The sequence below is a fragment of the Electrona antarctica genome, assembly GCF_951216825.1.
Source record: "Electrona antarctica genome assembly, chromosome: 5".
Classification (NCBI taxonomy): Eukaryota; Metazoa; Chordata; class Actinopteri; order Myctophiformes; family Myctophidae; genus Electrona; species Electrona antarctica.
Window position 1 is genome coordinate 11,329,324 of NC_136810.1, and position 233,407 is coordinate 11,562,730.

Genomic DNA, 233,407 nt, shown 5'->3' on the forward strand with positions numbered 1-233,407 from the left:
CTGTTCTTTCTGACTTTTCCATCTTCCTGTCTGCCTACTCCTTTTCTGTCCAGTGTTAATTTTGTCGACTAAAACTATATCAAAAAATGGTCCTCGACTATACTTTTTTCGAAAACTAAATGAAACCTAAAACTATGACTAAATATACTAACAATGTCGTCAACAAATAAAAACTAGACTAAAATGTTAGGATAGGGACTAGTGGAGAAGAGATCCAGTAGAACTAAGATACCGATAAGTCATGTTATGTTTGGTTGTGCTCGGGTGTTGCGCTCTGAAAATAGCAGATCTACTTTTCAGCATGCAACCAAGCCATTACGACACCATCAAGGCCCGCCAAAACACATTTTAGTAGACTAATATCTTATGTTATTTAGTCAACTAAAACTAAAACATTTCAGATGACTAAAATATGACAAACTAAATTAAAAATGATTGCGGTCATAATCAAATGGTAAATGGTGCATTTATATAGCGCCTTTATCCAAGGCACTTTACATAGATTGTGCATTACATTCACACACACATTCATACACCGATTGCGGCGGAAGCCATGCAAGGTACCAACCAGCACATCGGGAGCAATTTGGGGTTCAGTGTCTTGCCCAAGGACACTTCGACATGTAGACAGGAGGAGCCGGGATCAACACTGCATCTGTCTTTTTCTTCGACTCTTCTTATGCCTTCCGCTCCCTTCCTTCTCTCTCTCCCTCGCTCAGTGAATGGGGTGCTCATGTAAATGTGAATGTGTGGTATTAGTCACAGAGCGCTGCTGGGCCTGACTCTGGTGTTTGTGCTGTGGTATTGTTACAGTGTGTTAGTTCTCCTCTCTTATCTCTCTGCGCCATTCACTGTATAATCTCATTTGCCTTCAGGAACTGTATCACAGACAGACGAGTACGTCTCCCTCGGGTGTCTGGAGTGAAACGACAAAACGTCTGGAAGGAAGGAGATAGATGGAAGGCTTGTCTGGGTTTTCGAATCGCACAATTAAAAAGGTACAATTTAGTTTGTTTTGAGATGTCTGATGTACTTGTTAATAGCTGTGAGTCATTAACCCATTCAGGACGGAAACCCCTTTTGGTGTTTTAAGGATTGTTGTACTTTAGCTATTGAGAAATAGCAGATCTACAAGTTCATAGCGCGGCTACGAGCTTGTATTCTGCTATTATCTGCTATTTATTTTTAAATCATGAAAATGTGGTGCAAATCTTTGAATACATGTATATTCTTTCACAGTGAACGTTTTTAACTCATATCTTTGCTTCTCTGGAACAACATATATTCAGATGGAGGTCCGTGGCCAATTACATATCATTTTTGGGGTCCTTGACATGAAATAGTTTGAGAACCACTGACATAGAAACATAGGTTATAAGGAAATGTTTTTCAAAAATGTATTTGTGAACATGTCCCTGGTTCGCAGTGGTTAGGCATGAGAGAATATTTAAAAAAAAAGTTAAAACTGTTGAAATCTTTTGAAAAAAGGGATTACAATGATTAACAAAGACAAAGAAGAGTCCAAAGAAATTCCAAGACAAACAGTTCCCATTTCTTTTCTTTTCTTTTTTTTTTATTGTTGTCTGCATGTCTTTGAGCATGGTTGTCTAATCAACACCTTCTCACAATCTCACTTCTAACTATAGAACACAAACAACACCAGGGTTTGCTAGATATGAACACTGAGCATCCAGAAAGCACACATAGAGGCTACTGAACACAACGCCACAAGAACATAGGACAGTACGGCAGGGGTTCTCAAAGTGGGTGCCGTGACGCAAGTCCAGGGGTGCAGCAGAATACTAATATTTGGAATTGATCAATGTCACTTCAGTTTAACCACTTAAACCCTGCTATACTTAGCAAGACCGACCACCAAACCTCCTCTGCAAAAATAGCCGATCTACAAGCTCACAACGCGTCACAACTAACTTAAATGTCAACTAAGTATGAAGTTATTTTAAATCTGTTGTAATGGAAACTTCCTCATGACACATACTGTGTCTTAGGGGGAAAGATTTACATAATTACGTACCGTAATTCAGGGCTGCCTTGGATGAAAATGTTATTTACAGGGGTGACACAAAAAAGAGGTTTGAGAACCGCTGCAGTATTATGGGTATGTCGCTGGGAGAGCGGAATAGGCAGGGCTTTTGCTGGAACGTTACACAGAATTCTAACAGTATATTATGTGTTGTTGGCGTGACGGAGGGTCGTTGGATCCCAAAAAGTAACCATCTGGAGTTTTCGGTTTGTCCTGTGTTTGTGTTTTCTTGACCTGATGACGATGACAGCATGCAGATGGTTCATTCCCGGATGTAGATCCGCGTACACACCACATCATCAGCACCAAAAGTCTGGAGGAGACAAAGGAACATTTGAATATGTTTATTTGGTACCATTGTACGATTGTGTGTTTTAAAGCCTCCATGTTTTTCGCATGAATAAAATGTATAATCTTGTCCAATCTGTATAGTTTCTCAGCGTGAACAAGAAACAAATATTCTCTCCAGTGTTTCTCATGACATACTGTATCTTAGGGGGAAGGATTTACATATTTACGCACCGAGTATGTTAATACAATATAACTTATACAATTGGGGTAGTTATTTTGTCACCCTGCTCTTCTATAGAGCGTCGCAGTCCCGCCCCCTTGAGAGACCCGGAAAATAAATCCCCGTTAATTTTCCTCATAGACTTTTCAGAAAGTATTTATTTAAAGACGTTTACGCCACGGACAAAGCCAACTCTTGTCGTGACAAATCATGACAATAAACACAATGTTTTGGGCCAAACAAAGAATTAGAAAGTAGAAAAAAAACGCAGGTTACAACAATTTTCTTGTTGTTTTTCTTCTTTGTAATTATTTGTTTGGTCCAAAATATTGTGTTTCATGTCATGATTTGTCACGACTCGAGTTGGCTTCGTACGATGCTTAAAAGGTCTTTAAATAAATACTTTATGAAATGTCTATGGGAAAAATGCATTGGGATTCATTTCCTGGGCCTGGCGTCGTCATGACTGCGACGCTCTATTGAGACGTTTAGATAGTGTCAAAGATCATGTCTCACTTATAGACACAGGAGGATCTGACTTGAATTCTGACCCGCAGGAAACCGGTTTGAAATATGAAATATTAAGAGCAAAGTCAAAGAAATACATTGTGTACACCAAATATCCAGTAAAGAATTCACCTTCACCGCCTGTTTGAATCTATATGGTAAACCTAACCCAAGAAACGAATTTCAACATCATCTAATGGAGAAGAAAAAAAATCCGGTATTGATTAGACTGTCTAGGTAAACAGTTAGAGGTGCTGCTTAAGTGATATTTTTGGTTAAAACAAAAATGACTATGGAGTTTGTTCAGCTTTAGTAAAAAGAAAATACATTTTCAAGTGGGTTATATATTTTATTCTGACAGGAGACCGGCTTGAATTACAGTTCCGGATTAATCTGATCATTTATTTGTTTCATCACAACATGTACTTTAAAGATACAAGATGTATTAATCTTCTCACCAGATTCTTCAAATTCTACATTCCATTGTATAATACGTGCTATAACTTGAGTTTAACTTAATTTATATGGCTTGTGACCAGTACTAGAATGAACAGGTGTTTTCCTTGCTATAGCAACTCTGTAGTTATTGATTATTATTATTATTATTATTATTATTATAAAACAAATCACACCCGTGTGAAGTGAGGGGCACTCTTATCATCATACATCATCTCATTCCGGCCAATCACAATTTGCATCCTCACCTTCGTCATCAATGCAATGTTTGTGTTATGCAATGTTTGTGTTAATACACAACTAAAAATTGGCATTTTAATGTTTGTGTAGGACAAAGTTTGTGCACACACACCAAAAGATGCTGGACATAGGAGGGGCTAGCGCCCCTCAAAACAACAACATGGGGTGGGGGGGGGGGGGGGGGTCTCACATACTAGAAACTTGACCTCACAGAAAGAAAAGTAACTAACTAGGGTTAGGCTATAAATAACAAACTATAGACTACGTATTTCCGCTACATTACACTCTTCATTATGCTAATCACTCGTTGTTATGATGAAACCCCAAGCAAGCTGCCTTAATAACTGGTTTGTTCGTCCAATCCAAATCTGAATGTGCAAGCGATGAGTTGTCTGAATCCAATTCTCTGATGTGCCAGAAGTTTTTTTTTTTTTTTAAATGGTGTCTGATGTGGCCATGGAGAATTGCTAGACTTTGCCTCAAAGTGTTTTCGATATAAACCAATTAAATGGAGCGTGCTAATCCTTATGGAAATGTGCCCCACTTACAGTGCAAACTGCCAAAAACAATCAAAGCATTGGATTTATGATTGTATGTCCGTCTCTCTGACGCTGAGCTAAATCTCTGTGTATTGTTATGTTGGATGATGCTTTCCTCCATAAATGGATAGATGCTTCTAAATGCTTCAAGCATGTCATTCTTCTGCTTTTGTCCTGTTGGATTGAGGCTGTCTGGGCACAGCGATGACTCATGTCTGTTTTCTCTCGGCTGAGAAACGTCCCCTCTAACAACCTTATGAGTGTTGAATCCTAAACTGCATTAAGTTGATTCTGCCCTATTGTAGTCAAACTGAAGTGTATGAACTGTTATGTGGGTTTATTTGTGCTCCGATCAGGATTGTTGAGGCTGATACCGATCACCAATTATTTGCCTCAGGATCTGCCAAATGCCGAAACCACTTAAATGCTTAAACTATTTGCTACTACACAGGCCTGTCACAATTATTAGCCTACATAATAGTCTAATCGCAATTATTTGAGATAATCGCAATCAAAATTCAAAAATCAGAACATTTTCATCATAGAAATAGCAGATCTACAAGCTAACGTAAGCTTGAGATCTGCTATTTCAGCTATTTAAAAAAAGAATAACGTTTAAAATTATCAGTAATTTCTTTGTATACTTACCGGTATTTAAGTTATACAGTATACGTTTTCATTACAAAGCCTAAATGGCAAACAGAAATTACATTTTCATTCAGTGTCATAAACACAATTCAATAGTTGACCATTGTTCAACACACATTAATCTCTTGATTAGGACCTTCAAATATTATTCAATATCAGCTATATGCGTCATTATATTATATAAGACATAATGTTAAGTGACACATTTTGAATTTGACAGTAAAAATTATGAAAGATTGGATTTTGCCATCGCGAAATTTGGCTGATCACCGCTTAAGTCATTTGGAGTGAATATCCGCTGCTTTATATCGTGGACGATCAGAACACCCCTACTAATACCTACTAATATTAGCTGTATTGGGTTTATGCAGTGATATCACTTATTTGTAATCATGGACTAATGTAAATATGTTGTGTTATCTTGGGAAGGAAAGCTAAGATGATTCTTTTTTCTCGATCCAACATTTAAAATAATTTATAATATTGTTGTTACATGTGAGTCACATGAGGAGAGGAGAGAGAACAATAAGTCACCGTTTGAATTGACATACAGTGAAACAGGAATAGCATTTCCTTTTTTTTATAATTTTTTATCCCACAATTTTGTAACCCATTTTTCACCCATGTGTCAATTATCTAATGTGATCCTGGGCTCTACACACCCTCCGCCAACCTGGGGAGAGCAACGGACTTGAACTCATGCTTCCTTCATGCATGAGTGTCCAAGTTGCTCCTTTACACCTGACAGGGGGAGTTTCCCTGGTTGGACGTAGTGCGTGGAAGGAACACGTTATTCCAACCAGTTCCTTTCCCCTCCATCAGGTGCCCCGGCTGGCCAGGGGGAGGCAGTTTAGAGACCAGGATTACTGGATGTTTTTTGTGAGGGTACCTACCCTCACAAATAGCATTTCTGTTCTGCACCAGTGAAGACATTGGTGGTTATATACTGTCTCAACAACCTCTGGTCCCCATGGTGGTTATATACTGTCTCAACAACCTCTGGTCCCCATGGTGGTTATATACTGTCTCAACAACCTCTGGTCCCCATGGTGGTTATATACTGTCTCAACAAACTCTGGTCCCCATGGTGGTTATATACTGTCTCAACAACCTCTGGTCCCCATGGTGGTTATATACTGTCTCAACAACCTCTGGTCCCCATGGTGGTTATATACTGTCTCAACAACCTCTGGTCCCCATGGTGGTTATATACTGTCTCAACAACCTCTGGTCCCCATGGTGGTTATATACTGTCTCAACAACCTCTGGTCCCCATGGTGGTTATACTGTATACTGTCTCAACAACCTCTGGTCCCCATGGTGGTTATATACTGTCTCAACAACCTCTGGTCCCCATGGTGGTTATATACTGTCTCAACAACCTCTGGTCCCCATGGTGGTTATATACTGTCTCAACAACCTCTGGTCCCCATGGTGGTTATATACGGTCTCAACAACCTCTGGTCCCCATGGTGGTTATATACTGTCTCAACAACCTCTGGTCCCCATGGTGGTTATATACTGTCTCAACAACCTCTGGTCCCCATGGTGGTTATATACTGTCTCAACAACCTCTGGTCCCCATGGTGGTTATATACTGTCTCAACAACCTCTGGTCCCCATGGTGGTTATATACTGTCTCAACAACCTCTGGTCCCCATGGTGGTTATATACTGTCTCAACAACCTCTGGTCCCCATGGTGGTTATATACTGTCTCAACAACAACCTCTGGTCCCCATGGTGGTTATATACTGTCTCAACAACCTCTGGTCCCCATGGTGGTTATATACTGTCTCAACAACCTCTGGTCCCCATGGTGGTTATATACTGTCTCAACAACCTCTGGTCCCCATGGTGGTTATATACTGTCTCAACAACCTCTGGTCCCCATGGTGGTTATATACTGTCTCAACAACCTCTGGTCCCCATGGTGGTTATATACTGTCTCAACAATTTCTGGTCCCCATGGTGGTTATATACTGTCTCAACAACCTCTGGTCCCCATGCATGCACAACTTCCATTAGATGTCCTCCTCCCTGCAGACCACATCACACCCAGCCTGCTGCTTTTATCACCCTCTGCCAGTACTGTAGGTCCGCTCAGATAGAAAGAGCCTCTCCATTCTTAGGAAGCAGGTGGTCTAATCGCTGTGTTCTGGGTTTACTTTAGGGCCGGGCTACACCAGGCTTTTCTCGCACAAAACACGCGCGTTTACCCTAAACGCGTGCGTTGAATTTAGGTCCAGTCCTATTTTAAAAAACGCACGCGCGGGGTTCGCGTTTAGGGTAAACGCGCGAGAAAAGCCTGGTGTAGCTTGGCCGTCATGTTGATACGTTTAGTTCATGTGGATGGCGGAAGGGAGATTAACACTGGCAAGATTTGATACCTACAGTATGTCTGCTAAGGTTACTGAGGGACTGTCTGTAGCACATGGACGCACAGAGCAGCATTAACAGCAGTTTTATCATTTCAGTTTGCAAGCTACTGAAATCATGTACCCAACCTATAGACACAAATGGTAAGCTTGGTTGCTTTGACAAACTGCGTGCTAGGTAGGTAGGGGGTTACAACTAACTAAGGTCATAATATCCTTGAGGATATTCTTTGCTGTGATTACATGTGCTTTTGATTTCAAATAAAAAAATAACGTTTTAACCGATTTTGGGCGGGAACCCCTTTTGGTGTTTTAAGCGTTATACTTTAGCTATTGAAAAATAGCAGATCTACAAGCTCATAGCACGCCACTCGGTGGCGCGCTACAAGCTTGTAGGTCTGCTATTTTTGAAAAGTAGTGAACATGTGCCTCAAATCTTTGAATATATATTATTACCGAGTGAACATTTTAACTCGAATCTTTGCTTCTGGGGAGGTCCCTGGAACAACATATTTTCATGGGGGGGCGGAGGCATATTACATATATTTTTTGGGGTCCTTGACATGAAATATTGAGCACCACTGATACAGAAACACAGGTATTTCAGAAAACTGTCAGGATTTAGAAGACATTTTTTTTTAATTTTGACGTCAGGCCTAAATGGGTTAAACAACTAAACTTTATGAAGTTTTATTTCTTTAATGCTGTGCATATGTTGCACATCTGATGACTCTCCTTGCTGATTCCTGCCTGAAGAAACCAGGATGTTCCACAAACATCCTGCGACTATATCACATAATTCGCCCTCCCAGGACCATGTATTTATTCTCTAAATCCACAGACGAAGGGTTTCCTTTGTCTTTCTGTTGGTTTTGTTGGACATTAGCTCTTTGATAGCACCGCAGAGCGTGGGAGAGAAGGGATGAGTTCAGAGAGGAGGAGGATTGAGGTCAGGGAGTTTCTAAGAAGGCATTCTCTGTGTAGAGTGTGTGTGTACTGCAGTGGTGCTCAAAGTGGCGTCCCGGGGACCCTCAGGGGTCCTTGAGAGGGTTCTAGCGGGTCCCCATCAAAGAATGAGTTAATATAGCATCAAAATGAGCCTATGCATCTGCAATTTGAAAATAGCATCGTGCAGAATGTCCCAATGCACTACGTTTTCAAACAGTATATAAATATCTTGTGAAAATAGCAGATCTACAAGCTCACTTTTGTTTTCAAATGGCAAAAGTATAAAATAGTGAGTGCTTAATTGGATAATGTATGCTTTGTAATAATATTCCAAATCTACAAAGTAAAGTTTTCAAATAATTGGAGTAAAATAAATGAATTTGCCGCTGAGATGTAGAGGAGCTTAGAGGTATAAAGTACTTGCTTGTACAAGTGCAGTACTTGAGTAAATGCAATTACTTGACACCACTGATAAAGCAACATCATTCTACACAACTTTATTTGTATGGAAATATGCACAATTTGTGCATTTTCTCTTTACGTTCCATACACAGATCGCAGCTTGCTGTGAAACATGCCCGCGCATGGAAGCTGCTGTGCAAATAAAGTTGAACTTGACTTGATCAAACAGAGCTCTGTGCTCCGCATGGTGGCTAATCCGTCTCATGCATGTTTATAAGGCTTTACAAGATGGAGGAGATGATTGAAAAGGACATTAGGAGCATTAACCAATTTAGGCCTGACGTCGAAATTAAAATTAAAAAAATGCCAGTTTTATTAAAAAACCCATGTTTCTATGTCAGTTGTTGTAAAACATATTCATGTCAAGGAACCCCAAATATATATGACATTGGCCGCCGACCCCCATCTGAAAATATGTTGTTCCAGGGACCCTCTCAGTAGCAAAGATTTTAGTTAAAAACTCGCTCTGAAAGAACATATATTCAAAGATTTCAGGCACATTTTCATGATTTTTCAAAAATAGCAGACCTACAAGCTCGTAGCGCGCCACTCGGTGGCGCGCTATGAGCTTGTAGATCTGCTATTTTTCAATAGCTAAATTATAACATAATGTTTAAAACACCAAAAGGGGTTCCCGCCCAAAATGGGTTAAGGACAGGAGGTAGCAGCTCCTGCTGCTCGCCTTTCTCTCTGCTCTGTGGGGAGCGATGAAAGACGGCTCTCCCCGGGAGAAGGGCCTTCTCATTTCCTTTATGGATGAACTTCTCCTCTGTGGCTCTGTCCTCCTCTCCCTGTCTCAGTCTATTAACCATGTCCCCGCTCTGACAACACTGGCTCCCTGTTCAAGTCCAAGTGTTTGCAGAAGGCATTTTGAAGAGAGTTTAGTCACAGCGTGCAAGCGTGACAGTTAAAAAAAACAAAACAAATGGAACTAAATGGATGGGTCCATTTGGTTCCAATTGTGCACTCACAAAGTTACTGATGGATACATTGAATCTGTAGTTTGATAGAAGTTGGTTCACTATATTAATAGCCTAATTTAAAATTTGAAATCCGAAATTAGCAGTGGTCTGATGTTTCTTAATAACAGACCACTGCTCTGCCTCTGTTTATGTTGCCATGGAAGCTTGCTGTAAAAAATAATTTGGTCAACAAATAAAAACTAGATTAAAATATTAGGGAAGGACTTGTTTGGTTGCGCTTGGGTGTTGAGGTACAAGCTCACAAGGTTACGAGCTTGTAGATTGACTATTGTCAGCATGCAACCATGTGTAAATTCAGCCATTTTGACACCATCAAGGCCAAAATAAATAAAAAATGTCGAGTATGTGAACTAAATGACATTTTATTCAAAAGGCTATGACTAAACTAAATCAAAATTAGCTGTCAAAAGTATTAACACTGGAGTGGTGAAGTGCTGAGGAAGGTAATCATGACAATGATGGACTGATGATGATGATGATGAAGATATAAGGACGTTCTCACCAGTTTGAGCTCGTCTCCGTTCAGCTCTCTGGTCCAGAATGTTTTAGGCCCGTCTCCGTCCAGAAGCGTCTGCTGACAGCGCATCTTGTTCTCCTCCTCCCAGGTGGCCAGGCTCTGTATAGGAGCACAACAAATCCTGATCAGGTCTCACCTCTGTTTCCTGGACCGGTTGGTAGACGTCAGAGCTCTGGTAGGGCAACTACACGAGCATCAACAAATGGTGACTGTATTGTTCCCATGTGCTCTCAGAACAGTCTACCCTTCTCAGTAAAGGGGGCAAACCTTTTGAACTAGGGACGGATGATAATGTGTTTAACAGAGGATTCAAATTATGTTTGGAATCAAATCAACTATGGTGCTCACATGTATAGTTACTTGACTGCTTATCTGAATGATTATGTCTACTTTTGTCAAGTTAATGCATTGGGTTTGATTATGTTAATTATTACTAGTAGTCGTAGATATTCTCTTTGGTACTTGAAGACTCTGAAATCTAGCACTCGTGTTATACTATACACTTTAAGCAATGCATACGGTTCTTCCAATGTGATTGTGATGTCCATGTCAAATAAATAAACAAACGAAACAAAAGAAACAGATCACTGCGTTCAGTGTATTGGTCTAGATCTGGTCTGATCAAATGGAGTAGAGTAAGGGTCCATTTGGTTACATTTGTAGTTTTGTACATTCTCTGAGTTTAAAATGGATGAACAGGGTGCTCTTATCATCATACATCATCATATTCCTGCCAATCACAATTGGCATCCTCACTTTTCTGTCATTCCGGCCAATAACAATTGGCGTATGTACTTTGCTCAGCCAATCAAATCAGCGCTAAAATTCACACAGACAGACAAAGCTGGGCATAGGAGGGGGCATAGGAGGGGGCCCCTCAAAAAACAAGAGAGATAGATATGTTTGGGTGAGCGTGACGTCATGTTGTACTTTCCGGTGGTGACCACATCACCTAAAACTACAGTTTGAATAGGCCTTAACTCTCCCAGGGGTGTATGGGTTCAAATCCCTGAATTGCTAAATGGCTGGATCTAAAGGATGAAGATGGAATGCTACAAGGGGAGGGCGGTAAGGCTCCTTGTCCGTCTGTCTACCACCTCGTTCCCAAACGTGCTAACCACTGGCTGGATTGCCATGGAAGTTCCTGTCCTCAACCCTTTAGGGCTGCCTGAACCTAATGTCCAGGCAGCCCTCAACCCTTCAGGGCTGCCTGAACCTAACGTCCAGGCAGCCCTCAACCCTTCAGGGCTGCCTGAACCTAACGTCCAGGCAGCCCTCAAGCCTTTAGGGCTGCCTGAACCTAACGTCCAGGCAGCCCTCAACCCTTCAGGGCTGCCTGAACCTAACGTCCAGGCAGCCCTCAACCCTTCAGGGCTGCCTGAACCTAACGTCCAGGCAGCCCTCAACCCTTCAGGGCTGCCTGAACCTAACGTCCAGGCAGCCCTCAGCCCTTCAGGGCTGCCTGAACGTAACGTCCAGCCAGCCCTCAACCCTTTAGTCGTGTGAAAAAAAACACCAAATCCTCTTAACATTCAGGTCAAAGTCTAATCACTTCCACAACAGTTCAAATGAATCCAACAGGATTAGTCCCAGTTCAACCTCAGGATTAATTTTCCCTGAGTGAAATAATGTCAGAGACATATACTGTTCTGGAATCATGGAACCTTTGGTGATGATTATATGGAGATTTGAGAGGCTTTGACTTACTACTAAATTTAAACTTGAGTGACTTTTCTCCAGTGAATTACACCATACTAACCCTTTGGGAATTAGGCTAATCAGGTTATGCATGTCGCGCCTGTATTGCAATATCCATTTTACCTGTATACAGAGTACTTGTTGTACATTGTCAGAGTAATTTGTGCAGTATCCACTCTCAGAGGAATATGTCGTCATATTAATGACATCAGGGATCTTTGTATATGGGCACACAGAAAACTGTTAAGATTTAGAAGACATTTTTAGAATCATGTCGTCTTAATGGGTTAATGATCCCTGCAGTATTTTCATTTTCCATGCAGCGTTGTGGAAATCACTCTCAACCACTTATGGCCTCTATTCTGAGAGAAACGGACCCGAGTTGCAACTGCCATGCTTGGTTCGCCTTTTTCCCCCTGTCTACAACAAACTCTTCTACAGGCTCACAATGTGAAGCTTGTGAACCTGTAGAGGAGTTTGTTGTAGACAGGGGGATTTTTGGCAAATGTTTCCCTCGGAATATGAATGCTGTCCATTTTGCTGGGGCTCAAGTGGTCTCTTCATACTTTTCATTTAATTATGTTTCATTCTGTTGCAGTAACATTCCAGAATTCTATCTCAGGGACCGATATCCTTTTCATTTACAGTTATACTTCAAAATGTTATTTTGTCACTTTCAAAATGGATGAAAATTTTTGGTGAGTTAATTTACTTCCCATGAAATGAAACAATATTTGCATATTGTCATAATGTTATTACAATAAATTACTACAAAATGTGGTATGTTGCCCATTCTGTCTCGCTCATATCTCCCCTGCACTGTCTCACCATGATTTATCTTCCCTGTACTGTCTCACCCTCATCTTCCCTGTGTCCTAGTGTCACTCTGCACTCTCACCCTCCTCATCTCTCTTTCCTAGCTGTCCTGCCTCTTCATCTCTTCTCTGTACTGTCTCACCCTCCTCATCTCTCTCCCCTGCACTGTCTCACCATGATCTATCTTCCCTGTACTGTCTCACCCTCATCTTCCCTGTGTCCTAGTGTCACTCTGCACTGTCTCACCCTCCTCATCTCTCTTCCCTAGCTGTCCTGCCTCTTCATCTCTTCTCTGTACTGTCTCACCCTCATCTCTCTCCCTGTGTCTCACTCTCACTCGTCCCTCTTCGCTGCATCATGCTTTTTCTTCACTGTACCATCTCACCCTTATCTCTCTTCCCTGTGACCCATGTCTCACTTATGACTTATCTCTCTTCTTGATACTGTCTCATCTTCCCTGTCCTCTCTCTTTTCTCTATCCAGTCACACTCGTCTCTCTTCATTTATTTGTAATAATGCAACCGCACGCGCGCACACGCACACACGCACACACACACACACACACACACACACACACACACACACACACACACACACACACACACTTTGAAATGTTGTATGTTCCTCCCAGCCCACCCTCCCTACAGACCTATCCTAAATCTCTCATCATGTTCCCACCCTGTTGATAAATGAGAATTAAACCATAATTTGACAATAAGATTAGGCCAACAAGTCATCAACAGCTGCTGCAAATTCTCACTAAATAAAGTTTGAGTGTTCATGAAAATAAATAACATTGATTGATGTCATAGTAGTGTTGGAAATTAGTGTGGGGAAGTATTTTCGAGGGGCACTAGCCCCTCCTATGCCCAGCTTTGTGTGTCTGTGTGTACCCCATAGCGATGATTTGATTGGCTGAGGGCTTAAAAAGTGAAGATAAAAAGTGAGGTCATGCAGAAAAGTGAGGACGCCAAAAGTGATTGGCCGGAATGTGATGATGATGTATGATGATAAAAGCGTCATGTATGATGATAAAAGCGCCCCTCACTTCACACGACTATGGTTTTTGATGGGCGCTAGCCCCTCCTCGAAGACCTGGTTACCACACTGCTCCGGGCAGCGCACCTCCCGCACCTCCGCCCCCATGTTCGTCTGCCCCTTTTTCCATACGGTCGTCACGTTTTCCTTTTGCTTTATACGTGATGTAAACAAGCAGTTTTTGTATTGACCTGTAGGCTATATAATTGTACAATCCTATGCGGTAGGCTATATTAATGTCTGTAGTTATGAATGCATGTAGTTATATATATGTACATAGCCTACTTTATCCGCGGATTCAGCGTTTTAGCCAAAGCGCTAATTTAAGCATAAAAACAATATAATTTGAAAATGTATAGATCTCTCTTCAACAAATGGGAGCCAGCGGCAGGCTTTTCCCAATTGCGGTCCTTTTCAAATGTCAGTGTTTTAGGCAAAGCGATGCAGGCCTAATTATTATATTATGTGTGTGTGCGATTCTGATCTGTCATCTCTGCGTGTGTTGACACTGCACACACGCAGAACTTGGAGGCGGAGGCGCGAGGGGTGCGTTTCCCGGAGCAGTGTGGTAACCAGGTCTTCACAGCCCCTCATATTGTCCCCACAGGTCTCAATATTTGCCATTGACAATGAAAGGAGAAATTAGGTCAAATGTCCGTCAAATATGACGTAAATTTAACCAACCAATCACATACATTCAGTTGTTCATGAGATGATGTATGATAATGTATAATGATAAGAGCGCCCCTCACTTCACACAGGTGTGATTTTTATTTATATAATTATGTAGCCTATTGCAGTCAATGCATATAGGTTACAGTTCTCTTTGTTGTCCAGATAAAGTACACAGATTCTCAGAATTTTGCCTCAATACTCGTTTGAAATCTGCATTTACATCCAATCAGTATTCAAGCTTCCTTGCCCCTCCCGTTTGTAATGCGGGAGCTGGCGAAAACTCAAGATTAGTATTCACGAGCTACCCAACTCTACACAGCTGTTTCCAATGTTTGCTTGATTACATTATCTTCTCTCATTTACATTCAAATCATTCACCACTCAACAGCTGTGTACCAACATTCTGAATATGTGTGTACTTAAATTATGTAAGTTCTCTTGATAATTGCTGTCTGATTTAGTTTTTTATAGTTTTGAGAATTTGGCCTAATTTGGTAAATAATATGTGAATATGTTTCATGAATAAAATATACAAGTAATACATTGCACAATTAGTGCACAATAAGTCCAAGAACTATGGAGGATTAATGGACCAGCAATAGCCACACAATCAACCTCATTCATTAAACATGTGCGATTCAATTTGATCATACTTAGAATGTTTCCATTTACCATTTTTCTAAATCTAGGTAGGCTACTGTTTGATCAAAATGTACTGTTTGGAAACGTGTGGGAATGCATCATGCTTCAGCTTGGAATTGTCAATTCCCCTGGAAAAATAATGAATAAATAAAAAGGAAAACCTCATATTAACCAGAACATTTTTCAGTATGTTCATAAACCATCAAGATTCTGATTATAAACAGGCTAACAGCATTATATGCAGAGTGCTTGGACACTGCGATCAGAAAGCTTCTGTGCAACACACCTGGCAATTCAAATAAAATAATAATGTAGATGTTCCCATTTTGTCCTAGATGTGAAATCAGTGGCCTAAGAAATGCTACCCACTTATATACAACAGCATTCATATGCCTTTCTTTGATGAGAGTATGAAAGTAACATGGCTTGCATGAAGTCACATGTTCTATCGCCATGGAACCTTCAGGAAGACAATCTCTCAGATTCTCTCTGTCACTGAATGGTTTGATGAAGAAATAAGTCCAAGCCATGGCCTTCCCTTCTGTGTCACCAGACCTCAACCCAAGTTACTGTAATACTTGTGGTGGCAGACACTGTCTGGAACAACACCGCAACAATACACCAAAAGATGTACTGTACCTTCCCCGTATCTTTCATGTGTCATCATTAGACGGCCAGCTCAGTACAGCCACGCCCTCGTCTCAGGTCCCACATCGAAGAGGCCGGAGTAGTTTATACAGGGGACGGGTGGGCAGGGGTCTGCACAGAGACTGTTGTCATATACCATCAACAGAGTTCTGATTTATGTAAATAAAGACCCCAAATTCCCCTCTTCGGTGACTGTCCTGGAGGACAAGACAACCAAAAACTAAGATAGTGTGTCTAGCCAAGGATGTCTGAAGATAGCATGCACTTGTGTGTCATTTGATTGATTGATTGAAGAATTTATTAACAGTTTGCAGAATTACAGTACATTTCAAGCACAAACTCAATACAAAGGCTGTTAACTGTGAGTGGACGACCCAATTAAGCATTACACTTGTTTCCAACAGGGTCCACCATGTTCAAATCATCAAAACATTTAGAGACGTACAAATAGACACTTCTATAGACAGAACAGGAATTCATCAAAAAGGAGGTAAAAAGGGAAAAGAAATATATACAGTGAGGGGAAAGAAGGGGGGGGCGGGGGGGGGATTCAGATTTTACGGGGGCCAGTTTCGAATTGCAGCCATCCGTAGGTGCCCTTTGAGAGCGGTTTTGAAGGAGTCAAGGGATTCGCATGTCTTAATGACAGTTGGTAGGGCGTTCCACATTTTGGTGGCATAGGAGCGAAAAGAATTTAGTCCCTTGTTTGTGCCGAATCTGGGTTGTACATGGTTCGTTGCACTCCCTCTGGTGTTGTGGGTGTGGACTTCGTTAACATTAAGGAAGTATCTAGACAGGTACATGGGTATCTTGGTGGTGTATCGAATCTTGTGGACCAGACCCATTGCAAGATGCTGTACTCTGTCGTCGACCCTAAGCCATTCCAGCCTGTCGAAGTGGGCAGGGGTGAGGTGGGTTCGGGGGGCTAGATCAAGTAGGAGCCTGACCAGTTTGTTTTGGGAAGTCTGGAGCCTGGTTTTAAGGGCCTTTGAGGTGCTGTGGTACCAGGAGGTGCATGCATAGTCAAAGAAACCCTGTACAAGGGCTCCTGTTAAGGTCTTCAAGGTGTTTTTGTCAGGATCTGCTTACTACAATATAGTATAGCCGAGACAATAATGTTACAGACTTCAACAATGCTTTTTGAATGTCAACAAGATACAGACTTAACAGGGAACTTGGTTGCATAAAACCCTTTTCAGCACTCCTCGACAATGGATGCTGGGTACTGATTTATTGTTTCAGCCAGACCCGGATTTAGAGACGAGGCGATGTGGGTCGGCTGGAGCTGGGCGAGGGGGTGTAAGGGATGGGGCTTGGCAATGGGGAGAGTGAATCCACACTGGATTCGCTCTCTGACAGCTGTCTGCCCAGCGCTTCGGTGCGTTCCATCTCTCGCTGGAGTTTCCCCTGCAGACTAACGTTCTCCTCCCGCATGTTCCGCTCTTCCTCTACATACTGGGCGCGCTTCTCCGTGTGCTGCAGCTCGGTGGTGTGAAGGCTCTTCTTCAGCCTCTCCACCTCGTTCTTCAGGAAGCGGATGTGCCGCACCATGTTCTCTGGCGAGTCGACGTCCGTGGATGCGTCCCTGGTGGAGGGAGGAGCCAACGCGGGCTGGTCCGACTTCCCCTGGAGCATTCTTTTCTCTGCCTCCAGTTTGTCCATGCGCTTCCACAGTCTGTTGACCAGAGCTTCCTGCTCCTGCTCCAATGTGTTCTCGAGGTCGATCTTTTCATGCCTCAGCTGTTCCAGGGTGAGCTGCTTGGAGATGGTGTCATTCTCCATCTTCTTGATCTTCCTCATCAGCTTGTTGACCTGGAACTCCTGCTCCTGCTCCAAGTGCTGCTCCAACGCCGCCTTCTCGCGTTGGAGTTGCATGAGCTTCCTCGACAGATCGTTGGTGAGAAACTCCTCTTCCTTCTCGTAGTTGACGGCCAGAGTCTCCTTTTCTTTCTGCAGGGTCTGTATCTTCTTAAACAGAGTGTTGCTGATGAACTCTTCCTCCTGCTCGGCTCGTGCTTGAATGGTAATGCTGCCCTTGCGGAGGTCCCGGTTCTCCTCCTGTAGGGATTTGCACTTGATTTTGGACGTCTCCAGCTCAATCTTCAGAACTTTGTTCTCCTGCTGCAGTGAGGCCAGGCGGTTCGTCAACTCCTCCATGCGGAATTGGGAAATGACTGTACTCGATTTTACAGAATTCAAGGCTGAGGAGGACGGGGTGGCCGAGCTGCTCCAAGCTCCGTCTGTGTCGCTCTCACTTGCACTGTCCACCATGGCTGTGTGGGCAACAGTGTGGAGTGGTGATGGGTTGCAGGAACAACAGCGACTGGGGGCAGACTAGAACCATGTGACCTTGCTGGCGATTGTTGAAATAGTGTCACTCCACATTTACCTCGCCCAAATATGGAATCATTCATATATACGTCATAGATCAGTGATGTCACAGACCCGCTTGGCCGGGTTGAACCCTTTCCTGTGCCGGGGTTTGACAAACCTGCTTTAGACTCTACTGCCGACTCTGCTAGACACTGAACAGCAGAAGGGAAACATGGACCCATAGCTTTCCCTACACTCTCGGACTCTCCCTCCCTCTGCTCTGTTTGGTTTCTAATAAAGGCAGAACCCAGAAAGTCGATTAGCCACGGTCCCATTCTCCTGCAAGCATTTGTGTCTATAGCCATGACTGGGATAGATTTGCTCTCTCATTCCCTCCCACCACACAAAAACACACAGACCCACATGCTCCTTTTGCTCTCAAAGCCAAACAACACAGGCACACGTAAACAGTGTACAAATAATATAGATTCTCTGTCTCAGCCAAACACATGCATGCACATGTATACACATAAAACACAAACAAGACGACATCTATCCTAACAATGAACACTGCACACAATGCATACAGTGCAAAACCAGATTCCACCTACTTACTGTCTGGACTGGAGGCATTTGTGTCTCCACCTCGTTTCTCTGGATCGACCCTTATCTCATCTGCTGTTGGCTGCATGGCCTTGACCCTCGCAGCACTTGACATTTTAAACCCCTTTCTCGGCCTTGACCCTCGCAGCACTTGACATTTTAAACACCTTTCTCAGCAAACCTAAGTGAAAGAAACTCTCACGTCCTGTTTCGTTGGAGGGGTTTTCAGACTTTCTAAAATATAGAGCCTAAGATAAACAGTCTAATTCTTCTGATCTGTCTGTTGGGTCATAACCTTAGATGTTGTAATATGTTTGCATGGCCATATCGCCTGCACCAACTTCAAACAAGAGTATTCCTTCAATGATTTATTTCTCCTATCAATCACTCACCGTGAGCAGCTTGAATTCATTGAGATCATTCCTTTGCAGTGAATGAAGAATCCAAAAATACTTGACAAATTGAAGACATATAGGGGTGCAAGATTCACAACAGCAAAACATAATAAAGAATCTGTTCATAAATCGGGAGAGACTCGGGGTAGATCCGCTGCTCCTTCGCCTGGAAAGGAGTCAGCTTAGGTGGTTCGGGCATCTGGTTAGGATGCCTCTCGGGCGTCTCCCTAGGGAGGTACTCGAGGCACGTTCCACTGGGAGGAGACCCCGGAGCAGACCAAGGCGCAGATGGAGGGATTACATCGACTCACTGGCCTTGGAACGTCTCGGGATCCCCCAGGAGGAAGTCACTAATGTTGCTCTGGAGAGGGAAGTCTGGAGCTCTCTGGTGGAGCTGTTGCCCCCGCGACCCGACTACGGATAAGCGGTTGAAGATGGATGGATGTTCATAAATCCAAAACAACTCTTGCAGTATAATCCATGAGCCTTGTATCCAGTATGTTATCGCTGACTGCTATTTGGATTTGTGATAGAAAATTGACAATGTATATTGTAGTTTTCTGATAAACAGTTTTAGCCTATAATTACAAATTATTGGTGTGGAAAATGTTTATGAACAACTACAACCACATTCATGATTTTTACTAAGTGGGAGGAATGACGTTTTTTATTTTTTATTTTAGCCATTAGAATTGAGGAACTACAGTGGAGACATTGACAACAGCGGGTGAACACAGCTACTGGCTGTGTGCTAGTCTGAGTCATTGCTATAGTCCAATAGAAATAAATTATGTATCAAATTGGAAGCCAGTGACGTGATCTATAGGAGTATAGTAGGAGTAATGTGTTGTGAGCTTGTAGATGACTATTTCGTCTACTTTTTTACAAGCAATATTAATCACTACATTGATATACAAGAAAATGAGAAATGTCGCCAAATTCACGCACCTCTCCTGTTCTCAAGTCAGCTTCTAGATCGAGGGACTGCTCATAATTCCAACATCCCATTATTCAGAAAAATGGAAATGGCGTTTGGATACAAAGACATGATGTTTTACAGTATAAAAGTGGTGGTATTAGGGCTTGCTTGTGTGTGCCTCAACAGAGTGGGGCGTGGGGAGTATCTGCTTGTGTGTGCCTCAACAGAGTGGGGCGTGGGGAGTATCTGCTTGTGTGTGCCTCAACAGAGTGGGGCGTGGGGAGTATCTGCTTGTGTGTGCCTCAACAGAGTGGGGCGTGGGGAGTATCTGCTTGTGTGTGCCTCAACAGAGTGGGGCGTGGGGAGTATCTGCTTGTGTGTGCCTCAACAGAGTGGGGGCGTGGGGAGTATCTGCTTGCCGGTTATGGTGGGCCGGTCTGGGCCGAATTTTGACCCAGTCCAGCCCTGCATGGGACTCGTACCTGCATGCGCCTACTGTATGTGGTATGCAACTGCCAACCGGTGCCCCACCAGAGAGGGAATTTTGACTTCAAACTTTCCCAAACCTTCTTCAGAGTCTATCCAGAAGAAGGGTTCCAACTAAAATGCCACTGACCTTTCAGAAGGATCCGAGATTTCAGTGGGGAACAAAACATACTCTCTCCCCATGCCTTCGGCCTGGTGGAGACAATTAGTCTTAAGAGTAGCCCAGACCTTCAGGAAAGATGTGTCATTGCCTTTAAAAATCTGTATTATCTCTCGTGAGGGAGGTATAAAATGTCTTTGTACCAAAGTGTGGGCAGTATATAGCTTGTGTAAAAATAGAAGATCCATCTCTGTTATACGAAAGTAGGGTATTCATTTACAAAAGACTAACAAAAACAAAGTTGAAATGTGGAAATATAATGTTTCCACAGCAACCATGAAGCCGGTGCTTATGTGCTGATGATAGGGCACCATGGGAGAAGTTGTTTGTGTAATGGAGAGTCATGTTGTGCGTGGTGTAATTCACACTCCTATTATTCATGTGGTGGCTTCACCACATGCTGCTCCCAGAGAGCAGATAACATCAGCACCACCTGCTCTCTCTACATGAAACACACTGAGTAGGTGAGTCCAGCTCACCTTTGAAAGCCCTTTGAATAAAGCCCTTTGAATTGAATTGAATGGATACTAGATTTTTTTTTTTTTTTTAAGATTTTTTTTTGCGGCTTACGCCTTTTATTGGTTTTTTGAAGGGACAGACAGTAGGCTGACAGGAAACGGGAGAGAGATGGGGGAAGACATGCAGTAAAGGCCGTGTCGGGCTCGGGAGTCGAACCCGCGACACACTGCGACTGGATTACCAGTCGGGTGCCCAGACGGTTACGCCACCGCCTGGGCCGAATGGATACTAGATGAAGGGTATAGCAGACAGTTTGAACAAGAAGGTTTACATCTTTGATACATTAAAACAATTTCATCCCACAGTATATGTGCTCTCCCCTTCATGGCAACACCCAGAAGTCTGTCTGCTATGGCAACCACTGGGTAAAAAACATCAGTCAATGCCATTTAGCCGTTGGTGGTGTGGTGAAGAAAGACGTGCCACCGTGAACAAGATGAGTGCCCGTTTTCACATGAGAGCATGGATTTCCAAATTTCCGCTATACTTCCTGCATTTGACTTATATGTACTGTGGGTTAATTCTTTCCAGTGCGGTGGATGCTGCCAATGCTTTTCAATGCGAACGGTACGTATTTCTTTTGCGGAAATCCACGAATGGCAACAAACCGCTCCATTCCCATTGAAAAGCATTGGCAGAATCCCCCGCATAGGCAGAAGTTTGGCGTGATAATTGAAACAAGCCCCTCAGGGGATTTTGAGCGTTGTGCTTGTGTGTTTGTAACTTTGTAGCGTGGAATGTGATGATTTGATTGGCTGAAGTATGATGACAAAAAAAAGGTTTTAAATACTTCACTTTATGCACAATGAATTGAGAATATATGAAAGTTTCACGTTTTGAATTATATTACGGAAGAAAATGAACTTTTACACAATATTCTAATTCCTTGAGATGAAGCTGTATATCTTACAAAAAGAGTGTCGCTAGGCAACCGCCTGTCAGGTAAGCACCTCAACAAGGAGCGTCAATGGAGTGGAGGCAGGGCACAGCCAAGAGGACCCCGCCTCAGTCTGGGCCGCGTCATCGAAGGACGTTACATGCCAATCTACCTGCTCAATCGACCTGATTTGGGCGCAGCTGCGCAGGCCCTCTGAGAGACGCACCCAAACCAGAAAAGCACTGGTCCTAGCTGCCTCAGTACTCACTGACTCTCCACGTTGATCAGACGGCCTTGCTTAGGCAGTAAGCGAGAACCTTCACTAATTCTTCCTCTTGATATGCTTGGTATTTAAAGTACATTAGACATTTAATGTTCAGGCATTATAGGACAAGACCATGTCCTAGTCTGGAAAATGTGCATGGATTGAAATGCACTAGGAAGTGCTGTGCACTATGTTTACATTACCTGATGAACTTTGGTTTGGTTCAGTCTTCAGAATTTCAAGATACTTATCAGCCTACAAGGCCCTCAACAACCAGCCTCCGGCCCCACCACTAGCCTGGCTAATAAGCCAGACTAATATCACACAACACTGTCGCGGTATATTAGTCTGGGCTGGCTCCACTTGGATTTCATTTCCCGGGGGGCGGGTTCAAACATTTTCTCTTTGACGCAATTGGTCAGAGCTACTGTCAGTCAAAAGTCTCAAGCATTGAACGTCACTGTACCAAAGCCCGCCCATATTGCATACCGTGTCCCGATTGGTCCGACCTGTTCTCGGTTGTAGGAAAGAGGCGTGCTACTGAGCCTCGCCCGACCGTAATCCGCTGGTAGGCAATTTATTTTTGCCAACGGCTGATTCGGTCTGGTTTATTAACCAGGCTACCCCACCACCTCTCTGACCTCCTCCAACACCACTCCCCAAGACAAAGAAACGAACCTGGGATGACGGGGCACTCAGTTGCCTACGCCCTCCTCTTTATGGAACTCACTCCCAGCTCACATCAAAGCATGCCCACCTTCGCCACACTCAAAACCCTCCTTTTCAGACTCACATTCTCTATCTAATTCAAATTCCCCTTTTTTTGCCTTTAACATTTTTTTTTTTTTGATTAGTTTTTACCCACTTTAACTAGACGTTTTCGTAATAAGGGTTTTATTTAATTAGTATTCAGAAAAGAGCAATATAAATTGCATGCATTATTAGAGATTCTGCAGATTTATAGATAGATACTGTGTATCTATCTACATTAAACCGATGACTCAAGTCTTCCATCCAAGAACAGTGACTGTTCCTTCACTTTTAGTGCAGCAGAACTTTGCAGAACATACATTTTGACAGTATTGCATCATTAACTGTGCTCTCCCAGACACAGAGGCTATGCCCTGTCTGTGCTGTCACTACGAGTGCCGTCTATCGTGCCCACAACCTAGATTCCTAGAACAAGGGTCCCAAAACCTTTCAGGCCACGTCTCCCGAAAAATAATCATGTGATTGTGAACTGGGGACTGAATTGAAGGAGTTGAGGCATACATTTTGTTTATCTCGGTTCCACAGATAAATGTTGGGAAAATAGCTGAAGTACTAAGCTCACAAGGCCTCACAGTGCGTTGTGAGCTTGTACTTAAAATGTTTGCCTCTTTGTTGCGCAATATTTGACAATTTGGCCAATATTAAAAAGGTCTTAAAAGTCCTTAAGCTGCCACTTTAGAATGTGCAGATACTCTGTTTTTTTGATTGATTGATTGAAATATTTATTAACAGTTTGCAGAATTACAGTACATTTCAAGCACAAACTCAATACAAAGGCTGTTAACTGTGAGTGGATGACCCAATTAAGCATTACACTTGTTTACAACAGGGTCCACCATGTTCAATTCATCAATACACTTATGATGTATGTTGGTTTGTTTACTGTTGAGTGAGAAAACAATGTTGCATTTTAATCATCTGGGGAGTCAACAAAATGATTTGGGGGTCCCGACCCCCAGTGTGGAAACCACTGACCTAGAATATGCCCCAACACAGGAATATGCTGATTTTAGCTATATTTTAACCACTTTAACCAATATTTTATATATATATTCAGACAAAAATAGCAGATATACAAGCTCATAGCGCACCACTTTGTGCCGTTCTATGAGCTTGTAGATCTGCTATTTTTTTTAAATCTTGAACTTTTGTGCAAATCTTTGAATACTGTTGTATAAATATTTTTGGTTTTAAATGGCTGTGTATAAATTCATTGCTGTGCATGCATTGAAATATAAACTGAAATCTGCTAGGCTTGTGCGGTGTGAGTTGTGAGTGAAAACATCACATAATAGTCAAGCTTTTGGTTGAATGTTATTGACGAAAATGTTGTGAATGCACGTATTTGCGCATTTTTCCATGCAATTTGTCTCCCCACAAGTATGAACACTACAGCATGACATTTCCCAAGAATTCTGGAAATTGTGAGTTTGGTTTTTATAAAGTGGTGGAGAGAGTTTGATCAATTACTTCTGCTCCATGGGAAAATAACTTTGAGGAGAAGCCTGGTGCTTTATTCATCCTCAGTTGAATTATTAGATTAATTCAGTCAACTGTGACATATTAAAATTGAAGTCAATTTTCTCAGCTTCTTCGCACCAATTGAGGCATTTTCTCTATCATATGAATAGTTTGCACATGTTTAAAGGCCTTTACATGTAAGTCTTCTGACACTTCACCCCATTATGATAAATTATGTTAATTTAAAGGAAAGTAAGAATCTGTAAGTCTTTTCTAGAAAGTATCAGACGTGAGCAGTGGTGGAAAAGGTGTTACATGTTATAATTAAGTAAAAGTACTGCAATGTAGAAGTCCAGAAATCTAAATTTACTTCATGAGTAAAAGTATTGAAAATGGGAAATTCTCCAATTCAACTCAAGTAAACTGAAAATACCTCAAAAATTTACTCAAGTACAGTACTTGAGTAAATATACTTTCAGGAGTGGATGTGACCCATGTTTTGACATGGTTTAGGTCCATCCCGTGGCTTTACAACGTATTTTCTACTCAAAAACGTAACAACTAACACATTTTGTTCTGAAGGAAGTGGTGTCTTCTGGATTGTAAACAACCTATTCCACAAATGCCATTTGTGGTTTGAAAAGCATGAAAATGTTGTAAGCTATACAACATGTCTGTCTAGTCACCACCAAGATCTCAGCCCAGTAGAGGGGGAAAGCCAAACTGTCAAGAGTTCAGTTCTATAATCGAATGAATATGAACAATCCATTTCAAGACATTATTTAAAATACTTGCAGCATAAGGGAAAATAATTGACCCAAATTATTGCTTCTTCTCAACTTCTCTGCTTCTTACACTTTAATTTGTGCTCATACGTCTGATTTCAGCATTTTATTTTCACATGCACTGCTGTCGCATTGTCGCAATGATCCCGGCAGTGACATTCTTGTAATTAAAGCTTTGTCAGTGTTGTGTTGTGTAAAATAATAGCAATACAAACAATGGGAACATGAAGAAGATACAGTACATACATAATAGCAGAGGAATTGTCTTGTGACTAGTTACTTACGTTACTTTCCAACACTGGTTGTGAAAGACGTAGTAGTTTTCCATAATATATATTTGATATTTAACATCTCTTTGGAATCAAAGGGCTGTATTTTGCGTGTCTTAAGTACCAGGTCTTATTACTTAACTTAAGACCTGGAGGCGTGGTCAATGCCCTTTGGCCACTCAGAATAGCCAAAATGGCATTGATCACGCCTCCAGGTCTTAAGTTAAGTAATAAGACCTGGTACTTAAGACACGCAAAATACAGCCCAAAGCCTCCAAATGAAGATACAGGACTGATGTTGTACAATAAAGCCACTTTACCACAGACAATGACACCATGTTGTTAAGTTAGACACTGGCTGGCAGTTTAAAATGGGATGTACTGTAATGCCTTGTACAGTGATTGTAATTCTCTTGTTCCTCGTGGATTAGCTGTCCTTCCTTATCCGCTTCTACAAGAGTATACAAGTATTACATAGTGGAACTCTGTCTGCCAGAGGAACTGTAGCTACATCAGTATATAAGATAGGCAATTATCATTTGAAGCACTAGACCGTGGCCCAACTCGGGAACGATGTAGCCTGGATCCAGCCCAAAGACCACGCCCACTCTCTGAGTGGACTGAGTCTCTTGTTCAAGTCTCTAAGCTTCAAGAAAGCTACAGTCTGATAATCAGGCTAGGAACGATGCAAGTCGGCAAGTTCAACAAATCCCCAGTTATGCACACTATGAAATCATTGAACAAATACTGTAGTTGATATCATTATTCTGTTGTCTACTGTTCTAGATCAGTGCTTCTCAACCTTTTGAGCCCGCAACCCCCCAGAGGTATCATATTTGAACTGGGGACCCCCCCACCCTGACAAGCACTTGGAATGTCAATGTAGGAGTTTAGTTTGACTCTGTAACACAGATACATTTATTAGGAAAATAGCAAAACTACAAGATCACGTTGTGAGCTTGTAGATCAGCAATTAAAAAATGCCTCTTAGGGCCTGGGCCGTGGCTCAGCGGTCCAGGCACCTTGGCTGGTAATCCAGTCTGGCAGTGTGCCGCGGGTTCGACTCCCGATCCCAACGGCCTTTACTGCATGTCACCCCCCATCTCTCTCCCCATTTCCTGTCAGCCTACTGTCTGTCCCTCCATAAAAAATATAAAATAAAGGCGAAAGCCATAAAAAAAAAACATTAAAAAAGAAAGAAAATGCCTCTTATATTATTTGACAATTTGGCCAATGTTTGACCAGTTTTTATAGTTGATTACTTTTGATGCTGTATTGGTCTTTTTCTCCTTTTTTTTTTTAGGTATTAGGTATTAAAAGTCCTTAAATTGGGTCCAGAGCGACTGGTTGGGTACTGTTCTATAGCGTGTGAAAACGTGTACGTCACCAAGAGGAGGGCGGCGTCTGAAAAGCTAGGGACGGCCCTCTCGTGGGCATTAAATTCTAGCCCACATCACTCAGAATAGAGTCACGGTGGTATGTTTTTTTGTAAATATTGAGCTCGTTCTTGGCGACAACATAGTGAACCAACACCAGGATGGATAGAAAGAACGTCGGGCCCAAATACATTACAAGGACAAGGAAAATGTTGTGAACAAACACGGCTGTGCTTAGATACTTTGTTGAACGTTATGTCTCTGCGCCTGTGCGCCGTACAGCCGAGATCCAAGCCATTCTACGTCTTTTTGTAAACTCGTCAATCTGAGTTCCTTGATGCTGTCTCCATGCTGGAAAGCTGAAAATCTAATTCCGTTTTCTGGCTCATTCCCTCGACGCGACCTGCTGTGGCACTTATTTACTGAGCAAGTCTGCACCATTGTGAGGTCAGTTTAAAAAAAGAACGTATACAAGCACACTGGATAGTCGCTCAATGTAAACAAACCAGACAAGCAACCAAGTATGGCGGCCGCTACCATGTGACACATATGTTGACGCCCCCTCCAGGAGATTTTGGTACACACTATAGAGCGTCGCAGTCCCGCCTCCTACCCTGGACCAGGAAATGATTCTCCGTTCATTTTCCTCATAGACATTTCAGAAAGTATTTATTTAAAGACGTTTACGCCGCGGACAAAGCCAACTCGAGTCGTGACAAATCATGACAACAAACACAATTTTTGGGCAGGTTACAACACTTTTTTGTTGTTTTTCTTCTTTGTAATTATTTGTTTGGTCCAAAATATTGTTTGTGTTGTCATGAGTTGTCACGACTCGAGTTGGCTTTGTCCGCGGCGTAACCGTCTTTAAATAAATACTTTAAGAAATGTCTATGGGAAATATGCATTGGGAATCATTTCCTGGTCCAGGGTAGGAGGCGGGACTGCGACGCTCTATTGATGAAGGTTCTTATTGCAGCTATACAAGGACAGGGCCTTGTATAGCGATATCAGTATTCTGGGTTGGTGTGTGAGAACTCTCCCTCAGGCTCCAGTACAGATCCAGAGAGAGGCTGTCATCCATCTGATCTCGGCCCAAGTAAAGCTCTCTATAATCCGGCTGTCAGACGTCAGGCTGCTCCCAACCCACTGGAGCAAGTGTGGAGGTGGAGTTCATCTCTCATGGGCCAAATCAACAGTCATATACTGTAGTATCGAGAGAACCCTGATAAGGCTTTGACTGATCACAGAGCTGTAGTGATCTCACATGCACGCACACGCAAGCACGCACGCACACACATGAATGGTGTGTGTGTGTGTGTGTGTGTGTGTGTGTGTGTGTGTGTGTGTGTGTGTGTGTGTGTGTGTGTGAGAGAGTTTTCCCAGGTTTTTCTTTTTGAGCCGAATGCAAACAAAAATAAAAGCCTGGGTATCGAGGCTAAGGAGCGACTATAGTGGAGAACTAGTAAAAGACAAGTAATTTTATGTTTGGTTGCGCTCGGGTGTTGCACTCTGCAAATAGCAGTTCTACAAGCTCACAATGCGTTGTACATCGGCTATTTTCCACATGCAACAAAGTGTAAAATCAGTTGTTACGACGACGCCGCCATCAAGGCCCGCCAAAATACATTTTTGTTGACAAAATATACTGTAGATTTAGTCGACTAAAATCTCACGATATTTATTCAACTAGACTAAAAATAAAACTTTTCAGATGACTAAAATATGACTAAAACCACATCAAAATGTCCTGTCAAAATCAAGAACATTGACCTTGCATTTGCGTCCGTCCACCGTCTCCTCGTTGAACTCCTCTCCGATGTGGAAGTTGATCTCGGTGGTCCTGACCGTAGTGGAGGTCTTGATGTAGAACGACTCTCCGTCCTGCCGGATCTCCACGTGCGGTTTAGACGCAGCCGCTCCGGCCACCTTCCTGAGCATGGCGTTCACACCTGAGACCAACAACACAAGTTTACACAACATGTTAGTCATCATGGTTAGGAGAACATAGGTTTATAAATGTGAAACATGCATGGACCGGAAGGAAGCCTGCTGCCTCTGAGCACATAACCGCACATTCCAGCTCCTATTTTTGTCTCCACCAGGCCGAAGGCATGGGGAGAGAGTATGATTTGCACTCCGTCCGTGTGTGTGTGTGTGTGTGTGTGTGTGTGTGTGTGTGTGTGTGTGTGTGTGTGTGTGTGTGTGTGTGTGTGTGTGTGTGTGTGTGTGTGTGTGTGTGTGTGTGTGTGTGTCCGTCCGTCCGTCCGTCCGTCCGTTACCAGCTAATGTCCGGCACCATTAACCCGGTCGATGCCAAACTTTGCACACACACTCCCTGGATGCCAACGATGAACCTCTGCCCCAAATTCTCCAGAACGGCCTGTTATAGCGCCACCAGGAGGCCGACTTTTGTAAAAGCTATTTTTTGATATTACTCCTCCAGATTTTGTCCAAAAATCCTGCAAATCGTTACACAGTATCTCTATAGTCATGTGCTCAAGATGGATCTGTCCGATATTTCATATTCCATCCTAATTGGCTAACATTAGCTTTCAAAGTTTGCAGCATTGGCCCGTTTTGAACAAAAAGACTCAAATCATAAACGCAGTGTGCAATTTACATGAAATCTCTCACACACTTTTCCTACTAGGCTGAGGAATATATCCCACCCTTTTCACATTGGCCTGTTATAGCGCCACCAACAGGTGGATTTTTGCAAAAGACATTTTTGGAACAAAATGCCTCATATCATCCAATTGCCATCAAAGGTGTAAGAAGAAATGGCACCTTTTTCACATTGGCTTATTATAGCGCCACCAGGAGGCCACAACCTGACCTGCCCTGGTGGAGACCTGTGCCCCGAGGGGCACTTTTTCTAGTTTTTAAAGATTTAGATTTGTTTAATACAAATAAAATAAAAAAACGTAAAAATACAAAATAAAATACAAAACATGCAAAACTTCCTGTGGATCCGTCTTTGAACAACCTGCTACGGTGCATCGACTAGCCCTGCAGTGTTAAATTTGTCTACTAAAACTATGACGATAAATGTTCGACTACCTTTTTTGGTACTGACGGAAACCAAATATAAACTAAGCTGTGTTGACTAAAAAATAAAAATATGAATAAATCTGACATTTTCATTAAGAAATTAAAAATGCGACTAGAGGAGAAGACATCCAGTAGAATTAAAAGACATGTCATTTCATGCTTGGTTGTGTGCAGGTGTCATGCTCCGAAAATTGATCGGCTATTTTCGGCACCCAATTAAGTATTTACAATTTTAGTAGACTAAAGTAAAACATTTCAGATGACTAAAATATGACAAAAACTAAAAGGAATTTAGTTGTAAAGCCTTTTAAGATCAAACTAGATCAAAATTTACTGTCAAAAAATCAACACTGTAGCCCTGCACTGTGTACTGGTTGAGACCATGGGGTCAGAGCAGGATAGAGAGAGACAGAGACAAAGGAAGAGACTTTCCTTGAGGCTACCAGAGCCCTGAATGAGGACATAATATACAGATCTAATCATGTGGCTCTGGGAATCCACACGGGTATGGCATGGCTGCCATGGCATGGCTGCCGTGTGGATCTCAGTCACTTCACTTCATGTGGGCAGCCTGTGTGTCTAGAACGTTGTCTGTGTCTGTAGCAAGTCGTCAGAACACACCTATGACGTACATATGTCTGACTCCAAATGTGGGCACGGCAGAGACATATTGACTTCCATTATGAATTAAAGTTCATATTAAAAGTATAAAAAATACAATGTGAAAAGACTGTGAAGTTCTTTAGCTCTGGACGAACGCTTGTACGCACACACACACACACACACAGGCCGACCTCTTATAGACGGCTAGTTTTATGCAGAGCAACGCTGAAAAAAAGAATCTCACCCGTGCGAACTGAGTGGTGCAGTGTGTGTGTGTGTGTGTGTGTGTGTGTTTGTTTGTTTTAGGCTGCTCAAGTGCCACTTTAGGTCAGCGGTATTGCAGCTGTTCATACATACTGTACATACAGTACAAGGGCATAGGGACACATGCGGCCAGTCATTGGAGCGGTGTGCACCGCTCAACAAAACTCCCTTCAATCTGTAAACAAAACATCAACTTTTGCTCACAACAGAACAGAGCATAATACAGATACAGTGTCTTTATTCTTGTGCTGAACTTTGCACGTGAGTTTGTACTTACACTACTTGAAGTGATATTTCACTTTCAAATAAAATAAACATTAAAACAATATATAAAAAAATAAATGAAAAAGTAATGAAAAAGCCACGCCCCCCTCGCGCATTAGAATGTCCTCCTACCTGTGGAGTGAGGAGACGTTATTTTTCCACTACTCGTTTCATTTATTTTTGAGGGGCGCTAGCCCCTCCTATATACAGCCTTTGTCCCCACATGTCTCATATTTGCCATTGACAAAGAAAGGAGAAATTAGGTCATATGTCCCTCAAATATGATGTAAAATGTATTATTTATTATTTGCCATTGACAAATGAAGGGAAAATTTACGTCATATGTAGACGAGCAAATCGGCTAAGCAATCACATAAATTCAGTTGTTCATGAGATGATGTATATGTATAATGATAAGAGCGCCCCTCACTTCACACAGGTGTGATTTTTTTTATATTTTTTTTGAGGGGCGCTAGCCCCTCCTATACTCAGCTATAGTGTAGATTTTTGTCCTAACACAAACATTAAATACCATTGACAATGAATGGAGAATTTATGTCATGTGTCTGAGCAAATTGACGTTACGTCATGATGTACGATAAGAGCGCCCTTAAAGGACCTATAACATAAAATTCAACTTTTTCAATTTCTTTTGTGTTTTTGGGGCTCCCATATGTGTTTTCTATCCCCACAAATAACCAATTTTGAACAATCAAGCTTTCATATCATATAGGTGCTTTAATGGAAATTGCTCTCAGGAACAGCTCAACTGATTTTGTCCTCATCGTGATGTCATCAATGTCACCCTACTTTGTATAATTCCTCCTCTTCTTCAGTCTTCAGTTCCAAATTTGCATTTCCACTTTGTTTACTATGTCCACTATTGTTGATTTGCCATGCTGGCATGGAATGGAAACAAGCCTGGTTTTATCTAGCATCAGTATTATAATGACTCAAATATTAAATAATCAGCATATCAGCACCCCCACCACCTCAGGACATTGTGGTAATGCAGCTAAAACTGCTTTCAAAGTCCAAAAAGAAATGACAAGGACTGGTTATATCAGAGTGGTGATTGAGGCTCAAACCATTAGAAATAACTTTGAGGGACATAGACAATATGATATTAAATATTAAAAGCAGTTTTAAAATGCATGTTATTTGCGCTTTAACTTTAATGTTGAAATATCCCTTTAATTCCATATATTATTCCCCTATATTTTTCTTTTTTTTAACCTTAATTTTCTATGGTTCTGTCTGCGTACAGTATATGAGAGAAAGGGGGATAGATTAGACAATAGAAAGAGAGAGGTGAAAGTGTGAGGGGTTGGTGAACTGAGATGTAATCCGTTCTGGAGGCAGACACCCCCTGCTTTGTTTTGTCTGGACTCTAATTGACCCAAACAGTCTCTGATCTGACCCCCTTGTCCTTCTGTCCCGGTTTCCACTTCACTTCGCTCCACCTAACCACAGAACAGAACCCATTGACCCCCTCATGTCATATATCATCACATAGTGTACGCCACGGGGTCCGGGGACCACCTAGCAGTCCTTGAGGGAGGGGGTTCCAGATTGATAGTAACAAAATGGACACACTCTGACATTAGTTGCCAGACTTTTGCCTCCCACCATTTTCAAATGCTTCCGGTCATACAGTCTGGAGCATGGAAGCTCTGATCATGAGTAAAGCGATACAGACACAGAACTTAGGCATCCTGAAACGTTGTCGCTGCAGCAGTCCATGCTTGCTGTATACAGTATGTCTGCCTTCTTTGTTGCTATAGCAGTCAATGTTTGCTACCTAAAACCTTATTGTGCGTGTATAAATGGCAAATGGTGCATATAGCGCTTTTATCCAAAGCGCTTTACATAGATTGTGCATTACAACTACATTCACCCATTCCTACACCGATAGCGGAGGAAACCATGCAAGGCACCAACCTGCACATCGGGAGCAATTAGGGGTTCAGAGTCTTGCTCAAGCACACTTTCAACACTGACTCTGGGGGAGCCCGGGATCGAACTGGGAACCTCACGGTTCCTATCCGGCTGCTCTACCGGCCACTCTATCCCTGAGCCACTTGACCTCAGATTAGATTCAATGAGGTCAGATGAAATATAATCACAGAGGTTTAAGTTAAGAATGGTGTAACTAAAGACAGAAATAGAGACATTAAACAAAGTTCAGTCACTGAAAAGCCGACAGAAATCAGTGACATTTTGCCAGAGTGAGACTATTTGGCCCCAATTAATTTGTCATACAAATAACCAGTGGTGGACAGAAACAGACTAAGGGTGCACTCACACGGTTCATGCAATTCTCTGTGCTCGTTGGGTGTTGTGTCATGGCCGCCCAGCGGCCCAATGCATTTCCAATGGAGGTCACATGGTTTGACCCAACATTGTGTTGTGTGAGGGGGAGGGGCGCAGTCGTCCGCCCCTCCCCCTCACACAACACAATGTTGGGTCAAACCATGTGACCTCCATTGGCAATGCATTGGGCGGCCATGACACTACCCAACGAGCACCCAACGAGCACCAGAATTGCATTAAAGGTGTGAGCTCAGCCTAAATGTAGCCTACTTAAGTACCAATTCTGAGGATCCATACTTTACTTTACTATTTTTTAATACTTATTACTTGAGTATGTTACATTTAGCGTAACGTAGTAGCCGACATTTCTAGGAAGGAAAGTACTGAGTACTTTTAGGTTGGCCGTTTTATTTTTTTATTCCCCAACAGTAATTCATTTATTAGACATTTACTTTTTTTTAAAGCATGTACTTTTACTTTAAGTATTTTAAAAGCATGTACTTTTGAATACTAACTATATTTAAAAGCTATTACTTTTTTACTCTTGATTAACATTTTGACTGAGCTACTTTTACTTGTAGTGGAGTAGATGTGACCAGGAGTATCTGTACTCGTACTGGGGTCGAGTATTTCGTCCACCTCTGCAAATAACCCCATTAAAGTATGACTATCCAGTAGTTTCCTTTTTGCCAGTACGGTTTCCTTTTTGTCCCTTGGTGGTAGCCTGGTGGTAAGACTGGCATTTGTGAGCGTGGCGCCACCCTGGTGTGTGGCATTAAGCCACTTTGCCATGCCCTGTGCTGTGTGACTGCCAGGACCATCTGGCCTTTGCCTTGTGTTTCACACACTCCTCTCACCTCACTGCCACCCAGGGAATGGAGGGAACATCCCAGACCAGGCACTCATGAGGGTATAAAAGTTAAAGCCTTTATTAAAAAGGGCTAGTAGGAACAAATTAAACACACCAACGCCTATTGGCTCCAACGCCTTCATCAGGGTGTCCTGACAGACAATAATAAAGGAATACTTGGCTCAGCACTACAGTAGCCTTGTACCAATCATATTGATTATTGTCTCCACCAGGCCGAAGGCATGGGGAGAGAGTATGTTTTGCACTCCGTCCGTGTGTGTGTGTGTGTGTCCTTCCTTCCTTCCTTCCGTCCTTCCGTCCGTCCGTTATCAGCTAATCTCCGGTACCGTTGGCCCGATCCATGCCAAACTTTGCACACACACTCCATGGATGCCAACGATGAGCCCCAAATATTCCTCAACGGCCCGTTATAGCGCCACCATGAGGCCGATTTAGGCAAAACACATTTCTGTAGATTACTCGTACACATTTTATCCATACATCACACAATTCGGTATACACTATCTCCATAGTCATGTGATCAACACAGATCTGCACAATTTCCCATGTTCCATCCTGATTGGCTAATATTGGCTTCCAAAGCTCACATGATTGGTCCGTTTTCGAACAAAATGCCACAAATCACAAACGCAGTGTGCAATTTCCGTGAAATTATACACGCACATTTCCACTAGGCCGAGGACGACATGCCACTCATTCTTTTCCGAATCAGCCTCATGGTGGTGCTATAACAGGCCAATTCCTGTTTTTAGCTATAACTTCATCAATCTGTATACAACTTATGTATGCGCACTCCCTAGAGGCCATGGAAAAACATTGTCTCTGCATCCCTACACATCTACCGGTTATAGCGCCACCATGAGGCCGATTTCTGCTAAACACATTGCTTATGTTAGTCGCAGATTTCATCCAAATCTCACGCAAATCGGTACACATGATCTCTGTAGTCATGTGATCAAGACGAGTCTGTTGGATTTATCAGATTCTACACTGATTGGCTAACATTGCCTTCTAAAGTTTTCAGGAGTGGCCCGTTTCGTTCAAAATGCTGCACATGTCCTGCTCATCCACAATTCTATCCTCAGAGATTCTATGAGTGATCTGGCTCTGCATTTCCTCAACAAAATGAAGAAAATTGTTGCAAAAAACAAACAAAAAAACATGTTTATATTACTCCTAAACATTTTGCCAAACATCACACACACTCCTATCCTCCTGGTGGAGACCTGTGCCCAGAAGGGCACTTTTTCTAGTTTATATTATGTTATTGTACAAGTAAGACGCCTGAGGGCGAGAAGGGACCTCGCGTGCACTGGCCATATATGGAGCGTATCTTGAGTGTACAGGGTGTGATGAGGTCAGATCAAAATATGGAATGTAAGAACAGGTCAGCTCCATATATGGAGATCTAAGGGTGGCAGCGGGCGCAGTGTATTGAATGTACAGGGTTTGATGAGGGCCCAGGTAGGGCCAGACCTTAATTTTCAGGCCTGTTGAGAACTCTAGTTTGAACTGAGTGTGGAGGTCGTACTGCTGGGGCAGATGGGCGTGTGCACGCATCCGCCTGGGTGACGTCAGACTGCTGGGCGAATGCGGTCGCATGGGATGAACTTTGACCAATAACTCACAATGACCTGGGCACCATATATAGGGGCTGATGTCACGATGAACTGGACACCTGGGGGCTTGCCTGGGGTGACCGAGGGCTGATGTCACAATGACCTGGGGGGGCTTGCCTCGGGTGAGCGACGGGGATTTGAGTTAGGTGACGTAACAGAGTGATGGGGATGATGGGTTAGGTGTCAAAAGCGCAAGGTTACATAGTTAACTGCGACCTCTGGTCGCAATTATGATGTGTTTGCTTTATGTTATTGATATCCAATATATCGCTCTCAGCGTTACTAAGGTCTGTCTAGCTCCTACACTGTCTCCCTTTTAGCCTTCCTATGGTGTGTTTTAATAAAGAATACATAGGCTACAAACTGTATTGTAGAATGCCCACTCTTTATTAAAAATATAATCACACCCGTGTGAACTGAGTGGTGCAGGGTCTTATATAGCCTGATCAGCTGTGGTCTGACGTAATGTCAGTGACCATAGTAACCATGCTCGTTCTTTTGGTACGAACACGGGTACACGGGTACAAAGCCAGTTGTTGGAGTGGTTTACACCACTCAATAATTATATTATATATTATTATATATATATATATATATATATATATATATATATATATATATATATATATATATATATATAATATGTCTGACGAAGCGCCTCTTTGATAATTTCTGTATGGAACGTTCTATAAATGTTCTCTAAACAGATGAGGACGTATATGGGAAGTGACGGCACAACGCTGCTGTAATCCACGCCAACTAATTCCCTCTTGGACCGGGAGCTTATGTAACAGAGGAAACCAATGATCTGCTCATGCTAGACACAGTGGATGTGTGCGTGAGAGGATGGAGGGTTGAGTTCTAGTGATGATGTCACCATCAGACGTTTGCCAATGCCACGGTGCCACCCTGATTCAGTGAAAATACTAAATATATATAATGCATTAAAGGGGAAAACCACCCATTTTCAACATTTTACTATGTCATTAATATACCTTAGAGCTGTGTGGAAATAATAAAAAAGTCCCCCCATTCTATGTTTCTTAGAACTGGAGGTCTGAAAAAAATCATGGTGAAACACATCTTGATGATGTCATCAAGATGTGTTTCACCATGTTAATGATTCTTTTCATACTAGGAAACACATAATGGGGGGACTTTTTTATTATTTCCACACAAAAGCTCTAAGGTATGTTAATGACATGTTAAAATGATGAAAATGAGTGGAATGCCCCTTTAAGTGTAGAATGATTTCTAACGCATTCGACGACGGCATGACATTCTAATACAGTGCATTAGCAGTATCAATAAAGGATTCTCTCATTTGAAATGAATTGGCTACACATGGAGGGTGCCTTAGTAAGGACCTATATCAATCAGTGCTGCATTGCCGTTGACATGGAATCCAAACAGGCATCGGGGGGTTGCAAAGCTATGACCTGGAGAAGCTACATGTCAAACAGAATGCCAACAGCTGTGTACACTCTCAATAAACAGATCGTTGTCAGATGGCATTTAAAATACTGTACATCTATCATCCATGTTATGTAATTAGTTTGATGCACTTTTACACACACACACACACACACCTTTCCAAACCACACTGTGCGAACCTTTGTTAAGTTTTCACTTCATTCCAGTTAATGGCCAGCTGTTAACACAAGTCATCACCACAACCCCGTCTTACAACATGCATTCCAACACCCGCGCAACAGGGAATATTCACTCGTAGATTGCAAAATTATTCAAAATATTTTCTTCCTTTTTTTTTTGTTGGCTTGAATACCCAAGTCTGTTTCAGTGACTATTACACACAATCGACTGACCCAGTTAACTCCTCCCATCCTAAACCATCACTATCAGGAGTTAAGACACACAGAGAGAGAGAGAGAGAGAGAGAGAGAGAGAGAGAGAGAGAGAGAGAGGGAGAGAGGGAGAGAGAGAGAGAGAGAGAGAGGAGGGCTAAAAGAACAAAAGAGAAGCAGGGGAATAGCGTAGCAGGACTCCAGAGAGAGACAGAGGCAGACCTCCGCTGGCATTGCTAATGCATGCCCTAGTTAAACGCTTAACATGAATAATGTTGTTCCTCGCCGCATGCCCTGGGACGCCACACTAACAATACCATGCCTGTTTGTGCCATGGAATCCTGACTGGCAATGTCTCACATCTCTGCTGCCCTGTGGAACCCACAGGGGCTTCCCTCCTCAGCTCAGATCTCTCTCTGTCTCTCATTCTCACTCTCTTCCTCACCCCTTTCCATCTTCTTAAGAGAAGGGCAGACTGCAGACACACACACACAGAGAGAGAGAGAGAGAGAGAGAGAGAGAGAGAGAGAGAGAGAGAGAGAGAGAGAGAGAGAGAGAGAGAGAGAGAGAGAGAGAAAAGAGAGAGTAATACAAGCAACACTGTTGTTTGGAAGTAAGGTGCTCTGTCGCGAAAGAGCGGCTGTGATGGAGAGTCCTCTTCCTCTCGCATGAGATTCAGGGAAGCAGCAGTGGGTTACGAATAAGGAGAGAGACAGACAGACAGACAGACAGACAGACAGACAGACAGACAGACAGACAGACAGACAGACAGACAGACAGACAGACAGACAGACAGACAGACAGACAGACAGACAGAGGTACTGTAGCTAGAAGGATGGTTGGATATAGCCAGGATGAAGAAAAAGAGGAAAAAAGAGAAGAGAGGATGGGGTGATGGAGGGATACAGACAGACTATAATAGAGGTGTCTTACCCAGTGCTTTGAGAAGTTCATCAAAATTCTCACTGCTTTTCATCTTCCAGGTGCCGGCAAAGTTAGGCATGACTGCAGAGGTCTGAATAATACCAGGCAAAGACCCTGGACCGCTCTCTCTGCTCTCTGTACTTCCTTCTCAATCTCTCTCTCTGTCTATATGTTTGTCTCTCTCCCCTCCTTCCCTCCCTCCCTCCTCTGTCTCTTTCTCACTCTTACACTTTCTCTCACAACCCTCCTCTTTCTTTTCCTGTCTATCTGTATATCTCTCGTTCCCTCCGTCTGTCCGTCTCCTCTCTGCACTGGTGTTCAAACTTCTTATTTCACACTATTATACCACTTGTCTCTTCCTGGGGCTTCTCACTCTCTCTCTCTCGACTCACTGTGCAAGCTGCTGATGTGTTTGTCCGTGTATGCGTGTGCGTGCGTGCGTGCGTGCGTGTGAAATGCACTAGAGTCTTTAGGATGAGGGTGAGATCCCTCCCACTCAATGCCCTGTCCCATTAATCCAGGAGAAAAAAACATGTATTCTCATTATTTGTGTGCAGCGATTTGTTTTGTCATGCAAAATCTTTGAGAGCTTATGTGGCAACACGATAACACGTATTTTTGAACAATGACTTGAGTAATAGTTTAAAGAGTTAATATTGCCATAGTTTGTAACTTTGTAGAGATGAATCACACCATTGTATAAAACTTGCATGCACAATTACCATGCCGATTCAGTTTAGTTCAGTCTCATTACTTTTTATTAAAAAAAAGGAAATAACTAAAAGAATCAGATAGCTACAGATAGTTTTCATGTAATAATGTCTGCATAACCATTCATTATACAGGTCCCTATATATGCTTGACACACTCACACTTCTGTATAGCACCCGACGAAGCTCATGGCGAAACGTGTTGTGCTAATAAATAAGTTGATGCAGTAAGTTGTCCGTCTCTGTTCCCTGGAGTGTGCAGTCCCTTCCTTGGAAGGCTTTTTCCCTTTTTGAAGTCTATGCCTGCTAACTAGACTTGCACCTCCCACGTTTTTTTTTATGTGCAGTCCTTTGTTTTCTCTCATATTATATATATATATATATATATATATATATATATATATATATATATATATGAGAGAGAGAAAACAAGGGACTCCTGCACATCCAAAAAAAACGTATTATTTCGAAAAGAGAAATAAACCTGGGGACTGCACACTCATATATTATTCAGTGCAATTTTTTCTTTCAGAAGTTGTTTTAACTTTCATTCAAACTAACTGTTCCTTTCTGATTCTAGAAGGTGCATCTGCTTCTATGGGAAGCTATACTAGTTCAGAATCAGATCCTCCTGCGTTTGGTATACGATTCCTCTCAGATTCTGTGTGTCTGCTTCAGGCACCCATCCATCCAGCTCTAGGACATGGATTTGACTTTGTGGTGAAATGGTGACCCTGTGGGATGCCCTCCATCAACTCATCCCTCTTTGTTACAATGCATCCGTGTGGGTTTTCCCCATTCTGCTTCAGAATCATAACCGCAAACAACAGGTTCATGAGGTTCATGAGGTTTGTGAGGTTCATGAGGTTCAAGGCATTTTGTATTTTGGCACATGGTGGGAGTGTGTGACAACTGACAACCCAGCATTAAACAACAGAGGACTATCAACAACGTAAATTAACATACAGGACTCGCATATAGAACGCTTGACTGATTGGGAAGTAAAACTGGGACGCAGTGTGTCCTAGTGCAGTGGTTCCCAAACTTTTTAGCTCAATACCAAAAGAGACATTTTGTAGGTCTGCTATATTTATTTTAATCTAGAAAATGTGGCTCAAATCTTTGAATGTATATTCTTTCAGAGCGAACATTTTTAACTCAAATCTTTGCTTCTGAGAGGTTCCTGGAACAACATATTTTCAGATGGGGGTCGGTGGCCAATTACATATCATTTCCGGATTTAAAAGACATTTTATAAATTTCGACGTCAGGCCTAACAGCCACAGAATCTCTCTCCCTGTTCCAGTAGCTGCAGATAAGAGCATCGGCTGGATGCCTAAAATATCAATGTAAAGCAGCTTTAGAAGGGGAAATTACCCTGAAAGTCCAGGTGGCTCATTGAGATGTTCCCTTGTTTACCCCTGAAGCAGGACAACTCCTGAGAACTTGTATGTAAATTGTGTATCTGCGATATTGTGTTGTGGATTTATGGAGTTCATTTACTTGGTCACTGCATTCCTTTGTGTCTTGTTTTGCAGTCAACCATGACCAAAAACACATAAAAGGATTTCATGTGTGCCCGGGGGCAAGACACTACTGTTGTAGCAAAGAAACTCTCTCGAAGTTACTCTACTTCTCACTACAAGATTTATACAGAAATAGCCTACTCATTTTAAGCTTTCTTGTATTTAAGATTTTGAGAAGAGCTACAGTACACCAAAATGCTTATGTCTCACATGAAATCACTACCTTCGAAGCTGTACATTTGTGTCAGTTAGGTTTCAGCTTGTAGATATTTTCACAGAATGTTCACATATGACATGCCCAGCGTAGGAATGCTAGGGTTCATGTGGTTAACTCTTAGACCGCTAGCATTTATTGCTAAATTATGATATAATTCACGCCAGCATTTTTCCCTGTTCAGCTGTTATTTTGAAGAGCCAAAAATCTAGACCGGATGTTGTGATCTTATGTTGGGGTGTGTGACGATGCAACATCCTTCCATGTTTACCGCAGGTCACATCGTCGCCTCTGGGCCGTGGAATAAACCAATAGACCAAAAATGCCATCTGGGACAAGGAATAGGAGATACAGGCGATTTAAAGGACTGCGGGACTGCGTCGCAGTCCCGCCCCCTACCATGGACCAGGAAATGATTCTCTGTTCATTTTCCTCATAGACATTTCAGAAAGTATTTATTTAAAGACGTTTACGCCGCGGACAAAGCCAACTCGAGTCGTGACAAATCATGACAACAAACACAATTTTTTGGGCCGAACAAATAATTAGAAAGAAGAAAAAAACGGCAGGTTACAACACTTTTTTTGTTGTTTTTCTTCTTTGTAATTATTTGTTTGGTCCAAAATATTGTTTGTGTTGTCATGAGTTGTCACGACTCGAGTTTGGCCTTGTCCACGGCGTAACCGTCTTTAAATAAATACTTTTTGAAATGTCTATGGGACAAATGCATTGGGATTCATTTCCTGGTCCATTGATTGATTGATTGATTGAAGAATTTATTAACAGTTTGCAGAATTACAGTACATTTCAAGCACAAACTCAATACAAAGGCTGTTAACTGTGAGTGGACGACCCAATTAAGCATTACACTTGTTTCCAACAGGGTCCACCATGTTCAAATCATCAAAACATTTAGAGACGTACAAATAGACACTTCTATAGACAGAACAGGAATTCATCAAAAAAGAAATCATCAAAAAGGAGGTAAAAAGGGAAAAGAAATATATACAGTGAGGGGAAAAAAGGGGGGGGGGGGCGGGGGGGGGGGGATTCAGATTTTACGGGGGCCAGTTTCGAATTGCAGCCATCCGTAGGTGCCCTTTGAGAGCGGTTTTGAAGGAGTCAAGGGATTCGCATGTCTTAATGACAGTTGGTAGGGCGTTCCACATTTTGGTGGCATAGGAGCGAAAAGAATTTAGTCCCTTGTTTGTGCCGAATCTGGGTTGTACATGGTTCGTTGCACTCCCTCTGGTGTTGTGGGTGTGGACTTCGTTAACATTAAGGAAGTATCTAGACAGGTACATGGGTATCTTGGTGGTGTATCGAATCTTGTGGACCAGACCCATTGCAAGATGCTGTACTCTGTCGTCGACCCTAAGCCATTCCAGCCTGTCGAAGTGGGCAGGGGTGAGGTGGGTTCGGGGGGCTAGATCAAGTAGGAGCCTGACCAGTTTGTTTTGGGAAGTCTGGAGCCTGGTTTTAAGGGCCTTTGAGGTGCTGTGGTACCAGGAGGTGCATGCATAGTCAAAGAAACCCTGTACAAGGGCTCCTGTTAAGGTCTTCAAGGTGTTTTTGTTGACCAGTGAGGAGATCCTGTAGAGGAATCTTGTTCTATGGTTGACTTTTTTGATTACGTTGGTGGCCATTTTATCACCGGAAAGATTAGCCTCCAGGATGGAACCTAGGTAGGTAATTTCATCTTTACGTGTGATAACATTGTCACCCACTCTAACCAAGAAGCCATTTGCCTTGCTGAGATTACTAATAGAGCCAAAGAGAATGGATTCAGTTTTTCCCAGGTGTAAAGATAGTTTGTTATCAGCGAGCCAGGTGCAGATTCTACCGAGTTCAGAGCTGAGGGCATTTTCAACCTGCAGTTTGTCCCTGTCCGAGACCAGCAGTGCTGAGTCATCTGCGAACAGGAACAAGTTGCAGTCACAGGCTGAAGTCATGTCGTTTACATATATTAGGAACAGTAGAGGCCCTAGTATGCTTCCTTGTGGAACGCCACAGCTCACTGGGAGGGGGGGGGACAGTGTTCCGTTCACTTCCACCATCTGTTCTCTCCCCTCCAGGTAGGATTGCATCCAGCTCACTGATGTGCTATCGAAACCAATTGCTTTTAGCTTGTTAACCAGTATGGAGTGGTTCACGGTGTCAAAAGCCTTTTGGAGGTCCAGCATGACCATGCCGCAGTATTTGCCAGCGTCCACCTCTTGTTTGATGTGGTCGCTCAAATAGAGGAGGCATGTGTCAGTGGAGTGGGATGTTCTGAAGCCAGATTGGAACTCGTACAATAATTTATTAGTGGCAAGATACTTTTCAACCTGTTCATAGACTATTTTTTCCATCACTTTCGAGATGGAACTAAGAATAGAAATAGGGCGGTAGTTGCCGGGGTCTAATTTACTCCCTTTCTTGTGCAAGGGGGTTACTTTGGCCAGTTTGAAATCTTGGGGGACCTGTCCCTGTTTGATGGAGAGGTTTACTATGTGGGTGATGATTGGAGCTATAGAGATGGCTGAGTCTCTGAGAAATTTGGAGGGAATGTTGTCATGGCCTGTGGCCTTGTGGGGTTGGAGGGCACTCAGTTTCTTAATTACCTCATCAGTTGTTACCATAACTAGTTTAAAATCGTCTTTACAAACACCTAGGTTTTTGTAGAAGGTTGTAATGTGCTCTACACCAAAGAGCCCAGAGTGGGAGGGCAGTTTGTTAACCAGAGTTGTTGATATGTTTGTAAAGAAGATATTCAAGTAGTTGGCCACATCAAGGTTGTCAGTGATGAGAGTGTTGTCAGATTTGATGTTTATGTTTGAAAATCTGGTTTTTAGTTTCTGACCATAGCTTAGTTGATTGTTTAGTAGCTTCCAGAGCTCATGAGGATTGTTTTTGTTTTCCTCAGCTTTATCATTAATGAAGTTACTTTTAGCTGATTTGGTCATGGCAGTTACACTGTTTCGTAGTTTGATTCGTTGTGTATTTAGGTTGTTCAAACGAGCTTGGCGAACACTGTCGAAGCGCTTGGCTAGCTTTGACTTGCATTTTAGAACTTCAGAGCATTTTTTGTCTCTGGCTTTCATTGCAGCCAGTATGTCCGGATTCATCCATGGTTCCGAGCGGGTTTTGCCCCTGGTGGTTCTCAAAGGAGCCATGTTGTTCAGTACTGATGTAAATTTGGTTTTGAAGCCAAGCCAAGCTTCTTCGACATGTGTGCATTTAAGCTCATCGGACCAATCCAGACTCTCCAATACTTGGTTAAAGACCTCACTAGAGTAGGTTTTGAGGTCCCTTGATATGACTGTTTTGTGGCAGCCGGTCTTAAGTTTTTGTATTTTGCGGGTACAGAATATCATAAAATGATCACTAAGCCCACATACAATAACCCCTTTCTTGGAGATTCTGGATTTGTCCGAGGACAGAATGAGATCAATGACAGTTTGAGTAGAATCACACACTCTAGTGGGTTGGGTAATTAGCTGACTGACACTATGTAGATCACAGAACTTACTGAATGACTTAAACACAGGTGCTTCCTTTCGTTGCATGTCTGTATTGTAGTCGCCAATCAGGATTTTCTCTACACATTCCTCCTCAGCTAAGCACCCCTCAAGTATATCATAGAACCCATGTTGGTCAGGCGGTCTGTAGACGGTGCCCACTAATACTGATTTAGCTTTTTTGAAAATTAATTCAACCCACACAGTTTCAATTTCATCATGCTGTAAGTCAGTACGAGTAACATATTCAGTGTCTTTGTGAATATACATACACACGCCACCACCATGCCTGTTTCTGTCGTTTCTGATCAAAGAATAGTTCTCTATTTCAACTTCTGGGTCTTTGGTTGACTCATCAAGTTTGGTTTCAGAGAAGCTAATGATGTTCGCCTTACCGCATTGAAACATATGCCTGATTTCAGCCATTTTGGGACCAAGGCTGTTGACATTCAGGTGAAAGATATGAAGTCCGTTGGCTCTGACTATGGTGCTTATCTCCTCCATGGCGAAATAGGGGAGCGGAGGGCCATTGTTGTCTGTAGAAGCCGCGGGTTGCCGTGGGGGGAGGGTGGGGGGTGCGTGGGGGTCGTCGTGGGGTGGCGGGAGTGGGGGATGGGGTCCCGAGGGCTCTGGTGGGGCCGATTGAGCCATGGTGTCGACCGGAGAAACAGCAGAAATAGCAGGTAAAGTATCACGGTGTCCGTCTCCAGCCTCGTTGTCCCCCTTGGTTGGATGTGGAGACTCTTCACGCCTGTAGATGGTGGTGTTGTCCGTGTCTTTTGCCTCGACTGCCGCCGATGTAAGATCTGCGTTGGGTCCCCAAGACGGCTCCGTGCCCGTACCTTGAGTTGGCTGTGTGGCCGTGACCGTCTCATGCGTTGTCCTTGCGATGGATCCCCAAGGCGGCTCCGTGCCCGTATCTTGAGTTGGCTGTGTGGCCGTGACCGTCTCATGCGTTGTCCTTGCGATGGATCCCCAAGGCGGCTCCGTGCCCGTATCTTGAGTTGGCTGTGTGGCCGCGACCGTCTCCTTTGTTGTCCTTGCGTCCGTGATCATCAGGCAAGTTTGTTTCTTCGCCTGAAGTCTAGTGATTACAGGACCAGGATTGGGTTGGATGTCTCCTGCCATTAACAAGAATATACAACAGAACAGGCGTCTGTCGATCTTGCCATGGTAGGGGGCGGGACTACGACGCTCTATTGACAGCACCAGCTAGCAACCCGACGCTAAAGTGAGTAGCATTATGACTTGATCAATCGAAAGCACTATAAAAGCTCAATTTCCGTAGAGCTACGCCAATGGCGTTGAGCCTAGCATTGATTAATTGGCTTTAATTGACGTAGATTAATGGCAATGGGGTGAAGTGAAGTAAAGGAAGGACTAATGGGAGATCGGACCAATGCTATGTTACAGCTTACTTTGTGGTTGTAAATGCAACTTTTGTTCCTAATACCATTCAGAATCGATAGACAACGGGGGAAAGAAAGAGAGAGAGAGAGAAACACTAGTTTGTGGTTCTTCTTCATCAAGACTGAAAGACTCTTAATCAATTTTCTTTCTTCTTAAGAACCATCTAACATTAATAATTAATACCATATACCACACCAGCCCTCAGAAGTTGTTTGTTGAGTTTTTTTTTTCTTCCTGGGACGAGAGGCCTTAATTTTGACTGGGAGTGAGAGATCAGAGCAAAGGTTCTGATCCTCGCCAAACAAAGCTATAAGCCCAGTGGGACGTACAGCAAACTGAAACTGTCTGAGGGTTCAAATGGTTTGACACAGATTCTCAAGGTTCAAAGGCACTATGGCCTTAGCCTGGCTAATAAGCCAGACTAATATCACACAACACTGTCGCGGGCAATTTTTTTTGCCAACGGCTGATTCGGTCTGGCTTATTAGCCAGGCTACTATGGCCTGTCATACTGAAACCCAGACTCACTGAGGAGGAGGAGGAGGAATGATGAGATGAGATGAGATACTTCCAAATGTTCGAATACACAACAACCGAGAGCGATGGGGTTAGATATGAACAGACCTACAGTACTTCTGTGCTAAATCACCACTAATCTTTGCACTCCGTTTTCCAAAGATGGTAATACAAACTTGCAAATGTCTTTATTACTTACAGTATATAGAGAGGGGTGTAGAGTGATGTTGATGAACTCACCAAATACCAGACAGACAGAAAAACAGAGAGAGTTGGAAATAACTTTGAATTTTGCCAACATCGCCTTAAAGTTGCATTGCAGCCAGTTAAAACAGAAGCTGTGCCTGTACTTTCAACATACTTCAGCTAATGCACTGTGCCAGCTGCTTTACACAGTGCCTGCATTTCCCCCAATGGACCATTATGAGTCATTAGTCTGAAGAGGACATCATTATGATGACCAGTGAAGGGAGTGAATGTGAATGGAACCAGGGACCGGTTCCTCTGAGAGAGAGAGAGACAGAGAGAGAGAGACAGAGAGAGACAGAGAGGCGCGCGCGCACACACACACACACACACACACACACACACACACACACACACACACACACACACACACACACACACACACACACACACACACACACACACACACACACACACACACACACACACACACACACACACACACACACACACACACGAGAGAACAGGAGTGAATCGTAATGTATCTGAAGTAAATATACTGAATTAACATAATTTAATTTGGACTGTACCCTAGTATATAGTTTACACTATTTGATGTAATACTTTTCAGTCTTGGATTTTCTTTACAGTAGGCCTATGTAGATATATTAGATTATAGTTTAGTTATGCATTTAAGAACCTTGTCCGTTGTACACATTTAATAACATCTGCTGTTTTTATCCCAAATTCTGTGTTTTGAAACTTTAGTCTTTATATTTAGATATCTGTCCTGTTGAGATGTATACAACATAATATTATAGTATTAGTACTAATCCTTCTATTGTGATTCCATCGTAATATCTGCATTGTTTCAGGTGCTGTCTACACAAGGACGTATTCTGCGTTACCCGCACAAGTACTTAGCCGATCTGCCCTTTCTGCCACACGGAGACGGCGTTTTGGGGGACTTAACCAGTTATTTTTGAAACCGGCTCCCAGAGTGGCAAACTTCGGAGAAGCTACTTTGTCGTCTCCGACGAGCCTTTCATAACCGCCAGCTCACTGGTATTAATTTCTTAATGGTTATTTATTTGTGTACATTATATGTGAATGAATGAATGAATGAATGAATGAATGAATGAATGAATGAATGAATGAATGAATGAATGAATGGTGTTGTTTGATCTGTAAAGGGAAGCCTTTAATATTGATTGTGCATTTGTTCATGAAGTGCTAATGGTTTATTTCACCATATCCACTTACATAAGTATCACAGCTATTTTATATTTGTACATAATGTCTATAAATCTCTTCTCCGAAAATAGCCGATCTGCAGCCTGTGAGCTTGTAGATGAGCTCTTTTCGGAGAACAGATATAAATGATGGTGATTACCAATCTGGAAAGACAAGAAATAAACGGATGATCTACATTATTGTTACTATAATGGTGTAGTGTAGAAAAGTTTAGTATATAATAGGCAGCACGCAACCACCGCTGTCTGTCTGTCCCTCTCACAGGCAGATCTTTCCTGCGCAGTGCACAGCACGCATTAGCCGGGGAGCCACAGGCCCAAAAGCTCAACGGTTAAGGATTAACCTGTGATGTCATGTAATTTGTGTTTTTTCTATTAATTTGGTCATTAAGGTCCACAGAATGAGAGGCCTGCTCTGCCGGAAACATCGCGAAAAAAGGTTATGGCCAGTTTTTGTATACCACACCATAGACAACCAATATAAGGCAACATTTTCCAAATTCCATCATGCTTTAAGTAGCATGTCAAACTAGGGGGTTTTCATGATCCTGAATCCATTCCAAGCATTAGTTTTGCACGAAAAACACTCCTTGGCCTAAATTCGCCCATAGCCACTTGCCAAAATGTGCTGACCTCATCACATTTATGCTGACCTCATCACATGTGATGACGGCTATGGCCGTTTTTAGGCCAAGGAGTGTTTTTCGTGCCAAACTAATGCTTGGAATAGATTCAGAATCATGAAAACCCCCTAGTTTGACATGTCACAATTGTCACATGCTTACTTCAAGCATGATGGAATTTCGCGATGTTTCCGGCAGAGCAGGCCTCTCATTCTGTGGACCTTAATGACCAAATTAATAGAAAAAACACAAATAAAAAGTACGGCATGACATCACAGGTCCTGTCCAATTTTGGGCCTGTGGCTCCCCGGCTACGTGGACCTCGTCAAAGTGCTTCGTCTTCTTGGGTGGAAATTAAACATTCTGAAGGTGCTATCCATGCTTCAACTTGCTCTCTAAATAAATTATATTCTTTGCACGCAAGCAGCCAAAATGTCACGGAAAAGCCTTTGTGTAACTTCAAAACGGCTTTGCACGGAGAGACCCCAGGTAGGATAAACACATCGTTTACTGTCCATATTCCTCTATAAACAGCCTGTTATCACTGTTTCTAATTCCTCTTTTTTATACTTTGTATACGGTAGTAGCCTATGTGCAATTTCTCTTGTTAACTAGCTGCAGATTAGGCAAAATGTGTAGCGCTCATGTCTTTTCATGCACAAGGCAGCAGGTAGAATCAATCTATTAACGAGCAATTATCTGACGTTCAGCGGTGTTGCACACCGAATATATTCAATCTCCAAAGTCAAACTAATAAGTTCACAATGCATCATGATTCATGCCGCCCCTCGTTGTGAGCTTTAAGATCTGCAAACTATGAATCTCATGCTTATGTATACTTTGTAGCCTACTTCTGGCAGAAGAGGGTAGTTATGAGAATATTAGTAGTAAAATGTAAAATCATTAAAATTGTAATGATTTGTAATGAAAAGAAAGAAAAACATCAGCTACAGTTGATTATGCCCAGTAGCCTACTGAATGATTATGCCACATATGCTTTTTACAGGCGCAAATACTTCTGCGTACAGGCGCAAATACTTCTGCGTATGCTCCAAAGGTATATGTCATATTATAGGCTACTATAAAGCGCGTAAGTGTCATATTCAATTAATCGGAAGCCTTAAGTCCATGACCCAGCTAATTCCAACACATGCTAGGGGATGACTCAGGGTGGAATATCAATGGGATTGGTATTTAAAGACAGAGTGCCGTGATACAAGAGAGAGAGAGGGAGAGAGAGAGAGAGAGAGAGAGAGAGGAGAGAGAGAGAGAGAGAGAGAGAGAGAGAGAGAGAGGGAGAGAGGGAGAGAGAGAGAGAGGGAGAGAGAGAGAGAGAGAGAGAGCGAGAGAGAGAGAGAGAGAGGGAGAGAGGAGAGAGAGAGAGAGAGAGAGAGAGAGAGAGGGAGAGAGAGAGAGAGAGAGAGAGAGAGGGAGAGAGAGAGAGAGAGAGAGAAATAAATAATAGCCTAGGCCTACATAGACACGGCCTACAGAGACTTTCTTTGCCACCATGCCAGCCAGTCATGAAGTCAAGAATTTGGCATCAACCGGGTTAACGGTGCCGGAGATTAGCTGTACACAGATGGACGGATGGAGTGCAAAACATACTCTCTCCCCATGCCTTCGGCGTGGTGGAGACAAAAATCTAAGTTCCTACCTGACTTCATCAGTTGTGTTACTAGTGATGCCAGGGTCAAATTGTGGAACCCATGGATAGTGGTGTCATCTTCATCTTCCATACATCTGGCTATAGCTGGCCAGTACTTTCCTCCAATGGCACCGACCAGCCTCATTCTCCTGGCTGCCTGCCATCTTCTCACTCAGCCTTGGATGTTTTGTACTGCACAAGCATTCTGGTGTAGTGCAGTGGTCAGGGATTTAGGGCAGGCCCTAGGGTCCAGCATTCACAGCATGTCACAGGAGAATGGACTCAGTGCTGAGAAGAGGCTGAGCTTGTGGGTCATCATCACCCTGGCTTATTGTTGTGTACCTGTGGACAACACAAGCCAGGTGGAGCTGAGAGAGACCATTTAAGCTTTGACTATAAGTAAGTACGGTAGAAAGAAAGAAAGTGAGCTGACCAAGAGCCACAATACCACATACTGTATGGGTCCTGTACAACTCACTCAAACATGCACAGCCTGTTATGCACTCCATCCTTCTGGTTACAACATGTACAGCCTAGTAATAGGCATTGAAGTGTATGTAGTCATAGCACTTTATATTACATATGTATTGTATAGTATAGTATAGTATGTATAGTTTATATATACTATACTACCGGTATATGTTTCATGATAACTACTTTTTATGTATGTGATGTATTTCCATGCTTTTTGTTATTGCTTAATGTAAATCGCTCTGGATTAAGAGTGTCTGTCTGCCAAATGCCTAAATTGTAAATTGAAAAAATTGAGAGAGAATTTAGATGTGCAATTCAGGTTGTAACACTTTCAATTAAACCATCATTGGTAAACAGTTAAGAATGAAGTTTCATTCAAGGATTTGGTGCTGTACATCCCAAACAAAACATTGTGTGTATTATATGGCTGCACACAGCACACGCACTCACTCACAGTCTCACACTCACAAACACACTTAATGCTTACTCACCTGCAGAACAAACTAAACGACCAAGCAGTTTGTTATGAAGATTAATTAACTTCTCTTTCAAACTGTCACACTGTCACACACTTGCGACTAAGCAGTTTTCGGCGCTTCCTACTATAGTAACCAGACAGAGTAGACTACTACTTCCATGAGGTAAACTTACATTACGTCGGGACTGATAGCACATAATGGTGCTAAGAGGAGCTCGTGTCTGTCTGTTTGTTTGCAGCAGGCCATGTGTGTGTGGGGCTGTGGGCCGTGGGGAGGGGGGGGCGTGGGTTAAACGCCTGAAGCCTGCTCGCAGGGACAGAGAGTGTATTTGTAGTGTCTTCTCTATGATCTAATGTTTGGCGAGACATTCTCTAAAAAAAATGTTATGCATTACAGCTTTGATTTCATTGTATATGTATTTGAATTGGGACCGTACTCAGTAATTCACAGAACATCCGTTAGTTGGCAGTAATGCACGTAATGCAATGATCCATCTAACTATGACGAAGAAGAAAGCGGAAGTGACGCGTTGTAGTTGTCATCATGGCGGCTCAGATGTAAACGAGCACATTACACTGTATTTATTCTATACTATATTTTACGTGGATTATTTGATGTAATGTAAGTAACATTATATTTTGTCTCTACCTGTTATCTGCAACCTGTCATTATGACTAGCCTCGGATTATTCAGACGTGATCGGTTTATTGTATTTTATTTACTGTGGACTGTGAAGCTTGAAAAGTAAACTGGGATGCTAATGCTCCTGCTGTTTTGATACCATTGTTGACAAGTTCTTAGTTATATTTGTGGGGCTTTATTGTGAACCAAAACATCCCAACCAAAGATGTTTTTTTTATTTTATTTTTTTATTATTAGTTTCAGAAACAATATTGTAATGTTTACTCTTGTTCTATACATTCGTCCCGGCGTTTCATTCATTTGTGGGAAGCTAAATTAAATTGTCGCACTTGATTGTCTCGCACAGTAAACGTACGTGCGTGGTGCTGTCAGTGGAACCTATTCTGTATAACACGTGATTTGTATGTTTTATTTTTTTAGGTTATAGAAGTAACAGCTTTCAGGATCAACAATGAGCACTCAGGTAAACAACTGTTAGCAGAAAAGTCCCGTCTGATCGTATTAATGTGATTCCCAGGACTCCGTCAAAACCGTTCTCAAAGGGCGTCATTTCTGGTGTTAAGTTAATCAGACCAGTTACCATGTGCAGACATCTGCTCTTTTATGGCGGTTTTAAAGTAGGGTAAGAAGTCACAACCCTTTGATGTTTTTGGAAGGGTATTCCACATTCTGGTGGCATAGCGGTAGAGCACATTTGAACCCAGTTTTGTGCCGAATCTGGTTTCGGCGAGATCAGTGGAGCTCCCTGTGCGTTAGCCCGTCTCCGGACCCCCGGGTTGAGCTCCTTTGGACCCCTAACCCGTAGGGTCCGGTATCATCGACTTCAAGCGACATGGGATGCAATCTGATTTACCCTGATTTACCCCTGTGCTGCGCTGTGGGTGTGACGCTGACATATTCCAAAATATGCATATACCTGCTATAGGAGCCAACGGAAACATAAATGAAACTTTCCTTTGTCGCAGAAGCCGTTAAGTATTTTTAAACTGTGCTTGACCATTTTGGCAGCTCTGAAATTCTCTCTTCGGTCCCTCCTTGTTGACATCTCTGTTGGCTAGCTGCGCGTAGGGAGGCGCAGCTAGCCAACCGAGATGCTGGAGGCGGTACAATGGGATGTCAACAAGAGAGAATTTCAGAGCTGCCAAAACGGTCTGACAAAGATTAAAAATACTTAACGGCTTCTGAGCCGTTCGCGGGGGGGGTCAGAGGGTTCGTTGTCTCCTATAGCTATCATATGCTTCTTTTGGAATATGTCAGCGTCACACCCACAGCGCAGCACAGGGGTAAGTCAGGGTAAATCAGATTGCGTCCCACGTCGCTTGAAGTCGACGAGAAGGAACCCTACGTAAAGTCATCAAAATGTCAGAAACTTTAACGTAGGGTTCCGAAAGGAGCTACCTGTGCGTGTGCGTTATATAGTCTGACATCTGACAGGTACATTGCACTTTTGTCATTTCAGTACAGCATTCTGTTCAAGCAAGAGCATGGTGAGTATATACATATTTATCAACATGTATTTATAGTGTTTATGTATCAAATAAATACACCATTTCTATAATGCAAGTTGTTTTAGTGGTGACACTCTGCTGAGATATCCCAATATCATTATGTGGTTAGGTATAAGAAAAGAAACCCTCTGAACATTTTCAGAGAGCTCAGACATTTCAAAGCAAGACAATTAAAAAACGAGTTGAAATTGTGAAAGTGTTGGGGCGAGTCAGACACAGACAGACACTTTGTTTTGTCCAACACCTCCAGAGACTATGGGCAGTATTATGCGTGTCTTAAGTACCAGGTCTTATTACTTAACTTAAGACCTGGAGGCGTGATCAATGCCATTTGGCTATTCTGAGTGGCCAAACAGCATTGACCACGCCTCCAGGTCTTAAGTTAAGTCATAAGACCTGGTACTTAAGACACGCATAATACTGACCCAAGAGTCAAGCTTGGTCCCTGTCACCTTACCTGCTCGCTTAATCAGTCTGTCTAGTCTGGCTGTGTCCCTCTGTATGTCTGGTGTTCCCTCCCCAACACACCACAGCATAGAAAAGACCTGATCAGTCTGTCTAGTCTGGCTGTGTCCCTCTGTCTGGCGTTCCCTCCCCAACACACCACAGCATAGAAAAGACCTGATCAGTCTGTCTAGTCTGGCTGTGTCCCTCTGTCTGGCGTTCCCTCCCCAACACACCACAGCATAGAAAAGACCTGATCAGTCTGTCTAGTCTGGCTGTGTCCCTCTGTCTGGCGTTCCCTCCCCAACACACCACAGCATAGAAAAGACCTGATCAGTCTGTCTAGTCTGGCTGTGTCCCTCTGTCTGGCGTTCCCTCCCCAACACACCACAGCATAGAAAAGACCTGATCAGTCTGTCTAGTCTGGCTGTGTCCCTCTGTCTGGCGTTCCCTCCCCAACACACCACAGCATAGAAAAGACCTGATCAGTCTGTCTAGTCTGGCTGTGTCCCTCTGTCTGGCGTTCCCTCCCCAACACACCACAGCATAGAAAAGACCTGATCAGTCTGTCTAGTCTGGCTGTGTCCCTCTGTCTAGCGTTCCCTCCCCAACACACCACAGGATAGAAAAGAACGCTGGAGACCACCGACTGATAAAACATCTGCAGGAGCTTCCTGCAGATGTTGAAAGAGGCCAGTGTCCTCCTCAGGCAATACATCCTACTCTGACCCTTCTTATAAGGCAATACATCCTACTCTGACCCTTCTTATACAGACAGTTTGTGTTAACTGACCACTGATTGTGTAGTCTCAATGGCATTGTCTTAATTCCTTGCCAGGCTGCTCCAATATCACCTAACTCAATTCTTTAGGTTTATATAAGTCACAAGTTCACAACACCAACTTTGTTTTCAAAATAGGTTTTCTTCATTTCCTGAAAAGAATATATTTTTATGAACATTTTGGAGTTCCAGTAGGTGTTTTTTCCGACAGCAGAGATAATAATGGTTTAACATGTGTATTTGTTTGTCCTCTCAGCTCACGATGACGCCATCTGGACAGCAGCGTGGGGAAAGAGCGAAGCTGATGCCTCGGAAACCATCGTCACTGGTTCACTAGACGACATGGTCAAAGTCTGGAAATGGTACTGTTTAGCGGAGTGGATTATTGGCTCTATGACATAGAGCCAATCAGTGTAGACCTGCATGACAGAGGTGTATGACATGATTGGCTCTATGTCATACACCTCTGTCATGCAGGTCTACACTGATTGGCTCTATGTCATACACCTCTGTCATGCAGGTCTACACTGATTGGCTCTATGTCATACACCTCTGTCATGCAGTTCTACACTGATTGGCTCTATGTCATACACCTCTGTCATGCAGTTCTACACTGACTGGCATGAATGGTAAGAAAAGTAAAATTAAATAGACGCCCGTCCAAGCCTTGACGTGAAAGACATTTATTTCACATTTAATTTATTTCAGCTTTTTGGGTCTTTATCAGCACACGCAATTAACAAGGATCTCTCTGGAATTTGTTAACAAAAATGTAAAATTTGCGAAGAGATGTTCAATTATTCAGTACATTCAGTACAAATTAATTGTTTTTCTTCCCTTTGCACCTTAAAATGTTCTGCTGTAGGTTTTTTGGCATCTAATTTCTCATCCTTGTAACCAAGTCCCTTAAATAAAAATTTGGACTCCATATTTTCTACTACAATTGGAGCGGTTCTTAAGGCCGTTCTTAAGTAGTGTATATAGTATTACAGGTGTTCATCCTCAACAGGGTGTTGCAAAGTCACATGTAATCCAAGAGTTTAAAAAAAAGTTTTTTTTATTTACACTTTTGCTCACTGTACAATATGTGAACCTCAGATTCTCTGAACACAAATTCAAAAGGTTTCCAAAAAGGCATTATAATATTGTTGAAAGTTACCACGGCAAATGCAGAATGTGCTCTCATCTATTGTATTATTTATTATAATTACATTTTCAAAACCGCGAAACAGCCTTTTCACAAAGGACCACAGGAAGCTACATTCAAATGACTGAGCACATGTGCCCCTGCAGGTGTGATGAGAAACTGGAGCTCCAGTGGACTCTGGAGGGACACCAGCTGGGTGTGGTGTCTGTGGACATTAGCCACAATGGAGCCCTGGCTGCCTCCAGCTCTCTGGACTCTCACATCCGCCTCTGGGATCTGGAGTCAGGAAAACAGATCAAATCCATGGATGCAGGCCCGGGTAAGAGCAAGACAGACGGAGACGCTGTGTGTGCATAGCATATGAAGTCTTATCTGTATTTCTCTAGGTGTTAAAGGGATAGTTCACCATTTTTTGTTTTTGAACAATTCTTTAATTTTTGAATGTATTAAATACTTGCCATTAAAGCTGCTATAAGCAATAATATGTCAACATTTTAATGACCTTTTTTTATTTTTTTGGTATTCAGACAGCCAGCAATGGGTAAACACATCTAGGGGGCACAATCTGCATTCAAAGATGTTCCTAGAAGCTTTGTCATTGGTCGGGGAAAAAAAAAACGGTAGTGGTTGCAACTGTATTCCAACCCAACAGCATTCTCAAAACTGCACACACACAACTGAAAACCTCACACACAAAATGCTAAACCCTGACACTCCTTTTCCGTGATGACTCTTTGCCATCAAATCTCTTAACTGTTCCCAAAATGGAACTCGTGTTTTCATTGGTACACACAGCCACACACACATACCATTCATTGATTACACACAACTAAGCATTTGCTACACACTACCAAGCATTCACAGCACAATGAAGTGCAAAATTAAAAACAATCATAGAAATGGAACACACATGAATGACTGACTATGTAGAATGAGCCATTTCTCCTTTAGTAAAATGACTCGGTGTATGATTACTTTTTCATAGTCAAACATAAAACAGCACACAAATGTGTATTTATTACATTACTGTAAACCGGCTTGCTCGAAAGGGCCCCCTTCCCCAAAAATACTGTAATTTATAGGCATCATACCCCCGGTTCCTGACTGGCCAGAGGGCTTCAGCCACATCACAGGCTGTCCAAGCGCTTGAGTTGCGCATAAAGCCCTGACAGGGGACTCACGTCGCCACAAGCCTCCTCCATGGCCTGGATCAGTGTGACCCGGCTCTGTGGGTTCTGTTCATATACAGTACCTTCTACCTCCAAGCTGAAAATAACTACTCAATAGGATTCAGGAAAGGAGAATAAGGTGGAAGGTATAGAACGGAGAAATGTGGGTTAGTCCTGAACCACTCACGCACTTGAGCAGCCCGGTGGAAGCTCACATTGTCCCAGATGACAAGTTGATTCACTGTCTGTGGGTCATCTATGTGGTCAGGTGTTGATTCACTGTGGGTCATCTATTTGTTTTTTTGTTTTTTTTATTTTATTTATTCTTTATTTACCCAGGGAAGTAACTGAGCACAGGTGCTCATTTTCAGCAACGCCCTGCACATAGACACACACACACATACACATTAAAACCTGGGAGCTGACCAGTACAACCACAGTCTTATACTGTTGGCCACTAAGCAGCTCCAGGGGGAGCAGTTGGGGCTTCAGTGCCTTGCTCAAGGGCACTTCAGCGGTGTTGGGTGAGTGATGACAATCACTTCCCCACCCAGATCTTTCCTGCCCGTCCGGGGAATCGAACCGGCAACAAGGGCGCTCCTCTAACCCTTAGGCCACCGCTGCCCTATGTGGTCAGGTGTTACCAACACATTGATTCACTGTGGGTCATCTATGTGGTCAGGTGTTACCAACACATTGATTCACTGTGGGTCATCTATGTGGTCAGGTGTTGATTCACTGTGGGTCATCTATGTGGTCAGGTGTTGATTCACTGCGGGTCATCTATGTGGTCAGGTGTTGATTCACTGTGGGTCATCTATGTGGTCAGGTGTTGATTCACTGTGGGTCATCTATGTGGTCAGGTGTTACCAACAAATTGCTCACCAGAACTGAATGTTTAGAGATTTGAATAGTGTGTATTGTAGGTTGATGCTTTGAGATTTTATGTGATAAGTGTGTGCAATAACTGAACATTGTGTGTAGTGTTTTGACAACATGGTGATGTGTAATTGACATCAGAGTGTAAAGAAGGAAAGAGTCTAATGCAGATAAGGGAGTGTGATGTAGTGCAAATTGTGTTGAGCGATTAGGTACATGAAGTGAAGGTTATGCAAATTGTGTGTTTTTGTGTGTTAACAATCGTGAAAAACTGTAATTGATTGCCCGAGTCCCGTGGTGGGAGTTCTGCTCTGTATATGGTACATCTGTAGATAAAAGGACCCAGTGTTTCACCTATATGCATTATTGTGTGGGGGGCCCCCACAAAATAATGCAAAAGACTCCGAAAAATGCAACAAAGACGCAAAAAAATAATAGTAATAATAATTTAAAAGACAAATGTTTTCCGCACGCACGTGCATGCATAATAGCTCCCCCCACACCCATCAGCTTCTGGCTATGGGAAACACTGAGGACCACTTTTTGGATTCACTTTCCAGGAGGAAACATCCTCTGCCTCCCCAGAGAGGTGACATGATGTGCTGTGTGAACTCTGCCCTGCAGCCAGCTAAATGCCATGTCACCTTACATTAGTCACAGGCTGTTACACCTGGTCCATCCTGGTAGCAGTGATGGTTTTTTCGGATGTTTTAATATGTTGGTTGTTTTTTCACCTTTAAACCTGACATCCCTATACTGGGCAATGTCAAAGAAAACATGTTCTTTCTTTTGAAATGGCAGATCCACTAGCCGATCATGATGCATTGTGAGCTTTAGGATTCCAAATCAGATTAGAGAGATGCTTGGTGTATATGCTTTAGAGTCAGCTTAATGCTTCGTGTCTTTGCACACGAGTGTTGCTCGCCATCCTCCTGCACTGTGGATGTCTGCGTCATTGGATCCAACACACTGCGATAGAAACATGGAAGGGCTGTTGACACATTCTATAGGTCATGAACTGGAACTAAACCTCACAACGTGTGTGTGTGTGTGTGTGTGTGTGTGTGTGTGTGTGTGTGTGTGTGGGTGTGTGTGTGTGTGGGTGTGGGGCATTGTCCATGGAGAGCTGTACACTATCCATCTATTTGTCTCCAAGCACTTTCCCTGTAAAATAAATGCTGTCTGTTGATAGTGGCTGAGACCTCTGTCTCTCTGGACATGCAGACCTCTGTCTCTCTGGACATGCACTTAACCTCCAGCTGACCTTAATCATTCCACTAGTACCTACTGTACCTCCCTTACACTATATCTTATTCAGACTTCTTTGAATGGGTCAAAATGAAATACTGTATGCATCTTTCTTTTAATTATTTTTGCTTATTTTTCTTTCTTTAGTTTTTTTCATTTTTTACAGTTTCTACAAATGTATTTTATTTTTTATTTTTGAATATTGAGCCGTGATGGAACACGTGAGCTTGTAGAGGCTTATTTTCACATAAAAAGGGCTTAAGTAGTTAATTGATAAGGTATTTTTGTAAGTTTGAGTCTGCTCTAACACAAACTGGACTGGATGTGTCCAGAGAACAATTCTAAATGGTGAATTTATATCGCACCTTTTATCCAAAGCACTTTACAATGTGCTTTACATTCACACACTCGATTGCAGAGGAAACCATGCAAGGCAACCTGCCTCACCTGGAGCAATTAGGGGTTAGGTCTTGCTCAAGGACACTACAACACAGTGTTGATTTTAACTGCAAATTCTGATTTAGTTTTAGTCATATTTTAGTCGACTAAATATACAATTTTAGTTTATTAAATCTACAGTTGATTTTGACAACAAAAAATATTTTGGCAGATGGCTAAGATTATACACTTGATTGCATGCTGAAAATGGAAGATCTACAATACAAGCTCACAATTTTCAGAGCACAACCCAACATAAAATGACTTATATTAGTTATACTGGAACCCTTCTACACTAGTCCCTCCCTAACATTTAGTTAGTTTCATTTGTTGACAAAATTGTCAATATATTTAGTCTTAGAGTTAGTCATATAGCTTTGTTTTAATTCAGTTTTTAATATGTAGTTTTCGTCGTTGGAAAAAAGGCAGTCGAACATCTTTTGTCATAGTTTTAGTAGACAAAAATGAACACTGCTTCAACACTGACCCGGGGATCAAACGGGGAACATTACGTTTACGTTACCTTTCAAGGGGTAGAGTGTGCCTGCTCTACCCCTGGAGCCACTGCCACCTCTAGAGTTCATTTATAGAAATACTTCTGAAATACACTTCTGCTGTGTTTTCCAGTTGATGCGTGGTCAGTCGCCTTCTCTCCAGACTCCAAGTACATCGCTACTGGCAGCCACCATGGGAAGGTCAACATCTTTGGAGTGGAGAGTGGCAAGAAGGAGTACTCGTTGGACACCAGAGGAAAATTTATCCTCAGTATTGCTTATGTAAGGAACAGTGGCGTAAAAAAGTACTAAAATGTTTTACTTAAGTAAAAGTATCAATAGTGCAATGTAGAAATACTCTGAAGTAAAAGTCCGGAATTTAAAATGTACTTTAAACTTAAGTAAAAGTACAACATTTTGGTATCAAAATGTACGTAAACTACCAAAAGTAGAAGGTATTCATTATGCATAATGTCCCATTTCACAAGCTTTCAAATTTATAAATGTATAAAAATCTTTTGAAAATAGCAGATCTACAAGCTCTTCGAATTGTATAGTAGTAGTAGTTACTAGTAGTAAAAGTAACTAAAGTTTTCAAATAATTGTAGTGGAGTAAAAGTACAATATTTGCCTCTGTAGTGGAGTAGAAGTACTGAAAATTGGAAATACTCCTGTAAAAAAGTCCATTTCCCATTCAGGACGTGAACCCCTTTTTCGGGTTCTTGTTGCTATCTACAGTATATAGGAAAAATCGGCCTCAGTCCTAAAGGGGTTAAGTACATTACTTGAGTAAATGTATTTAGTTACTGCACACCACTGAAATATCACTTAATTCACTGGGTAGCATCTTAAGAAATGACAGTAAATACCGGTAATTATAATAACAATACATTTAAATGATTTGTTTGTTTCTAGAGATTGACCATTACATTGTGTTCCCCTGTCACACACACACATTCATACACAAGCTAATTATTACTGTGTGTTCATTTGTTACAGTAGTTTTCTGAGAAAATATAATTAGTTTTTAGGTTGGTTGGTCAATTAAACGTAATACATTAACTTCTGCCTCGGTGATAATGGAGTGAACTGGTTAATGGCCATTTCTAGGAAGATGGGTTGGAATGATTGATCGTGGAAAATGACAAGATATATCGTTCAGTGGTGTTTTTCAAAATTAACTCAACATAAAGCAGGTCAACCTGAAATCACATTAACCCATTCTGGGCGGGAACCCCTTTTGGTGTTTCAAGCATTCTGTTATACTTTAGCTATTGAAAAATAGCAGATCTACAAGCTCATAGCACGCCACCGAGTGGCGCGCTATGAACTTGTAGGTCTGCTATTTTTGAGAAATCGTAAAAATGTGGCACAAATCTTTGAATAGGTATATATTCTTTCAGAGCGAACGTTTTTTTAAATTTCGACGTCAGGCCTAAATGGGTTAATAATCTGAATAGATGTAGTTTCCCCACATGATGATACTTAGTACATCATTCATCAACAGAGCTGTGAGTGTTGTGCTGCTGTTGTATTTCAGAGTCCAGATGGGAAGTATCTGGCCAGCGGAGCCATCGATGGAATCATCAATATCTTTGACATTGCCACAGGGAAACTTCTGCACACGCTGGAAGGTATGTAGAAGCAGCCATGTTGATGAGGAATGTAGAAGACATTAAGGCAACTTTAGTCATTTTGCAGATGCTCTTATGCAGAGTGACTTACAAAGTGCCAGCCGGAGTAAAGGACATGGTCAGCTGAGGAAGTGCTCGAAGGGAATTGGAGTGCTTAGAAAACGGGTACAGTTTGGGCTTCAAAAATAAATACATGCAGCATAATGTGGACGTCAAACCTGGTATCTAAGTAATATCATGTTACATCAACATAACCTAGTATTAAGACCTCACTGCTCAAAAGGTGTTATTATTTTTATTATATTTATTTTATCATGTTTTATTCATGGCACATGTTTCAAAACAAGTGCTGTACACGCATAATATATTTGTATCACTTTTTCCAGTCCAGATATTAAAAAAATAATTACATTTCTGGTCACAAGCCGGCAACAGTAGGTCACCTGTGGCAACCTGCGGCTGTTTGGGGAAAAAGATCACTTACCATTGTGGTGCCCTTGAGTAAGGCTGTAGTTGTACTGGGCAAGTGGGCAGCTCCCAGTGAACAGTAGGATATTTGTACAGTATTGAGCAGGTCGCAGTGAACAGTAGGATACTAGTGAAGATCCCAGTGAACAGTGGGAAACTATGGTTGGACTGGACAGCTCCCAGTGGCCAACAGTAGAATACTGTGGTTGTACTGGCCCATGGATGTCTTCGGATTAAAACAAAGGTTGAGAAATGTCCATTAAGGTTGATAATAGACCATGTTTCTTCCATGTGTGTGTGTGTGTGTGTGTGTGTGTGTTTCTGCAGGTCACGCTATGCCCATCAGGTCTCTGACCTTCTCTCCTGACTCCCAGCTCCTTGTCACGGCCTCAGACGATGGATACATCAAGATCTATGATGTGTGAGTTAAATTCACTGGTCCTATACACATCCAGGATACATCAACATCTATGATGTGTTAGAAAAAAAGACCCAGTTGTTATTATATTTATTTACTGTTAGCCATCACAATATTACTGGGTTAGCGCCCCAGCCTGCATCCTCCGTGAGGAGGAAGCCCAAAAACCTTCGGTGAGGCCTTTAGGAGGCCATTCGAGTTACCCATACTGTTGCCCAGCGGTGGAGCCTGCAGAACCATTGCGGCTCAAGAATCCACCACTCCTGAATGAAGTGTCTGGTGCTGGGAGTCTGGTGCAACGCACAGGTCCTAGCTGTACTCCTGGTGAGAGCCGGAGTGGACCTGGTGAGACGTAGGAGGGGCCCGGACAGGAGTCAACCCACAGAGCCTAGTCCCTCCACATGCCAGAATAGTACCTCAGTCCCGGCATAGTAGTTCCGGAGTGGTTCCAACGGATTGTGTGGCTCTGGTCTTTCCCTAGTGGGAAACCACGATGACCTTGGGATACATCACTGAGGATACGTCCCAGTTGCATCCATGCAATGTATTTTCGTTCTATTACTAATGACGAATCCTGACGATGATATCAAGTATTTTGTCGACGACCCAGAGTTTAACAAAAGTAAATTGACAAATTGGGTAATGGCTGATGAGACCCAGCATTTGATTCCATATCGGGAGCTCGGGCTTTGATCTCGAACGATTCCAATGAAACAATTTAGGAAAAAGGTAGTCACTCAGATCTTAGGAACTGACATCAAAATAGAGATAACTAACTGTTCGCAATATAGAGGACACACATAACCCCCCCCCCACACACACACACTAGTCAGACAGTGTCAGATATTTGTGTACCGTAATTATGTTCTTTTTGTTAATTGCATCTTCATTTAGTTTGTAACACTGGGTGTATATAACAAAATCAAAACAATTGCAAGAAGATGTAATATGTTTACTGTCTGCAACATGAAATCTAATATGAAGTTGCAAAAGTATATAAAAACTAAAAGTAATGTTATTGTACATAAACTTTGTTTTGCAGGCAACATGCCAACCTGGCAGGTACGCTAAGTGGCCACGCCTCCTGGGTTCTTAACGTTGCCTTCTCCCCGGACAACACTCACTTTGTGTCCAGGTACAAACCAACTGGTCACAAAACAACTATCACAAATAACGATAATAATGTCGACCACTGTCATGTTCAAAACCCTCATCTCCTATTGCTTCCTCTCTCCAGTTCATCAGATAAGAGTGTTAAGGTGTGGGATGCCAGCACCAGAACATGTGTCAACACTTTCTTCGACCATCAGGACCAGGTGAGATGCTCAAACCCATTAAGACCAGGAAAGCATCTGTGTCATTTTAGATTTGAGCTGAAAAGCATTATTTTATACTTTGAATATTAAAAAATAGCAGACATACAAGTTGATAACGCGTCACTCACTTTGTGCCACACTACAAGCTTGTAGATCTGCTATTTTTGAAAAATCGTGAAAATGTGTGCACATCATTGAATATGTTTTAAGCGACCATTTGTTTAACATATAAAACTAAATCAAAATGTGCTGTCAAAGTCAACACTGGTTCACTTCCTCTGCCCCTGCCTTGTCCAGGTGTGGAGTGTTAAATACAACAACACAGGGTCCAAGATCATCTCAGCTGGAGATGACCGAGCCATACACATCTATGACTGCCCCATGTGATACTACTGGGTCAACAGGAACAACTCTTCTGGGATCACTGAGTGTAGATCAATTCAGGTTTTGGTTCGAGGATAGAATGGACACATTGTAAATGACTTGTATTATTTTGCATGGCCTCCTGTGGTCAAATAAAAGTTTTTTTTGTAATTATTTTGCTCTTGCATTTGTTGGAGTCTTTAAAATGCACCTCTCCCTTGAGCTAGTTGTCAAGTGTTCAATATTAACAATTGTTGCTGTTGGGAGGAAACCACCTAACTCCATTTTTTTTAGGTTTATTGAACACCCTTTAAGTCTGTGTTGGTTAAAAAAAATATTGAACCAATGGAGAGTATTAAAAAAGAGCTTCGGACAAAACCTTAACTCCATTGGACCGTCAAACTGTCCAATAAAACGGCTAACTCCACCACCTCATGCAATATATAAAGTCAAAACACCAACTTTGAGGCAGTATTGCTTTGTTTTCTGAAAAATTAACATTTTGGAGTTAGGTGGTTTCTTCCCGACAGCAGAGATATTTTTATATTAAACTATACATAACTTTCAACTTGTTCTGAATAACACAGGCAAAGTTTCAAATTCCATGATGTGGCCTGATTCTCAGATTTCTAATTTCATTGTCCTTTTAATACATTATGGAAAACTGGAATCTCTTTTTTCTGAAGTCAGCTCGGAGGATTATAAATGTCCAGTCCTTTCCTTACTCATTTTGGATTTTCCATTCTGTCTGAGTTAAATACCAGAACATTAGAACATCTACTGGTAACGTTCTTTCACTCCCTCTGCTGGTCTAACACAAGTACTACAGTACAATCGTAGCAATTAATTTGGATTCTTTTTTGTGTGCTTTTTACTCCTTTTTCCCCAATTTAGTTATGCCTATTAATGCCTCCACACATTTGTGTGTTGTCACTGCTGTTTCCTGTATCCTCACCTGCCCGTAAGGAGCCTTCTACTCCTCCCGCCCAACACTCCCTGGTGACAGGTGCTGCCCAGTGCTGATTGACAGTACATTTAGTTTTATTTGTCATCTGAAATGTTTGTCTAAAGATTAGTTAGTGAACTAAATCTGCAGTCGATTGTCGACAAATTCATTTTCTCGTAACTTGGTGTCGTAATGCCCGATTTATACACTTGATTGCATGCTGAAAATAGCTGATCTACAAGCTTGACGCGTCGCAGAGCGACATGTGAGCTTGTAGATCTATTTTCAGAGCGCAACAAAGTTCTACTTGATCTTTCCTTCACTAGTCCCTCCTTAACATTTTAGTCTAGTTTTTAATTGACGAAATTGTCAATAGTCTTAGTTTTTGTCAGAGTTTTTTAGTTTGTCAGTGAAAAAGGTAGTCAAAACTTCGTCAGTTTGTCAATGAAATGAACCGGTGCCCCAGCCCGTAGGAATACTGCAATATCACTGTATTATGCACAGATCGATGTCACAAGTTATAGCAGTGTTCAAGACATAGCTTTATTTGATCAGGTGATCTTTCACATAGACACATGGATCTAAGAAAGAAATCAGTACATCTCATTTGCTCAGTGTTCACATTACTTCATAAAATGTACTTTAATGACAAAACAATATTTACCTGTTTACAAACATTGGCACGAAAAACAATTCACCAGTGGGATGTATTACGTCTCAAGAGATTTAAACAGTTGCAAACCCTCGACTTCATCAGCTGTTTTGAAAAACAAAACAGGCAGTGTGAGCTACACATTTATACTGTACTGTAACTTTACAGACACATTAAACCCAGTTCCTTCAGCATATAACGCATGTTCTCTTTAACATAACAGATGTTAAGTGGACAAGCTCAGATCTTGAACTCCAATCCAAAAGCTCCCAAGTCTGACAAAAGAAAAACAAAACATCTTCACATGGATATATATACACACTGGGAGTAAAAAGAGGCAGTGTACTAACATAGCTACTACTAACTGTTGATCTTAATGTGAAACTGACTTTCACATTAAAGGTATATTCAGTGATTTGACTTAATTCAAATATCACTTATTTTATTTATTTTTTCTGGATAATCCTCCCTACTATAGACTATAGAGTGTGCTGACCATATAAGGAGTTCCTCCCTGTCCCCAGTGAGCCCCTGGGGTCAAAAAACCCTAGTTTCAGTTTTGGTGGCGGGTGGCAAAGCCTTCAACCAATCAGGATGAGAGGGGCCTTCCTCCAATCATGATCGAGTGGGGTGGGCCTTGGTGCACATGCTGTTGGCCTGTTGCACTTCCCCCCACTGTAGAGCATGCATGTGCACATTTTGTTACCGGGGCGGACTGGGTGGTTTTCCATATCACCCAAATCACTGAATGCTCCTTTAAGCCTCGCATCAAACTCTTAAGTTTAAATGGGTGGCACAAATGTCTGTTTCTGGCAGGTTTTTGGTCTATGAATATTATGTGAATGAAAAAGCCGGTGTGTGATTCTGAGGTATCACAGAGGTGGTTCTGAGGTATCACAGAGGTGATTCTGAGGTATCACAGAGGTGATTCTGAGGTATCACAGAGGTGGTTCTGAGGTATCACAGAGGTGGTTCTTGCGATTTCATTTTGTGCTTGGGACCAAACAAAAGTTGTGAATGATGGTGATGCATATGAAAGGATACAATCTAAGATATATTATCCAGTATGGATCCAATAGATATACAGTAGCTTTGGGAACTATGTACTTAGAGAGACCACTCAAATCAGTTTCTCTGCTTTACTATTTATAGGTACGTTTGAGCAAATAGGCCTTTTTTTCAATAATACACAGTACATTTAATACACATTTCTCCCAAATTCAAAATAAAATGTTAGCGTTGTCAAAAATAAGCCAATTCTACTAGGCAATGTTTGGAATAACCCTGATGTAACGATATCCATCCAGCTGGTCCTGTTGCATTAAGATAGTGATGACCAGTTGACCACAGGAGTGGCTTTTATACAATAACAAATCCTATATCAATACGATTTGGTTCAGGTGATCACCTAATCAATACCATATTTAGTAGAATGAGGTGTTTTGTATTAAGTTAAACAGTCTGCTGGAAAGGAATGGCTTCAATTCATGTAGATACTTTGATTTAAAAACAAAACAATCACACCCATGTGAAGTAAGTGGTGCAACTCCGTGTGGGGCGTCCCCGGAACTTCCAGATGCACAGGAATGCACCCAGCCAGGGTGCCGACCTGGTTCCGGCGAGCCGCCCCGCGTCCGGCACGGTTAGAAATGACAGTTACCGTGTGGTGGTCCCTCTACTGTACTGTCACACCCGAAATCATCATAGTTGCGCAACAGTGACACTTGTGAAAACCAAACAAACGCTATTTTCGTGTTCAGACCCAGCCAGCCAGTCAGGGACAGACCCAGGCAGCCAGAGACACACAAAAGGTCCTTAATGAAGTGGTTGCACCACTTAAAAAAAAATGGTGTAACCATTCTGCAGGAAAAATCACTTGTGTGAAGTGAGCGGCGCTCTTATCATTCACATTCCGTGCTCAGCCAATCAGCTGAGCACATTCCGTGCTCAAACAGACAGACACACATAGCTGTGCATAGGAGCTGCTACAACAGCTAAAAAAAGCCTACATAATTATGTATTATCTATTGGAATGCACAGTCAAGCCTTTAACAATATCTATCTACCTATCACAATTTTAAAACTGGTTCTCAACTCTAGCCCTGAGGACCTTTTTTCTGGACTGCCTAAGAAAACAATTGACAGATTACAACTTGTTCAAAATGCAGCAGCCAGAGTTTTAACTAGAACTAAGATGAGAGAACATATTACTCCAGTTTTGGCTTCCGGTTGTTTTTAGGATTGATTTTAAAATTATTGTATTAGTTTATAAAGCTCTCAATGGTCTCGCACCTTCCTACCTACATGACTGCCTGCCTAAATATGTCCCAAACCGCCCCCTAAGGTCTTCCACTGCTGGCCTGCTTGCTTTGCCTAAAAGAATGGCAACTAAAAAATACGGGGAAGCAGCTTTTTGCTTCTACGGGCCGACGGCGTGGAACAAACTCCCACTGTAGACAGCCTCTGTAGACAGCCTCTGTAGACATTTTTAAAGCACAGCTCAAGACCCACTTCTACACCCTTGCTTTTAATTGATCTTTTAATTTTTTGTTATTCATGTCCTCACTCTATTGCATTACTGCTCTTGTTTTTTTAATGTTTCTCCATTGTTCTGTAAAGCACTTTGAGCTGCATTTCATGTCATGAAAGGTGCTATACAAATAAAGTTTTATTATTATTATTATATCAATCTACCAGGTCGTTAACTCCAGGGCTAATTAAGTGGATACTAGAATGAAGACCAGTACACCTGGTCCATGAGTTGGGAATCCATGCCTTGAGTTTGATCAGTAGCACAGTCATGCCTATATGGTATGCCATTATTGGCCATTGATTTTGTCACCTTGAGCTAAATAAGATGTGCTACTACACTAGTCAAACACTCATGTACATAATTTACAGTTCAGTCTCATTTGCATGTGCCGTTCAATAACAGCACTTCTACTGAACAAAATCACCAGTAAAAGCACATTTTAAAGGGCAACATTTATTTTTTAACCAGACTCCTATTGTAGAAGCCATTTAACTGTTTTTTGTATGTAATTATGATTTCTGTTTATTATTTAGTCTATTCAGTTTTGAGATAATCATTTAGAATATTGAATTTAATTGATACGTTACGTACATTGGCTGATTGACACCAAGGGCACGCCTCCCCAGGCCTAATTGACAGAGCAGAGAGAGCATATCAAGGCTGGGGTAATTGGGAATGGTTTTGCACCTGGGTGGAAATACGGCTTTTACCAGGCCAGCCAGGAGAATGCCACAGCGAGAAGCTGTTTGTTCTGTAATACACTTTAATGGCGAAGTAAATATGCAAACAAAAAATAATTCAACTTGTGGACAATGGTTTCTAATTGCCTGCGTACAGTCCAAGTCTGGGTGCATCAGTGAGTTTTGTCTGTTTGTTTGAAAGCTGACAGAGCCACTACACCTATCATTCTATCGGATGTAATCCAGATAAACCGGCCAATGGCCATAGCCTCTGAAGCAAGAGGACGCAAAGAGCAGGCGACAGTGGACCGAGAGAAAAAGAAGAAAACGATCTTCATCCCCTACACAGAGCTGACATGGCTTCTGAAAGACAGTCTAGGTGGAAAATTATGATAGCAACTGTCACGGGGCAACCCGTGCCCTATATACAAAGACACATGCAACTGCTTTCTATAACATGCAAGGACTGTTTCCTATGCTTTGAGTTTAATTGTCATTGGGTTTCCAACCCAAGTTATACTTGTTAACTGTAATGCATCTTTATGAATGTTTAGATTACTTTTATGCAAGGGGTTATTAGGGCAGTATTTATTGAGAAGAAATGTTGCTAATTGTTCTGTGTCCTGTGGTAGGATCCACCCCTATTTAAGGGAGGATGCAGGGACAGGTGAGTCAGTTGGTTGTGGGCTTTAACACGGGTAACAGTCCTGAGGGAGAGCTACAGGGCCTGGTGTGACCAAGGTTTAACCTGAAGAGAGTTCTCATCCTATTTGGTCTTGTTCAATTGTGTTTGCCTAAGTATTTATTTTGTTGGTCTATTGTTGGCCAGTATTTAGTTTTTGATATGTGAATTGCACTGAAGAAAGCGGTCTGGAGGTTGGTGGAGGAGTTTTGGGAGAATAAAAACCCTTAACCTACATTTTCTGACTGTTCTTGGAGCCTTGGCCGTTCGGGCAACTTTACATCAACCATTTCTGCTGCTGATGTAAACTACAGTGAGACCCTGAGCGCTATGCCAGCAGAGCTAAGAACATCGTGAACACACCTGAACACCTGAACAAAGACAAAACCATCACAGTGATCAGAGATCTGCAGGCGCAGATCGTTGAGCTCTGAAGCGTTTGTTAGACTACTAGGCATTGCAGTTTGTCTGATACACCGTATGTGCAGTAGTATTGTGCACTTTATTAGCTTTGTTACTTATGTTACCAGCAAATGTTTGTTGTACTCATCTTACAGTCCTTGGTTTCAGAGACAGTATGCACTGTGCACAGTGCTAGTTGTTTGCATATTCATGTAAATCGTATGTGATTGTTACCATATATCTACAGTCCTTATTTGCTTTGGTGTATAATATTTACATTTGTATGAATGTACAGAATCTTGTTTAGTCAATATATATTTAGTTTATATTTTATTAGTTTATATGTATTATTTATTTATTTAATTTATTTATTATTTATTTATATTGCGGAAACCTTGTGGAGCACAGCAAGATACACCAGTAATGAACAGGTTGATGAACAGATGAACAGAACTGGTTGATGAACTCGAGCAGTTTTTCCAATGCCTTGGAATGATAGAACTCAGGTTTAAAATATTTGATGTTACCCTTTTAAATATGAAATAAGTCCTAACCACACCCAATAGTTCATCATCGGTGTTAAAATGATATGGCCGCAGCACACGCTACACAAAGACAAGCAGAAATACCAACAATTGGTTTGTGGTCAAGATTAAAGTTCCTGAGTAGATTTTTCAAATATGAACATTTGAATCACTTGGTTAGATTAGAATCACTGCTTTACAGGATGAACGTCAGTTTTGTCTTTCTTCAGGCTGACTACTCATGTGTTACACAGGTATTGCAGTTTGGTTTTGGATGGGGGTCAGTTGAGGAAGAGCCATCTTTCTCCTGTGGTTACATTAGGTGGGATGGAACCAGGTGAGATTGCTCTTGTCCAGGGACAGAGATAACCACCAGCCTTTACACAAATATGGCCAGTGGTGTAAGGTGATGGAGTACATTTACTTAAATACTGTACTTTGGTACAATTGAGGTATTTGTACTTTTACTCCACTACATCTCAAATCCAATATTGTACTTTCACTTAACTACAATTACATTTTGGCCATTTGAAAATAGCCGATCTACAAGCTCACAATGAGTCGCATCGTGACAGAATTGTGAGCTTGTAGATCGGCTAGTTTCTAATTATTTGTATACATTTGAAAACTTGAAATGGGACATTCTGCATAATGACCACTTTTACTTTTGGTACTTTAAGCTCATTCCGAAGCCAATACTTTTGTACTTGCACACCAAGCACAGACTCCTCCTGGCTCCCAGGTGGTGGAATGAGCTCCCCTCCTCAGACACTACTACAGTCTCATGAATCATTCTCCACCGCAGTCTGAAAATTCACCTCTTCACACTCCACCTCACAATCCTCTTCCTTGTATCACTTGGTACCTATTTTGTTTATATTACGTATATTATGCATGTTGTTTAGACAGACATATACAATGTTCTGGTATCCTAGTTACAATTCAGACATTTTATTAGACACTTGTCTGGAGTGACAAAATGCAAGATCAAAGTAAATGACAAAGTAACTAGGATAACCAGGTAAAGGTCAGTCCAACAACATCCGTCTAAACACGATACTATCTAAATACAAGTATCTGAAAAGCTGCCGATGCTGCCTAAAATGCGGGTATCGGTATCAGCGAGTATGCCAGTCTATGCCATTCTGATACCATGTTATTCATCACATTTAATTTCAGATTTATTTTACAGTAATATTTGCACTACTGTTTTATATTCTTACTGTACAACTTACATTATTTTACTAACCCCTAGATCAGTGGTTCTCAAACCTTTATTTCAAGCACGCCCATAACTGATGGTGTAATGCCACAGACAAAAAACAGTCTAAGTCCACACTATTGATCCATAATGTATAAATGATAGATAAGGGTTCAGGACAACGAGGCCTTTTCGTGGAGGGGTCAGAATGAAATTTGGACTTAGACTGTGGTACTCATTAATGATACACTGTACAGCCTCAAGTGTTATAGACTTGTAAGGGTCCATTTGGAACCCCCTCAAGGAACCCTGAAGGTCCCTGGACCCCACTTTGAGAACCACTGCCCTAGATCTTTTTTATTATACCATGGTATTGGATCCTCTGTATCGACAGATATGCAAATTACAGGAATCGGAATCGGGAAGGTGAAATTGTATCGGTACATCTCTACAAAAAACAAGAAGTTATGGGTAACTAACTTTGTAGCATTTAAGTTTCCTTGTACTCCCTTTACCCTGTCGTTTGGCTACAGCTCACGCCACTCCGATCTTGCACTTTCTAAGTCACGAAAAATATGAATTTAGATTTAGTCTAACCACTGCAGAGGTCCTGTTCCACTCTAAAAAGAAACATGGTTTAGAAGACAGCTAGCTGCCTTCATTTGGAGGCTCCGTTCTAAAACCCTTGCTAGGAGATGTAGTGGTGAAAGTGATGCTGAAAGCCAATAGGTAACCATTTAGTTTATTTTTTTTTAAAAGCAAAGAAAACTAGCTGCAGTTTGGCGAAGTAGACAATATATGAACTTAGTCCCTGCTCACCAGTGACTGTTTTCAAGCAGTTTCTTCCCTGTTAACCAACTGCCATTTAGAGGTCCTGGTCGGTTTAGGGAGAGTAGGGACCACTGGGACAGCATGTAGGCAAACAGAAAACGTCATTTTCCACCTGTGCTTTGTGGCAGCGGTCACCAGTGTCTGTTTTGGACCAGATCGTCCCGCAGACTGAGTCTCTTCAGGGTCTCGTATCCGACGACGATGAGCACAGAGGTGGGCAGGGAGGAGATGACGCGTGCCGAGAGACCTTTGGTCAGCCCCCACATCCCCTCCTCTGCCAGCAGCTGTTTGAACGTCTCTATCACAGACGACCGGCCCTCCACCTTAAGCAGAATCACACAGCAACCACAACCAAACGAGCATCAATCCCCTGTTTAATCTGTGGGTGGCATCAAGGCACAGACAACTAGCTAAAGTGCCCCTCAGGGCACAGGTCTCCACCAGGCCAGGTCAGGTTGTGGCCTCCTGGTGGCACTATGATACTAGGCCAATGTGAAAAGGGTGTCATTTCTTCTTACACCTTGGATGGCAATTGGATGATTTGAGGAATTTTGTTCCAAAAATGTGTTTTCAAGTCAACTAAGCTGGTTAAAAAATAATATCCCAAACCAACCCTTCGGTGTGGTTTAGGCTTTTTTTTTTTTTTTAAGGGTAAAAAAAGTCAGAATTTAAAAAAAATATTTTTTGCACGCATGTGAGCTCCGGCACCTAATAATTTACAAATTAAACACTATAGCAATGATTTGACATATCTTTTGCAAATTACATATATCCTGTTCACAATCATGCTCTAAATGTTTTATTGTGCCTTACATAGGTAGAGACCTCATACAAGTCCCTTGGGCTTCTTGCCTCCACCTGGTACTTTACCTTTGTACGTTTTATTGTATGGTTTTTATACAGTGCCAAATCAAATCAAACAATTGCAGGGAACAAGCAACCTCGCAGCACTTGAGTGCAGTGCATCCCAGATAAACCATTATTATGTATGATGGTCTTTGCCAGATTGGGCAGAAAGTGGCAGTTTACAGTTTACCTGCACTCTGGCTCGAACCACATCCATGGGGTTAGTGAGTTTACAGTTTACCTGCACTCTGGCTCGAACCACATCCATGGGGTTAGTGAGGGTGGAGGCTGTAGCGGCTGCCATTGGTCCAGCGATGGCCTGCAGGAGGAGGTGGGGACACTCAGTGGGGGCCAGCCTCGAGAGCCGCTCTGGGGATGGAGAGAAGACAGTATGAATGAACTGCACACATCGTCATGGCTTCCACTCTCGCTCATGACCAGTGTGTGTGTGTGTGTGTGTGTGTGTGTGTGTGTGTGTACAACCTCCGCTCTAACCTCACACGCCTGTTTTTCTTCACTGTGGCCCCTTTTCCACCGGGGTTGAACCGGTTAGGTTCTTTCTTCCCGCCGAATATTGAGTGTTTCCACTGAAAATGAGTTGGTTCCGAACCATAAACGTTCGTTCCCAATGTGAACCACAAAACAGTGGTTCAGCTTTGTAATTGCACGCAGCGCTTTGTGAACCGAGACGATATAAGTGGGTGTGTCACAGTGTCAGTAGGTTGGAACTTGGGAGGACGCAGACACACACAACATAACATAACATAACAGATAAACGATGCCGCAAAACAAAATTGATCTATCTTCAAAGAATGTGCAATGGTCTGATGAAGAAACGGAGTGTTTGTTGTCCGTATGGGCATCTCCTGACTGTTTCAGGAGAAGTTGGAGAGTACCCAGAGAAAGGCCAAATTATATTCGGCATTGGTATAAGAGTTGGCGAAAGCTGGGTTCACTCGAACGGCAGAGCAAATAATCAATAAAACTAAAGAAACTAAAATCGGATTACCACAATGCCCAAAAGGAGTTGTCCAAAAGTGTAGCAGGGTATGATCATAGAGCTATAAAAGGCTGAAGCCTTTCCCTATTATGACATCATCGATGGGGCCATTGGGACAGCTGTTGATCCATACAGGTTTTTTGGATAAAAAATAAATGTCTGCATTAACAGCACGAACGCTCGCAGATATTCTATGCGATCAACCATCTTGAAAGCATGCAGGGAACAAAAATACGTTTACATTCATTGCCAACGCAAACAACGATCCAAACGTACGGATGCATCGCGATCCAGAATCCAGTTGAGGCTTGCGGGGCGTATCTGATAGTTGTAATAACTTGTAACCCTACTGTAACATCACAACCTCGTGGATACTGTTTACATCACCCTACTGTAACATCACAACCTCGTGGATAGTGTTTGTTTACATCGGCTTGTGTTGTGCAACGCCCTCGCGGTGTCTGCGTGTATGACGGATCCTCCTCCTTTTCAACATTTTGTGTTTAGGTACAATAGCGCCACCAAATGAACCAGGGTTCAATCTGGTGGAAATGCAGCCGGTTCGTGACCGGTTCGCAAAAAGCACCAAGGTTCGGAACCGTACTGGTTCTGAACCAACGTTCTTTTGGTGGAAAGGGGGTCAGTGTGTGTCACAATGCTAATACTAATCAAATCAAATACAATAGCTGGATACCTGTGTAGAAATGGTAAAATGGCCACCAGAGCGCACTGTTAGGGATGTAGGTAAGTAGCGAGGCCACGTATCCTCTGTAGAATCCACGAAACCCGTCAGCTGCCAGTATCTGCGTCATGATGTCTTTCGTCTGTCCAAATGTGAAGTTGTGTTTGCTCGCTGCAATCGCCATCTTAGGTTTCACCTTACGTCAGAACAGAAATGTATTGTCAATGGATACTGGTGGGCATTTATGTTTGTTTCCCTTCACTGTTCTGGAATAAACAAAAAGAAACAGGGAAACCTGATAAATATATAAAACATAATCCAATACATTAAAAGGGTTATGTAATGTGGTGTGTGGTCTGCTCTGAATCACACATACTGTATATTATAACGCTCATCTGTTTCTCTCCAAGAGTACAATATTGATGACATTGATAATGTGTGCCTAGCATGGCCAAGACATGAACGTAATAACTTAACACAGGGCCACAATGGAAACAAGTCCCCAGGATGTTCTTGTGTTATCCTTTTAGCCTTAATGTCTTACTGTACCACGTGCTGTTTTACATTTCTGACTAATAAAGTAATCGATCAAAAACTATGCATGCTAAACCATACAGCTCTCTTCCACAGCATTTAGTTTTAGACGACCTTTCTTTGCTTTGAATATTATTAGTTGAAATGTCCATTTCTTCTAAATTCTTTAAAAAAAATGTGAATATTTTCTTTTTTTTAAGTGCACAGACTCGGGAGTTGCAAACTTATGTTTGCTGCACCTGCCAAAATAAAGGAATTGTATTCTATTTAAGCCACGAGAGGTCTCAGGTTACCGGGTATTTTACAATGGCTGGGGGCGTAGGCACCCTCCCAGCCATTGTAAAATACCCGGTAAGCTGGGACCTTGAGTGGCTTATTGCTTTTCTAAAACGGTTACAAACATATAGCAATATTAACCTAATAAAACTATTGAAATGACAAAAGTAGCTACACTTTGCGCCACCAGAGCGAGCCACATCACTTCCTTGTTGTGCTCGGCAAGTAGGCTATGTGACGGGAGAATAGCGCTTGATGTCTTTACAGGGCTGCCTGGAGCCACACATTCACAGTCATATGAGCGGGGCGGTGCTTAGACGCCCGCACGGCATGGGTTTGTAAGGCAATTAAGCGCTCCCCTTCCCCAGCACAACTACAGAGATGCGGAATCAGCTGCGAATGATATAAAGTGATTGAAGGTGTAGCCTCGGTCCCAGGCTTGCTTTTCTGCGAAAAGAAGAGCCTGGTCACAACGTAAGGCAGAGAAGCTATCGGGCGGATGTATCCTCCGGAACATCAGTCAGATGTATTTCCCCCGGATACGATATTTTCCCGACAAATCCCACAACTTCCGCTGATAGTCTTTTCAGCGTAGGTCTTGCCCAGGGTGTTGAAGGTGTGGGTTATCTGTGAAATTTACACCGGTCACGTGACGGTAAGGGCAGGGCCCACCAAAGATTTTAGCTAAAAATGTTCACTTTAAAAGAACATATATTCAAAGATTTGCACAAATTGTCACGACTTTTCATAATAGCAGGTCTACAAGCTCATATCGTGACACGCCATATAAAGAGTATGCGCAGTCATAAATTGATTGGCAAAGTGAGTTTAACGTTGTTTAATGTTGTTTAATTTCTGTTTGGATGTATGGGCTGTCAAGGCCAGAAAGTAGTTTTTTGCCACTCAGTAGGCGTTCCCGCATAACTTCCGGGTATGATGATGATGTCACGCGCATAAATATCTGCTATTTTTGAATAGCCAAAGTAGTGGGTTAACATTTAATTTCATCTAGACAAAAAAACAACAAAATAAAAACATATAATAATAAACAATATCATTAGTATATTCCACCTTGAAGCGTGTCAGGTGCTCTCCTTGCCCCTGCATCATCAGCTGCTGGGACACGATGTCTATGGGCACAGTGATGGTCTGAGCCACCAGGGACGCTGACCCGCCCGCTATCACCGACTTCACCGTGTTACTGGGCGAGTAGTTGGACACGTACTTGCGCGCCAGCTCGTAGGTGGTGATGTAGGCCTGGCCGGACACCAGGGTGAACGTGTTGACCATGAAGCCACGGTAGAGGCCCACCATGCCCTCTGCTCCCAGGATCTTGCAGAAAGCATCCCAAGTCCCGGAGTAGAGGGCTGTGCCCCTCTGGACCTACAGAAGTGGAGAACCGATGTTTTGACATTATAAAGAGAGGACCGACCTTGTAGTCAGAACACGTTACTCTTTTACATAGATCACTTCATTGGCTCCCTATCAGATACCGAATAGATAGATGGTTGGAGGGCAGTGGCTGTAATATGTATATGTTTGTTCATTTATTTTTATGTGAAGCATTAAGCTCCTACTGAATCTATTAACACAAGCTACTGTAGTAGTAAACCTAACATATTTTGTAACACAGACTATTGGAGCTTTAGATTTCAGGCTATTTTTTTCTTTTTCACATTTTTGTTTACCCAGGGTAGTAGCTGAGCACACATGCTCATTTTCAGCAACGCCCTGCACATAGAAACACACAGACAGACACACATTAAAACCTGGGAGCTGACCAGTACAACCACAGTCTTATAATACTGTTGGCCACTAAGCAGCTCCACTGGAGCAGTTGGGGGTTCAGTGTCTTGCTCAAGGGCACTTCAGCGGTGTTGGGTGAGTGATGACCAATCACTTCCCGACCCAGATTTTTCGGCAACCTTTCCGCAACAAGGGCGCTCCTCTAACCCTTAGGCCACCGCTGCCCAACAGTATATATATTCGTGAAGCTGACCTGCAGGCGTGTCCGGATGAGGCTGAACGGGTAGACGGTGGCACGAGTCGTCAAGGTCATGAACACGCCTAAAGAATAGAACTTCCTCTTGTCCAGATCCTCCCACTCGATGATCTGGATGGCCCCTTTCTGGTGCATGATTGATGCTGGCTGGCCCCCGTGAGGCTAGAGACGCTAGGGGCGAGAGAGGAGGTGGACGATAGGGGACGATGTTGTTGGCCAAAAAGAAGTGACGAGGAGAAAGACAGAGGGGGGGCGGGGGGCGTAAGGATAGGCCCCCCTCCTTTAAAGCCCCATGTGTTCTGTCATGAATCCTGTCACCTCTGCTGTCACCTGTGGAAATAGAACAAAAAATAATAAATTCATCATTCGTTCATCTTTTAAATCCAGGCTCAAAACTCTTTTACCCGCAAGCATTCGAATTAATCGAATATGCCTGATATGTTGTTAATGGTCTGTCGAGTATGCTTCTCAGCTTCTGTATGTTTTACTATCGTTTGCATTTGTTGTGCTGATGAAATGTTCTGTAGGTATAGCACTTTGTGCATGCATAGTGCTTTATAAATAAACGTGATTAGATAGATTAGATAGTCTGGTTTTGTATCGGCGGAAAACAACGAATTCAACAATGAAACCAAATAAAAAAGATACTCATGTCCAACAACGAGAATTCAATATGCACAGACTCAAGATATTTTGAAATAAATCTTCACACCCACTTCAACATAAATGAGCGTTTGCTTTATCTATGTATAAACAACACCATGTCTCTAATGTAGCAGCCTGGGCTGCTGGGCTGTGCGCTTGTGACCGAAAGGTTACCGGTTCAATTCCCTGGACCAGCAGAAGAAATCTGGTGGGAAATGTGAATGAGCAACTACCTCTCCCTCAACACCGTTGAAGTGCCCCTGAGCAAGGCACTGAACCACCCAGTGGAGCTACTCAGTGGCCAACAGTGTGTGTGTGTGTGTGTGGGTGTGTGTGTGTGTGATTGTGAAGCAGGTCATTGCTGATAAACAGCATACTTTGATCATCAAAACTTCCCTGAATAAATAAGAGGTATAAACTAACAAAAAAACCTGCAAGACACCATTCCATCAGAGAAAAGTCTGAGAAGTTATGCACAAACACAATAAATGAACACACAAGTCTGTGTTCACAGGCTGCACACAAGTGAAGCATCATGTATGACTGGCAATACCTTTTCATTTTAGAATTTGTTCACATTGCAAAGCAAATTTCAAATGATCTTTCAGGACAGAATACGACCCTAAGTTACACCTTTATCTAACCCTAGCATGGCTGTGATATTACTAACATTGCATGCATTCCATGAAATGTAAATGTATGTAATATCACAGCCATTCTAGGGCTAATCTATTCCAACCCATGAATTAACTATAAGGCCTACCTCAGGTCATGGTCAAGTTAGAGGCACGTGTATTTAGTGAGACTGTAAATGGGTTCACAACCTGCTACTTGTTTTCACTCGATGTAATTGTATTCGTTTAATCGGGGATTAATTCAACCAGAACCGAGGGTCGTGCGTGGTCCCCAGCAGAAGACCTGTATATAAAAAGCCCGATAGTACAGTACAGTACAGGGGTCACAAATTATACCTGGTCTGGCCAACTTTGGCCTGGGTTAACGGTTTATGTAAGAACACAAATATGCAACACACACGGAAATGCTTTTATAATACACATCACAATGGCACTTAGCCCCTGACTGATCTGTCCTTGAAACTCAATAGCAGGGTGATTCATCATAATGCATGCTAGGGAAATGTATACACAGATGGTACTGTGTAGCAGTAACAAGCATTGAGTTATTAGTGTTATTAACGTGCCAGATCATGTTGAAGCACACAGAACAAACAAAAAAAACAAACAGACTTCCTTCTCGCACGCCTCACTCACTCACCTTAACATTGAGCATCCACGCCGAGTCGTCATGGGAATGTGCTGCACAATGCAAGACGGCAAGGCCGGCCGTGTGATTAGATGTGCTAGTTCTTCTGGGCGCCTGGGCCTGCTTCAGCGCTACTCCAGGTGTGCTTCTGTTCTGTGTGTGTTGTAGAAGTCATGCCGTCCCCTCCATTCTGCTGCGGGTCTGACAAAACATTGGGACTGGTGGTTGCGTTATGCATATTTCAGGTTGAGGCAGATCCGGGATGGGGTCTAGAGCGGATATGGAAACGCAGAGCCATTGGGTGCATTTATGTGTGCGCGTGCAAATGACCGGATACAGTAGGCGGGCTCTAGACCGGATCAGAGCACCGAGCAGTAAATAGAAACCAACCAGAAAGCTTAGTGACGCGAGCGGGGACATGGCGGGGACGCGAGGGTGGGTGGAAAATAGACACTATTGACAAAAGGTGAAAGTTCATGGAGTGGAGTCTGTGGAGATTAATTTATTTTTATTTATTTAATTGTAATTTACTTATATTTGCTTTTTAACGATTATTTGTTGTTTGGTACATTCACATTAAAAGCAAAGTAATCTTTTTGTTTTTTTCCCTTGGCAGTTGAGAAAAAGGAATTGCATGAGTCATATCCGCATTGCCATGTGACCACGTTTTTAAGGCGGCAGTATCCCGTTTAATACCGTGTTGATATTTCACTATGATTTCAATTCTTGCGTTCTGAATCTGATATCCATTACTAAAATTCCCCCAATTCATTGTAATTACAATTAAATCAAATTTGATTTGTAATTTACTCCAATAACAGCATATACATTTTAACTAATTACAATCATAAGTGTGTGTACACACACACACACACACACACACACACACACACACTTAACCCAAGTTATGACCTTATAAATGCATTTCATAATTCAAGTGATTTACTTTAAGATTAGTAAGACTGTTGATAAATCTAATACATGCAATTAATTTGTGATTGTGACCAAGTATATAACAGACAGAAATTCTGCTAAATATTACTGCTTCAGATTAAAGACAAATAAATGTGTGAATAAATAAAATAACTGATCATGTAATATTGACAACAAAAAATAGCCATAACATCCACACTCTAGCTAATAACCCAATTTCAAAAACTCATCTGAAACTGTATCTTTATTCAAATTCTGGAAACACAACTTAGAAAACCTCTAATTTTCAATGTCAACAAGTCGATTTTACAATGTCAAGAGCCAGTTCTCTGGGCATTACCAACTACTGTCAAGTCAGTAATGTACAATGACATTCTGCACCTTCTAAAACAATGAATGCCTAAATCAGTGGTTCCCAAACGTTTTCGTGTCAAGGACCCCCAAATCAACATTTATTAGGCCACGGACCCCCCCATTTGAAAACATATGCCAGTTTACGGCTCTAGCAGGGATTCCGAAACATTAATTTCATGGACCCCCAGTTTCACACGCATTATACTACGGACCCCCGATTTAATGGCATTTCTATCTCTGGTACCCCAATTTATATTGTAAAACCACTGTTAATTTAACTCAGAGAGTGAACAAATGGAACCAAATGGACCCGTTAGGGTCCATTTGGTTCCATTTGTACACTCTCTGAGTTACAGACCCATAAGCTAGGTACCCCCTGGAACCCCCTCAAGTACCCCTAGGGGTCCCCGGACCCCACTTTGGGAACCCATGGCCTAAATGAACTATTGGAAAACTGTAGGCCTAATGGCATATTGGTTTGAACAGTTGGTTGAAAGTAGACATATGACAAAGAAAATCACAAAATAGTATTACAGTTTTTCCTATTCTCCCCTCACAAATCAACAACATTCACATAAGCATATCTGGGGAGAAATAATACAAAAGAAAAGACTCTTCCACCACCCATTTAAATTGCAATTGGATTATAATGTAACAGTATACGGTAAGCTCTTTACAATACTTTATTTTTCTAATGGCCTGTATTATTTTAGTATTAAAGTGGGTTTGGTTTAGTTGTTGACTGTTGGTGTTGTTCTAGAAAGCATAACCCACCCCTCTCAAAAATGAACACAATTAATATTTTTAAACAGAACACAATTTGGGAGAAATAATTAAACAATTAGGCATACCGCCCCAACATTGAAATAATAATGTATAACTAAAACACAGATGAAGCACCATCAACTCAAATGACATGTATTATTAGAATGAAATAGGCTATCGACTCGAGACAGACTGTTGACTCGGTCAAATTCAAAGGAAAAGAGGGCGCTGTTTTTCCTTTTTTGCTATAATATTAAATAGATAATGCAGTAACAGAAACATTCCCTTAAGAAGTCTGTCTTTTCAACTGATTGTGAACGAGGGACCACCACCCTGGCCTGACTTAGAATGAACCTGGGGACCACTGTTGTGCATCCCATATGTATACAACCCACTGTTTCTCAACCAATGGTCCATTGATGACTACTAATAATTTCCTATAATGACTCAACCCTTCTTGAGATTCTAACTCCACTTTTCTGTTGAATTTCTTGACTTCCAACTTGTCAGTACATGACTACATGGATGGAGGGGAAAGGAACTGGTTGGAATAACGTGTTCCTTCCACGCGCTATGTCCGACCGGGGAAACTCTCCCCTGTCAGGTGAAAAGAAGCAGCTTGAACTCCTCATGCATAGGTAGCATGATGTCAGTCCGCTGCCCCCCCAGGTTGGCAGACGAAGTGTAGCGCCCAGGATTACATTGGATAATTGACACTGGGTGAAAAATGGGTTACAAAATCGTGGGATAAAACATTTAACTTAAAAAAAATAGAATCAACAAATCCTACATTATTAAATTAATTGTCAGGGACCACACAATAGTTCCACGGACCACCTGTTGAAACCCCCTGCCTGGCCTGGGCCATGGCTCAGTGGTCCAGGCACCTTGGCTGGTAATCCAGTCTGGCAGTGTGCCGCGGGTTCGACTCCCGATCCCGACGGCCTTTACTGCATGTCTTCCCCCCCATCTCTCTCCCCATTTCCTGTCAGCCTACTGTCTGTCCCTCCATAAAATATATAAAAATAAAGGCGAAAGCCACAAAAAAAAACATATATAAAAAAAAAAAAAAAAAAACCCTGCCTTAAGAGATTGTTTACTTGTGTCAATTCTTAGTTTGCAGTGATCCAGCTCAAATCCATTTCTCTTGGAGCCATTTTGTCAACAGACCTACTTGACCTGTTTTACTGACAGTACTGGTGTCGGCTCTCAAGTCAAGGCTCTCAACTGCTTTTCTACCGACACATCAAGTGGCATCACCCTGACTGTGAAGAACTTACAGGAACTCTTAATGAAAGGAAAGAGCCTCTCCTTGAACCTGTGTCTGAAGGTGTGTAGATGTTCGTTATTATCACAATCAGAGAAAGACAGCTCCCCTCTGTCCCAGTCCAGCTGGACTCTGATCGTCTGGGGTTTGTGGCTGACTTCAATAGTAGTGCGATCTCCGTACGCCACTCCAGCCTCGTATTTACCATCTCGATGCAACATTAACCAACCTTGTTGTTGCATTAATTTCGCCTGGCCATGTTTTTCCATCACGCCAAGTTCCCAGTCATCAAGTCCTACCTCTATGTCCCAGCTATGGGTCCCTGAGTCATAGCCCTCGGAGCCCATGACACCGTGTCTGCAGTTGATCCTCTCTGGGTTGTCAGGAAGCGGCTGGCGGCTGCCATATCTCACACTGGTCAGATGCTTGGACAGAAATAAATGAGACGAGGCAGTATTGGGGTCCAGAATCACAGGACTGTAGGAGACCAAGTCCTTCATCTTTTCCCAAATGTTGAAGGCCAGGTTACCGAGGTGTTTGGACACATCAATCAGTGATTCTGAGACCATCTTTGGATCCTGCAGCGTGCACTGGGCTCTTTCTACTGTGGTCTTGTAGTTGTCCAGAAAAAAGATGTCTTCAGCTTTCAGCTCCAGCTCTATGGCGTTGATTTTGTCTTCCAGGGTTGTCATCGCTTTACTCAGCCCATCAATCTGATCTTTAATTAACAGACTATTCTGCGCCTCTTCCTTCTTAAGTGCAGCAATCCTGGTCTCCTCTTCGTCTTGTAGCAACTCATAAAACCTCTTAAATTCCTCCCTAATCCGTTTCTCTGTGTTCTTTGCCTGCTCCTTCATGTATCTTTCTGTCTGAGAGCACTTCTTTCGAATCTGAATAAAGACATCCAGCTTCTGCTTCAATGGTGTAAGTGCTCTCCGAAGTTCCTCCTTGTAATCGTGGGCAACTTCATCGACTGGACAACACTCGTGAGTTTTATGTCGTTTGGAGGTCTGACACACCACACACATTGGCTCTTTGTCTTCCATGCAGTAGAGTTTGCGTTTCTCGCCGTGCTGGGGGCAGAGAAACCCAGGCCTTGCTCTCCGCTCTTCCTCCTCCAAGAAGGCCTGGCAGAGGTTCCTTAGAGCCAAGTTACAAGGAGGTACACTTGTTGGGGAGATACTCCGACACACAGGACACTTTCTCTCTACCTGCTGCGGACTCCAGCATCGCTGCAAACAGATTTCACAGAAGCTGTGACTGCAGGAGAGGAGGACTGGATCATTAAAGATGTTGTAGCACACGGGACACGTTAAATCCTCTTTCGGGAGGGTCGATACAGAAGCCATTTTACTTTCAACTTGAAAGTGTTCGTGAGATTAAATGTTCACTTTCACATAACTGATTAACTGTCGTGTAACTATACAGAATACACCGCAATAACGAGTCTTGTAAAAGAACGTAGATGAATTCAACGGAGTTTTGTTTGCGTCCAAAATCCCCAAGACGCGGCAGGAAAGGAAAGTGAGGAGAACTGTGAGCACCGTCGCCCAATGATAACGTAACATCCGGTCTGGGACCTCTATGCCAGAGCCATAGAGAGTATGACAGAGTTACGACAACTCCGTTCACTTCATGGGGGCTTGACTTCTATTGAAAAGGGACAACCGGAAGTTTACGGAATGCATTGGAGTCTAGGGGCTCGCATGAACCACGTGACCAGGCTATTTTCTGCCCCCTCAATGTCGTAACTCTATCTTACTCTATTTGAACTGAAGTAACCCCGCGTCACTAGGCTAGAACTGAAGAGATCTCTGATTGCGCGCGCACACACACACACACACACACACACACACAACCTGTAACAAGTAATGCTTTATCAGTCCACATAGTACCACATTTAGTTTGTATTGAGTTGTGCTTTCATGTGAAATACCTACCCATTCTGCAAACTGTTAATAAATACTTCAATCAATCACTCAATCAAACCTGATATTTATTTATGAATGTGAAATTCTGCCAATATTCCACCAGAATCCACCTAAAGTCTATTATGAATTGTTGCACAGAAATTCATTGTAAGGAATACTGCTAATAAAGATCTTTGTTTCCATCAGAGTCATGGGAAGACAGCTATCCTCTCCTCTTAAGTATTAATTGGATACTTCATTGGCAAGTTTTGGAAACAGCACAGCAGTAGGCTTACAGTCTAAAAAAGCTATGCTAAAAAAGAAAACACAAAAGCCCCCGGGACCGAGGCTTGTTTCCATTGTGGTCCTTTGCATTTTGTATTGCACATCAAGACATGCAATACATTACATATCAACATAGAAAAAGTAGGCCAATTTGAAAAGGGAGGGATTTATTCCTCAGCCTTAAAAAGTATGTGACAATGTTCATGTAAATTGCACGCTGCGTTCATGATTTGAGGCTTTTTATTCAAAACGGGCCAATCCTGCAAACTTTGGAAGCCAATGTTAGCCAATTAGGATGGAATATGATATATTGGACAGATCCGTGTTGATCACATGACTACAGTAGATCTATATAGTCATGTGATCAACACAGATGAGTAATATAAAGAGGAGTAATATAAAAAAATATTTTACAAAAGTCGGCCTCCTGGTGGCACTATAAAAGACAGATGTGAAAAATGCAGGTCAAAGGTTTTTCCTTGGCCTCTAGGGATTGTGCAATTGCAAAGTATTACGCAGATCTGTGCAGTTATAAGTCAAAATGTGAAAATCTGCCTCATGGTGGTGCTGTAACAGTCCGTTCTGGAAAAGTTCGGGCAAAGGTGTGTGCAGAGTTTGGCATCGGCCGGGCCAACGGTGCCAGAGATTAGCTGTACACGGACGGACGGACGGTCGGTCACACACACACACACACACACACACACACACACACACACACACACACACACACACACACACACACACACACACACACACACACACACACACACACACACACACACACACACACACACACACACACACACACACACACACACACACACACACACACACACACTTCAATTCAGTTCAAAGGAGCTTTATTGTCATGAGAAAACATACGTTTACATTGCCAAAGCAACACACACACACACACACACAGACGGAGACAACACCACTAAAATGTATTCTAGGTATATTTATAGAAAAAAGGGGGGTGAAGGCAAGGGGCAGAGCATGACACTGTTTGACTCTCTGGGGGCAACACAGTGTTCATAGGCTACTCCCCTTTGCTGTTGACAGTATTCACACTCGTGCCCAACTCTCTCAGAACAGGAAACCAAGACCCATTTATCAGGCTTCTCTTGTAAGTTGTTCATCAGAATGACGCTTATGCTTCACAGTTGTCAGATCTTGCATAATAAACATTTACAGCACAGTTGTTAGATCTTGCATATGAAACATTTACAGAAAGAATTCAGCCAAAATGCAACAATTACATAATCTGTAAAAGTATTATGTGTATTAATCCAGTAATGATATTTTGTGTAATTTTAATGTTTGTGGTAAGGCGTGAGTAAAGATGGACATTTTCATTGCAGCGAAGAAAACAGTGAAAGAAAGTCTACATGTTTAAGCTCTGCTTGCAGCAGGTCTGTAAAGCAGGGCTTCTCAAAGTGGGTGCCTCAGAATACTTATATACTTATTACTAATATTTGGAATTTAACAGTGTCACTTCAGTTTAACCACTGCACTTAGACCTTAGTCTATACTTAGTAAAAACTGACCAGAGGCAAGTTAAACTGTACTTAGTATGTACTGTACTAGTATTAGTGCGTTCTTTTTCAGCCTAGAATACACCAAGTCTCTTCACCAAAAATAGCAAATCTATAAGCTCACAACACGTTGTGAGTTTATAGATCTGCTATTTTTGGTGAATGTTCCCCCCAGAATAGGAATACAGGGGTTTAAGTGGTTAAACGCCATGTATACAAGTTGTTTTCAGTCTGTCTGTCTGTCTGTCTGTCTGTCTGTCCTAATGCAAAGAAATCTCTCTCTCTTCACTTTTCCTTGTGACTGTGGAAAGCCCGGTGATGCGTCACGCGAGGTTACCTTATGACATACCGCCGGTACTCAATCTTTGGGGGAAAGATTTATATATTTACACACCGTTAATATGACAAAAGGTGCTGTAAATTAACAATGTAATCATTCAGGGGTGCCGTGAATGAAAAGGTTATTTACTGGGGAGACCTGAGCCAAAATGGAATGGAAAACCACTGCTGTTAACAAAGATGGCAAGGTGTCAGTCTGTACTAGGTCTGTCCCTTTGCTGCCACACATCGCTACTGGCTGGATGGTCACAGAGTATAATATACTCTAATTTATACTTTGGCATGTCCCTTTCTCTTGCCAAAAATAATGTAAAGCTGGAAAAAAGGTGAAAGGGTTGCACGATAAAGTATAAATTAAGTCCAATTACAGTAAGGTCTATCACCTTGGCTTTAATTCTACTATTACTACTACTACTACTACTACTACTATACTACTACTATTATTACTACTTTACTGTACCTTCACTGGTAAGATCCTCATAGGGTAATGAGGACAGGTACTGCTAAAAACAGGAAAGAGTCTCTCAGTGAAGTTGTATCTGAAGGTGTGTAAATGTTTGTTGCCATCACAGTCAGTGAATGACAGCTGTCCCATTTCCCAGTCCAACTGTACTCTGATCCTCTGGGGTTTCTGGCTCACTGTGAGATCAATAGCTGGTTGCGGTGAATCTGCAGCCTTATAATCACCATCTAGACACCAGATCATCCAGTATCCATCCGCTATGGTTCCTTTCTTCTGAACAGACTCTGACATCACACCTAGCTCCCAATATCTGCCATCTCCAACCTCAATGTCCCAGCTGTGAGTCCCTGAATTAAAGCCCTCGGAACCCAAGACATGAGCCACTGTATCAAACCTCTCCGGATTGTCGGGAAGCTGCTGTATCGCTCCACACCTCACACTGGTCAGGTCATCAGAGAGGATGAGTCCTGGATTGGCAGTATTGGGGTCCAGAATCACAGGGGCGTAGAAGACAATATCCTTCATCTTGGTCCAGACTTTGAAGGTCAGATTTCCCAGGTGTTTAGCTACATCTATCAGTGCTCCTGAGACCAACTGTGGGAAAGAGCCCATTGTGCACTGAACTCTTTCTACTGTGGTCTTATAGTTCTGCAGGAATGAGATGTCTTCAGCTTTCATTCTTTCCTCTATGACTCTGATTGTGTCTGAAAGGGTTGATATCTCTTTTCTCACATCATCCGTCTTTGCCTTGATCATCTGACTTTTCTGCTTCTCTTCCTCCCTCAATACCACAATCCTGGCCTCCTCTTCCCCTTTTAGAAACTGGTGAATCATCTCAAACTGATCCTGAATCTTTTTCTCTGTGTTCTGGGCCTGAATCTTCATGTGCCTTTCTGTTTGGTCAAAAGTTTCATGAACCTCTTTAAGGATCTTCAGCCTCTCCTTTGCATTTTCTAGTGCTTTCTGAATCTCTTCCTTGTAATGGCAGGCAGCTTCTTTGATGGGACAACACACATGGTTTTTATGTCGTAGAGAAATCTGACACAACCAACACATTGGCTCTTGGTCATCCTGACAGAAGAGTTTAAGTTTCTCACCGTGCAGATTGCAGAGAACCTCAGGTCTTTGGATCTTCTTATTTTTTAAGGCCTCACAAAGGTTCTTCAGGGCACGATTACAAGGTGGCTCCCCTGTTGAGTATTCTCTACAAGTTGGACAGTCCTTGACCACTCGCTCCTTCCAAAATTCCTGCAGGCAGCCTTTACAGAAGCTGTGACTACAGGAGAGCAGAACTGGATCTGTGAATATATCGCTGCACACCGGGCACGATACATCATCTTCTGAGAAATCCAAAGAAGCCATTTCCTCTTGCAGTAACTCAGCCTATTTTGATAACTCTCAGGAACATTACCTTCTCTTTCAATCATATACTGTATGCGGCGGCAGCCAGCAGGTTAAATGATTCAACAACAGGTTGAAGAGCAGGTATTACAAGTCTCCTCTCCTCTCCTTTCTCCTCGTGAGTTGTTGAAGTGTAGACGAGCAGGGAGTGTATCTATTAAACACACTGAATCATGTGACACAGTGAAACCGTCGTTGGTTCCCAAATGTGTAGATGTGAGTGCCACAAGTCTTTGATTGTGAAAGTAAAAGTAAAAGATGTGACAAGGGGGATATTCTGTTTTTTCATGATTCAACGTTTTGCAGATTTCTCCATTGGTGGTGATTATTAAAAGGCAGCTCAATACGCCTAGTTAACTTTATGAATTAACATGTGAATTTGTTTATGAATATAATTAGTTTTGCACAAAAAACACTCCTAAGTGGCTATGGCCGAATTTAGCCCAAGGAGTGTTTTTCGTGCAAAACTAATTCTTGGAATGGGTTCAGAATCATGAAAAACCCCTAGTTTGACACGTTACATCATGCTACTTAAGGTATAATGAAATTTAGAACATTTTGCCATACATTGGTTGTTGATCAAATCAAATCAAATCAACCTTTATTTATATAGCACGTTTAAAACAACCGAAGTTGACCAAAGTGCTTCACAACAATACAATACAATACATCAAACATAGAAAAGTAACATATAGATTATAGGTTAAAATCAGTTCACATTAAAAGCCAGGGAAAAAAGGTGCGTTTTAAGATGGGATTTGAAGATGGTGATTGATTGAGCAGCTCTAATATGGGGGGGAGGTTGTTCCAAAGCTCGGGGGCCGCCACGGAAAAAGCGCGGTTACCTCTTGTTCTGAGGGTCCGAGCCGTTGGCACGGTCAGCAGAGACAGGTCCGCAGACCTCAGAGCTCTGGAGGGGTTGTGTCGCTGTATAAGTTCGGCCATATAAGGGGGGGCCAGGCCGTTTAGAGATTTAAAAGTGAATAAAATAATTTTAAAATCAATTCTCTGCTTTATGGGGAGCCAATGGAGTGAGATTAAGACGGGTGTGATATGGTCATATTTTTTGGTACCAGTCAGGAGGCGGGCAGCAGCATTTTGTACCAATTGGAGTCGTCTGAGGGAGGATTGGGTGATACCATGGTATAGGGCGTTACAGTAGTCTAGTCTAGAGGAGATGAATGAGTGGATGACTGTTTCGAATTGTTTGGGGGGGAGGTAAGGTTTGATCTTGGCAAGTAGGCGTAGATGGTAAAAACTTGTTTTGACAACTGAGCTGATCTGTTGGTCGAAGTTGAAGTGGTTGTCGAATATAACGCCAAGATGGTTGATGGTACCTCAACCTTCAGCAGCTGTCAAAAAATCCCCTAGGGTGGTTGAAAGAAACCAATGTGGGATATGGTAGTAGACACCCTTACAAACACATTGGTGAAGAAAATTCTTGGTAAGATATTTATTATTATCCCCTAACAAGAGATTTTGCAAGATCTTTAAAAGACTACATTCTAGTCTCATTTATAAAAGACTAGAATGTGTCTATTAAAAATCACACCCGTGTGAACTGAGTGGTATCTGCTCGGCACAAGAGTATTGTCTTATTTAATGAAGCAACGTTTCGGTCACTATAGGGACCTTCCTCAGGCAACCCCACCACCAAAATGCAGGTTGAGATGAAGCACACACACACACACACACACACACACACACACACACACACACACACACACACACACACACACACACACACACACACACACACACACACACACACACACACACACACACACACACACACACACACACACACACACACACACACACACACACACACACACCTGCAAAGACAAAGAGCAACAACTTTTATTTAACAAGTCAGGAAAAAAAAGTCAATGTTCATCTCCTGTAGGTACAAAAGTGTAAGCATTTCCAACATGGATTTTTTTGTGTGACATTACTGGGCACGACCTTGACCCTTATGACTCAGTTACAGTAATCCCTTTGGCCTTTGTAGGGCTATGTAGACATCAATAAATTACTAAGACAAAGAAGAACTTTTCATATAGAAAAGTATTAGATAGCATACGCAAGAAGGCTAATGTTCCAAAACCCACATTCTGGACTATATCCTGATTCACTAAGCTGTTTACACCCATATTTTGGTTGTAAAGGAATTTTCCCAACTTTCCACTTAGTAGTATGATTCAGTAATCTTTTTTTTGTCTGAATTTTGCAGAGGGACGCTCTTCCTCAAGTCTGCTTGGATGCAGACTTACATGGGACCCAAACGTGCTGTATTTCATTAGAATGCCTTATTCTAAACTACTTAGGTGGGAAGTTAAAATTCCTTTACACCCAAAATACGGGTGTAAACAGTTTAGTGAATCTGGCGTGTAAACCTTGATTAAGAAGGCCAGTAGCTGGAGGGGAAAAAACACATCTGAACTACAGGTCAATTAGAAGCAAGTCTGATGATACAGCATTCATTGGTTGCTAGGACAAATGTCTAAAAGGCAAAAACGTACACTTGTGAGGGAATAATCCTTTACAACATTTCAGGACTGCAGAAAGTGTAAAGCATATCACAACTTTTAGTTGTTTCGACGCTGCTCTCATGTTCAGGTTTCTGGCATCATTAATGACGATTTAAAGATAAACGGATCCCACACCAGATGTACAGTATGCTACTGTGAGAAAAAGCACCAAGGAGACTTTTTTGTAAACTTCCCTGTCAGCACCAGACATGTCAACATGCATGTTTGTGTCTAATGTAAAAACTAAATCACTCATTCACCAGTCCAAATCAAATCATCAACAGTGCTGTCATTGCATGAAATGACAACTAAGGTTATTTTTTAATGAGACCAAAGCTGGACTGAATATCCTAACCCAACAAAGAAATCCAAGGCTCCAAAGGTTTTGACACTGATGATATACTGATGATAAACAACAGTGCACTCTTCAAGGTTGACAAATACAAGTTCCATTCTATTTCCATGTTCTCTCGTCTCTCGAACCAGACTGTTGACCGACTCACAGTTTTCAAATGCTTCCGTGCCATGAACACGCAGAAAATGATTTGATGGTAAAGCAGATTACTTTTGCAGTCGCCTAAATTAGTCCTAATGTAAATCAAATGAGTCAAAAGCATATAGCTTGCTGCTTAGCAGAAATGTAAAATTTGTAACAAAATATATTTTAAAATATGTTTGTGAACTCGAAAAAATCCATACTTGGCTACTTGTATACACCTTGGTGAAGCACCCTTACCCTTAGTAATGCAAATTGCAAATGATTTCAAGGTCAGAGTTGATGATAAAGTAATCTCAAGCAAAGAAGAGGACGACAATGGAAAACCCAATACTTTTATGTTTTATCCTTTAGCCTTAATGTACCACTTGCTGTTTATATTTCAGACAAAGTATTCAATTGATCAAACAATACAAAAAAATAAAAATAAATTACTAACGGATGACAGTTTCCTTTCTTGGCATCCAGGGGGTGTAGTTCAAGACTCTTTCATTTAGATTCATTCAGGATTGTGGAATACTATTTTATATACTATTTTTCCAAATAGTATCCCGGGCATTTAATATGCAAAATCGATTTGAAGATTAAAAGATACCAGGCCACTATTTGCAGTAGGCTATTTTTGCACTGGCTTGCACCAAGACATTATTTCGTTCAACAGTCATGCTGCAGTCAGTGCAGTGGAATCAACTTGGCACCATCAATAAAGGCATTCATTTTCTGGATATGAACCAGATTGAAGACTCGAAGGGAGTGTTTCAGACATCATGCTGGCTGTAATGAAACCTAAATGCAATAAAACCTAAATGAGTTTTTGTAACCTGTGAGGAGTTGAGGGCCTTTCTTGATGAAAGATGAGGCAGAAACATGTCAGTGAGTCCCATACATGTGTTAATTCAATAGGGTGCTTACACACGCAGGTAGTGATGTTGTGGCTCAACTCAAATCTACTCGCATCACTTTGTTGTCCACTGCAGATGGGACTCAATCAATATAACCTTGCGTCAGACTTTCCACCTCGGAGGAAAGCCTGGTATTCGTTTCAAACTGGCCCGTGTGATCCGGTCTAGGCCACGCTTTGTTTTGGTTCCCCAATCCCCAATAAAATGCTGAATTGAGTATAACTACTCTCCCCAGTCTCTACGAGTTGGAATAGACGATGGATATACAAAACAAACTATTCTTATAAACCAAACTATGCCAGATTATTCCTTTAAGCCAAACTACGCCACACCAGGGGTTTTATTGGATAGGCCCTAAAGTTATGATGCCCTTCCGGCCGTTGGTTCTGGCCTGATGACTACAACCAGTGACTACAACAAGTTATTTCCGCTCCCGACCCGATCAGAAACCTGAAAAATGGCATTGATCCCAGGCTACCATCAATATAGTTGATCGTCACAGCAACGTCGTCCAACCCTCTGTGCAGGAGGTTGCTAAACTGAAGATAAAGATAATGCTATCACTAATACCGTCTCTACAGTCGAACAGAAATAGCTTCCGATAACATTTTAGGCAAGAAATAGGCCATGCAGTTGCTCATTATGGATTTATTTCACTTCTCCAACAGCCAGTTTAAAAGTTTAACAGTATTCGGGAGCTTCCATGCAGTATATGGGGGAGTCTGTCCATCGCTAGTGGTGATTCTCTCTGATCAATCGGTAGTCTGCACTCAGTATTGTCATGTCACCTTTTGGCATTACAGTCCCTCAGCGATACAAAAAAAATTAGCAGTTAATTTTGGCTAATGGAAAAACCAAACCAGGCGTTCTAGAGTCGTGCTGAATTACGATGCAGTGGAAAAGTGACATTAGCGATGGCTGGCTGCACGCATGGTTGGGGCCTGCGGTCACACGTGTCGATACATAATACATTTGGCTAATTCTGGATAATCCAGCTTTAAACCTAATGTTGCTCCACATGCCCATTTAATTTAATGTCTTTGTAAAACAGTGAAGAGCTGTAACAAAATTCAGGGTTCTGGGTTTTCAGTACATTACCACCTCCCCTGTTTTTTCCTGGTGTGGTTGTCATGATTAGCCTAGGCAGTAAACTAGAATAATTTAACCTTCAACTCAGATGGCAGCGGCAAATAATCAGGCCTGCACCAGTGTACAGCCACTCTCTCTCTCCCCCTTACTGCTGCCATTGGATGTTGTATGTTAAAAACAATGGAGGTGGTCCGATGTGTGTAAGCACCATTTCAGTTTCTTGTGTGGGCTTCAGTCTAGAGGTCATTTCTGTCCTGTTGGAGCAAATCCTGCTCTCTGGTTCTGGTCCAGAAACAGGGGTGTCCTGGTGGCGTACCAGGTAGGCCCTAGCTTAATTTGAGTTTGTCTCAGGAGGACGTGTCTTGACTCGTCCTCTTAGGATGCAGAGCGTCCAGGTCTAGTGGACATTTGAAGGTTTTAAACTGAATCCTCCCGTCTTCAGGATACTATGCACCCTGACCGCCAACCTCTGTATTCATTTCGACTTATTTTGGATAAAGTCGTCGGTTAAATCATAGAAATGTTAAATGCTTTAGGTTGGCAAAAGTAGAAGTGGGCAGGTCTAAAGCACAATTTCTCCCTCAGTTGGACGGAGACAACAGCCTCTGACAAACTCTGCGTTCAACACCATGCTACAGTTCAAAGGCCAAATGTAGCTAGCCTGATTGCTAGCTGTGACATCAAAGTTCCAGCGACAAGGAGGACCCAATACAAGGTGCACGATGTCAGCCCAAAGAATTAAGCTGTAAAAGGACGTGTCACTGGTTTTGTACTGGTTTCACACTGTCTGGGACACCTGTTATTTTGAGTTGGCCATGAAGTCAGGAAACCAATGTACAAACACTTCAGTTCCTCTGCTGGACGTGTTCTTTGTGAGCATCTCATGCCACTGGTTGAGAAACTCGCGTTTCTTTTTCTTCTTCAGAGCTTTGTCCGGGCCACATATCTGAGGAGCCCTCCGTTGCGATAAAAGATGACGTCCATCTCACTGTCCAGCAGAGTTGTGACACAGAAGGACTTCCCTAGACTCGTCTGGAAGAGAAGAGAGTAGAAACTGACCTCAGCAGCTGATATGCACCCTGGCAGATGGACACCAGGTTACCATAGCATCCCTATTCTGGGGATGCCGAAAATGACAGATCTACAAGCTCACAAGGCGTCGACTCGCAATCAGCTATTTTCGGCAAAGAGATTTGGTGTGTGGTGGGGACCAACTCAGGTCAAGTTTACTAAGTATAGAGGGTTTATGTGGTTAAATACTTAAATTTAGGGACTATGAAAAGAGGGTAGGATATGCACATGCCCAGTTTCTTTAACCCATTTTGGGCGGGAAGCCCTTTTGGTGTTAGCATTATGTTATGCTTTAGCTATTGAAAAATAGCAGATCTACAAGCTCATTGCGCGCCACCGAGTGGCGCGCTACGAGCTTGTAGGTCTGCTATTTTTGAAAAATCGAAGAACGACTGACATAGAAACATAGCTTTTTCAGAAAACTGTCAGGATGTAGAAGACATTTTTAGAATCTGATCTCAGGTCAAAATGGGTTAAACATGGTGCTGGACCCAATAGTAATCAAGTGAAGAAAAAAGGAATGATCGCACATGATATTTTAACCAAAAGTAAACAACGTTTCGCCCATGCAGGGCATTTCATCAACATGAATAAAGTCTACATTAAATGTTCAGCCTCACCTTGACAGTGAGTTGCTGTTGTGGCGTCAGTTCTTCAGGAAGGGTGATGGTGAACTTCTCTTTCCCAGTCAGCTCCAGAGAATCTGCATTTTGTCCCGGTAGGAACTGCAGTGGCATGATGCCCATTCCCACCAGCTGTCTCTTATGGAGCTTCTCAAAGCTCTCTGCGATGACCGCCCGCACACCCTAAGAACACAACAGCACTGCTTCAAACCTGACTATTATTGCAGTATAACATTGTACAATGCTCATGATATATCTGGAAACACTGCAAACTGTTAACCCTTACTGCTGTTAACGTCACTAAAACAGTTATCACTATCTGTATTTATTTCGTCCTGAGCATGTGTGTGTGTGTGTGTGTGTGTGTGTGTGTGTACTGTGCAACCGAGGTAATATGGTGTACGATGTGACATACACCTGTTATACGCTGAATGTACAGAAAGTAATAAACACATTGTAAATAAATGACATTTTGTTTGTGTCTGTATGTATAGTTTGTGTATGCCAAGCTTCTAATTAGGGTTGGGATCCTTTTGCATTTTAACGATTCTCGTTCCTTAACGATTCCCCCTTAAGGGTCCGATTCCTTAACGGTTTCCTTTAACGATTCCTATAGACCGTATTCCTGGCCACGCCCCCTACTTCCGCTCCGAGGTCCTTTTTAGGAGCATCTGTGTTCGATTGTTCCGGTTGCTTCACATTTGACTGATGTTGTACATCAGACGTGTTTGTTTTACTTTGTAAACGTAACTGACTAACAATGCAACTGAAATGGCAACATTCATACACTCTAGGGATGTTAATAGTAATAATAATAATAAATCAAAAAATTCTGCGGTTCTATCATTGGGTGGTTTTCTGTGAATGTAATGCTGTCTGTGCTCGCGCATGGCAGAGGAACGAACACACAAAGATGGATGCCATTGCCTGGCCCTGTATCGTCAATGGTCAAATAAATATTTGATTAAGGAATATAATATGCCTTTTGTATTCTTTGTCTATATCAGCCAAATGTTGGTTTTTATGTTAGACATTGAGGAAAATTAAGATTATCAGATAACGCCGCTTATCAACTAACCAGTTAACGATCGATAAACGTATCAAAACGTATCAATTATCAATGAATTATTTGATAATTCCCATCCCTAATACACTCATCTGATAAGGGAACATGTGTAGATTCCTCACCCGTCTACAGTACACACTATTTTGACAGCCCTGTCCGCAGCAAGCAATGGAGTCTCTAATAGATCGCAAACAGACCGGAAGTGAGGTACACCATTACACTGGTAGGTTGGTCCTTGAAGTCCACATGCCAGCTCTGACAGTTTGATCAAATGGATTCCGGTTCCTCAATGTTGGATCCAGTTCCCCCGATTCTGGATCCCAACCCTATTTGTAATGTGTGAGCAGTGTGTGTATGATTGTAGTGTGTGTGTGTGTGTGTGTGTGTGTGTGTGTGTGTGTGTGTGTGTGTGTGTGTGTGTGTGTGTGTGTATACCAGTAGATACGGTCCTTTGGCCACCCAGTCCCTGGAGTTCCCAGAGCCGTAGTCTTTGCCCGCCAGGATGATGAGAGGAACTCCGTCCCTCTGGTAACGGTCAGCAGCATCGAATACATCCAGCTGAACAGAACAGGACATGACATCAGCATCTTGTCTACAGCAGTGGTTCTCAAACGTTTCCATGTCAAAGACCCCCATACCTCCCAAAGTGTACATGTAATAATAATAATAGATTGCATTTTTATAGCGCTTTTCTATGCACTACGTGCCTACTCAAAGCACTTACAAGGGTCCACATTCATTCATACATTGGGAGGTGAAGCCGCGAACAGTCGACGCCAGCGTCCTCACTTCCCACATTCACACACCAATGGTGGCAACCACTCGAGGCAATGCAGGGTTCAGTGTCTTGCCTAAGGACACTTCGACATGTAGACAGGAGGAGCCGGGATTCGAACCGCCGACCCATGGATCATTGGACAACGTGCTCTACCTCCTGAGCCACAGCCGCCCTACACTCTCGGAGTTACAGACCATGTAAGGGTCCATTTGGAACCCCCTCATAGGCTAGGTCTATAGGCTGAAACATACATGCAAGTAACGCGAATGACAATGCCTGGACCTGGCATAAAAGTGCATCCCTGGTAAACATACTCAACGTGCTGTTCTCCTGTTAAAGGAGAATTCTGGACTAACCGTTTTCTTACCTTAATCTGATGTTGTTATATCCTAGAATGAGTGGTACAGGAATTGAAACATTTCATAACTCTATCCCGAGCCCACACAGTGGGTTTTGTGGTAAATCGCATATTTTGATTGCTCGAAAATGTGTTATGTTGCATAACTCTCCAGTGTTTTGTCCCAAATGGTCGCTCTGGGACTTTGGATGACATCGCGGGTGAAATCTTGTTTTGCAAGACTACCGATGTACAAACACTGTGGACAGTATCTAGTCATATTGAAAGACAGATATCTACAAACAAAAAGTGCCCTTATTTTAATATACTGTATTTATATGTATGTACTGTATGTTTTTTTTTTGTTTTTTTTAAGTAATTGTATTGTCTGATGTATTATGTATTGTTCTGTTGTATTGTCTGTTTGTACAAAAAAATAAAAATGCAATAAATATATTGTTTAAAAAAAAGAAAAAAAGAAGACATCTTCATTCTGTTGTTGCATGCTATGGAAACCCTACACACGACACATCATTCTTGTGTTGTACGTTATGATTTTTCAGGTGACATTCCAGAGCGTAATGATGTGTGAAATCGATCCGTGTCCACTTACTTATGTGGAGTTTGTTTCAGGCTTAATTCTCCAAAAAAACATTCAATCCTATCGGGTTTTCTTTTTCTCTCCATAGTAACTACTGGACATTGTATCTAGCTTGCTAAGCCATCAGCAGACCAATAAGGCTTTGTCTATCTAGGAAGAGGTTTGGAACATTCACTGTTATTGTTGTCAGTTTGAATCATCTAAATCAGCGGTTCCCAAACTGTGGTGCGGCAACCAGGGGGTGCGTGCGTATATATATATATATATATATATATATATATATATATATATATATATATATATATATATATATATCCGGCCAAATAGAACATTAGGGGGTGCATCAGCTAGGTCAGGGGGAAATAGGGGGTGCACGACCAAAAAAGTTTGGGAACCGCTGATCTAAATGATCTGCATTGCCTTTATCCAAAGACGTACAATGTGTGTTACATTCAGCCATTCACACAGACACTTTGACACAAAGCCGGAAGGAGCCAGGGATTGAACTAAGCGCAATCGAATCACAGACGGCTGCGCTAGCTCCTAAGCCACTACTGGTCGTTCAACGGTACAAGCAAGTGTGATTAGTATTATGTGTGCGGTGAGATTCACCGTCTGTCCTGATGGGATGTGGAGCGTCTTGGGACCTGGTTTTCCAATGAAGCGGTTCTGTAGCTTGATGCTGGCGAATGTTCCTCTAGTCATCACTGCATCGTTCCCTCTCCGAGCGCCGTACGAGTTAAACTCCCGGGGAGTCAGCCTGGTGACACGTCAACAAAACATGGATGTTTTATTGCGTGATTGAATTAACCCATTTTGACCTGAGATCAGATTCTAAAAATGTCTTCTACATCCTGACAGTTTTCTGAAAAAGCTATGTTTCTATGTAAGTCGTTCTTCGATTTTTCAAAAATAGCAGACCTACAAGCTCGTAGCGCGCCACTCGGTGGCGCGCTATGAGCTTGTAGATCTGCTATTTTTCAATAGCTAAAGCATAACATAATGCTAACACCAAAATGGGTTCCCGCCCAAAATGGGTTAAGACAGATCTATAGGAACATCTAAACTTAAATTAAGAAACAATTAAATAAATCATTCATTTTGCGTTCATCATTTTGACCTGAGATCAGATTCTAAAAATGTCTTCTACATCCTGACAGTTTTCTGAAAAAGCTATCAGTCGTTCTTCGATTTTTGCGTTCATCAAGACATTGTCTATTTTTAACTAAAACACAATAAATAAAATTCAGGTGAAAACTACATTTACAGTCTATATAAAATAAACAGTACAGCAGTGGACTCTGACCGTTTGTTGATCAGGTACTTTGCAGCAGCACTGACTCGAGCGATGCTCCCAGCAGGAGAGATGTGATCTGTGGTCACCTTGTCTCCCAGGAACAGTAAGACGTGAGCGTTCTCTATGGACACTGGAGACTGGACCTCCTTAGTCTGGGACAGAGACAGACACGAGACAAGGGTGGACACTTAGAACACAAGCTCACTGTAATTAATGTGACAGTGATAACAGACAGGCAGGGAAACCACCTTGATCAGTGGACGAGATGTGAAAACTAAAAACGGGTAATACTGATAAATAAATGTAGCATTTTCTACACAAACTAATAAAATAGATCATCCTTTTATCAAGTCCTTTTATTAGTCCTGAAAGTACCTTCTATACACAAATCCTGACTGTTTTAAGTGCGTTCTATATAGAGCGTCGCAGTCCCGCCCCCTACCATGGACCAGGAAATGAATCCCAATGCATTTTTCCCATAGACATTTCAACAAGTATTTATTTAAAGACGGTTACACCGCGGACAAAGCCAACTCGAGTCGTGACAACTCATGACAACACAAAAATATTTTGGACCAAACAAATAATTACAAAGAAGAAAAACAACAAAGAAAGTGTTGTAACCTGCCGTTTTTTTTCTTCTTTCGAATTATTTTTTCGGCCCCAAAAATTGTGTTTGTTGTCATGTCAACGACTTTTGTCACGACTCGAGTTGGCGTAAACGTCTTTAAATAAATACTTTCTGAAATGTCTATGAGGAAAATGAACGGAGAATCATTTCCTGGTCCCTGGTAGGAGGCGGGACTGCGACGCTACTTCTATATCCACAGTACAAATCTTAAAAGATGAAACTAAAATGGAAGGCTTGGTCAGTCAGCTCAGCGGGCCTACCAGTCTGCTGAAGAAAGAAGGAGGACGGATGTAAGTGGACTTGTGGTCCCACGGGAAGGTCACCATGTCGGAACTCTCCAGATTGTTCCAGAAGGTGTTCCCTTTCTGGAAGACACAGAAACCAAGGGTTAGACCATCAATAACATTGTTGCACCCCAGAGGAGCTGGAGTGCTGCCAGGGGTCCTCTAGTCTAGAGCAGGGGTTCTCAAACCTTTTTTATACCACGACCCCATATTATGGTAAATGGTAAATGGTGCATTTATATAGCGCCTTTATCCAAGGCGCTTTACAGAGATTGTGCATTACATTCACCCATTCACACACACATTCATACACCGATGGCAGCGGAATCCATGCAAGGCACCAACTAGCACATCGGGAGCAATTAGGGGTTCAGTGTCTTGCTCAAGGACACTTCGACAGTAACTCTGGGGGAGCCCGGGTTCGAACCTTGCGGTTACCATCCAGCCACTCTACCCCTGAGCCACCGCCGCCCCTATTATGATGTAAATATTTTACCGACTGATGTTGTTACAGGCTTCTACAGAAAACTCTTTTTGTACTGATTGATTTTACTCAGAGGAGTGTACAAATGGAACCAAATTGACAATTTTCTGGTCCAAACGCCCTCGTCGCAGAGATCGCGAGATTGTGTTTTTTAATATAAATTGATTACGGTTCACAACTCTGTTCTGTACACGCTCGTAACACTAACAAAAAAAGTAAACGAAAGTGAAAATTCTGCTGGCTTATACGGTCTATGGGAACGCAGTTTTTAGAATCGTAATATCTCAGATTCTTCTTACAGGCTGCGTTCTTACAGGCTGCGTCAAAACAAGCTTGATTTGCGGCTCATTTCTATAAATGATATGATCGCCGGTTACAAAATGTATGTTTTGGGTGAATGAATCAATGAGTATGAACAAATCACCAAAGAGTTCCACTTTGGCCACAGCCCCAGTTCAGAAAACGGCTGTACTGAGAGGGCTTTCGGACTGAATAATGGAGTGAAACTAAATGAAAATTCAGGGTGTCAGACCAGTGAAACAACTCTCCTCCTCCTAACCTCCATCCTGGAACGAAGCTCCCTGAAGATGGAGGATATGACCTCCTGCTCCTCCACCTGCTGCACCTCCTCTCTGGACGGCCACACCTCCCGCAGGTACACCTCCTTCCCCTCAGACGTCACACCTGTGGACAGAAACACACCACACTGTTGAGCCCCGTTTGTCACACCTGTGGACAGAAACACACCACACTGTTGAGCCCCGTTTAAACACACCACACTGTTGAGCCCCGTTTCAACCTTTTGATTTAAACCTCAGACGTCACACCTGTGGACAGAAACACACCACACTGTTGAGCCCCGTTTCAACCTTTTGATTTAAACCTCAGACGTCACACCTGTGGACAGAAACACACCACACTGTTGAGCCCCGTTTCAACCTTTTGATTCACACCTGTGGACAGAAACACACCACACTGTTGAGCCCCGTTTCAACCTTTTGATTTGAACCTCAGACGTCACACCTGTGGACAGAAACACACCACACTGTTGAGCCCGGTTCGAACCTTTTGATTTGGGCTTATACATTAATCCATTATCTTAACCCATTTTGACCTGAGATCAGATTCTAAAAATGTCTTCTACATCCTGACAGTTTTCTGAAAAAGCTATGTTTCTATGTCAGTCGTTCTTCGATTTTTCAAAAATAGCAGACCTACAAGCTCGTAGCGCACCACTCGGTGGCGCGCTATGAGCTTGTAGATCTGCCTAAAGCATAACATAATGCTAACACCAAAAGGGGTTCCCACCCAAAATGGGTTAAAGATGAAAAAACATAAGTAGCTATGGTGCTCAAACTTTTTCCATGTCAAAATGATATGCATTTGTTCCAGGGAACCGCAGAAGCAAAGATTTGAGTTAAAGATGTTCGCTTTAAAAACTATATACAGTATATACCCAAAGATTTGTTGCAAATTTTCAAGATTTTTCAAAAATAGCAAATCTACATGCTCATAGCCAGCGCAAAGTGGCGCGCTCTAATGTGAAGTTTGAAGATTCTGCATCCTTACCCAGAGGCTCTGTGTCGAAGTCGATGCCCATGGTGCCAGCGATGGCATATGCCACCACCAGAGGGGGTGACGCCAGGTAGTTGGCACGGACACACTCACACAGGCGGCCTTCAAAATGCCTGTTCCCAGACAACACCCCGCAGGCCACAAGGTCTCCCTGGAACCAAGACAACCAACCTGATTACTACAAGACCTCAATCCAGACATACTGACTAAAGTATATGAATCCAGTCTTGTTGGAGAACAATAACTCAAAGTGCTTTATACAAGCAAACGGCAATAAGATAAGTAGACGGATTACAAAAGGATTAACTATAAATTAGCTTTCCCACCTGTTTGATAGCGTCTACAACGGCCTGTGGTAAAGGTGCTGTGTTTCCTACACAGGTGGCACAGCCGTATCCAATCACCTCAAACCTACGGAAGAAAAACAGTTACTTCAGCGTTCGGCAGGACTGAACTTAGTGTGTGTGTGTGTGTGTGTGTGTGTGTGTGTGTGTGTGTGTGTGTGTGTGTGTGTGTGTGTGTGTGTGTGTGTGTGTGTGTGTGTGCAGTGTGTGTACCCTAGCTGGCTGAGATAAGGCAGTACTCCACTAGTGTTGAGGTAGTGAGTGACCATTCCGCTGCCCGGAGCCAGGCTGGTCCTTATGTAAGGCTTCACTGTAAGCCCCGCCTCCACCGCCTTCTTGGCCAACAGACCTGTCAATCAACACACCACCAGCCAATCATGGTTAGCACCTTGTTTTGCAAATGACGAGACGGCGTAGTTAGTACGCAAGTCTCTGAGAAATATAAGAATGGAAATGGAAACGAGTAGAATCAGGATTTCATTTCAATATCTCTCTCACGTTTACATAACAAATCAAAAACTGCATTCATTGGACAAATGTCTAACCTGCGGTCAGCATGACGGAAGGGTTACAGTTGTTGGTGCAGCTGATGACAGCAGCGATGACCACAGAGCCATGGGCCAGCTCGTACTGCTGCCCGCAGTGGACGAATGGAACCAGGCCATCCTGCTTCTCTTTGGAAATGTTGAACCCCTTCGAACTCACCTGGAGAGGAGTGTACAACCACACATCCCTGTATTACTGTACTACAGCAGGCCCTGTCTCTATTTGAATAAAGAATAAACTCACCTGGAGAGGAGTGTACAACCACACATCCCTGTATTACTGTACTACAGCAGGCCCTGTCTCTATTTGAATAAAGAGTAAACTCACCTGGAGAGGAGTGTACAACCACACATCCCTGTATTACTGTACTACAGCAGGCCCTGTCTCTTAGCTATTTGAATAAAGAATAATATTAACGTTTTATTTTAACAAACAGTCTCCTCACAGAACTGTTTTCCAAGGTTTTTGAACTACACCAATTTGTAAAAATGGAAAAAAATAAAGAAAAACAAATGGAAAAATAGCATAACATCGTTGGAAATCTGGCAACGGAACCCATTGCAAACTTCAAACTGAGGCATTATTATTACTTTACTGTGTTTTTAAACCTTATATTGGCCAGGATATAATAGGTCTGCTGACTCTGCTCCTTTTCTCCCTCAATCTCTTCTTTGGTGAGATTTGGTGAGCCAATGTACAAGTTCACAACGCATTGCGACTCATTGCGAGCTTGCTTTTTATTTTTGTTTCTTTTATTTGAAAGTGAAATATGCCTTTAAGTTACCTTCCCATCTAGACAGCTCTGGAAGTCTTCCTTCATGTTGCTGACCGCCACTCGGTCCTGGGGTCTCTTAGGTCCACTCACATGAGGCACAATAGAGCTCAGGTTGATGTCAATCACCTGGACAGTGGACACACACAATAAACTGGCCTGTCACTTGTTCTAAGTTTATGCAGACTAAAATGCCTCTGCTCTGTGAAGGTTTTCCACACAATATGGATGGATGCTGGGGTTTAAGTGGTTAAATTTACACACAGGATTTGACTGTGTGCACAGGGATTAGATGTTTAGAAGTACCTCTGAGTAGGTGGGGTCTTCTGAGGAGTCCTCATAACTCCTGAACAGATTCACTGCCTTCAGGTAAGACTCCATTAATTCAAGTTTCTCCTGGTTAAAGTCTGCAAGGAACAGGAACATACAATGGCATCATTCTCAGAGTAACTCCCCAAGTTTGGTGTTGCTGTTTTGGACAGTGACATCTAGTCAAAATGGAGCCATTCCTACAAAAGAGTAGAGTTCTCATCGGGCCTGAAAATTAAAGCACGGCCCTAACCCTACCCTACCTGGTCCAGCCCAAAGCTACCCTACCCTACCCTACCTGGTCCAGCCCAAAGCACGGCCCTACCCTACCTGGTCCAGCCCAAAGCACGGCCCTACCCTACCTGGTCCAGCCCAAAGCACAGCCCTACCCTACCTGGTCCAGCCCAAAGCACGGCCCGACTCCAACACTGACCATAATGTTAGGCCCGGAAACCGAGTGGAGAGAGAGAGAGAGAGAGAGAGAGAGAAAAAAGCTACTACAGTCTATGGCCATTGGCCGCGGCGCCGTGTTTAAATTATTAGACCGAGTGAGTGAGAGAGAGAACGGACTTATAGTCGCCGAAATAAAGGATTTATGTAACTCATGTTGGCTGTTAATCATCCATTTCCACCATTCGAATGCAGCAGCATTCCAGGGGTGAGTAAACATCTCTGAGTCTGAAGCAGCTCCCTTTATTTCCTCTGAAGTGACGCAGTTATGTCCAGTCCCCGTTCGCAAAGTGGAACTTTTTCATTATTCACCGTTGTGCAACAGCCCCGAACACTCGAACAGAGCTACAATATTATTATCAATATCATTATCAACTGCCAACATGGCTGGCTATAATCTAGTAGTTTACATAAATCATTGCCTCTCTCAACCTCAGACACATAGCACGCATAATGTGCGTCACGGACTGTGTCCAATAGAATAGACATACAAACCACCAATGTACCGCTTATGGCGTGTCGACAGCTTACAGTCCCGTTATTTTGAACACATAACAATGAGGCAGTGGACAGTGGACTGTAAGGGCTCGGCAGAGATTGAGAACTCTATAAAAGAGTATTTCATAGACCAGGGGTTTTCAACAGGTGGTCTGTGGACCACTGGTGATCCGTGAAGGTTTTGCATGTGGTCCCTGACCATGCATTTAGTAATGCAAAGTGAAGAATTTGTATTTTCTTCCACGGAACAGTGCACTAAAATGACTAAACCTTTGTGCACTGTTCCGTGGAAGTGCGTCAATGTTGTCAGTTACTGGGAAGTCTGAGGTTAAGAAATTCCACAGAAAAGAGAGTTAGAATCTCAAGAAGGGTAAGTGTACCAGCTTGCCTGATTGAGTCATTATTAGGAAAGGTGCCCATATAATCATGTAATCATATAATCATGTAATCATATAATCCTCAGTGCTGTATATCAGTTAGTTTAATGGATTTAATTGGATGAAGTAAGAAAATGGAAGAAGAGTAACCGTGGGATAGGAATAGTTCAGTGGTTCTCAAAAGAAAAAAAGAATATAGTATATTTCAGTTAAATAATGCCTGGGGTCAATATAATTTGTTGAATTAAATCAAGCATAAAACATTAATGATTTAATTTCAATCTTTATATTAGCTATTAAGCTAAATGCGTCATCCAGGGCTGGGTTGGCCATCGGTGGGCCCGTCGGCCTCCCGGTCGCTCCCTTTTTTGTAAGCGCCCTGGCAGGCCTCGTCCCTGCTCGTTCTGCACGCCCCCCCCCCCCCCCCCCCCGTTACTGTATGTAACTATGTATATTATTATTCCAATGTCAGTCTATGAATAGCTTTGCTATCAAACACACAGCTTCTTTAAAAGCTGTTCACACATCAATTAGTGACCTTGCTTCAAAGTCCTGTATGTGTGCAATGGTACTCTATGTTTGTATAACATTTCAAGGTGTTGTTTTTGTCTAATTAGTAGTAATGCAGTGAAGACAAATATTGAGCAGCATACAGTCAGAAACAGGATTCATACAACAGGCCGCGTCTGGTTGAACCCCACCCTGAAAGGTCTCTTTGTTTTGGCTGCCAGTATTGGATGTTAAGTAACAGACCTCTTTGTTGTGTGTTTACAGTGCTTTGTGGCGTGGAGTGGACCTACCTGTGTGTTCAAAGTGCTTTAATGTGACGTGGTCGATGGGGAAGAAGCTGACTGTGGCGTTGTACTCTGGACACATGTTGGCGATGGTGGTGCGGTCCGGAGCCGAGAGCTGGGAAACTCCAGGTCCAAAGAACTCCACAAACCTCCCTCCGATCGCGGCCTGACGTAGGTGCTGGGGGAAGTTATTCAAACAGAGGAGGAGGTATTTTGTGGAAGCTACCATAAGTTCAAAGACTCTGCGATCTGAGCGTTGTTGAGCTGTTGATGTGTTCCTCCCCTTATCATTGTTATTTATGGTACATACAGTGGGGTGGGATGTGCAAATAGCGACAACAGTATGGCAAAAATAGCGAGACCAGATTAAGTGGTTCCATTCTATTCTTCTGCCTAGACTAGTCTTCTGTCTAGATTTGTCTGCATATACACAGTGTGCATGTATCATGTACATACTCAAAGGTAGTGGTACACTGCACAGCATATGCCACTATGTTCATGACTTCAAGTAACAAAAGAAGTGCTTGGTGAAGTGAAAATAAAACTCATCATGTGTGACAGTATGGATCATAGTTCAAATTAAAACTTTTATTTTTCCAGTGAATATCGACATCAATATTGTTCTTGTGAATCGCCTTTGTATTGAATTTAGACCTGAGGCAGATTCTACAAATGTCTTCTAAACGGTTTATTGAAGTATTTGGTGAATATATCATTTATCCCAAACGATAATACCGTACAATAATATACCAAAAACATGTGTAACATGTTGACTTCATTGTTAGAGACCCACTACTTTAGGAACAATAAAGATCTGAAGATGTAGAATGAATATAAATCAGACAAATTACCTTGGTGATGCCCAGGACTATGTCTATAGAGGTGGTGAGATGGCCAATGGAGCCAGAGAGCTTACAGCCCACCACCTGAGGCAGGGTCAGAGAGATGGGCTGTCCCAGCATAACTGCCTCCGACTCGATACCACCCACACCTGGATCAATCATGGGCAGTTAACAGGAAACACAGGGATTTAAAACACGATAACTAAGTACATTCACTCAAGTACTGTAGTGTACTTAACCCATTTAGGCCTGACCTCAAAATTAACCCCAAAATTATGGGTTAAACCCATTTTGGAAATGGGTTAAACCCATTTTGGACGGGAACCCTTTTTGGTGTTTTAAAGCATTATGTTATACTTTAGCTATTGAAAAATAGCATAACTACAAGCTCATAGCGCCGCGCTACAAGCTTGTAGGTCTGCTATTTTTGAAAAATCGCGAAAATGTTGTGCAAACCTTTAAATATTCTTTCAGAGCGAACATTTTTAACTCATATGTTTGCTTCTGGGGGGTTCCTGGAACAACATATTTTCAGATGGGGGTTGGTGGCCAATTACACATAGTTTCTGGGGTCCTTGACATGAAATATTGAGCACCATAGAAACATGAGGTATTTCAGGAAACCGACAGGATTTAGAAGACTTTTTTACATTTATTTGGACGTCAGGTCTAAATGGGTTAAGTACAATTTTGAAATACAGGGGGGGGGGGGGAATAACTTTTACCCCATCCCAGGATTCCCAATCCGTTGATCATGGTGGTGTGAGAGTCCGTTCCCAACACGCTGTCTGGGTACACCAATCCATCGCTCTCCTGCACCACCCTGGACAGATATTCCAGGTTCACCTGGTGGACGGCACCCACATCTGGAGGAACAACGTTTACGTTCTGGAAGGCTCTGGAACACCACTAGAAGGGTAGAGGCAGAGAGACCACCATCACAATCAACATGACTTTTCTTTTGACACATGTAGCTGCTTCTCCCTCCCGGAGTGAATGAACACATATAATGACAGTGGGTGAGCAGCATTCCAATACATTTTCATTACCAAAAGTCTAACATTTTCCAAGACCAAGATTAGGGACGCACCAAATGGGTATGTATTCTTGTCACTATTCAGCCGAATAGTTTCGGTGGCTGAATATTCGGTGCAGCCCTAACCAAGATTGATATTTGACCGAATCTATAGATCTATAGATAGATAGTGAGTTATTTTTATCTATTTTTTAAAGATTTATTTTGGGGCTTTCATGCCTTTATTGACAGGACCGTAGGCCGACAGGAAATGGGGAGAGAGAGAGAGATGGGGAGTGACACGCAGGAAAGGTCGTTGGGAATCGGGTCGGGACTCCAGCGCACGACGCGCAGGTGCCTCGGCCTGGGTTGCTATGCCTTTGGCCAAGGCCGGATGAGAGGGATGAGAGGAAGGCTCCAAACGCATCCAACTGGGATTCAGGGAATTCTTTTTATTACAAATGTCTACAGCTTCACTAAACAGAATTAGTATTTCCTTGTTTGGAAAAGTCAGTAGAAGTCAATGATGGCCATTTAAGAGTGCTCATTTAAGAAGTCATGGTTGTTTGACTTTCATTCATAATCAATCTTTTTTACTGGAACTATTTTTGGCTAGACCTTTCAAATCAATTTGAACTATTTACCGTGAACACAATTACAAAACTTTGACAAACTAACTGGGCAATGATAGTTTGTTGGGGCCTGGGCCGTGGCTCAGCGGTCCAGGCACCTTGGCTGGTAATCCAGTCTGGCAGCGTGCCGCGGGTTCGACTCCCGATCCCGACGGCCTTTACTGCATGTCTTCCCCCCATCTCTCTCCCCATTTCCTGTCAGCCTACTGTCTGTCCCTCCATAAAATATATAAAATAAAGGCAAAAGCCACAAAAAAAACATTTATGATAGTTTGTTGGATTACCTATCTCAATCACATTTCAAGTCTGCAAATTGATTTTCCTAATGTACTGAAATTAACTGATGCTATATACATGGATGAGTCAGTCATTGGCTTCCTCAAAAGCCATGCTTTGAAATGCTTTATGAAAAATTCATAAATTAAATTAAAAATGCCAGACCACGGTATGTTCCTTTAAAACTAGGTAGGTTTGGATGTTTTTTCTTCCCAAACAGCCACTTTGACAACAAACTATCCATCATTCAGATGAGTTTTACAAATCTGGTCTGACATTAATTTTTACAAATCCTCCTAAAGAGAGTTCATTTTAAAATACACCAGGTCCAACCTTAAAGAACTGCAGCCTCTCCTTGTTCCTTGTCAGTTCCATTTCCTGATTCTTTAGGGCTGTTTCGGGTCTGCAGAAAAATATATATATACGTATTTAAACATTAAAGAAAATCGTTCGGAAATGTTTGGTGGATTATGACTCTGTTGTAACAATGCTTCATGGCAATACATTTTATACCCTTGCACAGTCTGCTTATTACCATTTTAAATGTCCCATTTGTGGAATGAGAAGCACAGCAGAGTATGTGGGTTGCACTGCAGGCTTGCGGCCATGAACCGGCCAAACACAGCTGTCTTTCATTGGCTCAATATGAATGAATAGGTCACATTTCCTGCATTGCAAACCGTGTGACTTTAACAGATTACAGTGAGCAAACTTACTCAGAGACGGGCTTCAGGTGAAAGGGGCAGAGGAGGGGTGTGTTTTCTATTTGCTGGACAGTGGTTGACGATCGTCCAGAGGTGGAGATCGCCGAGGCTTCACTGCAACCCGATTTACTACAGGGCCCTCTCTGGCCTCCCCCACACTGCTGCGCTGCTCCTCTGGGGGTAAGGGAAGGTTTGGAAGGAGTCGTGGAGCGGGGGGCAGGATTAGGGTTCTGACCCTCTCCTCCTCCTGGATTGGGGGAATTCTGTATGGCACTGAGGAGAAGATGAGAGACGGTCAATTAAAATAGATTCACTAATTGACAAAGATGTTGTGCTGAATGTTAAATCAGTCTAATACGTTTTTTTGAATAATTATAATCTATAAGTATAGACCGCACATTTCCATACATAGCATAGAGGAAATAACCAATCCATGGTGCTTTTGTAAACTTAGTTGACCGGTCCCACAGGTCTCTATACCTTGTCTTATTTTTTCCGAAAAGCAATTACATATGAGCTTATGCGATATGAGCTTGTAGTTCTGCTATTTCCCCCAAATATTCTCCCCAGAATAGGGATGCTAGGGTTCATGTGGTTAAATGAGTAAATGACTATTTGACCCATAATATCTTCAGTGTAAAGGATTCTCCAATAAAGTCTTTAATGGCTGTCGACTGCAGTAGTTTATATTCATATTTTAAGGTAATTAACTCCAAGCCAGAAACACACACACACACACACACACACACACACACACACACACACACACACACACACACACACACACACACACACACACACACACACACACACACACACACACACACACACACACACACACACACACACACACACACACACACACACACACACACACACACACACACACACACACACACACACAGTACAGTACAGTATATAACATTTTTAGAAACCTCACCATTTGCTGAAGTCTATCTGTAGTGAGTGGTCCACTATGAGATCTGTGGGACACACAGGGTTCACCAGGCCAGGGTCCACACCGTGTTTTGCTATTGCATCTCTCATGGCTGCTAGGTCCACCATGGCAGGAATACCCCTGACAGAGAAACAGATCGCAAGGTTGAACCCCCATTTCTCATGGAAGAAAGAAATATCATATCAGCAAGCCTTGATGTGAAGCAAGAGTGCTAACTCTCATCAAATTCTGAGTTGTGCTGGGTTGCCATTGGGAGCATCTCAAATCTAACCTAACATGTGTTTCCCCACAGGAGTCATATTCTCCTTTTACAAGTAAAGCCCAAAGGTTTTATCAAGCTCTTAAAGTCTGCAAACTTAAAAGGACAACTTTGGGGGTTTTTTCAACCAAGGTTCATGTTTTAGATTGTTATTAATGTTGTTACATTTTTTACATTTGTTTTAACGATTTTTGACAGGGTGGCTAAATATGTCTTTTTTGACTTTTTGTGGCGATTTCTTTATTATTATTATTTACTATACTCCTACTAGACCCCAGGGAATTACATCTGGCCACAGTAGTTATTTTCTGTGTGTCTGAACGAACAACTGACTACTAGGGGCCATACTATGTGTCATAGGCTCGATATGTCAGTTTGTCACCTCCCCATTCACATTCAATAGATCCTGTGATCTTTTGTGGCCAGATGTAATTCCCTGGGGTCTAGTAGGACTATAGTAAATAATAATAAAGAAACACCACATTTGTTTTAAAAACTTGTTCGAATGCCCCCGCCCCACTGTCAAAAATAGCTAACGTAGTTAAAACTAAAGAAAGCAGCAAATGAAGAAAAATAACACCCACCTTTTACTTTCTCTAATAACAACCTAAAACATGAACCTTGTTTGAAAAAAAAAAACAATGTTTTTTTAAACTACCGGTATGTTGTACCTGTTTTCATGCATGCATGATGTATAGATAGACTTGTGTTTCAATAAGCACAAAATAGATTTGATATTAAAATATCACATGCAAAAAAAAAAGCAGGCTTTGCATCTACCCTTCTTCCCTTCTAGAGAACAATGATTTGTATACATTATTTTTTACCGTGGTTCCCTATCATGTTTGCCTTCAAGTTCAATATCAATTTTAATCAGATTTATGGTGACTCCAAACTATGTGGTGCATATTTCAGGTACAGTAGAGCTGCACAATGATGACAAAAACTTGAATCACCATTATTTGGGTCCATATTGAGACCGCGATTATATAAACATTATAAAAACGAACAAAATCTGGTTTTGGTAAAAGATCGGTACAGTTCTCTGTATGTGGAGAGCCGTGATCAATTATCGCCCAGCTCTACTCCAGAGAGACGTTCTTAACCAATGCACCATCGACAGACATTAAACTCACGTGAAGTCCTGAAGGAGGACACGGGCTGGAAGGAACGGAACTTCTGCCACATTCTGCTGTTTCTGCCAGTCCAGGATGTTCTGGACATCGTCCTGTCTCACATAGAAGCCGTCACACTTACGGATGGACGCCTCCAACAGGACACGGATGGACAGAGGTAGCTCCTCTGAACAGGGTGAATAAAAGAAAGCATGGGGAGAATGTGGTCATATTTTAAAACAATGATTCAGAAAATACCAAAGCTGTCACACTAGAACAGAACAAAACAGAAGTAGAGCTCTTCACTTTGTGCAAATCGTGGATAAAGAAAAGTAGGAGCTGTTATACGGTAAGTGCATGAAGTGTGGAGCCTTCAGGCACATCGCATCTGCTAAAACTTTGATTGTGTAAAAACAAATGATCCGTTTGGTTAATTTTAAATGCACGCAAGCTGAGGATTTATCTGCGTTCGAAACAAGTCTCTCTCTATCTTTAACCATAAATTGGTAATTGGTCAATACGAGTCCGCTATATTATTTCATAAAGTCCACATTTACCTGGGTCAGGTTTCTCGGAATGTCGGAACAGGTCGGAATTGTCACAGGTCCATTCGGGTTTGGTTTTCTTATTTGCAAATGTTTTCAGAATGGGTCGGAATCTGATCAAATTTCACAGCTCCATTTCGGATTCGGGACTATTTTTTGGGAGCCGTGAAGAGCTCTAAACAGAAGCCAGACAGTTGCCTTGTGGTTAGAGTGTCCGCCCTGAAACTGGGAGGTCGGGGGTTTGATCCCCGGCCGGGTCATACCAAAGACTGTAAAAATGGGACCCAGTGCCTCCCTGCTTGGCACTCAGCATCAATGGGTTGGATTGGGAGTCAAATAAACTAATGATTCCCGAGGGCAGCGCACGCTGCAGCTCACCGCTCCAAGAGATGGGTCAAATGCAGAGAACAAATTTCACCGCGGTAACGTGTGTGACTAATCGTACGACTTTGACTTTGCCCTCACGCAGGCAGTATTATCAGACAAGATACAATAAACGGTAAATGGTCTGCATTTACATAGCCGTAGCACCTACATTTATTGCAAGCCATTTATATAATAGATCAGTCTGTAAAGCTCTCTCGCCTTTGGACCGCAAGGTTGAAGGTTCTGGGTTCGATTCCCATGCACAGATAACTCAAATGTGACTGGGAGCTGATGGTAGGTGTTGCACTCCACCTCAGCAATCCATTTGGGGTCTAGCACATTGAAAAAGGGATAAACTCCCTCGTTCTCGGCTGATAGCGATAATAAGCCACTCTAACCTACTTACATGTAAAGCCTTTTTTCAGAGCACTTCACAATGTATGCATTCCATTCACGGTTGGTTGCGGAGAAAGCCAAGCAAGGCACCAACCTGCTGGTTGGAAGCTGAGCCTATATGTGACATGCGCCTGGACCACTAGGCGGGTGCCCACTTGGGTGCAGCTTCAACAAACATTCACACACACCATGTTTTCTTTACTGGGTCTGAACTCTGAATCAGACTGCTTTGATTCATTAAGTTGCAGCTCCATGGAGAATCTGTGCATATTATTTGGACAGAGCTTGACGTGGCGGCAGTAATTACATTTTGTGGAGCTTTCTGAACCAAACGAATGATAATGGCATATAATAAATTGTTTTGGCAGAACATGCTTTTTAAGAAAAAACTGCATCAACAAAGGAACATTCAATGAATGAACCAAAAAACAGTTATTAGTCTAAGAACACAGGAGTGTCTGTCTCACGCCATTGCAAATAAAAGCCACTCTCAAAAGGTTCAGAGGCTGGGGATGCTGGGAGATGTTTGTTGACTCACTGTATCTGGGATCGTTGAGCTTCTGTGGGTTGAAGAACTTAAGACTGCCATCATCGAGTGTGTCAATGAGGTGGCTGTATGGGTGCTCTACATGGGGAGGAAAAAGTATTAGAAACAAAGCTCTAATGACCACAGTCTTAGAAAATCAGAGTACTACAGTGACTGTATAAGTGCCGAAACACAAAACTTCATGTCCTGTCCTGTGAAAAGGATTGTGGAATTTGTGGTTGTAGAAGTGGATAATACATTGTTTAGTAGAAATCATGTTGGTATGAATGAACCCAAAACAGTAATCGAAGGATTAAAAACCCACACAATTACATAAAAATAGAGTCACTGCCCTCTGTCTATAGACATAATATAGACAATTACATGCATGTTGTTCAGAGTCAGATGTAGGACTGTACCGGTATAGTTGCAGTGGTGTAATCCTGATTAATTTAGCTACGGTAAGTACGGTAATCACAATTAGTAATTTTGAAAACGCTTGGGTTGGTTTCTCTGACACAGATTAACCCTAGTCCTGGACTAATCAGAGTAACGTTTTTCGATTATTCTTCTTTTAGCAGCGTTTCTCCGCAGTTTTCCCGAAAAACGCCTTCAGTCTGCAAGGACCTTTAGGCTTAACCCATTAAAACTGGGAAAGCATCTGTGTGCAGAATGAAGAATTATTCCTTATATTACATCACTTATAGTACATAATACATTATATTTGGTAGCTTTTAAGACCCTAGATGTCTCCACCAGGCCTGACAGCTATTGTTTTGGTACAGCCTATCTTGTTATGGTTCCATTTGTCCTTGGAGCAGCAACAGCAGGGGTACTCACACTTTATTTTTTGAGGGGGCTTTGGAAAAGCCCATACATATATTCCAAGTTAAGTGGGATTTTGGCATTGGGGACAAGTAAAGGAATAGCCTAAAGACGAAATGTGTAAGTAATCATGCGCATCTGATGCAAACACTGAATTAAAAAGAGCATCAGTTGACTTAGCTTGAATTATAGGCTATTTATTTAATTAAGCCTCATTCAGGGAAATTGAATATAAGCCTAAAGTTTTGTGTCAACTCAAGTCAGATCAGGTATCTGGCTTTATATATTAGAACATGGTTGCAATCAATCCATATCTAGGTGACTGTGGGTGGTAGTTTCTAAACGACAGCAGAACACGACTCGTTATCTTGAAAGCCCACATTAGCTGGTCTCCTATAGCTCATGAGCTCCGATCCAAATGTCTTGACTAGATAAACAAAGTCACCGTATAACGGGAATAGAATGCATGTCATTTTGTGTTACTAACAAGTAACAACACAACGGGACAATTAACTGCCAGCGTAGGTTGTCATCTTGTCAACAACAGGACAGATCTCATCATTAGCTTAGAGATGGAGAGCTCAGCTTTAGCCCAGTTAAAATAAAATATGTAAAATCTTATGAAGCTGCTAGCCAGTAAAACATTGCATCCTAAACTCTCCCAGGCGTCGAACAGAGAGGCAAAAACAATAGCCTATATTAAACCTAAATATTGTCTCCTGAATAAATTAACATTGTTTTGCATCTAGTGCTAAGCTATCTTGTCATTTTTACTCCAGACTTCCAAGGGTCCTCCCTTTGATAAATAATAACGGGGGGGGGGAATTTCATGGAAGGTAATTTTGTACACGGTCGGGAAGGCTATATTTCAAATGTGCATGACATGCCCCTTTGATTTTAGATAGAAGAGGCACAATTTGTCCACAATTCGTAAATGTCGTAGGCTAGCCAGTATAGCCACCGTTAGCTAACTACTTGAATGCCTGACAGACTAGAACAATTTCAGTTTAACCTAAACAATAACAAGCAACAGTTAAGACTATTTTCAGGCGATTAATTTGGTTCTTTCCAAATGTAATGCGGCGGTGAGTCAATAGGTAATGTTATCAAATGCTTTTTATTTTATTTACCTTGCAGGGAGGAAGTGAACGCCATGATGACTTCTAAAATCAACACGACTCTTTTCCATCAGGTAGGCCTACACTGTGGAGCAGACTAGCAGAGCCGACCCAGAGCCTTACATGGCTCTGAGCAGACCCATTGTCTGGAAGGTCGGCCATTGCTGGGATTGGCTAGCTGGTTGTCATGGAGACAGATGATGATGATGATGATGATGATGATGATGATGATTATTTACTTTTTTTGTGTCTTTCGCCTTTATTTTATATGTTTGTTATAGAGGGACAGACAGTAGGCTGACAGGAAATGGGGAGAGATGGAGGGGGGGTGACATGCAGGATCGGGAGTCGAACCCGCGGCACACTGCCAGACTTGGGCTACCGGCCAAGGTGCCTGGACCGCTGAGCCACGGCCCAGGCCATTATTATTATTATTATTTTCCCTTGTTTTTTTATGCAGCATCACCCTAAGCATCCCATACACTTCAAGAGTTTTGACTTTTAACTTTTTATATAGAAATGTCCTTGTGTAAACAAAACATACATGAAAAATAAAAGACTGAAGACAATACAAACCAAACATACAATATAATACATAGGCTATAAGGGGGGATATCTGACCTCTCTACTCACTCACTTATTGCATCCATTTCAAACAGGTGAACAAAGTCCATTAATGGAACAGATTCAACACAACTGAATTTAAATAAAACCAGGTCTTAGAGACATGAGTAATCTATTTAAACCAGTTGTCCGCGAAGACTTCAATTTGACCTCCAATCTCCCCACAGGATCTCCAACAGTTCAGACTGGTACGAGAATTGTATTGTGTACAAAAGAAACGAACGAAATAACATCACATGGATGCACCTGGGACGGGTACCAGGTCAGGTCGCCCCACTTCCATCTCGCCCCAGATTTTTTCCGCCGACCTCACGCCGACAGCTTGGTGCAGCGGTTCTTGTATTCTTTATTTTGTTTTACTGAGAATAAGGTTAGAAATAAGTTTAGGGTTAGGCATAGTTTTACTGGGTTAAGTTTAGGAATAGGGTTAGGTTTAGGCATCGTTTTACTGAGATTGAGGTTAGGAATAAGGTTAGGTTTAACCGTTTAAGCATAATTTACTTAGATTACTTTAGGAATACCAGACCGCGCTGTTCCACCGACTGTACGCCCGAGGCGAGTTGGTAAAGGGGCGAGCAGTCTTGTATTCCCTCTGACGTACCCTCAGTGATGTATCCAAGGTCATCATGGTTTCAGGTCTCGCAACATCATACCCCTCACTCAGGTGACCCATTAGCTACCCTCGATCAGTCCCATTAGGGAAAGACCAGGGTTGCGGGACTGGGACGTAGATCAATCTGGTGCGTGGAAGGAAGGCTTTGTGGGTTGACTCCTGTCACTGTCAGGGCCTCTCCTACGTCTCACGACTCTCACCAGGTCCACTCCTGCTCTCACCAGGTCCAGGACCTGTGCGTTGCACCAGACTCCCAGCACCAGACACTTCATTCAGGAGTGGTGGATTCTTGAGCCGCAATGGTTCTGCAGGCTCCACCTGGGCAACGGTGGTGCTGCAGACTCATGCTTGCGGCTTGAATGGCCCTCCTAAAGGCCTCACCGTGGGTTTGTTGGGGTTCCTCCTCACGGAAGACACAGGCTGGGGCACCAACCCATACTGCTCCCGGGTGCCATCTATCTACATTCCGGCTGTCACCCGTCTCTCCGGAGGTCACCAGACTATTCCTGGTTGTCACGTACGTAGTCTATTCCTATGAGTCACTATAAATGGAATAACTAGAACGAAAAAACATCGCATGTATGCACCTGGGACGTATCCTCAGTGATGTATCCCATGGTCACATTTTTTCAGCTGAATTCTCTCCATGTGGGGAATTTCCCATTGCTGTTTGCATATTCTTTCCCATTCTTTAGTTGATATAATAAGGTTGCTTCTGTTTCCCATCTTGCTTTAATATTCAGAGTATTATATCTAGACCTACATATCATTTTGAAACTATCTTTTGATAAGTAGAGTCTGCAATGCATACGCATTTTGGAAAAGCTCAATGATCTCTACTCCCAGTCTCTTCTTAATAGTTTCTTATTTATAGTTTCTGATTTGTAGGTACCTAAAGTGGTCCTGATTCTTTAAATTAAATTATTAATAATAATTAATTGGGCTTTCAGGTACTCGAATTACCCTGTTTTAAAAGAGTACAATATGTAGAGAGGAAACATTTTTAATACACACATTCTAGTCTTTTAAAATGAGACTAGAATGTAGTCTTTTAAAGATCTTGCAAAATCTCTTGTTAGTCAGGGGATATTAATAAATATCTTACCAAGAATTCTCTTCACCAATGTGTTTGTAAGGGTGTCTAGTCTACTACCATATCCCACATTGGTTTCTTTCAACCACCCTAGGGGATGTTTTGAAGGTTGAGGTACCATCAACAACCAATATATGGCAAAATGTTCTAAATTTCATTATACCATAAGTAGCATGATGTAACGTGTCAAACTAAGGGTTTTTCATGATTCTGAACCCATTCCAAGAATTAGTTTTGCACGAAAAACACTCCTTGGGCTAAATTCGGCCATAGCCACTTAGGAGTGTTTTTTGTGCAAAACTAATTATATTCATAAACAAATTCACATGTTAATTCATAAAGTTAACTAGGCGTATTGAGCTGCCTTTTAATAATCACCACCATTGGAGAAATCTGCAAAACGTTGAATCATGAAAAAACAGAATATCCCCCTTGTCACATCTTTTACTTTTACTTTCACAATCAAAAACTTGTGGCACTCACATCTACACATTTGGGAACCAACGACGGTTTCACTGTGTCACATGATTCAGTGTGTTTAATAGATACACTCCCTGCTCGTCGACACTTCAACAACTCACAGGGGAGCCACCTTGTAATCGTGCCCTGAAGAACCTTTGTGAGGCCTTAAAAAATAAGAAGATCCAAAGACCTGAGGTTCTCTGCAATCTGCACGGTGAGAAACTTAAACTCTTCTGTCAGGATGACCAAGAGCCAATGTGTTGGTTGTGTCAGATTTCTCTACGACATAAAAACCATGTGTGTTGTCCCATCAAAGAAGCTGCCTGCCATTACAAGGAAGAGATTCAGAAAGCACTAGAAAATGCAAAGGAGAGGCTGAAGATCCTTAAAGAGGTTCATGAAACTTTTGACCAAACAGAAAGGCACATGAAGATTCAGGCCCAGAACACAGAGAAAAAGATTCAGGATCAGTTTGAGATGATTCACCAGTTTCTAAAAGGGGAAGAGGAGGCCAGGATTGTGGTATTGAGGGAGGAAGAGAAGCAGAAAAGTCAGATGATCAAGGCAAAGACGGATGATGTGAGAAAAGAGATATCAACCCTTTCAGACACAATCAGAGTCATAGAGGAAAGAATGAAAGCTGAAGACATCTCATTCCTGCAGAACTATAAGACCACAGTAGAAAGAGTTCAGTGCACAATGGGCTCTTTCCCACAGTTGTTCTCAGGAGCACTGATAGATGTAGCTAAACACCTGGGAAATCTGACCTTCAAAGTCTGGACCAAGATGAAGGATATTGTCTTCTACGCCCCTGTGATTCTGGACCCCAATACTGCCAATCCAGGACTCATCCTCTCTGATGACCTGACCAGTGTGAGGTGTGGAGCGATACAGCAGCTTCCCGACAATCCGGAGAGGTTTGATACATTGGCTCATGTCTTGGGTTCCGAGGGCTTTAATTCGGGGACTCACAGCTGGGACATTGAGGTTGGAGATGGCAGATATTGGGAGCTAGGTGTGATGTCAGAGTCTGTTCAGAAGAAAGGAACCATAGCGGATGGATACTGGATGATCTGGTGTCTAGATGGTGATTATAAGGCTGCAGATTCACCGCAACCAGCTATTGATCTCACAGTGAGCCAGAAACCCCAGAGGATCAGAGTACAGTTGGACTGGGAAATGGGACAGCTGTCATTCACTGACTGTGATGGCAACAAACATTTACACACCTTCAGATACAACTTCACTGAGAGACTCTTTCCTGTTTTTAGCAGTACCTGTCCTCATTACCCTATGAGGATCTTACCAGTGAAGGTACAGTAAAGTAGTAATAATAGTAGTAGTATAGTAGTAGTAGTAGTAGTAGTAGTAGTAGTAATAGTAGAATTAAAGCCAAGGTGATAGACCTTACTGTAATTGGACTTAATTTATACTTTATCGTGCAACCCTTTCACCTTTTTTCCAGCTTTACATTATTTTTGGCAAGAGAAAGGGACATGCCAAAGTATAAATTAGAGTATATTATACTCTGTGACCATCCAGCCAGTAGCGATGTGTGGCAGCAAAGGGACAGACCTAGTACAGACTGAGACCTTGCCATCTTTGTTAACAGCAGTGGTTTTCCAACATTTTGGCTCAGGTCTCCCCAGTAAATAACCTTTTCATTCACGGCACCCCTGAATGATTACATTGTTAATTTACAGCACCTTTTGTCATATTAACGGTGTGTAAATATATAAATCTTTCCCCCAAAGATAGAGTACCGGCGGTATGTCATAAGGTAACCTGGCGTGACGCATCACCGGGCTTTCCACAGTCACAAGGAAAAGTGAAGAGAGAGAGATTTCTTTGCATTAGGACAGACAGACAGACAGACAGACAGACAGACAGACAGACAGACAGACAGACAGACAGACTGAAAACAACTTGTATACATGGCGTTTAACCACTTAAACCCCTGTATTCCTATTCTGGGGGGAACATTCACCAAAAATAGCAGATCTATAAACTCACAACGTATTGTGAGCTTATAGATTTGCTATTTTTGGTGAAGAGACTTGGTGTATTCTAGGCTGAAAAAGAACGCACTAATACTAGTACAGTACATACTAAGTACAGTTTAACTTGCCTCTGGTCAGTTTTGACTAAGTATAGACTAAGGTCTAAGTGCAGTGGTTAGTGACACTGTTAAATTCCAAATATTAGTAATAAGTATATAAGTATTCTGAGGCACCCACTTTGAGAAGCCCTGCTTTACAGACCTGCTGCAAGCAGAGCTTAAACATGTAGACTTTCTTTCACTGTTTTTTTCGCTGCAATGAAAATGTCCATCTTTACTCACGCCTTACCACAAGCATTAAAATTACACAAAATATCATTACTGTTTTGTCGGTCAACTGGATTAATAATAATACTTTTACAGATTATGTAATTGTTGCATTTTGGCTGAATTATTTCTGTAAATGTTTCATATGCAAGATCTAACAACTGTGCTGTAAATGTTTATTATGCAAGATCTGACAACTGTGAAGCATAAGCATCATTCTGATGAACAACTTACAAGAGAAGCCTGATAAATGGGTCTTGGTTTCCTGTTCTGAGAGAGTTGGGCACGAGTGTGAATACTGTCAACAGCAAAGGGGAGTAGCCTATGAACACTGTGTTGCCCCCAGAGAGTCAAACAGTGTCATGCTCTGCCCCTTTCCTTCACCCCCCTTTTTTCTATAAATATACCTAGAATACATTTTAGTGGTGTTGTCTCCGTCTGTGTGTGTGTGTGTGTTGCTTTGGCAATGTAAACGTATGTTTTCTCATGACAATAAAGCTCCTTTGAACTGAATTGAATTGTGTGTGTGTGTGTGTGTGTGTGTGTGTGTGTGTGTGTGTGTGTGTGTGTGTGTGTGTGTGTGTGTGTGTGTGTGTGTGTGTGTGTGTGTGTGTGTGTGTGTGTGTGTGTGTGTGTGTGAATGTGTGTGTGAATGGGTGAATGTAATGCACAATCTATGTAAAGCGCCTTGGATAAAGGCGCTATATAAATGCACCATTTTTTGTGTAATTTTTATTTAACTTTTCAGAAATACTTCTCACCTGTTTTCTGGGAGTGTTATGGACCAATTCAAAGATGCCGATCTTTTTTTATGTTAGGGTCCACTTCCATCTATCTCAATGTAGTGCTGCCTGTCACAAAGTTATGGCATCAATCTTGGAAAATATTTATGTATTTTTAGCCTTTTAGGTCTGGAGTTTACATATTGCTGCTGATAACCAATGCTAAATTAAACTTTCAGATTTCATCACTATAGTGACAAAGGCAGACATTGGCCTCATGGCCTGCATTTCATTATTGTGGCCAGCACTGTAGTAAGAGAAATCTATGAAAATTTGGGAACTAAATCGTTACCAAGAAATTTCTTCACCAATGTGTTTCTAAATGTGTACTAAAAGTTTGAAATTCAACTCCCGTGGGAAATTGAGTTATTAGCATAATATGTGACCATATACCCTTAACATCCTATATAAAGGCAAAAAAGTCCAAATGTCATCATTCTTTAAGTAGCATGTGACATATGAAACTAGGGGGTTTTCATGATTCTGAATCCATTCCAAGCATTAGTTTTGCACAAAAATCTCAGGAACATTCTCATATTGAGATAAAAGAAAATGCCTTCGGTGTTGACCCTCCCGAGAAAGGATCTAACGTGTACTGTGTGCCACAAATCTTCCTCGACCCAATCATCCTCTCCTGCGGTCACAGCTTCTGCAGAGCCTGTTTGCAGCGATGCTGGAGACTGAGACGGCCAATAGTGTCGACTGCAGCCAGACCACGCTTCTCGAGACGGCAGCAGGTAGAGAGAAAGTGTCCGGTGTGTCGTAGTGTCTCCGCAACAAGTGTACCTCCTCGTAACTTGGCTCTATGGAACCTCTGCCAGGCCTTCATAGAGGCCGATTACAAGGAGAAACTTCGGAGAGCACTTACACCATTGAACTTGACACTGGATATCTTTACAGAGAGAGAAAAGTTGTACACTCAGACAGAAAGATACATGAAGGAGCAGGCAAAGAACACAGAGAAACGGATTAGGGAGGAATTTAAGAGGTTTCATGAGTTGCTACAAGACGAAGAGGAGACCAGGATTGCTGCACTTAAGAGGGAAGAGGCGCAGAAGAGTCTGTTCATTAAAGATCAGTTTGATGGGCTGAGTAAAGCGATGACAACCCTGGAAGACAAAATCAACGTCATAGAGATGGAGCTGAAAGCTGAAGACACAGTAGAAAGAGCCCAGTTGCCCCAGTGCACGCTGCAGGATCCACCAAAGTGGGTCTCAGAATCACTGATTGATGTGTCCAAACACCTCGGTAACCTGGCCTTCAACATTTGGGGAAAGATGAAGGACTTGGTCTCCTACTTTCCTGTGATTCTGGACCCCAATACTGCCTCACCTCATTTAATTTTGATGAGGGATCTGAGCACTGTGAAAGCTCGACACAGTAGGATACAGGGCCTTCCTGACAACCCAGAGAGTCTCCACAGCAGACTCTGTGTCCTGGGTTCCGAGGGCTTTGACTCGGGGACTCATAGCTGGGAAATAGAGGTTGGAGTTGAGAAATACTGGGAAATTGGTGTGACGACAAACCATGACAAGAGAAATGTAAGTCCACAAACTGGATTTTGGATGATTTCACATCTAAATGGTAAATATATGGCTGAGACACCCATGTCTGAAGCGCCGCACACTAGTGTTGAAGTCAGCCAAAGCCCACGTAGGATCAGAGTACAGCTGGACTTGGGCAGTGGGCAGCTGTCTTTCTCTGATTGTGAGACGAATAAGCATCTGCACACGTTCAGATACAGGTTTACGGAGAGACTCTTTCCTTTCATTAGCTGGAACACAGCCATGGTCAATCAATCAATGGTGATGCCACTTGATGTGTCTAAAGAAAATCGGTTTGAGTGAGATACTATTGAGCTGAGCAGGATTGGTCAGTCTAAAACAGGTCAAGTAGCTGTTGACAAAATGGCTCCCAGAGAAACTGTTTTGAGCTGGATCATTGAAGAAAAAAATAATTAACTAAGAATTAAGCTTTCTAGAACGACACAATTAACAATCTCCTAAGGGAACACTTGTTTCTGTTACTGCTTTATCTAACCTTATAGAACTGAACCAAAACCCTAATTCTAATAATTCATGTCATGTATGTCATTTGAGTTGATACCGTTATACTGTAATATAATTTGAATGTTGGGGTGGTGGAAGAATTGCCTTGTTTTTTTTTTATTTCTCCCAAATTCTGTTCTGTTTAAACAGTTAATGCAGGCACAGTTTTAGAAAGTGCTGCATCCTCTCTGTAGTGCACCTTGACAGTCAGTCGGCCTCTGTAATGACAGGAGGACTTGGACTTGAAATTGTAATCTTTGAAAATTGACTTGACATGATTGAAAATGAGAGGCTCTCCCTAATTTGTTTTACATTTGAATAAAGATTGAAGTCATATATATATATATAAAGTGTCACTTTATTTTGCTCTTGAGTTACTAGCAGTGTGGACTTGATTACATTTATAAATTGTAATATAGCTTCAATATTACTTCTGTTATGTATACATTCATTTGTGTGTGTATATAATTTATATATTTTATTCTCGATGAAGCTGTAAAACGGAGCAGAGGTTCAAACAGCCAGAAATACATTGTAATAAGAAGTTTTATGTTAACATCTTTACTATCAGAGGAAATCACTTGAATATAAAATGTATTTACCAGACATGAAATGAAATGAAATCTATATTTACCCAGGGTATCTGGGCTAAGCTCAAGAACTTGTTTCCAGCCCGGCCCTGCTCATAGAACACATTTCATCGTAGTGGTTCAATGCCTTGTTCAAGGGCACTTCAGCGGTGGTATATTGGTGCATATTTAGTGCAGATTGAATCTAGCAGTTAGCCTGGTTTCCAGCCCATAGACCCCGCCACTCCACTGAGTGCACTGCTTCAGGAGGCTCAGAGTCTGATAATCAGGCTATCTAGCAGTTTATGCAAGACTATCATAGTTGCATGGAACTCACTAGTGTCCCAGTCCAGTGTTCATTGTGATGTGCTGTTGTAGAGCAGGTACCACTGCCATTCTTCTTATGGACACGAGAGGGCAGAGTTATACAAGTTGTGCACCACTGGAATAAATAAGAGTGGAAGGTTTTCTTGAAAATAAAGATGTACACTATTGTGTATTGCTGGTGAATGTGTCATCTGGCTGTGTACATTATAGAATAACGAATTGCATTTATTCAAATAATGAAACACTGGAAAACAACAATGCATATCACCCTAAATAAATCCAAAACTCATCCATTCATAATTTCCCTTCCTATACAAAGCTAGCCTGGTAAACCCCTCCCTCTTGAAAACATTTCATTATTACGTGCGCAAGCAGAGCGTACAAGTACTGTGGTCGGCTGCGTATGTATAGAGACACGGGGACTACCAATTTCACGCCCCCAAATGAGACAGCGGCCCCACTTCTGGTCCGTTTCAGCGGTGTACTGCAGCTGCCAATGCAATCCCTATGAGAGGCATCATAAAATTCCCAAATTTCACTGGTTCATTACTGAGGCTGTAGCGATTTTTTTGTGTTCCAATAAAGTGTCCCATATGTTTGATTTGTCCTTTTCAATGTCACATAGGCTACCTGCCATCTCAATATACATCCCACGATTCCCACCATGTACTATAGTCCATCAGATTGTGAATAGTGCTAGCATTGTAAATCTCAAGTCAAAGTGGTCGCACGGTATATACGTATATACGGTTGCATCCCTTGAGGTTTTCAATACCCAGATATATTTGTTGTATTTCGTTATATGCTATATGTATTTGTTGAAAACAGCATGCAAGACTAATTATTAATACTCATCTGGAGAATTCACTAGGTAGTTGAAAATATCAGGATATGTCACTCCTCCATTTAGCTGGGTTATTTTCCCATGCAACTATTCAGCCAAGTTAATTATACAACAACGGTAAAACACACATATGTTAACACATGTTAATGGTAGGGTCACAAGAAACCCCTATAAATGCTCAATACTGACAGCCGGTCAGCAAGTGGATTCATGAATGTATGTAATGTATATAGACAATATTTTAGGCCAATAAAAAAGACTATATACCAAATTTTCCACCCGTCCACCTCGGCTGCTGGACTATATCGTGTTCAACAGGAAATCAGTTCTCCTTAAATCAGGCCTTGGTTCAGGGCTGATTCTGTACAAGCCTGATGCCAATGACGACTATGACCATGCAGGAGGATCCCGATGATGATCTTGACATCTAGGCCTAGGGCATAGAAACCACTGCAGATGCCCTGTTTCATGCCAACCTTGCAAAGTAGATGTATGCTATACTCACCAACATTGTACCGAAAGCTTGGGTTATCCTCTTTGTATCTGTCAAGTTGTTGAGCTGCTTTCTGTCAATACATTCCGTGCAGTGCAGGTGATTCTTTTTCTGTGTTCGAGTTTGAAAGTGCTTGTTGGAAATCACTCAATGGCCCTGCGTACCACCTGTTTAGAAATTGGACATACGTAATGCAGGAGGCAGCAGGACGTTGCATTATTGAACTCTGTCAAGTTGCAACTTGCAAAACTATCATAGTTGCAGGGAACACACTCCAAAATCAACACTTTCTGGGGAATACAACCCACATGCTCAAGTGTGTAATTTTACACCTATCCCTGATGATATGTTATTGATTAGATCAGATCAGTCTGCAAATGAATGTTGTACACAGATAAAATATCTCTGCAGGCTACCTAACTATTCATAAAACATGTATGCGAAACAGTTTCACACATCACATGATAGGAGAAGACAGGTAGGCCAGGCCAGGTAACAAAGGGCATGTTCATTTCACATCATGTGTTCATTTCAATTTTGAAAGCCAGCATGCAGATGACAGAATGAACTGGTCAGCATGAAATACAGCGGCCACAGCTACATTTGGCCTTTGAACTGTACGATGGTGTTGAACGCAGAGTTTGTCCAGAGGCTGTTGTCTCCGTCCAACTGAGGGAGAAATTGTGCTTTAGACCTGCCCACTTCTACTTTTGCCAACCTAAAGCATTTAACATTTCTATGATTTAACCGACGACTTTATCCAAAATAAGTCGAAATGAATACAGAGGTTGGCGGTCAGGGTGCATAGTATCCTGAAGACGGGAGGATTCAGTTTAAAACCTTCAGTTGTCCACTAGACCTGGACGCTCTGCATCCTAAGAGGACGAGTCAAGACACGTCCTCCTGAGACAAACTCAAATTAAGCTAGGGCCTACCTGGTACGCCACCAGGACACCCCTGTTTCTGGACCAGAACCAGAGAGCAGGATTTGCTCCAACAGGACAGAAATTACCTCCAGACTGAAGCCCACACAAGAAACTGAAATGGTGCTTACACACATCGGACCACCTCCATTGTTTTTAACATACAACATCCAATGGCAGCAGTAAGGGGGGAGAGAGAGAGTGGCTGTACACTGGTGCAGGCCTGATTATTTGCCGCTGCCATCTGAGTTGAAGGTTAAATTATTCTAGTTTACTGCCTAGGCTAATCATGACAACCACACCAGGAAAAAACAGGGGAGGTGGTAATGTACTGAAAACCCAGAACCCTGAATTTTGTTACAGCTCTTCACTGTTTTACAAAGACATTAAATTAAATGGGCATGTGGAGCAACATTAGGTTTAAAGCTGGATTATCCAGAATTAGCCAAATGTATTATGTATCGACACGTGTGACCGCAGGCCCCAACCATGCGTGCAGCCAGCCATCGCTAATGTCACTTTTCCACTGCATCGTAATTCAGTACGACTCTAGAACGCCTGGTTTGGTTTTCCATTAGCCAAATTTAACTGCTAATTTTTTTTGTATCGCTGAGGGACTGTAATGCCAAAAGGTGACATGAAAATACTGAGTGCAGACTACCGATTGGTCAGAGAGAATCACCACTAGCGATGGACTCCCCCATATACTGCATGGAAGCCCCCGAATACTGTTAAACTTTTAAACTGGCTGTTGGAGAAGTGAAATAAATCCATAATGAGCAACTGCATGGCCTATTTCTTGCCTAAAATGTTATCGGAAGCTATTTCTGTTCGACTGTAGAGACGGTATTAGTGATAGCATTATCTTTATCTTCAGCATTGTTTAGCAACCTCCTGCACAGAGGGTTGGACGACGTTGCTGTGACGATCAACTATATTGATGGTAGCCTGGGATCAATTTTTCAGGTTTCTGATCGGGTCGGGAGCGGAAATAACTTTACGCCATGTTGTAGTCACTGGTTGTAGTCATCAGGCCAGAACCAACGGCCGGAAGGGCATCATTTTAGGGCCTATCCAATAAAACCCCTGGTGTGGTGTAGTTTGGGGGTTTATAGGAATAATCTGGCATAGTTTGGTTTATAAGAATAGTTTGTTTTGTATATCCATCGTCTATTCCAACTCGTAGAGACTGGGGAGAGTAGTTATACTCAATTCAGCATTTTATTGGGTATTGGGGAACCAAAACAAAGCGTGGCCTAGACCGGATCACACGGGCCAGTTTGAAACGAATACCAGGCTTTCCTCCGAGGTGGAAAGTCTGACGCAAGGTTATATTGATTGAGTCCCATCTGCAGTGGACAACAAAGTGATGCGAGTAGATTTGAGTTGAGCCACAACATCACTACCTGCGTGTGTAAGCACCCTATTGAATTAACACATGTATGGGACTCACTGACATGTTTCTGCCTCATCTTTCATCAAGAAAGGCCCTCAACTCCTCACAGGTTACAAAAACTCATTTAGGTTTTATTGCATTTAGGTTTCATTACAGCCAGCATGATGTCTGAAACACTCTCCCTTCGAGTCTTCAATCTGGTTCATATCCAGAAAATGAATGCCTTTATTGATGGTGCCAAGTTGATTCCACTGCACTGACTGCAGCATGACTGTTGAACGAAATAATGTCTTGGTGCAAGCCAGTGCAAAAATAGCCTACTGCAAATTAGTGGCCTGGTATCTTTTAATCTTCAAATCGATTTTGCATATTAAACGCCCGGGATACTATTTGGAAAAATAGCTTGAAATCATTTGGCTTGAAATCATTTGCAATTTGCATTACTAAGGGTAAGGGTGCCAAGTATGGATTTTTTCGAGTTCACAAAAACATATTTTAAAATATATTTTGTTACAAATGTTACATTTCTGCTAAGCAGCAAGCTATATGCTTTTGACTCATTTGATTTACATTAGGACTAATTTAGGCGACTGCAAAAGTAATCTGCTTTACCACCAAATCATTTTCTGCGTGTTCATGGCACGGAAGCATTTGAAAACTGTGAGTCGGTCAACAGTCTGGTTCGAGAGACGAGAGAACATGGCAATAGAATGGAACTTGTATTTGTCAACCTCTGAACCTTGAAGAGTGCACTGTTGTTTATCATCAGTATATCATCAGTGTCAAAACCTTTGGAGCCTTGGATTTCTTTGTTGGGTTAGGATATTCAGTCCAGCTTTGGTCTCATTAAAAAAGAACCTTGTCATTTCATGCAATGACAGCACTGTTGATGATTGGATTTGATTTGGACTGGTGCATGAGTGATTTAGTTTTTACATTAGACACAAACATGCATGTTGACATGTCTGGTGCTGACAGGGAAGTTTACAAAAAAGTCTCCTTGGTGCTTTTTCTCACAGTAGCATACTGTACATCTGGAAAGTGTGTGGGATCCGTTTATCTTTAAATCGTCATTAATGATGCCAGAAACCTGAACATGAGAGCAGCGTCGAAACAACTAAAAGTTGCGATATGCTTTACACTTTCTGCAGTCCTGAAATGTTGTAAAGGATTATTCCCTCACAAGTGTACGTTTTTGCCTTTTAGACATTTGTCCTAGCAACCAATTAATGCTGTATCATCAGACTTGCTTCTAATTGACCTGTAGTTCAGATGTGTTTTTTCCCCTCCAGGTACTGGCCTTCTTAATCAAGGTTTACACGCCAGCTTCACTAAACTGTTTACACCCGTATTTTGGGTGTAAAGGAATTTTAACTTCCCACCTAAGTAGTTTAGAATAAGGCATTCTAATGAAATACAGCACGTTTGGGTCCCATGTAAGTCTGCATCCAAGCAGACTTGAGGAAGAGCGTCCCTCTGCAAAATTCACAGACAAAAAAAGATTACTGAATCATACTACTAAGTGGAAAGTTTGGAAAATTCCTTTACAACCAAAATATGGGTGTAAATAGCTTAGTGAATCAGGATATAGTCCAGAATGTGGGTTTTGGAACATTAGCCTTCTTGCGTATGCTATCTAATACTTTTCTATATGAAAAGTTCTTCTTTGTCTTAGTAATTTATTGATGTCTACATAGCCCTACAAAGGCCAAAGGGATTACTGTAACTGAGACATAAGGGTCAAGGTCGTGCCCAGTAATGTCACACAAAAAAATCCATGTTGGAAATGCTTACACTTTTGTACCTACAGGAGATGAACATTGACTTTTTTTCCTGAATAAAGTTGTTGCTCTTTGTCTTTGCAGAAGTGTGTGTGTGTGTGTGTGTGTGTGTGTGTGTGTGTGTGTGTGTGTGTGTGTGTGTGTGTGTGTGTGTGTGTGTGTGTGTGTGTGTGGGGCTTCATCTCAACCTGCATTTTGGTGGTGGGGTTGAGAAAGTGTTTACACTCGGAGACAAAGTCAATTTCTGAATTCTTTGTTATGCTTTCATGAGTCGCCTTAAGAGTAATGTGAATATCTCATTTTGGAATGAACAATTTAGTTTGCCTTCAAAGATCTTTGTGTAATTTTTATTTAACTTTTCAGAAATACTTCTCACCTGTTTTAGGGTCCACTTCCATCTATCTCAATGTAGTGCTGCCTGTCTGTCACAAAGTTATGGCATCAATCTTGGAAAAATATTTATGTATTTTTAGCCTTTTAGGTCTGGAGTTTACATATTGCTGCTGATAACCAATGCTAAATTAAACTTTCAGATTTCATCACTATAGTGACAAAGGCAGACATTGGCCTGCATTTCATTATTGTGGCCAGCACTGCAGATTGTTGTTAATTACTTTCTTGTGTGTGTGTGCGTGTGTGTGTGTGTGTGTGTGCGTGCCCGTCCCCGTCCCAAACCGGAATTTACGTCAACATTGGGCGACTCAAATATTCCTTAAAAACACACCTGTTCCTGTTGCATCAAAAGTAAACTCACGCCGAGTAAGAAAGAACAGATCGATTGACGCGAGATTGAAGTAAATCTCAGGGACATTCTCATATTGAGATAAAAGAAAATGCCTTCGGTGTCGTGTCGACCCTCCCGAGAAAGGATCTAACGTGTGCTGTGTGCCACAACATCTTTCTCGACCCAATCATCTTCTCCTGCAGTCACAGCTTCTGCAGAGCCTGTTTGCAGCGATGCAGGAGACTGACACGGCCAATAGTGTCGACTGCAGCCAGACCACGCTTCTCGAGACGGAAGCAACTAGAGAGAAAGTGTCCGGTGTGTCGGAGTTACTTACACGATTGAACTGTACACGGGATGTCTTTACAGAGAGAGTAAAGGTGTGCACTCAGACAGAAAGATACATGAAGGAGCAGGCAAAGAACACAGAGAAACTGATTAGGGAGGAATTTAAGAGGTTTCATGAGTTGCTACAAGACGAAGAGGAGACTAGGATTGCTGCACTTAAGAAGGAAGAGGAGCAGAAGAGTCTGTTAATTAAAGTTCAGATTGATGGGCTGAGTAAAGCGATGACAACCCTGGAAGACAAAATCAACGCCATGGAGATGGAGATGGAGCTGAAAGCTGAAGACATCTTTTTTCTGGACAACTACAAGACCACAGTAGAAAGAGCCCAGTGCACGCTGCAGGATCCACCAAAGGTGGTCTCAGAATCACTGATTGATGTGTCCAAACACCTCGGTAACCTGGCCTTCAACATTTGGGAAAAGATGAAGGACTTGGTCTCCTACTTTCCTGTGATTCTGGTCCCCAATACTGGCTCACCTCATTTAATTCTGGCGAGGGATCTGAGCGCTGTGAAAGCTCGACACAGTAGGATACAGTGCCTTCCTGACAACCCAGAGAGGCGCCACAGCAGACTCTATGTCCTGGGTTCCGAGGGCTTTGACTCGGGGACTCATTGCTGGGAAATAGAGGTTGGAGTTGGGAAATACTGGGAAATTGGTGTGACGACAAAACATGACATGAGAAATGTAAGTCCACACACTGGATTTTGGATGATTTCACATCTAAATGGTAAATATATGGCTGAGACACCCATGTCTGAAGCGCCGCACACTAGTGTTAAAGTCAGCCAAAGCCCACGTAGGATCAGAGTACAGCTGGACTTGGGCAGTGGGCAGCTGTCTTTCTCTGATTGTGAGACGAATAAGCATCTGCACACGTTCAGATACAGGTTTACGGAGAGACTCTTTCCTTTCATTAGCTGGAACAGTGACCTCTACACAGCCATGGTGATGCCACTTGATTGATCTGTAAAGAAAATCGGTTTGAGATACTATTGAGCTGAGCAGGATTGGTCAGTCTAAAACAGGTCAAGTAGCTGTTGACAAAATGGCTCCCAGAGAAACTGTTTTGAGCTGGATCATTGAAGAAAAAAAACTGATAAGAATTAAGCTTTCTAGAACGACACAATTAACAATCTCCTAAGGGAACACTTGTTTCTGTTACTGCTTTATCTAACCTTATAGAACTGAACTAAAACCCTAATTCTAATAATTCATGTAATGTATGTCATTTGAGTTGATACCGTTATACTGTAATATAATTTGAATGTTGGGGTGGTGGAAGAATTGCCTTGTTTTTTTTTATTTCTCCCAAATTCTGTTATGTTTAAACAGTTAATGCAGGCACAGTTTTAGAATGTGCTGCATCCTCTGTAGTGCACCTTGACAGTCAGTCGGCCTCGGTAATGACAGGAGAACTTGGACTTGAAATTGTAATCTTTGAAAATTGACTTGACATGATTGAAAATGAGAGTCTCTCCCTAATTTGTTTTACATTTGAATAAAGATTGAAGTCATATATATATATATATAAAGTGTCACTTTATTTTTGATCTTGAGTTACTAGCAGTGTGGACTTGATTACATTTATAAATTGTAATATAGCTTCAATATTACTTCTGTTATGTATACATTAATTTGTGTGTGTATATAATTTATATATTTTATTCTCGATGAACCTGTAAAACGGAGCAGAGGTTCAAACAGCCAGAAATACATTGTAATAAGAAGTTTTATGTTAACATCTTTACTATCAGAGGAAATCACTTGAGTGTGTGTGTGTGTGTGTGTGTGTGTGTGTGTGTGTGTGTGTGTGTGTGTGTGTGTGTGTGTGGTAGGCTGCTTCTCCAAAATGAGTTTAAATATCAACTCCATAATTGCAGAAAGTGGTATATTGGTGCATATTTAGTGCAGATTGAATCTAGCAGTTAGCCTGGTTTCCAGCCCATAGACCCCGCCCACTCCACTGAGTGCACTGCTTCAGGAGGCTCAGAGTCTGATAATCAGGCTATCTAGCAGTTTATGCAAGACTATCATAGTTGCATGGAACTCACTAGTGTCCCAATCCAGTGTTCATTGTGATGTGCTGTTGTAGAGCAGGTACCACTGCCATTCTTCTTATGGACACGAGAGGGCAGAGTTATACAAGTTGTGCACCACTGGAATAAATAAGAGTGGAAGGTTTTCTTGAAAATAAAGATGTACACCATTGTGTATTGCTGGTGAATGTGTCATCTGGATGTGTACATTATAGAATAATGAATTGCATTTATTAAAATAATGAAACACTGGAAAACAACAATGCATATCACCCTAAATAAATCCAAAACTCATCCATTCATAATTTCCCTTCCTATACAAAGCTAGCCTGGTAAATCCCTCCCTCTTGAAAACATTTCATTATTACGTGCGCAAGCAGAGCGTACAAGTACTGTGGTCGGCTGCGTATGTATAGAGACACGGGGACTACAAATTTCACGCCCCCAAATGAGACAGCGGCCCCACTTCTGGTCCGTTTCAACGGTGTACTGCAGCTGCCAATGCAATCCCTATGAGAGGCATCATAAAATTCCCAAATTTCACTGGTTCATTACTGAGGCTGTAGCGATTTCTTTTGTGTTCCAATAAAGTGTCCCATATGTTTGATTTGTCCTTTTCAATGTCACATAGGCTACCTGCCATCTCAATATACATCCCACCATGTACTATAATATACTCCATCAGATTGTGAATAGTGCTAGCATTGTAAATCTCAAGTCAAAGTGGTCGCACGGTATATACGTCATGGTTGCATCCCTTGAGGTTTTCAATACCCAGATATATTTGTTGTATTTCGTTTTATATGCTATATGTATTTGTTGAAAATGATCTAAACAGCATGCAAGACTAATTATTAATACTCATCTGGAGAATTCACTAGGTAGTTGAAAATGTCAGGATATGTCACTCCTCCATTTAGCTGGGTTATTTTCCCATGCAACTATTCAGCCAAGTTAATTATACAACAACGGTAAAACACACCGTCGGAGCTCCGCGGTAGGTAGAACATAGAACAAAGTCAGTCGGGATCGGGATGTATTATTGAGAATTCCACTCTTCAAAGTCGGCGCTCGTAGCCTCGTAAAGGCAGTGACGTCCCTTAATAGCGACAGGTTCTCTGTCTGCCGTCTCCCCTCGATCTGCTCTGTTAACATTATGGGTAACTCATTCAAGTGGTAAATTAAATGTGAAATACATCCTCAATTGAGAAAACAACAATATATGTTGACAAAGACACTTCATACATTTGGAAAGATATTTTTATTCAAATCAATATAGTCTTCAGTTCATTTCATATTATTTTAAAAGTAGGCTAACTACAGTTGAATTCCAATGGACTTCTATGGGCTGGTCTGCAGTACATCGTTCTAACGGACCAGAAGTGGGGATGCTGTCTCATATGGGGGTGTGAAATTTGTAGTCCCCGTGTGTCTCTATGGTATGTAGGCCTGTCCTCGGTGGTCCCTAATTGGCTGTTGATGGTGACGTAATTAAGATATTTCAATGTTGGGTGGGTAAAAGGTACTGCGATCGGTGCAGTACGATCTGCGTCGGCTGGGTATTTAGGCGTGTCCTTGGTGGTCCCTTATTGGTTGTTGATGTTGACGTAACTAAGATAGATTGTAGAAGTCGGCAGTACATTTATGGCCTATTTGTGTGCGCAAAAACGGCCATAGACGTCATGACAAATATGTTGAGGTCAGCGCATTTTGGGCACATTTGGGCTATGTGGCTATGGCTGTTATTAGCCCAAGGAGTGTATTTTGTGCAAAACTAATGCTTGGAATGGATTCAGAATCATGAAAACACCCTAGTTTTAAAATGTCACATGCTACTTAAAGCAAAAGGAAAGTTTGACATTTTTGCCTGCCATAGTATGTTAATGGTAGGGTCACAAGAAACCCCTATAAATGCTCAATACTGACAGCCGGTCAGCAAGTGGATTCATGAATGTATGTAATGTATATAGACATCACATTAGGCCAATAAAAAAGACTATATCGTGTTCAACAGGAAATCAGTTCTCCTTAAATCAGGCCTTGGTTCAGGGCTGATTCTGTACAAGCCTGATGCCAATGACGACTATGACCAGGAGGATCCCGATGATGATCTTGACATCTAGGCCTAGTGCATAGAAACCACTGCAGATGCTCTGTTTCATGCCAACCTTGCCATGCAAGTCTAGCAAATTAGATGTATGCTATACTCACCAACATTGTATCGAAAGCTTGGGTTATCCTCTTTGTATCTGTCAAGTTGTTGTTTCATAATCCACCGTGTCATGAGCTGCTTTCTGTCAATACATTCCGTGCGGTGCAGGTGATGTCTGAAACACTCTCCCTGAGTCTTCAATCTGGTTCATATCCAGAAAATGAATGCCTTTATTGATGGTGCCAAGTTGATTCCACTGCACTGACTGCAGCATGACTGTTGAACGAAATAATGTCTTGGTGCAAGCCAGTGCAAAAATAGCCTACTGCAAATAGTGGCCTGGTATCTTTTAATCTTCAAATCGATTTTGCATATTAAACGCCCGGGATACTATTTGGAAAAATAGTATAGAAAATAGTATTCCACAATCCTGAATGAATCTAAATGAAAGAGTCTTGAACTACACCCCCTGGATGCCAAGAAAGGAAACTGTCATCCGTTAGTAATTTATTTTTATTTTTTTGTATTGTTTGATCAATTGAATACTTTGTCTGAAATATAAACAGCAAGTGGGACATTAAGGCTAAAGGATAAAACATAAAAGTATTGGGTTTTCCATTGTCGTCCTCTTCTTTGCTTGAGATTACTTTATCATCAACTCTGACCTTGAAATCATTTGCAATTTGCATTACTAAGGGTAAGGGTGCTTCACCAAGGTGTATACAAGTAGCCAAGTATGGATTTTTTCGAGTTCACAAAAACATATTTTAAAATATATTTTGTTACAAATTTTACATTTCTGCTAAGCAGCAAGCTATATGCTTTTGACTCATTTGATTTACATTAGGACTAATTTAGGCGACTGCAAAAGTAATCTGCTTTACCACCAAATCATTTTCTGCGTGTTCATGGCATGGAAGCATTTGAAAACTGTGAGTCGGTCAACAGTCTGGTTCGAGAGACGAGAGAACATGGCAATAGAATGGAACTTGTATTTGTCAACCTCTGAACCTTGAAGAGTGCACTGTTGTTTATCATCAGTATATCATCAGTGTCAAAACCTTTGGAGCCTTGGATTTCTTTGTTGGGTTAGGATATTCAGTCCAGCTTTGGTCTCATTAAAAAAAGAACCTTGTCATTTCATGCAATGACAGCACTGTTGATGATTGGATTTGATTTAGACTGTTGCATGAGTGATTTAGTTTTTACATTAGACACAAACATGCATGTTGACATGTCTGGTGCTGACAGGGAAGTTTACAAAAAAGTCTCCTTGGTGCTTTTTCTCACAGTAGCATACTGTACATCTGGAAAGTGTGTGGGATCCGTTTATCTTTAAATCGTCATTAATGATGCCAGAAACCTGAACATGAGAGCAGCGTCGAAACAACTAAAAGTTGTGATATGCTTTACACTTTCTGCAGTCCTGAAATGTTGTAAAGGATTATTCCCTTACAAGTGTACGTTTTTGCCTTTTAGACATTTGTCCTAGCAACCAATTAATGCTGTATCATCAGACTTGCTTCTAATTGACCTGTAGTTCAGATGTGTTTTTTCCCCTCCAGGTACTGGCCTTCTTAATCAAGGTTTACACGCCAGATTCACTAAACTGTTTACACCCGTATTTTGGGTGTAAAGGAATTTTAACTTCCCACCTAAGTAGTTTAGAATAAGGCATTCTAATGAAATACAGCAAGTTTGGGTCCCATGTAAGTCTACATCCAAGCAGACTTGAGGAAGAGCGTCCCTCTGCAAAATTCACAGACAAAAAATGATTACTGAATCATACTACTAAGTGGAAAGTTTGGAAAATTCCTTTACAACCAAAATATGGGTGTAAACAGCTTAGTGAATCAGGATATAGTCCAGAATGTGGGTTTTGGAACATTAGCCTTCTTGCGTATGCTATCTAATACTTTTCTATATGAAAAGTTCTTCTTTGTCTTAGTAATTTATTGATGTCTACATAGCCCTACAAAGGCCAAAGGGATTACTGTAACTGAGTCATAAGGGTCAAGGTCGTGCCCAGTAATGTCACACAAAAAAATCCATGTTGGAAATGCTAACACTTTTGTACCTACAGGAGATGAACATTGACTTTTTTTCCTGACTTGTTAAATAAAGTTGTTGCTCTTTGTCTTTGCAGAAGTGTGTGTGTGTGTGTGTGTGTGTGTGTGTGTGTGTGTGTGTGTGTGTGTGTGTGTGTGTGTGTGTGTGTGTGTGTGTGTGTGTGTGTGTATTGGTGGGCTTCATCTCAACCTGCATTTTGGTGGTGGGGTTGAGAAAGTGTTTCAACACTCGGAGACAAAGTCAATTTCTGAATTCTTTGTTATGCTTTCATGAGTCGCGTTAAGAGTAATGTGAATATCTCATTTTGGAATGAACCCTTTTAGTTTGCCTTCAAAGATCTTTGTGTAATTTTTATTTAACTTTTCAGAAATACTTCTCACCTGTTATGGACCAATTCAAAGATTCCGATCTTTTTTTATGTTAGGGTCCACTTCCATCTATCTCAATGTAGTGCTGCCTGTCACAAAGTTATGGCATCAATCTTGGAAAAATATTTATGTATTTTTAGCCTTTTAGGTCTGGAGTTTACATATTGCTGCTGATAACCAATGCTAAATTAAACTTTCAGATTTCATCACTATAGTGACAAAGGCAGACATTGGCCTGCATTTCATTATTGTGGCCAGCACTGCAGTATGTTGTTAATTACTTTCTTGTGTGTGTGTGTGTGTGTGTGTGTGTGTGTGTGTGTGTGTGTGTGTGTGCGTGCCCGTCCCCGTCCCAAACCGGAATTTACGTCAACATTGGGCGACTCAAATATTCCTTAAAAACACACCTGTTCCATCAAAAGTAAACTCACGCCGAGTAAGAAAGAACAGATCGATTGACGCGAGATTGAAGTAAATCTCAGGGACATTCTCATATTGAGATAAAAGAAAATGCCTTCGTTGTCGACCCTCCCGAGAAAGGATCTAACGTGTGCTGTGTGCCACAACATCTTCCTCGACCCAATCATCCTCTCCTGCAGTCACAGCTTCTGCAGAGCCTGTTTGCGGCGATGCTGGAGACTGAGACGGCCAATAGTGTCGACTGCAGCCAGACCACGTTTCTCACGTTTCTCGAGACGGCAGCAACTAGAGAGAAAGTGTCCGGTGTGTCGGAGTGTCTCCGCAACAAGTGTACCTCCTCGTAACTTGGCTCTAGAGGCTATAGAGGCCGATTGCACGGAGGAACTTCGGAGAGCACTTACACGATTGAACTGTACACGGGATGTCTTTACAGAGAGAGAAAAGGTGTTCTCTCAGACAGAAAGATACATGAAGGAGCAGGCAAACAAAACAGAGAAACGGATTAGGGAGAAATTTAAGAGGTTTCATGAGTTGCTACAAAACGAAGAGGAGACTAGGATTGCTGCACTTAAGAAGGAAGAGGCACAGAAGAGTCTGTTAATTAAAGATCAGATTGATGGGCTGAGAAAAACGATGACAACCCTGGAAGACAAAATCAACGCCATGGAGATGGAGCTGAAAGCTGAAGACATTTTTTTTCTGGACAACTACAAGACCACAGTAGAAAGAGCCCAGTGCACGCTGCAGGATCCACCAAAGGTGGTCTCAGAATCACTGATTGATGTGTCTAAACTGATTGATGTGTCCAAACTGATTGATGTGTCCAAACACCTCGGTAACCTGGCCTTCAACATTTGGGAAAAGATGAAGGACTTTGTCTCCTACTTTCCTGTGATTCTGGACCCCAATACTGCCTCACCTCATTTAATGCTGTGGCGGGATCTGAGCGCTGTGAAAGCTCGACACAGTAGAATACAGGGCCTTCCTGACAACCCAGAGAGGCTCCACAGCAGACTCTGTGTCCTGGGTTCCGAGGGCTTTGACTCGGGGACTCATAGCTGGGAAATAGAGGTTGGAGTTGAGAAATACTGGGAAATTGGTGTGACGACAAAAAATGACCAGAGAAATGTAAGGCCACACACTGGATCTTGGATGATTTCACATCTAAATGGTAAATATATGGCTGAGACACCCATGTCTGAAGTGCCGCACACTAGTGTTAAAGTCAGCCAAAGCCCATGTAGGATCAGAGTACAGCTGGACTTGGGCAGTGGGCAGCTGTCTTTCTCTGATTGTGAGACGAATAAGCATCTGCACACGTTCAGATACAGGTTTACGGAGAGACTCTTTCCTTTCATTAGCTGGAACAGTGACCTCTACACAGCCAGGGTGATGCCACTTGATGTGTCTGTAAAGAAAATCGGTTTGAGTGAGATACTATTGAGCTGAGCAGGATTGGTCAGTCTAAAACAGGTTAAGTAGCTGTTGACAAAATGGCTCCCAGAGAAACTGTTTTGAGCTGGATCATTGAAGAAAAAAAATGAAGAATGAAGCTTTCTAGAACGACACAATTAACAATCTCCTAAGGGAACACTTGTTTCTGTTACTGCTTTATATAACCTTATAGAACTGAACCAAAACCCTAATTCTAATAATTCATGTCATGTATGTCATTTGAGTTGATACCGTTATACTGTAATATAATTTGAATGTTGGTGGTGGAAGAATTGCCTTGGTTTTTTTTATTTCTCCCAAATTCTGTTCTGTTTATGGAGTTGGTACAACATATGTTCAGGAGGAAGGCCATGCTTACAAGCTAAGATCGGTGACCTCCTCTGCCACCATGCCATGCTAATTCTATTCCTAGCCTCAGGTATCTAGCTCACCCCCTTCCCCACAGCTACAATCAACTCCACCACTTACCTGCCATGACTACCGATGCCAGCTCCACCCTCGCCACTCACCGAGGCCCTGCTGCCATGGCAACTGCCTAGCTCTCTGCCCTATCACCACCCTCGCTCCATTAAAGGGAAGAGTATATATGCCAGCCTGTTTCACCTGTCACTCGTGCATCGTATCTCGTACAACTCGTACTATACAAAGCACAAACCAAACGACACGCTCGTGCTAAAGCAACTCGTTTACTCACGCAATGGATAGTCTCGACCTCCATCCCCCCGACTCCGACGACGATTTTCAGGACCTTCCCGAGACGCCGGCGCCGCCCGTCCAGAGGATCCTGCCGGCCGGCGTGCTGCCTCGGTCTGCCCCCAGCTTCATCAGGGCATCGGAGGCAACCCGGCTGGAACCGAGCCCCCCCCGTTACTCGTCCTCTCGCCGCCGCGTTCTCCCCCCTCTCCCTCCGCCTCTCCAACGCCGGTCTCGCATCGATCCCCCACCTCCACCCCCTCCTCGTCTCGAGTCCCTGACAGCGTCCGCCGCATCGGCTCCGCATTCCTCCGCCGCGCCAACCAGGCCGACCATCCGCCCCTACAACGAGTGGACCGTCGCCGGGCTCAGAAGGGCTCTCCTTGAGAGGAACGAGCCACACTGCAGGACTGCCAACAAAGGCCAACTGTTCACGCTGCTAATTCAGTGCTCCACTCCAGCACGTCCGGCAACAACAACAGCGTCGCGTCCCGATGACGTCATCCCGGGTCCTTCCAGCAGACGACGCGTCGCCAGGAGAGAGGTCCCTGCGCTGCCCGTCCAGTACAGCCGAGGTGAGCAAACCATCCGTAATAACGACCAATACAATAATAACAATAATGATGATACCCAACATACTTCCAATGCTTATCATAACATTACTGGTCAACACCTCCCACCTGTACCTCCAGGCCGGTCCATCTTAAGCCGCCTCGGACCTCCAGTCACCCAGTCCAGACTACCATTACCTCCCCCTCAGCATACCTCTCACCCCCCTGTGCCTGCTCCCCCCTCCTTCCCCTCTTTCAACCCCCCCCCCCCCCCTCCCAAGCCTTCTTCGGAAGGCTTACATCCCAGTCAATGCAGGCTTCACTGTCATCCAACCCCCCTGCACACTCCTCTCACCCCCCCCCCCCAGCTCTCTCCTTCTCCCCCTCAGTCCCCCAGGCCGCTAGCCAGCCCTACGCTCCCAGGACCCAGGACCACCGACCCGAGCCGGCTAGCACCTCCCCCACCTCAGGGTGCCCAGTTGCCCCAGAGCACCCTTCCCCCCTTCCTCCCCCTCCCTCCCCCCCCTCCCCCATGTCTCTCCCCCGCCCCTTTTCTCTCTCCTCCGCAGCCGCCGCCGTGATGCCACCAAACGCGCTCGCGCTCAACCCGCCTCCAGTGTCAACTCACCTCCGCCATCAGATCCTACAGGGTAATGATATTGACCTCGCCTCCATCCTCAAACCCTCCTCTCACTCCTTCCAGCCAAGAGCAATTGACTGCGGAGGGTTTTCAATAACCCTCCGCGACCTCACATCCTCCTCATCAGCCCACTCCCCCCTCACCCACACAGAATTCACCCTAGCCTTTTCTATTTTCACCGACGTCATCTGCTCCCAGTATCCACACAGGAGGCAAGAACTAGACCATTACCTCTACCTCATCACAGATCTCGCAGCGCGCTTCAGCGGCCCCCTTTTCTATGAATATCACCGGCAATTTGCGGCGAGAGCAGCAGCCCGCCTTCAGCAGTGGAATGTCTCCACCTGCTGGGGCGCCCTCGACGTAGAGCTCTACTGCCGGCTCTTCGCCGGCAGTAGAGCTCTCGCCTGCACCATCTGCGGCTGCCCCTCCCACCCCACCACCGAGTGCGTCCTCTCAGCCACAAAAGCACCACCCAGACCCGCCTCATCCGCCCCAGCTCCCACGTACACGCCGCACTCCCAACCAGCCCCTGCAAAACAGCACAAAACCAACCGCCCCACCGGCCCGACCACCTTCCCCTCCTCCTCCCAAGCCCTGGACAAGCGGGGCCGCAAGATCATGTTCATTGGCTTCCGAATGCTCTGCAACAACTTTAATGACATGGGATGCAGCCAGAACCCTTGCAAGATGCTCCATGTCTGCTCCTACTGCGGCGGAGCGCACAACCGGCCCAGCTGCCCCCACAACCCCCCCAAACTAGCCAATGCTGGTTCCTCCTCAACACCAACCACATCCCCCACCTAGTCCACCTCCCGGATGATTCCTCACCATCGACCCGCCATCAGCCCCCCCCCCCGCTCGCAGCCTAACACGCCTCAAGGCTACCTCCGCAGAGCTCGGCATCCCCCTCGCCAATAAAAAACCATGGGGCCTCTGACAAAAATAGAGTTCCTGGGCACCAATCTAGACTCGGCCACCTTCCAAGCCTCACTACCCCAGAGAAACTAGACCGCACCTCACTCCTCACCTCCAACTTCCTCGAAATTCCGTCATGAATTGTACCCCGTTATAGTCGCGGCCTCTCTTTGGGGTCACGAATGGACCAGCCGCTCAGTCCTCATCCACTCAGACAACCAAGCCACTGTCCAAATAATCAATAAAGGTCACTCCACCTCACTACCCCCCATGGCTCTCCTCAGACGCCTCACACGGTTTTCGGTCACCCATAACTTCATAATTCAAGCAGCTAGCCACTGCCATTCATCACGGGCCATGCTTCCATCCACCATCCGAGTCTACATAGCAGGCGCTCTTCCCGTGCCTCTCCTCTCGATCCTCTGTTTACTACAGATACCGGAACCACAGCCACCAGACGCCGGTTCCTCTACCATCTCCGCCAGATCCTGACCAAGGCCGGATACTCAGCATCCGACTTCCCCGGCCACTCATTCCGGATCGGCGCCGCCTCCACGGCCTCCAGACAAGGTATCACTGACCACACCGTCCAACTCCTAGGGCGCTGGTCATCTCAAGCGTACCACGCTTACTTCCGAACGAGCGTTCAGGACCCCAGAGCCGCTCACGGATCTCTGGTCCAGTAAATGCTCCACGATCGATTCTCGATCTTATCTATCCTTTTGGGGTCTCGGATTGGGGGCGTGTCCTCGTACGATCAGGACGCCCGCTACTCAGACCCCATGCCAAACACTCAGGGTATCCTACCCCCCCGGAACCCGGCCTTCGTCCACCACCTCCCCCATACAGAGCTTGCTCTCATCCTTCACCTCCCCCAGGGGCTTAGTCTCACTATCATCCTCCCCCCCCTCACCCCCTCCCCCCTCCTGTAACGCCAACTCATCCATGTCTCCCTCACCCCTCGACCCTCCCCCCCCCCCCCCCTTCACCCGTCACCCAGCCCCTCGGAAACCTACATCCTCACTCCCCCCCTCCTTCCCCTATTCCCAACCTATCATCCTCCTCCCTTCCCCCCTCATCCCACACGGACAGTCCAAGGCCATCCCACGCATATCAATATGCACGCATATCAACATGCATCTCATTTCTACCATTCCTCTTCATGTTCCACTTCTCTTCTAAATAAACGCTAAACCATGTCAAACGATGTTCGATTGAATGTGTGGTCTGTACTAGTGAAAAACAGTTAATGCAGGCACAGTTTTAGAATGTGCTGCATCCTCTCTGTAGTGCACCTGACAGTCAGTCGGCCTCGGTAATGACAGGAGAACTTGGACTTGAAATTGTAATCTTTGAAAATTGACTTGACATGATTAAAAATGAGAGGCTCTCCCTAATTTGTTTTACATTTGAATAAAGATTGAAGTCATATATATAAAGTGTCACTTTATTTTTGATCTTGAGTTACTAGCAGTGTGGACTTGATTACATTTATAAATTGTAATATAGCTTCAATATTACTTCTGTTATGTATACATTAATTTGTGTGTGTATATAATTTATATATTTTATTCTCGATGAAGCTGTAAAACAGCAGAGGTTCAAACAGCCAGAAATACATTGTAATAAGAAGTTTTATGTTAACATCTTTACTATCAGAGGAAATCACTTGAATATAAAATGTATTTAGTGTGTGTGTGTGTGTGTGTGTGTGTGTGTGTGTGTGTGTGTGTGTGTGTGTGTGTGTGTGGGGTAGTAGGCTGCTTCTCCAAAATGAGTTTAAATATCAACTCCATAATTGCAGAAAGTGGTGTATTGGTGCATATTTAGACTTTAGTGCAGATTGAATCTAGCAGTTAGCCTGGTTTCCAGCCCATAGACCCCGCCCACTCCACTGAGTGCACTGCTTCAGGAGGCTCAGAGTCTGATAATCAGGCTATCTAGCAGTTTATGCAAGACTATCATAGTTGCATGGAACTCACTAGTGTCCCAATCCAGTGTTCATTGTTCATTGTGATGTGCTGTTGTAGAGCAGGTACCACTGCCATTCTTCTTATGGACACGAGAGGGCAGAGTTATACAAGTTGTGCACCACTGGAATAAATAAGAGTGGAAGGTTTTCTTGAAAATAAAGATGTACACCATTGTGTATTGCTGGTGAATGTCATCTGGATGTGTACATTATAGAATAACGAACTGCATTTATTAAAATAATGAAACACTGGAAAACAACAATGCATATCACCCTAAATAAATCCAAAACTCATCCATTCATAATTTCCCTTCCTATACAAAGCTAGCCTGGTAAACCCCTCCCTCTTGAAAACATTTCATTATTACGTGCGCAAGCAGAGCGTACAAGTACTGTGGTCGGCTGCGTATGTATAGAGACACGGGGACTACAAATTTCACGCCCCCAAATGAGACAGCGGCCCCACTTCTGGTCCGTTTCAACGGTGTACTGCAGCTGCCAATGCAATCCCTATGAGAGGCCTCATAAAATTCCCAAATTTCACTGGTTCATTACTGAGGCTGTAGCGATTTTTTTTGTGTTCCAATAAAGTGTCCCATATGTTTGATTTGTCCTTTTCAATGTCACATAGGCTACCTGCCATCTCAATATACATCCCACCATGTACTATAATATAGTCCATCAGATTGTGAATAGTGCTAGCATTGTAAATCTTAAGTCAAAGTGGTCGCACGGTATATACGTATATACAGTTGCATCCCTTGAGGTTTTCAATACCCAGATATATTTGTTGTATTTCGTTATATGCTATATGTATTTGTTGAAAACGGCATGCAAGACTAATTATTAATACTCATCTGGAGAATTCACTAGGTAGTTGAAAATATCAGGATATGTCACTCCTCCATTTAGCTGGGTTATTTTCCCATGCAACTATTCAGCCAAGTTAATTATACAACAACGGTAAAACACACATGTTAACACATGTTAATGGTAGGGTCACAAGAAACCCCTATAAATGCTCAATACTGACAGCCGGTCAGCAAGTGGATTCATGAATGTATGTAATGTATATAGACAATATTTTAGGCCAATAAAAAAGACTATATACCAAATTTTCCACCCGTCCACCTCGGCTGCTGGACTATATCGTGTTCAACAGGAAATCAGTTCTCCTTAAATCAGGCCTTGGTTCAGGGCTGATTCTGTACAAGCCTGATGCCAATGACGACTATGACCATGCAGGAGGATCCCGATGATGATCTTGACATCTAGGCCTAGGGCATAGAAACCACTGCAGATGCCCTGTTTCATGCCAACCTTGCAAATTAGATGTATGCTATACTCACCAACATTGTACCGAAAGCTTGGGTTATCCTCTTTGTATCTGTCAAGTTGTTGAGCTGCTTTCTGTCAATACATTCCGTGCAGTGCAGGTGATTCTTTTTCTGTGTTCGAGTTTGAAAGTGCTTGAGTTTGAAATCACTCAATGGCCCTGCGTACCACCTGTTTAGAAATTGGACATACGTAATGCAGGATGCAGCAGGACGTTGCATTATTGAACTCTGTCAAGTTGCAACTTGCAAAACTATCATAGTTGCAGGGAACACACTCCAAAATCAACACTTTCTGGGGAATACAACCCACATGCTCAAGTGTGTAATTTTACACCTGTCCCTGATGATATGTTATTGATTAGATCAGATCAGTCTGCAAATGAATGTTGTATGTACACAGATAAAATATCTCTGCAGGCTACCTAACTATTCATAAAACATGTATGCGAAACAGTTTCACACATCACATGATAGGAGAAGACAGGTAGGCCAGGCCAGGTAACAAAGGGCATGTTCATTTCACATCATGTGTTCATTTCAATTTTGAAAGCCAGCATGCAGATGACAGAATGAACTGGTCAGCATGAAATACAGCGGCCAGAAAGACTCTTGTCTTAATGTGTTTAGCATTTGAATGAAGATGTTGGTGAATCAGTTTCACATCCTGTTTATGTCTACTCATAAAATGTAACATTAAAGGCCAACCTAGCAGCATACATATTGAAAAGCAGAAGCTCTCAGAGAACACGCAGAGATAGATAAAAATAGAATAAAAAAGTTTATTCTACCAGTCTCCCTCAGTTTTGCTCTGCAGACATCTTTCTTTGTATACCCCTTGTGTGGAGATGGGGCAGAGAGCTATGTAAAAAAAATGTTTTTTTGTACTTAGTCAGCAAGCTGCGTTGTTGTCTGCAATGTTTTGTCTGCATCTAGGCTGTAAAGAGCTAATTGTAACCACTTTGTGGGAGCATATTTATGTTCCCTCACTCTCAGCCCTATGTTCCCTCAAAACTAACTGTACCCTATAGCCCTAAATGGATGGAATGTACGCATGACCCACTTAGCATAACATCGCTTAGATTGATTGATTGATTGATATTTATTAACAGTTTGCAGAATTACAGTACATTTCAAGCACAACTCAATACAAAGACTGTGAGTGGACGACCCAATAAAGCATTACACTTGTTTACAAGAGGGTCCACCTTGTTCAATTCATCAAAACATTTAGAGACGTACAAATAGACACTTCTATATAGCCAAAGAACAGAACAGGAATTGATCATAAAGGAGGTAAAAAGGGAAAAGAAACATATACAGTGAGGGGGAAAGGGGTGGGGGGGGGATTCCGATTTTACGGGGGCCAGTTTCGAATTGCAGCCGTCCGTAGGTGCCCTTTGAGAGCGGTTTTGAAGGAGTCAAGGGATTTTTATATCTTAATGACTGTTGGTAGGGCGTTCCACATTTTGGTGGCATAGGAGCGAAAATAATTTAGTCCCTTGTTTGTGCCGAATCTGGGTTGTACATGGTTTGTTGCACTCCCTCTGATGTTGTGGGTGAGGACTTATTAAGGAAGTATTTAGACAGGTACATGGGTATCTTGGTGGTGTATCGAATCTTGTGGACCAGACCCATTGCAAGATGCTGTACTCTGTCGTCGACCCTAAGCCATTCCGGCCTGTCAAAGTGGGCAGGGGTGAGGTGGGTTTCGGGGGGTGAGGCCAAGTAGGAGCCTGACCAGTTTAAAGATCCGTCTCCTATACTGTAATATATGTAATTTAATGTAGGCCTACTGTAGCCTACATGTAGATATCAGATACCTGTATCTTGTTTTGAGTGCTTATATAGTAGATATTTACAGTATGTTCTGTTCTATTGAAAGGTGCAGTTACTAGGTCTGCTGAGCATAAAAATGCTCCATCCTGATGAAAACACCAGGTGAAAATACAAATGTCAAATTGTCAAAAGTAGCGAAAATAGCAGATCTACAAGCTCACTTGTGAGCACACAGTCAACATTGGACTGCAGTAGATTGGATTGTTGATGTATTAGAATCATGACAAAATGTTTATGGTGTGGCACATATGGGCTAAGCCGCCAATAGAAGATGGTGTGTGTGTGTGTGTGTGTGTGTGTGTGTGTGTGTGTGTGTGTGTGTGTGTGTGTGTGTGTGTGTGTGTGTGTGTGTGTGTGTGTGTGTGTGTGTGTGTTCTGATTTAGAATCTGCTGTTGCTGTGATCCTTATTGCGATAAGGATCACAAGTCCTCTAGTCAGAGGTGGTGACTGCGGTCGTTCGATTGAATTACCCTTCAACAAGCAAGCATGAGCTCAGAGAGCAAGATGACACCAAGTCAGTGTCACACGATGTGTTCTAAAGCGCGCACAGAGAATTATAGGTGAGCCATGCATGGCTTATACAGAAGTAGGCAAGATAGGATATGAACAGGAATAGATAGGTACACTAACAGTTAATATTATAGTAACATTGACTTTCTGTATGTAACTGTACCTTGATAAACGTGTGTGTGTGTGTGTGTGTGTGTGTGTGTGTGTGTGTGTGTGTGTGTGTGTGTGTGTGTGTGTGTGTGTGTGTGTGTGTGTGTGTGTGTGTGTGTGTGTGTGTGTGTGTGTGTGTATGAATTAATGAAATATTTATTTTCGTGTCATGCCACTTTGGCCCATCCCATATGGGATTATATGACACATTTCACAAAGTACATTAAATACAACTGACACTACAGTCCTTCCTGTTCATACATATTTGTACATTATTTGAACAAAAAAGAAAACAAAATGGAAATAAAAAAAACGTGTGTGTGTGTGTGTGTGTGTGTGTGTGTGTGTGTGTGTGTGTGTGTGTGTGTGTGTGCACGTGTGTGTGTGTGTGTGTGTGTGTGTGTGTGTGTGTGTGTGTGTGTGTGTGTGTGTGCACGTGTGTGCGTGCGAGAGAGAGAGAGTGAGGGTGCATTTGTGGAAACAATGAGACTGTGGTAGTACAGGGAACATATTACAGAGACAATCAGCTTATAGATGCTAAGTATTACTCCAGTCTAGAGAGAACAGTACACCGCTCTCACTCATGTGCCCTGGCGTCAGTGACGTGACACAGCAAGCCTGTGTGCATGCGTGCGTGCGTGCATGCGTGCGCACAGCTGGCCTAGAATCCAGTCCTGCCAAGTTCCCTTCTGAATCTCATTCAGAGTCCTCAGCTGTCACAATGAAAGATGGAAAACAAACAGAGACAATAAAGGGGAGTACTTCCTCCCTGAAGGCACCAACTATTTTGATTGCCCATATACATACCTTGTTTCCACTTCTTTAGAAATATTTTCTTTCACATCAGGATGGGTAATGATCATTAGACTTAGAGCAATATCCCTCCTATCTCCAAGACTCCATGCATACAGTTAGGAGTTTGAATTAATTATTATTCATTATGTGCAAGATGAGATGTGTTGGGACTTGATTTAACTGACTTAACCCCTTTTTTCTCTCACACTTAAGCCAGTTGATCACCCTCCGCTGTTCCAATGTTGGCACCCGTGCCTAAGGTTACCTATACCCCTAAAGCTGTATAGGTCAGTCCATGATAAAATCAGACTGAAACGTTCCTTTTACCTTTTACCTGCAGATGTGATTGTTGTGATTATGAGCATGAGTCAAACCAGCATGGTTTCTGGATGGTGAGTATCATGTGGGATGCTACTAGACAGCAATGTCCTTACAACAAGGAGGTGGTCCTGATGCGATCCATTGCATGTTCACGTACTTGTTTGCACATGTACACACGTGCAGACTCAAGTGGTGGATATGACGTATAGAGCAATGGTTCCCAAATTAGGGGTCCCCAAATTATTTTGGGGGGGTCCCCAGATGATTAGCTTAATGTGCAGCATTGTTTTCTCACTCAACAGTAAACCAACAGATACCCTGTGTGTATGTCACACAGGGTATCTGCACATTTAACACAAGTTACAATGATTTTTAAGACCTTTGTATTAACTAATTGGCCAAATTGTCGAACATTGTGAAAATAGCAGATGTTCGGCTATTTTCACAATATTTATCTGTGGAACTGAATCAAACTGAATGTAAATAATAAAGTTTCTGGAACCGGTTTATCACGGGTTAGGCTTCACGTCTGCTATACAATTACAATACCGGTGGTTCTCAAACTTTTTTATTTCATGGACCACCATAACTCTGAGGGTGTACAAATGGACCCTTAAGGGTGTTTTTAGTGGTACTACATCTATGGTGTCTATTCTAACTCAGTAACTTGGCCCAAAAGTACCCAATTGCTCTGGGAGTCAGGGCTGGACTGGGACAAAAATTCGGCCCGGGCATTTTCGCGTGAATTTGGCCCAGACCGGCCCACCACAACCAGCGCGCAGATAGCAGAAACTCTACCACCCACTCCGTCGAGGCACACACACAAACAAGCCCTAATACCACCACTTTTACAGAACAACATAAATGATACAAACAGTAGTGGCCCTAAGCAACATAATATTATGTGGCCCCACCCCTGCACTGCACCGCCGGGGGGGTCAGGGGGGGCGCTACCTGGTGGCCTGCCGCCTATTGGCCTGCCTGTCAAAATCATGGCGGCCTGCCTGTCATAATCATGGCGGCCCCCTACGGTCGCGGCCCACCGGGAAAATGCCCGGTATGCCCGGTGGCCAGTCCAGCCCTGCTGGGAGTGCTGACCCTGTACTCTCTGATGATGAAATACATGTGCTGTATTCAAGGTCAAATAATATATGCTTAGTCCTTAAGGGTCCAATTTGGATTAAATGAACATCCATTTTGGATCCTTGCTCGAATTTCACCCACAGATTTACACCTGTGATGTGAGTGACAAATAAAACAGATTCAGATTCTGAAGCCATCAGTCTCCGGTGAACTTGATGTTGGGCGAGGGTCTCTGTCACAGTGAAGGAACTCCCTCCTGCATGCATTATTTGGGCATAGTAGTAGTAGTAAGTAGCCTTGCCGAGCCATGAGGCCCATAGGGCAGGAGCCTATCTCCTGTTTCTGTAGCGTGAGGCAGCTTGATGTACAAGTACACCCCCTGGACATGACGCTAGTATGTCACAGGGACTTCCCCCAATCCAACCCTTGATGCTGAGTGTCAAGCAGGGAGGAACTGGGTCCCATTTTTAGAGTCTTTGGTATGACCCGGCCGGGGATCGAACCCCGACCTCCCAGTCTCAGGGCGGACACTCTAACCACAAGGCCACTGAGCTTATTTGGGCATCCTCTCTTCTATTCCTTTTCCCCCAAGGGTTCCAGGTCAGAGACTGGATTAATTAGCTGTTCTGCCCCCATGCACGTTCTCTGTCTTTGTACATTCCTCTGTTCTGTTGGTTCCCACAGTTCGTTGTTGCTCATTTTTGTCAGGCCATCTTATCTACAGTATTCTCGTCAAGCTCATGAAGGTTTTTATCTGGTTTACAGTTGTTTTGTCGTTTTTGTCAATGCTCACATCTGCTCTCAAGTACATATGGGGGAAATTGACAAATAAACTGATTATGATCTCTCCTCCGTAATTCAGGACTTGATACATTTTATTTTGAGTGTGATGCTTAGTTTAATTTATTCGTGTAGGATGTAGGTGCTGTAATGTCATTGTGTGTGTGTGTGTGTGTGTGTGTGTGTGTGTGTGTGTGTGTGTGTGTGTGTGTGTGTGTGTGAGAGAGAGAGAGAGAGAGAGAGAGAGAGAGAGAGAGAGAGAGAGAGAGAGAGCTTGCATCATATTGAATCACATAATCACATAATGGTGGATAGAGAGAGACAGTGTGCAGATGTCTTGTTGACAGCAATGACCTTGCAAATCATGAGGGTGGTCCACCCTAGCATGTCCTCAAATCAATCCCCACCGTACCCAGCGTATAAAATCCTGGGTGTTTAGTGCTGTTAAATATTTGATCCCCCACCTCCCAGGACAGATTGAATCCCCAACTCCGTTTCACATGATCTTCCCTTTGTCTGAGGGGTGTGAGGATCTCAGAGGACAATGAAAAATACCAGGTCAACGGTGTCACTCTCAAACAGCGGTGCGGCATTGAGCTGAAACATGAGAGTTGTTCTCCGTTTCAGCCACCATGTCGCGTGTGATGCGATGACGACAGGGAACTTCAAGGGCACCTGAGAGCCTTTCTGTTCTGAAACCTTAAACGTTCGATGAGCTGAGATTGGGGCCATGCTAGGATAAAACTGCCGGTTTGTGTATCCATCTCCTGCAACAGAAGAAATATACAATGCGGCTTCTGCAATGAATAGAAAATATAACCACCACGCCTATAAAGCCACATACCTGACAGAGATCACATGACTGCAGTTGGACAAAGCCAAATTAATGATCTGGTCGACAGGCATGTTCCTCAGACATCATCAGACATTAATGGATCAAAAATGTAAGTGAGTCACGATGAGAGGAAACTACAATTGCTAAATGCATCTGCATCCACAGACCTGTCACAGTAAAATAGTCAAATCCTCAGTGTTCACGTCTTGGGCACTGACCCACAATGGCTATTTCCTTTCCACATTGGGGCCTTCCATGCTAAAACTCAAGGTAGCCTACTACTGCTAAAGTACTTGAGATAAAAACTTCACCAAACCCTCATGTTATCTTGATGCACTGGCAACGGCCACAGTCTGTAGTAGACTGTCAGAGAACACAGCAACATATCTGCAGCATCTCAGCCAACGTTACATCACAGAGGCTGTTTTTTCCATATCACCAGCAGGTGGTTTATGAGACCGTGCAGGCTGTCTGATAGGGCAGACAAGCCTGTCTCTATTAAAGCCTGTCGCCGTTAAAACAGTGATGTGAACTTAGGACAAACCCCTGTGCCAGGATCAAGTAGCTAGCCGGCTATCTCGTTACCAATCTGATAATCTGCATGGGGCACCTTTTCCACTCACTGTCTTGCATAAGGGGATCTATGTAGGCTGTAGGGACTTACATAATTAGACTAAACGAGCCAGCTATGAGTGTAATGACGAAGCTATAGTTGTTAGTATTACATTAAAAGAGGCACTTAATGACATTTCATCATTTTTATAACCACCATGAACCTGAACCCTGTCATAATAATACAGGCCTGTCTGAAGTCCTTATCAGTTATAGCTGTATGGCGCCCCCTATTGAGAAATTGTCATAGGGGCTTTGTTTACATAGAGATTTGTTAGATCATTTTCAGAATCACAAACACACTTTATCAAGTATGAGGTTCGTGCAAGACATTTGGCACAGTGACAAACCCTGCAGTATCAAGCAACCAACACGTACAGGACATAATATAATAATATTATCATAAGTTCAAGTACACCATATGAAATGTATTATTGACTGATTCACTGATATGTTATCCAGATGGGGTAAGTACAGAGGGGCAACATCATGGGATATCAGAAACATTTATAAAGCAATTCGTGTGTGTGTGTTTGATGAATTGAACATGGTGGACCCTCTTGTCAACAAGTGTAATGCTTAATTGGGTCGTCCACTCACAGTTAACAGCCTTTGTATTGAGTTTGTGCTTGAAATGTACTGTAATTCTGCAAACTGTTAATAAATATTTCAATCAATCAATGTGTGTGTGAGAGAGAGAGAGTGAGAGAGAGAGGGGGTGGGGGGGGGGGGGTTTGATTGATTGATTGAAGAATTTATTAACAGTTTGCAGAATTACAGTACATTTCAAGCACAAACTCAATACAAAGGCTGTTAACTGTGAGTGGACGACCCAATTAAGCATTACACTTGTTTCCAACAGGGTCCACCATGTTCAAATCATCAAAACATTTAGAGACGTACAAATAGACACTTCTATAGACAGAACAGGAATTCATCAAAAAGGAGGTAAAAAGGGAAAAGAAATATATACAGTGAGGGGAAAAAAGGGGGGGGCGGGGGGGGGGGGGGGTAAACAACTCCAACGTAAACAACTTCAACTAGGTTATGTGCAGCCCTTCACACTCAGTGCAAAAACAGATGGTTTACAACTAAAGAACAAAGAAAGTGGTCATGCGATAACGCCAAAATCCTGCTTTTTCTGGCTTTTTCCACAAAGCCTTAGTTGAAAAGTAAGTCAGTGAAACCTAAATACGGGCCCAGGAGCAGGAGGTATATATGGCACAGTTTCAACATGCAGCTCTTTAACTTGTAAACAGTCTGGCACATTACTTCCTGAATGGATGTCCAGTCGATCTTAAATCCCATAGCTCGGGGAGGGCGCTTATTGGCGCTGTGATTGGCTACTTGGATGTCAGGGCAACAACAGCGCGTTCAGAAATAGCGCACTGAGCGCACTCCGGTGCGGAATTTCCGATCGCAGTGGTATAAAGTATTTTACTTGTCTGTACTTCAGTACAATTTTGAGGTGATTTATTTCTTTTTTTTTCTTTTTTCTTTTTACATTTACATTTCGGCCGTTTGAATTATACGGTTATACCGCAAGTCCATGCATTGTGAGCTTGTATAGATCTGCTATTTTCAAAATATGTTTTAATACATTTTATAAATGTGAAAGCTTGTGAAATGGAACATTCTGCATATTGGACTACTTTCTACTTTTGGTACTTTAAGTACTGGTACATCATTTTTACTTGTAAAAGTCTAGTATTTCTACATTGCAGTATTGATACTTTTACTTAAGTATAGATAATACATTTGAGACATTTCCCCAAAGTACAGTTTCATTATTTTAGAGCTGATGTCTGGTTGGTGGAAAATTAACCAACTCTACAGCCAATTACTGCAGGGCCGCACCTCCGAACCATGGGATCTAGACTGTGTTTATAAATATGGGTTTTCTTGCGGCCACAGAAGAGAGGTTTGTTGGTGCCGCTCCTGTAAACAACTCCCAGTGATAAATAAATATAAATACATATTACCAATCTCCACATACATAGTCCCACACTATCGGACTTTAATTCTACCAGGGTTTTTTTCCTTACGGATGGTGCATTTCTCGGTGGAGCTTCTGTTAAATAGTCATTGTTTTGGTTGTCAACAAGGACACAAGTTTCCCGTTTCCTCCAGGCGATCATGCTGAACACAGAGGAAAGGTAAGGCAATGTTTCCCCCACACAAACAAAAGCGTTGCTTTGTATCTATGCTAAAGCGGTTGTTTGGTTGGCAGACAAGTTGGTAGTGCGTTGGGAAACACAAACCTTTTCATGACGCAGTGGGAATGTTATTTTGCTTTGTTGTTTTTTTTACCTCTCTCTTTAAAAAAATATATAAACTCCCACAAATAACTGCTGGACAATATTGCGCTGGGGCTGCAGAAATGTAACCCCACCCGTGCAACAACACCACATATTTGATCTTCCAAATTTGTTTATTATAGTTTATTATATTATATTGTTATTGACATCATCTTTTTTGTATTATTATTTTTTGCCTGTGGTACATTTCCGTGTTTTATTCTTGCTGCGCATGCAGCTGTCAATGACATCTGCTGCTGAGATGTTCGTATGATACTGTACCCTATTATTTGACCAACCAAAAACCCAAAATATTATGTGATTTATTATTTCCATTCAGGTTGATGTGCACGATCTAGAGTATATACTGTTACATTGCATCATAGGAATTCATCTTGCAAAATTAAGTCGTATAAATTACTAAATTAGTATTTTTCATTGTCTCTACAGTAGGCTAGTGCTAGTTAGAATGCCAAAAATGTATCCCCCCAATCAATCTCCCATGCCATCTTTGAAGAAATAACGTCTGCTATGCTAAAACGGCAATGTCTGTGTTGGTTAATAATATTATATGGGATGTTTGATTGAATACTTTATTAACAGCTTGCAGAAAAAAAGCACAGGAAAGTACAGTTCATTACATTGTAATTACCTTGTAATGATTACAAGGTCTGTAACAGTGCTATATGGCTTTAGGGGAGCTAAAGCCATATGGCACAAAGTCCAAGAAAGCCTACGACTTGTTTTCCATTGGGGTCCTGTTATGTATATCAACACAAGTTACTTGATTGCTCATATTAGCTGGATCTTGTGAACACCTTTCCATTGTTTTGCCTACTTTATAGCTCTGTAGACATTAGGAGTTTTCTGTGCAGGGGAAGGCCTCGTTGTTATTATACGTTAATTGTTATTATTGTAACGACCGTTACATTATAATGACTATATCATTTATTCTTATGCTTAAAAAAAACATATTTTAGTATTAGTAAGCTATTGTTATTATGTCAAAAGCTCAATAATGCATGCACATGTCGTGTATGTGTATCTTTCTATGCTTGTAAGGGAGCAGACTTGCAAAGACAATCACAGGAGAGTGCAGTTCAATACAGGTCTGTTAAGAGGATTTTAAACCCAAGAAAGCAAAGCACTAACGCTTATTGGGGTCCTTAAATGCCAGAACGAGTGTCTTCCATCCATGTGAGGCCAAGCAAGGCCATAGATGTTCATTCTTGTTGCATAACCCCCCCCCCCTTCTCACCTTACCCTGTCTGATCCCTTCTCCTCTTCACTCATTTATTTTCCTCCTTACTCTCCAAACCCTCCTCTAACCAGTGTTGACATGGTGTTCCCTCTTTTACTTTCTTTATATGATTATTTCCTTTTTTATTCATAGAAGTGTATATTTATTATTTGTAATGTCTTTAAATATTCTGATGAATTGAAAATGGTGGACCCTGTTATAAACAAGTCTTTAGTGCTTTATCAGGGTTTCATCCACAAAGTAGCAGTTTTTTATATTGACTGAATTGCAATCAATCAAAGCCATGTCGGCTTATATAAGCGACTTTGGGCTGTAAAGTTGCTAGTAAAAAAATGGTAGTTAGTTACGGGTTGCATTTTTTGGGGGGGGGTCTTGTTTCCAAATAGGCAAGTATACTTTATACAACTAATTTTGTTGAGGCCTGAGGCCGAAATGCATGAATCGTTAAACATTCTCAAGAAATAAGAATGTGTATCTGAGCCGGTCTTGCATTCTTAATTTTGGAGTGCTGCTTTTTCCACTTGGGTGGTATTTTGTGTTGTTGGAATGTTTCAAAAAACATATTCCACATTTTATTTTAAGAGTCTTTGAAAATAACAGATCTACAACATGATGCGACGCATTGTGAGCTTGTAGATCATCTATTTTCAAATGGCTGAATAAGCCGATGCATATACTGTAGGTATAAAGTGCTAGTGTGGCCTAGTTGCTTCTCGTGGGCTTGTTTTCCTACTGCCTCTAACTTCCCCCTTTCCCTCCCTCCCCTGCCTTAGGAGCATCAGTGGAGAGGATGTCAGTTATGTCACTCAGAAAGTGCCTGTTGCCTAATCTAAGTGATACTAGGTAATCTGGTTGATTCTGTCCAGCCTGTGACAGAATCTGGTCACAGATGACCGATGTGACTACAACTCAGTTGAGAAGTGGCAATGCATCTGAATGTTCTTACGAAACGCATAATGAGTGTCGTGTCCTTCTAAAGTATTCTCCTTTTCTGTGTACAATTCTTACCCGCCTATAAATCAAAGTCTATGGGATCGAACCCCGACCTCAGGGTTGACACTCTTAACCACAAGGCCACTGAGCTGGCCAACCCATAGTCTGAACGGTATAAAACCCATACTCTGAACGTGAAGCTGTGAGCTGAGGCAGAGGCTTCGGCACAAACTGATTAGGCCTGTAGATGTTCATAAAACGAAAGCTTGCTGCAGCTGGAAATGATGTCTGAGTCACTCTTGTTTTTTCTTTCTTAGTGTACCACTCTGGTTACAGATGATGGCTCTAGTCTGTAATGATATTGTGTAACTGGTGAAAACATTTTGAGCACCAAAACAAAAGCTTGTCTTCTCTTGTCTGCATCAATAACAATGCCAAGTGTTGCATGTTAAGTCTAGTCCAACAATTAATAAGGTGTGGACTGGCTGAACTGCACTGGAGGAGATGTTATCAGACACAAGAAAGAATGACATAATATAACTTTGAGTTGATAATATGCCTTCCTGTTGTTTGCATGTGGCTTAATTTATATTCACCTTACTAAGAGGCCCTCACTATTCTATTAGGCTGCATCCAACAAGTATGTGTCATTTGGATATGGAAAACACCTTGTCCTGCCAAACATTCATGCAAGCTCGGGGCATATTTGTGTCACACTGGCAGCAAATGACATATTTTGCAACCCAAATGTTTAACATGACTTTGTCAAAGTTTGTCACTGGTGGCAAAACCACGGCAGACTTGCTTCAGTTAAGCCATAGATTTGACCTAGTGTCTAACAGCTTTTAGATTTGTAATGGTTAATATATGTGTTGAGGATATTGCAGCTTACAGTTATGCATGTGTCTCTTGTAGGCTACAGTATCAGCATACGGGCAACTTGTTTTAAAGTGTGTTACAGTCCATAAAATCACACTATTCAAAATGATTGTTTTAACCTGGTGGTTCTTCAGGCTTCAGACTTGTGTCTGTTTTTTGGCATGGACTCTGGAGTCCAGTCACTCCAGTGTCAGGTTGCACAGCACGTCTTGCCTTCCTGTTTCAGTCTGAACTCATTTTCTGACGTGTCGTGCAAACCCTGTCAGACCTTGTGTCTCTGTTTACATGAGACCAAGACAAGTAGTCCAAGAAGAGGATTACTTTTTTTAGAGTCAAGGTCTTTGCCTCTTTGGGCAATACCTTGCCAGACATTACAGATTGATGGTTCTTGAATGACTACTACTAATTAATTGCTCCTCTGTCGACAGTTGCGTTTGGACAGCGTTACCAATTCGCTCCGGTTCATGTTTTCACGCCATCCAAATGCAACGTGACGCAGCGCACTCAGTGGAGCCCAGGCCTTACAGTGCAAGGACTCAATTTGTACTTTTTGTAGGCTAATAAACAAAATGCCAATGTTTCAGACATGCATGCACAGCTGTTGCACACAACACACAAGCTGATTTTTACCACTTTCACAGGCTCATACACACACACTCATACACATGGTGCATGCACAGAGCCACAATCTTTCACTTGTGAACATGCGCACACACACGCTCTTTTCTGGAGAAGGGAAGGATGACGCACTTAGCATCCTCACGTCCCGCAGCAACACACACATGATTAATGTCTCACAGCCCTGCTAACACACACTCCTTTAAGATCACCACCCAGATTCCCATTTTTAGAGGTGACCTCAAGCTCATGACCTATTGCAGGCCTGACAAGCCGAAGGCCCTCATTTAGAGGGAATGGGACGGGACAGAGTATCAGAAATGTTGAAATGTCAGAGGACAAGAGTGTAGCCTTTCAAAACAAGCTGCCATTCCTATCAAGGTCATATCTATATACGTCCGTCTGTCTGTCTGTCTGTCTGTGTGACCCAAAAAAATACTGTCCAAATTGACATAACAATAATAATTAATAGTTAGAGCAGTTAGATCATGTTTAACAATTTGTGTGTGAGTTTTACCAGTAGTGTGCTTGCATGTACCGGTACTTGTTTTTTTTTCTTTCTTTCTTTTTGTTTTTTAAGTGAATGAATAAAGGTTATAATAATGAAGGTGTAAGGAAATTGTGTGACAAGAGAAGAGCAGCAGGGCGGTCATAATGAGATTGTTTTCCTCTCCTCTCTCTCTCTACCGGGCTTGTCACCATGCAGATCAGGGTGCCCAGGTGACCTGCATGGTGAGTAGTTTCCAGGGTATCGAGAGCACACTTCTTCCCTCTTGTACCAAGATCTGCTGGGGATTTTCATTCCATTGGCCCGTCTGTGACATAACAGGAAATGGAGCGACGCTTTGTGTTGTTGTTATGGGTTGTTGTTGCGATGTCATGTCCTCCGTCAGGTCAGCCAATCGGATGTGGTTTCTGTTTAAACTTTCCTTTTCCTGACACATGGCTTGACTTTAGAATTAGAAACCCACATCCTCGGCAGCTGCTGTCGAGGAGGTGCCTTTGAAACTACCTAACCTAACGGGGCAACAATAATGTTGACTGTGGTTGTACTACTAGTACTACTAGGTCATTCCTGGGTGTGCAACTGACTGCGGAACCAGGCGTTGCTGTTGCAGAATCTAGGGAATGTTCTCTGAAAGCGATATTGTCTGATGTGGCTCTGCATCTTTTACGATAGTCACTCATATTTGATACGGTCTGTTTCTAGCGAAAGATTTAACTAATTTCGGCAGTAACATTAGTGTTTTGTTTTCTCGCCATCAGTTGATTCTTCATATCCATATGAGTCAAACCGCCGGGATCATTTGTTTATTTCTAAGTCTAGGAGAATTCAGAACGGGGGAAAAAAATGCGACCCAGGTAGGATGCATACATTACGTCATACTTAGGTGCTCTATGGACAGACTCCGTTGGCTGCATGTGACCCAGGAAGATGTTTGACCTAAGCCCATTGTCTCTAGCTGTTTCTCTCGTGCACACACACACACACACACACACACACACACACACACACACACACACACACACACACACACACACACACACACACACACACACACTCGACAGTGGAGGTTGCAGACTGTCATTATGACTGCTCTGATATATTGCACTGTAACCCAAAGCGTGGGCTGGGTGTTGCAGTGAGCTATTTCAGAGGTGTTTACAGATCATGTGTTCAGCCCAACCGAGACCAACTGGACTTGGTCGGCATCACATTCAGATCAGACTGATCTAAGATTAGGTTTAGGTAAAGTCGGGTATGGTATTTTGTTTTGGTCTAGTATCTGGAAAGCAGTACTTAGAAAGACGAATTTCTATAAAACATGAGGTAAAAGTGGATACAAGGAATTTAAATGTCAAAAGGTGACTGGTTGACATGGGGTCTGATTTCTAAGCTGTAAAGATGGCTTGAGCAGGGCTTGAGAAACCACTTGGAGACAAATCTAGGCAGCTGGGTCTATGTGACCTGGATATCAGTTGATTTCAGATAATGAATTTCATAAGGTGACAGTTTTTTAACTGAATTGTTATTATTATATATATATATACATATTATTTTATTTTGGAACATATGGGAGTGTGTCCAACACGGAAATGGATAGAGTGGAGACTCACTTAATTGGAGGGGGGGGGGGGGGGGGTTGAGTCTCGGCTCCACCAGGTCACGAGTCGCGACATAATAAACTGAATCAAAGGTTAATAATTAAATGGGTCAAATAAATGGGCACGTTCTTTGAACTACTTGACCACACCTGATCACACCTGATTAACTCTGTTAAACATTGCTCTGTGTTTACTGTGGAATGGGTTGCTCTCATACAGCTGTTTTCCACTGTGTTCCATTACAGTTCACTTCCATTAAAGGTTGTAAAAGCATAAATACACTGGCAGGGTAGCAACAGATGACTGTCCCATCAGATCTGTCTGCTGGGTTTATTCCAATGACTTTGGTCCAGTATTGAAATACTGTGTTGACCATTTACATTACATCTAGCTGACTCCACTCCAACTAAAGCAAGTAAAACGAACAAATAGAATAAGTATCAACCAACAGTAAGAAATACAAGGGACCGAGACAGTGGGGCCATTAAGACTAAATCAGAACTCTCTAATACAAAAAAAATGACCGATGATTGTGTCTTCAGTCCGCCAATCTAAAGTGGACTGGACACACAGACATCAGTCAATCGATCCATGCGTCACTGATCAACCTCTCTTCTCTCACCCATCAATCAATGGCAACCCATAATACTCTCACCTCTGGGTGACCTTCCTGCTTAGGGCCGATTCATACTCCTATTTTACCGCTGTTTCGGCACTGTAGTGCCGAAATGATTTCGGCTCGTCAGAAATTTTCAGTAGCACCGAAGAGCCGACTTTAGGACGGTACCCGCCCCCCCGAACCTCAAATGACGTCACATTGTAGGCTCTACAGAGCCGAACCGACTTTTATTCGGCTCTAAAATAGGAGTATGAATCGGCCCTTAGTCTCCTGCCCATCCAATAGTTTAGTGAACTCTCTGTTTTATTTGTTTTTGCAAACGTTTATCCTACGATTTTGTAACCCATTTTTCACCCGGTGCCCATTGCTGAAGATATAAACCTGGACGCTACTCTCCCTCCCAACCTGGGGAGAGCCTCGAACTGAGCTCATCAATGTATGAGGAGTGAGCAAGCCGCTACTTACCACCCTGACGTAGTGTGTGGAAGGAACACGTTATTCCAACCAGTTCCTTTTCCCTCCATCAGGCTGACTAGGGGTATGCGGAGGCATGTTTTTTGTGAGGGTACCTACCCTCAAGGTTCAAGGTTCAACTTTATTGTCAACAATACCAGTTACAGGGTAAAAGGCATGTGAAATTCATTGTGCGTTAAAAGACCATACAACAGCTACAGTCTAGTGTCAAATAATCTGTATAAAGAACTAAGTGCAGGTTACAACTAACATCTCTAAACACAACTACTGAAAGTGCAAGATCTCAGGTGCAAAAATGCAGAAGGCCTTAGACATATGGCCATATAGTCGGGGCCTTGTAGTGTTCCCTCTAGGGGACATGGGGAGAACATGCAAACTCTACACAGAAAGGCCAAACTCCACACATCAGCCAACCCCACCTAGGGTATGGGCGCTGATGGTGCAGAGGAGGGAACACGACCACAGCTTCCCCACCGTCAACAGCGCTACCAACTGGGCCACCGTGCCCCTTTGTGAACTCTATCTGACTCTCTCCTTTTCCTTTCTCTCTCTCTCTCTTTGTTTGTGTCCATCCAGTTCCTGGTTAGCGGGGTCCAGACTGTGCTGCTCGACAGGGGGCCTGGGGCCTCTGTGGTGCTCCTGATGACCCTCTCCCACAGCAAAAGATCCCGGGTGGGCGAGGGACTATCAGGGATCCCTCTCTTAGCGTGCTAGTACACAAGGTGAGACACGCACGCACGCACTAGTACAGAAGGTGAGACACGCACGCACGCACTAGCACACTTACTGTAGACTAGCTAATACAGGAGGTCTGTCCCTCCCTTCCCTATAGTCAAATTGAAATACTTCCATACTCGCAAATCGAGCAGGTTGGACCGACATTCCAATACTCACATTTCTGCTTGCTCGCCCCTCTGTCCTGGATGCTGTATTTCTCTCTATGCTTATGAATTGAGCATGATTGTATTGTAGGTCAGGATGTATGTGTATCTGTATCTGTAGTGTACATGTATTTCTACCTGTCTATTATCATAATAATAATTATAATAGTCCTTGTTGTTCCCGATATATTTGTCTTCACAAGTCTGTTCAAGGAACACCAACAAAAAACGACTCAAAACCATATATTATTGCACAGTAAAACATATCGCCAAGACAATGTACATAAGTTCCCCACTGTACACCGAGCCATCCTATCGGCGGGGCAGTTAGTTTAATACTGCGATGCCTGAGGGGACAAAACTCCTGCTAAAACTGACCACTTTTTCCACTTCAAGGATGGCATGAGGTCGAAGTAGCGATACAGGGGATGATCAGTGTCATTTGATATTGAAAGTGCTAAGCGTGTGATGGCCTTATTGTTTATTTCAGAGAGTGTGGGTGTGGGAAGTCCGATGATCTTGGAAGCAATACGGATAATGTTGAAAAGTTTGTTTCTGTTAGACATGGAACATACAGTGGAACAAAACAGGTTGAACTAGAAGGATGCAATCCTGCGAGTGTGGTTGCCTAATGCCTATCTCTATAGGGAAAGAGCGAGGTGACGAGATGGTTGACATTCGAGCCGACGGCGGCATAACTCGGCCGCCATGTTGTTTGTTACGTCACTCTGTAGTCAAAGCAAGCACTGAATGCACTGAACTCGGGCAGTGTACACGATCTTCCATCAATCCACTATCTATGTTTAGCAAAAAACTACAACTTGGATTGTGTATAGGCCTACAATCTTCCATCTCTCTACTATCTTTGACGTCTCTGTTTAGATTGTACGCGACCGCATACTTTACAATTCGAAGAGTTGAGTTGGGTATGGCAAAAATGCCCTGGGAAGAATTTCGAATCGCTGGCCAATTGGAGGGGAGAATATAGAGTTATTGCACGATTTTAAAAGTTTTCGACGATTTAAGCGCTGGTCAATAGTCCGCTTGCCAATAGGCAATGACACTAATAATACTTTTGTACAGTAATAACAGAAGATGAGGGGCAATAATAAACTAGAAAAGCAGAAGCAGTAGAAAATGTATTAAAGCTTGAAGAGAAAGTAAAAAGAGGAAAAGACAAAAATGGACCATTGGCCCGGCGCCGTGATGATGGATGGTGACGCATTCGGTGCCGCTCCAGGAAGCGGAGGACGTTTGAATGCGTTGCTATAGCAGCCACAGATGGCACCTCTGTGTGAACCTAGAAAGATCTACCCTTCCTCATGCAAAAGCTTTTACAAAAGAAAAATACAAGCTAAATAACTGCATAAAGCTGAACATGTTGAAGTTTGAACTAGATTCCTAGCACAAAGTGTGTGTGTGTGTGTGTGTGTGTGTGTGTGTGTGTGTTGTGTGTGTGTGTGTGTGTGTGTGTGTGTGTGTGTGTGTGTGTGTGTGTGTGTGTGTGTGTGTGTGGCCTGGGCCATGTGCATAAAGTGACCATGAGTGGCCTAAGAATAGCTGGCATGACAAAAAGTAAAGCCAAACAACTTGCCAAATACTGCTCTGTTTCGGCTGTTATAGGCAGTTTGTCTGTGTGGAGGAGGAGGTGCCATGTGTATCCTTAAGTGAACATGAACTGTCAACCCCTTTATATTTGTCTCCTTGTAAAATTAATTGTAATTTGTGGATTCAAATAAAGAAATCGAAGTGTGTGTGTGTGTGTGTGTATGTGTGTGTTCGCTGGCGCGAGGCCTCAATAAATGTGGTGTTCTCCTTTATCCTCCCCACTAGGATGACCGTCTGTCTGTGAGTCGCCTGGCCGAGGTGAATGGGAATCCGCCTGTTCTCCACTTCCACTACCAGCTCAACGAGCGCCGCTCAGCCTGCTGGGACACGGCACTGTCCGCTGGAAGCCTCTTCCTGGAGATCCCCCCTGGACCACTGGTAGAGGGCAGCAAAGAAGGGTAAGGGGGGAGGGGGGCTGACCCATACTGTAGTACAGGGGTTCTCAACGTTTTTGGCCGGGGACCCCCGAAAATGCTTTGGCAACGTCTCGGGGCCCACGCCCCGCCCCCTCCCGACCGCCAATATAAATTGACTGCTACAATAACCTTAATAATAGAGACAATACACCATAAATAAATACTGAAACCAGATATAATCATTAGGGAAGGTGTATGCATGTACTATGTGTACTATATGTAAACTCTTCATTTCCATTTTCCAGCCATTCAGTAGGAAAATGAATTTTATTTGAAATGTATTTGGGGACCCCCCCCCCGAGGGGTCGCGACCCACGGGTTGAGAAACCCTGCTGTAGCAGACACTCGGATAAAGAAGCGCACCCTTTCATTATCAATACTTTGATCATTGACCATTATCAATACTCTGTTACAAGTAAAAATACGTCTGTTTGACTTGATTTAAAAGTACAAAAGTATTAGTATCAAAATGCAATGTGTAATAAAAGTAGAAGTACACATTAGTCATTATGCAGAATGTCCCATTTCACATTCCCATGTATTTCATGTATAAAAACCTTTTGAAAATAGCAGATCTACAAGCTCACAATACGTCGCAGCTTGTAGACAGGCTATTTTAAAATGGCCGAAACGTTAGTTAAAAAAAGTAACTAGTAACTAAAGTTTTCATATAATTGTAGTGGAGTAAAGGATAATATTTGACTCTTGAGATGTAGTTGGAGTAGAAGTTAAAGTACTGAAAATTAGAAATACTCCAGTAAATACTTACATTTACTCCACAGTATAGTCTGGTCTTCACAGATCCTGAAAAATAATACATTTGTCTGTGAAACTACCGTAATTAATTTGTTTGTTATGTCAATGCTTTAAACTGCAAAATATGATTCAGGACAACGGCTCAAAATAGACAATCTGTTCAATATACTGTAATGGAAAGTTCAAGAGTTCGGCTTTCCTGGTCGGAGCGAAGGCAGATATTAGGGAAAGAGTGTGTGTGTGTGTGTGTGTGTGTGTGTGCGCGCGCATGCATGTGTTATGGTACCTTCTGCGTTCCATTTGGGTCAGAGCTGTGCGTTCTCACAGGACATGCGTCATTGGGGGGTGGGGGGGTGTGTGCGCCATGCTGGTAGAGCAGAGTCACCTTGGCAGCTGTCGGCTCGCTGCCAGCTGCATTATATAACAATGCAGCGCTTATGTAAAAACATAAAACATTAAAAGCTCAGTACATCATCCTGCTCTCTCTCCCTCCCTCTCTCTGTCTTCCTGTCTCACCCCCCCCCCCCTCTTCCCACACCACCCCTTCTCTGTTTATCTCTATTTTGTCATCTTCACTTTTTGTCTGACACATTTTTAAGGTTGTTTTAATGGAATTACCAATATTGCTGTTTATAAATGCACCATTTGCCATTTATACAAATGTTTAACAATACAAAATCTCTCTCTCTCTCTCTCTCAGTCTCACTGCTCTTCTGGAGTTCGCTGAAGAGAAACTCAAAGTCAACCACGTGTTCCTTTGGTTCGGCAAAAACCGAGAGGATCGATGTAAGACTTTTTTGCAAACATTTCTTTTTATTGAGATTATATTTTATCACACGGCACAGTCGGGAAGGAGAGTAGAGACATTATGACATGCATTCAACATGGTGACCGGGATTGTGGCTGTGTGTACAGCCACAATGTGTCTTCCAATGTGACAAATGGCGAACAAGCTCACAGCGGCCACAAGCCTGGTTGTGTTGCGACATGAGCTTTTAGACTGGCTATTTTCAGTTAATATGTTTGCTGTAGAGGGAAAGAAGTATGGGACCAAATATCAGTTAAAGGGATAGTTCAACCAAAGAATTACCCCATGAAGCCTTGGATTCAAGGAGATTCTTTTTAAGCCAATAATTTGATGACCAGCAGTGGTTCCCTATGGAGACTCAAAGAGGCTCCTTTGTGTCTCCATAGGGAACCACTGCTGGTCATCAAATTATTGGCTTAGGAATTCGACAAAAACAAACCAACAAAAAAAGCCATGAATTCAAGTCTCAATGGAGTGAGTAATAAATAGGTATCCCTTTAGGTATATCGTGTTGGCGTGGTTAAAAAAAATGTGATGGGGAGGAGGGATACAAGATTACATTTTACATTTATAATGATAAGAAATGGTGAAGATAAAATCATATTTTGTGTGCGTGTGTGTGTTATTGTGTTTGCCCTCCAGCGGTCGTCATCAGGTCGTTCCACTACATGGGCTTTGAGATGGTGAAGCCAGGGAACCCGGCCGTTCCGCCGCGGCCAGACCTTCTCTTCATGGTCTACTCCATGGACGGTGGCAACAGCAGCTCCGACGACGACTGACTGACCACGCCATGTCAGCAGGCTCCACCCACATCCCATGTGGCCCCTCCCCCTCCTCTGACGCTGTTCCTCCCTTCACCTCACCCTGCCTTCCTACCTCCTCTTCCTCTGATGAAGAACAGCTGCATCTCTCATGGGGGGAGTTGTAACCCCTTCATCTAACCCTTCTCTCCTCTTCCTCATGTGACATCATCAACCCAAACACCTCTCCGAACCTAAACTCCAGTTGTGACTAGAGGAAGCGGGGAGGTCTCATACATACCGTTTTGAAGACTCTTGATAAAAGGAGAAGGTGTGTGTGTGTGTGTGTGTATGTATATATATATATATGTGTGTGTGTGTGTGTGTGTACGTTCTGGAATTTATTTTTCCATTTTCTTTCTCCCAACCATCAACCCACGATGCGTTTAGTTGTATCTGCGTGCTGCACCGCAATGAGACAACTAGCCTTTTCTTTATAGCATTCTTGGAAAGTAGTTCAGATAAAAGAAAATGTACAAAGCAAGTATTTTGAGGCTTTATTCAGGGGGGGGGGCGGTAGCTGCATTCTAAATATGACATCTTCATATTGTTTAGTTTAACTGTTTTTGAGGAAGAATTGGGGAGAAGCTGATCCCTGATCAGCCTCTGTGGTGGTCGCCCTCATGTTGAAATACATCACATCATCATTCCAATTTGTGTTATTCGTTTTGAAGCCCAAATTCTGTCTGTTTGACAAAAACATTTAGTCAAAATTATGTAGTCAACATTTGTAGGATTTCTGTGTACATTGCATTTAACCCATTTTGACCTGAGATCAGATTCTAAAAATGTCTTCTACATCCTGACAGTTTTCTGAAAAAGCTATGTTTCTGTCAGTGGTTCTTTGATTTTTCAAAAATAGCAGATCTACAAGCTCATAGCGCGCCACCGAGTGGCGCGCTATGAGCTTGTAGATCTGCTATTTTTCAATAGCTAAAGCATAACATAATACTAACACCAAAAGGGTTTCCCGCCCAAAATGGTTTAACTACCACTCTTTACTTAACCCCTGGCTGTCAAAGAGATTGAACCTGGGGGTATTTTTGGTTACAGGACAATCTGTAACCACATGAAGGGCAGATGGAGATTCAGTGTTGCCCCACTCCTTGTATCTATTCTGGTACTGGCAGTTCCCCCTTCTAGATCACAGGATCCCTATTTTTAATGTCAATGAATTAACTAAAGCTTATTCTAGAGTTGTTTATCCTATCAGCTAAATGCCTGAAATGTACAATGTCAACCTGCAATGTTGACCTGAAAAGCTGAATTATAGAGCAGGTGGAAGGAGGCACTGTAACTGCTATTAAGCTGTTTTGTTAACTTCACTATTCACAACTTTCTATCTCGCAAACACACACCTTTTATTCTTTGTAAAACACAGGAGGAAAAAAAATCGAATTTTTGTAGAGCAGATCTACCAGTACTGTGTTTTTCACAAATCTAGCTCTGTAGTTCTTGAACCCCAGTGTCCGCCCATATTCTGGAGGAACATTAACCAAAAATGTCAGATCCACAAGCTCACAATTGCTCACTATTTTTGACGATGATGTTTGGTGTAGGTGGAAACAGAGTTCAGTTCCCTAAGACGACAGGGGTTGAAGTGGCTAAAGAGGTCCTGCAGAGCTAGAACTCCACAAGCTAGAACTATATCACCTCCGAAGGAAAATATGTCATGTTTTTTTAATGGGGAAATGGAGGATTTCTGTGCCTAAGAAAAGAATGCAATGACTTTTAACTTTAACATTTCATTCTTGAGTCTTACTTTAGAATCTGTCCTACTTCACCATGTGTATTTTGTTTGTGTACCCTGTTGTCTTCCTCCCAGCACCCTGTGATGCTATAGAGGGGAGACCAATTTACAGAGAAAAAGATCCAAGAAAATATGCCAAAGAATCCATATCCCATATAGCAGGTTGATGCTTTTCAAGTCGTCCCTGATTTAAATTCAGCCGGCTTTAACCCATTTAGGCCTGACGTCGAAATAAAAAAACGTTTTAAAAAAATAGCAGACCTACAAGCTCGTAGCACGCCACTCGGTGGCGTGCTATGAGCTTGTAGATCTGCTATTTTTCAATAGCTAAAGTATAACATAATGCTTAGTTAAAACACCAAAAACGGTTCCCGCCCAAAATGAGTTAAACCGGTCCGAAAAGAACTGGTCAAATACATTCCCCACATCAGTAACAGCATCAAGGTCTTGTAGACGTGGTGGAAGTCTGTCTTACAAAAACAAAACAGCTGTAAGTTTTGTGTGATTACATTTTTTCCTAAAGGTCACAGGCCCTGACTGCTTAACCAAAAAATTATACAATTACATGCTACCATTAAATGCTACAATTGTCCACTTAATAATAATTCAATTGGTGGAACAGTACATACTGTACACTTTGAAGTGATTTGTTTGTACTGCTGCTTGACTAGGACAGCACAGTGCTCTATATAGGAGCCTGTTTTCTTTTTTTGTAAATGCCAAGAGAGGGAGAGCTTTATTTTATTTTTGCATGTGTGAATAAGTCATTAAGTCTTCACTGTTAATGAATGAGCTGTGACTATAAGCTGTTAGGAAAAATGGCAAGATATTATTCTCAGAGGTATATTTTTCTGTATATTTCTCAATTGTTCCTTTTTTTTTTGTCTTCATGATAGCTTAGAGGGGTTATTTGTTTACATTGACTTAGCAACTATATGATGACAATCCACTCTTGTATACTTTTGGACATTTTTGTCTTTAGAGGGGAGGGGGGGGGGAAATAAAGATGGTTATACATCTTCCTTTTGTGTGTTTTATGATGAATACTTGTAGACAGAAATCTACTCGGCGGCGACCGCTGGCCAAGTGGTCCAGGCGCATGCCACATTTAGGGTGCGTTCGGAAATGCGCACCGGGAATGTGGTCAGTTTGTTGAGTGTGGTGGGCGGTGACGTCACAGTGTGCCTTATTTACGAACGACCACAGCTGTGACGCATTCACACCGCCGACACCGGACAACCCCAGCTTCAGGGTAGGGTCGCTCAGTGGGGGCACTCGGCACACCCGGTGCGCAGCGCACTGGATTTTCAAACGACAACGCACCGAGTGCACTGAATAAACGAACGACAAGAGAGCACACCAGTGCGTTCAGGGCACATTTCCGAACGCACCCATAGACAGGCTTGCCTGGGTGTGGCCTTTACTGAGGTGTACTATTAAGCACAGCAGCACTGATTAGCTACACCTGGTCTATGGAGCACCTGCTCCATGGATTACACCTCAGTAATGGCCGCGCCCAGGGCACCCCTTTGTGAATTCGTCTATAGGCTTTGGCTTGACAGCGCGTTGCGTGTTCGAGTCCCGTTCATGACGACCTTTGCGGCGTGTCTCTCCCCTTCCCTTCTCTCTCGCTCTCTTTCCTGTCCATCTTCACTTGATACTATCAATAAAGGCAGAAAAGCCAAAAACAAATCTAAAAATAAATCTACGTGGCTAAGTTAATTGCAACACAGCTGAGTATATCAAACATTTCAACGCCATCACGGCCGGCCAAAATACATTTCAGTTGACTAAATCAACTGGATTTAGTTAACTAAAATCTTGTGTTATTTAGTCAAATACAACTTTTTGGCCTGAGTACACCTTCCCTCCCTACGCCATGTTCTAGACCTCCAGTTCTAGGCTACACAGAAGGGGGGGACTTTTTCATTATTTCCACACAACTCTATGGTATATTAATGTCAATGTTGAAAATGAGTGTTATGTCCCTTTAACTTGTGGGCCATATTAAGTGAAGGTGGGGGCTGCTAGTTGCCCATGTGTGCTTGTTTGATCTTATTTATATTAATGAACAGAGGTTGTTCTGCCAAGCTCCCTGGCCAAGTCTCAGACACACACTGGATGACTCAGCTAGTAATCCATTGGCTGTCTCTCTAGTAATCCATGACTCAGCTCAGACAGTGCTCTGCATAGCCAACCTTACCCAGCAAGCACGGTCAGGACCTGGACGAATTAGTGACGTCTCGATTGGGGCCAAATCAAGTCAAACCAAGACTAGTCAGATCTGGCCCAGAATATCACCTGATTTCAACCAACATCAATTCTGCTCACTAAGACGGACGTTAATCTATGAATCAGAAAGAGTCAGATCGTGGCCAGATCAACTTAAGTCATATCATAACTAGTCAGATCTGGCCCAGAATAAACTATATTATTTCTACTGGTGAAGACGTCCTGGAAATGACGTAAAGATCATCCCCATATGGGCTGTGATCTGGCCTAGTCCTGAACGTCACTGGAGTCACCGGAGGACGTCATCATAACGTCATCATGACGTCATTTGGCTTGCTGGGTACCTTCCAAGTCAGGTGATCTATTCTAGACAGATCTATTTAGAGATCATTTTGAGGCTGTATGCTTGCTTTACAGTGTTGAGGAGCAGTACATTTTGTGATGCGCAAAGTAGTTCAGCTACTTTTTGGGTCATTTTTCATAGTAACTACTCGAGCTACTAGATGTACTACTACAAGATCTAGTATGCATACTATCTAGTATGCAGGTAGATATAGTATGCATCTGGCCATCTGCACACCAACCAAAATTATGCTTTCACCTGCTTTCACCTGCTCTTCCTCAGACCTGTAACACTATATTAGCCATTAAAACTTGTATTAAACTGCACTTTCCTGTGCTTTTTTGCAAACTGCTAAAGTATTCAATCAATCAATCAATCCTTAAAAACACAAAATAATGTAACTTCTGCTGTCTGCCAGCATTAGCAGACTCCAGGTTAGGACGTTAGGAATCTAAATATGCTGCTAATCCTCTGGACCAGCAGAGCAGAGGCCAGAGGAGCAGATAGTCCTCTATTAGCCTTAATCTTCCTTCCATTTGACATAATCTCAGTCTCGCTTCAGAATGAGGTTGATCAGTGGTCACTGCATCATCTGTCACACCACAACACAGCACGCCACGGAAGCTGCACCAGTACATTCAGTACATCCATGGGACAGGTTTCCTATGTGTGTGCTGTGTGTGATGTACTGCACGTACATCCAGGAAGTGAACCTCTCATTCATGTGTGTGGGCGTGCAGTACACCCAGTAACTACACCTCTCATTCATGTGTGTGGGCGTGCAGTACACCCAGTAACTACACCTCTCATTCATGTGTGTGGGCGTGCAGTACACCCAGTAACTACACCTCTCATTCATGTGTGTGGGCGTGCAGTACACCCAGTAACTACACCTCTCATTCATGTGTGTGGGCGTGCAGTACACCCAGTAACTACACCTCTCATGCATGTGTGTGGGTGTGCAGTACACCCAGTAACTACACCTCTCATGCATGTGTGTGGGCGTGCAGTACACCCAGTAACTACACCTCTCATGCATGTGTGTGGGCGTGCAGTACACCCAGTAACTACACCTCTCATTCATGTGTGTGGGCGTGCAGTACACCCAGTAACTACAACACCTCTCATTCATGTGTGTGGGCGTGCAGTACACCCAGTAACTACACCTCTCATTCATGTGTGTGGGCGTGCAGTACACCCAGTAACTACACCTCTCATTCATGTGTGTGGGCGTGCAGTACACCCAGTAACTACACCTCTCATTCATGTGTGTGGGTGTGCAGTACACCCAGTAACTACACCTCTCATTCATGTGTGTGGGCGTGCAGTACACCCAGTAACTACACCTCTCATTCATGTGTGTGGGCGTGCAGTACACCCAGTAACTACACCTCTCATTCATGTGTGTGGGCGTGCAGTACACCCAGTAACTACACCTCTCATTCATGTGTGTGGGCGTGCAGTACACCCAGTAACTACACCTCTCATGCATGTGTGTGGGCGTGCAGTACATTATCCAGGACAGGTTTCCTGGAATTCCAGTTTCTTCCCAGATTGGCTACAGAAAGGCTGCTGTGTGAATATTACAGACCGACAGACATTTTAATTTCTTTATTTGGTATTTTAAGTTTAAGACATAAATCATGTCAAAATCCAAATATATCAGAGTAAAAAGGGCGTATGCCCTAGCTGCCAAAACATAAAAAATCACACCCGTGTGAACTGAGTGGTGCAAATCCCCCCCCCCTCTCTCTCTCATTAGCAGGCAACAGTGCATCTCTCTGTCTCTGTTTCTGCCACAACAGCGCCCCTACTGGTACTCATGAGTCACACATGAGTCACACACATTAACACGAGTCACATAGGTTAACACGGACATTGCTGTTCCTTGGAGTGGTTGCACCACTCAAAAAGCAATAGTTTTAGAATTGTACCCACTACCCACACATGCAGGCATGTGCGAGTGGTTTGGTATTTCTGATCCAGGCCCTGTGGCACCAACAGATCTGTGTTATGGACTTCCTGCCTGTCCAGCTCTGGGCTTTATTACATAAGTCCTGCTGTCCCATTCGCAGAGTGTAGAGGAAGGCAGATGGGAAATGAAACTAACAGGGTTTCAGTTTAAAATCAGACGTTACGGGATGATATTTGTAAATGTGTTCATGAATATTGGACTATAAAGTGCACTTTAGGAGAGAAGAGAAAAAGAGAGCATCTTTTATACTCCCTCACTGTCACACACATGCCAACCACTTAAACGCCTAGGGCTAGGCAATACTTGGATACCCGGAAGTCCCTCAGGGCTCTATGCTGGTGGCTTCTGTTTTTACTCCACATTAATTAAATATCTGCAAATAATTTTCCCATACTGGGGTTTAAGCGGATAATGTAGACACATGCAGTTACTGCAGTAGTTACTATATGTACACTGACACATAACGCTTGCGCACAATTTACAACACACGCACACACACGCACACACACGCACGCATGCACGCACGCACGCACACACACACATACGTAGAATGGTAATGATCTAACCCGGCCTAAGTCATTGCTGTGATAAATATTTAATATTGTTACATAAGTAGCACCATTAGCTGCTAGCAGATAGAGTATCAGACCACCAGTAAAGTACAGTAGTTACACAATACTTCACTGGAGAGACATATTAGATATTGTGGCCTCTTTCACGCTACCAGGCACCAGCATCCTTTTATACGATCTATAAATGGTGCCTTTGTCATTTATTTATTTTTTGTCAAGTAGGTTTTTATTGAGAACAGATTATAAATTGTTGTAGATTAAACAGTTTGTCAGTTTATTTTTATTTGATTTTAGTTTGTAAAGTGGATTTGCTAGACTATTATTATATATTTTTAAGGCTTAGTTTTAGGTTAGTTTTGTATTAGTTTTAGTGTGTTTTAGTGTTGTTGTCAGGGGTCAAATTCAAATATAAACGATAGCCGATCTATCTAAACTCACGAGTCTTGTAAATCTGCAAAAACGGCTATTAAGGACTAAAACTAAAAGATTTTCTCTGCAAACCACTGATGCTATGGCATAACTGTTTGTTTACTCTCCTAACTGATGAAATACAGCCATCTCTGCACTTCTTGTACAGAAAGAAGCCGGGCCTGTTGAGAACTCTAGTTTTCGCCGGCTGCCGGGCGCAGCTGGACTAATGACTTTGGGGCAGGCCCGTCTAGAGTTTAAATGGACAGGTATCAGTCAAAAGGCCCGTCTAGAGTTTGAATGGACAGGTATCAGTCAAAAGGCCCGTCTAGAGTTTGAATGGACAGGTATCAGTCAAAAGGCCCGTCTAGAGTTTGAATGGACAGGTATCAGTCAAAAGGGAGACATCGAAGAGGAAGGATGGATGGGGAAGGGTCAACATTAGGAACAGGTTCTGACATATATCCATATATGGAGATCTAAGGATATGTACTATATACATTTTGGCCATTTATAAATAGCTGATCTACAAGTTCACAATGCATCGCAAGCTTGTAGATCTGCTATTTTCGAAATATTTGTAGACATTCTAAAACTTGAAATTGTACATTCTGCATAATGACTACTTTTGATGCCAATATTTTTGTACTTTTACTCAAGTGCATTTTGAATTCCGGACTTTTACTTGTAACGGAGTATTTCTATATTACAGTATTGATACTTTTACTTAAGTAAAATATTTGAGTACTTTTTCCACCACTGTCAGACAGCCAACAGTAGAAGACTCGGCAGGTCCCAGGTGGAACTGTGTCTAGTCGGGGCCACTCCAGACCCACTGTCTTACTCTTATGTCATAGGATATGGATTTTATTTTCTTGTATTTTCTTTACTGGGCACGACCTTGACCCTTATGACTCAGTTACAGTAATCCCTTTGGCCTTTGTAGGGCTATGTAGACATCAATAAATTACTAAGACAAAGAAGAACTTTTCATATAGAAAAGTATTAGATAGCATACGCAAGAAGGCTAATGTTCCAAAACCCACATTCTGGACTATATCCTGATTCACTAAGCTGTTTACACCCATATTTTGGTTGTAATTTTCCAAACTTTCCACTTAGTAGTATGATTCAGTAATCTTTTTTTGTCTGTGAATTTTGCAGAGGGACGCTCTTCCTCAAGTCACACACACACACACACACATACACACACACACACACACACACACACACACACACACACACACACACACACACACACACACACACACACACACACACACACATTCACCAACACTGGGTTCCAGAGACGACAACCATACAGCCCACAGACTAAGTAATTCCCTTGGACTGCAATGGGACCCAGGCAGTGAGGCAGAACTTAGCCGAAATTAGCCTGTTCACTCTCTGCCTGCCTGGCATTGCTCTCTCTTTCCTGTCCCGAGCGCTGCAGGAAGGGCAGGGGATCGTGGGAACTGGCGGTCTGAGAACGTGTTAACTCTGAAATCTCCTTCCAGGAGGAGGACAACGTGACAAAAAACCCTGAAAACTGCAAAGACGAAAGGAAAGAAAGGAGAAACCCAGGAGGAAACTGGAGAACAATGGAGAAATGGATGTTACAGTACTACCGCCAGGGCCCACTATAGACAGGCTAGGCCAGACTGGGTTTACTTTGGGTGGGAACCTAAAGGCCTTGTTGTACTGCGGAGGGAACCCAGCCTGTCCAAACTCATTGACAAAAAACAAGACGTAGTTCCCACACTGACCTTTCCCACGCTGCTGCCCGGCACAGCGTGTTTGTGTTTGTCTCTCGTTGAAGCGCTTCCCCTCGGACTCGGATAAGACAATGAAAAAATAGACTGGATTGTTTGTCTTTCCTTATCTTGATGAACTTGTTTTGCTTTTGCCGTTCCATTGGAATTGAGCCCCTTTTTTGATTTATGGTTTATTTTATTTGGAGATATTTCAGTGGTTTTAATTGTATATAAACATTGTTTAAAAAGCAAATTCCTTCCGATCCCTCTATTTAGTTCTTTGTATGTTATTTGTTTATTTTCTGTTCTTTCTGTTACAAGTTATAAATAAAAGCATTGGCTAAATGCTTAAATGCACCTGCATTTCTGATTCCCACAGTTTTGTGACCACAGGTTCACAAAATAAACATTTCAATATACATGGGAAATGTATGTATGTATGTATGTATGTATGTATGTATGTATGTATGTATGTATGTATGTATATATGTATATGTGTATATGTATATATGTATGTATGTATGTATGTATGTATGTATGTATGTATGTATGTATGTATGTATGTATGTATGTATGTATGTATGTATGTCAAAACTTCCCTTATGAGACCCTCCAAAGACTTTAAAACTGTTTCTCAGAATGTCACCAGCCAGCCCCTTCCTCTTAAAGTCAGACACAACCCCTCTCAAACTGTTTATATAGTTGTCTCCACCAGGCCGAAGGTATGGGCCAACAATGAACGGCCTGTTATGGCGCCACCAGGAGGCCGACTTTTGAAAAACACATTTTTTAACATTACTCCTCCAGATTCTGTCCAAAAATCCCGCAAATCGTTACATCCACCAACAGGTGGATTTTTGCAAAACACATTTTTGGAACAAAATGCCTCAAATCATCCAATTGCCATCCAAGGCGTAAGAAGAAATGGCACCCTTTTCACATTGGCCTATTATAGCGCCACCAGGAGGCCACAACCTGACCTGGCCTGGTGGAGACCTGTGCCCAGAGGGACACTTTATCTAGTTATTCTTAATTTTAACGATGATAGTGAGCAAGAAACACGCCATAGGCCTAGGCTTTTCTTGGATAAATCCTTTTTAGCAGACCTTGTAATCTTGTATTATACTGTACTTTCCTGTGCATGTCCATGCAAACTGTATTTGCAGTATTCAGTCAACCAGTTATAAAATATATGAGTGACATTGTTTTGTTGATTAGGGATCCATTTCATATCAGCTAAAGACACTGTGTGACTGTGAGACATTTCAAATGTCATGAGACTATCATCAAGAAGGCCTGTTTGCCCAGACCAGAGCCATAGAGTAAGACAGAGTTACGACAACTCAGTTCACTTCATGGAGTGAGTCCAATGGCGGCTCTTCTACAGTACATAGACTTCTATTGGCGAAGAGTGACACAGGCCTGAACCAGAGTTTTATGGAATTCATTGGAGTCTATGGGCTCGTGCGAGTACATGAACCACGTGACCAGGCTGTTTTCTGCCCCCTAAATGTCGTAACTCTGTCTTACTCTATGGCTCTGGCTCAGATTAAACCCGTGTTACTGATGATATACCAAGCTGGCCTATTCAGGCCTATTGAAGACATTTATAATCTATCATATTGTGACCTTTCATGAATTCAAATAAAGCAAATGTCTGTTAAATTTGAAAACAAGCAGCCCGGACCGCTGGTGTAGCAGTTCGGGCACAGAGCCTGACAGTGTGTCGCGGGTTCGAATCCCAATCCTGACGACTTTTGCTGTGTGTAATTCACCGTACTAGTGTATACTAGTGTATACTATCAATAAAGGCAGATCATTTTAAAAAATAATTAAAAACACAAATCTTTCTGGGAGCCAAACAACTGCAAATCATAAAACATTAACCAAATTTCCCGGCAAACTTATTTATGGACAATATGTTTTGCTTATTTTTACATTGAGAGGCAAACCCCATGCTGTCATGACCTGTGAGTGACCATTAATACAGGTCATCATTACGCCTTTATAGAGTTGTAAGGTTGTAAATGACACTGTCCTACAGTTTGACCCCTATTACAGTCAGTGGTGTGACTGCTGCACTTTCCGAGCTATGCTACGTGTTGTGATTCTTGTCATCTCCGCTGACAAAGCCAACTTTACAGGAAGCTATGCCAGATATGTCCGGGCAGTCACTGCCTTTCCACTATATGTAGAATAACAGTTTCATCAGACAATCCCTGATCGCCACAAACAAGACCAAGGCGAACAAAAAGGGGGATTTGAGCAAGTCCATGGACAGCGGTTGTGCCGACTCCAGGGAAATTCTTTCCATACTTGCCTTCTGGTGAGTCACCCTACGCCTGACTGCCCATGGGCAAAACAAGGGCCGGAGTGTAGGGGCCAAACCGTCCAAAGCAAAACACAGTGTGTATTTGCCAGTGATGTGTGTTTCTGTGTCAGGCTCAGGTCAGTGGAGGTTTTCCAGGCCGGATTACTGTCTAACAAGGCAGGTTTTAAAGTACTCGTGTTTGTTTCAGCTCAGCCAGTTTACTGTGTGTAAAGTTATTTTGATATGTTAAATAAGAAATACAATATTTTATTTATTTATAGACCTACAGTATGACATAATTGCTATCACTATTGATTAATCATTCCAGCTATACAGAAATGTATCTTACTTAATTATGTTTTGCCTTACTGGGATATAGACCGTCGACAATGGACCTCCAGAGTTCTCGGTCACTGGCGTTCTTTACTATCTGCGACCAGGTGTATCTTGGTGTCTGCCTGCATGGAGATCCCGCTGCCATATGTTCGTGGGCTGGCCTCTGTTTCTCTCACCTTGAGGTTGAGGGTGAGAGCCTGTCTGATGGTGTGTGTCACTGGTTTGCACAGTTTGTGCCCTATCCATCTCCATCTTCTTTGTCCAATTGTGTCTGCTGCTGGGAAAACAACAAAAATGTATCACCAGCTGAATATATGCAGTTGAGTTATACAGTATTTGGGGTGTAGTTGGGTGTAACACCAGGACTGCTGTTAACACTAACTTGTCATCCAGTAGCCAGCCAACATACTGTAGCTGGTCACGTGCCACTCTCATGCCCTCCATTGTTGGCTGAGTGTAAGGTGACCTGGAAATAAGAGGCTTTTACAGTATATTACCGTATGTACATCCACAGCCTTGCAACATTTCACTGAATGATAACAAAACATAAACAACCTCTCATATGGCAGCTACTTCGGTGAAAGTGCTTACAGTATGTATACTTCAACTACCGTAAACTAGTCTTTACCCAAACTAATCTCAGTGAGTGTCAGAGCGAGTGAGAGGATGAGATCCCAGGAGTCAGGACCATGCAGCAACACTGGATAAGCAGAGGTCAGCTGTGTTTAGGAATAACAGCTCTTCTCATGATCTCTTGTGCAACGGCACAGCCATATTTCCGGAGCATCTGCCTCAGGCTGATTCATGTTAAGTTAATTTGATCTTACAAATACTTTTTGTCATGTATTGCTGATGTGCAACCACCTAGTGGCACACTCAGGTGCACCTCACAAGTCTCAAGGCCTCGCTCTGTCACTGCATTTGCCTTGTTGTTGTTATTTGTGGATGTTGAGTTCACAAAAACATGCAATCTCTTCCCCAGCCAACCTGCAGAAAACAATATACTGTGTATAGATGGCCACTCCAGACCCATAGTCTTATAGGTCAGTAGTTCTCAACCAGTGGCCCTTGAGGTGATTCCAGGTGGTCCCCAGCTAAATGATGGAGAGTGGTAACCAAATGGACACTTATTAGATCTTTAACTATTGAGAGGGGGGGGGGACATCAAAGGAAGTTGAGCTGCAGGGCGTGTCAGGGAGACGTCCCTGTTCACTGCCCTGCCACCAGGAGATGGTCTGGATGAGGGGCGAAACATCCATGAACGGTGGTCCTCACTCAGCTGAAGACCATGCAAACCTTTTTGGTATGCGGACAGATTTAGGCCTGGCTAGGACGCCCCCGCCTAGCTCTGGTCCATAGCTATAATGCGTTGCATTTAGAGCTATGTTACTCTCAACTTCCGCCGCTCGCATGAATGCAGACCAGCCTCTCGTCTTTAGCGTAAATAAAAAGAACGTTTTCGCTACTCACCAAAACAAAGGCGGATTGTGTCATTAGAAAGCCTACTTTCCTTAGTGGACGCACTCTGAGCCCCCCACCACACGTATAAACGGTACTTTTTGGCTAAAAGGGGATTTTATTTCCACCGGGAAAAAAATACTTTTAGTTACTCCGCTGCGCCCTCTACCGATATTGCCCAGAGAATTGCCTCATAGAGAATATTTTTCCTCCAAAAAGTACCGTTTATACGTGTGGTGAGGGGCTCAGAGTGCGTCCACTAGGGAAAGTAGGCTTTCTAATGACACAACCCGCCTTTGTTTTGGTGAGTAGCAAAAACGTTCTTTTTATTTACGCTAAAGACGAGAGGCTGGTCTCCATTCATGCGAGTTCCGGAAGTTGACAGTAACATAGCTCTAAATAAAACACATTAGAGCTATGGACCAGAGCTAGCCCCTGCCATGCATAGTCCACCATGGGCACCGTTGGAGGTGCGACAGGCCAAAGGCCTTTGGAAGGAAGTCAGTTCAGTTATTCAGTATGAACTAATGTAGGCCCTACTTCACACAGTGAAAAATGATATTCAAAGGGAGGAGTTAAGGAGCATACAGAAAATAAATGTCATACATTTCCATATACAAAACATTGTTGAAAAGTGTTTTGTTTTTTTTGCAAATCTTATATATCTTATTTTTAAAGCAGACATTTTTTTTTTCTTTTTTTTTTTGAACTTTGTTTTTATTTCAGTTTAGGCAACTTCACAGAATTAAAAGCATACATTTTTCTTACAACTGCTTTTTTTCTTTTTTTTCACAACCTCAGCTGTTTCATACTTTCACAAAATATATATATATATTATAGACTCATACACACAAACAACTTCACATACATTTACAAGTATTCACAATAAAACAAGGAAATAAAATACTACAAGTATTCACCATAAAACAAGGAAATAAAATACAAGTAGCGAGACAAAAACAACAGAGCGTCGACAACAATGGGAAGTGAACAATACTGAGAACAGACATGACTGGAAGACAGAGGAAAGAGTATGAGCACATCAGAAGGTCTGGGGAGAAGTGTATTCAGTGAGTCGTTACTTGAGATGAAAAGTGCTTTTTAATACTTTTCATTGGTTCAATATTTTTTTTAACCAACACACAGACTAATATAAGTATGGTAACCTATAGTAGGGGTGTAACGATACATTTTAACAGCGATACGTATCACGATGCATACAAACTAAAAGGATACGAGTTTCCATTTCGATATACTTCGATTCTTGAAATTAAAATCGATTTTTCGATGCAGTTACTATCGTTACACCCTTAGTATGTAGCCAACATTACACTTGCAATATATACGATATACTGTATTTCTTTAATCTTTTGTGGGGGAAGTTGGACTGATATGAAAACAAAATCCCAACACAATAGCTAGGCCTATTACGGTATCTACAAATAAATGACTTACCGGTATAGTGTTTCTCATCTTGAGTTCCCTGGTTTATTTTTTCCTCTACAAATGTTTTCCTCTCAAACCAGATAAACTCCTGAGAAACACGTCATATCCGAGATGTACAGTTGTGGGAAAAGACAAGTACTCAAATGTTTTACTTACTGTAAGTAAAAGTATCAATATTGCAATGTTGAAACACTGTTACAAGTCTAGAATTAAAAGAAATACCTGAGTAAAAATAGTACTCAGTCATTATGCAGAATGTCCTGTTTCACAAGGTATCATAAAATGTATTAAAATCTTTTGATGGCCGGAATGTAGCAAAAGTACAATATTTGCCACCGAGATGTAGTGGAGTAGAAGTGAAATTACTGAAAATTGTACAGTACTTGAGTAAATGTACTAAAGTATGTACTATATATAGGGCAGCTGTGGCTCAGGAGGTAGAGCAGGTCGTCCAATGATCCCTGGGTCGGCGGTTCGAATCCTGGCTCCTCCTGTCCACATGTCGAAGTGTCCTTGGGCAAGACACTGAACCCTACATTGCCTCCAATGAGTCGGTCGGTGTGAGCTTGCCACCATTGGTGTGTGAATGTGGGAAGTGAGGACGCTGGCATCGACTGTTCGCCGCTTCACCTCCCAATGTATGAATGAATGAACCATTGTAAAGCGCTTTGAGCACTTGGAAAAGCGCTATAAAAATGCAATTCATTATTACTATGTAACGTACAGCACAGGAGATGTAGTCCAGTTACCATGTAGGACACTGCTACATGTGGTGTGAGGGAGACCTCTACAGTCCTGTTAAAGTCATTGTCAGTGTACTAGTGTGTACAGTATGCCAGCAACAAGATCAGCTTAGTGTAACTATGATAAAAGGTTTTGCACAGAATGACAATTTTCACTCGATGGCATCATAAATCAGTCAAGTTTCAACCCTTTTCATATCAAGGTCCACTATTTATTCTTCATTCGATCCAGACCACCTTTTGACGAGATTTAGCCTCTCAGACCCAATTCCATGCTGTAGCCTATTAATGTTGGTACCATAGGACAGTGGTTCCCAAACCTTTTCATGTTAAGGACCCCCAAATTGACACTAATTAGCCCACGGAGCCCCATTTGAAAAGACCCCCATAAGAGAAGATTATTGTACGACTCTAACAGTGATTCTAAACCCGTTTCATTTCAAGGACCCCTAGTTTGACATGAATTTGGCTACGTTCCCTCATTTAATGGCATTTCTATCTCTGGGACCCCCAATTTATATTGTAAAATCAATAATTTAACTCTCAGAGTTAGTCCCATAAGGGTCCATTTGGTTCCAAACTATCATTTAGCTGGGGACCCCCTGGAACTCCCTCAAGTACCCCTGGGGGTCCCCGGACCCCACTTTGGGAACCACTGCCATAGGAAATACAACAGGCAAACGTTCATTAAAATAATTACACTACATTCTCCAATTGTGTTGTAGACTTCTTGTAAATTATTAAAGTAATAGATGTTTAACAATCATTTAACTCTCGAGTGTCATGTTACTCTTTCAAGAGTTAAAGATCTAATAAGGGTACAAGTACAGTACTATATTCATGTGCTGTCAGTCTAGTATAATTACTGAATTTTGCTGAGCGAGAAGTGATTTTTTTTCCCCGAGTGAGAAATGAACAGAGGATGTAAATACAGTAGTTAAGTCATTCAGTATAACTGACCATACCTTCAAATGAATGAGTATGACTGATTTAACCTAAGTCATGATTCTCATTCTAATAGGTAAAGGGAGCTTACCCTTTAAGGGGGTGCTGAGTGATGAACACCAACAGCATACAGAATAAAAAGAAAACGCTTGCACACCGAGGGCTCCCATGCGACAGAAGCTTTCATTGCAAAAAAACAAAAACAAAATAAAAACACTGTAGTGATGTTTCGAGCGCAAGGCTCTTCTATAGACTGAATGTAGTCTGAAGCGAAATGTCACAAGTCTTTTTTGGTTCAAGGAAATTGGAGCCCTCAGTGTGCACTGTGCAAGTTTTTCTTCTCATTCTAATAGAAACATTGGAATACAAACATTCAGTTATGACCTGAAACAGAAATAAGTGTACATTTCAGGACAGCTAGATAAGATAATGGCAGAATAACTTACTCTCAAAACCTTTTTTTAACAAAAGTTGGATCCTTTATTCAAGATTTAATTTCTTTCTTTACAAAATATGCAGAGAGCAGTTAACAGTGCAACATGGAATGCTCGTTGTCGGTAGAAGCTGAACTGCCATGATTGTTTCGCTGTGTTCTCTTGTTTGTTCTGGCGTGCAAGACTGGCAGTCGCCGCCTCCAGATGGACCCAAGCCCTTCCCATTTCCTCCTCCAACACACCACCAATCAGCAGGGGTAGGTAGGAGTGACGTATTTCCCTGACCCGCTCCCACCCGATCCCCAGTCCTGGATCCCACGATCCTCCTCTCTCCAGGAGAGAGCAGTCTTACTCCTTGGGCACAGCGTATGGTTTCTCCACCTCGATTACCCCGCTGTCATGGATGACGACGTCTTTAAGAGGCTTGTCCCGCCCGTCGGTCTTGGTGGCCTCGATCTTTTTCACCACGTCCTGAGAAGGAAGATGATAAGGTGGAACAAAGATTTCAGTCAGTGAGCTGGAGATCTAGCTTTTTTTTAAATGATAGTTAGTAGGACATGCAACAGGTGCAACAAGGTGCCAACAGGGAATCGAACTGGGGACACTGGTTAGTGCAGCGTTTTCTCAGTTCCACAGAGCCACTACTGCAGAGATTCCAACATATTGAATCTAAAGAATGGCATTCCTGGTGTGGGTGTGTCAGTAATAATCTATTGAAAGTTTGACTCACTAGACTGGTGCCCATTGGGTACCAACCTACTGACCGATGCAAAAAGGGAATGCATGCCCCATCCTGATATCAGAGTACCTGCTGTAACCATTATCAGCAAGACTGCTGCTGTTGACAGTCAGTGCGGACCCTTTATGTCCGTGTGTCGTTTCGAAAATATTAAAACCAATGGAAAGCATTAAAAAGCGCGTCGGACAAAACCTCTCAACTCCATTGGACCTTCAAACGGTCTGCTAAAATAGCCAACTCCACCACCTCTCCCCCTCTCATGCAAGTAGCAAAACCAACTTTGATGAGGCAGTATTGCTTCGTTTTCAAAATATAAGGTTTTCTTCATTTCCTGAAAAAACATTTTGGAGTTGGGTGATTTCTTCCCGACAGAGATATTACTGAATACCCACCATTCCCTCCAGGATTTTCCCAAAGACAACATGTTTGCCATCGAGCCAGGGTGTCTGGACAGTAGTGATGAAGAACTGAGATCCGTTGGTGTCTTTGCCAGCGTTTGCCATGCTCATCCAGCCAGGGCCGTAGTGCTTCAGCTTAAAGTTCTCATCAGGGAAGCGGTCACCGTAGATGCTCTTGCCTGGGTAGAGAAAGAATAGTTAACACTATATTTTTGCCCAAGACGCCTTTATTTATTTAAAATGGTACAAAACCGGATCGCTAAAATCAATTTTTTGACAGCTCCCGTGCACAGAGCTTTCGGACATGTTTTGCGCATAGTCATTCTCTTCCTTGTTTACGGGCCAACAAATATTGCTCATCTCTAAATCTACGGCACTGTCCATGGTTTTCCCATGGACTATCTAAAGATCTATACAGGTACATTTAAAAACAACTGTATGTGGTTCTGAGAATTGTGCCTTTGAATGTTTTGAGAACCACAATTGTATCCACTCTTCCTCAACACCTAGTGTCCCTGTACAAACACAGACACTTAAACTTGCAATTTCTCAATCAGTTAAAAGTACTGGTTGTACTGGGCAAATTTCAAAGTTGCTCATTGACAATGTTGGAACATTAGAACTGTCATTGTCGAAATAAATGGTGGAGCATCAGTCAAAGAGCTGCCTTTATGATTATATCTGTGGGCTGCCTTATGCAGTTTGTCTCAGCACCAGAGAAAAGGATTTGCATAAGAACTGTACTGGGCAGCACCCAGGAGTGAATTTATGAAACTGAGAATTAGGGCATTGCTGTTACACAGGGCAGTCACATTAGGCCAAGCATGTATCCATGGATGAGTCAAGTCACCTCCAGTTCCATCTCCTCTGGTGAAGTCTCCTCCCTGAATCATGAAGTCTTTGATGCATCTGTGGAATTTGCTGCCTTTGTAGCCAAATCCTTTCTGTTCAACAAGTGGAAAGGGGGGGGAATTAATTGTTGAGATCCAAGACACATTTGAATGAGCATACTTATGATATGAATTCATTACTGTTCTCATCAGTACATCCTGTAGGTTATTTAACCACATTCAAGATTCAATAATAATTGTATTGCCATGTCAACAAGTTGATAGGAATTTGTCTTGGTTCATATACAGACAACCATAGATAGAAAAACAAGAAAGACAATACACTACAAAAACCAGCAGCATAGGGATTACATTCAGCTGTTTTTTTAAGTGCTATATGCATATTGCTACATACACACATATATACATCAGCCCAACTGTGCCTGATGAGTCAAGTTCAGATGTCTAATGGCTACGAGGTAAGTGCTATCTCTGAAGCGAGATGTTGAGCTCTTGATACTTCTATATCTCCTGCCTGATTATTGAAGAGGTAATGTGCAGGATGGGAGTTGTCTATGATTTTTTTTTAGCCTTCCTAATTATTCTGGTGGAGTAGAGTGAGGAAAGTGTAGGGAGGCTACATGAACCCTAGCGTGCTTAATATTTGGCAAAAATGGATGATGAATGGACGACAACTACTTGTAACTACTTGATTTGATGTAGCGGGGGAAATGACAGCACCTATATACCCCTTGGGGCCTCCGGTCAAGGAAGTATACAGTATAATAGGGTTTAAGTGATTATGCTGTTAAGCGCCATTATATTGATCTATATATACTGTACATAGTATACCGTTGTCTAATGTGTAAGACACACCATGACCACTGCTTTGTGCTGCCCGTCTGGTTGTTGATTACCAAATTATTGCTCGTTAAGACATTCCCTCCCGTTACCATAGGCATCAGTGGCCAGTGCCAATGAAATGCACGAAATAATCAGAGAAGGCGTATGAAAAGATATAAAAAGTACACAGTAATTTAACATTGGGACTTGGGAGTGTAACCAAATGGACCTGGTTGTTCCATTTTGTAGTCTCGAAACAGCTTCAGGCTACTGAGGAAGTGTGTGCATCACAGTGCATGTGTTCATGATAACGCACGTCAACGTTGCGGCTGCCAATTCCTCCATCCAGGACGGGTGGACTGGGACTCGAATAACCCTGTTGCATGTCTTTTTTTTAAAGGATATAAATATAGCGCATAACGGATAATTAGCCTGACGGTAACCGGTTAATAAAATGTCTCCCTCACACTGGATAAGAGCGATTGATAAACTAAATTTAAACAATTGTATTGTTCTATTCTACTAACAATAATAATACTGGACACAGTATTATTAGATGTTGTCTTTTATACAGACCAAAGACCCTAAAATATCATATAATTGTGTTGGATTGGGGGCAAGTCCCTGTGACATACTAGCCTCATGTCCAGGTGGTGTACTTGTATGTCATCAACCTGCCTCTCACTACGGAAATAAGAGATAGGCTCCTGACTTACAGTACAGTACGTTCCTCATGGCTCAGAGCCTCAGGCTACTTACTGTAGATCACGCCATGGTCAGACCGTCAGATACAGTTGCAACTACTGACTGGAGGTGGGTTATGGAAGTTTTATAAAAAGATGTCTTAAAAAGAAAAGAGTGGCCACACACTGATATCCAAAGTGACGATTATGTATTAGGACAGGAAGACTGGTGTGTGTGTGTATAGCATCCTCCTGCAGTGTTATGAAAGTTTTATACCCTGAAAAAGGCATCTTAAGCCAAAACGTTGGTCATCTTAAAATAAAGTATTTGCATCATAACTACAGTTGTGCGACCTCTCCTTTCTGTTCAAGTTCATCTCCCGTGGTCAGACTCAGCACGTCCTCACTATTGGTGTGCACGCCTCCTACCGCTTTTCTTTTTGGGTTATGGAAGTTTGAGATTTGATTTTAAAGGATTTCTAGCTTCTTACCTCCCCCGTCGCCAACTGGACGAAGTTCTCAACTGTTTTGGGGACAGTTTTCCCAAAAAGTCCAATAACGATTCTGCCAACATCTTCATCTCCAATCCTCATGTCAAAATAAACCTAAAATAAGAAAACAATTATTGCTTAAATGAGAAAATATGGAGTATAACTGCATTTTACTCTGACGAACCTTCCCTGTAGGTGTGCAAAAGGACAATTTTCTACAAAGCATTGTAGTCTTAAAACATTAAACCAATTTTGCAACACGTTACTCTGCAGGTTTCCAATGTTTAATTTATTGCCATATGGGTTTCAATTAATGCAGAAAATAATCATAGGCCTATATATGGATAAACCTAAAAGTTTCTTGTAGACTGAAACTTTCTTGGTGTCAAACTTAGTCAAAGAACAAGACACCAAGAAAGTTTCACGTTTTGTTCTTTGACCCATCAATTATAGAATATAATAGAATCTCACATGCTTTTTCAAACTAATTTCAAGTGGTTCAAATATAATTTAAAATGGTCACTCATGCAACAACAAAAATCCATTTAAATCTTCAACGAGAACCATGGATTCGTCATCCCTGTAGCCACTCTATTGGATAACTTGGAATAGCTAGTAAAACGCTGGACCAATGGGAGCAGTGCACGATGCAGCTTCCTGCATTGTAAACGTGGCCAAAATTCTTCTCCCCTGTCCCAAATAACAAGGCAGGTTTGAACAGTTGAACAGTTTAAGCGTCTGTATGCAGGGACTAGGGAGGATCATACTCATTCCAAAAGAAACAGGTTAAAAATTAATACAGCCGCAGCTTCCAGACGTGAAGCTGGTGAACACTTGGCCCCTTTTGGAACTCTGTGTAGTGTGTATACCTTTGTATTTGGGATACCGCTAGCCGAAAGGGGCTACTGAACACTACACCGAGGGGGAAATAAATAAATGTTAAGTGTATGCAGCTGGATTGGGATGGCATTCCATTCCATCTACAGTAATTTATTTGGTTTTAAAAAAATCTATTTTTTAAAACATTTTTATATATTTTTTTTAAACATTTTTTATATATATATATATATATATATATATAAAGGGGGGAGAAAGAATTACCGGTAACCGTCCCCTTCATACTAGTGCCACGAAACCTAGCCCTGGGCTAACGACTTCTCGTGCCTGCAAATAACTGTAACGTCAACAACAGTAGGGTTGGAGGCATTACATTGTTAATTTGGTCAATTAGCTTCGTCCTGACCATGGTCCTGACTCCTGACATATTAGCTATCAGCTCACCAACACACAGGCCCTGCTATGTTAGCTAGCTAGCCTAGCCTCGTCAGCTGGACAGACACTGACGTGGCTGTTGAAATGCTAGCGGCTATGGATGGCTTTCTAGCTCTGATATGTGATCGTAATGTACGATTAGTGGCTTCAGCTGGTTTGCTGCTCCTACCTTGGCCGAGACTTTGGGTCCCTTCTTCTTCTCGTCGGCATCGGAGCCGCTCGGGAACAGAAGGAAAATGACCGAGCCCACGATCACTGTCACGGCTACCAGGAACTTCATCCTCCTCTCGCAGATCCGAACCATTAACAAGGGCAGGGGGAAAGACGGCCTGTTTATTCTGTACGTTTATATGTGCCGTGTGGATGATGATGGGGAAGAAAAGAGGAGGCGTCCCCCGGCCCCGGGGTACAGACTAGGAAGAAGATACCAAGGAGCTGTCAGTGACGTTGCTGATGAATAAGGGCCCATTGGCAACAAAGCACTTCCGTATGCCGATGACATCCCTGATGAATCCTTGACATCTTTATTCTGCAGGCTGCAGTGCTCACTGCTCACACCACACGCAGCTACGTGGAGCGTCAGAAAGAGATTTGATTTGTAGTCATCTGTCATCAGGCAGGAAACCGCCTTGTGGTTTCCTGCCAGAGATGAATACAAAATAAATTGACTAACAACTAGTTTTCAAAGAGATACCTGCCAGCCTGGCCTCTATACCCAGGCTTAACTGCCAGCCTAGTCTCCTGCCAGCCAGACGAGTAGGCTACAAAGGCCGCTGAAAGGCATGCATTTACTTTACATCGCGCTCTACGCGCAAGTTCTCAGGTCTGGTGTTTGTCCTCGTCGTATTTTCAAATGGATTTGGCCAGGGCAGGCCGCCTGGCATCGCCTTATTATCAATTACAATGCTGTTGTAATTGATCATTGTTAAGTAAGGACCTCCCTCCTCCCCCTACACAGGTGGGATGATCAAATTGGCTTTAAAAGAGGGACCTGCATCCCCAGTATTACTTTTTAGTCTCCTCTGAAGAAGGCTACTGCCTTACTTGTAATGTGATGTGACAAATAAAGCGATTCTGAAACATGAGAAATTGCATCTGAGGCTGAGCCATTTTTTCCAGAGGAAGTGCACCTGTTTTTTTCTTTGTGTGCATTTAATACTTGTCTTACAGATGCCAACAAATTCAACATCCAACTTTCATACAGAAGCTGAGAAGCAACATCGAATTTACAACCACACCCCTGTTTGACCCTACTATACAAACCCTCAAGGCCTCACCTCAACAACCGTCAAAAAGTAAGTATATTGTTGTATTTCATTTTTAAACTAGCCTACCTCACTATAGGATACTGTCACATGAAGTTTAATTCTGAAGGTGGATCTCTACACGCCCTCTGCCAACCTGGGGAGAGCAACGGACTTGAACTCATGCTTCCTTCATGCATGAGTGTCCACTGTCCAAGTTGCTCCTTTACACCTGACAGGGGGGAGTTTCCCTGGTTGGATGTAGCGCGTGGAATCAACACGTTAGTCCAACCAGTTCCTTTCCCCTCCATCAGGTGCCCTGGTTGACCAGGGGGAGGCAGTTTAGAGACCAGAATTACTGCATGTTTTTTGTGAGGGTACCTACCCTAGGGGACAAGGGGAGAACATGCAAACTCCACACAGAGAGGCCCTTTCGCCAACCCCGCCTCGGGTATGGGCACTGATGACGTGGGGGATAGAGCACGCCGCCAGCACCCACAGCGTCCCTAGCGGAACTCAGGACCTTCTAGCTGTGACTGGTGACAGCACTGCCAACTGTGCCACCGTGCCCCCAACCCCAATACTTACCGCAGAAACTAATTAGCGCAGAATTATAAATCATAACTTACCTATGGTTCATTTTTATGAAAAACTCTTTGCAGATTGAAAGAGGATCAAAACAACAATTCAGGCTGCAATGTTGATGCATTTAGCGTGATCAGAATTTCAATTTTATCAATGGAGGGTATTAAAACTTTAAATCCAACCCAATATTTAAAAAAGAAATCTAATCTTGCAAACCGTGGCTATATCATGACAATCGTATAACTAAATATACTGTATTTTCTTTTCTCATCAGATTGGACAAATCCATATCAGTCACCAAGATCCACCCACGCACCACCGGACACACTCACCAGGGACCGACACGTTGACTAGCGTGAAGAGGGTGTATAACTGGTCGCCTGCCTGTGAACAAGCATTTCTGTCATGTAAAGCTTTGCTCTGCAGTACGCCGGTGTTGGCTGCTCCAAACTTCGCCAAGCCCTTCAAGCTGGAAGTCGATGCCAGTGCGTGTGGTGCCAGAGCTGCTCTCCTGCAAGAGGACGACGAGGGGATAGACCATCCTGTCTGCTATTTTTCTAAAAAATGTAATTCGGCACAGGGTAATTACAGTACTGTTGAGAAGGAGGCGCTTGCCTTGCTTCTTGCTTTACAGTACTTTGAGGTATATGTTGGATCAAGCACATTGCCTGTGGTTGTGTTCACTGACTATAATCATCTTGTTTTTCTAAGGAAGATGCAAAACTCTAATCAGAGATTGATGAGGTGGTCTTTACTACTCCAATGTGGACATCTGTCACAAGAGGGGGTTGGATAACCTCTTGGCGGATGCTCTGTCCAGGGTGTAGGAGGTTTTTTTTTTTCTTGTGAAGTTATTCAGGGGAATAACGTATTTTGGGGTGGGAGAGTGTCACGTGGACTGCGGTCATGTGTGTGTTTATTATTTGTTTTGATTTATTGGTTAATATTATGTATATCTATATGACGTAACTGGTGGTATTGTTGTGGTATATTGTGTATATATATATATATATATAAACCTATCTGTGATATCTCTTATAATATATATATATATATATATATATTATATCTAGTAGACTTGTTATGAACCATATATTGGAATAGAAAGCGCTTTCTATTATATATGTGTTCTGTTCCACTTCAGGTTGGATTGACTGTGTTTACCTTGTCAGTGACATCAACGAGGGGCCGGCTTTAGCCAGGCGTCTGCTCAGCGCCTGACTTCCTGATTGGCTGCCGGTCACGTGCACTCGATGGCCATGAGTGCACTGTTCTCTACATAGTCAGTCTGTGTCTGACAGCTCGCCGGGGGAACATCGCTATGGTTTCCTCCGACCCGCTACTATGTGTACCAACTAACTGTGAAACTACCTTATATATTGTTTAGAGCCTATTGTTTCCGCACACCCTTCGGAAAGGTGTTTTCTCTATTGTATATTATTCTGTTTATTTGATTGTTGAGCCTTTATTGTAAATATTCGTTTGATTATGGTTTATTATATATATACTTTTATAATAAAACCTCGTATTTGATCATGGTTTCCTGCTCCCCCTTCATATGTTGCCTACTCATTTTACCCCTAGACATATGAGTTGTAACATAATTGAGCCCCTGAGCTCTAGGCTCAGGGTCTAAGGCGAAGCTCTCTGTCTTTTTTTTAATTTTTTTAAACTCTTTATTTTTTGAATATGCAAGACGAGACACAAAAGACAAACGAGGCATACAATAAAACATGAACAGAATAAAAAACAAGAGGTCATGGGATGTACAGCAACAACAATACATATTACAGACTTTTGGATTCATTGACAACCGGAAAGACACAGCCCATATTCACTCCATATCCCCCCCCCCCCCCCCCCCCATCTTCTTTCACCCAGCTCTTTTTGCAGTCTTAAAGAATAGGTAGTTGTTTCACAATGTTGATAAATAGGTCAGCAGTAGGACAATTCTTTTGTAACCAATTTCTTGTAATAGCTTTTTTTGCTTGCTACAAGTAAAATCTTAAGTAAGTAGGAGTCATCCTGATTTAGCCCATCTGGGAGTTGTCCTAGGTACAAAGATGTGAATGTATCATCTATTCCAAAACCCATAATGTTTGAGATAAGTGTTGTCACTTCCTTCCAAAATGGTTGAATTACAGGACAAGACCAAAAGACATGTGCATGATCAACCACTGTATCTCCACATTCTCTCCAACAGTCCATATGGTTGCCAGAGCTCTCTCTGTCTTTGACTTTGCTGCTGGGACTTGACGGTGGGACAGATTGGCTGCTATTTATCGCCGTAGTCCACCACCTTATTTCCTTCTATTTTGTTTTGGGTTTTATTTCATACACTTTATAATTTAGTATTTCCATTTTGTTTATGTTGGAGGGTGGACTTTAATGCCCATAGGCCCACAACCAGGCAACAGCCTCTCTCATTGTAACTTAGTTATATGAATATATGCCATTTTATCCGGCCACTTTGAGTGACACTTGTCTGTCTCTGCAGGACTGGTTTTGGGGTGCTCCTTAATTATCAATAAGATGATCAGGAGAGGTAGCTGGGGCCATCAGATCTGTGGCTATGGCGACTTTGACCCTGTCATACTGGACATGTGTCCAGACCAACCAAGTGATGATCGACATTGACCTGCTTTTGCTGGACTTTGTAGAGCCCAACACTAACGCGTACCAATCCAACTTGCAGGTCAGCTGGGACCTCAACACAGCTGACAAGTGTCAGTCTAGTCATGGTTCCTGAGAATGGCTACGTCTGCATGAGCAAAGATCTGGAAAACTGAATGTTGGCTGACAGTGACTGATGCACCTCAATTGTATTTTGAAGAGTGATAATGACATGATATAATGGAACACATTGACACAAGTAAAATGCCAAATATACACAAATCTTGATCTTTATTCTTTAAATAAACTTTCAGTTCACATTTTCAGTTCACGTGTGTACTAGAGAGAAGTGACATGACCTTTGAGGTATAATGACTAAGAGGTCGGTGCCTCTATGGTCTACTCTATGTAATATCACTTATATGCCATACTGTATCTCATTTGGTTGACCAGTTGAAACCTCTTTAAATCTGTTTTTCATTACATTTTCAGTACAATAAAGAATGGGGAAACAAAGCCAACCATCTAACAGAACGTTATCTTATAAGATGTGGAGAAGAAAAGTTGAAGGAATTATTTGAAGATTCTGGAGCATTCTGATTGTATCAAACATTTGGATGGAAAGTGGGAACTGAGCTGTAATTTGGTTGTGCTTGACTGATCAAAACCAGGTATTTTAGAACAGCCATAATGGCTAAATATCTTAACATTTTCAGGATTATGTTAGATGATGCCAACACTCTTATTTGTGTACTGGATGCAGAGTAGGGAAAGGCAATGGAACAAATTGCCCTTGTGATCCAGATGACCCCTAGACAAGTAGACATGAGATAAATTACAGTATTAAACCTGGGTTAAGGTTATAGATTGGCATGTGACACCATAACTAGACTAGTTACACCACAAACCATGTTCTATATCAGTGCATACAACTTTAAGAATGACACCAAGTTCACACTGCAGCCAAATACTATTTTTATATACACACTTCATATATACATCAAAAGCGAAACAAGGAAAACGAAATGATCTGACTGTTACAAATGTTAAAATCTACCAAAAACATCAGTAAACTTTAATTAGATTGTACTTGCCAATAACAAAACATGGAAACATTGGGAGATGAGGCTACATTCACTTCTGCAGATGCCTCGAGCACAACTGCCACTTACTAGTGCAAAGAAACCATTCTGGTAAAGAAGAGAAGATGACATAAAACGGTCTTGTATATATATTTTGTTACATTATTAAGACTATTATTGCATGCCTTCAGTGGCTGTTTGAGGTATACAAACATTACTCTGGCAGTCAAACTTCCTACTGAATTGAGGGCATAATTTTATAATTTTAATCTTATATTGCAATCAAACCATCTCTGTTGAAAGATATTTACCTCTTGTAATCTTGTATCAATTACTCACGACAGACTTGGAGTGCGTTTGACGTTATCATGGAGTGTGATGACATTTTATTATTCATTCAATTGACATTTGTAGGAAGCACATGGGAACTTAATGCTACTCCTGTCCTCCGAAGCTAAGTGGAAGATTAAATATACACCTTCACCAGGTGCTATTAAATAACTGGCCCAAGATTCATGATTTGAAACAGTTATCAGGACAACATTTTGTTTGCTCCATGTGCACTGTGCAGTTCATTAAAATTAATAGTAGCTTGAGTCAGAATGTTTGAAAGTTAGGATAAACATCAAGCATGAAGTATTCATTCCTAGTTTGCCTTTTCATCCAAAAGGTAGATTTAACACACAAAACATGACAGGTCAAGTATATTCAAGGAGCAGATTCATACTGAACGCTCTAAGGTGGTGAGTACAAGTTCCACTAGAGGAAATGTTCATTCTAAGCCTCCAATAAAATACATTATTAGAGTTAAGATACCCGTGTGAGAAGACTTTGTGATAATATATTTCCTCAGTTTCATCCAACCTTCCTAATGCGCCAAAAGATGTACATATGAGCTATACAGAAAACAATTACCGGTAACACCAACATACCACTTAAACCCCTAGAAAAATCCACTGTATTACATTGTTTCTTTGCCATATTCTTCCAGCAACCCAGAGTTAATAATGAGATGCATTGCATTATCCAGTAAGTGGTTGGATCTGAAATAATGAATAAGCATTTAACATATTCTATAGTCATTTCACAACAATTTGTTTCTTTCAAGGCACTGCATACTTAAAATATGCCAGTCAAAAAATGGAATTAGGTGACCCAAATAAAAGTTCTACTCTTTGGAGTTGTGTGGGCTTTAGAACTACTGCCCACTCGGCCTGGGCCGGCTTAGCGGTCCAGGCACCTTGGCTGGTAATCCAGCATGACAGTGTGTCCCTGCTTCCTGTCAAGTTACTGTATATCTATCAATAAAGGCAAAAAAAGCCCCAAAAATATAAAAAACTGCCCACTCTGAATAGTTTCTGGCCAACATTCTAGAATGTTTGAATGTTCATCACCCAGTTGTAGAATGTCTCTCATCCACATTCCATGTATGTCCACATCATTCCAGAAACGGGAAGAGAGAAGGGAGACTCGACCAAGAGATCAAATACAGGTATTGTGAAAGAAAATGATTGAGAAAGATGAAACACTGATCCAGAAATTGAGATGGAATGGGCGAGAATTCCACAACTTCAACACAGTAATGAAACCTACTGCCCAAACTTTAGTGAAAGGGTGAGGGGGTCTTCACTGGCTTGTTAACTTCGCTTTGCCTGTTAATGTACTGGTGTGGAAGTTAAGACATTTGCCTGAGGAACCACACATCCTTGGAGACAGTCTGGGAGTCGAACACCAACAGAGCTCACTCACTCTGATGCAACTCTCCTATACTTTCTCCCTCCCAGTCCTCTGTATGGTCTCAATAAAGGCAGGGGGGTGTGTGTGTGTGTGATAGGGATGACAATTCTGAAACTCCTGCTTAATAAAACAACAAAAAAACAGCTTTGCTGTTTGTTAGGCGGGAATCACAGCGCTCTGGGGATTCAATGAAACCCTTGGATACTCTCAAAATCGCTGTTGTGGTTTTAACTCGGAGTAGACGAGTCCCTCTGCCGAAATGGCATCCCCCAGACCCACGGTCCGCAACGGCTGCTTGCAGACCAGCACCGGTGTGAGGTGGAAGATGACGTTGCCGCGGTGCCACACAGTCACGGGTTGTGCAGGGTCGATGGTCAGCCTTTCTTTGTCCTCGGCATAGAACGAGCTTTGGAACTCCATCGGCGCCTTGAGCTCCACCTTGCCGGCGTCGACCTCTTGGAGGCCGCAGGCCTGGGTGCTCGCCACTCGAGCCCCGGCCATCACGGCGGCCGCCTGGTTCCCCCAGTAGCCGTCCACGGCGGCGATGATGTGGTAGGCGAGGGTGTGGAAGTGTATCCGCGTCAGGTCCGCTTCGGACGTGGGGTCCACGCGGCCATGCTCGTCCAGGATCCAGAGGAGGATGTCTGCAACTCTGCCCACGTCGGGGATGCCCTTCCAGGCCGGGAGGTCGGAGTGAGGACCCCCTCCGGCTTGAGAGAGGAACAACAGTTCCTGCTCATTCAGACCAATGGAGCTGACGATGGGCATGACCTGCTGGAACAGGAACACAACAGCCTTGAATGTAACATTGGATTAATCATTAGCAATGGGACTTCAATGCTTGTTAACAGAAGAAACAGGAGGCAGTCAATTAAATATGTTTTAAGGGCTTTAGACCGACAGTAAAATATGATTGGCATGGAAACCAGACAAATCCACTCTGTTGTGATTGGACCAATAGTATGCCCAGTATGCAAATATGGGGCGGGTTTATCACCAGAGGCATTTTTTAAATTTGCCCCTTAAAAATGCAGGTCCCACACATAGCTCCCAGACTAATATCTACGTTGTGATATTAGTCAGTTCATGCCAGGCTAGGCATGACCTGCTAACAACAAATAAGGTCAACTTAAGAGGTGTGCATAGTTTAGCCGCATGGCTCATGTTCTTGAATGAATTTGTATGAATGGCAATGCAGTGGGGGATTGAGAGACAAGCTTTCATATGCTATCAATCAGTCTCATAATTCTACAATAAACTGTTTAGAAGTCATATACAGTACAACAAATGTATTATTAATCCATAGTTGCTGAGGACCAAGCAAGATTTCTGTAGTACCGTGTTTCTGGTACCCTAATAATGCATTTTCTATAATTAGTACTATTTGTAATAGTATAACTCCTTTTTTTGCATCTGTCCCTTGTTTGATAACTGCTGTAATGCAATTGCAACTGGCAAATTCCCCCTGCGGGATAAACAATGGAAGGCTTAATTAACCAAAACCTGTTTGAAAGCTTGTTCTGAGACTCGTTCTGACACCCAGACCAGAATTAACTCGGTAATATTTCACCCACTATTAACCCATTTTGACCTGAGATCACATTCTAAAAATGTCTTCTACATCCTGACAGTTTTCTGAAAAAGCTATGTTTCTATGTCAGTGGTTCTTCGATTTTTCAAAAATAGCAGACCTACAAGCTCGTAGCGCGCCACTTGGTGGCGCGCTATGAGCTTGTAGATCTGCTATTTTTCAATAGCTAAAGCATAACATAATGCTAACACCAAAAGGGGTTCCCGCCCCCGAATGGGTTAACACAGCAATAAACCTGTCCATGTACCTCCTGCATTATGGTGTTCATGTAATCCCTGTCTGTCATGCTGGCCAGCTCCAGGTGAACGGGAACCTCTTTACGGATGTCTGATATGATCGTCACAGCCTGACAAACAGGAAGCAAGATGAGGTTAGACAAGACACACACAAGACGTTTCACAGCATTTCCTCTTTAGTCTCTTATGAAGCCCTGCAAACTGACACAGATTTGTTTGCTGCAAACATGGATAGGTGTCATTTAGGAAGTAAACATGATGCCTTCGTTTTGTTTCGCTGGGACTCATTAACTCTTTTTGACTACAATGTATAGGGCATAGCAGTGGCGGCCATTTTCGGGTTCAATCGATCCAGACCCAATTCATTTTCATAGAGATTTCCAAAGATATTTATATCATTATTTTAAGCCTAGAATGAAGCCATCCAGGATCCTGGTTCACAACCATAAATCATTAGATTCTGTGGAGAGAGAGAGGAAAAGAAAAGGAAAAACGCAAGACAAAGGGTATTTATTAAATATAGTATTATCAAATAATTCAATATTAATACTGATAATAATCACAGAATCAAATATTGTATGGTCATGATTCACCAGGATCCTGGATGGCTTGATTCTAGGTCTAAAATAATTGATAACTTTTGGAAATCTCTATGGGAAAAATGAAAAGGGGTCTGGAATGCTGGATTTTTTTTATTTTTTATTTTTGCAACTGAATGGCTGGAAAATGGAAGAGTTTACATAGTACACATAGTGCATGCATAAACCTTCCTTAATGAATATATCTGGTTTCAGTATTAATTTATGATATATACACATACTATTTACCCTGGGTGTGCGTGTGTCCACGAGGTGGAGCCATCCGTTAATAATAATAAGCTTAAGTATTAAGATTATAAAGATCGCTTTCCCATGATCACTGTGGTTTGACTCATATGGATATAAAGAATCAACTGACAGAGAAAACGTGGTCGCTTTATCGCCTTTAAGGCGTATTACTGGTATATTTTCTGTATTATTAAGGTTATTTTTGCAGTCAGTTTTTATACACTGACACCACGGCGCGTAATCAGCGCCTCAAACGGTGACTCCGCCCACCCCCGGGGGAAGTTGTGATTTGCGCTCGTGCAATGCAATTTGCGGCATTTTCAAAACAATATTGAGCAGAGTAGCGATTATCAAACGTATTTGCAATGCCATACGTTGAAAGATCTGTTGCCCGTGGACAAGGCACGCTACATCCGCAAGTTAGATAGCATCGGCATAGATGTTTGTCCGTATGTGATTAAGGATCAATGTCACTTAAGTTTAACCACTTAGACCCTCTAGTCTATATTTGGTATTTATCAATGTCACTGAAGTTTAACCACTTAGACCCTCTAGTCTATATTTGGTATTTATCAAAGTCACTTAAAGGAGCATTCAGTGATTTGGGTGATTTGGAAAACCACCCAGTCCGCCCCGGTAACAAAATGTGCACATGCACACGCTCTACAGTGGGGGGAAGTGCAACAGCATGTGCACCAATGCCCGCCCCCACACATGATTGGAGGCAGGGCTTGACGCTTAGCATTTTTCCAAGTAGCACGTGTGCTACTAAGTTGAAAATCTAGTAGCACACAAATTATTTTAGGAGCACAAAAAGTTAGCAAATAATGTGTTTTTGAGGGGCGCTAGCCCCTCCTATACAGCTTTAGTCCCCACACGTCTCAAGATTTGCCATTGACAATGAACAGAGAAATTAGGTCAAAATTCAGCTAAATATGACATAAATTAAACATCAAAACATTAAACGCCATTGACATTGAAAGGAAAATTTACGTCATATGTAAACGAGCAAATCGGCTAACCAATCACAGGCAACAGGCATTCGGATTGGCCAGTATGAGATGATTTATGATGATGTATGATGATAAGAGTGCCCCTCACTTCACACAGGTGTGATCTTTGAGTGGTGTAAACCACTCCTACAACTGGCTTTGTTAGTTTACGTGTCTGTTCGTACCAAAAAATGAGCATGGTTGCTATGGTCACCCAGTTCACACGGGTGTGATTTCATTACGTCAGACATTACGTCAGACCACAGTTGATCAGTCTATATAAGACCTTACACCACTCAGTTCACACGGGTGTGATTTTTCTTTAATAAAGTGATATGAGGCAGGGGCGGGCAATATGGCAAAATATTATATCACAATATCTTTTCAGAAATGATCACAATATTGATATTCATCTGGATTTTTTGTTGATTTTATATAATCTATAGCCTAATCAATTTGTTTTTATGCTGATAGACTATTAGTTTTTTATGCAGATGGATGGATGGATAGATAATCATCAATTCATTTCATGTTGCTCATGGACAGACAGACAATCCGTTTGTATCCTGCTGTTCTATCATGTGAGTGTGATATTCAGTGCAGAGGCTACTCGATGGTGAATTAGTATTGTAACATTCTCCTTGGCTTTGACTGCTTCAGTTCAGACAAAACATCTGATCGTACATATACACCTTGGCGTGGTGGAAGGAGGTGGTGGGGGGATCTTTGCCTTTTTTCCGTTGCTCGTTATGCAGGCCACTGACTAATAGTAATACAATTATGTATCCAGCGGCAGCCAGGTGACAGGTCGGTCATTCGTATTGCGCTGCTCAGCCTGCGCACACACTTTTGTAAGCCAGGTGCTAAGCAAGGGTTGTTTTGGTTATCAATCAATCCGTCCACTCCATGTGCGTGCGCACGGTCACGCTGTTTCACCCACATTTGGTAAAAGTTATATCGAGTGATGTTTGAACATTCCAAACTTTCCAAATAAGTTTAGTATTCAACGTGTCGGGGTCCAAGCAACTCCTTCTATGCTATCATGCTATCCTGCTGCGTTCGCTCCGCTGCTGAGAGAACTGAGCAGCCAGCAACACAGGGAGGGGCGGGGCGGTGGGAGCAAAGGGGACAGATCTTCAAATGAACGCTGCATTGAGCCTCGACACGTTGTTAGCTTGTAGATCTGCTCTTTTTGGCGAACGACACTGCCGTACTAAGAAATATAAATTTAGGTATAGAACCGCGACTATAGAATGTGCACTTGCCTTGTCTTTATCACGATTGAATGGTCAAATTCTGTAGTCGCACCGGTGCTACAAATTTAATTTTACAACTCGCACGGTGCTATTTTTAGTAGCATATGCGAGTACCTAGTCGCACTGTCGAGCCCAGATTGGAGGAAGGCCCCTCTCATCCTGATTGGATGAAGGCTTTGCCACCCGCAACCAAAACTGAAACTAGGGTTTTTGACCCCAGGGGCTCACTGGGGACAGGGAGGAACTCCTTATATGGTCAGCACACTCTATAGTAGGGAGGATTATCCAAAAAAAAAAAAAAGAAAAAGAAAGTGATATTTGAATGAAGTGAAATCACTGAATATACCTTTAAGTTTAACCACTTAGACCCTCTAGTCTATATTTGGTATTTATCAATGTCACTTAAGTTTAACCACTTAGACCCTCTAGTCTAAACTGAGTAAAACAGACTTTATTTGCACTTTCCTTGGTGCGTTCTTCTACACTAAATCTCTTCACCAAAAATAGCCGATCTACAAGCTCACAACGGAGCATGTACCGGTAGATCTGCTATTTTGGTGAATGTCCCCCTCAGAATAGGGATGATGGGGTTCAAGTGGTTAAATGTCAAGAATCAAGTTATTTTCAATCTGTCCTAATGGAAACAGATACTCTCCAGTTTCACTCGTGACCTACTGTATCTCAGGGGGAAAGATTTACATATTTATGTTCCGTAATATATGGTACACACGCACACCTCTTTAAGTCTGTCCTCCCACAGCTTTCTTCCTTGTCCCTCCATCATGTGAAGTCCAGACAGGACCACCAGTTCCGGCTGGAAGTCCTCCAGGCTGGCTGCGAAGTGCTCCAGGGAGCTCATCTCCCCGTTAGAAACGTCATGGGAGAAGATGAAGCGGTTGGCCTGGGGAGCCTGTGTCGGACCCCACTGTTCACCTGGAAACCAGGAGAGATGTCATCCAGAAATTACACAGCGATTCACTGCCCTTCTGAGCGGCATTCATTTGGACAGAAAATTTAGATTTAGTCATAGTCTTTTGAATATATTTTCAGCAACCAAACCGAACATGATTTGTCTTTTAGTTCTACTGGATCTCTTCTCCACTAGTCCCTCCATAACATTTTAGTTTAAATTTATTGACGAAATTGTCAATATATTTAGTCTTCTAGTTTTATTTTTAGTTCGTCAGTGAAAAAAGGTAGTCGACGAATTTCTCGTCAGAATTTTAGACGATGAAATTAACACTGCTTCTGAGAGGAATTTATATTAGGATTCTTTATTCCAGCTTACCCTTGTTCTTAGGCGAGCTCAATATATTTGCATAGCACATTTCCATTATTTTATCTCATCATAAAACCTTGAAACTTCTCTTAGATCTTGGATCTCAGGTTCACAGCAACACAAGAGGTGGTTTCACCACACAGATAAACTGGTAAACAACCCAGTACTGTAGTCCACTGTGCGATGCAGACTATGGTGTTGGTTTTCACCTGCTTTGTACTCCAGGATGAGGTGGTATTCGTCTACCTCCTGCAGGGAGCCTGGAGGGACGTGGATCTGCTCGTCTAACAGCTCATGGAGTTTAGGACCAATCGGACCACATAACAACACCTGGGGGAGGAAAGCAGCTCCACATTAAGCATGCTGCCTTCAGTAATAATCCAGGCAACAGAGACACATTCATATCATGTTTGTTTAACTACACAGACAAATTAATTAACATTAACCAACATAACATGTTAGTTAATATTTGCAGTGATTTGTTCATTTCTAGACCCACCATGGGTGAATCCCTTGACTCCTTCAAAACCGCTCTCAAAGGGCACCTACGGATGGCTGCAATTCGAAACTGGCCCTCGTAAAATCTGAATCCCCCCCCCCCCACCGCCCCACCCTTTTTCCCCTCACTGTATATGTTTCTTTTCCCTTTTTACCTCCTTTATGATGAATTCCTGTTCTGTTCTTTGACTATATAGTAGTGTCTATCTGTACGTCTCTAAATGTTTTGATGAATTGAACATGGTGGACCCTCTTGTAAACAAGTGTAATGATTAATTGGGTCGTCCACTCACAGTTAACAGTCTTTGTATTGAGTTTGTGCTTGAAATGTACTGTAATTCTGCAAACTGCAAACTACATATTTCAATCAATCAAAAAAAGTCTATGGCTTAGCCAGTTGGTCGTTGTGTCCAAATTTTTGGTGTCAAACTTCTGGCTGTATTGCCATGGAATTAACTGTGCACATTCATGCTCTCTGAAAGTATGACCTAATGATTTTGGTGACCCCCATGGTCATACCAAAGACTGGAAAATGATGGGGTAAGTCCCTGCGACATACTAGCATCATGTCCAGGGGGTGTACTTGTACATCAAGCTGCCTCACGCTACAGAAACAGGAGATAGGCTCCTGCCCCTATGGGTCTCATGGCTCGGCAAGGCTACCATGGTCTCTCCTCTAGCACTCAAAAACTGGTCTAGAAGTCACACATCTTAAAAAGGTGCTCGGTTGAAAAGTACAGAACCTTGTATAGTACCATATTTCATTAGAAGCAAAATGGTACTGACATTTTCACCAGAATGTGAGAATGTGTGCAGGTTCTGTGTTTTCCTCTAAGTGCCATCATTAGGCCAGAATTTCCAGTTGCACAAAAGATATCTAGGAGCCCGATGTAAACAAGCTAGGCTTTCTTGTGCTTTGTTCTACAAACTGTAAATAAAGTATTGACTATTCAATCAATCAATCAGAGGTAGATTGTATGATGCAGCCTCTATAGCCGCAAACAAAATGTCCACTTTAAAAAGCACTGCTAGCTGCTGCTAGTGAGGATTTGTGGAATAATGCATCTTCTGATAATCTCTGTTCTCTGTGGTAAAGGTCAACAGTAGCCCCTTTTAGACAGCCTGTTCAAGGCGGGAATGTTGCACCATTATCCCACACCACTGTTCTGTATAGAAGGTATGGACTATGGACACAGAATGGGAGAATAGGGGCGGTGTTGCCATGTCGGCTTATTATTATTATAAGCAACTTTGGGCTTATTTTTCTGTAAAGCTGCTGGTAAAAGAAATGGTATTTGTGGATTGCAAATTATTATTTAAACCAGTGGTTCTCAAATATTTTCATGAAAATGTTTTGTGCCTGCGAGCACATGTGTTGTTAGAATTTAGAACGTTTTCTAAAATATTCCAAATAATCCACATTTTATTTCAAGAGTTTCTGAAAATAGCAGATCTACAAGCTCTGATGCATATGGGTCTAAAGTGCTCATGTGGCCTACAGTAGTTGCTTCTTTTGGGCGTTTTCCTCGACCTGGTTGCTCATTTCTCTCACAAAATATTTGTTGTACTGTAATTGGCTTGTTTTGGGGGGTGGGTTGGCTTATTTCTTTCACGAGAGTTGGCAACACTGAATGGGCGTGGCATTGTTGTTCCGCTGTTGAGCCACTAGTAGAGGTTGTCACAGAACCTAATCAACATCTGTGTAAAAGGCACGGTCGGCAGGGTGGGACAGCGGTGTGGCGTCTAAGGTCCACACAACTTTCTACGGCAAACCGCTCCTGGCTTTTCTTAAATCTCTCCACCAATTGTATTTCTGATCCCACAAAAATGCTGACCCTATTGTGTGTCATGTCACTCACGCCTCCGATACTGGAATGCTGGCATGCCACGTAAATACGGTAAATGTATACACAGGTTGTGGTTTGCTTTGGTGTAAAAAAGAAAAAGAAAAAAGCAAAGCCAGCAAATGACAGATCTTCTTTACATCACAATTGAGGGATTCATTAAAAAAACACAAGCCACATACCGAAAGTCTGGGGTAGGAGGCTAACTTCTGTCCAATGAGAGCAGCATTTCCACCAACATACAGCTGGGAGAGGAGAGAATGATGAGGAAGAAAAAGGACATGTAAATATGTAAATGTAAAGTATAGAATGGCCTGAGACACCACCAGGAGACTGTAACATCACTGCATTTTAGGTCCACCAGCTTCAAACCAGGAAAAGTATAACCAACTGACTGCGAGAAAACGCTAATGTTACATCCGCCGAATTGGTTACATTTTCACCAGAAACGGACTGTATCAAATATGAATGACTAACTATCGGAAAGGATACAGAGCCACCTCCCCGACAATATCGCGCTGGGCAGTATTTTTGGACCACAACTCATATGTGAGACGATTCTAAGATGACCCAATGTTATTCTCCACAGAGAAATTACTTCCGTGAACCAGGGGATGAACGAGTGACGTCAGGACTTCGGTACTCTAGTCTATAGGAAGTATAGGATGCTTAGTAGTAAAACTGCTTAGTCGTTAAACACAGTATGTAAACTAGATCAGCGAAAAGGTTCACCTTGGCACCGGGGTACTCTGCCGCCGCCCGCGCAATCCTCTGAAAGACCTCCTCATCGCTGAAGAAACGCTCTGCAGCCGCGCCCCTTTCCATGTAGTGGATGAACGCCTCCTTCAGGTCCTCCTTGGAGTGCAACACTTCATGGTCCATGCCAGCCCCTGGGTCCACCGCCATGGCCTGCAGGAGGCCTACTCCAGACACTACCACGTCCACACACGCATTCACACTGGAGGAACGATAGGAGAGAGGAACTTCATATGAATTACCATCACATCACAGGTTTCAACTTCACTTTATTGTCACAATCACAATTTTACACCAGGCATAACAGTGTCTGAAAGGTCTTTAATGCAAGCTTCCCACAAATTGTAGAGTAAAAATGTAAAATATCAAATACCGTATATGTACCATATTGTGCTGAATATAAGACTAAGAATACTCTTTACCTGTAACCTTAAGCTGCTGTGCTGCCTCTGAGAGACTGATTTCCCCCCGCTGGGAGGTATCTATCTATCTATCTAACACTGGAGTAGCTAAGAACAGTAGAACACTCCACGATCAACTCACCCCACGGCCACTTTACTCCACTGTCGAGTGGGCATTGTGATCAGAGCGTCCCAGGCAGTGGCGATGGCTTGCTCAAAGCTGGGCATGCTTTTCTGGTTGTGAGGGTCTGGAAGGGACTGGAAGGGTGCCATGGTGGTGATGTACTGCAGGATGTCTGCTGGCAGGTCCGGGGTGCCATGGTAGAAGTAGCCCACAGTCAGAGCTAGCAGGGCAGCCACTGAAGCCTGTCTCCACATGGTTCAGCCTCAAACACACTCCTGGAAGGAAAGATGTTTTCATGAACAGGAAACTTTTTGCTCATTTAGAGACAGTGTTTCACAGTTTTGTCGACTAAAACTATAACGAAAATGTTTGTTGACTACCTTTTTTCACTGACGAAAAAATAAAGTAAATAAGCTAATAATAAGCTAATAAAAAGAAAACTAAGACTAAATAATGTCAATTTAGTCTTAGTCACACTGCGACGCGTTGTGAGCTTGCAGATTCCATCAAGGTAAACATTTTTGTGCCAAAATCAGCTGTAGATTTAGTCGACTAAAACTAAAACGTTTCAGATGACTAAAATCTGACTAAAAAAATGTTTTTTTATTCAAAAGGCTATGACTAAAACTAAATCAACATTTGCTGTAAAATCTATACTATTTGAACAACTAGGCAGATGCCCGTTGGGAACAAAACAATGCCCATTGAGAACACATACCCCTCCGGTTATGCAATACTGGTGTACCCATTATCATATAGTACGGGGATCTCCATATGGGCATATACTTGAAGGCCTGTCTATTATGTCAGTGTACTATGACTATAAAATAGCTCAAGGCTGTATTGCTGATTACTTAGGTTAGAACCCACCGCAGTGGTGTCCGGTTAGAACTTAAACCAGGATGCTTCGACTTCTGCCTTCTCCCTGAAGCCGGCCCTTGTTATATACTCTCCGACTATGCTTGTCACGATGACTAAGCCAGTTAGATCTATCCATATAATTCTACCACATCTATCTGATATCAGCACTAGGTCGGCTCGGGCCAAATATAGGGATTGTCATACTAGACATGTCATATGTCATATAGCCCAACGTCCTAGTCAGAGTCTTCGCTACAATGACGTTGATACGATTAGGATCCATCCATATATGTGAATTTGGATATTTTCAGAGATCCACTGATCCAACCGACTTCACACCAGGCACAACCACTCTGTAGTGTCCTCAATGATACACGTGACTTTGAAGCTTGGCTGGTTCTCAAGATATGTGGGGAAAACACAGACACGCAACACAATGATGCATGTTATATTATATACGTAGCTAGTGAAAATTAGAAGTGAGAATGAATGAAGAATTAAAAACAAATACAAAAAAACATACCTAATTGCCTAATAATTAGAAAAAAACGATTTTATAAATGTTTTTTACCTGAATCATATTATATTATTATTATTATGAGGAGGGCAAGTGAAACTCTGACGTTGTGAATGTGAATAGAATATATTTTTAGAAAACCTTCACTGACTCACTAGCTTACGTAAAACATGTCCAAACGCGTTATGTAAACCTTGAGTTCATTCAGTGAACCAGAATGAACTAACTGGTTTGCATGATGTCAGATTTTCACATGTACTGCAGTGACTCAACAACGCCAAAAGCTTCAGACAAGCATTACCTGCCAATTCCAATAATTATGTATTTTTGTTGAATAGGTATAAATCTAACACAGATTGTGGCCCCCACCTTTACTTAATGTGGCCCTCAGAATACTGATATAGTATAGATCTGGCAGTGTGAGCAGAGAGAGACAACTGGAGGAGCAGAGCAGAAGGATTATTTATTTCCCAAGTAAGTAAGTGCTTTAACAACAATAAAATTAAAACAAGTCAATACAACAAGTCAAGAACTAAATCACTAATAAAGTAAGACAAAATAGAAAAAGTAGAGTAAAAAATAAAGCAATCAACATTTAACCAGGCCGGCTATGGAAAGGCCCGTTTAAAAAGGTGAGTTTTCAACAGTCCTTTGAAAATGTCCACAGAATCCACAGTTCTTAGGTGGAGTGGGAGCTCATTCCATAGCCTAGGGGCAAAACCTGCGAAGGCTCGATCGCCTTCGGTTATCCGTTTTGTCTGAGGAACAACCAGCAAAGCATGTGATGTGGATCTCAGTGACCTTCTGGGCACATACGGTTGGAGCAGGTCAGAGAGATAAGGAGGTGCCTGGCCATGGAGGGCTCGGTGTGTAATAACTAGAATCTTAAAATGTATTCTGTAATTAACTGGGAGCCAGTGTAGGGAGGCAAGGACGGGTGTTATATGACAGGATCTCCTGGACCGGGTCAGCAACCTAGAAGCTGTATTCTATACAGTTGTAGGCGATCTAATGCGGTTTTAGACAGACAGGTAAACAGACTTGCTTAATTCGTTTCTATTGGATGTACTAACTAATATTTTACACAACGCTGATGGTGAAAACCATCAATGTTGCAACATCACTAGGAGGCGAAATATGGTGAGTTAAGTCACTTTGAAAGCCTCTTATGTTGCAAGGAAGTTGCAAGGAAGGCTTCCTTGTCTGTCTCTCTCAATTCAAAGGGCTTTATTTGCATGATTGATAAAACATTAACATGGTAAAGAGCATCTATTTCCTTCCCAGAGATTAGGCTACATTATTTGGTACATTTTCTGGTTGGTTTACAACAACTGATAACAACATATTGAAAACTGGCCAAATGTGTTTCACGTTTTAAAGATCCTGGCTATCAATCCTGGACCATGCAGGAAATGTCCCCAAAAGCAAAACATGACACTCATGGTCACTCGACCTTCAAAGGTTACTCATCATCAATGTATTCCTTTCATTCATTCATTCACTCATTCATTCATTCATTCACAACTCCTACTGCATGCATGACTGATGACATGAGTTCACAACTTGAACTTGAATTATTGTACCTCTAGGCTCTAACGTTGGCACCGGTCTCCCAGTTAACCCAATAACCAATACTAAATAGTAAAATACAACACAACATCTATGCATTACATGTAATTACACGCGCTTTCTCCTTTAAATTGTCTTTACATGATCTGGCCACTTTGCATCTGACGTAGCCATGGTTCACATGACGCTGTCATGATTATGAAAGTCATGTTTCAGCCAGTACAGGCTACATCTAGTCAGTCGACCCCAGGCCCAGTACTGGATCCCACACAACGGACCCGGTATAATGTTACAGCGAACGTGGAAGAGCCTGAATGGCTGCCCCCCCTAAGCTGCGTTGCGGTTCACTGAGGGCAAAATCATGATACTTGTGGCTTTTAAACGAACCACACACGCCGGAATAGCACGGATCTAATTTAGAGACGATCGTTACAAGTAGTCCACAGCTTCATAAGCTTTAGTAGCTAAAAGGAGCTTGGTAACCAACTAACAATTAACCAACCATCATTCAAGGATGACTAGATAGTTTAGTTAGCAGGCAGCAGAAGAACATACCGAATTCAAGCTCTTGGTAGTCGGGAGGAAGGGGATCGTAGTTGAGAGATTATGTTCTTGCAGGATCAGTGTTTTTAGCTGGTTGTTGTTGGTTGGTAAAGATGAACGGGAAGCAAGGCATTGAAGTGGAGGAGAGAGGCATGTAGAGACAGTCTGTCCCAGCAGCAGGCAGGCTGTCACTGTGGTGTGTGTGTGGAGATTGGAGAACAGAAAATACAGTCGCTTCCGCCTACCTCGCAAGGCGCATGCGCCCCAGGCTAGTGGTCGGCCGTGTTGCCAGATTATGCGAGAGAAATAAGCAACCAGGTCTATGTGGTGGAAACAGAGCTACACTTTCTATATATAAACCACTTGCTTTTACCACAAAAGCACAAGTAAAGGGTTTCAGATACATTAGAAGCTTGTTTCACAAACAGCGCAGCTGTTGGGTTTCTCTTATCTTATGTACAGGCTGTACAGCCGTTGGCCGTACGGCGTACAAACAAAGGGTCTCTTTTCCAATTTCAAGCAGCAGCAAGTGTTGCTTGCTGCTGCTTGCTGCTGCTTGTTGCTGTGTATTATTGATGAATGTAAAATGTAAAAAAAAAAAATCACACCCATGTGTAGTGAGTGGTGCAACTCTCTGTGGGGATCCCCGGGGAGTTCCCGGAAGTTCCAGCCGACCCGGATCCGAAACGGTTGAGAAATTACAGAGTTACCGTGTGGGGGTCCCCAGGGGGTCCCTCTACTGTACTGTACTGTCACTGTACTGTACTGTACTGTACTGTCACACCCAAAATCACATAATGGCTGCTAAAAACTCAGCTTCCCATCATGCACCTGTGCAGTGTGAAGCTCAACACTTTGTCACCTGTTGGTACTCTAAACAGACACATACATGTATACAAAGGGACACACATTGCTGGGCATTGGAGTGCTGCATCCTATGGTTGCACCACTCAAAAATGATGAATGTAAAATGTCCATCCATCCATCTTCAACCGCTTATCCTTAGTCGGGTCGCGGGGGCAACAGCTCCTCCAGAGTGCTCCAGACTTCCCTCTCCAGAGCAACATTAGTGACTTCCTCCTGGGGGATTTCGAGACGTTCCAACTCCAAGGCCAGTGAGTCGATGCGTTTCCTCCAACTGCGCCTTGGTCTGCCCCGGGGTCTCCTCCCAGTGGGACATGCGTCGAGGACCTCCCTAGGGAGACGCCCGAGAGGCATCCTAACCAGATGCCCGAACCACCTAAGCCGGCTCCTTTCCAGGCGAAGGAGCAGCGGTTCTACTCCGAGTCTCTCTCGTGTGACTGAACTTCTCACCCTATCTCTAAGGGAGATGCCAGCCACCCGTCGAAGATTTCGGCCACTTGTATTCGCGACCTTATTCAGTTATTCTTTCGGTCATGACCCACACTTCATGACCATAGGTGAGAGTAGGAACGAAGATTGCTCTGTAGACAGAGAGCTTTGCCTTCTGGCTCAACTCTCTTGTCGTCACAACAGTGCGGTACAGCGACTGCAAAAATGTAAACCGCACATAACCGCAAAAATGGAAGAAAGTAGACCAAAGCCTGAGGCAGAATGGCAGATAAACCGTACATGACCGCAAAAATTACCTTGCTTTTGCTGAATTGACCCCACGACAAAAAACTCCCATAGTCCATACCAAGATTTGTGAACTGTTGTGATAAAATTAAAAGGTTAGCCAATTGACTACAACTACAATTCTGTACAGAGTAGACTGCTAGATGTACTACTAAACAGAGCTGCTATATTCTGAGGCTTTTGTTGTATAGCCTACTATTTAAATCATTTAGAGAAAACATGCTATTTGTTTCAAAAAGCTTATCCATATACAACTTGTATAAACGATGCAATGTGTATAGCTCTGTGTAACACAATGCTGTACCCCCAACTGTATCATACTTTCCCCATTTCCCCTGTTTTTATTATATTTTGACACTTGCTTGCTTTAGCAATGTAAAGGTATGTTTTCTCATGCCAATAAAGCTCATTTGTTGCCCAAAACATGTGACGAACACATGAGCACTTTAAACCAATAATGTGCATTGGCTATTTTCAAACAATTCTTGGGAATAAATAAATAAAAATAATATTTACAAGCTACTTTACAGAAAAACAAGCCAGAAGTCGTTTAAAATAAGCAGACGTGGCAACACTGGTGGCCAGCGTCCAGGCATAGGGTACTTTCTTTTTCCTCATGTTATGTTTTAAGGTGATAAACTCTGCAATGTCTAATTTCATTGATTGATTGATTGATTGAAGAATTTATTAACAGTTTGCAGAATTACAGTACATTTCAAGCACAAACTCAATACAAAGGCTGTTAACTGTGAGTGGACGACCCAATTAAGCATTACACTTGTTTCCAACAGGGTCCACCATGTTCAAATCATCAAAACATTTAGAGACGTACAAATAGACACTTCTATAGACAGAACAGGAATTCATCAAAAAGGAATTCATCAAAAAGGAGGTAAAAAGGGAAAAGAAATATATACAGTGAGGGGAAAGAAGGGGGGGGCGGGGGGGGGAAGAAGGGGGGGGGGCGGTCATACCAACTCTTATGGGGTTTCATTGTCTGCAGGTCTGTAGCTTTTTTTCTCTTTCTGGTTTCTTTTGCACTATTCTTTTTTACTTTTGTTTTATGCATGATCCTAATCCAACTAATTGCCTTGTTGGAATGTGCTATACAAATACAACTGCCTTGCCTTACCTTACCATGCCTTGCCAAGGAATGCTAAATAACATGACACGGTATTGGATCTAGGCTACTTGTAGATCTGTATGTTAAGAGGAAAGCGCTACATTTACAGTACTATATCATCCAAAATAATCGTTTGGATAATTGGATTGTGTGTTTCACTATCCTCCTCCTACAATAAAAGTCAAGTATTACTTGATCAGTTAGGCCTACCAAAACCAGAGAGAGGAGCCTTACATGAGAGATTAACAGGAGCAGTGTTGTAAGTAAATAAACATGTACTCAAGTACTGTACTTGAGTAAAAACCCGAGGAATGCTTACTAGTGTATTATTAAAGACATGCTGTATTTTTACTTCTACTCCACATCTCAATGGCAAATATTGTACTTTTACTCCACTATAATTATTTGAAAACTTTAGTTACCAGTTAATTTGTAAATTGTAATACAAAACATTGCATCAACCACTTTATACCTCTACTTAAGCCATTTTAAAATAGCCTATCTACAAGCCTACAACGTGTCCCCTTGTGAGCTTGTAGTTGTAGATCTGATCTGCTTTTTTGAAAAGATTCTTATACATTTTGAACACTTGTGAAAGTATATTTTGATGCCAATACTTTTGTACTTTTACTCGTACATTTTCAAGACCTTTACTTGTAACAGAGTATTTATTTCTGCATTGCAGTATTGATACAAGTACTTTTTCCACCACTGAAAGGAGTAATATCTGTAGTGATCTACAGTTCTGTGCATTATTGGCCCAGCAGATAGGCTTGCTGATAGTGAGCATGGAGGGAAGCTTGCTCAGGGTCACTCAACCAGGCCAAATACGCATGGAGCCAAGAATCAAACCAAAGGGTCTTCTCATTCCCAGACGTTATCACTAAACTACAAATGCTTTGCTTGAATTCTTTTCAGGCTAAAGTGCTTGTCAGTAGTACAGCCCAAGGCTGTTCTGATAAGTGGAATGGTTACACTTACATGGGTGGTGTACACTTACACTAAAGTCTGGGCAGTCAAGTGTAACTGAACCTTTCATTTCAGCTATCAGCTGCATTACATTACACAAATCTACCTAATGGTGTAAAAATATTTTTGCCAACTTTTGTACAAGTAAATTATTGCATAATCATGTTTTGCGAATGAACAGAGGATTTATTTTGAATGTGCATTATGGTTCAACATATCAGGGTTAATTACAACAAACAACCCAATATTCACCTATTGAAGTTCGTCTGAGATTTTGAGTCGCCCAGAAAAATCTATGAGCGGTTCACAGATGGAAGTCAGGAAGTGTCTTCATTTACATTTTATTATTCCAACAACACTCGCAGTAATTATTCCACAAACATACAAAAAAATGAAGCCATCGTCAACATTGAAGACGCAAAGACATTTTGTTTGGAACTGCTTCAAAATAGTATGAAACAATTATCCACTGTGCCCCTGAAACCTACTAAAAAAGGGACATTAGACTGTTGTAAATCACCTGTTGTATTATATAAATTGACAGCACCTGTAGCGTCTATGCTCTGTACCCTTTTTTGAAACAGTGTCTTCAAAAGCTTAGTGCGCTCAAACACTGACAAATGCATCCGTTGCTCTTTGAGTGTGAGAGTTGTCTATAATTTCTAAGTATATAATTAATGCTTAGTGCATCATTAACAGTCTAAAATGTCAAACAAAATCTTCTAAAAAGGAAGTAAAGCCCCCGTGTCTTGTCTTCCTGCTCGATAAAATGAATAAAAGCTTTTAACTTGGTTGGCTGCATGTCACTACCATCTCCTCGGTATGCGTGTTCATGCTTCAGAAATCCAACAAGCACAAGCCTGTGCAAGATGTTTGAAATGTTGCTCCAGTAGCCAACTATTTATCAGTACACACACTTTGACTAAAACACCTAGCTGCACATGAGTCATATTTGCCTGACCCCATTATTACAATATAAAATATAACATAAGCAGGTAACGTTCAGCTTGCTCAAGGACACAAACCACTTAACCCTAAGTTGACCTTGTCCCATGGTGGTCTATACTTGGTCCTTCTTTTTTCCCTCTACAACAAATCTCTTCAGCTAAAACAGCCGATATAGAAGCTTACAATTATGGATTGTAAAGTCATTTTCCCCTGAATAATGTTCGCCCCAGAATAGGGATGCTAGGGTTCATGTGGTTTTAAAGCCCCTGTCCACACACACACACACACACACACACACACACACACACACACACACACACACACACACACACACACACACACACACACACACACACACACACACACACACACACACACACACACACACACACACACACACACACACACACACACACACACACACACACACACACACACACACACACACACACACACACACAATACAGGTGTTTAAAGTTATTGTGGCTGAATAGAACTCAGGCTCAAGTGCTGGACATAGCTCATCAAAGAGATCAGAGATCAAACTGTATCTTAACCAAAGGAATTATATAAAGAAATAAGATATTGTGCCCTAACAGGTGAAAACATGGGCGATGTCAATCAAGCTTGGTCTGTTTGTACAGACTATCCTGAGAAGAGGTCTGATCAGTGGGTGTACAAGGCTTTAACCACTGTAAACCTGGCGTCCCCTCTTTTGGACTTACTTAAAATTATGGAAGTAGTCAAGTAGACAATAAGACAATCTACAAGCACAATGCATCATGATCTAACACATAACATTGCACATGTCAAAATAGGGGACCATTTGCATAAAATAGCAACTCAACACGGTCGACACTGGTCAACAAATTAGTTTTAAGTGGTTAAGAGAGACAAATGGCTGTGTGATCAAACCTTGTACCCCTTGAGCCACAGAGTGAGGTTGAGAGACCATGGCTACCGAAGGTCACAGGTTCAATCCCTGTGAATAGAAAGGGGTTCATCACTGCCAAAGTGCCACTGAGCAAGCCAGTAGGACCCCATACCTGCTCCATATATGATCATGGGGCATCACACGTAGCTGCTTGTGCACGGTGACACCTCAATGAAACCTCCTCATTCCACTGTGTGCAAATGTAGATGACATAATTATGTCAATTACATTGACATTTTGTAAACCGCGTCTTTAAAAAAAAAAAGCTCTATAGGGAGGTACTGGGGTCAGTCTGGGACAGAATGGGAGAACTGGGTTTGGTGCAGGTGGTGAAGCTGACCCTGACGTCCCTGGGATAGAAGCCCTGGAGAACGCCGTCCACCACCACATCAGGAAGGTCTGTGGAAGAGAAAAATGGTTCGTCTACATTAGAACACTGGGTCAAAACACATTTGTATGGGTCCTTTATTTTTTGGTTTCCTACATTTAATTACCGGTATTATAATTTCAAAACCTTTTTAAAAAAAACAAAAATTGTCATGAATTCAATACAAATTGCAAAAGTGTAAAATCAGCCATTACGACACCAACAAGGTCTGCCAAAAATACATAGACTAAATCAACTGTAGATTTAGTCGACTAAAATCTTATATTTAGTCGATTAAAAAAACTTGACTAACTAAAACCTTTTAGATGACTAAAATATGACTAAAACTAAAGTTTTTATTCAAAAGACTGACTAAAACAAAATTAAAGGCAAATTCAGATAATTTTAAAAGGCATTGGCATAGCGTGGTAATGCGACATGCATTGTGTGTACAATTACACATTTCGCAGGAGAAATGCACAGAAGTCCCCCTTTAAACTGAGAGTATTTTATACCTGATATACAGTCGGACAGATATGGGTCCCGTTCATATCCCACCACACGCCGATGCTGTTGCTGCCAGCTGAAAGAACAAGAGAATGAATGTCCACAACATTGTTCACAAAAAGAGAGAATAAAAAACAGAAATGTAATGTTTGTTGAGGGCATACGTCTTTCATATGGCGCCGTTTAATAATAAATTAATAATATCTGGGACTTATAGCGCTTTTCATGACATTCATGTTTATACTATTTTTAAGTGGTGCAACCACTTCAAGTAACAGCAATGTCTGTCCCTATGTATGTCTATCTGTTTAGGGTACCAACAGGTGCAAAAGTGGCGCTGTTGAGCTAGAAACAGAGAGAGAGAGAGAGAGAGAGAGTGTTGCCTGCTAATTACAATGTGGAGCATGCCTGCATGCGAGAGACAGAGCGGGAGGTAGAGAATACCACACTCTTACTTGTGAGAGAGAGAGAGAGAGGTCTGCTAATTCCCCACATTTCTCAACCGTTTCGGACATGGGCCGGCCCCCTGAGCGCGTTCCTGTGGGTCTGGAAGTTCCGGGGACACCCACACAGAGTTGCACCACTTATCTTTTTAGCCCCTTTTCTCTCCAATTTAGTCATTATGCCAAATAATTCCTCCCGACACACATTTGTGTCTTGTCACTGGCACTGCTGTTGTATCCTACTGACTCACCTGCCAGTGAGGATCCCCTCAATTTAATTCCTTCCTTTATTTTTCTCTCCACCGCCCCAAACACATTCCTTGTTTTTTTGTTTATTGATTATGCCGCCTCAGAAAAAATGTCAGTAATGCTTGTCTTGTCTTACCTGTAAGTGTCAGAGTAATCCACCAGAGACCTGAAATAATAATGTCCCGTTTAGTCATTTTTCCTGTCTCAAAGAGACCATACATGTCATTGTCTATTCATATTTTGGGCCATACATTGAATACAAAGAAAGAACATTTTCCTGTGAAAGGCTTCATTTTTAGATTTCAATTTTTCCCATAGTCATTAAACATTATCAAACTTACTGGAATAACCAAAACAATGTTGGCTATACATCATTGCACGGTTAAAGCACATCCTGAATGCAAACAATGCAGATTCTGTTTATGTGCTAAAGAGTGAGTTTGAGAGCTGTTTCACCATACATTGCAAGCCAATGCGGAGGCCTTTTGATCATCAGTGTCTAATCAACGGGGCAATGGCGCAAACTATCTCACCAATTGGACTTTTTTCATTATGAGAAGATATCTACACAAACAAAACATTGGAAAGTACACAACCAAAACATCTACCAAAATGTCATTGCGCTTTAAGAAGTAATGGACATTTCTTCCATAAATCATTATGTTCCCCAGGGACTATTTTAGGAAAGTTTCCAAATCAATCTGTGCTTTTACATGGATGTAAAGGGCTTTGCATTAATAAATGCCTCCTCATTTCCATCTCACAGTCTAGAACGTGAAAGCCAATAGAACTGCGTAAATCTAGCAGGAGAAACAGTTCCTGATGCTTTTTTATGCTGCCCTGATCTCCATCTACAAATAGACAAGCTAGATATAGTCCTGGGATGCATCTTAAAACTTTGGTTGGAGTAGGCCATAAGAGTGTGCTGCTCTATAAAGACAAGCTTCAGGAACTACTGTTTAAAATGTCCTGGTGTCATATCAAATAAAATAAATACATGTTTTGAATTTTGGGGCGGACAGGACTCAGGAGATAGACCTGGAGGTTGATCTATCAGTGTCAAAAGGCCAGTGACGTTCTCAGGTGTTCTCATACTGTTCCAAATTTGTAAGGGACAGACCAATATACTGTATGAGCTGAATCTTATACAGGAAGCTTATGTTTATAGCATTTAACTCGCTAAAACTACACCCTGCAAATGTTCCATCCCAATGTCCTAATGTTGCAGATAAACCACCCTTATGTGAGGGCTTACTCCATGCTGTTAAAGGCTAATAAACAATACAGTGGTTTTGTTTATGGTACATCTGGTAGAGATTTAGATTTTATTTCTCAGACTACTTTCTGTTACCGTTTGTCTGAGCTGCTTATGTTTTTTTACTCAAAACAAACCATCCAGTTCTTTGTTGTTGGTACTTCTATTTGGGACATGACATGAAATAATTTCTCTTAGCACTACAGTACTCATGACGTTACTGTTCAATCTGTGTGTTTATCGAGTCGGAGTGAAATACTTACTCCAGACTGCTGATCTTGTTGCCTGTGTGGAAGTGTTTTACGTGCAGGAAGTCTAACAGCACTTGAGGCACATCTTCATTCTGATACAGGATGTCCTAGACAAATTCCAATCACAAAGAAGTTTAATACAGAGCATGCATTCACTGTATGCGACACTCGATCCACAGCATTAACTCGGCCATATCTATCTCTACTCAATGTCTGACATATGGTGCTTTTTCATGGTCAAAGGTTAAGTCAAGAAGGTCCATTATTAGTTAATACATTGTCATATATCAAATCACACACTAATCATTACAATAGTTCCACCTCACTGCTAAACTAATAACATAAGTCAAAGAAATAAAATAAAAGCCGCCTTCAAGCAACTGTTTAATGTGTTGGTAAGATTTTATCCAATAGCGTCTCCTGTTCTGAGATCCTACTACCTGGATGTAGTCTTCAAGTTCCTGTCTCCTCTGCTCCAACGGTTTGGTCCTCAGATGGGGGTTCCTTTTACTTGGGAAGTCTGGAGTGTGGATAATCTTCCTCAGCTAAAAAAAAAAAACACAGAAACCCTTAATATACAGTACACCTTACTGGAACCTACAAACCCTTAATACGTGTACATCTTATTGGAAACCTTAAAAAAATGTACACCTCACTGGAACCATTAATACATGTACACATTACGGCACAGGTGGGCAACATTTTTGCACTCATCAAACACCATTTTCGTCCTCCACTTCGCAGTTCCGTGGACCTCTAATATTAACCCCCAACTGACTGCCGAGTGTGACCGTGGACCAGGCCACTTCATGGAGCCCACCAGAAGTGTGACCGTGGACCCGGCCTCAGAGTGCACGACCTGGACCAGATGTGGACCAGGCCCCTCCATGGAGCCCACCCTGTCTATCTCTCTTCTATTCTTTCTTCCTATTCCCCCTCTACCCCCCCCCCCCCTCTCCCCCGACACGGTCGAGGCAGATGGCCGCCCACCCTAGAGTCGGGTTCTGCCTGACGGGTTCTGCCTGCCTGGGGAGTTTTTCGTTACCATTGTCGCAATATTGCTTGCTCTGGGTGGATCTTTGTTGGTTGTAAAGTGTCTTGAGACAACTTGTTGTGATTTGACACTTTAATAAAATTGAATTGAATTGAAAACCATTCTGGTGAAAATTCACAGTTGTGCAACAACAGCAATGTCTGTTGACTCATCCAACTGGAGAGAGAAATCGAAAATGATTTCTTGTGTTTGGCGAGAAGGTGGCAGACAAGACAGGACAATGCAGTGCTCGCATTAACTTTACAATCCGGCTTTGTGAAAACAGACTGCCGTGTTGATTCCGATTGAGATTTCAGGTCCTTCATCCTTATAAAAGGAACTGGTTGGAAAAGTCTTGTCAGATGATTCGTAGTTTGTCACTGTGCAATTGCTACAGATGAGATACCATAAATACATTTTCCATTCTTCCTGAAGTCATTCTCAATACGGTTGTCTCGTCTCGTTAGCCGTGTTCGAAATGTAGTAGTAGCCGAGTACTAAACGGGTAACACACCTGGACAACTCATATGTTTGTTGACAAGGTCGTTCTAGGTTCATTTTGCGCTTATGGATCACTGTTGGGCAGTGTTGGCCAATCATAGGAGTTATGGTAAATGGTGCATTTATATAGCGCCTTTATCCAAGGCGTTTACATAGATTGGGTGTACATTCACCCATTCACACACACATTCATACACCGATTGCGACGGAAGCCATGCAAGGTACCAACCAGCACATCGGGAGCAATTTGGAGTTCAGTGTCTTGCCCAAGGACACTTCAACATGTAGACAGGAGGAGCCGGGATTCGAACCGCCGACCCATGGATCATTGGACGACCTGCTCTACCTCCTGAGCCACAGTCGCCCCAAGAAGTTGGCTGCTGGACAATGTGTGCCCAAAATTCATGTAATAATTAATTATTGGTCTACATTACGTCATGGTAAAGTACTGTATATTTATAATGTTTAGTGTGTATGTGTGAGATAGACTTTTTGTACAGTATGAACATACATGTATATGTACTGTAGTTTACAGTATCTATGTCCTTGTCCGTGCAAGTTATTGCAGTGTGTGTGTGTGTGTGTGTGGGGGGGGGGGGGGGGGGGATACAGTAAAAAGTAACAAAGCTCTTAAGATTCTTCCACTTTCAAAGTCAAGTGCAGCTTCCTTGTTAATGTGTACAAGTGCGGTTCTGCTGACTACACTAGCAGTCAAGGAAGACTGACACAGCGTGCGCGCGGACTGTGTCGCCAGCGGAGTTGGATGTCCGTGTGATATTTAAAGCTTTTATACCTGAGGCCAATTATAGCTAATGTTACAAAAGCAGTTCCCGATTGAAAGGTATAACAACGAAAAGGGGTTCCAGATCTCTAAATGGTTTCAACAATGACAGGACAATAAACAGTGACCGTACTTTTCTGTGGAGGGTCTGGAACTCGCTGGATCTTCTGAGCACATAGTGCTTCCTCCCATTAAACAAGATCTCCACTCTGAAAAGCTGGAGAAGCAGACAGACAGACAGACAGACAGAGAGAGAGAGAGAGTTTTCAAGTTAATTGCTGTTGTAACCTCAGAGCCCAGAGTCACATGTGTTTCGATGTATTTCAATTATGATGTGATTTCTTATTTTCTATTAATCTGCTGATCTAGTATGTTCTATAAGAAGCCATTGAGTTATTATTTCATGTTCATGATATGGCTGTGGTGCATATTATTGCTGTGAGTCTAGCAGTGATTGAGAAACCCCGCCGGTCAAGACTAACCTATCAAGCTAGACTGATTGAGTGATTGGCACTCACAATGTTTGTGGCACCTGGAGTGTGGATCTGGCAGTTATTGGGTTATTTCCCAAGTCTTGCTAGTTTCTATTGGATCTTATTGGATACTACCACTGGATGAAGTGAACCTTTCTATTGTGGATTATTGGATTTCTTGGATCAAGACATTCTATTAAAGGACGAACTGTGCAAAAGAGTTAAAGGGTGGTAAGAGGAGACTAACTTACCACACTCACAGCATAGACTGGTTTGCATTTTGCCCCTTTCGGGACCCTTGGTTACCTTTTCTGAATTTTGGACGGGGTCCCTTCCTAGTTATTCCACTCTCCATAAGACGCAGCTTTGCCACTGTCTGTTCACGGAGACCCGCGTAGTCGCTTCAGTGTTGATGCAATGTTTCAAGTAGGAGACCGCGGAAACGTGTGCGAAGCGGCGTTGCTGTTAAGTATTTTTAATCTTTCTTTGAAGTTTTGGCTTCTATAAAATTCATCATTGTAACATCTCATCAACACTCAAGCGACCACACAGGTCTCCGTGAACAGACAGTGGTAAAGCTGTGTCCTATGGAGAGTGGGATAACTAGGAAGGGACCCTAGGGTACCGCTGTCCAAAATTCAGAAAACCAAGGGTCCCGAAAGGGGCTAGGTGCCAGGAGGACACTACTTGATTTTCAGTAAACCTTTTTAGGACTGTTATATATTTTTTCGTTTAAGGGCATATTTTGTTATTCAAAGCGATATTTTGTTTTTGGGCTTAATGTATTTCAGCTAAACTTATTTACCACTTTATTCTGAACTGACCCACCACCTCCCTCATTTTTGCTATAATTGGCACTTAAATTATTGTTGCAACTGTTATACTATCACAAATAAATATTTTTAAATGAATGCAGGAAAACAAAGCCACACTATTGCTAAATTATCAAAATTGATCAAATTGAATACTAACTTTGTATAGAGGGTATGCGCGTGACATCATTGTTATATCTGGAGGTTACGCTGACTTTCTGGCCTTGACAGCCCATACATCCAAACAGAAAATTCTGACGGCATTAAACTGTGTTAAACGACGTTAAACTCGCTTTGCCACTCATTTTATGCATACCCTCTATTGCAGTGGTTCTCAACCTTTTTCATATCAAGGTCCATTATTTATTCGGTATTTGAGGCCATGGACCATTTGAGATTTTACCCTCTCAGACCCAAAACGTAGAATATTTTGTCGTTGGATAAGACAATTCCATGCTGTATTGACGGTACCATCAAAATAACAATTCTTCTATAGTCTACAATTGTGAAGACTTCTTTTAAAATAAGTAATGCAGATGTTTAAAAATAATGTAACTCTTGATTTGGTTTCATGTTAATGCTCCTCAAGAGTTAACCTAAAGATCTATAAGGGTCCATTTGGTTAAGAACTCTCCATATTTTAGCTGGGGACCACCTGGAACCCCCTCAAGGACAACTGGTGGTCCCCAGGCCTAGACCGGACCACTGGTTGAAAGCTAAGCACTGCTATCGGAGGAGACCCGAGGCTTTCTTCACCCTCCCAATGACTGATTGTGGGGGTTAGCAGAGATGGAGTACTTGTAGAGAGGCTGGGGAATTGGGAATTGGCTTTACTAAATTGGGACTTGAAGGGGAGGAAATGTTTTTCTTTTGTCTTGAAGCACAATAACATAGTCTTTTCATTATGTCTGCCCACAATCTCTGTGATTCATACAGTACGTTTGTTTACCTTAGTCACTGATACTAAAATCTGATTGTGACTTGACACCCATACTGAAAAGAAAGCTAAGCACTGCTCTATTGTGATCATCACATCCATTAGGGGGAGACAGAAAGCAGCACAGAGCCACTTAACTAGGAATTCAGTTAATGTTGTCTTGGATACAAGACTACTGGTACACAAACTGAAATATGATACAAAATAAAGCCACACTACGGCATTACAGAATCTATTTGTACTCCTAGAGCTTAGCTGTGTTGTTGGGTTAGACAAGAGAAGAAACATCATAAACCAGCTTGAAGACATTTAGGTTTTCTCAGATTTATAGACACTAGTGACTGACAGGCTTGTGACACTTAATGGCAGACACTGTGGGTCATGCCATGGTCAAGTTACTGACCTAACAACCATGATGCCTGAACTGATCAGTGATCATGATGCCTGGCTTTTTACAGTATGCATGCACAAGAATTACTCTGCTGATTTTGTCTCATAGACACACAAATGTACAGACGAGACGATGTGTACAATCTGTACACAAATCTTTCTTATTAACAACCAAAATATCCTGGTTAATTAAACCAACACAATGTCTCCATTCAAATTTGTAAAATGTGATTTATTTTAGAGACAATTTCCTGTTTTGCCTACAGGAAAATGTATACATTATGTTTTATTGTAGGACAGGCTTATTAATTCCTTATTTTAAAACAAACTAACCAACCAATATGCCATAGCCAAAAAACCCCAGTGATTTGGAGACCAGACAACCAAGACTGACTTGTATTATGTCCCTAGAGTGCAGTATGTGTGACATCCACAGCAAATTCCACAGACTTCTGTGAATTCCTGTCATTTTTGAGTCTAGGTGTAGCTGCAGTGCTGCCTAAACATGGTTTACCATGATGAGAGCTTGACAAACACACGCTTGTGCCCTGCAGGATGTACGCCTATACATTTACAAATATGAAAAAAAGAAAAACCCGTTTCACTGGGCTCGTCATATTGGAAAGCTCGGGATTTAGAAAGTCTATTTTCCCCTGAAGATATACCCAACACTTGAACGGTCCAGGCCAAAAAACAATACTTTTTAATAGTGATCAGATTCACTGATCAGTCACAAAAAAATGCTATTTTTTGTATTAAGCAATATTACAGTTCAGTTCAACTGTGTGACATATGTTGAGTTCAACTGTCCAATAAAACTACCAAACGAAACGAAAGCTCCCGTAGCTTTCCTCCATGCCAGCCAGGCTGCCACAGTTCTGTCAACAAAACTTACCTTACCTGTCGAACCATTTACTGTCAACTTGTGGACACGTCAACGTTCACATTGCGTGTCTGTCTGTCTACACGTTAGACAGTTTCAATAACCAGAGTCAATGTGCGGCATTATATATCAGATCACATTCGCCAATATTACCAAGCCGACAAGACATATGAGATAAAATGAAATCACACCGCCGTGCGTGTCCTCACCTTTCTCAACTTTCCAGAGTCATCAACTTCCCTCTCCAGCGCAGGGATCGAAACCTCTATCATGAGGGAAATCTGCTGCAGCATCATAAGAAACCTTAAACAATGAATTAGCTACTCTATCCGTGTGAGATCAGATCTGACGCCACACCATTAAGGGTCTCTTTCCTCGCTTTAAGCACTTTGTTTTGTGTTGTTGAGGAACTGAAATGGAGTGGTTTGATGTTTCTCTCTCCGTGAGAAATCCTCCTCGGCTGCAACACTGTGTTCCAGCTCCACCTACAAACTAATTAATGGGTGGGCAGCTGGCACGCCCACGCTCCTCCTGACATGTTTGACAGCAGAAATACAGTGGTTCTCAGTATTTATTTTTGTCAAGGAAACCTTGCGGACCACCATTTCAAAAGATTTTGTGCCAGCAAAACCCCATAATCGGCACCCCATAATCGTGGGGTAGACATGTGTTGTTGTATCAGATCTACAAGCTCACCGTATCTCATCAAGTAATACTACTTTATTACTACTTACTACTACACTATTAAATGTAGGCATATGCTATTTTCAAATAGCTAAAGTATTATAGGATTAAATAGCTTTAACTGAGTTTATGCTATTTTCTAATTGCTATTAGCTGTTTTCCTGGGGACTTTGAGAATTACTGCTGCTATAGTAGCCTATAGGCCTACTTGATCTTGATCGGTGCAGCCCCCATTTTTATTTTTATTTTTGAGGGGAGCTAGCCCCTATACCCAGCTTTGTGTGCGTCTGTACCCCATAGCGATGATTTGATTGGCTGAGCAGTGAGCACCCCATAGCAAAGTACGTATTGAGGATAAAAATCACACCCGTGTGAATCATCATACATCATCTCATTCCAGCATAATTTGTGTCCTCACCTTCGTCTTCAATGTTTGTGTTTACACAAACACTCAAAGCTGGCCATTCATTGTCAATGGCATTCAATATTTGTGTTTAAACCCTCAAAGCAGGACATAGGAGGGGCTAGCGTCCCTCAAAAAGTGAGGACAGAAAAGTGAGGACGCCTATTGTGATGGTGATGGTGTATGATGATAAGAGCGCCCCTCACTTCACACGGGTGTGATTTTTTTTAAACAACGTTGAGTCACTAAGTTACACAAAAAAGAAATCTAATATAATATATCATAATATAGAGTAGACTATAAAACACCTATCATACAGAATATATAAAACAGAAAAAGTTTGAAAAAACAATAGACCGGGCACTAAATAGAGGAATAGCCTTTATTTAATTAAAAGACAACTGCCAACATGTTTCGACCATGAAAGGTCTTTAGGGCAAAAAGAGAAAAGAGAAAAAGTTGACTGAAAAAGATCAACTCTATTACCATTAAGTTTCAGAGCAGGTGAAAAGTTGATCGTTCAACATTATAGAAAACATGTTATTGCAAATATGAGGTTTTTAGGAATTTGCTTTGGAGCATCAGCAGTGTCAGCTAGCCCAAACAACATAAAGGAACAATAGTACAATACACTAGCTGGTTTACTGACAAAGTACATGTCCATACAGGACTTACACGGGTACATTGAACAGACACGGCAGACATGAGACAAACCGCTTCGGTTTCTTCAACATTACACAGACTGAATAGGCATACAGCATGAGATAGAGCATGCAGAGCTTTAGTAACGGCTTATAATAAAGCCTTTGTTCTGGAACAGACAACATCACAAACCCTTTGAAATCTAAAATCACTTCCTGATGTACAGGAACACAAAGTAAACCCACATCATCCATATACAGAAATAAGGATGTAACACTGAGATCTGGTTCCTAAACCTTTTAATCCAAGACCCAAAAGAGGAATTAGACGTATAGTGAAAATAGCAGATCTACAAGGCTACAACATGTCGCTTCACACCACGTAGATCTGCTACTTTCACAAACTTCTTAAAATGTTTTTTAAATGTTGTGATTTTGTTTGTTTAAACTTTTTCAAATCTTCTAAATGTATAGGACCGAAAAACGTGAGTATTTACCCGTGACCCATAAAAACCACAAAGGTCTGTAGTCTGCATGCTCTTTGTCAACTTACAGGTTTGACTCACTGGTGCAAAGTTTCAACCTGAATGTTCTCAGGAAAACTTTATTGTTTTGGAGTCAGATTAGTTTACAATCCCCTTGAGGGTAGGACCAGTTGTTCTTTTTTGTCCTTTGTGCATGTAAATAAACAAAACTTAAACCTATACTATACTCAAACTTGTATTTCAACTTTTAAAACATCCGATTATTTTCTTCTGAGTTTAGAAACATTTGTTTCATACTGTGGTAATTAAAGTCCCTAGCATGAAACCAAATCTCCTCAAACTCGAGACTAATTTGCAGTGTACAGTCTCACTCACTCTCTACCATGAGAGAAGGATCACAACCAACATGTAATTTAACAAGGCACTAAACATGTGCGAGCTCACGACAGCAATGTGACTGCTGTGACTCAGCACGCCGTGCTGAGTCACAGCAGTCACATTGCTGTCGTCATATGATGTGATTTACAGAGCACCGATTTCTTTAACTTCTGATTGATTGATCGAATACTTTATGAACAGTTTGCAAATAGTACAGTGGGACGATTATACAATGATGCTATTGTTTCCATGGTGGTCCTGTGTGTATTCACTATTCAGTGTATCCTGTGTATTCAATTCAGCTGCTAACTTCTAACAAGTTTAGCACGGTTTCAGTCACTCTGCAGAGCAGTGGTCTGCAGGTCTCGATCAGCTTGTGAATGGAGGTTCTGTCTGTCCAATAGAGTTCATCTCCATGGTGACACAGAGTCACATGTGCTTCCTGTGAGCATGTGACCTGTGATTTGTGTCTTTGCTTCCTGGTTGATTCATGGTCTGTGTTTTATTTAAGCAGCAAATAAAGAAACTCAGTCAGCACAAAATGTGTGACCTTCCCGAGTCACAGTTCAGCAGAGTAAAAAAAGAAAATAAGTCATTGTTGATGTATGTGCGTGTGGGTTGCTTGCATCATGAAATCCAGAGGGTCATATCTATTTTTATCCACTCAAACAAGAAGGAAAAACTGTGTGTGTGTGTGTGTGTGTGTGTGTGTGTGTGTGTGTGTGTGTGTGTGTGTGTGTGTGTGTGTGTGTGTGTGTGTGTGTGTGTGTGTGTGTCAGTTGTCAGTCTTCCTTGACTACTAGCGTGTAGCTATCATTGTCTCAAGTCATAGTGTCAGCAGAACCGCACTTGTACACATTAACAAGGAAGCTGCACTTGACTTTGAAAGTGGAAGAATCTTAAGAGCTTTGTTACTTTTTACTGTAACCCCCCCCCCCCCCCCCCCCCCCCCCCCCACACACACACACACACACACACACACACACACACACACTGCAATAACTTGCATGGACAAGGACATACATACTGCAAGCTACACATAAACATACAGTATAAAGTATCTCTCACACATACACACTACAAATTATAAACATACAGTATTTTACCATGACGTAATGTGGACCAAGACAAATTACATGAATTTTGGGCACAATGACACATTGTCCAGCAGCAAACTCCTTGGTCAGCATAACTCCTACGATTGGCTAACAGGGACAACACTGGACCAATCAGCAAGGGTCAGAGGCTGTTCTCTCTGTTGGCTACTGACAAACCCATCAGCTCTCTCTCTCTCTCTGTGTGTGTGTGTAAAGCAAAGTTCTTTGTTTACCCAGGGTGAATGGACTAAGCTCGACGAACTTGTTTACAGCCAGACCCTGCTCATAGAACATTTCATGGTAGGGGTTCAATGCCTTGCTCAAGGGCACTTCAGCGGTGGTAATTTTAACGGGGATACGAACTGGCGACCTTCCGATAACAAGACCGCTCCGCAAACCGTTCGGCCACCGCTGCCCCACCGCTGCCCACCGCTGTGTGTGTGTGTGTGTGTGTGTGTGTGTGTGTGTGTGTGTGTGTGTGTGTGTGTGTGTGTGTGTGTGTGTGTGTGTGTGTGTGTGTGTGTGTGTGTGTGTGTGTGTGTGTGTGTGTGTGTGTGTGTGTGTGTGTGTGTGTGTGTGTGTGTGTGTGTGTGTGTGTGTGTGTGTGTGTGTGTGTGTGTGTGTGTGTGTGTGTGTGTGTGTGTGTGTGTGTGTGTTGAATACCAGCAGTGCCATGCTGTTGTTAACTTGACCACAGAATGTTTCTCTCTAACTTCCTCTCTGTTCAGCACACAGTGTCCAGTTAACGGGTCTAAACAGAGCCTGGCACAGGACCAGAACAAAAGAATGTGCACGCTAATACAGTTAGCCACAGTGACAGTGGTCACACACACACACACACACACACACACACATACACACACACACACACACACACACACACACACACACACACACACACACACACACACACACACACACACACACACACACACTGAACCTAATCCTAACCCTGACCGGACACTGACCCTTCACCCATTTCCAACCTATCATCATGATGAGTTCTGGCATTGATAGAAAGCTTGTAGTTTCTATTAACTTGGATTCCCAAGTGATGATGTCACTATAGGTGGACGTTTCTGAATATTGTACCATATTATAATGAGCATTAGTGAGGACCAATATGAAGATAGGTTGAAAATGGGTGAAGTCGTCCTTTACCTAACGACAATCACAATCTAACCATTTGGGTAAAGACTAAAGACATACACAATGTGAATGAATGAATGGATGAATGAATGAATGAATGGTTTATTTCGATCTATTCAGTTAGACAATTACAAACAAAAAAAAAAGCAATAAGCTAATTAAAATAGCTTAACAATATTCAAAGCTAGAACTAATAGGCCTACTTCCATCACTGGAGATATGAGAGGGGATTGATGGGCTTTGATCCCAGAGCAGCAGCAGCAGCAGAACATGGTATAAACATAGTGTATATATCTTTAATGATACGTTATAGAATCAGTGCCAACAAAATGGACTAGAATTTCAACTTTCAACTTCAAGCTACTGTCCGACTCCTTGTAAATATATATTTTGGATATAGGCTACACAATTGGAAAAACAACCTTAGGCCTATTGTGTATAGCCTATATCCAAAATATATAGAAAGGAGAATAGCTTGAAGTTGAAATTCTAGTCTGTTTTGGGTCGAGACATTATATATTGTACACTGACATATTGTGGGGGTCAGACAGATCCACATCCACCTCTTGAAGATCACGGCTCAAGTTTGTTAACATCATTTCATTGCCATGAACACGAATGCATTGGGTACCTGCCTAGATTACCACCTAGTGGTCATAGTATGTAACTGTACCTGGTCTGGAGAGAGACTGGTAAACTAGACTAGAAAAGACAGGGAAGCAGGAAAGCTGAAGAGGGAGAAGATTATAGTTATTGTCCTATGTTTAATGTAATTTAATTTCACACCTTTTACTACCGTTTTGATTTGGACACTAAAGCAATTGGGTAGGGTTAGCTTTGTTTGGTGGCAAGCAACGTAATTACAAATCAAACCAGCAATACAAAATCATTAAAGGACAACATTTACAATACGGGTCTATTTTATTTCATGGGTATTTATCTCACAGTCACAGAAGAACATGATCATAAAAAATATACTACAAAACTAGGCTAATACCAGTTTACAGGCAGCTATTGGTCAAAACGACTGGTTTTCCTAGAATCTAGGAAAACCAGTCGTTTTGACCAATAGCTGCCTGATCTAGCACCTAGATCATATTTATCTATACATTTCCAGATGTTTCTACTTGACAAAGATGATCTCACAGTAGCCTATATATTCCTAGAATTGTTTAGCGCAAGTGCAACTTTTAATCCATCCATCCATCTCACTTTTACCCTGATAGTATCCAGTAACCCCTGTCCCCTGTCTAACCTTAGGGAAACTGAGGTCACCCCTGTAGCCTACCTAGGCCTACTATCACGGTTCTGTGCATATGGTGGCCAAAGCATCCCTGGAAGAACATTGCTACCCTGCTGTTGTTTTGTTCTGTGTGAACGATACGATGGAGTCAAGAGCCCATAGCCTGGGCGGATGGTCATACTGTGATTGGCTTGTTGGTTATTATCAGAGGAGGAGAGGACACGTCTCATGTCTAAATACCGCGGTATGTTAAAATAAATCAAGAAGATTGTTTTTTTCTAACGGCGCGATTCATCGATTAGACATAAAATGTTTGTTTCGGTAAACAAAAAAAACATCAAAAGGATGTTGTCACTTTGCATGACGTCACAAGATTCACAACCAATTAACCAATGAGCGCGGCCGTCCAGGCCGGCTATGGGATCTAGAGATTCCACACAGCACTGTTTTAAAAGATTCTCCATCGTTGTGCAGGAGATTTCAGGCCAACAATGTCCGCCAGCTCCGCGTTCAACGATGAGAAAGGAGGCTCCTCCAGCGTCGGGGAGCCCGAATACGGCCACGACCCGGCCAGTGGAGGGATTTTCTCCTCCGACTACAAAAGGTCTGTTCTCGTTTGGTTTTTATATCAGGCCATGATTTTGTCTGTATTGTATCAGGGCAGCTTATGGGGGAGGTGTCGTGGATGAGTAATTTCCTGTCCTGGCAAGATGCATTCACATTATATAGGAAGTAACGGGCTTCAATATTGGGGCTTCATTCATTAAATGGCTCTAAATGTTATTATCTAAAAATCACAACGGCCTAAACTTTCTCAGACCTCCCCGTGATTGAAAGACGGCGGTCAACTTCAGAGCCAACGTCTGAACCGTGATTTAATTTTGTGAACACACAGAGTCGGGGAGCATATAGCCTAAACCTAAACATTATTATTATTAATATTATTATTATTATTATTTATGCTATCAATTGGTCTGTTGTTGCCATGTCTAGATTATATATGGAGACTTATTGACGTCAGTATAGGCAGGCAGTGGATCTTGCGTGATTCAGGAGTAAGAACATTAAGCATGATCTCTATAGCCTCATATAGACAGTATAGCCTGCTATAGCCTAGGGCGGCTACTGTCGCTTGTTCGCATTCAAGCTGGTGAGGCTGCTGTAGTGTGAACTGAATTCCAATTTTGTATCGTTTGTTTGTTAATTTAATAAGATGATGTGATTTGACTGTGTGTTGTTTTTCGGTTGGTTGTAGTAGTAACATTCAAACGGGCTCGTGATAACAGGCCTCGCGCTAGGGCAGCTCGTGCCGTTTCAGCACCACCCCTGTTGGACAGCGCGACTGCATCATAACATAGACTAGAGTTATAAGCATCAGACCGATTTAACCGAAGGCAAGGTTTCATTTGGAATATTTAATTTGGCTTTTATTTCATCAGGCTATGAACATTAAAATGTAAATTTCAACAGAGGCCTGGCCAAGAAAAGAAAGAATGGCCAGGCCACTTTAATGGACTTGGCTACTGATATTACTGGTTGTAAAAGTCCCTATTGTGTATATTATGTATATTTTTAGGCCACTGCTGCTGTTACACTTTTGCTCTACTTCTGAAGAGAAGAGAAGTAGAGCTGATGATACAAAGAATGGTTTCACGAATCATTTCACTTTCACACATACAATTAATAATAATGTACCTTCATTAGAAGGCTAAACAAACCCTTTGAGATGCATCCGTTTTGTTTTTGAGGGTGTCCTTCACAATTCATGTTAATTAATGTTGTCAATATTAGGCCACATTAAGTGTTATAATAATAATAATAATAATAATAATATCTGGGACTTATATAGCGCTTTTCTAATACCCAAAGACGCTTTGTGTGTGTGTGTGGGGGGGGGGGGGGGGGGGGGCACACACGAGAAAATTACAACTTTATTAGAAAAACAAGTAAAATAAGAGTAAAATAAGAACAGTACATGTAACAGGTTAAAAACACATCAGCTCAGGAATGCTGTTCTGAACAGGTGGGTTTTCAGTGCGGTTTTGAAGGTGGGGAGTGAAGGGGCATCCCGGATCTGTTTGGGGAGGGCATTCCAGAGGGTAGGGGCGGCCACAGAGAAGGCCCTGTCGCCCCAGGTTTTGAGCCTGATCTTCTTGGGGATCACAAGGAGGATCACAAGGAGTGTTGCAGCACTAGTAGCAGTATAAGGATAAGGATAGATTGAAGAGGGACTTTTTCATATTATGGCTGTCTCACCTTCAGCCTTGGTCCTGGGAAGTCACACGCAGCACCACTCTGGTGTTGGACTAATTTAGAGTGAATGCACTGAACTGCACAAAGAGAATGTAAAAAATCTATATATCCATAATGGATTACAGGGGTGTATGTTATCCACATATGTCTGCATTGGTCTGCATTGATCACTGCCTTGATTCAATAGCAAGGTGTTATTGATTTTCTGCCATATTACTGT

At 42.3% G+C, this 233,407-nt stretch overlaps 13 protein-coding genes across 19 annotated transcripts; 4 read left to right on the plus strand and 9 right to left on the minus strand.

The window, feature by feature from the left end:
- Positions 1–1,561: 1,561 nt before the first annotated feature.
- crabp1a (cellular retinoic acid binding protein 1a) lies at positions 1,562–38,979 on the minus strand. Its single transcript, XM_079501099.1, has 4 exons — positions 38,674–38,979; positions 28,721–28,899; positions 10,217–10,330; positions 1,562–2,357 (listed from the first exon to the last, which is right to left on the minus strand). The coding sequence occupies exons 1-4, from the start codon at positions 38,741–38,743 to the stop codon at positions 2,307–2,309; spliced, it is 414 nt and encodes a 137-aa protein (XP_079357225.1). The 5' UTR covers positions 38,744–38,979; the 3' UTR covers positions 1,562–2,306.
- Positions 17,003–18,019, minus strand: LOC306923167 (coiled-coil domain-containing protein 6-like; the record flags this gene model as incomplete). The annotated part of the gene is made up of 1 exon (XM_079501195.1): positions 17,003–18,019. The coding sequence occupies one exon, from the start codon at positions 18,017–18,019 to the stop codon at positions 17,003–17,005; it is 1,017 nt and encodes a 338-aa protein (XP_079357321.1).
- A 12,739-nt stretch (positions 38,980–51,718) lies between the features above and the next one.
- On the plus strand, positions 51,719–64,326 carry skic8 (SKI8 subunit of superkiller complex). Its single transcript, XM_079501127.1, has 11 exons — positions 51,719–51,824; positions 52,266–52,308; positions 53,305–53,332; positions 54,835–54,940; positions 55,872–56,044; positions 60,087–60,235; positions 61,494–61,587; positions 62,383–62,476; positions 63,516–63,608; positions 63,711–63,789; positions 64,087–64,326. Exons 2-11 carry the CDS (start codon positions 52,297–52,299, stop codon positions 64,174–64,176), a joined length of 918 nt encoding a protein of 305 aa, XP_079357253.1. The 5' UTR covers positions 51,719–51,824; positions 52,266–52,296; the 3' UTR covers positions 64,177–64,326.
- Positions 64,327–65,622: 1,296 nt separating this feature from the next.
- slc25a44a (solute carrier family 25 member 44a) lies at positions 65,623–80,110 on the minus strand. Of its 5 annotated transcripts, none has more exons than XR_013790087.1 (7): positions 79,864–80,110; positions 77,941–78,273; positions 77,013–77,324; positions 75,144–75,327; positions 73,640–73,818; positions 72,180–72,926; positions 65,623–71,822 (listed from the first exon to the last, which is right to left on the minus strand). XR_013790087.1 is itself a non-coding variant. In XM_079501816.1 (6 exons), the coding sequence occupies exons 2-6, from the start codon at positions 78,076–78,078 to the stop codon at positions 72,735–72,737; spliced, it is 1,005 nt and encodes a 334-aa protein (XP_079357942.1). In that variant the 5' UTR covers positions 78,079–78,273; positions 79,864–80,110; the 3' UTR covers positions 65,623–72,734. The 5 variants fall into 5 exon arrangements, 2 of the variants coding, with proteins under 2 accessions (XP_079357942.1, XP_079357943.1); XR_013790088.1 differs by having other exon boundaries at positions 65,623–68,755; positions 69,184–72,926; XR_013790089.1 differs by having other exon boundaries at positions 65,623–67,647; positions 67,708–72,926.
- Positions 80,111–81,576: 1,466 nt separating this feature from the next.
- Positions 81,577–84,689, minus strand: LOC306922935 (E3 ubiquitin-protein ligase TRIM35-like). Its single transcript, XM_079500852.1, has one exon. It carries the CDS (start codon positions 84,517–84,519, stop codon positions 83,113–83,115), a length of 1,407 nt encoding a protein of 468 aa, XP_079356978.1. The 5' UTR covers positions 84,520–84,689; the 3' UTR covers positions 81,577–83,112.
- A 3,001-nt stretch (positions 84,690–87,690) lies between these two features.
- Positions 87,691–89,064, minus strand: LOC306923260 (nuclear factor 7, ovary-like; the record flags this gene model as incomplete). The annotated part of the gene is made up of 1 exon (XM_079501293.1): positions 87,691–89,064. One exon carries the CDS (start codon positions 89,062–89,064, stop codon positions 87,691–87,693), a length of 1,374 nt encoding a protein of 457 aa, XP_079357419.1.
- Positions 89,065–90,947: 1,883 nt separating this feature from the next.
- ireb2 (iron-responsive element binding protein 2) lies at positions 90,948–116,687 on the minus strand. The gene is made up of 22 exons (XM_079501815.1): positions 116,548–116,687; positions 114,605–114,691; positions 112,781–112,946; positions 111,368–111,505; positions 110,440–110,700; positions 110,057–110,126; positions 108,526–108,709; positions 107,810–107,949; positions 106,965–107,136; positions 104,837–104,937; positions 104,543–104,659; positions 103,758–103,917; positions 103,426–103,561; positions 103,195–103,279; positions 102,863–103,019; positions 101,853–101,977; positions 100,786–100,890; positions 99,904–100,046; positions 99,210–99,357; positions 97,317–97,439; positions 95,813–95,998; positions 90,948–95,153 (listed from the first exon to the last, which is right to left on the minus strand). The coding sequence occupies exons 1-22, from the start codon at positions 116,570–116,572 to the stop codon at positions 95,043–95,045; spliced, it is 2,940 nt and encodes a 979-aa protein (XP_079357941.1). The 5' UTR covers positions 116,573–116,687; the 3' UTR covers positions 90,948–95,042.
- Positions 116,688–117,262: 575 nt separating this feature from the next.
- LOC306923261 (nuclear factor 7, ovary-like) lies at positions 117,263–123,201 on the plus strand (the record flags this gene model as incomplete). The annotated part of the gene is made up of 3 exons (XM_079501294.1): positions 117,263–117,347; positions 119,644–120,641; positions 123,082–123,201. The coding sequence occupies 3 exons, from the start codon at positions 117,263–117,265 to the stop codon at positions 123,199–123,201; spliced, it is 1,203 nt and encodes a 400-aa protein (XP_079357420.1).
- An 8,330-nt stretch (positions 123,202–131,531) lies between these two features.
- On the plus strand, positions 131,532–133,410 carry LOC306922934 (E3 ubiquitin-protein ligase TRIM35-like). Its single transcript, XM_079500851.1, has one exon. It carries the CDS (start codon positions 131,774–131,776, stop codon positions 132,851–132,853), a length of 1,080 nt encoding a protein of 359 aa, XP_079356977.1. The 5' UTR covers positions 131,532–131,773; the 3' UTR covers positions 132,854–133,410.
- A 29,638-nt stretch (positions 133,411–163,048) lies between these two features.
- Positions 163,049–168,708, plus strand: oaz2a (ornithine decarboxylase antizyme 2a; the record flags this gene model as incomplete). The annotated part of the gene is made up of 5 exons (XM_079501295.1): positions 163,049–163,114; positions 163,200–163,334; positions 165,327–165,499; positions 166,974–167,059; positions 167,724–168,708. The coding sequence occupies 5 exons, from the start codon at positions 163,049–163,051 to the stop codon at positions 167,858–167,860; spliced, it is 597 nt and encodes a 198-aa protein (XP_079357421.1). The 3' UTR covers positions 167,861–168,708.
- A 15,902-nt stretch (positions 168,709–184,610) lies between these two features.
- Positions 184,611–190,436, minus strand: ppib (peptidylprolyl isomerase B (cyclophilin B)). Its single transcript, XM_079502182.1, has 5 exons — positions 190,014–190,436; positions 188,573–188,686; positions 186,576–186,669; positions 185,720–185,904; positions 184,611–185,059 (listed from the first exon to the last, which is right to left on the minus strand). Exons 1-5 carry the CDS (start codon positions 190,146–190,148, stop codon positions 184,937–184,939), a joined length of 651 nt encoding a protein of 216 aa, XP_079358308.1. The 5' UTR covers positions 190,149–190,436; the 3' UTR covers positions 184,611–184,936.
- Positions 190,437–195,237: 4,801 nt separating this feature from the next.
- Positions 195,238–210,631, minus strand: adpgk (ADP-dependent glucokinase). Of its 2 annotated transcripts, none has more exons than XM_079501848.1 (8): positions 210,412–210,631; positions 206,928–207,184; positions 206,361–206,586; positions 205,811–205,873; positions 203,496–203,616; positions 202,744–202,940; positions 198,944–199,042; positions 195,238–197,879 (listed from the first exon to the last, which is right to left on the minus strand). In XM_079501848.1, exons 2-8 carry the CDS (start codon positions 207,161–207,163, stop codon positions 197,313–197,315), a joined length of 1,509 nt encoding a protein of 502 aa, XP_079357974.1. In that variant the 5' UTR covers positions 207,164–207,184; positions 210,412–210,631; the 3' UTR covers positions 195,238–197,312. The 2 variants fall into 2 exon arrangements, with proteins under 2 accessions (XP_079357974.1, XP_079357975.1); XM_079501849.1 differs by having other exon boundaries at positions 195,238–197,876; positions 210,412–210,630.
- A 3,783-nt stretch (positions 210,632–214,414) lies between these two features.
- On the minus strand, positions 214,415–225,309 carry snx22 (sorting nexin 22). Of its 2 annotated transcripts, none has more exons than XM_079501103.1 (7): positions 225,064–225,309; positions 221,493–221,576; positions 219,485–219,589; positions 219,057–219,151; positions 217,675–217,704; positions 216,855–216,922; positions 214,415–216,371 (listed from the first exon to the last, which is right to left on the minus strand). In XM_079501103.1, exons 1-7 carry the CDS (start codon positions 225,148–225,150, stop codon positions 216,241–216,243), a joined length of 600 nt encoding a protein of 199 aa, XP_079357229.1. In that variant the 5' UTR covers positions 225,151–225,309; the 3' UTR covers positions 214,415–216,240. The 2 variants fall into 2 exon arrangements, with proteins under 2 accessions (XP_079357229.1, XP_079357230.1); XM_079501104.1 differs by lacking the exon at positions 225,064–225,309 and adding an exon at positions 222,805–222,849.
- Positions 225,310–233,407: the final 8,098 nt, after the last annotated feature.

Coding starts and splice junctions, on each gene's coding strand:
- crabp1a (XM_079501099.1), bottom strand. CDS start 38,743: ATGCCTAACTTTGCCGGCACCTGGAAGATGAAAAGCAGTGAGAATTTT. Junction 28,900..38,673: donor TGAACTTCTCAAAGCACTGG/GTAAGACACCTC, acceptor TGTTGGTCTCAG/GTGTGAACGCCATGCTCAGG. Junction 2,358..10,216: donor ACGGAGACGAGCTCAAACTG/GTGAGAACGTCC, acceptor TGTCTCCTCCAG/ACTTTTGGTGCTGATGATGT.
- skic8 (XM_079501127.1), top strand. Junction 56,045..60,086: donor ATCCATGGATGCAGGCCCGG/GTAAGAGCAAGA, acceptor TGTGTTTTCCAG/TTGATGCGTGGTCAGTCGCC. Junction 60,236..61,493: donor TTATCCTCAGTATTGCTTAT/GTAAGGAACAGT, acceptor GTTGTATTTCAG/AGTCCAGATGGGAAGTATCT.
- slc25a44a (XM_079501816.1), bottom strand. CDS start 78,078: ATGCACCAGAAAGGGGCCATCCAGATCATCGAGTGGGAGGATCTGGAC. Junction 77,325..77,940: donor TCATCCGGACACGCCTGCAG/GTCAGCTTCACG, acceptor CCACTTCTGTAG/GTCCAGAGGGGCACAGCCCT. Junction 72,927..73,639: donor TGGTTCGAGCCAGAGTGCAG/GTAAACTGTAAA, acceptor ATTCTGCTTAAG/GTGGAGGGCCGGTCGTCTGT.
- LOC306922935 (XM_079500852.1), bottom strand. CDS start 84,519: ATGGCTTCTGTATCGACCCTCCCGAAAGAGGATTTAACGTGTCCCGTG.
- ireb2 (XM_079501815.1), bottom strand. CDS start 116,572: ATGGCGTTCACTTCCTCCCTGCAAG. Junction 100,047..100,785: donor CTTCTTTCTTCAGCAGACTG/GTAGGCCCGCTG, acceptor TCTCTGTCCCAG/ACTAAGGAGGTCCAGTCTCC. Junction 95,999..97,316: donor CCAAAGGACCGTATCTACTG/GTATACACACAC, acceptor TTGTGTTCTTAG/GGTGTGCGGGCGGTCATCGC.
- LOC306922934 (XM_079500851.1), top strand. CDS start 131,774: ATGCAGGAGACTGACACGGCCAATAGTGTCGACTGCAGCCAGACCACG.
- ppib (XM_079502182.1), bottom strand. CDS start 190,148: ATGGTTCGGATCTGCGAGAGGAGGATGAAGTTCCTGGTAGCCGTGACA. Junction 185,905..186,575: donor CAGAGGAGATGGAACTGGAG/GTGACTTGACTC, acceptor TTCTCTACCCAG/GCAAGAGCATCTACGGTGAC. Junction 185,060..185,719: donor GGAAAATCCTGGAGGGAATG/GTGGGTATTCAG, acceptor CTTCCTTCTCAG/GACGTGGTGAAAAAGATCGA.
- adpgk (XM_079501848.1), bottom strand. CDS start 207,163: ATGTGGAGACAGGCTTCAGTGGCTGCCCTGCTAGCTCTGACTGTGGGC. Junction 205,874..206,360: donor CAGAGTACCCCGGTGCCAAG/GTGAACCTTTTC, acceptor CTCCTCTCCCAG/CTGTATGTTGGTGGAAATGC. Junction 199,043..202,743: donor GGGAGGACAGACTTAAAGAG/GTGTGCGTGTGT, acceptor CCTGTTTGTCAG/GCTGTGACGATCATATCAGA.
- snx22 (XM_079501103.1), bottom strand. CDS start 225,150: ATGATGCTGCAGCAGATTTCCCTCATGATAGAGGTTTCGATCCCTGCG. Junction 219,590..221,492: donor TCCAGACCCTCCACAGAAAA/GTACGGTCACTG, acceptor TTTTTTTTTTAG/CTGAGGAAGATTATCCACAC. Junction 216,372..216,854: donor TCTGTCCGACTGTATATCAG/GTATAAAATACT, acceptor TCTCTTCCACAG/ACCTTCCTGATGTGGTGGTG.